The sequence below is a fragment of the Vulpes vulpes genome, chromosome 12 (genome assembly GCF_048418805.1).
Source record: "Vulpes vulpes isolate BD-2025 chromosome 12, VulVul3, whole genome shotgun sequence".
Classification (NCBI taxonomy): Eukaryota; Metazoa; Chordata; class Mammalia; order Carnivora; family Canidae; genus Vulpes; species Vulpes vulpes.
Window position 1 is genome coordinate 36,832,478 of NC_132791.1, and position 288,358 is coordinate 37,120,835.

The window sequence follows — 288,358 nt, forward strand, 5'->3', positions numbered from 1 at the left end:
TAGGCTTCTGCTAAACTTGAGGCTTTTCTGAAACTCTAGTCAATCACTGTATCCGAGACAGGTGGTATAGATAAGTAAATATCCTGTTCTCTTGTAGTCAAGTGACTTAAATGAACAAGGGGTAATGCCAGTGGAAAAGGCTCTTTGCCTAGGGATGTAGAATGCTGGTGTTGCAGTTTGGGGTCCTCAGCAAAGACCTAGAATCCAGCTCAGGCACAGAGGGCTGCAGCAAGACTTTCTAGCAGAGCACAGGTGCTTACTCCAGAAAACTTGGTGGTGGTGGCACCACCTGAGGTCCAGAATCAGAGGCCCTTCCCCACAGACAGAACTGAGAGAGCAGTGCCTGCCACTTCTGATGGGAGACAGGACAGTACCCATATTTACCTTGTTTTTTTAAAAAAAGGAATGTGATGTTTCTTTTACCAGGCACACATGGAAGGATTTTAAGAAAACTGACACACTAGCAGGGAAATAAAGTGTGAAAAATGTTGCTTTTAAAATGCTGCTTCTATCTTCTGCTTTATCTCCTACATCTTAAATTCTATAAAGTAAGCCTCTTACATGACCCTATAGTTTCTTTATTTCACCATCAAGCAGCTATTTGTCTTGCTAAGATAATCCATAATGTTGGTAAATTCTTATTTTTCTTTTCTGTGCTCTAAATCCAGTAAATATCAGATACTACTTTGGGTAAACACCATCCTATTTACAGAGCTTTCTCCCAGTATATCAACCCCAAAGAGCTAGAAGTTTAAGGTTTAAAACCTTAGTCTTCAATCAAAATCAGACATACATGTTTATATATATGTATATAGCTTAACAAAGTCCTTGATAGGGAGTAATAAATAATGATCATTTCTCTTTCCTCCCCCTTCAATTACAAGTATCATCTTACAAAAATGTTGAATGTGCCTGATTTCCTGGTGTTAAAAGAATGGTAGAAAATTCAAACACAGCTATAAATATGAACATTTTTACTGCCTAAAGGCCATTAAAAGCCTATAATCAGGATAAACTCTGCCAGGTAAAGCCTCCCTAGAATATAAAGAAAGAAAAATTCCTGATTTAGTGAATGCTGCAAACATTTTTTTCAGGCAACACACAGTTGTGTATATGAAACTCTTGTTTCAGACTACATTTGCCATGAGGAAAAAATAACCCAGGTTACAAAGAAGCCTCCAAATACCATTGCATTTTCTGGATATTTAAACTTTATTCACCACTCCCTGTTGTAAACACTTTCATTTCTTGTTCAAAGGAAGTCACCATAATCAGCCTTGGGTGAATGTCAGCACGTAGTCACATAGGGTGGTACAAAAAGATTCAGGGTTCCTTTTCAAGAAAATGGTCTTGTCATTGATGTTGTTCTTCATTCTTCTGCTTCCAAGGCTGACCACCTGCTCCACTCCTGTCCAGAATCACACCTTTTCTTGTCTCAAGTGGAAGGCCACCATGGCTTAGGTATACATGATAGCTGAGTGACATTCAATGGCCTGCCCTTTAGGTTCCTAGCATTCACTTACTCATTAATTTAAGTAAAAACGAACAAACAAGCCTTGTTCTTTTCCTTGACAGCTCCTTTAATGTGGGGGCTCACAACAAGTACCCAAAAACTGGGCCAAGGAGTTGGTGTGGCCGCCTCCCCATGTTGCCCTGCAAGTCTTCACCCACCATCACCCAGAGTTCCAAGTAGAGGCCTTGGGCTGCCACTTAGTTCAGCATTAAATCCTTCTTATGTCATCATCACCATCTCCATGGGATGAAAGGCAGTCTGCATAGTTATTAATTTGCCTAATAAGAGAGTCTTAAAATAGAAGCCTTAAAAGTACCCCTATAGTTTGATCCAGACCACTAGAGAAAGGCTGTCTTGAAAACAGTCTCAGGATAATCCTGGTTGCCTAAATCTCTACTAAGCCTACACAGACTAGGACTCAGCACATTTCAGGATATTTGTTATATACTATGTGGTCTTAAGGAAATTTCAATTCTTTATCATGTCATTCTGTCTACTTATTTATAGCAAAGAGACATTCTTCTAAGATCTGTCAGACCTATAGGAAAAATAAGGACAATTGCCTCACTGAACTTGTTTTCCATTTTAGTTCATTTTAGTTTAGTTCTGCTTCTGTCTCCACTTCTGACAGTTTATTCTGTGATTAGTCTTAGGATTTGGGGTGGGTACAACTTCCCCAGTGGTGATCCACTGAACTGCCTGCTCATTTCAGTATTTAAACTTTTTGTAAAGTAAAAAGGTATTTCCTGTCCTTCAATAAAAACCAGGAATTCACATAGTTCTGAACCTGGTGGGTATATTATTAATGTTCTCCAAGACTCCCTCAAATAATTATTAAGTTCTTCCTGGAAACTGTAGTCATGATATTTTTGCTTTATTTGATGTTGACTCATAATGAGATTACTCTATTTGGTGCAGGGTCTTGGTATTGGTTTCCCTTTGAATTTATAGAACTACTATTACACAGGTACGGTGCTATCTGAATATGTAACATTTATTATAAACAATGGAGTGGTTCAAATATGGTTGAATGCACACATCTCTTTCTGGACTCACTGTTCTGGACAGATCATCTTTTTTCCTGTCATGGCAGCAGTATCACACTATTTCAATTACTCTAAGTTTGTTTTACATCTAGAAAGAGTCTTCCAACTTTGTTGTTGTTCTTCAAGAGTATCCCTTTGCATTTCCCTGTACATTTGACATTTGCTGATTTTCACACATACAAAAAAAACTTCCTGAGATTTTGGGTTGAAATTGCACTAAATCTATAGGTCCATTTATGGAGAAACAACATCTAAATTGCTGGGTTCTCCAATCCATAAACACAGAATGTCTCTTTACTTATTAATGTCTTTATTTTTTTCTCAAACATGTTTCATAATTTTCTATGTAGAGATATTATATAATGCTTATTAGACTTATACCTATCGGTTTGAATTTTTGCAAATGACTTTTCAAATTCCTTTTTTTTCTAATTGTTACTGGTATATAAAGTAACTTTTGAATGTTGATCTTACATTCAATAACTCTACTAACTATAGATTCTAGTATTTTATCTGTAATTTTTTCTGTATTTTCTCCATTTACAATGTCGCCAGTAATTTCTTTTTAAAACTGGTGTTAAGAATTTGTCTGTAAGGGATCCCTGGGTGGCACAGCGGTTTAGCGCCTGCCTTTGGCCCAGGGCGCGATCCTGGAGACCCGGGATCGAATCCCACGTCGGGCTCCCGGTGCATGGAGCCTGCTTGTGTGTCTGCCTCTCTCTCTCTCTCTCTCTCTCTCTCTGTGTGTGTGTGTGTGTGACTATCATAAATAAATTTAAAAAAAATTTAAAAAAAAAGAATTTGTCTGTAATAATCTAACTCATGTAGCCGGCAAAAATATCATTTTCATGTTAGAGCAGCTCACATATAGAACTTTGTATATTAGATTAAAACTGTTCATGTTAGATCAGAACATCTGGACTGTTAGCCTCAGAATGGAAGAACACATAAAAAACATGTTTATTTTCTCGGAAGCTCAGGAAATACATATTCTGTAGGCATGGATCCCCACTCCCACCTCTCCACTAGCCACACACAGAGAAAAGAATGCTAGCTTTGGCCAATCTATATTTCCCCATTTCTTTCTCTTTAATCGTGAAAAATAACAAAATACTGTTTGAAATGGCATATTTTATTTGTGCCTCTGAACATTATATCCTTTTGATATCGCCACTGATTATATCTCATGTAACTTCTAGAAGACTTCCATTCCCACCTCTTTTATCCTGTCTCCCAAATCACCCTCTTCCTAGGATTACCAAGGAGTTACTGGTGTCCAGGCTAGTTGCCCTCTTGCTAACAAAACTCCCTTGGTAACAAAGAGGGACATCTGAGGTAGGAACGAGGTCTGGTTTGGCTGCATCAGAAGGCAACAGAGACTGAAATGAGATCACCAAAAAACTGACGCAAAATAAAGGTCCAGAGCCTTTGGTTCTGTCTTCAGCAATATTTATTGGAAACGGCGATGCTTCCTGTGGTAAGAGGTTTATACATTAAGCGGTAAGATTTGCCTTTCACTCCACATGACCCACTACCGCAGGTGGCACGTCCGAAGCAGCACATGAAACCTCGGAAGGAATCTGTACAGCTAAATAAATAGAACTCTGCATACCTAACAAGACTTCAGAACTGATACAAAAAAAAAAAAAAAAAAGAAGGAAGGGAGGGAGGGAGGGAGGGACGGACCCCCAAAACAGAAAACCACTCATAAGCTGACACATAGCACTGTACATACAACATGAAGATGGAATAAAAGGACAGAAAGAAAAGTAATAATGACTGAGTTGGGAAAAACTTTTGCATATGCAGCCATACATCTTAAACTGCTAAGCACAAAAATTATCTTTATTTGGTCCTCATTGAGGGCAGAATCTGCATAAATGATGTTCGAAGAACACAAGGTGGAAGTGGAAAGGACAGTTACTGTTACTTGGTCTATGAACTAGTGGAAAAATGGTTTCTTGTGTTTTTATCCTTGTGTCTCTGTGCCAAATGGACTCATGAAGCATGTAATTCATAAATAAATCTGAAGTGAAGGTATTTGTTCCCACTTCCCTGTACCTTCAGAAATATCCTAACTACATATGTGAATTCTCTGCAGCAGGAAATGCAAGCTTGGAAACCAGATGTTTTCCCATTTCCTCATAATGGAGAATCTCTTCTCTTCAGCCCCTCCTACCATAAGCTGACTGCTAACTGTCTTACTTAGAAATATAGCGGGAGTCCCCCTCTGGCTTTATTAGCAGGGAGGGAAGAAAACTGGCTGTCCCTTAGGAAAAGGCATAAGTGGGAGGAAGAAAGGTGACTTTTTTCCAGAAAAGATTTTCAATTCACATTCAACATTTTCCTACCGATAGCATCAAGGGACCAACTCAGACCAGAAGACAAGTTGCTGGTGAGGGAGGCTTTCTTCCAAAATTCTGTGACTTGCATATTTGGGAGGGGACTATGGGAAAGCAGGACCTTTCTCCTATTGAAATGGAGAACCTGAGACCTTGAGATGGCCCCTGGGTGATAGATAATATCTTCAGTAGCATGGTTTTACTGTGATGTGGCTCATGGTCATATTCTAAGAAGCCACAGTCTCCTGAGAACCGTGTAAACAGTTCAGTGATTACTGGCTGGCCTCAGATGGTGTTTAAAAAGCACATGCCATGCCCGCCAGCCTAAGAAGATACCACCCATCACCATGACTCTTGTAGGATCACACAAGTCAACCAAAGATAACTCGGTGGGGCTTGATGACTTGGACCACTGCGGCCTGCATTTGGGATGTGTTGTAAGCAGCATTACCAAAGCAGTGGTTAAACTTAACTATCTGGGTCAAGAGGAGGTAAGCCTGCCAACCTAACATCCTAATGGGGCAGGGCAACCAGAATCTCCACATAGTTGATGGGGAAGAAGCCTGACTGGCCATGTAGCATTCCCTCATACCAGTTCTCATCAATTTGGTTAGTGAGTGTGATGATATCACCCTCTTTAAAACCCAACTCCCCTTCATTTTCAGGTTCAAAGTCGTACAGAGCTCGGCAGCAGGGCTGATCCATTGGGGCACCTGGAAGTGAAAGCAGGAGAGAAGAATACAGAAAGACAAGGGGCATTTAACTCACAAGTCTACCACCTGCTTAACCTTTCCAGCCCACCATCCTCCTTGCTTCCTCCCTCAATCCTCTTCCTGCTGAAGTTTCCTCTTGAGGCTAGTCCCCAGTCCACTGCATGGCATCTGCTCTTCATGAGTCTTTGGAAGTTTTCTCAGATTCCTGGAAGTGGCTGGATATGTGCTTCCATTTCCAGTATGAATAACGGCCTCATCTATGCTGGTGACACATGCAACACAGTCCACCAAGGTTTGCCTTCCTGACAATGTCCAGAGATGGGAGACCCAGTGACTTAAGGAATTTTGATGGAATTTAGGTTACTAGAACATGATCTAGAACATGATGTTAAAGAACAATGCTTTCCATGTTAGCATTTTAAAATCTCTGGACATGTGAAAGAGTCAAGTTCATTACATGGACAATGCTTATTAGCAACCTCAGAATAACTGTGTGTCCTCATTTTTCAAAAGTAAAGACTCCAGCCTCTGGAAAACTGCTGTAATGTGGTGAAAACAAAACAATATAAGACACTGGGTTCGAGTTCATACTCTGGGTGACTTTATACAAGGTACTTCCCTTTCAAGTTTCTTTGCCTAGCATTATAACTAATAGGATCTACACCGTAATACTATTGTGGCTATCAAGTGAAATTACGTAAAAATTATATAACTTACTCTTTGTAAACTGTTGCATATATAAGGATGAGTACATGGGAGTTCTGGCACACAAAAAATAACACGCTCTGCCTTCAGTAAGATAATAAGGAATGGAATTGTATCTTAAAATTGATCTATTTTAAATGACCATCTATATTTAATAAAGCATGCATCCACATGGGCATGTAAACTCAGACAAGTACATATCGCCCCCATGTCTGATGACTTTAAATTGAAATCTATTTTCTTTTTTTACTTTAAGAAAGCAGAAAATGACCAAGTCTCCAAAAGAAGAGTGAAATATGTGGTTGGTTTCTGAATAGGGAGAAGCAAACTAATTCCAATTTACATGATTAGTCCTTGTAGCCAGCTAACTTGTAAGAGCCACTGCTGATTATACCCTACCCTGGGCAGCTTCAAGCAGTTAGGTGAACACAAAGGGTGGAGAGTGCCAACTACCACCACAGAGCTCACGATTTTCTTTCCTGGTCTCCAGAGAGCATTTCGTAAAACATTTCCTACTACAAACATCAAGCAGTGGGTCACAGGGAAAATAGGAGACACTCTTATTTCTTTGAAGTCCATGCCCAGTGTATGACAGTTTCCACTTCTTCAACCAAGCAAATTGTTAAGGTTGAAAATGTCTCAAGCACAAGCTTTTCCTTAATCTGTATTATACGGGGTAGAGAGCAATGGTGTCAACTAAAAAAACATATTATTGGGTATACATAAATATTATTGATATTGATAGAAAATAAATTTTAGCTTTTACTATACCAACCTCAGTTGCCAGGGTACAGTGAACTGGTTGAAGGTGGAGGAAGGAGGGAAAGCTAGCTGATGTTGATATTCAAAATATATTGTCTACAAGTACAGTCACCCATAGGCTCCAGTGACTTAAGAAATCCAGTTTGTTATGTTCCTGGAGTTGCTGTCTATGGGTTACATGTGAGTGCATGTGGGCACACCTTGCCAGGGCATTCACCCTTAAACAGGCTGGAACACAGGGGAAACAGAAAAGAAAGATGACACTCCTGACACCTATGGTAAATTAAAAACCACAAAGAGAGGTCAAAATCAATTGTGTTACTTAGAAAGTTAATGTGTGCTGATAATGGTGAGAGAAAAAGGGACATTTCTAGAGGAGAAGGGGGAAAAGGAGGCAAAGAAATGATCAATGGGAAAATAAGGATGGAGTGCTTTAAAAGAGCTTCTACATGACAAAACCATCCTGTAAGAAATGTATCACTGTATAGTTCTTGTGCAGCCAGCCCGGGCTGCACCTAGAATTTCTGGAAAAGTATCGACGGCATGTGCCCACAGCCTGTGTAATGGGGTCTGCAGGTCTCAGCAACTTACCTGCAGGTTTGGGTGTGCCCGTGTGGGAGAGGCCCCCGTTGGGCTGAGTACTGTCTCCAGTTGTAAACTCCAGGCTCATTCGCGGTTTAGGCTGATATTCCCTTCTAGGCTGAGATGAAGCTTGTCTTATTCTATGTTAAAAAAACAAGGAAGGGGGGAATATGAGCATGGAGCCAATTAAGAAGCAAACAGAAAAGCAATAACATCCTGGAAAGCTCCTAATGCAAAGCCACCATCTCTGGTATGTCTCTACTTTCTGTGATGTCCCTCTGTGGTCAGATCCTTGCCCTCTTCATCCTGTCTCCATCCCTCACCTCTTCCTTATTTATTCAGAGCTCGCTTTGCAAATGTGCACTCTTGAACATGAAGATGCGTACAACACCATTCTTGCCCTCAAGCAGCTTATAGTTGGAAGGGAGACAGAAGGTAAACTGAGGATCGTAAACCATAAACCGTGGTGAGTGTTGTTAGGGAGACACACAGAATGCTACGGGGACATGGGGATGGAGGGGGGGAGTGGGGAGGAGTCTACCTGCCCACAGAAAGGCCTATGGAGAGGGAGAAAAGACAGCTTAGAGTCATTTCCAGATGAACAGTCCTTTCCAGAAGAAAGAGTTTAAGAGCTTGAGAAGGTCTGGAAGGAGCTTGAGAAGGTCCTGAGAACAGTGAGCCATTTAAGATGCAAGAAGCGGGAAAGAAATGAGGGAAGACAGGAGGAAAGTGGAAAGGTATGGCCAACTAATGTACTCCACGCACCCCAACTACCATTCACAGTCTCATGTTCATGAAGTAGTGTCCAGCAGATTTGCAAGGATGGGGAGAGGTTAAAGTATGGTGATTACAGAATGATACAGACTTTTAACATGTTTCAGAGGAAAAAGAGAAAATGGCCTTTTCTGCTCAACAGATGTCCTAAAGGCATATAATAATATCTCTTTAGTATGTTGAAGTGCATGGTTTAAATCTTTCTAGAAGCTTCAGAGTGGGACACACATTCCCACAAGGGTGCATCGACCAAAGATGCACAAAGCGACATGTACTACAGTGTAGGGCCTCTGCCTACAGGTGTCAGGCAGTGGCCTGCAACTATGGGGAGGCCTAATCACAAGGAACACATCTATGCCCGGCTGCGGGGTGCTTCTGAGGAGGAGGAACAGGCATAGGAAAGCTGTCTCTCTGATGCTGGAGGACCTGCTCACCATTCAGGGAAATGGTGTGAAAAGATAACAGGCTTTCAAATAGGCTATGCTTGCCTGGCAAACCCCAGTTGTACCACTGTGTGACCTGAGGCTAGTTACTTTATCTCGCTGGGCCTTTCCACCTGTAGGTAAGGCTAATCATACTTAGTTTATAGGATTGTTAGATGACTGATGATGATAAGCCTTCAGTGCCTACAGAGAATATCTGCTCAGTAAATCACATGCATTATCCTTGGTATCATCCTAGTTTCCCAATCTGTGGCAGCCAACACACATTCCAAGTACTGACCTCTCATAAACACAAGAATAAATTCCATGGAACAAGGTAAAACAAAGCACAAGACACAATAAAATCAAAACAAACAATCCACAAGGTGCCAATGTAGGGCCAGCAGGAATTTTGGCAGAAGTTTTTCTTCAAATTTGCTGTTATTTCTGTTTCTTTACCCATAATTCCAGAGGAAGAAAATGGGAATATAAAATTCAGGAACTGAAATACCTTTCTTCCAGTCTGACGGTGACTTGCTGCAGGATCTGGACGGCCTGCTTGTGGTACTCCAGCTGGGCTTGGACAAGCGCGGACAGTTGGCTCACCTGTTCAATCTGCAGGCCAATAGGGGGAAATCACACCTTAGTTACCAGGTCACCATCCTTAGGTAACTACTACTGCCCCAGCACATATGACAGAGCTTCCCCTGATGCACAGCTCAGAGCTTGATTTTGTAGATTCCACACCAGTTAAGGATAAAAAGTATCCATATGCTTGAAAATGCCAGTACCATGAGGAGAAGCCACATTATCAGGAATCCTTCTAAAGATCACACACCTCTCACTGAACAATCTCATTCTTGGCTACAAATTTCCAGGTAGGATTTGGCTAATTTTATTGATTTCTTATAGGAAAAAAGGGACACTGACCAAAGGAGTCTTTGCTCCCTATGCTTTCCATGCTGTCAATATATTAGTGTTGTTAATAAAAAAGTGAATATTGATTTTGCACATGAGGCACCATGGAGGCAGTTTGGTAGCATGGAAAATCTTTTGTCCCCACTCAGCCTCATCTGTAATGTAAAGGGGTTTGGTCAAGTGACATACTGGGTTCATTTCAGTTCTAGTCTTCTAGGCATCCTTAGTTACTCTTCATTTTGTGTCTTAGGTTGTTATCTCACTGAATATTGTCCTCCACGTCGGCAAAGGCAATGCTGTCCCATGAGTTTTGGGGGTGGAATGGGGCCCGATTTGTAGGCAAGGAGCACTGTGATTCAGGTCACCTCTGGTGCCTATAGCATTCCTCTTCAGTAAGTAGGTGGGATACCAGTTGTTCTACCTAAACACAAACCTACAGTCTCTAGGTGGTGGGAAAGTCCAGATACATCCAACAGATCTTCCCTGTCAGTGCAAAGCAGTTAAGTGATAAGCACATAAAGGCTCTGTAAACACCTTGGAAGAAGGTGGTCATCAACTGATAGGGCCAGAGGTGGGACTGAGCAAGAACTTCAAAACCAGTTAGCAGACTTTATTACATGAGTGGTCAGAAGTCCTCATGACTATGATGCTGAAAGAACTCAAAAGAATATAACTTCTAAAGCCACAAATGATAATTTAGCACACTAGAGGGGGTGCCTGGGTGACTCAGTCAGTTAATCATCGGACTCTTGATTTTGGCTCAGGTCATAAACTCAGGGTCATGAGATCGAGCCTCATGCTGGACTCCACACTGGGCATGGAGCCTGCTTAAGTTTCTCTTTCTCTCTCCTTCTCCCTCTGCCCCTCTGTCCTCCCTAAAATTAATAATAATAATAATGTACTGGAAATTTACAAGCAGCTTTTAAATTACATTATCTATGCCCAAATACATTGCTTATGCTATAATTATCAATCTCAGTTGAAATTAGTTTTTGAAAGAAGGTATCACCTTTACTTCAAAATATAGAACACCTTAACCTACACTGAACCCTCAATTCTAAATGTATTTTAGGTGATATTCTTTTATAATCTGAAATCAGTCTGACCTATATTTTGACAAAATACTTTAAGCAACTGAACTTTTATATGGGTCACCAGAAACATTCTTCATCTTCTGACTATTGGTAATTCTTTAAGATCATTAGTAGAGAAATATTTAATTAAATCAAACCATGGAAACACAGGGGAAAAAAACGTACCACTTCTTGATCTACTTCAGAATTTCATTTTTTTTTAAAACATGCTCTTTATTTTTTTTTTAATTTTTTTTTATTATTTATTTATGATAGTCACAGAGAGAGAGAGAGAGAGGCAGAGACACAGGCAGAGGGAGAAGCAGGCTCCATGCACCGGGAGCCCGACGTGGGATTCGATCCCGGGTCTCCAGGATCGCGCCCTGGGCCAAAGGCAGGCGCCAAACCGCTGCGCCACCCAGGGATCCCAGAATTTCATTTTTTTTAAAGAAATAACTATCTACCAAAGTTCTCACAATAAGATATGAACATTTTAAATTACATAATCCTTTAATATAATCTTGAGCCTCAATGGCAAGATTAAATTCGAAACCACAGAAGTCACTCACATCCATCTCCAAGAGATTGAACATGCTTGACTCAGCAATTTCTTTAGATTCATCAAATTTCTCCAGAGCCTGACGGAGCTCTTCATCTGGAATCTTGCCTTGTCGTTTCTTCTTATAATCAAAGTCCAGGCGACGACCCTCCAACTTCTTTAGATGATGCTAAAAAAGTCAAGGGCAGGAATATGCTTTAAAAGGGTTCATGGAAGAGGCTTATTTATAGCTCACTTTTCCATCATGCTTATTAGCTTCCAAAATAAGACAGGCTAAGTTCTAAAATATCACATCACCAGAAAATAAATAAACCTGCATCAGTGAGGCAAATGCTTCCAAAGACTAAATGTGGAGAAGCATCTTTAAAAATAATTAAAAGCACCCCCCCCCAAAAAAAAATAAAAGCAAGAAAGAAATTGTGGGAATTACTAGTGCCCTTTATTTTCTACCCTTGCTGGGCCAAACACAAACTAGAACATGTCTTTCCATCCCGTGACAGAAGCTGGGAATATGTGCATATGGCTACCCACATTTGGAAAACACTGCTACAGAGAACCCACAAATTCCCATCTTCAAGAGAAATGATGTCTCAGGAGAAGGTAGGGGAAAAATGCTTTCCTTAAAAAGAGGTGGGAAAGACTGGCATTCTTGCTTTTTGAGTCCTAGACACTGACACTGGAAAGTATTATTTTTGAGGAAACTAGTCTGTGAGAATTACCTAAGTTGCTTATCAGAAATACGGATTACTGATCACCTGTACTGAAATGTCCAGGGCCAGGGTATAGGAATCTCTATCTTAACACTTACCCTTATTGACTAATGCAGCTTTCAGGGAATCACTGATAACGTTAAGTCTCTCAGTGGGTAGATGATGGAACTTGGAAAAGTGTAACTCAGAAGGGACACTTATACAGGATCTAATACCCCATAGTGGTCTTCAGTCCTTCCTTGTATCCTCCTCACTGCCTGGCCACACAGCCTCTCTGTCCAAAACCTCTAGCCACAAAGCAGGAAAGTTGTTTCCCAAAGCTACAAATTATCTTATTACTAAGGATGCAGTATTCCATTACTAACGAATGGGAGGAAACACTAGATTTCCCCAATCTTGGGTGTGTATGGAAAGAAATGAAAACAGAGTTGGGAGTGGTGAAGAAATGAAAAGGAAAAGAGGAAGAAAAATATCCTAGACCTTCCCTCTCACTGTACACTCTGCCTCCTATCCATGTCTTGACCCAAGTTAAATGTTTGTTCCTTTGGATGGGATAGTCTTGTAACACATCTGAATTTGCAGTCAGCTGTAGGGTAGAGTATTCAAGCCAGGGTTAATATTGCAGATTTACAGTGAGTCTGTCACTTACTACTTCAGTCTTGAGCAAGGGATAGGGTGGAGATTCATACTAGAATAAAGAGATCTCGGGGATCTCTAGGAGGTCTTGTTGAAGGAATGAATGAGAAAACATTACACACCTAGTTGGAGATAAAGCCAGCTGAACTTTATTTGGAACAGCTCTACATGTTTTAGAAAAAGAATAGTTGGTTATTCTTATTCAGTCCTAACAATTATTATAAAAATATAAAAACATATGTTTATAGAGTGATAGTATAACTATTTACCTAAGCTAACAACTGAAACAGCTAGCATTTCAGAGGGTGAAATCAGCCCTGAAAGCCATAATTAATAAAATTGCACAGTATCAGGGAAAGATACTATTTTTATGGAGTAAAAAAAGCTTGATAACCTGAAACTGAATGTAGAGAAGTCAAATGTAATCATATTCATAAGAGGCACAGTCATAATAGTGGGGCAAAAGTATTGCATTTCTGGTTTCTCTCAATTTATCTTGTTGGTTGTTTTGCAATTCAAACCTCATTGCACAAGATAAGTTTAAGAAAATATTTTCTGAGGGAAAAATGGCACCTCCATCTGTACAAACCACTGACTTCCCAAAGGACCAGTTCAAATACCTGAATTTCTCTCAAATCTTTGTCATGAAGGTTCTGAAGGGGGTCAATGAAGTTCTGCTTCACTTCCATGTCCAGAGAGTCTTTCACCTCTGAGAGCTCTCGCATGGCCTCCCCCACCTCACCAAGTGCTGGGCCTGGAAGGGAAGAATGAGTCTCTTGCATGTTAAAGCACAAAGGTGAAATGTATTTGCAGTTCTAGGGCCACCACAAGTGAGAATCCGGGACTACTTCTGGTCTTATGAAGAACAGCCAAGAGGACAGGTGATATAGAATGCCTTCCAGAAAACAGTGTATTTTCCACTGAAGACAGTTCATATAGTATAACTACCAGGGGAATGGTATCCCTTATTAAGCAACTGAACATAAAATTTTGCTTTTCCTTTAAAAGGCAATTGGGGAATCTCCCTGCCCTCCCTTGCCAGTACTGGCTTTCCCTCATAGGAAATGTGTTTAAGGCCAATGCATTTGTAGAAGCAAATACCAGTATTCAAACAGGAAGGATGGTCATTATCTGAGACCTCTCATCATGAAGGAGTAAAAACAAAGGTCTTTAGTATGGTGACTGAGTGTCGGAGGAGAGAGGACTGAAGGAATGCACTGGCGGCAGGAGAACTGGGGATCATACACACAAAGGCAGAGAGCTAAGAGAAAGCTCATGGGACAGGGCATCACATCACCCTGACTGTTTGTTCCCTCTGCCCCAACACTTAATTAGGCCAGACACACTGCACAGTAAGTTTCCAGGCATCTGGAAATGTCCACCAGCTACCGTAAAGACATCAGGGGAAAAGAAAAGAAACAAAACTCCTATGACAAATCACACTAAAAATGATGAAATGACTCTGAAGATAAATTTTTGGCTCATGTATCTAAAACATTAAAATTGAGAATCAAAATATAAAACAGTTTGAGTAATCTCCTGTGGAGTGTCTCACTGGCATGAAATCTCTATGGACAAATGAAAGAACTGAAGTGTGAGAAAGCACTCATTACCAAAGTTGCAATCATCTCCAAGCTCTCTTCCGAACTTGAGCATGGCCTCTGCCAACAGCGCTTCTGCCTGTGGATAGCCTGGTCCTTTCTCCTGGCCGCGGATTTTCGACATGGTGTTGATCATGCTGAGTTTAGCTCTGGAAGCTGGAGGCAAAGAGAGTGAACACTTTCACATCAGGCAATGCAAGACAGTAGAGACAGCTAGATGGAGAGTCGGGTTCTAACCAGTTCATAAACCAGCTCAGGAAGGGATAATTACATCTTCACCTTCCTAGCTTCAATGTCTTCAGCTATAGGATGTGGAGGTTGGTCTCTTAAAATCACTAAACGTGCCCTTTCTCTCAATATCTTATGAGGAATTAAGAGAAAAGGCAAAGCTCCCCTGGCAGGAGATCCCACCCTCCCGTGCTCTTCCCCATCTTCCTGTGTACCTTTTTGGTTCTCTCTTTACTGCGGTGGCCCTAGCATTACCTCTGTGGAAAGCATTTGGAGAACTACTGCATTACGTATTCCCCACATCTTAGGATTCCAGTTTTATATTTCAATTCTAGGAATTCTATGGACAGAATTGTTAATTCTTGCAGAATTAACAGAACTTGTTAATTCTTGCAATGTGAGCCCTATGGCAAGTTTCACTTGCACTCCTATTATCAAAATCACTGCTCAACTGAGATTCTGATGGTAAACTGACCCCCGAAGAACAGAAATACTGTGTTCATTAAAAAGGCTTAGTCACTTCTCAGCACATAATGGCTTCTGAGAATTAATTTTATCACCACAGAGACAGCACTTCAATTTCTTTTTTGCATTTGTTTTCTATTTATTTTTTTTAAAAAAGATTTTATTTATTTATTCATGAGAGACAGAGAGAGAGAGAGGCAGAGACACAGGCAGAGGGAGAAGCAGGCTACACGCAGGAACCATGATGTGGGACTCGATCCAAGGACTCTGGGATCACACCCTGAGCCAAAGGCAGATGCTCAATCGCTGAGCCACTCAGGCATCTCCATTTGTTTTTTAAAAAGGAGATGTCTAGAAAGCAATTTTAGTTTTAATGGAAGAAAAGTTTTTCTAACACCATGAAGGAGATCTTCTTGGTGCTCAGAAACTAGGTTTCCTCCGGTTCATTATTAGGGTTGGTATTGTACATCAGCTAGGGCTATGCCCAGGACCCCACTGGCATGGAAACCCTGACAGAATCACAGCCAAAGGCAGTTCCAGCATCCAGTGGCTGATATTTTAATCTTGAACATTTGTTTCAAATAGGCTTCTTTTAAGTTTTAAATTCCAGTTAGTTAACTAGTGTTATATTAGTTTCAAGTATACAATATAGTGATTCAACAGTTTCCTGTAATACCTGGTGCTCATCAGAAGTGTCCTCCTTAATCCCCAACACCTACTTCACTGATCCCTCCACCCTCCTGATCCCTGCCCCTCCGGTAACCATCAGTTCTCTATAGTTAAGAATCTGTTTCTTGATTTTCCTCTTTCCCCCCCACTTTGCTCATTTGTTTTGTTTCTTAAATTCCACATAGGAGTGAAATCATGTGGTATTTGTCTTTCTCTGACTTATATTGCTTTGCATAATACTCTAGCTTCATACACGTCACTGCAAATGGTAAGATTTCATTCTTTTTTATGGCTCAATAATATTCTACTGCATATATATATATACACACACACACACACACACACACACCTTCATTTTTTTCCCTCTTATCTAGGGTTAGAGTTAGGGCCAGGGTGCCCTGGTATCCTGCAGAGGGTTAGTGTTACGAGTTAGGTTAGGGGCTAGGAGTTAGGTAACCTCAATCTTAGGATTGTGGTTAAGGTTAGGATTAGGGCTAGGGCTAGGGTATAGCCTGGTATCCTGCAGTGCAGCAACCTCTCTAGAAAATAAAACCCCAGTGACGGGCACTGAGGTGGACACTTGACGGGATGAGCACTGGGTGTTTTTCTGTATGTTGGTAAATTGAACACCAATAAAAATTAATTAAAAAAAAAAAAAAGAAAAGAAAACCCCAGATATATGCTAGGGTGAAAATAAACACAGCAGCTATCGATTGAGCTGAGGCAAGGTGGGATTTGGGGGCTTAAAATACTCTTTATATTTTGTTTTGTGTGGGGTTTTTCTTGTTGTTTCTTAAAGATTTTATTTATTTATTCATGAGAGACAGAGAGAGAGAGAGGCAGATACACAGGCAGAGAGAGAAGCAGGCTCCATGCAGGGAGTCCAATGTGGGACTCAATCCTGGGACTCCATTATCATGCCCTGGGCCAAAGACACTCAACCACTGAGCCACCCAGGTATCCCTGTTTTGTGTGTTTTTATTTTAGTTCAGTTAGTTAACATACAGTGTTATATCAGTTTCAGATGTACAACACAGTAATTTAACATTTCCAAACATCACAAACAGACCTTTATTTAAATTTGGGTTTCCAAGATTGAAACTGGAGATGAGGAAAGTTATCATGAGAGGACCCCTTCCAGCCCTGCTCCAGAGATATAATGAACAAGGCAGCTATGGTGCTGCCTTCAGGATGTTCACAGTGAACTAAGGGTGGCAACTATTTTAAAAGCAGAGTGAAGTAGATAAACTCAGAGCTATGCTGGGGGATTATATATAGCAAGTTACAGAAGGTATAGCCCATCCCAGTCTGTGAGCGTGGGGCATTGCAAAGGAGAGTTCTGGAGGGAAATGTCTTCAAGCTCAGAATCACATAGTGAGTAGCAGTTCTCTGGTCTAACAGTATATGCAAAGCCTAGTGGTAACTGAAGAAATATATATAATTCACATTTTCTTTACTCTGCTTTTTAGAGAAAAGTATATATAATACATGCTAAACCTCAAAAATTGAAAAGGCCACATGGTCACATATTTTTGAGGGAATATTTTGAGAGCATATTTTCAAAGCTTTTTCTAAAATAATACCTATCAGAGATCCAAGAAATACACAGTCCCTTCCTCAGTGTGCTCACAGTATAGTGAAATATCAGATAAATAGACAGTGGCAACAAACATAAATGCAATGATAGCTAATTTGTGCAAGGTTCTGGGGGAGCACAGAAAAGAACTAAGAAAGGCACAAATAAAAGTGAATTAAGCAAACCTGAAGCAGTAAGAATTACAGAAGGAATAGAAGGAAAGAAGTTAACTAGAGACCAAAGAAATACAGAGTACTGAAAACACACATGGTGGTTAACCCCTTTCAATCTTGTTTTGGCTATTTTACACTCTAAAGACTTACTTCTTTTTACAGAAGTTGGTATTGATCTGTGCTTATATCTTGATTCTGTTAAAAGTCATCTTGTGGTAAGTAATTACCAGAAATAATTGGAAAGGCTTACTATACTGTGGCTGACTTTCAATGCCATCATTTTCAATGCTGGTTAATTATAGAAAGCTTTATTCTTCAACTAATTATTTGAGAACATCTTGGATATATTCTACATTTTCATGAGAAGGGGCAAGAAAACCATACCTATTAGTTTATCTATTTCTTCAAATCATCTAAAATGTCTATTAATCCACATATTATTCTTTATATAATGAAGAGGCTGGCTTTTAAATTCATTCACAAACTCATTAAATATTGATTGAGAATCTTAGATTAGTAAAACTTCTGTGCTCTTGAAAACAATCATCAGACCTCTGAATTCATCATCTTAAAGTGTAATGGAATTGTTTTTAAATGATTTTTTAAAGCTGTATTTTAAGAAACAGAATACGCCTGGAAAATAGATATTTTAGACATTAGAATTCCTATAATTTGGTCTCTTCTCCTTCAAACTATCTTCTTTTCCTTTCTACAGCTTTACTTTTCTCAGAAATTTTTATAGTCTCTCAGGCTACACCCCTCCCTTTACTGTTCCAGCTTTGCTATCCTAACTCAAGTTGTGCCCAAAGCAACCCCTCCCCTGGACCAGGAGAGCAGGGCCCTGGCATACTGATCTGTGCATATCCCAAACAGGGTTAGCATAAAGTTGTACACACAATGGATGTTTAACACATGTCCACTGAAGGAAGAATAAATGAATGAACAGATTATCTTGAAAACTAGTAGAATATCATGGCAATGGTTTCCCTAAGTAGAATCTGCTCATGTTCTCTGGCTCATGTGCCCATTAGTCTTTTGAAGCATAACAAAGAACGGGAACTAGAAAACTTCTTTGGTTGAAAAGAAAAGTTTTTTTAGGAGAGAAGAGTAGATAACCCACCCTGCTTAAGGTGGGATTCCATATTAAAAACAGGCCATTAGGGCCAGCCCACATAGTGAACTGTGAGATTCCTGCACCCACTTCCCCTACTTGTCCCCCAGAGAAGTGGCAGCTAGGTTAGCTGCCCCAGTCCCCAGAAGGTAGGGGACTAGAAGATTCTTTTTTGGGGAATACAATCAATCCAGAAGAGACCTAAAGGCACTGATAGCTATAAGCACCCAATACAACAACTCCAGGCTGATCGCTCTAGAAAGAATTCATTACAGTTTATAAGCCTCCACTAACCCCCACACAGTTTTACTGCCCTACACTTAAGTGGAAAAAGACAGAGACTGTCACTAGATTTTGAAAAAGGCTTATAACATGACAAAGCCAAAACTAGGCATTTTAGGAAACAAACAGTTCAAGGAGGGGAAAAAAAACTATCATTAATGTTCTCATGTGTCTACGACACTTTGTACACGAAATCAAAAAAGAATAACTCTTAGAAATTAAAGTATAAGTTAATTTGATATACGAATTTAAGTAAAATGTAAAATTAGAAAGCCATTAGAAGCATAAAGTTGAGGCAGAGGACTCCAAAAGTTGGATAGAGTTTTAAAGAGGTAGAAAATCAGAAAGCAAGCATAAAATCAAGATTAGTACAGGAGATCTGGTGGCTGAATATAATGAAAAGTTCCAAAAAGAAAACACATAGGAGAGGAGGAAATTCTTTTTAGAAGTTGAAGAAAATTTCTCAGAACTGATGAATGTGCGTTTCCAAATTGAAAGGATCTGCTGAATGCCCAGTACAATGGATAAACAGGTCCACATGGAGGACCATTATTATGAAATTTCACTGGGAACAAAGAGAAGTTCCTAAATCATTCAGAGAGGAAAAAACAGGTTATACACAAATATCAAGGATTAGAAGGTCACTGACATAAGAATATCATGAACAGCATGAGAAATTTCCTCAGAAAACAATTGTTCAATGACTCCAAATTTCTTAGAGAAAATAATATATAATTCTATATTCAAATTATTAAGTGAAGCATGAAGATAGAATAATGACATTTTCAAACACACAGGGAAGGTTTCTGATGATTTTTCTTCCTAAAGGGGCATTCCACCAAAATGAAGGTGTAAATCAAGAAAAGGGACAAGTATAGGATCCAAAAAAAATAGTGTTCCAATGTAACAAAAGACATAAAAATGATGACAAAAAGAGATCTCAAGGTCATCATTGTATTATCATACTCTGAGGGCAACTGTAGCTGATATTACACATCATAACCAGGTACATGTAGCACAAGAAGCCATTACTACAAGGGAGCTATATGCTCAGCATAATCCCCCATGAGATCAAGGTAGAGTTATCCACCAATATACCTTGCTTTATAATTCTCTCCTCATTGGTTTCCCCTCTAACCTACTTCCCTTGAGGTTTCCCAGAATCACTTCCCAAATCAACCACTTGTGCTCAAATCCTTGCCTCATGGATTCCTTCTGGGAGAACTCAAACTAAGACAATAACCAATCTAGAATGCAGTATAGAGATATCTCAAAGACAATAAATATCTGACATGTTTCAATGTAATGAGAGAAAATTCATGTGCATGGCAGAAGGTTTGGGAAGAATTAATGAATGGTACACAAAAAGTGAAGAAAATGAAAAATTAAAAAATTATTAACTCCAGGAAAAACAAAAATGTACAAGAAAGGAAATATAATCATATCATTCTATATGTCTTAGCTCTGTACAAGTCTACAAGAGCATAAAACATATATGCTGAATATTAATCTAATAGAAATTATTCCATAAACATACAGAAAATGAGGGAAGGAAAGGATGTGAGAAAATGGGAAGAATAGAAAAGAGCAAACAATTCTCATCTTCCAAATTGGAAATCAAACAGAAAACACTTAAAACTAGAAAACCAAGCAGGGAGCAACATAAGCATGTTATTTCAAGATCAGAAGAAAAATCAAAGAAAGAGCCAAAGCATCTTGAAAATGTTGTTCCGGGAAATGGGGGAAAGAATGCAACTCCAAGGGCACCGTTGTGTTTTTTTGTTTGTTTGTTTGTTTTGTAAAAAGCTTTGTAAAATTCTTTGTGTATAATATATACAAGTATTACTTCCCTTATAAAAAAAAAAACCTAAACTTAAAATACTTCCCACTTCCTTCTCACTTAGGACATCTAATTTAGTGGCTGAACTGGATTAGTAATACTCATGGTATCTTAACAATCTGGGCACTGTTCTAACCTCAAGGATCTTTCAACCAAAAAGTTTTGTTAATTGGTTTAAGGAGAACTGGCCAGGAAAAGAAAAGTTTATACAGGTTAAGAAGTAAAATGCCATCAGAAAGCCATCAAAGAAAAGGTCTTGATGAATCCATACCCAGTTGATTTCTGGAAGCAAATATATTTAGTCAACTTTAAACAGCAAGAAGTAAAATTAGGATGACCATAAAAGGCTGACTGTTTCCCAAAAAGGGGGTCTCATTGCTTTGTGCTCCATAAAAAGGCTGGGTTTTTTTGGCCTCCTGTGATAACCACTGGGAAAACTCAGAAAATTCACTACTTCTAAGTCTTTGTTTTTAAATTTTTAAATTTTTAATCCAAATAAATAAGAAAGCCTTTAAGTCTTATCTTTCACAGAAATCAGCACAGTACATTAAAATAAACATTGGCTTTGGCTCAGACAAAATAGGTAAAAAATCCAGGCTCAAAATCTTGCTGGCTGTAAGATCCTGAAAAATAAGCATTCATAAAGCTGTTATTTATATTCAATGATAAACGGCAAATGAGTAACTAGTACAGACAGACACACAGCGGGCACTGGAGAAGGGGAAAGTACTCCTTTCTTTTATTCCTCCCTTCCATGTTTCCTTCTTCTGAGCATAAGTGCTGGAGTGCTCTACAGCCTGCTTGATTGTATGGGGAACTACATTTCCCAGAATCCCTTCCCCCCATGTTTCACACTTAGAATTAGTAGAATGTGAGGCTGTGCAAGACTTGGGAGGGGAAGGGGAAGCAGTAATCATAACATTCTGGAGGCTGTCACTGTATAGAGGAGGTAACAAACTAATGCAGAGCTACAAATGGGTTCCATTTGTAGGGCCAACAACCTTCTATTGCCTTCCATAGCTTTTGCAGCTCTACTTCAGCAGCTCTACTTGCCCACCTTTCAGATTCCTTTCTAAGTTTGTTCACCTGAGTCAGGGCTGGTCAGTGACCTTTCTCTGGTCCTTCAACTCCACTCTTTTGGCCTTTATTTACCCAGATCTTCCTATAACTGTACATGCTCTAACTCCTATAATAAATCTCTTATTCCACGATATTCACAAAGACTTTACTTCCCTGATTGAACCCTGAATGATACGATCCATTATGGTCTCATATCTCAACTCAAAAAATCATGATCTCTCCTGGACAGAACCCTGGAAACAAGCCAATAAAACTGGCTGTAAATATTTCAATTCTGAAAAACTGTGTTTTTAGAATCAGACGTAAGAGAGTAACTAGGTAGGAGTTAGCTGCTAATTTTGGAAAGAACAGAAAGGAGAGCTAGTTTAACAGAGGATTAAGACAAAGACTTTGGAGACTTTCTGAGTACAAATCCTGGCTCTATTTCATGCTGGGTAATTTTGGCCCTCAGCGTCCTCATCTGTAAAATGGTACCTCCCTGCTCATTGGGTTAGGTTGATGTAAGGATTAAATAACATAATGTATGTCACAATGCTGGCACAGGATAAACTTTCAATAAATGTCAGCTATTTCTATGAGCACCAGATATGCCCAGAGGTTTGCTATGTACTTATATTATGAATTATCTAACCTCTCTGAGTCTCAGGTTCATCCACAAAAAGTTGGAAAACATGGAGACAACTAGACATCCTTAAAACTCTTCCAAGTTCCTATATTTAAGGTGATTCTTATTAGATAGAAAACTCTGATCTCAAGGAAAGCATACCCTGGCCTTCAGACATAGGAAACTTCTGACAAGTTTCTTCAAGTTACTAAAATGGAATGTTCCTCTTCTTGGAATGGCCTTCCTTCTCTCTGTCCACTTACCTAACATAACACCCCCCACTCTTTTTTTTTTTAACAGTCTCTCTCAGTCTTACCTGTACTGCCTCCTAGTATAAGTGATCCCTTCCCTCATTTTATGACTCTACTGTGCCCTGTATATACATTGTTCATATCTCATGATATTTTCTCTTTTCTGCATGACTGTTTCCTGATGCAAGTCCTACTGAATTCTAGCATACAGCACATGCTTAATTTTTAACTGTGGGGCAAATGTCTCTATTTAAACATTTTATTTTTTTAATTCCATTCTTTTGCATATGTTATTTGTTCTAATCCTTAGGAAAAGACTTCCCTATTCAAAGGCACCACAACCTCCTAGTGTGCTCTGAAATGGAGCTAGAGCCTGCTGATAAGATCTAATTACATGCTAACTGTGATCTGACAGGATGATTTGGGAGAGCGAGTCATGCTGATGGCAATCTGGCTGGTGTTCCCCTTACACAGACTAGATTTTAAGATTTCTGAGGCTACCAAGGCTTTTCATTTCTCTTGATTCCATTTCTTCAAGTGCATAAGGGTGGAATGCTACTTTAGTTTTTCTCTTACTAATGCTGACTCTTGGGTAGCAATTCATCTCAAAATTATGTCATGAAAAACCGATTTATATGAAAATGACAAGAAACTGATCACACAATCCCCAGGATCAGAATATGGGCTCTCTTTTTCCTGACAAAGAGCGTTCCTAGTTCCTAAGCTAAAAGGTAAGACCTAGCTAAAGGGGATACAAAAGGTTAATTTAGTAAAAGTCAATAAATAGGTTATACCAGAAACAATTATGTATTCCCTAATATAGAAAAATTCTGGATTTGCACTGCCTGATTGAATTAGTATTTGCCCCAAATCTGCTTTTACAGGCCTTTGTGATAAAACGAACATAACAATAACAGTGGGTATTTATTAAGCACCCACTGGGTGAAAGAGACTATGCTAGGGAGACACTAAGAGAAGCAAGGTGCAGCCTCTGCTCTCAATGAGCTTCTTGTCTATTTAGAGAGTCAGAGAGCACTCCACTCACTGTGACATGAGGCAGATGGGGGCCATGCTGTGAGTAAGATCCTAATGTATTCACATCACAGTGAAAAGCAGTGAATTCCATCTAGAATAGTAAGGCCAGGAAGGCTCATGAAACGGGTGACACCTGAGCTAGGTTTCCCAAAAAAGTAAGCTGTACAGGCAGGGTAGGAAAGGTCATTCTAGCCCTCTTGAGACCACAAGCAAATGCACATGAAAATGCCTGGTGTATCTGGAAACTTCAAAAAGTCTGTGGCTCAGGTGAAGAGACCACAAAGTTGGAGCCAGATGGTGAAGGGCACTTAGTTTTATGTTAAGGTGCCTGGATTTTATTTTGTAGACAATGTCTCCTGTTAAAGGTTTTTTAAGATATTAGTTATTTCAGATACAGACTTTTAAAAGGGCTTTGTTTCAGATTAAATCAGGTTTGTCTTGGGAGAAAGATTCTTAATATCTATTAGGAAAAGTAGGAAATGGAAAGGGGTCTTTCCCAAAGTGGGAAGACACTAGAGGTAGGGAGACTAATTATGAGAATAATGTAGTGAATGAGTCCTAAGAAAAAAGAAGAGAGAAAAAGAGATGAATTTTAGACTTCTTTGATGGTAGCAGGTGACTGACTAAATGTGAGGACAAAGAGAGGCAGCTGGGATGTTAGGGCAATGTTTGGCTATGTTGGAATTATTTGGGGAGCTTTAGAACCTATTTATTCTTCCAAAATTGGTACTGGGTCAACTAGATTCCATAAGGAAAAACACTGACTCTACCTCACACTATACCTAAAAATCAATTCCAGGTGGATTGCATATCTAACTATGGAAGGAAATACACTCCAACTTTTAGAAAATGAATAGTACAGGAGAATATACTCATGACCCGTAGAGTATGCAAAGATTTCTTAAAGCACTTATCAATAAAGGAAAGTATTATAAATTGAACTATGTTAAAATTGTTCTTTCTTTCCAAGGAAATCATTAGAAAGTGTTAAAAGGAAACCAACAAAGTGATTTAAAGTAGGATGTATATCCAGAATATATATTTTAAAAACTTCCCATAAACCATAATGACAACGATAACGCACTTTAAAAAATGGGCAAGAGATTCAGACACTTCACAAAAGAAGATATCCAAATATCTAATAAGCATTTGAAAGGGGCTAATTTCATTTGTAACTTTGGCAGTGCAAACAAAATTGCATTGAAACCTACCCATAAGAATGGTTAAAGAAGAAAAAGAAATCCAGAAAATACAAGTGTTCAGAGAGTATAGAACTATCTGAACTCTCAAATACTGCTGGTGGTAGAGCAAATTGGTAGAACATTTCAGAAAACAACTGGGCAGTGTTTACCAAAGCTGAACATCTGTTCCCCAGCAATTCCACTCCTAGGCATATATCCACCAGGAGTATGTACATGTGTAAAAGATGTGTACAAAATGGGCTATTTAAAATAGCCAGAAAATGTTACCTAAATATGTATCCATGAGGAAACAGACAAATCCTGCCATATTCTCTCAAGGGAATGCTATGCAGCAATAAGAATGGAGGAACTGACCCCTGCATTCAACAACAAACACAAAGCAGAGGAAAAGAAGTGAGATCAAAAGAGTACATGGTCTATGATTCTATTTAAAGTTCTAAAACAAACAAAACTGCATGGTGTTAGAAGTCAAGGCAGTTTGTTTCTGGAACGGGGCTTTCTGGAATATCAGTAATGTTCAGTTCCTTGAACTAGGTACCTTTACTTAGGACTGTCAGTTTGTAGCAACTCATTACTACACACTTACATTCTGAACGCTGTACTTCTTTTCATGTTCAATTTCTATATTATAGTTCAGGAAGGAAACACTGAAACCCTTGTAATACTCCCATGTTTCTGATGTAATTGGTATGGGGTCTGGTCATTGATAGTTCTGAAAGTCACCTAGGCGATTGTAACATGCAGCCAAGATTGAGAAGCCCTGCAGTTTCTAGACTGAACACTTGGGTAAGTGAAGACACCTATCGAAGAACACAGGAGGAAGAGGAGATATTGGAGAGGAAATATTGCAGTGCTTCAATTTCCACAAAGTCTAACAGCATATTCACAAGGCTGCACTAAACAGATGGGTCTTGAACTCAAATTAGTAAAGAGAGGTAGCTTGTTTGGTAGATAACATTTGGAATCTTGAAAGCTAAGCCATTCGTTAACAGTATGAAGGGGAAGAACATTTTTCCCCAAATCAAGATGAAACAAATTCTGCCTAAGTTTTCCTTTTCTTCCAGTGGTTTTATATTTGGGAAGTGGGAATTAGCCTTTAATTAGTGTAGACTATAAGTAAGGCAGAAGCTTTTCATAAACAATTTAAACTTAATCTTCACAACAACCACCCCATGGTCTGGCTGTGGAGAAGAATGGGATAAATTCATATATTGAGGATTGTAGAGGCTCAGGGAACTGAAAAATCTGTTCAAGTTCTAAGTTACTACAAAACAAATGCAGGATTCAGATTCAGGTCTGAGCAATTCTAAAACCCATTCTCTTTCCAACTCCACCAAATTATCTTCTAGGAGTAAAAGCTGCAGGTGGAAACCCCCATGCCTCCACAGGCTAAAAGAAAAAAAAATCCTCTTCTAAAGGCCTTTACCAGAGGCCCCTGCATGGTGCAGTTGGTTAAGTGTCTGACTCTTGGTTTCAGCTCAGGTTGTGATCTCCAGGGTCCTGAGACTGAGCTCTGTGTGGAGCTCCATGTCAGGCTCCATGCTCAGTGTGGAGTCTGCTTGAGATTCTTTCTCTCTCCCCCTCTACCCCTCCGTGTACTTGCTCGTGTGCACATAGTCTCCCTCTCTCTCACTCTAAAATAAATAAATAAATCTCTAAAAAGAAATAAATAAAACTGCTTTTACCAGTGGCTGTCAATCTGGTATATATCAAAATTACTTTAAAAACTTTTTATTTGGTTGGTTTGGGTTTTTGTTTTGCACATTTTTTTATTCATCTTTGGTTTTACATTCCCAATCAAAACCATATTTTCCAAAGTTCCTTAAGTCAGTTCCTTTTTTTTATTGAAGTATAATTAACATGCAGTGCTATATTAATTTCAAGCATTCTGTATGATTCAACAATTCTATACATTACTCAGGGATCATCCTGGTAAATACACTCTTAATCCTCTTCACCTATTTAACCCACCCCTCCACCCACTTCCCCTCTGGAAACCACCAGGCTGTTCGCTAAGACTCTGTTTTTTGTCTTTTTCCTTTGTTTGTTCATTTGTTTTGTTTCTTAAATTTCACGTATGAGTGAATTACATGGTACTTGTCTTTCTCTGACTTACTTCACTTAGCATTATACCCTCGAGGTCTATCCCATGTTGTTGCCAATGACAATATCTTTTTTTTATTAATATTCCATTGTATGTATGTGTGTGTATACCACTTCTTTATCTACTCTTCTATTGACGGACACATGAATTTCTTGCATAATTTGGCTACTGTAAATAATGCTGCAATAAACATAGGGCTACATATATCTTTTTCAATTAGTGTTTTTGTTTGCTCTAGGTTGAAACCCATATGATAATTCTCTTTCGGATTTTTTGAGGAATCCTCAAACTGTTTTCCACAGTGGCTGCACCAATTTGCATTCCTTACCAACTGTGAACAAGGATTTCTATTTCTCCACATCCTCACCAACAAAGTGGTTATTTCTTGTCTTTTTTATATTAGCCATTCTGACAGGTGTAGGGTGATATCTCACTGTGGTTTTGCTTTGCATTTCCCTGATGATTACTAATGTTGAACATCTTTTTGTGTGTATGTTGATCATCTGTATATCTTCTCTGGAAAAATGTGTATTCAGGTCCTCTGCCCATTTTTTATTGGGTTATTTATTTCTTTGGTGTTGAGTAGTATATATTTTGGATATTAACTCTTTTTTAGATTATCATTTGTAAATTTCTTGTCTCATTAAGTAGGCTGCCTAGCTGTTTTGCTGATGGTTTCTATTGCGCTGCAAAAGTTTTTATTTTGCTGTCATCCTGATAGTTTAACTTTGCTTTTTTTTTTTCCCCCTTTGCCCAAGGAGACCTATCTAGGAAAATGTTTCCATGGCCAATGTCAAATAAATTACTGCCTACATTTTCTTCCAGTTTTATGGTTTTAGGTCTTAGGTCTTTAATCCATTTTTAGTTTATTTTTGTGCATGATGTAAGAAAGTGGTCCAGGGCAGCCCGGGGGGCTCAGCAGTTTAGCACCGCCTTCAGCCCAGGGTGTGATCCTGGAGTCCTGGGATCGAGTCCCATGTCAGGCTCCCTGCATGGAGCCTGCTTCTCCCTCTGCCTGTGTCTCTGCCTCTCTCTGTCTCTGTTTCTCTCACAAATAAATTACTAAGATCTTTAAAAAAAGAAAAAAGAAAAGAAAAGAAAGTGGTCCAGTTTCATTCTTTTGGAATTATCTGTCCCATTTTCCCAGCACCATTTGTTGAAGACACCATCTTTCTTTCATTGAATATTGTTGCCTCCTTTGTCATAGATTAACTGAATATATATGTATGGGTTTATTCCTGGGCTGTCTGTTCTATTCCGTTGATCTATGTGTCTTAAAAGAAAACATTTAAAAAACAGATTTGAGGACTCCACCTTTGTCTTACTTGATTTAGAATATCTAGGAGGTGAGACCATAAAACATGTCCCTAAGGGTACTCTGGAGATAAAAACAAGCACACTTGGGCAATGGAGTCCCACCTCTTATTGGACTGGACAATCAGCTGAGTTAGGAAGCTTATGATTCTTGAATTTCTCTCTCCAGCCCAGACCTTTCCACTGTGTTACAGGCTCACATATTCTAGTATCTACTTAACTCTATGAGGATGTTTACACATTTCAAGTTTAACATGCTCAAGCTAAACTCTACAGTATTCCCTGTATTAGTGAATCCAATTCCACCCATTCTTCTACTTGGTCAGGCCCCAAACCTTATAGTCCTCTTTGATGTCTCTCTTTGTCCCAAACCTCACATCTAATCTGCCAGTAAAGTCTGTCAGCCCTGCATTCAAAACATATCCAGAGGGATCCCTGGGTGGCGCAGTGGTTTAGCGCCTGCCTTTGGCCCAGGGCACGATCCTGGAGACCCAGGATCGAATCCCACATCGGGCTCCCGGTGCATGGAGCCTGCTTCTCCCTCTGCCTGTGTCTCTGCCTCTCTCTCTCTCTGTGTGTGACTATCATAAATAAATAAAAATTAAAAAAAAACATATCCAGAATCAGAGCACTTGTCACTCTGGTCAGAGACCCCATTGCCTCTCACTTGGGCTCTTAAAATAGGCTCATACTGGTCTCCCTGCTTTCACTATTGCCCCCTATAATCTATTCTGTATATGAATCCCTTTCAGTGTAAGTCAGATTGGGTCACTCTTCTCCTCAAAACTCTTTCATGGGTTCCTATATAACTCAAAACAGGAGACAGTCCTACGTGCTTGTTGCCACCATGTGACATTGGATATTTACTCTCTGCCAATCTCTTCTGACTAGACTAGAGGCTCGATGAGGTCAAGGTCTTGGTCTGCTTCATTTATGGATATATCCCCGGGGCTTTGAATATTGCATTAGAATAAATGTGACACATAACTGAAAAAAATTCCTCTTCTATAAAACGGAGAAAATCAAAGCTACCTTGCTAGGTTATTATGAGGTTAGAAATTATATTTTTAAAGTATCTGGCATGTGCTTGGCATTTGAGGAAATACTGAGTATTTCCTATCACCAACATGATAAATTCTTTGTTATATGGAACGCAGGTTAACCAAGAGTTATACTGTAATTAAATGAACATAGCTTTCCCAGATTATCATGGACAAGATGAAAGTTTTTAGAGTTTATGGATTTAGACATAAAATCTAATGTCTCTCATATGACACTAAGCCCAAGGACAAGACAACCCCATCTAGGTAAAAGGAACAGAGTTGGTAAGAGAGGAAAGGGAGGCACAAGCGGAGTTCAGAAAATTCTATATTCTTACCTCCTCTCTCTCTGTCCCATGACCCCTACCTATGTCTGTGGATTAAACCTGAAGGAGCTGTAATATTGACTTAAGGGAAATAAGTTTCTAGTCTAGGGTCAAAAGACTAGGAATAAAATGTTAACATCCTTTCTCCTTCCCTGAATAAAAATGCCTCTAAGTAACTCTCCAGTTCTGCTGCCCTGGAGACCGATGAAGGTGTATTATCACCTATTACCATATAATACTGCTTATGGTAAACTTTACTGCTGATTGATACCCTGGAAGGATTATGAATAAGGTTTATCAATGCCTGGTGGCAAGCCTTAGTTCTAGACTTCTCTAAGTGTAGTGAATCTTGTAACTGGCCATATCCCTTACTGGGACCTGAGAAGTTACAAGTGATACTAGTGATATTATTTCCTATTAGGACATGGAACCTCTAAGCCCCTTCTCCTCCTGCAACTTGTTACATTCTCATTCTCTAGTACCCAAGCTGTCCTTTGGAAAGCCAGGAAATAAACCTTAGCTGCTGTATAGAACCACTGCTGACAGAATCACTCCTGAAGAAGATGCATGGTATTGCCCTGCATACTTCCTGTCTTAATGTTCTTCTAAATGAATGTTATGTCAGGGGAGGCTAAAAGAGCAATGTGGGTTAAACTGTATAGTTGAACTTATGAAGACCCCCCAAAGTGATGTTGCAGAGATTTAGGAGCAGTTTGAAATAAATATTTTATTACTGTCTGTATCAGTTTCCTAGGGTTATTGTAACAAGGTATCATAAACTGGATGGCTTGAAACAATAGAAATTCATTCTGGAGGCTCCTTTCCTATAACTTGCCCTATGTAGTCCTTCCACGTAGCTGTTCCTGAGTCATATCCTTTTTAATAACCCAGTAAACATTAAATAAGTATTTCTTTGAGTTCTGTGAGCCCTTCTAGCAAATTATCAAACCAATGAGGGGGGGTGAGTCAGAAGCACTAGAGGCTCAGCCTCTTTGGCACTGGTATCCAAAGTGGGAGCAGTCTTGTGGGGCTGAGCTCTTTACTTGTGGGAACTGACACTAGTTCTAGGTAGATGGTGTCAGAATAGAACTGTATGACCAAATGGAGTTGCAGAATTGGTCAGCGTGAGAAGAACCCCAATGTCTGGTGTCAAAATAATTCTGTGGGTATAGTGCAGAGAGAAACAGTAGTTTTCCATTTATATCTCTAAAACAGGATGTAGCACACTCCTATGAGTGGGTGGTGAGGTTTTGACAGACATTTGTTGGAAAAACCTTGAAGTTCTTTTTCTAGAAAGCTTCTGTGAAATGTGAGGATGTGTGGGTCCCAAGCCTCTGAGAACAAGGCAAAAATGGTATTTTCTAAGGGGGGTTGGTCCCTAAGACAGCAATAGCAGAGGATGGAGTGTTCTCTTTCCTTAGGGAAAAAATAGAGTAGGGGGAGTCCTGGTGTTATCTTTTTTAAAGTTTTATTCACTGTAATTCACAATCAGGGCTTATAGAAAATGGGATTTCTCTGGATCTGGAAACCAACAGTCTCTGTGGAACACAGGAAGCTGGAATGAAGAGGCCAGCACATATCTGAGCACCAATAGGAGGGGATGCAGGGTAGGAGGGGATGCAGAAGTACGAGGTGATGAAAGTGGGTGTTCGCCAAAGTGGGGAGGACAGGGATGAGGAGTGAGTCTGTCCTTTCACACTTCATCTTCCTCCCCACCCTCAATGATCATGTTTAGGGAGAGACCTTCCATAAACAAAAACAAAATTACAACCTGCTTTAAACTACTGTATTATGTTCTCAAAGTGGCTTCTTTCCCTCTTCAATTGTGAAATTTCAAGTAAGAAAACACAGGGACAGGGCATCTGTCTCTCACAACAGGGAAGAAAAAAAGCCAACCCTCACTTCTGCCTTGTGTTGATGAACACATATGACACTCGGAAGGGGTGGCCATGGTTTCCAAGTCACATCTTCATGTTCTAACCTAATGAATGTAGCATTCCGTAGAGGAGACCAAGGACATGGAATAAACTTTCTGGATGTAATGAGATGACTTGATTCCTTTCTACCTCTCTACCTATCTTACAAAAACCAATCCTAGTTGCTAAAAGGAATGGAGACCTGTTGCAGATAAATGCTTAATGATCCCTACTAGTATTCATAAGTGCCACCATGTGGCTTGAAAATTTAGAAAGAACAGAACTGCAATTCTTTCCACTAGCTATTTTCTCTGGAATTTCTGCTACGGGTAATTCACATGCATCATCTCTTCAATTCTCCCAATAATATAAGGGACAGGTTCAGTTTCCCCATCTTGTAGATTAGGAAAGCAAAGCACAAATGATGCAATTTGCCCAAGGACATGTAGCAGCTAGTTGAGCCAAAATTGAATCTCAGCTATGTCTCAAAAGCCTGCTCTCATCCCAGAATGCCACTCTAGCTCTTGTTGCTTTATTAATGTCTTTGTTAAAATAGGTCAAATTAGGATTTGTCAGCTTTAGTTATATTTACACTTGTTAGGTGATTAAAAATGCAGAGGTGAGGAAGTGTGACAGACACTGTGACTTGGGAAGCAGGATGAGCACCACACCATGAATCAGGAAATTGGAGGGCTTTCCATTTACATGACCTTGGTGAGCTACCCAACACCCCCTGGACTTCTGCTTCCTCATCGTGAACATAAAAGGACTGGCCTACTTGATTTCTGCAATGCCTTTCAAATGTAAAAATCTTACATATACACTAGAGTACACTAGGATAAGTGGACAAGGTCATTTACAAATGAAGAGGTCCCAGTGTACACGACCTAATATAAATTTTCAAAACCAGTGAAACTCATCCTTTGCAAAACCACTGCTGAGTTCAAAACCAGTAGGTCTCACTTTAAAAACTCCAATGTAAAGATTTTACTTTATTCTTTTTTTTAAAGCCTTTTTGTTGTTGTTTTCATTTCCACAAGAAGAACACTACAGCCAGATTATTTCCTAATGATCTGGTTTCTGTTTATGGTTCTTTACAAAAATAAGATAGATATTTCACAGAAAACAAACAGGTAATTTATTTTCACTTCTTGTAGAAATTGTCAAATTTCATTAGGAGTAATCAATTACTTAATACAGCAAATACTGTGAACATGTACATTAAAATTTAGAGGACAAAAGTGATGTATAAATGTGTAAATACAGTCTTACATACATACTCCTGTGTGATAGAATCTATTTTCATTTCCTACTAATAAATGTGAAGACACATGCTATCAAAGATATAACACAGAACAGGGTTCAAATTGCAGCTCTGCCCCCCACCAGCTCTCCAGAGAAGAGAAGGTGCTTATCCTCTCAGCTTCACTGAGCATGGTTATACTTAGTGACAGAATTGTTGTGATAATAAAATCACAATTGTGATGTATGTAATCAAAGCACATGGTAAATAAATGTGAGTTCCTTTCCCCCTTTTGGTTGAAGAAAACTGTAGTTTGATAACCATTTCATCAAAATGGCCATCAAGGGCTAAAAGTTTGCTTACCTCTTCATTACCTATTAATGCTCAATGATGCCTTTAGTTGGTACAATGAATTCTGAATTATTTTAACTAAATCTGTAAAGTCTAGTACAGAGATTATAATTGAAATGTGAGCACAAATCCCCATTACTCTAAATTAGATTTGGAGCTTAATACTTGCAACAAAATGTATACAATAATAAACACTTTAGTATATATTTCATATTGGCAACCCGTGATGAATGTGTAATAGCCTAATTCTCCCAGGTGGAATCTCAGAACATCTACAAATCTGAAATGAGCCCTGTGATGCTTCTTACACTGTAGGCAATGTGTTCCCTGGACTTGCACACGAACAATTATTAAAGGAGGCAAAAGATGTACATGGTAACAAGGGTATAGGTAAATTTCCTCCAACCTATTCTGTTTTTTTTGAAGTTGAATATTCTATAAATATTCTAGAGACTGAGGAAAGGGAAGAGGAAGATCTGCCCACTGACTTATACAAATATGTAACTCTAATACTGGATTATGTTCCTCTCAACCCAAAGAATGGTAATTATGTAACACTTCTCTCCAAGGCACCAGAGCTCTCTTATGCCCTGCTGAGTGGGAAGCAGTGAGGAGGTATTTTTAAGACACTGAGTGGTGGTACATAGCAGCCCTAAGAACCCATGAGATGGGACAGTGAACATCTCCCGCCTCCACGTGGGGTGTTGCTAGGTACCAATACGGGTCTCACAGTGAGCCATGGGAAAGCACGTGATGACACCACAGGAGCATAAAATGGTTCGGGCAATTTGAAAAATATACAACCCTCATGAGCCTTTGCTTCTTCTAGTTTAGGGGGCAGAAAGAGAATGTGGACGCTTGCCTTATGTTATTGTGTGGGGAAGGTCCTGCAGTGAGACTTCTCCCTGAAGCCGTATCTGTGGAGGCCCCATCTTACTGTGTATCTATTGTGGAAGACTTGCTAGGGAAGCCCCTGAGATACCCTCAGCTATGTAGACCCTGCAGGCCACTGGCAAGAGAAGGTGAGTGACATTTCTTGAGTCCCTACGAAAAGTATCAGGCACTGTGCCCAGTGTTTTTCACTGTCTTGTGTTTCAAAGAGATCTTCAGTGTCTTAGCACAGAGTGGACCTGTCCTGTCATTCCCTAGGGAATTCAGGAGCCTATCGTAAGCTGAAAAGATGGAGACAGGTTTTCCCAATCTACTTTGGACTCCCACTGAAGGTATCCAGAGAGCCAAAGTGTACGGACAAATGGCCAAATGACCCCAGCTGACAGTGATATGCTTGAAATAGGAGTTCTAATTGAACAAACAGCCATACTGTGTTAGTTTTCCATGCTGCATAAGAAAGTTTGACAAACTTAGTAGCTTCAAGCCACATATTTATTACCTCACTGTTTCTGTAGATTAGAAGTTCAGGTGCAATTTACTGAGTCCTCTGTCTCATTGGCTAGAGTCAAGGTATCAGCCACTCCATCTTGGTATCAGGAAGCTTGCCTGGGAAAGAATCTGCTTCCCAGCTCACTCAGTGTGTTGACAAAATTTCAATTTCTTGTGGTGCTATCACTACTAAAGGCCTTGGCTTCTTACTGGCTGTCAGCTATAACCACTCTTATTTCTCAGAGGCCATACCCAACTCCCTGACACTGGGCCCTTTCCTTGGCAGTCATAACATAATAGTTTGCTTCTTCCAGGCCAGTAGGAGAATCTCACTCCAGTTTGCTAAGAAAGATTTATATAAAGTAATGTCATCATGGAAGGAACATCCCATCAACTTTGCCATATACTGTAACCAAATCAAGGCAACATGAGTGGCGATCCCATTACACTGCCATATTCTATTGGTTAGAATCAAGGCACAGATCCCATCTACACTCAAAAGGAAGGGATTGGATTATTCAATGGTGAAGGTCATTAGAGGTCAATCTAAACGGTATTCACCACACATCCCAAGAATGAACGTATCTCCACATTTTGTAGAATATGACAATGAAAATAAATGAACTGTGGAGACAATCTGCCTCAACGTGAATTCTGATTCTTTTGTTGCATGACCTTAGAGAAATTAATTTCTTCTGAAGCTTCAGTTTACAGAAATGTGAAAATGGGAACAATTATCTGTGTCTGTAAATATGAATGTTCTGTCAATAGCTTCAGCCCAATGATCTTAAACATGAGACTATACACTTCTACACTTTTTCCAAAGCAACTGTGAAATGTATTAATTGTGCATGACACCAAGCAGATATTATATAGACAGAGTTAACAGCTCTGATCCTGCCATGTTCAGGTCTGCAGATCAAGATTCTACCTAGGAGGTGAGATACTCCTATAGATGCAACTTAAATATGCTTAACAGGATTTGATTCATTCATTCAGCAAATTAAACAGCTACAAAGCACCACTCTTCTAGGTACTGGGTATATATATAAATGAACGAAACAAATAGAATCTTGTCTCTGATGAGTTTATGATATAGTCCGAGTTTATGATACACTGATTTAATACTGAGGATATGATTTATATATTAGGGATAGTAAAGAGGACAGGGTCCCTACCCTGGTGGAGATTACATTCTAGATGGGAAATGTGGGTGACAGAGCAGATGATTTTCAAAAAGATAAAACACAGAATGATTTCAAACGGTGACAGAAGAATAAAAGGGATGAATACAGATAGGCTACTTTAGATAGAGTGTCCAGGGAAGGATGGCATAGGGAGGTGAAGAGAAGAAGAAGCCACATGGAAGCTAGAAGAGTCCCAGGCTGAGAAACTTCATGTGCAAAAAGCCTGAGGTGGGAAGAAGCTAAGTATGGCTGAGGGTCAGAAGTCCATGAGAATGGACAGAGACCCCCAGAAGCTCAGGCTAGGGCAAGAGCCAAACCACATAGAGCCTCACGGCCAATACATCTGTTCTCAGTTCAGTGGGAAGCCACCCGAAAATAATAAGCAGAGGAGTGACAACATATGATTTACATCTTTAATGTAATGACCGGGCTGCTATGTGGACAATGTAAAGCAGGAGAATAGGAATGGAGGAAGGCAGGATACCGAACGAATAAAAATAACATATAAAAATAAATACTGTGAGAAATACAAGGAAAGATAAGAACAGGGCTCTCTGACTGCAGTGTACAAACAACAATCCTACACTCCCAATCCTAGCACAGGCTACTTGCGCTATGGTGGCAGAGACAAGTCATAACTTAACCAGTGAACATGCAACTAGAGTTTAAGTAGTGAAAAATGCCATGAAAAGAAGTAATACAGAAAGGGCTTAAAGACTGTTGAGGAGTGATGTTTTAAATAAGATCAAGAAAGCCACACAAATAAGATGACATTAGAGCATGGCCTGAGTGAAGACACAGAAGATGTGGAAGCAGGTGATGCAGGGCAAACTGGCACTGTCCAGGACTGAAGGTGCTGTGCATCTGAGGAACAGCGGAGAGGGTGGCAACACTGGTGCCCAGGGAGCTGATGCAGACCAGTAGGGATGTGGGAAATGAAGACAGATCATCGACCTTGTAACCCACCATATGGATTTCAGTGTTATTCTAAATGGGAACCACTGGAGAGATTTGTGGAGGGGGACACACGTGCAGGCCTCATGAGAATGCAACAGTGCAGCAGAGCTGATACAGAGGAGGCTCAGAGAATGCCTCTCTGGTGGGGGAGGTGATATTTAAGACAAAGCAGGAAGGATGAGTAACAGGACAGGTGTCAGGTAAGAGGCAGGTGGGCATTCCAGGAAGTGGGAACAGCCAAGCACGAAGTCCTGCTGCTGGAAAGACTGCAAAACACCAGAGAAACTGCAAGGTCAGTAAGCCTGCAGTAGGCTGCAGAGGAGGAGAAGGGACTTGGAGAGACAGAGCAGGGACCCCCACAGGCAGGTGGGATATCAAGCCTATTAAAGTGAGACTCCATTTGCTTAATTTTCTATATGTATGCATATTTTAAATGTCTAATATCGGTTATGATTAAGTATACTTTAAATAAGGTCTGGCTTTAGCAGTCTTTAGAGACACAGAAAATGAGTATCATTAATCTACCAGTGCCAGCTGATTTACAACCGGATCATTTAAGGTGCCTCACATATATTAGGAACCTGTTCATTTTCAGTATTTTTCCCAAAGATGCAATGAAAATAGAAAAACCCTCCAGTACATACAGTATATGAATTACACCACATACCACCCGCCTTATTTTCCTCTTTGGTATGTTCATCCTTGAAAGACCCTATTCCTTTCAAGTGTAGCAACATTTTCCTCACAATTACTTTTGTAATCTGTTCTTTATGCATTTTCATTACTTTTCAGTGTCAGGATTTAAAAAAAATTAAAGTTCTGGCCCCAGACTCAGTACATGTCTCCTATTCTTTAAGAGAAAAATAGACATATGTATTTGTGTACCTAATCAGAAGATATTGAGGGCAAACAATGAACCAGGCACAATGCTAAAAGCTCTGAAAAACAAGATGAATACAACTGGGAACCTGCCCTCCAGGATGCATAGCAATTTCAGTATGTTGTAGAGTCAAGGATTTGAACACATGAATGCCAAATAATATATGTATTGATTTTCAGTCTCATAGTTACCAAATATCTTATAATCAGTGTATTTTTATCTCTGGAAGGAGCCTCTGGGAAAGAAATATAACAATTTTGATATAATACCTTTCCAGGGACTAATGAGATATTTCAAAGTTAATATGACTTTTGCTTGCACAGGCAACATTCTACAAATGAAATTTAAAATTATTATTAAAAAATTCTGAATAGGGACGCTTTGTTGGCTCAGAGGTTGAGCATCTGCCTTTGGTTCAGGGTGTGATCCTGGGGTCCAGGGATTGAGTCACACATTGGGCTCCCTGTGAGGAGCCTGTTTTTCCCTCTGCCTATGTCTCTGCCTCTCTCTCTCTCTCTCTCTCTCTCTCTCCCTCATGAATAAATAAATAAAATATTTTTTAAAAAAATTCTGAATAGACACCAAATGACCTTGATTTAATACCCCAATCTGAGGCATGCCGGAGAAAGCTAAATCATTCAGGCATTCAAGGAAAGAGCATTTCTGTGGAGGACCAAATTTTGTGCACAAAGTTTTTCATGTTTAAACTGTTTTTTATCTAGGCATCTTGGAAATTTGCATAGGATTACGCAACTTCTCAGGGTCAGAACAACTTCTCAATGCAAACTGAAAAAGCCTCTGTCACAATCACCAAGGCTGGAAGGAAACACAGCCCAATCTGGCTATGTCCATCATTCTATTTTAGGGGAGATCTCCAGTACAGTGCCATGTAATAGATTTTCAGAAGTTTAAAACAAAAATGAAAGATATCTCGGTCTAAAATCAAGGGTTCATTTCTCTAATGAAACAACCACCAAAATACATAAGCCAAGGAGATAAACATCAAATATCAAAATATAATAGATAGCTTGAATGGCAAATTATGTAGAGCTGTCCATTACAGGAACCACTGGCCCACATAAAGCTATTAATTATTTGAAATGTGGCTAGTCCAAACTGAGTTTTACTGTAAGTATGAAATATACTTAATTTTCAAAACTTAGCACAAGAATAAAAAAGAAAATAAAATTTCTCAATATTTTATATTGGCTAAATTTTGGGTATATTGGATTAAAAACACATTATTAAAATCAATTTTCCCTTTCCTTTTATTCTATAATGTAGCTACTAGAAAATTCAGAATTTTTATTTGACAGCACTGATTTAGTGCTTTTTCCTTGAAAGGGCATTAGACTATTCATATACAGTAACTGATTTGTATCTTCTTGAATGATCTTTGTTTTTAGATGCCAAAGGAATCTAAGGGCTCATGATCAGTACAGTACTTTTTGTGTTTGAATTATCTCTTATCTAAGTAAGATAATTTGCAAATTTGTACTGCTTTATGCTATTCCATTCAGATTACTTCGCAATCCACGGTAGAAGACTTTGTAGCTCTCTGGTCTATGTTCTTGAAAGCTCTGCTTCACAGCACACACCTGTAAGTAAACCTGTGACCCATTCACAGGTAAGCCTGAGTGGTCAAAGTATTTACCAAGCATGAGTTTGAGAATATTCTTTCTGCTCTTCTGTACCCAAAGACTGGGTGCCTCTGAATATTTGCTAGACTCCTCCATACCCTTGTCAAGGACACTTGGATAGTGAACAAGTATATTTGACCAGCCATTTTTCGTAAGTGCTACAGCCAAGTGTCTGCTCTTAGAGTAAGAAATTCGTGGTGGAACTAAAGCCTATCTATCATAGACCAATTATATACAGATTGTCTAAATTCTATAGAATAAGTATAAAATTTTGTTTTGTTCTGGACTCTTCTGGGTGATATTTACTTGTATGCATATGTGGCCTGCCCATATATAACTGCTTTTCTGAGACCAAACTTGCACTGTCTGGTGATGACCTTTAAGTTGTTCATGATGGCAGTTGTCCATTCAATTTTCAAATAGCCATAAAACCAACATGTTGGCAGCTAATAAGGACATTCAACATTTAACTAAAAATGTCATTTCTAAAAATTCTTATCTCCTCTATTACCTCCTATAATCTTTTTTATTAAAATGAAAGTAAGTCTCAATCCCCAAATTTGTTTCCTTTCTGAATTTCTCTTGTACCCACTCTGACCTGGGTTCCAATCCTGACTTCTTCCCCTCCTAAGTGTGTGACTTTGGGAAAGTTTCTTCAATTCCTGGGCCCTTGTTTTTTTTCTGTAGAAAATAAGGCTAGTCAACTGTATTCGTTTTTCCAGGGTTACCATAACGAATTGCCACAAACTGTGAGTTAATGCAACAGAAATTTACTCTCTCACAGTTCAAGAGGCTAGAAACCTGAAATCAACATGTCTTGTAGGGCTGATTCTTTCCAGAGGCTGTCTGGGAAAATCCTTCCCTTGCATCTTCCAGCTTCTGGTGGCTCTTGGAATTCTTTGGTTTGTGGCCACATCACTCCAATCTCAGCCTCAACTTCACATGGCTTTCTTCCCCGTGTCTGTGTTTTTGCTTCTTACAAAGACAGCAGTCATTGTTTTAGGCTCACTCTAACTCCAGAATGAGTTCATCTCAAGATCACCAACTAAATACAATTGTAAAGACCCTATTGTCAAATAGGGTCATATTCTGAGAGTCTGGGTAGCCTGACTTTTGAGAGGCATGCCATTCAACACACTATACCTATCTACAACAGAATTCCATTATACTCAGGAACATGGATGGTTTTCACTAAGGATTTGTGTTACAATGGATTTTTAGTGTGTTTTTTGTAACTAACTATGAATTGTTCAACTGTGTGTTATTTTTACAATCAGGAAAAAGAAGGTTACTTTTAGAGTTGAAACAGTGTATATAATTAGCATGGCCCTAAAAATACATTCATGCTCAATAAATAGTATATTTTCCCTCTCTTACCGTCTAATTATCTTAGCCCTACAACAATGAGCTATCAGCACAAATCATGTGTAGATACCAGGAGAACAGAGAGCACTTCAAAGTTCTGTGCAAAGATGAAAACACAAACTTCTTGCCCTTATTCAACGATTGCTTATGGTGAGGCAGGTTGAGCAGCTCTCTTCAGAACCAGACCTATCACAGTTATGGTAGGAATACTAAGGAATAAATGACCATCTAAGAGATCCTTGCATCTCTGTGGAATGAATATAAAGGTCATAAAGAAGGCTCTGATAAAAATTAGGAATTTCATTTTTGCTATTCTTTGCCTACTGTGCTAACCATTTGGTTCATAATCAGTTACATTCCTACTTCTGTATTTTCCTTCTTTATATAATTCCATCTCTGATGTATTTTAAGAAGAAAAAAATAAGAATGTTATTCCTACAGTTTGTTATCTTAGAAACAGCAGGGGTGCTATCATAGGTAAATAAAGGTTGAATGAGAGCTCAGCCAGCAGCAGGAGGCAGTGGAGACCTAGTCAGCACTTCCTACATTACTTGGCCACCTCTGATCCCCACCTCTGATCCCACAATTTCTCTTCTTCTCATCCCTTGCCCACTAGCGCTCTGTATCCAAACACACCAGAGCTGACAGTGTCTAGACCACTTTCCCTAGGACCACCAAAGACACGACTCCCAACCTGAGACTCTCAAAGTAATTAGTCCCCAAATGAGCAGTTTTCTAAATATTCATACTTCTCACATAAAATACATTCAGTCTTACTTCAAGGCTTTTTTTGCAATTCTTCTATACTCTGCCTTAGGAACTGATGTCAGGAAGAGTAGTGAAGAGGTCGATGGCATAAGCTATTTTGCTTTGTTATACCTGGTGTCTACAGACATTGCCCAGTTCTGCCTGGTTCTCCTTTCAAGGGGTTGATCCATTATTATTTCTATTATAACTTCCTTCTCTTAGAGCATAGCAACTTAGCAGGAACAAATGCTAATCTGCCATGTACTTGGAGAAGAATCGGAATTAAGGATAACCCTCCACAAACTTTAGTGATGCTGTATGAACAGAAACCCTCTGTATTTCACAAAAACTTCCTACTTTTTCACACCTTCTGGGAATTGCTGTATCTACTGTAAAATCATCCCAATTCTTTCTTACCATTCCTTGAAAGTTAGGTTTGATTACTAACAGCTTGCAGCTACCCTGCCTGCATGGTGATATGATGTGCTACCTAAGCTGTCCATGCTATGCCCCATGTTAAACACAATAGAGTCAGATAAAATATCACAGACTCCTCCAGTTACTTTGATATGAGCCTTTACCCGTCCTTCTGGGATGCCTGGGTGGCTCAATAGCTGAGCATCTGCCTTCGGCTCAGGGCATGATCCTGGAGTCCAGGGATCGAGTCCCACATCAGGATCCCTGCATGGAGCCTGCTTCTCCCTCTGCCTATGTCTCTGCCTGTCTCTCTCGGTGTCTCTCATAAATCAATCAATCAATCAATCAACCAATCTTTAAAAAAACCAACCAACCAACCAACCAACCAACCAACAAACAAAAAAAAACAATCCTTCTTCCTCAGTTAAATTACTATACCCGAAGTCACTGGATCTCCAGAAAGGTGGGCTGAGCAGAGAGGCACACCACCAAACCTAAATGTCTATCAAAGAGAAACTACAGGTTACATGGAGGGATATCCTGAATGTATAAAGCAATCCCTTACCTGGATTGGGTTGAAGGTATTCAATTGTTTTGGTCATTATTTCCATCACAGCCCTGCTGGTGACATCCACTTTCTGAAATGAGAAAAATAGATATTCTAAGTGACAAGAATTATTAGCTTTAGAACCTAAGTTTTGCTTAAGTAGATAAACAATCTCTGGTGCTATAGCAGAGCAACAAGCTCTGCAGTAGATAGTGAGGCACTAGAGATGCTCGAGAAGGAAGAATCACTTCACATTCAGTTAGGCTCGATCAAGATGTGGAAATCCTATTTACTGAAAGAGGAACCTGGAATTTCCTAAAAATTTGTTTCAAAATATACTTCAGTATCTTCTGGCAAAATAAGGTGGTGATAGCTTTTTCCTCCCCGAAGTGGCCTGAGGTGGTCACTATTAACATAGAAACTCACAAAAATCATACAAATCAAAAGGTTCAAATTTACATGTTCACTTTCAGAATATCTGTGAAACTGTTCATGCCATAGAGGGTATGCATATCCAAAAAGCCACCAAAATTGTGTCACTTTATATAATTAATATCTGCCATTCCACTGTTAAAATGCTAGAGTTGGTAGGTGTGCCCAGGCCAAACAGTGGAGCTTGACACAGGTCCCATGCCCAAGAAGATAGTCAATTTTTGTTGTACATGCTTAAAAATGCAGAGAGTAAAGCTGAATTTCAGGTTCTTGACCTAGCTTCTCTGGTCATTGAGCACATTTAGGTAAATAAAATCCCCAAGGGTGAACCTCAGATTTATGGAGCTCATAGTCTGATTAACCTCTACATGAGCTCATGCCACTGCACTGAGATGATTCTTACTGAAAAGAACAAATCGTTCCTAAACCAGAAGAGGAGGTTTCATGTACACATGCATGCATACACACATACAACTCAGGAAAAAAAACCAAGGGAATAAAAATATATGCCCCATGAATAAATTTAGCATAAAATAAACATAAATAAAAGTTAAAAAGAAAACGAAAAGAACGTGGAGATCATGAATCACATTTTGCCCCAGAGGCATTTGTGGGATGTCTACAGTGGGCCAGCCATGGTGGCAGGTTTGAGGGACAGAAAAAAAGAAAAGTGCAACCTCAACTCTGTTTATTCAAGTAAGAGATGGAAAGTTTTTTTTTTTTTAATTTATTTATTCATGAGGGACAGAGAGAGAGAGAGAGAGGCTGAGACACAGGCAGAGGGAGAAACAGGCTCCATGCAGAGAGCCTGACGTGGGACTCGATCCCGGGTCTCCAGGATCACGCCCTGGGTTGAAGGCGGTGCTAAACTGCTGAGCCAGGGATCCCTGGGTGGCGCAGTGGTTTAACGCCTGCCTTTGGCCCAAGGCTTGATCCTGGAGATCCGGGATCGAGTCCCACGTCGGGCTCCCGGTGCATGGAGCCTGCTTCTCTCTCTCTCTCTCTCTCTCTCTCTCTCATAAATAAATAAAAATTAAAAAAAAAAAAGAAACAACATCGATAAACTGCTGAGCCACCCAGGTTGCCCGAGATGGAAAGCTTTTACTTAACTTCTCAGGACACCCTAAGTGTATAAAACTTTTGAGCAAATGCTTCTAATCAATCCCTAAACCTTTGGTTACTTCCAAATAAAAACCTCAATCTTAGAGTCTATCTATGCAAAATTTTGAATGGTCAGCATTCGCGTTCAGCAGGTCAGCATGTCTTCTCTCTGTTGGGCCTTCCTCCCTACATGGAGAGTCTGTATAGTCCACTCTACATTCCCTCATAAAATCCTTTCCTTATCAACATGTGTGGTCCACTCACTCACTCATTCCACTCCACAGGGTACATAACTAATAAAAACAAATGCATCCTCCTATCCAAAGTATGTGTATGGGGATATATAATATAGATATGAGTGAAAGAAATTTTTAATGATAGAATTTCAGATATCAGGTCTTTGGGGACTTTATTGTTTTAACTGGAATTCAAGGGCTCTTCCCTCAATTCCAAGAAATTTTTCAGTAACTTACTACACCTACATATAAAATCAGCCTTTTCTGGATGGGATAAGTATCTCTCATAATCAGAAACCAAACCAAAATCCGTCAGAATATTTTATCTTTCAGTTTTGTTTTTCAATACTTAATAATTTCCTATTCCATGGCAGTCACATTTTTGTGTAAGGAGTTTCTCATTATTGCAATTTACAGAGGAATCCACTCTTTCTTATAAGGTCATCATGGTATAAAATTACTTTAAGAAGCCCTCCTATTCAAGAGGTGCCAGTCTACATAGGAACCCTGTACCATGTCCTTTAGGTTGATCTGAGTTTATAGGATGCCTGAGATTTGAGCATGTATCAAGTAGTGTTTAGCACAGAAGTGAATAGGGGTTCCCTGGAGTTGTGCAGTACATGACTTGTGTGGTCATAAGTGGAGGTACTGGCAGTATTAGCAGAATACCAACCAACCATTGTGTACTCAATGTCATGGAAGTTAATTAAAGGTGATGGCACAACAAACACGCTGGAAGTCCAGGTTACATGCATGATAGGAGGGAAACATATATCACCTAAGGACTATATGACAGAGATAAAAGAATTAGATGCCAAATGTGTATCCAAGGGTCCTGTGTGGCTATGATGGGAAGAAACAATTCCAAAGTTCAAGGTTTCTAAGAGAGTGAGCCAGAAAAACTGAATTGTCCACTGACCATTTCATATTCTGAAATCATCTGCTACTAAGAGGCTAGCCAATTTCTAACTTTCTCCCATATCTGCCCTCCATAATAATTATGCCCACCACCATTATAAAAGTGTTTTCTGTTTTTCAAAAATTATTCTAAAGGCTTTAAATACCTTAACTCATCTAATACTTAGAAACCATGTCAAATAGATACAGAGAGGTTAAGAAACTTTCCCAATGTTGGTTCTAGAGTCTGTATTCTTAACTATTACCCTATAACCCTCCTTGAAAGCATAAGCTCTTCATAGAAAGACACGCAACAGGGACACCTCCCAAATGAAGAGAGAGCCCAAGTTAGGCTGCAAAGCTCTTTGTGAAATCTCCCAGAAGGGGCTGGGAATATGGCAGTGGCCAAAACACAGGACCAAGGGGAAAACATCTGCCATCCCATCTTCTGGGGTTTTTTTTAAGTCCTAAAAATCTATAGAAACTTTATCCACAAGAACCATTCTACCCTGGGTACCCCTGGGCCTCTGCAAAACGGGGCTCTCCCACTGAGTCAAACTGAGTTGTTTGACCACAGAGGCTGGTGCCAGAAGTGCATATTTGGAGTGGTCCACAGAGAGGTCAGCAAGGAAGGTGTGAAAAATGGTTCTGATTTGAGGTATGGAACCTTCTCTCTCTTCCTGGCTCTTTAAATAGATATCTCAACTAATCAGCCTCTATTAACAGAAACCACTAGCTTGGCTAAAGCCAGTGGTCTCAGGGAAAGACACAGGGGCAACACAGATGCCAATATTAGAACATGAAGTTTGGTTCCCAGTAGGATTCAGTATTCAAAGGGAAGTAGGAATAAAAACTAACCAGTGTCCCCTGTGGTTTGACCAAAATCTTCCAGGAAGGAGCCCATATCTTTATATCAGATCTTTATAGATTTTGTGCTCAACAAGGCAGACCCCTTCAACACTTTTAGTTACCTAAGCTAGATATCACTATAAAACAAGCTCTAGCCAAATCTTTTTAATCAGAGTATAAAATAAAATTTGCTTGAAGTCCACTTCTGAAATCAACTTTATCCAATTATTTATATATTATGTTATCAAAACATACCTCAACCAGGAAATAGCTTATTAGCAAACTCATTCACTGGGATTTTCCTCTTGATTTTACTATGACAGATCTCACTTGATAGACTTAAATAACATAATAGAAAGAGACCAGTAGAGCATCTAATCCCAAGCCTTAATATTTTGAATGTGCAAGTCTGAACCTAGTGAAGGAAAATGAATTGTCTGAGGTCATACATCCATCATGGCTATGATGGGAAGAAAAGTAATGGGTCAGAGGTTTTCTTTTTTTCTTTTTTTTTTTTTTTTTTTTGGGTCAGAGGTTTTCTAAGAAAGAACACTGGAGGAACTAAATCATCTAATGGCCATCTGCAGGTAGGAAGCTGACCAGATTCTAACTTCTCTCCATCTCTGTCCTTGCTAATAATGTCTGGGAGTCTTTTTTGCTAAACTATACTGTGTCGGTCATGGACAGGCTGAGGGCCATTACCCTGTGAGAACCCTGAATGTGCCTTATTAGGTACTTGCTAGGGAAGTTATTATTTTTTTTTTTGGGGGGGGGGGAGTTATTTATATACTTAAACTGGCAATGTCCAAGCACATATTCTCTTATTAATAGGGCTGATGTAATTAACATGAACTAAGATTTCCACTTAAATAATTTATCCTAGCTTGCAAGAGCTCATTTCCATTTGAGAACAGCAGTTTAGCTCTGAACTTACATAGGTCATGATTTCCTCAATGCCCCAATTTTCCTACTACTTGAAAATAAGTTTTGATGCATCCTAAATCACAATCTCCATTGCTGTGAGCTGTTGAGACTCCCATTTCTTTAACTAGCCTTGTCTGGATGAGGGTAGAGAGCCATTAGAGAAGGTTGTTTAGAGGTGAAACTGTAAATATGTATAAAAACAGGTATGTTTTCAGGTTATAAAAACTCAAAGTAAAAATTTTTTTCTGAAAGTAAAAGCCCAGGCATATAGCCTTCTGGTCTTTTTTCTTCTATTTTCTCAATACCACTATTTTAGCAACTCTCATACTTGGGAGTTAGGAGGTTCTTCCTGCAGTCTCCAGCCTGGTGATTTACAAGTTTGAGAAGTGAGAAAAAGAGCTCTCTTAACTCACTCTACTCACTGTAACATTTTTCTTTATCAGGCAAAAAGCAAGGGTTGGCATACTGCGGCCACTGAGCCAAATCTGGGCCACTAGCTATTTTTATATTTTTTAATATATTGGAAAAATTCAAAAGAAAAATACGATTTCATTGCACATAATAATTACAGGAAATTCTAATTTCATGGTCTTTTGATTGGAATGTAAAAATGCTCCTTCCTTTTAGTCATCATCAATAGTTGCTGTTGCTCTTCAACAGCAGAAGTGAGAAGTTACCACAGATGCTCTCTGATCCACAAAGCCTAAGGTGCTTACAGAAAAAGTCTGCCAATCCCTGGCTAATGTTCTATTTTTACCATGTGCCACACTGAAGGTATGGATGCTGATCATTCCACCAGCTGCCTCAGCTTCTAGAGACAAGACATAAGAGAACCAAAGGTACTGGACTGACTAGAATAAGGTTACTGTTCTGAGGCATCTGGATATTACCTTTTCTGTTGGAGAAAAAGTAGTCATTGCGTCCTGAGCCTAGGTGACAACACCCACAAACTACACAGCATTCCTTGTGGGGCACTTTGTGTGTAACTTTATATGGTCAGATACTGACTGCATCCTCCCAGATGCTGTCACAGGGACATAGGAGCAGAGTTTAAGAACAAACAGGTATTTTAAAATGGAGGACAATTTTTGGGTTTGGTCAATAATTAAGTAGATGAATGAAGCACTCACTTGGTCACACAAAAAGCAATTTTAACATGCCATATGAAACACTAAAATCTTATCAAATTCTTATTTTTTTATCACTGAAGAAAATGAACCTATTAAAAGATACACATACCCACTTAAAGTAATGAGAACTCTGAATGAGACACCTAATTAAACAGTCAGAGACATAATGAAAACAGCTCCCTGGGAAAGTTTGTCTGGCAGTGAGATACAGGTTGGCCCCATAAGGATGTTTTAATAGTTCCCTACTGACTTGGGAGAATTAATGTACCTGTTCCCAAATTGCTCTGGTTTATAATAGTTATTTGGTATTCAGAAAGCCTGATTAATAGTGTGTTGAAAAATAAAAACAAACAAGGCATTAGGCGGAGATTTCCCCACTGTTTTTTTTTTTTTTTTTTTTTTGTAAACTTCTTACGCATTACCTTTAATGATATTAGCACAGAAATGTATTGTAAACATATCACTGAGAAGAAACCTGACTTTCCTAAATTTCAGGACCAGGAGAAAGTTGTCTTTGAAGCTCATCTTGTTTGAGGCTCTTACCATCTTACAAGTTTATGCCAGCAAGGAAGGATTTTATTACAGTCATCTACACCTTCTGTTTGACTACCACATCCATGAGGAAGACATTCATAAGCATGATAAAAACTCCTGGGTGCACTCAGGGATATGTGTTACTCAGCCTACTGGCTGGGACTTTATACCCTTTTCCTTCATTTGGAATAAACCACCAGAATTCAATGAAGTGATATTATTAAAACGTGACATTATTAGTAACAAATTACTTGCCAGAAAACTCAAAAGAGATGATGACTAGTGTGCCATACACCACTGTCACACTGTGGTTTTAGCAGTGATGAGGAATTCAGTTATAGCCAAGGCTTTTTTTTTTTTTTAAAGCAGCTCTGACAGCTAAAAGTTCTTTCTTACATTGAGCCTGACTCTCTCTCTCCAGAGTTTCTACTCATTAATTCTATTTTTACCGCTTGGAGTTATAGAAAAAGATGTAACCCCTTTCCACCCAATGACTAATTAAACGTATTAAGATAATGACCACAGGACATTCTATCAGCCTTTACCCCATATCCTACTAATAAACTCACTCTTTCTCAGTCTTATATGGAATGACATACTTCCCATTCTTTCCCAACATCCTGCTTGTCTTAAAAATTGAGGCTACCCTTAAGAAGAATTCCATTCTCACTGAAGTGATACATAGCCACAGTTCCAATCCTATGACTTCTTCCTGTTTCAATAGAAGGGATCTCCCAGGACACTTTTCAAGCTACAAAAAGAGGTACTATACCCCTTCATTTGGACTTCTACATTAACCATATATGTAGGAGCAAGAGAAAATTGCAGGATTTAGCTCAGGCAGCCTCTGCTCTAGGAAGCTTCCACTGACTTAACCAACCTGAGTAAGGTCTTTCATGGAAATCCTCGACAAGGCATCAAGGACATGTCCTGTGAGCCACATGATTTATGTGCCCATTTCTTCCATCAAAACTGGAAGTCCCTTAAAGGCAGGAACTGTGTCTTAATCATCTTCATATTCCTGGTGTCCGGTCCAACACTTTACACGTGGAGGAAACATTTACAGATATTCCATATGAATTAATATAACCACATGCACATGGGGACACACATATACAAAACTGTGGCAACAGATGGAAATTTGAGAAAGTAGTAGAGATCACTCAAATTCTAGAACTTCCTCTTGATAAAAAATCTGTAGTTTCTCAATAAACAAATCTTACAGTGTCTATATCACAGTAAGAAATTTAGTCTGTACTTAACAAATCTTGTAAGCAACAGATATCATTTAAAACTAACACAGAAACAATTCTATGCAAGGCACTTAAGAGGAGGAAAGAAATGGCTATGGGCAGGGCTCCTGCAGAAACAACAGAGCTGCAGGATTCCATCCAATCAGCTTGGGGAGCTGTGAGGGCTGGGAGACACATATGTAATTTTACTGCGTCTTGGCAGGGGAGGGGTTAGGGTGGCTGATTAGAGAAACAACCTCTAGGAATACCCAATTCTCTCTCCCAGTAGGGCTGCTTGATGCAAACCTCTAATTCATTTCATTTTGTTGTCTAATTGCACCTCTGAAAACATAGCTGAACAAAAAAGTCTCTCTACTCCAAATGCTTGATGATCAGAAAACCAACTGTGGATAGGTGATTCTTTTGTAGGCTTGAGAATACTGAGCTAAAATATTTTTTGAGTAATCAACAAATTAACAGTACAAACCAAAAGATTTTGGATTCCAAATCCAAGACACGTGCTTTCCAATTGCCACACAATCCTTTACCTCTAATGCAAATTTAGCATGGGTAGAGAATGTAAAATTTGCCCAGAGCCATAAATGAGCTTAAAAAAATGTCTGTAGTAAAATGAAATAAAAAAAATTTCCACACTGTTCTGAAATGTAAATCCCTTAATTTACTAGCTATAAACCCAAATAAAAAAAACACAGGTGTGTTCCTCAATCAGCAAAAGTTTTATTTTTTTAAACTCCAGGAATATATTTTTTGAAACAAAAGCTTCAGAAGCTGGTTATTTTCTAAGAAATAGAAATAAACTTTACCCTTAGACCCAGAGGAATACCTTTAGGTCTTTACCTGAAGTAAAATACTTAGAAGATCCTCTTTCATTTGAATTATTTTGCAAGATTGCCACAGATTCAAAGGTTTGATTAGTTGCTCAGTAATAAATTCTACTCTATTCTCTCAATTTCCTATTCTTTTGAGTTTCATTTAAGAAATGGAAAGTTTGCCTTAGCTTAGTCAGTGAGCTACCTAGCTTATTACCTTTAGTCCTGGCAGATGCTGAAAGCTGAACTAAAATTCTGATTCTTTAGTTCTAAATTCCTAAATGCCTGACTAATCTGTCATTAACAACATGGCATTGGAGAGACGGGCTATACATGCCGTCCTGAGGGGAGAGGGAGGATTCAAAGGATAATGGGTGAAGGGATCAGGAAATAATGGGTGGAGACAGAGGCTGGTGCAAATTAATAGACCCACAAGCTGCTCTTTATGAGGCATGAGGAACTCCAATATTACAGGGAGTGGAAGAGTCAAGTCATTCTAGGCAAATGTGTCAGGATCTGGTCTCAGATGCTATAGAAGATGGATGGGTAGAGTACCATTTCCAGAACTATAAACAGCAGAGGCTACTAGCTTTGGTTAAAGATCAAGTGGTAACTTAGAACTGTCCAGAGATAAGAAATAAGGACAAGCGCTGACTTCATTTGTCCTACTGGGGGCAAATACCTGTCAGGCATTAGGTGTAAGAGATTGGCCTCCAAGACTTCTGATTGGGACTCAGGACTATTATACTGAATCTCCTCTCTCTTAAGTACATGTGCTATCAGTGAGGTCCATTTCAAGAATTTAGCCAGAATGACCAGTTAGGTTAACACTACATAGTCTCATTTCACAAGATCTCTGTCTCTTGGCAACTCATTTTTTTTTTTTTCAGGAACTCCAAGTCTCATTTCACAAGATCTCTGTCTCTTGGCAACTCATTTTTTTTTTTTCAGGAACTCCAATGTGTCCTGTTCTTTCTTACTTGCTGTTCCCTTTACCAGAAACATTCTCCAATAACTCTTATTTGTCCTCCACAATATCATTAAAATATTAGGAAGGCTTTCTGCAATCACCCTGTGTGTGTTTCCTCTGGTTCAAGCTTCTCCAGCACCATGTTTTGTTAAACCAGCCACATTGGTCAATATTTGTCCAGTTTGCCTTCCCCACTAGACTATGAAATTAAAGCAGTCAAGACTGTTGTTTATCAGCTCACTGCTGTATCCTACATCTTCGCTCATAAGAGGCACAAGACAAGAATTTGTTGGAATTCATCAATGAACTCAAAAGAAAAAAAAACTGAAAAAGACAAGGCAGAAAGCACCTAGGAATTGTCTTTGTTTGGCTCTTCACACAAACAGCACAACTGAGACAGCCTGTTGGAACTGATGTGAAGTAAAAATGTGTTTTCTAGGTAACTATAGGCTTTCAACATCCTCTCTCTTCAAGTACACCTTCTGTATTCCCAGGTCCCTTTACCTATCAGCAATTGCATACCTGAAATAATTCTTTGCACTACATGACACACACCCTTCACCATAAGCCTAAATATCACTTGCTATGAAGAGTCTCAAAGAGAAAATATGGCGGATGTCACAAGAATCAAATGGGCTATTTTGTTTGCTGCCTCCATCCTTACCTGCTGAGAACCTGCTATCTTTCAGGCAGAACACTAAATGACTTACATTATTTTTAATCCTTAATAAAAATCCCAAGAGGATTAGTATTCTCATCTTATTTTTACACAAAAATAAAAGACTCAGAGCAATAAACTGACTTGTGGGACAAGCAGTGCAAGTGTAGCAGGGAAGGGCCAAGTCCAGCAGGCCCCTTCATGCCTTCTGTCCACCACCCCTGCTGCCACTGGCTAGCACAGCCTTGCCAAGAGGTCCACCAAAGCCAGTCAATGATTCAGACTCTCCCCAAACACTTGGGACACCATTCCCACCTTTCTCTATTTCCTTCCCACCTTATCCTGATTCAAACACAACTTCATGTTGTCCCTATTTGGAAAAGCAATGATAAAACTCACCGGGAAAGTATATTAGGACATTTCACCTTTGCTGAAGTTTTCTCAGGGTAGTGCAAAGGGAAGACAGGATGCTTTGCATCTTCTGTTTTAAAATATACACTAAAAAGAGAATGTATTTTAAAATAACAAAATGCATTTTCAGATACCAGAGGAAAGTAGTTTCCCTTTCCTCTCTCAGCATGCTAGACAACTTCATGTCAAAGGGAGCTCTAAGTGGTGAAGACTTACCCGCTCCATCTCTTTGAAGTCATCATCTAGCTTGGTTCCTTCAGCTCCTCCGACCTTCTCACTCACTTTCTAAAGAAAAGAAACAAAAAGGAGAATAATAAGGTTTCTTTTTAAAATGTGTGTTAAAAGTTTCAAGCACGTTCAGAAACATCATCTAATATAATCTCACTACCATTCTCTGACATAGGTGGACAGTCCTATTCTCATAGGAGGAAACTGTGTGGCTCAGAATATTTAAACAACCTGCCAAAGACCAGGCACGAAATAAGTACTGAAGTAAGAATTTGAACTTATTTCTTCTGCTTTCAACCCCAGTGTTCTTTATTATATACATTATTATATAACTACCTAATCACTAATATTTTCCTTTTGAAACTTCTGAAGAACAACACCATCATACAATTATAACTTCCCTCTGATAATGGCTCTAAAATGCTACCTCGGTAGAAAATTGCTACTTCTTCAACCTATTTCTCAATGGGCTATTGAACAGATAATCACAAGCATCTATCAAACTGGTAAGAAAAAAATCAGCCTAGCTGATCTTCAGATAAAAGGACTTGAATAGCAATCTCACAAAGCCTCCTGTAGCTGTCTACATCTTTATAAACATGAGACAAACCATATGGAAAGAATGTGAGGGCATTTCTTTGCTACCCAATCAATTCCCATTATGATCTGTTTTATATTCACCAATTTACATATGCAAATGATCATTTTCCACATGTAGAATTCACGTTCATTAAAAAGTTAACTATCTTATTCTGTTTTGAGATAAAGATTTAAATTAAATATAATAAAAATGTATGAATGAATCACAAGAAAAATACTTTAGTTTCATCAAAGGCAGGAAAATTAAATGCTAATGACATGAGACTTTTCTCTTAAAATTCTCTAATTATAAATGTAGTTAGATGCTTTTCAGTAAGATGTCACTGTATTACATAAAGTATCACAGATATTGAAGTATGATTTTTCATTTCCTTCAATAACCACTGGATTAAAGGGCTCTGCAAAGAAGGCTACCACTAAGGCCAGACCAGCAGCAATCTCAGTAACAAACTGGGTCATCCCAGTAAGTTTGGTCTATCTCCTTCTAAAGGAGTCCTTGAGAACATGGTTCTGTCCCCTTGGCAATGGAAGTTCTGATATGTCCTTGTTGGGGGCTTTGCTTATTCTTTACCCACCCACCCCCATGTCCTTCACTCCTGCTTTCTGCCATCAGGAAAACCTTTAGAGGAGACCACTATTAGTAAAACTTAGAGTATGAATTCTATCACAACTCTGGACCTGCTGTATACCAGATGCTACCCATTTCATCCCAGCAGTATTAACAGAAGGAATGTGCTGTGATGAAAGGCCACAGCATAAACAGACTCCTCTACTCTTTGGTAATGTACAGAGTGGTTATAAAATAAAGTAGTGTAGTAGAATAACCTATGTCTGAACCCACAAGATAGGCAGTAAATCCTAGTTCCCTTGTCTTTGCAATAAAGTATATACCTGCTTATGGTATCTTGGTTTCCCCTATCAATTTTTTTCAACTGTTGTGTCAAATATTGAGAAGAATCTAGAAATTTTCATTAATATAGTATAGCCTTAGGTAAATAAAGGCCAATTATTAAAAGTGTAAGGTTAATAAAAATATTAACATCTTTCATTTGTATAGCTGACACATACTTTCACCTGCAATTTATCATCTAAGATCACAAGAACTATGCAGAGTACAATTATTCCCATGTTGCAGATGAGAAAAATCAGGGTTGTGTAAGTTAAATTGCCTGTCTAAAGTAGTGATCCTTAGCTAGGAAGAGGTGTAACCAAGACATAAGAGTAATTTTCCCAAGCTAAATCCTAGGCTTCTTTCCACCCCCAGCCTAGTTTGGGGAAGCTGTCCATGGTGCTGGCCCTCTCTGCCTGAAATTCCATTAGATTTGCTACCTTAACCCTTGGTCCTTGACATTGGCCCTCTCACTTAACCTGTGCCCTGAATGATGCTAGTTATCAACTATTTCCGCAATCCATACAGATCCAGGATTTGTCTGGTATCCATACCACCTAATCTAAAGGCTAATTGTTATCTGGAGCAGAAGTCTTTGCCTGCTTTCTTAAAGATTTTTACCAAACCAGAAACGGGGGTGAGAGACCCCAGAACTTGGTTTAGAACCTCCAGGTGAGATCCAAGTACCAGTGATACAACCTGCATGCTTGAGAATAAGTTATAGAAAATCAGGAATAGAAGGGGTCTTACAAGTTATTAATATCAAATTTTTGCTAACATCAATTTTTTACTGCGATTTCTACAGATTCACTCCCTTTCACTTTACTCAGTGATGACAGTTTTGGCTCATATTTCAGCCCCTCTTGTACAAGGTCTTACTATTCTTGGAGTGCATGGTTTTCAGTTAAACTTGCACTGGGAAACTCTAGTCAAACTCTTACAAAATCAAGAAATATTTACTTACACAATCCCCAATCAACTGTCTCTCAGTTTAACCTGTCTCCAATGTCAGGGAACTCATTATATCCCAACATCCCATTTTGGTCAAAAATAGACCCTCCTCTTATGACCTATGAATGAGACATTTAATTTTCATTTACAAAACTGTCACCAAAAAATATATGACAAATGTCTCCTCCATTTTTAGTAACATTAGAGAATTCTGGTAACCTTAGGTTAATCACATTCTGATCATCTCTGGGGAATAAAATATGGCCCTCATCAAAAGCACAAAGTCTATATCACACTTTCAATCCCAAATTGATCAATTGGAGAATGATTTTAACTTCTCCCTTTTCTGCATCTAAATATAAGTTAATGGGCAGCCCAGGTGGCTCAGCAGTTTAGCACCACCTTCAGCCCAGGGCATGACCCTGGAGACCCCAGACAGAGTCACACATCAGGCTCCCTGAGCCTGCTTCTCCCTCTGCCTGTGTCTCTGCCTCTCTCCCTCTCTGCCTCTTTCATGAATAATAAATAAAATCTTAAAAAAAATAAAAATAAAATAAAAATAAAAATAAGTTAGCATTACAATAGCTGGCTCACTATATCAAAGAGAATACCAAATGGAATCACCATGGCCATTAATAATTTGGAACTAGTCCTATAATTCACTAGGAGGCTGACACATGAGCCCACTGGCTTTACATATTGGTTTAAAATACTTAGTGTGGTTGTGGGTGTGAGTGGGGGCATGGTGAGAGGTAGAGAAAGAGAAGTAAGACTGAGAGATACTAGGCTCTTTCTCTTATCTACAAAAGCTGACCTTTGAGCTTCTCTGAGAGAAACAGTTCACCAAACACACTAAATAAAGCTAGCAGTTAGATACTAGTACTGACCTGATTGGTTGGTTGATATAAAAATTTCTTATCAAATTAGATACTTAGAAAAGGCAATATTCAAAATGACATCTGCATTGTTCTTAGGTCTATTATTTTTTTCAAGTCACAAAGGATCTAAATATACCAAGACACTGAATTAAATGGTGAGCTAAATAACATGGACTCATTCCTTAGGAGTATAGCAAATATTTTCCCTTCCTGATCTTTAAAAGTCATTACTAAAATTTCTATATTGGGCTCTTGGGTGGTTCAGTGGTTGAGCGTCTGCCTTTGGCTCAGGTCATGATCCTGAGGTCCTGGGATTGAGTCCTACACCAGGCTCCCTGTGGAGGGAGCCTGCCTCTCCCTGTACCTATATCTCTGCCTCTCCTTCTGCATCCTCATGAATAAATATTTTTTTAAAAATAAAATAAAACTTCTATCCTTTTGTAAATAACAGTCAAGGTGAGGAATATAGGCTCCCTGATCCTGTCTGGCCAACAACGAGTTTTGTTCTCCTTAAAACCATTTATTTAAGAATACTTTTGCCCTACTATTTTCCAGAGAGAGAGTTCTTGAAACCAAGATTTCATAGTACTGAATATTTTCAGATACTGTTAATATACTTTGGCTAATATGCTTGCCAATTGAGAAATTAATCACCTATGTGTTTTTTTTAACTGATCATCAATTTAAACGAACATCAGCAAAAGGTATTTGAAACAAACAAAAGGTATTTGAAACAAACAAAACAGTACAAATAAGCCAATATACTCCCCTGTATCACCTGAAATGAAACATCAAAAAAACAACTCCTCTGTTTAAAACTCCCAATTGTACCCACTAAACATTGAGAGGTTATGCTTCTAATTTATCTATTAACTCTACATATATTTTGTGTTCCAATCAAACCAACAATGTCACCTTCCTCTTATTCTTCATTGTATTCCTCACAATAGGTACTTGGTTAAGATTTGTGGAACTGAACTATAATATCCTTTTGTAAATTTTGTTAAGTTGGCCAGAGGAGGCATAAAGTGAGGCAAATAAGACTGATCACCTCACTCTAGGATGGTCTTTCCAAAGACCAACTTTCCAAAACAGAAAAAAAAATAAGACACTCAACTCACGTTTTAAATTAAAAGTCTTAATTCTGAGTCTGCAGTAGTGATGTTTCATGCTATTTTTTTCCACATACCAAATAGGAAATATGTCAAAGAGAACCAGTAGCAAGAGACAGCTTAAATAAATGACCACTGTTCACAGCCTAGAGGATGCTGCACTGCTTTCCAACAATGACTCATCCTCTCCCACATTAACTGGCACCTCTGGGAAAAAGACACTTCCTCCTCTAGTTCCAGGTCTGATTCTTCCCTGCAATGCATTTCATTTACTAAACATTGAAGACTCAGCTACCATATTTCTGACTGTCTTTATAGAGGTTTCCTTGAAAATCCTATCAGTGAAATTCATTCATTCAAAGTGATTTACCTCCTGCTTCTGTTTTTGTTCAGCTTTATCTCTTATTATATATCATACAAAGACAAGTTTCCTTACTATCCACCAAATGTGCTGTGTTTATTCCCTCTGTCTTATACCTGGACCTATTTCCAATTTTTCCTATCTTTTAAATCCTACTGATTATCCAACATGTTCATGCAGATCTTACCTTCTCAATCATCCTGACTGCACCCAATAGCTGCAAGTTATTAGATTTCATTTGCATTCTTAGCGCATCATCTGTTGGATTACCTGGAACTAGCCACTTCATGAATAAAATTGCTGAGATCTTTGCTCATCTGAATTTTAAGATGCTAAAGGCAGGGATCATATTTCATGCTTCTTTGTTTAAAAATGTCTGAAACTGCAATACCTAACATAGTGCTTGCAAAGTAGACATTTAATTATCAGGTGAAAAATAATCTCAATGAATTATTCTTAGGCCTAAAATCATACATATATTAAAGAAAGACCCTTAACTATGAGTTAGCACTCATTCTGTATCTCCTTTCTCAGAGTTTAATCTCTCCTCAAAAGTGTAATAAATATCTTTTGCTCTATCAGTAACAGACAAAAAAAATTAGAAAATTCAATGGTCTATGATTGTTGAGTAAAATAAATCTATTTTATTTATAGCCGAGGTTAGAGAAAATTCTCTCTTCATTGTAACCATTCGACATTTACCCACCAAATTATTTTTAGAAAAATTATAATTAGCATTCATAAGATACATTCTTCCCATTAATCCTAATTCTAAATATATAAATATTTTAGTTTATATGCATATCCACATGTGTGTATAAACACACACATTAGGGAAACATATTTACGTGCATGCGTGTGTGTATGTGTGTGTGTGCATCCTTCCACATGAAAGTAAATACAGTACTTTTCCCAAATGTTTTCTTTTAAATCAAAAATAATTCATGAAGTGCTGCACTGTGTGTTTATTCATATTAAAACAGAATTACCTTAACATTCTGTAAGTTAATCATAGCTAGTTTGTTCAGAGTAAAAAGTAGAATACACTATCCTGCCCATCTGCATTATGGAACAATCCACAAAATTATTTATATATAAAATGAAAACTTATTGACAAGTCAATGAGAGACACATGAATCAAGATTTTAGAACAAATTGGACTTAGAATGAAGGGAGATGAATTTGGCCTGGACAATGACACCAGAGAGCTGTGTGAAAGAGAAGATGTGTAACTTCTTACTGCCTCAATTTCTTCACCTCAGAAATGAAAAACAGCATCATCCAATACTGGATTTTTTAAAGAATCAAACTGGAATGTACTTCTAAAGAGCATATTATAACCTAGAAATCATTATTAAAGTAAGGGTTTATTATGTTTTAACAAGTGGTCTTACTCACATGAAAGGCAGAATTTTAAGTTGGTTTCTTCTATTTGGCCAAAAAAAAAAAATACTACATAATTTAAATGCATTAAAGAACAATAGTACTTAATGCACAAGTTCCTTAAAAAGAAGTTATGATAACTACCTCTGTGGGACATGGTACTATTTTCCCAGGACTTGTAGAAAGGCAACACCTATGACAATAAACAAAAGAAGCCCACATTCTGATTCTCCATGAACGTTCTTTAATCACTATTCATTAATAAGGTACCAAAAATTAATAATTCTAATACTTGATGACATATCAAATACTCAGAAGGAAATAGAGTCAAAATTACAGCAGTGCTTTCTTGGTATTTGGCTAAATACAAGTAGGATCTTGTTTTTCCAGATGGTGGTATTCCCATGTTTGAAAGGCAGGGTGGATTCACTTCATGAAATATAAGTTTCACACCAGTTTCTCTCAGTTGTCATTAAATTGGAATGCTTAAATGCCATGATGTTTTGAAAGTGAATTTCAAAAATATATATATATTTTTTTCCCATCTAGAAACTTCTGACTTTCTTAGAGAATGATTAAAGGCATTTTTATTTATCTAAATTGGGCCAATTCTATTTCTTACTCTTTTTTTTTTTAATTTTTATTTATTTATGATAGTCACAGAGAGATAGAGAGAGAGGCAGAGACACAGGCAGAGGGAGAAGCAGGCTCCATGCACCGGGAGCCCGACGCGGGATTCGATCCCGGGTCTCCAGGATCGCGCCCTGGGCCAAAGGCAGGCGCCAAACCGCTGCGCCACCCAGGGATCCCTCTATTTCTTACTCTTAAGGAGAATTTGTATATTAAAGAATGGAAAGTGGAAAGATTCCTCTCACATGATACAACAACTTGTGACTCCCTCCACCAAGAATTCAATAGGATGAAAACTTATTTTCTTTAAATATCTGGAACTAAAAACTTTAAAATGAGCTTGGGTGGGCTAAGCACTTCACTGTTTTTCCAGCTTCCAATCTCCCTATCTTGTTTCTGGTCAAATATTACACAGAAAATGTAGTAACTGATTTGCATTATGTTCTAATTATTTCTGGTGTGATTCACTGGGGTTAAAAGTAATAAGTTTCTAAGTACCATTTCCTCAAAGTGAGAATTTCTCATAGACTATGTAAACTTTCTCCAGAAAGTTTACACTATCACCTATAGTTTCATTTGCAAATGATCTTAGTTTTGTCTTCTAGAAAATATGAAAAAATTTACAGAATAAAAGACAACCATCATTTCTCTATTTTTCAACTTCCCAAATCAGCTAGTCCTTATCAGATAAAGGATCATTTAGAAGGGGTGCTCATCAGAGAGAGAGAATATTTCCATAAAGTTTACCATTTCTAACAGAAAAAAAATAAACATTTTCACAGTCCATTGCAATAAGCCATTGAAATTGAACAAAATATAAAATGACAGTGTGTGCTAAAAATAGACTCTATACTTGGGGCCAGAATTATGTCATATAGTATTTTTTAAAATTCTATTTAAAGTTCAGCCATAAATTTTCTTGAGAGAAAAACAGAACTCACAAAGAGAAATAAAAGGTACCAGTAACTCATTTGAGGTTTTAGTCCTGGTTAATGAATGACATAGAACCTAATGTCTGATGACTCAGTTGATAAGGCAAGATAGAGTAGCCCTAGGCTTTCACTTGTTAAGAGAAACTACTGGAAAGCCATTTTCTGTTTTATGAAATGAAACTACAAACTACTGAGCCTCTGTTTCCTCTTTCATAAAATGGGGCAGGCATAGGGTGTGCTTAGATAACCAGGGGAGTTCTAAGGTGCCTTATAATTAAAAATTTGATATCTTTTCTGTAATGGTTAATTTGATGTGTCAATGTCACCAAGCTATAGTATCCAGTTTTTCAAACACTAATCTAGATATTGCTGTGAAGATATTATATATATGTGGTTAACATCCACAATTAGTTGACTTTAAGTAAAAGAGACTATCCTTGATAGTGTAGGTGAGTCTTACCCAATCAACTGAAAGGTCTTTGGAACAAAACTCAGGTTACCTTGAGAAAGAAGAAATTCTTCCTACATATCTCATTGGTTCTATTTCTCTGGAAAACACTAACAGATACAATTCCTACCTGCTAGAGTGCTATTTATAGTACACAAAAGGTAGATAATAAATGAGGAAAAGGAAAACAAGAGAAAATACCATGTGAAGTGTTTGAAAAGAAAACGCTATAGTATCTACTCTCTCCTAATAAGGGTTATTTCAATGCAAATTTCATTCTGAAAAATCAAAAACAAACCATTTTTACATTAAGTCATCAAGGGAAATGCATGCAAAAGAACTCAATTTGAATACCTACTATGTACTATGGATTTTGCTACAAATAAAAAAACTAGGGGTTTCCTCTGCAAATAAGACATGGCACATGCTATGCTCTCTGGGAATTTATATATGGATATATAAACAAATCATTTCAATATAATGGAGTTAAGTACATTTTTTAAAAAGTAGACTACTTGGGCACCTGAGTGGCTCAGTCACCTGAGTGTCTGACCTTTGGTTTTGCTCAGGTTGTGATCTCATGGGTGGTGGAATCAAGCCCTGTGTTGGGCTCTGTGCTGAGTGGGGAGTCTGCTTGAGGTTTCCGCTCTCCTCCTGCTTGCGTGTTCACTCTCATTAATTAATTAAAACAAAATAAATGAGAGTGTGTATGTGTGTGTATTTTTTTTAAAGTAGATTACCATCAGAATCTAGGATGGACAATTTGGCCTTAGCTGGATAAACTTCCTATAGCTGATCCTTGAGCTGATTCTTAAACGAACGTAAGTGAGACAGGTAGAAGCTTTCTCCTGTAGAAGTTACTACATGACACAAAGCAAAAACAGAGTATTTGCAGGGAAGTACAAACATTTCAGTGCTGTGAGATATCAGAATATAAAGCAGGGAATGATAAAAATTGAAGTTGTAGGACAAAGAAGAGATTGAGTGGTAGCAGGCTTTCTAGGCCATGCCAAAGACTACTTTTTGTTCTGAGCATTGGTAAATTTACATAGTTGTTCAAGCATCACTACAATCCAGTTTTAAACAGTTCTGTCACCCCAAGGGCCCATTTTTAGTCAATGCTCAACGCCACCCTTAAGGCAGCCACTGATCTACTCTTCATGTCCATAACTTTTACCTTTTCTACAAATGTCATATATATGGAATCATATAATAGGTAATTTTAAATATCTGGCTTCTTTCATTTAGCACAGGCATTTGAGATTCAATGTTGTTGCATGTATCAGTAGTTCAGTTCCTTTTTTTTTCTCTTTCCTTTTAAAGATTCTACCCATTTATTTATTCATGAAAGACACACAGAGAGAGAGAGAGAGAGAGAGAGAGAGAGAGAGAGAGAGAGGGGCAGAGACACAGGCAGAGGGAAAAGCAGGCTCCATGCAGGGAGTCCAATGTGGGACTTGATCCCAGGTCTCCGGATCATGCCCTGTGCCAAAGGCAGGCGTCAAACTGCTGAGCCACCCAGGGATCCTTGGTTCAGTTCCTTTCATAGCTGAACAGTACTCCTCTGTGTGGTTATATCACATTTTGTTTATCCCTCTGTTTTTTTTTAAGATTTTATTTATTTATTCATAGGAGACAGATAGAGATAGAGAGAGAGAGGCTGAGACACAGGCAGAGGGAGAAGCAGGTTCCATGCAGGGAGCCTGATGTGGGACTCCATCCCAGTACTCCAGGATCATGCCCTGAGCTGAAGGAAGACGCTTAACTGCTGAGCCACCCAAGTGCCCCTATCTATTCTCCTGTTGATGGACATCTGAATTGCTTTCAGTTTGGGGTTATTATGAATAGTGGTATTAATATTTGTATACATGTCTGTGTCAGTATATTTTTTCATTTCCTTTGGGTCTAAACCTAGGAGTGGACCCACTGGGTCTAGTGGTAAATGTATATTTAACTTTTTAAGAAATTGGCAAAATATTTTCCAAAGTGACTTACCATAAGACCTTTGACTTTTATCTCAGCAATGATAGAAAGCCTTTAGCAGGTTTTAAGCTGTGGAATGCCATAGCTAAATTAATTTTTACATCATTAGATTACAAAGTGAAGCCTGACTTGAAAAAAAGAAGGCTGGAGACAAAGACACCAATCAGAAGGTTACTACTATCATTCAGGTGGAAGATGAGGGCTCAAACCAAGAACTCTAGGAGTAAGGATGGACTCAGTAAGTATTTAGGGCATAAAGTAAATAAGGCTTTGTGATTCATTAGATATAAGAGAAAAGCAGAGAACTCTAGGATGACTCCTAGTTGTCAGACTTTGATAAATGGATGGATGAATACAAATGAAAAAAACTCAGCTATAGATTCACTGGGTTGGAGTCCAAGTAAAATATGTCCAGCAGGCAACTGGATATATGAATCTGAGCCTATAGGGAGAGGTGAGGGCAAGAGAGATTTATGCAGAGTCAGCACTTTATATTTGATTTGTAAAACCAGAAGACCAGCCGATGAGATTGCTTAGGGAGAACATGTACCAGCAATTGTTATAGATCAAGAACAGCACCCTGAACATCACCAATAATTAAGGGCTAGCAGGGCAAGAAACCAACAAAAAGGACGATGAAACAAATGTCAGAAACTAGAGGGAGAATCTGGAAAGAGAAGGACCAAAGAAACCAAAGAATTAATTTCTCAGATGAGTATAAGCAAACCCGGAGAATGGAAGTGGAGGACATGGTGTGGTGGTTAGAACAATCATGCCAGGGATCCCTGTGTGGCGCAACGGTTTGGCGCCTGCCTTTGGCCCAGGGCGTGATCCTGGAGACCCGGGATCAAATCCCACATCGGGCTCCCGGTGCATGGAGCCTGCTTCTCCCTCTGCCTGTGTCTCTGCGCCTCTCTCTCTCTGTGACTATCATAAATAAATAAAAATTAAAAAAAAAAAAGAACAATCATGCCAAAAGCTATTAGAATTCAAGAGTCTGACAGCTCAGTGACCATGTGAACTGCTATATTTGTGATACAGGGTTAGTGCAATGGTCTCAAAGGCAAAATACATGTGATCTAAAGGATACCAGGAATCAGACAACAGGACCTTTATCCTCCTAATTCTGTATCTAGTATTTCTTCCCTCTCACTTTATGCCGATAGAAATATCATTTGCAACCACAGGAAATGCCCATGCAAAGCAGAGTGACTGACAGCTGAGTCCCGGCTGCCTTGCAGAGCAAGCAGTTCCAAATATGCCCTCTTTCCATTACTATGTTTGGATACATCCCAGGTATGTACTTCACATCCTCCACACATCCCAGGTAGGTACACTTCAGCTTCGCAGAGAGAAAACTTCAGAAGCAAACTGCAAGCCAAGGGGTATCTGAAGACACATTTCCTGCAAATATTTTACACATCAATTTCACCAAGTGTGGCAGCCAAGCTCTATTCTGAGGTAAATGCTCTTCTCCTCCTAAGCCAAAGGAAGGCAACACCATGCACATAGCAGCAATACTAAATCATATGCTTAACCTTAAACAACAATAGGGAAAATATAGGAAGAGACTTCAGAGATAGTCATGGAAGTGATGGACAGCCACAGCCACTTGGCATTCAATGAAGAGATACCAGACCCATGACCTTTTACAGAAAATCGCTGACCTAATGACAGAGGAATTAAACTGAAAACAGAGAATAACCTCATCAAACAAAAAGACTTCCGTCCAAGATATCAAGTTTGATAATTCACATATGTGGAAATTTCATCATCTGAACCAAAAATTTTAAAAAGCATCTTAGTGACAGGACAGATATATAGATTTAGATTTCATAAAGACTTCATCCAATTCAGGGCAGAACTTCCTAAATGCTGTCTAAGAAGACTACGCACTGACAGATATATCAATCTGCCTCTACTGCCAGCTTCAAGTCAGCTGCCTGCACTGCAGCCAACTCTCTAGAGACTCACACCTTGCAGGCTCATGCTGAAGTGAGAAGGCAAGTGCTGGAGGCTCCCCCCATCACACACATTCTTGGTCTGCTTTTTGATCCACAGTTTCTAGTATTGGAACTTCATGTGTCCTCTGTTCCTGCAGGGTACATGTAACAGGAAATAGCTATAACAGCTGGAGCATATACTCAGAGTAATGTCACTGCATCCCATATCATCTAAGAGCTAACTTGATTCCTCTTTTCCAGTATGCTTTCAAGATATAGAAAAGAAGCTATTGATTGTATCATCCCATTTCCTACTGCCTCAGTCAACTATGTACCAATAGTTGTATTTCATACTTTTACAAATATATATATGTGTGTGTGTGTATGTTTATATTTATATATATATATATGGCATTTGATAAGCAACAGGAATATAGTTGGGTTTTCTATAGGTTTGGAGTTGCTCATAATTGTGCATTAAATTCAGGACAGGCTCTAAGCACAATTCTAGCGTTCCAAACTAACACTGATGGCTTCCTTTTCTTTCAAGTTTTTTTAGTCACATGGGAAACTTGCTCTTAAATGAGATGACTGTTTGCAGAGCTCTAATAAAAATATCCCAAAAAGTAAAATGGAAAGGCCACAGGCTAGAGTATTCTCTTTTTAATTCTGCTTAAGCTTATGAATGTGCTAATGTCAGCACATCCTGGTAAGTAGTAGGTGATGAATTCAGGGACTCTTAGAAGATGTTTTCTTATTTGTTCAAGTTGGACATGAGAGGAAGGACAGAGAAATATTAAGAAAGGACAGACTTTTAAGAAGAGGCTGGGCACCTGGGTGGGAAAGTGAAGTCAAATGGATACGAAGATGGGGGCCCAGTATCTCTCTGCTGCTTTGAAGTCTCTTGTCCTTAAGGTTTGGGAAGTAGGGGGAAAAAGAGAATGAATTAAAAATTTTAACAACTTTATTGAAATGTAATTTATATGTCACAAAGTTTACTCATTTGCAGGGTACAACTCAGCGATTTTTAAAGTATTTACAAGTTGTTGGATCACCATAATCTAATTTTTAAACAGTTTCATCATACTAAAAAGAAACTTTGTACTCATTAGCATCACTCCCCGGTTCCCTCCGCCAATTTTATTCAATGCCCCATCTCTTGACAAGCATTATTCAAATTTCTGTCTCAGCAGATTTATTTATTTTGGACATTTTACCTAAATGAAATCATCTAATTACATACATCTTTTATGTCTGGCTTCCTTTACTGAGCACAATGTTTTCTAGGTTCTTATACATTGCAGCATGTATCAGTAGTTCATGCCTTTTTTTTTACAAGTTAGTAACATTCCACTATAGGGCTGTATAAAGCTACCTCACAGGGCATTCATGAAGATCACAGAAGGTAATTAAGTGGTCTGTCAACTGTAAAGTACTTCACCAATGCAAAAGATCTGTGTCATTAACCTATAAACATCACTGAGAGCACTTCCCTAAGAGTAACAAGGTGACATTACATGGAATTTCATAGACATGGTGACAGCAAGGCAGAGGTTTCCAGAAAGCCTCTACCTAGGACTTACCTATGATAGAAAGGAAAAATAGGAATACATTCCAAAATACAGGCCAATTAAAGGTTTGAGGGCCATTAACATATGGTATTATTCCCAGTGAGTGTCTTAAGAGCAAAATGGTATGCCTGTGGATGCTTGTTACTAAAGATGAATTTGAAATTTACATTTTAGAATGTAATGCTATACTGAGAAGGCACTTTTTAGAACTGACCTCTTCTTGTCAAATCAACTCCTTTTACCAAATGTATCAGTTCACTGAGTTATTAGCAAGAGCGTAAGTGGGAGAAAATGAAAGGAAAATGAACACATTCAGAAGCCTATACAATACAGTTTGTTTCTTGTGGGGATTTTTTTTTTTTTTTGGCAAAGTGAGGAATTCCAATTATGATTTTGGGTGAGGACTGTAGGAAAGAGGAAGTCTGGTTGCCCATTGGAAGAGATGGGTAGGAGTAAACATGGAGTCCTGAAGGGAATACGCCATCTCACAGGTACCTGTGTGTGCTGGAGAGTAGGGAGGAATGGCAAGGATGGGAACTCTGAGGAAGTGAGGGCAAGATAAACAGATGTGTTAGGGTCAGACAGTCAGTCAGTACCAAGGATAGGACTGACACCCAGGTCCTGATTCCCAGATCCAGGAAAACCTGTTTCCCAGGAAAGAGTCCACTTGGGTTGGCTGTCATAAATAGACGGCATCAGCATTTATGGACACTTTAATGTGCAAAAATACTTTAGGATGTCTAACTTGTTTTCAGTAATTTTATGGATAAAAATTGTTACTAAAATTTTATTGGTAATGATAATTTTTTAAATCAATTCAGTTTTACTGCCCTTCAGTAATAAATCCATAACTTACTTCCTTTGCCTATATGCCTCCTGAATCACTGTCACTGAATCAACTGTACTCCCACACATGAAATGTCCAATGCCCTTGGGGCTCACACAGCCCCTGAGCCTAAGTCTACCCAGCACTTGTTAGACTGCATTTTATATCATGTCATTTAGTGGAATGGCTCTCCAACTTTTGAGAGTTACCAGAAGGCAGGGATTTCAACCTTGTTCACCTCTTTTTCTCAGTGCCTAGCACAGCCCTGGTGCTCAGCTGGTCTGCAACATATGAGGAGAGGAGAAGGCAATGGAAAAGCACACTAACCTCTGCACTCATTTGATCTGCTCATTTTTTTCCTTGAACTTCCTTTTTCTATTCAATTCTATTTGCTGGTATTCCCTGAAACAATCATTGTAGTTGCCTTGTCTTCTTTCCCTTCTGCCAGTGACAAAGCTTGAAGGCCGAGGGTAGATACAGAAAAGAGGGTAATTAGCAGTAGCTCTGGACATATTCTCCAATGGTACCATCTTAAACAGGTTTTTGTTTGCTTTTATGCTGGCATGACTGTCGATAAAATCTAATGAAAAGAAGTTAGAGAAAGAGGGTAAAATCAAGAGTTGGTCTACTCAACACTCACTTCAAACAGCAGGATCAGACAAGGCAGTCAGTTCTTTACGTGCTTGTTTTCTACCATGACCACCACAACAGAATTTGGCTACTTTCTAATGGCTGTCATTAATTTATTTGAAAAATATTTATTATATGTCTTTTATGCGTCAGGCACTAAAGATGCAGTGAAGGGGATATGCAAAGGCCCTGAGGAATATGAAGGTAAGACTAGCTCTTCCAAGAGGTTAGAGAGGTAAGGAGAAAGCATCCAAGATGAAGCTAGAGATGCCAGAGCCAGAGCCTACAAACCCTTTTGGGCTAAATGAAGGCCTTTATCCTTAGAGCAATGAGTGCAAAACATGAGAGGATTTATGATTTTATAACATCACACAGTCACTCAGTCACATGAGAGCTTGGCGTCACAAAGGATGCTGCTTTAGGAAGAGGTCTGATTCCTGCTGTAAGGCCTATAAACACTGTGCTTTCATTTGCAGAGAATCGTGACTGTCACAAGTCTGGCATGCACAGGAGAACATATGGCTTCTCTCTGGAAAAAGTCCTGCATGCATCAAATCCCAAATTTGCTAATGAAAACATCCTGTTCTCTAAGTAGGCTTAGAGAACAACACACACACATATATGTTTTGTTGCTGTTGTTCTTTTGTTTGGGTTTTGGTTCCCCTCCCTACACAGTACATGAAAACCCACAGTAGGACTTAATTTTCTGAAACCTTAAAAGAAATTTTCCAATGAATTATTTTATAGTTTCCTAGAAACTGTGTTTCTCTTGAGTGAATTACCATCTACTCTTACATAATACTTCCTAACTTAGAGTATGTATCAGCATGTCATTTAAAGCTTAGGAGATTATCTTTAGCAAAGCATAAGGCCTTAGATACCACACGACTGCTAGAAGAGAACGTTATATTGTAAAGTACAAAAAAAAATGGTGAGAAAGTATGTTTCAATTTAATTGCTATGGTGCATCCTCTCTACTAGTTAAATGCAGGCATCTCTCTTTTATTCTCATAATGAATTAATTCCACTCAAACAGGTATGATGAACAAGCCTAGATAGAAATTGGATTTTAAGCACCACAAGAAACAGATTCCCAAAGAAAAATTAAAAATCAAAGAGTAAGAGTAGTTCCACAGAGAAATCCAGCACTCAAACTCCAAAAGGTAAACACCCATATAAAAGCCACTGGGCCTTTAAAAAGCTAAACTTTTTGCCCATTGTTATGGATAGTTTTAAATAAATAAAATGTAACAAATATAATTTAAACTCCTTTTATGCTCCATGCCCTCAAGACATTGCTGTCCTTCCCAATGACAGTTTTGCTCTTTTACAGCCCAAGTGGCTGTCTTCAATTGGAGATCCCAAAGCAGTAGCTGGGACATGGGTAAAGAGGCAGTGGTCCTGCCAAGCAGAGCGGGGGAGTGGGTGGGACAGAGAAATGCAAGGCCAAGAGCATGTTCTGAGCTGGAGTCAGGCAATGTGGCTTGATCCTGAAGGATCCCTGTGAGGAACCATGCAGAACGCCCCTCAGTATTGCTCCCTGGAGGAACAGGAAGCTTAGGCAATCATCTGACTCCCATTGGGTGAAGGCTGGCTGCGGGTGCTTTAACTGATATGTCAGATAAATGCAGGAAAAGATGATAATTCCATGACTTAGGAGAAACTTCTAGGGCATACAGGCTGGAGGTGGGATGCTGGACCTGTCCACCTGGGCTAGGCTGAGGGGATGTGAATCTCCACACACACACAGAGTATGTATGTATATGTATATATATATATATATATATATATATATATATATATATATGCAGGAACCAGTAAAATTTTTAGTAAAGTGGCAAATAGAAATAGTTAGCACTTAAAGATCAGTGCTATAGACTGAATATTCATGTCCCCTGCCTCAAATTCATGTTGAAATCCTAACCTCACCATGTAGTTAGTGTAAGAAGGTGGGGCCTTAGGGAGGCGATTAGATTGTAAAGATGGAGCCCTCACGAATTGGATTAGTGCCCTATAAAAGAAACACCTGAGTGTTCCTTTGCCCCTTCCATCATGCAGGGACACAGCAAGAAGATAAGTTCTATAAACCAGAAAGAAAATCCTCACCAGACAGACATCAAATCTTGGGCTTCCAGCCTCTAGAACTGTGAGAAATAAATTTTTGCTGTGTTTAAGCCACCCAATCCATGGCATTTTGTTATGGCAGCCCAATGGGCTACAGAAATCAGATGTCTTCTATGACACACATTTTTTTTTTTTAATCAAAGCATTCTTCTTTTATAGAGCAAATTTTCTTTCAGAATTCAAAGCTTCCCTTGGAGATCTGACCTGTTACGGAGAAAAGTCATAGCTGCTTCTCCCTCCCTCTCTTTTTTGTATTTACAACACTTTGAAAACATAAACATCCTTCTCAGCTTGTGAGCCGTTCAAACACAGGCCAACAGTCAGATTTGGTCCACAAGCCACAGTTTGCTGACACCTGTGGTAGAGTATCCATTAACAACATAAAGACATATTTTTCCTTTTTGACATATATAAATGGTATCTTACTATACTTATCCTATAATTTGTTATACATGAAACTTATACAATATGCTATATGTAAACTATTCATTTTAACTGCTGTACTATGTCCTACTGTAAGAATATATCAAAATTCATTTACAGATTTCCTTAGTGATATAGGTTTGGGTTGTTTTATGTTTTTCACTATTATAAACAACTCAGCAACAAGCATCCCTCTGTGAGTGCCTCCTGCTACACCAAAAAGAGTTTTCTTTCAGATAAAAGCCTCGAAGTAATATTACTGTCATAAGGTATGTGAGTACATGAATTTTCAACTTGGTTACTCTCCAAAGTAGTTATATCAATTTGCAGCCCAACCTGTAATGTAGCAAAATTCCCATTTCTCCACATCCTCAATATTGTTTCTCAGGTTTCTTAATTTTTGCAAATATGATGGTTATTAATTTATATCATTAATTTCCATATTCCTGATTACTTTGAAGTTGCATATCCTTTCATACTAATTGATCTTCTGTGATTCTTACTCTATAAAATGTACACCATGCATCTATTTTTTGTTGCTAGTGATGACTCTATTACAGGGTTGTCTCTCCTTACTCAGGTTATGTAGTGGTTATTCATACCCCTTTTATTTTTAAAAGTTCTGGCTGGCTGTTATTGGGTTGAGTATGAGAGTCTAGACCTATTTCCACACTCAGCAAGTCTCAAAGTACTGAAGTCCCCATTACATGTATCACTCCCTTTGTGTAAAAATAAGCATATCACTTAAAAAGTATTGTATCCATCCATTCATTCATCCACACACTCATTCAAAGATATTTATTGAGAACTTGTTATGAACTGGCATTCATAGTACTAACAACCAGGAACATAAAGATATAAGAAGGCATAAACTAATGAGCATACTCAACTACAGTGAAGGATTAGTTATCAGATGAGCTAAAGTCATTTAGCTTGGAGCATAGAAAAATAAAAAAAGAGGATGTGTTGAGAACTCTACTCTGGGTCGATATAGCCAAGAACATGAGGGTTCCATCTCTTCCCAGCAGCTAATCTAGGGATACGGCTTCATGTGAGAGGGACCAGCTGCTAGTGCCTCCCATTCCTCCACCCCTAGCCCACCCACTGCAGAAATACAGATTTAGGTGAGTGCTGCTAAGACAGTTACATCTCCACTCCTCCATTCAGTTCCCATTTGTAGGGCAGAGCTCTGCTTCAAGAGCAATAGGTTGAGAATAATGGGGGCCCAATTACCCCAGTTTTAGCTCACTCCTAAAAATCAGAGATTGCACACTGAGAGAAGCAAGCTAAAAAAGCCACCCAGTACCTGCTTGTAGAGAAGAGATGTCCCTCTGGGAGAAGCAGGATACTGCTTCTGCCCAAAGCCCTGCCGCAGTGGTACAGATGTTCTGCTCAGGAGGAAAGGCAGGCCCTAATGACAGAGAGTTCCACCACACTGTCTGAAGTCAAACATTATTTATGCTTAAGGGCATTGTCAAAAACCATGGAGATTCTGATGACAGGGAATTAATTACATGGGGACTAGTAGCTTCATAGTATTAGTAGAACAAAGTGAACCAGCCATAAATTCAATAGTGAGCACCTGAGAGACACCCAAGAAGAGTCCTCCTGAGATCACACACATTCCTGAGGGTCCAGAAGGTTGAGAACATACCCAAGTCTGCACCATCTCAGGAGTAACCATAGTGGAACATAGAGCAGACATAAAAAAAGAAAATTCCCCAAGTTCTACACAGATCCAACAACTAATGTGTAAGCCTTACTGACTGAAGGGACTAAAGCACAACCTTTCACCAATATGGCTGAGCAATAAGCTACTCTAACCTAGCAAGAAGTCAGACTTAATAAAAGTACATTCATCCCTTAGGGTTTTTTCCAGTGCTGCACCCATTCATGAGAGACTGGAGGAAGGGCCTCTGAACTACCAGACTTAAAGCAGGAGGAAACTTTGAATTCCCTGAACTGTGCAGTCTCCAAGCTATACACACATTCAACTGGGTAAGACAGCTTAAACACAAATTTTGATCAATAAATTATGTATGCAGGGGGTACCTGGTTGGTTCAATCAGTAGAGCATGTGCTCTTGACCTCAGGGTCATGAGTTCAAGGCCCACACTGTGCATGAACCCTATTTAAAATAACTAAATAAAATCATGTACATAAACCCAAGGAAAGCCCCTAGAAAGCTAGGCCAAAAGATGAAAACAAGAGGAACAAATCTGAGCAGGTGAGTCATAGGGTATATAATGTGGAGAAAGTAGACATTACAGAATTAGCCCATTATTAAACAGATAAATAAGTAACTAAACAAACAACAACTTCAACAAACTCTCTCCAAAGGGGGAGGGGTCATTGAGAGATACTGTAATATATTACCCAAAATGTGCAGTTTTCCACAAAAAATTATGCAAAATAAAAGAATAGAAAAGTATGATCCATTCACAAAAGGAAAAAAAAAAAACAGGCAATAGAAACTTACAGAGGCCCAGAAGTTGGAATTAACAGAGACTTGAAAGCAGCCTTTATAAATATATTCAAATTAAAGGAAACCATACTTATAGAAGTGAAGGAAGCTACAATGTCTCATCAAAAAGAGAGTATCAATAAAAAGATACATTTTGAAAAAGAATCAAATGGACATTTGGAGTAAAAAAACAAAATGGTAGCTGAAATGAAGAATTCACAAGAGTAGCTAAGCAGTGGATTTTAACTGGCAGAAGGAAAAATCCGCAAACTTAATAAGAGATGCACAGAGGCTACACAATCCAAAGGACAGAAGGAAAAAAAGAATAATCAACACAACAACCAAAAAAACTCCACCATCTCAGAAAGGTGTGATACTATTAAGTGTGCAACAGTCATGATGAAAATACCAGGAGAAGAGAGAGACAGGAACAGAAGCTTCCTGAGTCTGATGAAAAACATTAAACAACCCTTCTAAGAAACTCAATGAACTGCAAGTAAGGTAAATGCAAAAGAACCATATTCCGGGGCATCGCCAATGGCTCAGCAGTTTAGCACCACCTTTGTCCCAGGGCGTGATTCTGGGGACCCGGGATCGAAGAAAAAGGAAGGAAGGAAGGAAGGAAGGAAGGAAGGAAGGAAGGAAGGAAGGAAGGAAGGAAGGAAGGAAAGAAAAAGAAAAGAAAAGAAAAGAAAAGAAAAGAAAAGAAAAGAAAAGGAAAGAAAGAAAGAAAGAAAGAAAGAAAGAAAGAAAGAAAGGAAAGAAAGGAAAGAAAGAAAAGAAAAGAAAAGAAAAGAAAAAAGAAAAGAAAGGAAGAAAGGAAGGAAGGAAGGAAGGAAGGAAGGAAGGAAGGAAGGAAGAAAGAAAGAAAGAAAGAAAGAAAGAAAGAAAGAAAGAAAGAAAGAAAGAAAGAAAGAAAGAAAGAAAGAAAGAAAGAAAGAAAGAAAGAAAAAGAAAGAAAGCCATATTCCAACTAATCAAAATGTTGAACACCAAGTAAATTGTTCAATAAGAGAAAAACAACTTACTTAATGGAACCACAATAAGATTAACAACTTACTTGTCATCAAAAACAATGGGAGCCAGAGTGCTGAGAGAAAAATCTGGAAAAGATATGTACATTTTGATTGTGGAAAGAGAAAGACACCCCAAAACATATTTGAAAACAGTCTTCATAGGCATTAGGAATCCTCAGGCAAATCAAGGAACAAAGTCTAAGAGTTACCACAGCAAAATAATGCTGAGAGAAAATATGAAGGAAAATACGATCTCAGTTGTTAAAAGATTTTAACTGGAAAGTTGCCTTTTTATTGAATGTAAATACAGAAAATCTCTCATGTACATGGTTTGAATGTTTATGAGAAGTCAACGGCTCTTTCTTTTCAACAGTTTGTTGAGATACGTTTCTCAATCAGAGCTGTTACTGAGCCATTTGTATTTAAGTTGAGGTTTGAAAGATATATAGAATCATTTATTAATTTTCAGAAAGGATTCACTAAATTATTAACAGCATATAAACGTGAGCCATGTGGGTGATACTGAAGGTAAAAGTAATGTGAGATCAATTACATAAGACAACCTCAAAATTTATTCATTCATTCTTTTTAATAAACATTTTATTTATGTATTTATTTAGAGAGAGACCATGAGCAGGGAGAGGGGCAGAGAGAAAGGGAGAAAGACTCTTAAGCAGGCTTCACAGCCAGCACAGAGCCCGATATGAGACTTAATCCCACAACCCTGAGGTCACCCAAGCCAAAACCAAGAGCTGGATGCTTAACCCTCTGAGCCACCCAGGCACCTCTATCCACATTTTCTATTGGAAATATATGATTTAAAGGTTTGTAAAAAATAGTGGGTGCAGTCAGAAGAAATGCTATTAAAGCTCCCTAAACACTGATTATTGGTGCTACAAAAGAAGATGACAAAGATATAAGGTGAGAATTTGAAGATACATTATAAAAACCTTGGTACAGAAATAACACACATGAAATCCACAAAGACCATTTATTTATACCACTGTAATATGCTTGCTTTGGCTCTCAGTAAACATTGTATTTTACTGTCTTCTGAGGAAAAACTGCCAATTGCTCAAGAATGCAGACTAAGAAAGCTCAAAAAATAGAAGATTTTCATGATCAGGACTGGGGCAGATGAGGTCTTGGGTTAACTTAAACAGAGGAAGTATGGAAAGCCACACTTCCTAGGTTCTAATCCTCCAACTTCCTAATTATGTCAGGAAGTCTACAGATTTTACTTCCAAGGGACCATGGGTAGAGAGGGAGTGAATCCTTAGCTATTATTATAAGTGTTCTACATGCATCTTAGGCTATATTACATTTGACTGGGATTAAGAGTGTCACTAAGAACACTATGCAGACTATCACTTCCTAAGAACTATGTTTTCCTCCAAAAGGGTCAGAAAATATGGCCCATCTGAAGCAGAGCATTTAAAAATAACTACCAATGGGGGCACCTGGGTGACTCAATTGGCTAAGTGTCTGCCTTCAGTTCAGGTCAAGATCCCAGGGTGCTGGGATAGAGCCCCACATCAGGCTCTCTGCTCAACAGGGAGTCTGCTTTTCCTTCTCCCTCTGCAGCTCCCCCTACTTGTGCTCTCTTGCTCATGCACTCTCTCTCTCTCTCTCTCTAATAAATAAAACCTTTATAAATTTTAAAAACTACAATGAAGTATTTTCCAGTACTTTTTCTAGTTGCTGCCTCTACTGTTATCCTCCATTGATATATTCACTGCAACAATGATAAATACATCAGAGAAACATCAATGCAGAAAAGTCTGCTAACTTTTGGACTGCTGTTCACCATCCTGATTCAAGAGACCTTCAATCTTTTTATTGTAGATTTTTAACACAGGTAGAAATCTGCTTTGTCTTTTTCTCACTTAAGTCTGAATTATGGTTTAGTGATTTGAAATATCCTTTATATTGTGGTGTTTGGGGTCCATGCCCTCCAGAGTGGTTATAAAGATTAAGTTAACTAAAAGGCATTTTGAACAGTGCCTAACACTCGGTGAGTGCTTTAAGTGTTCGTTATGATTTTAATAGGTTTTACTTGATTATATATATTACTGTAATCATTGTATTGTTAATGCAAGGTGCTAAGAAATCATCTGTGACCACACAGGTAAGATGCCTGAGCATTACTTTTGACGTCACTGCTCTAATTCACAGTCTTCATTTTCCTATTGGTAGTCAAACCATAAATGCATACTGAGGAACAAGGATGTATGAGCATATGTGAAAATACGCTTTTTTCCTTACATCAGCTAAAATAGGACTAGGAAATTTAAGAGACACTTTCCCAAGAAACTAAGGAACAGACAACAGACTGGTTAAATAAAATGTGGTATCTTCATTTAATGGAGCACACAGCTACTTAAAATAATGGAAAAGATATTCATTACATGTTGTGAAGTGAAAATATGTCAGGCTTAAAACATATGATCCTATGTAAAAATATACATATAGAAAATCTAGAAGAGAAAACTAAGCCTTCAAAATATCAAAACTATCTCTGGTGGGAGAATTATGAATTATTTATTTTTTTCCTTCTATTTGTTTATGCTTTTCATAAGGAATGCATATTGCTTTCATAATCCTAAAAGAAACCCTGAACTAATTAAGTTCCATGAAGCCACTGAATGAGACCACTTCAATGAGAATTTCCTAAGTCAGATAAGGGATTGAGTGGGTCTGTATTTAGGGGCCAAAATCCAGGTCGTCATTCTAACCAAACTGCCAATCTCAGAGGCTGAACAAAGACGCAGAACCCAACCAAATTAGCAAGAAAGAAAGTGCTAGAAGCCTCATAAAGGAGTGGCCACTGCAGCCTGACACACACACCTTCATTTTGTTACCAGCCTAATCTTCTAATAAAACTTCCCACCTCTGATTTGCCACAGTTATTCACTGAACAACACATTGCCATTCAATCTCATCAAAATGTTTCTTCTTGAAGACAACCTAATGATTAATAGAGCAAACATTAACTGTATATACTGTATATACACCAAAACACATTTTGGTGGCTTACCTATGAAGGAGTCATGGTACAAGTGGACATCATGGCTCATAAATTTAGAACTAAAGTTTGGATCACTGAACATCTTTAATTCCTCAGGCTATGTGGCTTTTTAAAACATAAAACTTAGAAAACTGAGTATTACCTTTATTTCTCACATTTTTTCATATTTTAGGTGAAAAACACCTAAGGACACCAAAAAAAAAAATGCTAGAAAGTAAATTTGCCTGATTTGTATTCTCCCCATTTCAAAGAGTCAAGAGATCATGCAATTAATTCATTTTCAGGTTAATCTCTTTGTTGTGTCATGTCTTGGTACCAAGGTAATATCTTTTGTGAGAAGAGATGATACTAAAATTATAATTTTAAAACCAAGCAGAATCAATTAAAGCATCTTTCATTCTACTGATAAATTACAAATCCATGTCTACTTTGTCAGCGATGATTTTGTTTGGGCAACTATAACTTTATAAATAGGATATTTAATGTATCAATGTACAATGTATCAAAGATATATGGGAGTTTCTGTAACTAAGTAATATAAAAAAATTCTATATATCAAAAATACATGCAATGTATAGCTTATTAGCTTAGGTGGGACAAGAAATGAAGTGCAGAAAAGATTCTTCACATAGTATTATACTTTAAATGTTATAAGCACAAGGCGTTCAACTTTCCAATGCACCGAGGAAGGTATGTGTCTGATTCCAGAAGCTTAACTTTATATTCCAGATAAGATCTTGTTCTCTCTTCATATTTATAATTTGCCCTAAATTTGGCAGATCATGAAAACACTAATTGGATACAGGTCTGGAAACAGTTCCTACTATCTAGAAAAAGTTAACTCACATATACAATGCTATGAACTTTAAAGTTTAGAATCTTATATTTAGTTAGCTTAGCCACTTTGGAAAGTAAGTAACATTCAGCATATTTAACATTAAGTCAGGTCAGGACAAAGTAATATTTGCTGTGACTATGGGAAGGTACTTGTTCTCCATTAGTTTTCTCAAAAGCCCTGAAAAATAAGTAGATTGTATTATCTAGATTATACTCAGGAGGTTTAAAAGTAACCTACCCAAAGTCCTATAGCTACTCTGACTAAACCAGAATACACAGGTATCTTCAGGCTATACCGAAGATTCTTTGAGAACAAAAACTGTCTAACTCATCTTTTTACTTCTCAGGATATATAAATTCATGATAATGAGTAGACCCCCAAAGGTGGTAGAGTCAAGGATGGAAGAACAAATATAGCGTCAGAAACAAGACAAGGATAGGGCATCTGGGTGGCTCAGTGGGTTAAATGTCTGCCTTTACCTCTGGTCATGATCCCAGGGTCCTGGGACTGAGATCCCAATTGGGCTCCCAGTCGGGCTCCCTGATCAACAGAGAATCTGCTTCTTCTCTCTCCCTCTGCCCCTCCCCTCTGCTTATGCTCTCACTCTTCCTCTTTCTCTCATATAAATAAATAACCTTAAAAAAGAAAAAAAAAAGGGGCAAGACAAGAAGATGTGCTGCCCTCATATCACGAACTCACTCCCCCACCAATGTTTCTCAAAGCAGGTCCCACCTGTACTAGATTTTCCAAAAACTAACTTCGAATACAACTATGTCTCAGCAACACCCACCAAATGGCTAAATTAGAATATCTGGAGGTGGGGTCTTGGGAATCTGCATTTTTAACATTCTTCTCAAGTCCAAGAAATGCTGCCACACTGTGTATCCTCTCAAACCCCAACCTCAGCAGCATTAATATAGTTCTTCCTCTTACTCACACTGTTGGCAATGTGATAAGATACTTGAAAAAATGAGGAGAAGCTCTAACACCCTGTGAGGGAGGCACAGAGTAACCTACTGCTATAGAATCACGATATCTGAATTTTGCCAACACTTTCTTCTGCAAGTGGCTTTCTGTTTCTCCATATGTTAAGTGCTGAAGTATTAACATTGCCATCTAGAGTTCTGAAGTGTGAAACAATAAAGCGGTGGGGATTACAGTGCCCCTAGCTTACAAGATCTGAATTCACAAAAAAAGTTCACTGGGTACAGCTGTCTTTTATAAGAGTTGAGCCCAAATAACCTGTAGTAGCAGGAGAAAAACTGAACTTACTGGCATGGTTTACCTCCTGTGGGCACCATCATATATCAAAACTCTTTAATTATGTGGAACCCAGGGATTTCAAACAGAACTTTAAAACTGAAAGGTCAGAGACATAACAAACTTCAGAAAAAAAATGGGGACACATCAGCTATTGATACATCTTTGCCTACTGCTAATAATGATAATGCCAGACACATTTATAGTCCTTTCTAGAGTACAGCCCACACCTTGAGTATCTTAATTAACTTGATCTTCTCTAAAATCCTAGGCCAGGCCCAGCATACCCTGCACACTTATATTTATAGGCACTTTTATTTCTGTGTTGCCTAATTTGAATTCCCTTCCCCCACTGCATTTCTGGAAGGCAGACACAGTATATACCCTTCTGCATCCTTAGCATGTGGCATGGTATCTGACTCATTAAAGAAGGCCCTCACAGACACAGGAATCCTTTTTTTCTTTTTTTTTTTTTTAACACAAATACCACATTCTAGAAATGAGACAACTGAGGTTGACAAAAATCAAGAGATATTTATCCTGGGGAGATGACTGGGGAAAGAAGCAAGCAAGAAGTCCTCAAACAGGAGTAAGACTATTGTGTGGAAAAGGAATTAGACTAATTTCACATGACATCATCAGACAAATTTAGATGGAGGTTAGGAGACAGATTCCAGCTCATATTCAAAAGAAGTTTCTAACCATGAAAACCACCTAAAATAGAAAATGTATTCCTCAAAAAAGAGAGTGACCCAACATGTGAAAGAGAGATTGTACAAAAAGGGTTTTAAGCATCAGTTAGAGGATCAACCCCCAAAACCTATAAAGTTCCATCCAACTAGGCACACTCCAACAGCTTACACAGAGTAGTTATGGACAGAAAGAGGATGAGACCCTCAGCCTTTTATTACTACACCCACTGGATTCCTCTGAAGATCATTTAGCTCATAGGTTCTGACAATTCAAAAAGCATCCCATCAGACTTTAATTCCAGAGCAAGATGTATTAAGGAGAGCTGATTTATTCTCCTGTCTGAAATTAACCAACCAACCATATATACATATGTATGCATGTATGTATGTGTGATGCATGTAAGGAACAACAGTTTTTAAGACTGGGCATCAGGAAATGAAAGACAGGGATGCCTGGGTGGCTCAGCGGTTGAGTGTCTGTCTGCCTTTGGCTCGGGGTGTGATCTTGGGGTCCCAAGGTCGAGTCCTGCATTGGGCTTCCTGCATGGAGCTTGCTTCTCCCTCTGCCTGTGTCTCTGCCTCTCTCTCTCTCTCTGTCTCTCATGAATGAATAAATGAAATCTTTAAAAAAAATGGAAATGAAAGTCATACATCCCTCACTGGTAGGAAACATGCGAGACAGGCCCAATAGCTATCTTCCCTTGTTGCCTTGAGATCACAATGCAAAGAGGGAGCACACAAGTAAAACTTCAGAGATCAGTCTCTGAGGATAGACCAAGATGGCTAGAATTTATAAGACAGAGTATCTGAGTGGAAAGAACTGCACAGATGCAAGGAGAGAGAATACCTCACAGATCTGCAGAGAGTCCTCTTAACTAGTTAGCAGAATTCTGATCAACACATGCATGTGAGTAAACTAACCAAGAGTATGAAAAGATCTATCCAAGGAGATTAGAGGGAAGAGCACCCAACATTCACACAAAGCCACAAAGCCAGGAATATGCCTGGTGAGACTAGTCTCACCAGACATATTGGAAAACCATAATTGACCCACAGTGTAGTATGCAGGCCGAGTGATTCATCTCATAGTATGAGGTAGGGTGCTTTAGTTATAGACTAAACAGTGCACTGCTCCTCCTCAGCAAATCTTAATGGCAATACCAAAAAGGATTAAACGATTTCTATGTAATTTAGCTACATCTCAGAGTTAACTTAAGGAATTCTTACAGAATATAAAAGTATTCAGCACTCAATATGGTAAAATTCACAATGTCATACAACCAAAGATTATCAGGCATGCAAAGAAGCAAAAATAAAAAAAAATAAAAAACATAATGAGAAAAACCAATCAATTAAATCAAACCCAAAACTCACAGATGATAAAATGAATTGACAAAGACATTGAAACAATTATAACTATATTCCATATGCTCAAAAGTTAAATAAAGACATATATATGCAAATCAAACACCTAGTGACAAAAACTATAATGTCTGAGATGAAAAATTAACAATAGGAGATATTGCAGGGAAAAATTAATGGAATTAAAAACATAGCAATTGAAAGTATCCAAAAATTAAACACAGAAAAAAAAATGAATCTAAAAAGCCAAAGAAAAAAGAGCATTAATGAGCTGTATGACAACTTCGAGTGTTAAGTTCACAAAGTTGAAGCTGATTTTAGTTCATGAAGGAGAGGAGAGTTTGTGGATGGCAGAAAAAAGATGTGAAGAATGGCTTGAATTTTTCTAAACTTTAGGAAAACTATAAACCGATAAATCCAAGAAGTTCAATGAAACTTAAATACAAGAAAATACAGAAAACTGGGCCACAGTAAATCATAATCGAATTGCTCAAAACAACTAATCAAGAAATCTTAAAAGAGGGAAAAAAAAGCCATGTGACATACAGAGGATTAAAGGAATAAAACTTCTGAATGACAGCATAAACAATAGAAAACAAAAAGACTGTAGAGCAACATCTTTAAAGTACTAATAGAAAAAAACTGTCAACCAAAAATTCTATATCCAATGAAAAAAATTTTCTAAAGGAAAGACAATATAAAGATATTTTCAGATATATGAAAACTGAAATAATTTATTACCACAAGAACCACACTAGAAGAAATGTTAAAGAAAGTTCAGGTAAAAACAAAATGATACAGATACTAATCTGAGTCTATACAAAAAAAATGAAGAGCACAGAAAATGCTACATGGTTAAATATATGATTTTTCCTTATTAAAATGTATTTAAAAGATAATAGTTTAAACAAAAATAATAACTATGTACTATGGGGATTATAATAGAATTAAAAGTAAAAGATATGACAATAATAACATAAGTCCAAGATAGGAAGAAAGAAGTATATTACTATCAGGTGCTTATACTATACATAAAGTAGCAAATAGCACTTAAAGGTAGACCATGGTAAGTTAAATATGGATATGGTACACCTAAAGCAACCACAAAAATAACAAAACAAACATATATGGCCAATAAAACATGGAAGATAAATTCGAACCATAAAAATAATGGAAAATAGGTAGGAAAAAAGGAAAAGAGAAGAAAGGACAGATGGAACAAACAGAAAGTAGCAAGATGATATATTTAAATCTGAAGATGTCAATAAACACATTAAATGTAAATAGTCTAAACATCTCCAATTAAAGGTATAGATTGTCAGATGGGATGAAAGAGTAAAGCACAACAATACTTGTTTACAAGAAAAATATTTTAAACATAAGTACACTAATAAATTAAAAGTAAAAGGACAAAAAAAGATACACATGGTAACACAAGTCAAGAAGATACACCATGGTAACACAAAATGGTATCTCAGATATTAGAGAATATAGATTTCAGAGCAAAGAGTATTGCCAGGGACAAAGAAGGTTATTTCATAGTAATAAAGGCATCAGTTAACCAAGAGGCTGCAATAAACCTAATATTTATGCCTCAATATTAGATCCTCAGATGAAGAAAGCAAAAATACATATAAAAAAAGTAGAAACTGATAAATCCAAAATTATAGTTGGAGATTTCAGTACCCCTTTCTCAGTAATTAGAATAGGTAGACAGAACATCACTAGGTGTACAGATTTTGACTACTCTATAATCAACCTGGCCTGGTTAATGTGTATAGACTCCACCCAATAACAACAAAACACATTCTTCTGAAGTACAGATGAAATATGTAGCAAGACAAACAATACTGTCATAAACAAAGTCTCAGTACATTTAAAATGACTGAAGTCATTCAAAGTATGTATTCTAACCACAACAGAATTAAATTAGAAATCAGTAACAGAACGATCTCTGGAAAATCCCCCAAATATGTATAAATAAATATTTCACTTCTAAATAATCACTTGGTTAATAAAGACATCCCAGAGAAATTAGAAAGTATTTTGAACTGAATGACAATATGACATATCAAAATTTGTAGGACAGCACTAACAAGATATTTAAGGAAAAATTTATAGCACTAAACAACTGAATTAGAAAAAAAGGTCTCTCTCAATGTCTTTGGACTCCTCTTAAACTACAAGAAAAGCAAATTAAACTCAAAGTAAGCAGAAGAAAGAAAATAGTAAAGCCCAAAGCAAAAATCAACAAAATAAAGGACTGAAAAAAACAATAGAGAAAAGTCAATAAAATCAGTTGACCCTCTGAAAAGATCAATAAAACTGATAAACTTTTAGGCAGGCTTATCAGGTAAAGAAGAAAGATGATACAGATCACTAATTTAGGAATGAGAGTTAATATAACTATAGATTCTACAACTTTTAAAGGAATAATAAGTGAAGTTTATCCCAGGAACCTAGGTTTAGATCAACATCTCAAAAATCAATCACGATATTAAGAAACTAAAAAGGGGAAATCATGGTCAGCTCAATAGATGCCAAAAAAATCATTTGACAACATCCAGGATCTACTTCTCATAGAAACTCTCAGGAAAAACTATGAATATAAAGAATGCCTTCAAAATGAAAAAGGGTATCTATCAGTAATATTGTACTCAATGGCAAAAAACTGAATGCTTCCTCCACCATGATCAGGAACAAAGAATGTTCACAAGGATGTTGACACTTACCATTTCTACTCAACACTATAACAGAGGTTACCAGTCAATGAGATATTTATTATTATACAGTAAAGCCAGAAAAGGAAATAAAAAGAATCGAAACTAAGAAGAAAACAGATGACACAATTGTGTAAAAAATCCAATATAATCTACAAAAAGAAAACAAAACAAAAAACACTAGCACTAATAAGTGACTTTAGCAAGCTATTGTAGGCTATAAGGTGAATATATAAAAATTAATTGTTTTTAGATACTACCAATGAACAATCAAAAGTTGAAATAAAAACACCACTTAAAATGGCATCAAAGGGGCACCTGGATGGCTCAATCGTTTAAGCATCTGCTTTTGGCTCCAGTCATGATCCCAGGTCCTGGGATACAGCCCTGCGTCATTGGGCTCCCTGCTCAGCGGGAGTTTGCTTCTCCCTCTGTCCTTTCCTGCTGCTCATGCTCTCCCTCTGTCTCAAATAAGTAAATAAAATCTTAAAAAAAATAAATACGATGGCATCAAAAATGTAAAATATTTGGAGACAAATCTGACAAAAGCTGTAAAAGACCTGCACACTGAAAACTGTTAACATTGCTAAGAAAATATTTAAAAGATCGATATAGAGAGATACACTTCATTCATGGATCAGAGAACTCAATGTTGTTAAGATCTTGATTTCCTCAAGTTGATCTACAGATTCAATATAATTCCATTCAAAATCTTGGCAGTCTTTTCATGTATGTATAGAAATTGCCAAACAGATCCTAAAATCCATACAGAAACATGAAGCACATAAACAATCAAAACAACTTAGAAAAAGAACAAAGTTGGAGAGCTAACATTATCTGTAAATGGGTTTTCTTCCTTTTTTTTTCAGATCTACTTCTCAGATTAAGATTTCAGGTACGGTGAGAGCACCTGAAATCCACTCCCAGCAAATTTTCTGTATTCGATATAGTATTAACCATAGTCATCCTGTGGTAGGCTAGCTCTCTACACTTACTCATCCTGCATAACTGCAACTTTGCACCCTTTGACCAACTTCTCCCCATGACTGCCACCTCCTTGTGCCTGGGAACCACCATTCTGTTCTCTGCTACTATGGATTTGACTTTTAAAGATTCCACATAATTGAGATCCTGCAAACTTTTTCTTTCTTTGTCTAGCTTATTCACTCAGCATAATATCATCTAGGTTCATTCACGTTGTTGGAAATGACAGGATCTCCTTTTTAAAGGCCAGAAAATACTCTACTGTATATATAAACCACAAAGACTTACTGTAAAACTATAGTAATCATGACAGTTTGGTATTTGCATCATGATAGATAAAGATCAACAGAATTAGAGTTCAGAAATCAGTCCAGATGTATAGGAAAAACTTTTTTTTTTTTTTTTAACAGAGGTTAAGAGACAATTCACTGATGAAAAGATAGTTTAAAATCAATGATGCTAGAACAACTGGATATCCATATACAAAAAAATACCAAAAAACTTCAGTCTATGCATTCAACCATATACAAAAATTAATGCAAACCTGGTCATAGATCTAATACTTAAACTATAAAACCTCTGAAAGCCGACAGGACAAAATCTCTGTAACCTTGATGAAGATTATATGGCAAATATTTTTTAGATATGACACCAGAAGCACAAATCATAAAAGAAAAAAATTGATGAGTTAGATTTTCATTGAAATTAAAACTTCTGCTCTTCTAAAAAACCCTGTTATTAATATGAAAAGTCAAATTCTGGACGGGAAAAAAGCACATATCTAATCAAGAACTTCATAAACAATTTTCAAAACTCAGTAACAAACAGCCCAATAAGAAAAATGGGCAAAATATTTGCACATATACATCATCACGGAAAATACAGAAATGGCAAATAAACACATTCAAAGATGTTCAGCATCATTTGTCATTAGAGAAATACAAATTAAAAGCACAGCAAACCTATTAGATGCAAACCAATTAAAAACCCTGCCACACCAAGTGTTGGTAAGGATGTGGACAACAGGAATTTTTACACTGCTACTGGAACATATAATGGAATAAACACCTTGTAAAACTCTTTGGTAATTTCCTCCAAACACATATCTACTATGTGATCCAGCCATCCTTCTCCTAGATTACCTAAGAGAAAAGAAAAAAAGTGGACAGAAACATATATTCAACAAAGTCATTTGTGACCTCAGAAACAAGTTACGTCTCGTAGTTTTACCCCACCAAACCCATCTTAGAACTACTGCTTTTCCCTTAAAAAAATATTTTGAGTATGGAACCCAGTTTGGTATGCTTAAGATTTTTTTATTATTTGATTACAGACACAATTTCTCTTCTTTACTATTTATTTCCCAAATTCTGAGCTGTCTCAGTTTGGTATATGTGTGTCTCAGTATTCTTTGAGTAAAACTGAAAAATGCCAGCTGTGATAACGATATGTCATAGTGTGAGGAATAGAAAATAGAAGAATGAAGAATGAAACTAAGGAACAAGAATGCGCTTCTTTTTGGTGGCTAAGTAAAACCACTGTCATTAAAGCAGCTAAAGGCAACATGTTTTAAGTAGGATATATCACTGATTCAGCTCTAAAAAAGCATTAATATAAATAAAGTTTTTGTTCTCTTCCAGCTGTATCTTGTCTAAGTGTGAACACTGTGTTTTAATGATAATATATAACCATAAGATTTTTTAAAAAATTATTCGCTACTGCTTATACCTGCAGATATGTGATGCGACTACTACTTTATTTTGACAGTATTACTTTATACAATGGAATCCAATCCTTTTGAATAAACATGATTTATATTATTCTCCTGTGTGAGATAAATAATAAATTTCAGTGAGATAAATAACAAATACATTTTTAAAACAAAAAAAACCCATGATTTTTCCATAGAAAAGCTTATAGATGAATATTCATAGCAGCTTTATATGTAATAGTCCCAAACAGGAAGCAACCCAATTATCCATCAACAGGTGCATATGAATAAACAACCTGTGGTATATCCATACAATAGAATATACTTGACAGTATAAAGAAATAAACTATTCATACAAATAAAACTTGGATGTATCTCAAAGTAATCATGCTGAAATGAAAAAAAAAGTCAGACAAAAAAGGAATATATACTGTATAATTCCATTTATAGAAAACTCTAGAAAATACAAACTAATTTATGGTAAGAGAAAGAATATTAGTGGTTGCCTGCGGAGACAGAGTCAGGAGTGGAAGGGAGAGATTTTAAGGGTGGTTGAAATATACATAAAAACTTACAAACTGTACACTTTAAAGTACAACTACTTTATATAAACTATACTTCAATAAAGCTGTTAAAAATAAGACATTCCATTAAAGGAAGCAAGGTGAGTGTGCCATATTCACAAGTTGTTGCTTCAAATTACTACTACTAGCAGTAGTAGTAACAGCAGCAGCAGCACTAGCAGCACCAACAGCAGCTAATGTTTACTGAGGAGTTATTGTGCATCAGGTATCCTTTGAAGCACTTCACATAAATTAACTCACTTACTACTAAGGACTACCATTGTTCTACGAAGTAGGTATCATTATACTTCTCAAATGATGACTGGGTTACTCTACCTAGCATAATGTCCTCAAGGCTCATGCATGTTATAGCATGTATTAAAATTTCCTTCCTTTTTAAGACTGAAAAATATTCAATGTTTATTACATTTTATCTGTTCGTCTATGGATGGACATTTGGGTTGTTTCCGCCTTTTCTTTTTAAAGATTTTATTTATTTATTCATAAGAGACAGAAAGAGAAAAGCAGAGACACAGGCAGAGGCAGAAGCAGCTCCATGCAGGGAGCCTGATGTGGCACTCGATCCCAGGACTCCAGGATCACACCCTGGGCCAAAGGCAGGCTACCGCTGAGCCACCGAGGGATCCCTGTTTCCACCTTTTGGCTATTGTGATTATATTGCCGTGAACATGGGTGTACAAGTACCTCTTTAAGTTCTTGCTTTCAGTTCTTTTGGGTATATATCAAGAAATGGAATTGCAGGATCACATGGTAATTCATGCTTAGTATTTTGAGAAATACCCTTACCCTCTCATTCCTGTATTGTAGTCCACAAACTGAACTTCCTAGAAGGTAAATCTGACCCATATCACTCCTGGGCTTAAGATTCCTTACTAGTTCCTTAACTGACTTTAGATTAAATTCAGATTCCTCAAAACAAAACATTTTTCCCAAAAAATTCCACTCCTATCCAGAATCCCCCTCTCCAGAGAATCTTACTCCTTCCAAAGCACCTTGTCTATACAGAGCCTCTATTAGCACTCTCCTTACTCTATCCTTAATGGTTTATGTTTCTATGTCCCTCATGAGGTTGCAAACCACCTAGTAACAAGATTTGTTTTATTCCTGTGTCCCCAATATTCCACCGTAATGCACAGAACATAGTAGATACTTATTTGTTAAATGAATAAATGCCAGCTTAGCTGTCCAAAGAATAAAAATATTGCTATATTGTTAAGCAAAGTAAAAGAGGAAACAGAATATAGGTTAAATGTGTGTGCATTACACATACAGGTTAAGTGAACATACACATACATATATATGTAATGACAAAACCTCTTTTTCACATGTAGTGTGTGGTCATTCATATGTTAGTTTCCATTTTCAGTCTTAAGCTCCTTATGATGCACTCAGGCCCCCACCCACCCACCAAGCAGAATGAAGGAAAAGAGGCCAATGATACAAAGCCCACCTGCATGTCAGATACAGTAACAGAAATAGGATAATATCTGGGGCATCTCTCTCCCTGAATATCTGTTCATGTATTGGGCCTCTGCCTCTGGTTTTATGAACAAGCCACATAAGAAATATGCTCTTGCATCTGGGACTAGGAATCTAGCATGATTTCTTGGTTAAATGTTTAATAGGCTTCTATTTTATACTCATACACAGACCAAAAAATGGCTTCAATATCTAATAAGGTATTAGGTATTAGTTGGCAGCATGCAGCTAACCCTGAAGAAGGATTATGGATAATGGTTTTCCTGAAACAACAATTCAAACTAAAATTAATAAGTTTCTAACTATGCACACTAGATGACTGCTGATTTTTTTAAAACTGTCGATCTTTCTAGTAAAGAAAAATGTCAGATTTTTCAAAGTTTCGAGCTTTCCAGCCTGCACTCCTGAAGGAAAAAAAAAAAAAAAAAGTTACAGACCCTATCACTGGACTATCTATCCATGAGCTGGTACTAAAAGAGGTGATGGCCTTGGTCCATGCCAGATAATATAAAGGAGTGCCCTCTTTTGCAAATAAGATGCAAATAAACAAAACAAGCTTCTTCCAGGCCAAATGCAAACATTTCAACCTTCATACTCTGGATTACTACTGATCAGCAGGACCTCTGGGCTAAACACTCTGTCTACATTAGAAACAAATAAAATGTTCTGATAGGTGTAAGAATCATGGCAGCAGGAAACAAACTGATAAACAGAAATGTACCAAGGCTACACAATCAATTTCTGAACATGGAGAAAAGTTACAGCCTTAGGACTCAGAATTAAAGATAATGCAGTGGTGCTGAATCTTCTCACATAAAAATTTAGAAGCCTAAAATTCAGGGGTTTTGTTGTTGTTGTTGTTGTTGTTGTTGCTGTTGTTCCAGTAAAATCTAAGATCTATGGTAACAAAGAACCTCAAAGGCACTTCAAATTTCCTTAAACCTGAATCTTGTAATCAGGTTGGATTTGCATAGCCTAATTTCTTAAGTGGGCCATGCAGACAGACTTTTAAATAGTACTTTTAAACTGATCTCAGAAGTGGACCTCCTTGACATAGCGAACTTGTAGCACAACAAAGGGCATTTATTATCTGAGCTACATAAGGGTAAGTAAGGCAGTCTGTTAAAGCTACCGGAGACAGACACCTGGCTGTGTGCTCATTTAAATTTGGGAGTATAAGGTAATTTAATCATATATATTTGTTACCTACATACTTGAATAAATTTCTAAGAAAGTCAAGATCTAATGGTTCCATCCACAAATTTTACATGCTTAAAAGCCCAAGTTAGAATAATCTCAAACTGAAATTGTTATATTCTAGGGTTCTTAAATTACTCAAGGTAAAGTTTCTCTAGAAACAAACATCTCATATGAAAGAGGGCCAAGAAAAGTCAAATTCAAAACATATGAAATGTGACAACCTGTTAAACTGAAGTGAAATTCAGCATTACTGACTATAAAAGCCAAACTCAAGTACAAGTGAAATTGTGGAAAAATGAGAAAAAACAGTAAAAAGAAGAAAGGAGTAGACATGTAATAATGTTAAGAAGCAGCATAGCAAGTGAGGAGAGCAAAAATGACCACAGGGGAAGAAAAGACCAGTCCAGAATTAGGAACACAGCATTCCCTGCCCATCTCAGATGCCCTGAAGGCAGCACTGAATCACAGGGAATTAATAATGGAGATGCCGAGAGTGAAGGTTTGCTGAGTTCTCTTTGTAGACTCTAATATAATCATATGTGAAATCTACATGCTTCCAAGAGGACAGGTATGAAAATATGCCTCTCCAGGTCTCACCTTGCATTTGGGGGAAAATGTTAAGAGTAAATGCATGTGATGAGTGTGTGTGAAATAATATATCCTTCTGGGATTGCTTAATTCCTTGCTTATGTTGAACAGAGAGCATTGTATTTTCAGCAGCAAATCGAACAGACTTACATATGGACTGTCCTTTATATCTTAGAAGTAGGGACTTACATAGGTAAACCCTAATAGTTGTAAAATAAATGTCTGGTGCCAATTCAAGTCTTTTTCTTTTGCTGAAACACACACACACACCCAAAAAGTGAAGACTTTCCCACATCAGTTGATGACTGAAGTGAAACATTTAAATTTGAGCTTTTGTTCCTAATTACACCAAGGTCACTAATGAGACTGCTCAGCATAAACTCAGTAAAATGCAAATGATCAAAGAGAATGCTATAAGGTGCAGTCAGCTTGCTGATGCTTCGTCTGCAATTGTCCTCCAATTACACAGCTTTCAAATACACAAAGGACAAAAAACAGCTCTAAAGAAAGAGTGAAGACCTGGAGATTGAATGCCTCTAGAGGATACCTACTGAGATTACAGTGCATTCTTCGTGGCCCCAAGAGGCAGCCTCAGAACCACAAGATGAGGTCCCGAAGATCTATTTTAACTCAGCTTCGGGGTACTAAACAATGTAACAGAATAGTTGAGAAAAGCAGTACTATTTAGTTCTCACAAAAGCCTCATGAAATTACAATTAAAATCGAGGAACAGAGAGTTAAGGGTCTTGTCCAAGGTCAGAGAACACATGTGTTGCAGTCAGGATCCAGAGATCTACCAGATTCTTTCTGTTACCCTGGGCTGCTCTGATAAATGTCTGGTCTTCAGGGTGGGTCAAACAGGAGGTGACTGACCATTGGTTGGCAGTGTGCAGACTTTGTATGTAAGCGGTGATACACAGATGTTGCCTAAAAATCCCTTTTTTACCCTGAAATACTGCAATTCTCTTAACAAACAAATCATGCTGCTTGAATTTGCTTTCAATAGTTACCATTTTGTTGAGGCAAAACTCTTCAGCAGCTTTCTCTAACCTTCTCTAGCTGTTAATGAAGGCTCTCTAACATGGGAAGTAGTACTTTTTTTTTCTTGGTCATTACTCATCTTAATGGTGTGAGATTAGTATTAGATATCAGGAAGAAAGGGACTAATGATGAAGATCCAAGCAACGTGAGCTGCTCATCTATGAGATGTCTGAAGCTGGGAGGAAAATAATAAGATCCAAATCTTCCTTCATAAAGAAACTTTCCATTGCACACAAAAGAAGCCAGAATGAAGACATAAGCAGCATGTACTATGTAATTTAACATAGGAAAGATTAAATGCACTGCAATCATTTTATGACAGAGATAAATGACCATAAAAGTTTACCAGGCTACGAAAAGAAAAAAGGAAAAAAAAGTGAACTAAGCATTTCTTTAGGAATAGCAGTTCCTCACATTGCATTTGGCAGAACTGAGAGGCTGGTGAAAACTTGGAGGACAAGAAAGTTCCTGAAAAGGTGTTAGAATCACATGCAATGTGGAGGAAGGCTTTAAATTAAAAGAGCATAAAAATACATTCAGGCCTAGCATGTCCTACTAAAAACTTCAACACACATTCTCAGGAAATGAAGATAATCAATCTAAAGATATAAAAAGAAGTATAGTCCTATAGAAAGAGCAAAGGTCTGGGGATCCAAAGACCTGGGGTGCAGGCCCTGCTAAGCAGCCTGAGCAAGTCCTTTAGCTACTCTGGAATAAAATGAGTAGTAAACTCAAATAATACAATTCCAAGTGTTACTTAAAATCTGAAATCTATGATTTTGATTAGTCTCAAAAAAACCTCATTATTTTTTTTAAAGATTTTATTTATTTATTCATGAGAGACACAGAGAAAAAGGCAGAGACATAGGCAGAGGGAAAAGCAGACTCCCTGCAGGGAGCCAGATGCAGGACTTGATTCCAGGACCCTGGGATCACGACCTGAGCTGAAGGCAGACATTCAACCACTGAGCCACCCAGATGTCCCAAAAAACTCTATTCTTAATAAAACAAATTGCATGAAACTGGCACATGTTATTCTAAATAGACACCTTCACTTAAAAAGCCAATTTATGATTATGGTATTAAAATTTAACCTTTATCAATTTTACAATTAGTTTCTCTTGAAAACATTTTAAATATCTTCATGAAGAGGTTCATGTAGTCCATTAAAAAGTATTTGTACTGCTCTTTTCTCCTGAGCCACAAAATCCTTAAAATATTGCACTATTATATTTTCATTTGGTGACAGGCTGGAAATTTTGGAGGCACTCAGGCTATCTATCTATTTCATCTGTGTTGAGTCTTCTTTCAAGAGCTCGAGGCCCCTGCTAATATCTGATGTTGTACCTTGTCACACCTTGCAGAATTTATCAGAGACTGCTGAGCTGTCCTCTGTCATAGTCCTCAGCAATTTCTAAGGGCAGGGTAAAGCTACCAGCTTCACTCAGGTCAGAGCAAGATCCAGGATTAACAAAAGGATAATCAAGTGATATAACCAGCTGACCGTAAGGCATTAACAGATTCAGAGCATTTGGGACACTGCAAGGGAGAAGTTCTAAATTTAGTTTAATAGGAATTTCTGCAGCATATTCCTTCTTTAACTTATTTTTTCCTAATGTTTCTAAATTCATAGAATGTGCCATATAAAAACATGCACATATATATTTATGTGGGTATTATTTACCCGAAGATTCATTTTCCTATGCCTTAAAAATGATCATGGATATTAAGGAACTAATTTTTTAGTTGTGATGATGTTATTTTAAAGTGTTTTTCTGAATGGTCTTTTACACACACACACATGCAATTTTTTTGGATAAGATGATATGACAGTAAAGTTATCTTCAAAATAAATAAGATTAGCCATGAGTTGATAATTCTTGAAATGAGGGGATGGGCACATGAGGATTAACTGGTTTTTTCTTTACTTTTCTGTATCTTCTAAATTTTTCTGACTCTGTTTACAGTGGGTTTTTTTTGTTGTTTGTTTGTTTGTTTTTTTACCATGTACCATGATTTCTTTTTATGTAGATATATATGTTAATTCTTCAATAGATTCTGGGTTTGGAGTCATAATTAGAAAGGCTTTCACCAAACCAAGATTATTTTTTTAAATCCTTCTATTGCTTCCTCTAGTGCTTTTATGGCTTCATTTATTAGTATTTAAATCTACTCTAATTGAAATTTATCATGATGTAAGACATGATATATGCCTTCAAACTTTTTCTAAGAGGGCTACCCGTTTGTCCCAACATCAATTGTTGAATTATACATCCTGACTTCACTGTTTTGAAATGCCACTTGTATCTCACCTTAAATTACCACAGGTATTTTGTCTATGGATTCATTATTCTTGTCTATTGATCTGTACATTCATGGATCAGTAACACACTGTTTTAAACACTGAAGATTTTTTTCATGTGTTTAGTATCTGTCACGTGTATTCTTCCCTTATGATTCTTCTTTATATATTTCCTGACTATACTTGGTTATGCCTCCATATAATTTGTGAAAGCCTTATTTTGTTAAAAATAGTATTTTTATAATTACCATACATTTATAACTTAATTTAGGTAAAAACTGACACCTTTGTAATGCTGAGTCTTTTCATCCAAGAAAGAAGATGTAATAGAAAAGCTTCTTCACATGTTCTAGGAAGAATTTTATTTTTTTTTATTTTTAAAATAAGAAATTTTATTCCTAGGCATTTTATTCTTTTTTTTTCTTTTGCTACTGCAAATAAGGCCTATTCTAATACTCTATCTTCTAACTGGTAGTTGTTTGTAACAATGTAAGCTATATCTAGGTAAGCTATTTCTGTATGTTAAAATGAATGTGCTAATTGTCATGTTTTTCAAATTGACTGCATAAAGTTTTCTAGGTATACATCATGTCTGAAAACAGTAATGATTTTATGGTCTTTTCCAAAATGCTAGACTACGCTTTTTTCCTTGTTGAACTGAATTGGTGACAAAGTACCTCCAGAATAAAGTTAAGTGACTGTCTTGTTCTGGACTCTGATGGAAATATTTTAATGTCTTGGCATGATGCTATTTTGTGGGACTGAGGCAGATTAAGAACATGCTAATCAATCTCTATTAGGAATTATTGTAATCAATGAAACCTGAATTATGTCAAATACCTTTAACACTTATGGAGATAACTGTATATGTCTCCTTAGACCTAATATGGTTAAATGTACTTGCAACATTCCTGATATTAAGCCATCATTGCTGCTCTGGAATAAGCCCAAATTGATTTTCTACCTCACCACCCAACATTAAGTTCTTTAAAAAACCTGAAACATACAGATTATTCATATACTTATCATCTTGATTTTTAAATTAACAATTTTCCATATGTACTTTATATATGTATATACATCTTTCTCACACACATATTTTTACTTAACCTTGTGAAAGCAAATTATAACTTCATGACAGTTCATCCCAAAATATTTCATCAAGCATCTCCTAAGAATAAGAATATTGTCTCAAATACTAAATATTGACACCATATTTTAAAAAAATAACAATTTCCTAATATCTAATATTTTATCCCTATGTGATTTGCTCAACTGTCCTTAAAACATATTTTAAACTCATTGTTCCAGGATCCAATCAGGGTTTATGCATGACATTTGGTTGTTATTCTTTCTAGTCTTCTAATTCTGAAATGTTTCCCAACCCCTATTTTTTATTTCCAAGACACTGATCTTTTCTTAACTGACCAAACCAACTGTTTGACAACGTTCCACACTTCAGATTCATCTACTATTTTGTGATAACACTATTTAACCTGTGACTCTATATTGCTGAAATCTCAAAGGTAGACACAAAGGCTTACTTAGATCTAGGTTAACTGTTTTTCTGAAGACTGCTTCCTAGGCAGTTATGTGGGCCTCATGTAACATCACAGTGGGAAGCACACAAGATCAGGCTGTCCCACTATTTCTGATGCTCAGTTTGCTTAAGGTAGTGACCTCCAAATTTCTCCACTATACAGATACCACTTCTACCTTTCCAAGTAACAAGAATTGTGTGGGTTAACACCCTGGCACCGCGAAAACACACTAATGGCTTTATTAGCATCCTTTAGCAGCCATTCTCAGAACCAATTTTTTCTCACTGGAGGTTACAGAATAGAGATTTAAAAAAAAAATCATTCCTTACATATTTACTGGTTATCATTTTTCTGTAAAACAAAACAAAACCCCAGCCATTATTTGCTTCATTTATTGCTTTTTATCTTCAATTTAATTTTGTCTTATAGTAGGTTAAAATCTCTGTGGTTTTGTTTGTTGGGGTTTGTTTTTGTTTTGTTTTGTTTTGTTTTTTGTTCATTTTGGTCTGCCTGGACTTGGTATAGCATTGCAGATGTAATCATGTTAAGATGAAGTCATTCCAGGTTAGGATGGGCCTTTAATCTTATATGACTGGTGTTATATAAGAAGAAGAGACAGAGAGACCACAGGGAAAGTTCCACATGATGATAGAGGTAGAGACTGGAGTGGTATGTCAGTAAAACGAGACAGGCCATGGATTGCCAGCAACACTAGAAGCTAGGAGAAACATAAAAGCCCCACCCCACCCCCCAGAGTCTTCAAGAGCTTGGCCCTTCCAACACCTTAATTTTGGACTTCTAGCCTCCAGAACTATAAATTTTTTTAAGCCACCTAGTTTACGGTAATTTATTAAAGCAGCTCTAAGATACACATGGGTTTGATCTTAATTCTGCCATGTTGTAGGTATATTTTGTTTTTAAGCTTTTACATTTTCTTTTGCTACTATTTGGCTATCTTACTTTGCATTGTCAAAACATGCATTGCACAATTTTAAAGGTTATTATTTGAGAGTTCTGTATTTAGAAAAGAGTGACTCATTTCCAACTTCTCCTCTCAAAGAGCAGATGAAAGTCAAGCCCTATTTTCATTCCCCACCTCCTATCACCCATCTACCCTCATTTCTCCCTGGACAGCTCAGGTCTTCAGTTCCCTTTTCATTTTTGGTCTCTGATATTTCCTTTACTGTCTGGTTTGCTCTGCTATTCATTAAAACATATACCTATTATACTTTACCCAGCATTTTAAAACATTTTGTAGCAAGAATTTCCTTCCATTTTTCTAGTCTGTCTTATTCCTCTGGTAAGATTCTGTATACAGATTTCCAGGTAGAGACTTTATCCATTCAGACCCCTGAGGGAGTATTCCTTGCTGGACTGGAAACTCTATTTCATTACCTCTTGCTCTGCTTCTGTGAGCCCCCTTCAAAGTGAGAGGTTATGGAATGATGGAAGGTTACACTTTGTTTTATCCACAAGGCAAGGAGGTCCAATCTGAAATGACTTGTCCAAGGGCAGGTACACTCCATATTACCATGATGAGACACAGCCTAAAGCTCCATTCACCTCTTTAAGGCAGACCTTTGAGATGAGTTCATCTGCCACTTTGCTTGATATGGTTCTAGTATTAAAAACCATGTGTGCAGCATCTTTATACCATATGTTTAAGTCCTTAGAGTTTAATTCAAAATATCAGAATAAGTGTTTTCTTTAGTCTGCAGAACATCTAGGAAACCATATGGCCTTATTGCTGACAAGATTTTAACATGGGCCTTTGTAATATTTAGGAGACCCTTCAAATTAATCACAAGCATGGAATATAGGAAGTATTCCAAAGAAGAAGGGTAAAATAAATGGAAAACATGAACATTTTAGAATGGCAAGTAAATCTGGCTAAAGAACAAAGGGTAGACAATAATTGGTTACCTTCACATCAACAAGAAAGACAGACTCAGAAATTACTACTGGTTAACCTAACCTAACCCAGCCAGCAAGACACCACAGAAAAAGGGGGCCAAAAGAGAGCGCTGTACCTTCTTTAAGGGTCTGTTGAGTTTTCAGTGTACAGCTTGGTTTTAGGATATTGCTCTAGAAAATTTTAACTTGGAGTTTCTTAATTTAAATGTATTCAGGGCAGCTCAGTGGTTTAACGCCACCTTCGGCCCAGGGTGTGATGCTGGAGACCTGGGTTTGAGTCCCATGTCAGGCTCCCTGCATGGAACCTGCTTCCCCCTCTGCCTGTGTCTCTGCCTCTCCCTGTCTCTGTGTCTGTCATGAATAAATAAATAAAATCTTTAAAACATATATATATACATATATATGTCATGAGTATATATATATGTCATTCTGTCATGAATAAAATCTTTAAAATATATATATATATTCAACTGATAAATCATATTATACAGAAAAATAGTAAAAGGGTCAAATATGCTCAGGAGGCTGAGAGAAATCCAGCCTCTTCTTCAGATACAGTGAGAGAACATGAGATAAATAGTTCCTCTGAATCCAAATGGATTGACATGACCAATTCAAAACAAATTTCATTTTTTTAAAAAAAGAAAAACAATAAATCCCTAGCAGATGGATCCTGAACACAAAGAGGAACTCGAGTTCTTTAGAGATAATTTTGCCTCTGTGTGTGGCCATATGTTCCTCCTTAGAGACCATGGTAGCCAGAACTATTTTCTTCTTTCACAGAGATCACCAGCAAGGCTGACACTGCAGGACACTCTCATGTACTCTCATTGGGAAGATAAATTGGTGCATCTATTCTGGAATGCCAGTTTCCCAATATGCATGAAAATTGAACAGGTACATCTTTTGACCCAGCAACACGGATCCTGTGTATTAAGTCTAAAAACAAAAACAAAAACAATTGAATAGAGCATTCATCATGAAACAATTATAATACCAAGAATGACCTAAGGGTTTACCATTAAATGAATGGCTAAACAAATAATGGAACATCTCATCAATGAAATTCCACATAACACATAAAATGGATGAAGCACTGAACCAGCACAGGTGCCCTTAATTCAAAGGACCACATGGTCTTCCCTAGGAGTTTAAGTCATAAGGCTTCACAGAAACATAAGCACTGCTGGGCAGCCAAGTGGGGCTAGTGTTCAATATAGCAGGACAGGTAAGGGGCAGGGACAGCCGGAGGAGACAGATGGGATATTGAGCTCTTCCCTGCTTGAGAGCTGATCCCAGTGAATTTCTTCTTTGGACTGTAAATGCAGAGGGAGGGAGACAGGAGGATATCCCTGGAGGATAATACTGAAATTTCTGTCAGTCTGGCAACTATGTATTTCAGTTGGTTTTAATTTAGTCTGGAGAAATATAGATGTGACTACTTGTTTTCTTCACCTTGAATGTTATGAAAGTTCATGCTGGTTGCACAGAAGTTTAATAATACCTTCACCAAATGACTGACACTGAATCAATCATGGTTATTTACATGGGAATATTTCAGTGAATTTTGGCTTTTTTCCATCCCCCTCTGTATTATTATAATTATTATTATTTCTTCTTCTTCTTCCTCCTTCTTCTTCCTCCTTCTTCCTCTTCTTCCTCCTTCTTCCTCTTCCTCTTCTCCCTCCTCTCCCTCCTCCCCCTCCTCCTCCTTCTTCTTCTTCTTCTTCCTTTTCTCTTTACAATTTGCATACACCATACCTTAGGAAAAGAAGATTAAAAAACTAAAAGGAAAAAATGATGAAACATCTAGCTTCCCTTCAAGGTCAGAAACATCTTTCACTATACTTGTGACCTACACAGAACAGGAACTCAAAGTACAATTCAGTCTGACTCCTCTACACATGTGGAAACAAAGCCAGAGAGTTTGTTAAATAATCTTCCAACTGTTATTTTATCCATCTAATCTTTTATATCCTTTTCTTCTCTCTCAGTTGTTTATTACTTGTCAATTTTGATCAAATTTTGCTTCTTGATACTATGTCCTATTTCCTTAGTTTAGCTGAGATTTAGAGCTATTCCAGTACTAACATATTCACAGAGATTAAAAAAAATTAATTTCCCAAAGACTTTTTGCTGGTTCTCATTCATTCACGAAGACTTTATAGATCTCTTTCTTCTTCTCTCTCTCTCTCTCTCTCTCACACACACACACACACACACACCTGTGAGCACGAGCTTTTTTCCCTTTTTCTCTATTTTCCTAGAACCATAAACCATAAGCGTTCTTTAATAATTACACTGCTTTCCCCACATTACCCCATAAATATTGTCCAGTGTTCTAACTTAAGAGTTAGAACTCTAAGACCTTTTGTTTCTCAGTTCAACATAAAAGGTAAAGAAGTATAGAGTACAAGGATGAGGTTCTCTTTCAATTAAATTCCGTTTCTGTATGAACCAAAACCAGACTGGTTTAAACAAAGTTCAAAAATGCCACCAGCTGCATTTTACTTTCTAGGAGCAACTAGATACAGAGAAGCTTTTATATTTACATATTCCAGAACTCTGCCGATCTGGAAAGCTCTCTACCTCAAAAGATGTTAAGAGTTATAAGCACCAACAATACGGTTTGATTGTTTTATTAGCCAGAAATTCAGAGTCAGAGACACCCTGTTTTATTTTTTTAAGACTGACTTATTTGAGGGGGTGGGGGAGGGGAAGAGGGAGAGGGAGAGGGAGAGAGAGAATCCCAAGCAGACTCCCTGCTGACTACAGGGCCCAATGTAGGGCTCCATCCCAAGACCTAAGATCATGACCTGAGCCAATACCAAGAGTCAGATGCTTAATAATCTGAGCCACTCAGGTGCCCCTAGAGTCAGAAAGCACCCTGTTTTAGATAAGACAACAGTGTGAAGTTTGAAGCAAATCCATCAGTGAGCAGCTCCAAGTCTTCCTATCCAAGATTCTATTAGAGTACACACAATATTCATTTTTAAATTCTTCTAGGATCCTCCACAGAGTACTTGATCAAATATATTTAAGGCTGACAAAACAATCCTATAAGAGCAGCTATGAGACAAGATTAGGGGTGAGTAACAGTAATAACATGGACAGAGAGAAAGCAGAGTGCCATATGCCTTTCAAAATCTAATGGCCCATTTCCAGGTCTGGAGATTCAATGCCAACCTGGTATTACTTCCTCTGAAGCAATACAATAACAACAGAGCAAATGAGAAAACAAGAAGAATGTAGGAAAAGCAACCCAGGCCAGGCAATCAGGACACTTCTGGCAGTTTCTGTATCTATAAAACTGGGACACTGAAGAACCTCCTTGGTCCATTCCAAGTTCAGTAGTCTAAAAAGTTGTTTGGAAGGCAAGGATGGGGATTCCTTAACAAAGTCACTAACAGGGAGCAAACTGTCTGTATAGCTGTCTGCAATGTTCCTGCTCACCCTTGAGTATTCAATATTCCAGGCGAGCTCTCTAGTACCTGTGGGGGGTGGCTGATCTGAGGAGGAACTATTAGCCTGTGTCAGCATCAAAGATCTAACACCGGATTCAGTTCACCCCCTAAGAATGCATCCCTTCTCTCTATATGTATTTTTCAACTGCTAATACGTGTAAAAGACACTAAGTCTTCTGTGTTCAGTCTGTAAAAATACCCTAAAATGAGGGGATCCCTGGGTGGCGCAGCGGTTTGGCGCTTGCCTTTGGCCCAGGGTGCGATCCTGGAGACCCGGGATCGAATCCCACGTCGGGCTCCCGGTGCATGGAGCCTGCTTCTCCCTCTGCCTGTGTCTCTGCCTCTCTCTCTATCTCTCTGTGACTATCGTAAATAAATAAAAATTTAAAAAAAAATTTTTTTTAAAAATACCCTAAAATGAGCACAAGTCTAAGAAAGTGACAGAAGTAACAGGGTCATGGTGACACTGTGCAAGGGTACATGGAGGTCAGTTTTGTTTTAGCCTCTACACAAAAGATGAGGAGTAAGAAGCACCAAAAAAAGCAGATGAGGACCCGAATCCCTGAGAGTCAAGTGCCCATTCTTCTTCCGTAATACATGCAAGTATACTTTCTCTTTGGTTTTACCTAACTGCTTTCTTTATAGCCAGTTAAACATAAGTCTGAAATCATCATGAGAAAACACAAATGTAATAGCAATTTGTAGTTAAAATATACTTTGAGTTACAAAGCCAGCTATTTAAATGAGGTCATCTATTTTTTAAAAAAAGGTTATCTTCTTAATTTCAGTAATTGGGCCTCCCTGAGTCCTCAAGCTACCCCTACTTACAAAAACAAACCTAGAATGAAAGGGATGTGTGGGTTACAGAAGACCTTCCCTGAAGGGGAAGTAGTCATGTGATTCATATGAGATCTTAGAACAACTGAGATAGTAATACAGCCTGGATTCCAACCAGCAGGCCTGCACACTCCTGATGTAGTGATTCCCCCAAATGGTCAAGATGCCTTTTAAAAATGTAACATCAATACAAAAGGCCTCTATTACTTACCTAAGGTTGGATCTAAGAAATGACCCCAATACTCCCTACCAATTACTTCAGAAAATATACCTATTCTCCAATTTCAGAGTCCTTGAGATTTTTTTTTCGTATTTCCCTTTCTAAAAAAAAAAAAAAAATCTGTAGAGAGTTTTCTTTGCTTATTCCTGCCAAGAAGAAATCCACTCCTAGCTCTCTGCATAGAGGCAACCTGACTGAAAAAGAAACTCTGATTATATAACTGCCATTCGCCCCACCACCACCACCTGGAGCACACAGAAAGGGCTTTTTACAGAAAAGGTCAGAAGGCTCCCAGGGAGCACGCAGGGAGTTCAGATACCTCCTGGTTACAGAAAGTTTCCATCTGCAGTACATGGAGACCCAAGCAATCGCATTTGTTTCACTGAGGTTATGTGACACCAAAACCCTTACTGACTCAGTGAAAATCATCCAATTACTCCTTATGTGTGCAGAGGAGAGGAGCTAGGTAAAGTTTCCAACCTTCTGGAAACAAAAAGTTCCAATATTTGCTGACACCTCAGGCATCTAATCCACTGTGCATCAAGCAAAAACAAGCTCATGGGGTCCCTGAATTCCTCTCCTATCCTTCATCCTGTGCCTGTCATCCTAAGAAGGCAGAGGGAGTACATTTCATTTTGAGAAAATAAAAAGATCTTAGAAGGTTGTTGAGATAAGAGATGCTACTGAACATTCCAAAATTTTCACTCACTGATAAAGCCAAGGGAGAGAATAGGAAGACATTACTTATTAACTCTATGTTTTATGTTTATTTTCTTCCTCTGAATTCCCTCTGGTAATATTTGCAGTGCCTCTTTCTCCTATAGCAATCTCTAATTCTTCTATTTTTTTTCTAATTATCTATTCAATTTATAGTGTTTTAGAATTTTTATTGGATTTTCTTGAAATATGACACCGTGATTAATGTGACAGATGTCACCATAGAATTACTATCCTATCCATCCCTTACCAAAAAAAAAAAAAAAAATTCTTTAAACCCCTATTTGCAAAAATTTCAGTAGGCTCTATGAATATGCAATTTGGCATTTAACCTAGCTATTTTAATACCTCAGAGCAATACCTCAGGGAAATCATCATCCCATTTTTCTGGCACACAAAAATCTGGAAAGAACACCTTCACTTTATCTAGAGGTGGACATTTTCATTTCTTTCTGTCACACCCTCAAATATTTGTTTTTTCCTCTCTTGGCTTCAGCTGTACTCTTTCAGTTCACAGAAGAAAAAAAAACATGTTATTTTATAAATTGAATTCTGAAGGCTAAATGATAGTCAATTCTGTAGAGCTAGTACAGACACGCCTCACTTAATATACAGCAAATTCAGGATTGTGGTATAAAAAGCAACAGTTGCTTTTAGAATAAAACAGTTAAGAAATTTCCCATAGAAAAGAAACTGATTATTTTCTTATTAGCATAAAAACTGGGCAATCAATACTAGATTTTTGGTACATTTCAAGATCTACTTCTGTCTCCAATGTCTTTACTAGGAGTGTTCCTTTCTGAATAATACGAAGGTTTCCAACTAGCAAAAAGAGAGTACTACCTATGAAAATCTTGAAAAATAGCAGGTATAGAAGAAAGTAGTAAAATAAAATGCAGCATATACTTCATATACATCCAGATCATTAATAAGCTTCTTAAATTTCCACTATACATTCAATAATAAACCCTCTATTACTATGATAATTCCAACCAAGAGCCCTTATACCAGTCACACTGTGCCAAATAAAATAAAAACAAAAACATTATCTATATCCCTATTTTAAAAAAAATAATGTCAACTCCTAGAAAGTAGAGCATATATTTAGTTCATCTCTTTGTGTTTTTGTGCATCTAATGCAACCAAAAGAGAATCCATTAGGTTTCCTACTGCTGTGATTTCTATTCCAGGAGAAATGATCAGGTGGTTTTCAGAGGAGATAAGATTGTCAACAATCAAAAACCTTAAAAAGAGGGATGCCTGGGTGGCTGAGTGGTTGAGCATCTCCCTTAGGCTCAGGGCATGATTCTGGGGTCCAGGGATCAAGTCTTGCATCAGTCTTCCTGTGAGGAGCCTGCTTCTCCCTCTGCCTATGTCACTGCCTCTCTCTCTGTGTGTCTCATAAATAAATAAAAATCTTAAAAAACACACACACACAAAACCTCAAAAAGATGAGGCACCTGTGTGGCTCAGTCGGTTAAGCATCAGCCTTTGGCTTAGGTCATGATCCGAGGGTCCTGGGAATGAGCCCCGCATCAGGCTCTTCGTTCAGCGAGGAGTCTGCTTCTCCCTCTCCCTCTGCCTGCAGTTTCCCATGGTGTTCTCTCTCTGTCAAATAAATAAGTAAAACCTTGCAAAAAAAACAAAACAAAACAAAACTCAAGAAAATAACCCTAGTTCACATGTCCAAACATCACTTCTTTGCTCACAAACACACTGAGCAAATATCCAAAGCCAATTTTTAGTAGTAGTATACATGTAATTTCCCAAATGGTCAAGGCCTTTAAAAAAGAAAAAACTTTTCATTTTTAATGGGTAATATACTGACATGATTAAAAAAACCAAAAGAGTATTAATAAGTATACAGTGCTCATGAACATCAATGGGAAAATCTCAATATATCAACAAATCAAATCCACCAATGTATAAAGGAAATTATACACCATGACCAAGTGTGAATTAGGTATGCAAGGCTGATTCAACTTCTAAAAACAATTCATGTAATCTATCACATCAAGAAGCTAAAAAAGATAATCAACTTGATCATATAGAAAGAGAGAAAAAGGCATATAACAAAATGCTATACCCATGTAAAATGAAAACTCTCAGCAGACTAGCACTAGAGGAAAACTTCCTCAACTGCATAAAACATATATACAAAAACAACTTACAGTTAATGTCACACTTAATGGTTAGAAGCTCAAGCTTTTCCATTAAGATTAGGTACAAAAGCAAGATGTCCACACTCACTACTCCTTTTCAACACTGTAATGGAAGTCTTAGCTAATAAAATAAGAAAAGGAAATAAAAGGTAGAGAGATTGGGAAAGAAGAAATAAAACTGTCTTTGTTTGCAAATGGCATGATTTTCTATACAGAAAATACAAAAGAATTAACAAAGAAACTCCTGGAATTAATAATTATAGAAAGATTGCAGGATGCAAGATTAATAGACAAAAATCAATCACTTTTCTATATACCAGCAATGAATAAGTGGAATTTGAAATTAAAAACACAATACCAGTTATGTTAGCACCCCCTAAAATGAAATAAGTATAAATGTAACAAACTTGGTACAATATCTATATGAAAAAAAAACTACAAAATTCTGAGAAAGAAACCAAAGAACTAAATACATGGAGATATTCCATGTCCATGGACAGCAAGACTCAGCATTTTCAAAATGTCAGTTTTTCCCAATTTGATGTACAGATTCAACAAAATCCCAGTCAAAATTCCAGCAAGTTATTTTGTGGACATTCTGAAGTTTATATGAAGAAGCAAAAGACCCAGAATAGCTAACACAACACTGAAGGAAAACAAAGTCAGAGGACTAATACCTACTCAACTTCAAGACTTATTATAAATTTAGATCAATGGAACAGAATAGAGAGCCCAGAAATAGACCCACATAAATACAGTCACTAAACTTCCACAAAGGAGCAAAGCCAATAAAATGGAGAAAAGATAATCCTTCAACAGATGTTGATAGAACAACTGGACATCCACATGGAAAGAAAAAGAAAAAAAAAGAGAAAAAAGAAAGAAAAGAAACCAGACACAGACCTTACAACCTTCACAAAGATTAATTCAAAATGAATCATAGACAAAATGTAAAATGCAAAACTATGAAATCCCTAGAAGATATTATAGGAGAAAATCTAGATGACCTTGAGTATGGCAATGACTTCTTAGATAGAACACTAAAGGCAGGATCCATGAAAGAAATAATTGATAATATAGATTTCATTAACATTTTAAAATTCTGCTATGTGAAAGACACTGTCAAGAAAATGAAAAAAGAAGCCAGAGACTGGGAGGAAATATTTGCAAAGGACACATCTGAAAAATGACTGTTATCCAAAACATATAAAGAACTCTCCAGGGATCCCTGGGTGGCGCAGCGGTTTAGCACCTGCCTTTGGCCCAGGGCGCGATCCTGGAGACCCAGGATCGAATCCCACGTCGGGCTCCCGGTGCAAGGAACCTGCTTCTCCCTCTGCCTGTGTCTCTGCCTCTCTCTCTCTCTCTCTGTGACTATCATAAATAAATAAAAATTTAAAAAAAAAAAGAACTCTCCAAATTCAAAAATAAGAAAACTAATAACCTGATTTAAAAATGGCACAAAGATCTTAACATATAACTCACTATAGAAGATATATAGATGGCAAATAAGCATTTGAAAAGATGTTTCACATTAAATGTCATCAAAGAAATGCATATTAAAATAAGATAGTAATACACATCTATTAAGAGTGACCAAAATATGAAATGCTGACATCAAAATCTGGCAAGAATGTGGAGCAACAGGAATCCCGTTCATTGTTGGTGAGAATGTGAAATGGCACACTGTGGAAGACAGTTTGACAGTTTCTTATAATACTTAACCACACTCTTACCATACAATTCAGCAATCACACTCCTTCGTATTTACCCAAATGAGTTGATAGCTTATGTCTACACAAGAACTTGCACAAGTATGTTTATGGCATCTTTATTTATAATTGGCCAGACCTGGAAGCAAACAAGATGTCCCTCAGTAGGTGAATGGATAAACAAACCATGGTACGTATGGAGTATTATTCAGTGCTAAATGGATAAGCTATCAATATCAAGCCATGAAAAGAGGAGCTGTAAATACATATTACCAAGTGAAAGAACTGACTGGAAAAGGCTAAATATTGCATGATTCCAACTATATGAAACCCTGGAAAAGGCAAAGCTACAGAGACAATAAAAAGATCAGTGGCTGTGGGGGGCCTGGGTAGGTCAGTTGGTTAAACATCAGACTCTTGATTTTGGCTCAGGTCGTAATCTCAGAGTTGTGAGTCGAACCCTGTGTGGTTCTCTGCACTGGGTGTGGAGTCTAAAATTTTCTCTCTCGCCTGCTGTCCCTGCCCTACCCCTCATCCTCATGCTTGCTTGCTCTGTCTAAAATAATAATAATAATAATAATAATAATAATAATAAATTTTAAAAAACAGTGGTTGTTAGAGGTTGGAATGGGGAAGAGTTATGAAGAGGTGGACCACAAAGATCTTTTAGGGCAATAGAAATACTCAGAATGATACCGTAATGATGAATACATGTTATTACACACTTGTCCAAACATAAAGAACATAAAACACTGAGAGTAAACCATAATGTAAGCTATAATCTGGGGTGATTATGATGTGTCAATGTAGGTTCCTTAATTTTAACAGATGCACCTACCACTCTGGTTGAGCATTACAGTGGGAAAGACTGTGAGTGTATAGGACAGGAGGTGTATGTGAACCCTCTATAATTTCTGTTGAATTATTTTGTGAACCTAGGACTACTCTAAAAAATAAAGTCTATTTAAAAGGAAAAAAAATGCCTAGAAGTATACAGTGAAGTATTTCTTATTCATCTCTGCCTCCAACTGTCCTTGTTTCCCCTACATAACATACTATCACACTTAGTTGTTTTTTGGATATCTGTACAGGGTTTCTTTCTTTCTTTCTTTCTTTTTTTTAAGTAGACTTTATGCCCGGCATGGAGCCCAAGGTGGGGCTTGAATTCATGACCCTGAGTCAAGACCTGAGCTGAGATCAAGAGTTGGATGCTTAATTGACTGAACCACTCCGGTATCACCTGTCCAGCACTTCTTCAGGCACAATCAGCAAATAAGAATCACAATACACTACCCCCACTGCTTACATGAAAACTGTCATAATGTGAGTGCTCTGCACCTTGCTTTCCTCCATATCAATATATAGCAAGCCCCTTTTACTTTTTTAACACCTGCACATTATTCCGTTAAATGTTAAGTTACAAAAATATAACTTTGCACATGTTATTTCACATATAAGTATGTCTCAGAAATTGGTTATACTTATGATTGACAGATATTTCAAATTAGGGCATTTATTCTGTGGCTGAAATAAGCAACTCTTCAGTACAGATCCTCAAAGAATATCAGGCAATTCACATGGAGTAGGTCATTAATTTTATACATATAGTGCCTGTCAAAAGCATTCAAAGTCATTCATTATAAAGTTAAAATCAAATACTAACAAGATGAAGAACAATACTCCAGGAAAAAAAGAGTCTATTAAATAGCAGTCAAGAATGAGGAAATCTACATATTATTACAGGAAAAGTACCAGTTTGTGTTTTTAATCAACTACCAACTAAGTTGGTATAAAATCTTCTGTGGTTGCAAATCTCATCAATTTTCATCTAAAAGCAAGAGCAGCAAATTAAAGAGAAAGCTATTCAGCTTTATTTGCAGATTTTTTTAAAAATCCAGTCATGTTTCATATGTTAAATAAGCTCAGTGCTTTTGTTTTTATATGCAGGAATCATAAGCAAACAAACTGAAGATCAGGCTTAACATACTATAAACTCTGATGAAAATCAATTAATAGGAACTCCTTTATATAGGAACTCATTTGTAGACTACCCACCAAAATAAAAGTTACTGAGAAGTATACTAAGTACTCACATTTTTCTAATATATTAATAACGACTTTTTTTTATATGCCAAAGAAGTAAACAAAACACATTTCTAATGTTTTTACTGATAATAGTGGTAATATTATTTTCACTAACAAGGTGAAATACAAGTGGACTTAGAGTCAGGAAGGAATTAAAAGGGCAATTTAGGTTCCAAAGGAAGAGTCAAAACTGGCAAAAACCTAGAAAGCAACAGCTAGAACAAGGAATAAAGAACAACCAAGAAGTATCTGGATACAGTTCCACTGGCAAAGAACTTAGCAGTTCATTGCTCTATTGAATGAAGTATGTACAGAATAATTAATATCAAGGTGCAAATCTACAGGGGAAGAGTAAGTTCCATGCTGTCTAAGGGCTTTGTTTTCTTCATGGCATGTGCTTAGCATCCAGAACAGTTTACCTGGTATACAGCCAGAGCTCAAGACATAACTGCTGAATAAAACACTAAATCTTAGAATATTGAGGATGTCCTTTTAGCACCCTAGCATATTTCTGTCCATAAGCATTTTTCCATAGCCCATATTATACTTTTGTGTTCTTCCTCACCAGAACTTAATCGTATCAGGGTTAATTGCATTGCACCAGTCAATGCAAACAGTAAATCTAAACAATTCATACTAAAACGCAAGTGACTACCAGCCATTTAAAGTCTTGTCCCTACATACTCAAATAAGGATATTCACCAAACCCAAATATAATATTCAAAAGCTTGTATTTCAGGTACATAGGAGGAAACTGTGTGGATAGTGGGGCAGAAAATACCTATTTTGACTTGCCTTAAATTGGTCTTAAAGAGGATGGGCTGTAAATAGACTCTTTAAGCTCTAGATCTATTTCACCATAAATCACCAGGAGACAGTTTTATCATTAATTAAATTATAAAAGAGGAAATGACAGTTGTGACAGAAGGAAATGGAGTTTTTTTTGTTTGGTTGGTTGGTTTGTTTGTTTGTTTTGGTAAAGGTATGAGCAGAGGAGAAATTACTTTCTTTAAAGGTCAAATTTGAAAAAAAAATTAAAAATAAATAAAGGTCAAATTTGCTGTTTCCATACATATAAGGAATCTGGTCCACGAGAAATTAAGAACTGATACCATAAGAAATCATCTGGGAAAGGAATTAGCTGAACAGAATCTAGGGCCTTGCAGCAAGCATAATCCCCTGATTTAACAAATGCAGTTATGTGCAACTGCACCAGCTTTTCACAACTGCAAAATTATTCTAAACCAACCTTAACACCTAACAGTTATAAAAATAGTCTTAAAGCACAGGAATTGCTTTAACTACAGAGATTCTCTTCAAGGAGCACTTGAAAACACAGTATATAAGGCTACTGAAAGCTTGGAATGAGGCCCCTCCCGAAAAGTCTTCCCCAGTAGACAAGGTAAATGCATAGAAATCTTAATTATTTGGTCCTTATTCTTTTGGAAATCTAAAAAAATAACTATTCACTTCTTGTCAGAGTAAGGTGAAGACAAAAATACAAACATTACAAATGTAAATGACTGAAAACCTAGCATGTGGCACCTCCACAGACAGACAGATCATCATTAAGTGTAAATGAGTATGCTAAGACTCTGGTTAAGCACAAGACCCACTATGCAAAACATGTCCCTCTCCCCATAGGAGTTTACTTAAAAGTATAATATTTGCCACTGCTTTCAGAGCAAGTCTTGGGAGGCTATGACACAGAAGTCTCTTTACTTCTAGCTCATCATTAAGACTGCAATTCATTTATGGAAGCTCTACTATGTGGACTCTGGGTTAAGCTTCATGAACAAATGTGTCTTACCAGGGCCTTGTATAATAGTAGGACTGATGTCTCCAGTTATAAAGAGCATACATGATGCAGGGGACTAAGACCAACATCAAACTTGTCAAAATCAAGGGAGCTGCAACATGGAGAAGTTTAGGAGTATAGGAGGAAGGCAGAGGAGTCCTAGGGCAGAGCAGATTGTATCCAACTTTTTATGCAGTGCCCGAGGCATCCCATCGGACTATGTTAAAAGCAGTTACAGGACAGATGTAAAGCAGACACAAATACTCATCCCATAAATGACTATGGAGCAGTAATTTCCTGCAAGGCACGGAGCTAGATTCTTCCCAGTAAGAAGATAAATCAGAGATAATAATTGCTACATGTACCAACCCAAAAGAGAAACAAAGCTTCATTCATACAAAAGTATAATGCACAGCACAGAACAATTTTTATAAGAAGCACAGAGAATATGGTATAAGTATTAGAAAGAAGGAGAATTCTTTCATTCACCCTATATTCACTTGATGACTACCTACAATGTACCAAGGGCTGGTCTAGTTGTCATAGATGCAGGAGTAAACATGATCAACCAAGCCCCTGACCTCATGTGACCTAAGTTCTAGTGGGCTGGATAGAAAATTTAAAAATAAATAATTTCAGGAAATACTAGGTATCATGAAGAAAAAGATTTTGTGGTTATAGACTCCAGATGATAGGATTTTAAATAGGATTGTCAGGAAAGGCCTTTCTAACAAGGTAGCACTGTCAAAAGACCAGAATGAAATGACCAGTACATGTGAAGATCCAGAGGGAATTGGCCAATGAAATGACTAATGAAAGGCTCTATGGCAGGAACAGTACTAACATTTTCAAGGAATATCAACAGGCAGTATAGCTGAAGTAGTGCCAAAGTGGGGAGTGCTAAGACCTGGAACTGGAGAAGGGGCCAGTTCATATGGGGCTTTGTAGGCTATTGCAAGGATATTCTATATTCTTTTTTTTTTTTTTTTTGATATTCTATATTCTATAAGAGAAGCCATATGCTCCGGGCTTCAAACTGTTCCTGTCTCCTTGTATTACTACCTTATCCTAGGATAGTATATTTTTTTTACAATTCATGAACTGATACTGATAGTATCATCAACTTAAGTGCAAAGTTTATTAAGACTTCCTTCCTGGTGATCTTTTCCTACTCCAGGAGCCAATCCAAGTATCACGTAAATTTTGCTCATTTGTTTTGTTTCTTCAATTCCACCTATGAGTGAAATTATATGGTATTTGTCTTTATCGGACTGACTTACCATTATACTCTCTAGCTTCATCCATGTTGTGGCAAATGGCAAGATTTCATTCTATTTTTATGGCTAAGTAATATTTCAGTGTGTGTGTGCATATGCGTGTGTATGAGAAATAGAGAGACATTTTCTTTATCTATTCATCTATCAATGGACATTTAGGTTGGTTCCAAGACTTAGCTATTACAAATAATTCTGCAATAAACATAGAGATGCATATAGTTTTTTGAAACAGTGTTTTCATCTTCTTTGGGTAAATACTCAACATGGAATTACTAGATCATATGATAATTATATTTTTAATTTTTTGAGAAATCTCCATACAGTTTTCCACAGAGGCTACAACAATTTGCATTCCCACCAACAGCACACAGAAGTCCTCCCCAACACTTGCTATTTCTTGTGTTTCTGCTTTTGGCCTTCTGACAGGCATAAGGTGGTGGTATCTCATTGTAGTTCTGATTTGCATTTCCCTGACGATTACATTAAGCATCTCTTCATGTGTCTGATGGTCATCTGTATGTCTGGGATTTTCTATATCTTCATGATTTGGTCGGTATTTGATTCGGAAGGTCATATGTTGTAGATTTCCAGGAAATTATTTATTTCTTCTAAGTTGTTGAATTTGTTGTCATACAATTATTCACAGTAGTCTCTTATGACCTTTTATATTTCTGTGGCATCAGTTATAACATCTCGTTTTTTTTTAAGATTTTATTTATTTATTCATGATAGACATAGAGAGACAGAGAGGCAGAGATACAGGCAGAGCAAGAAGCAGACTCCATGCCAGGAGGACTCCAGGATCGTGCCCTGGGCCAAAGGCAGGTGCCAAACCGCTGAGCCACCCAGGGATCCCCTGTTGTAACAGCTCTTTCATTTCTAATTTACATGCATCCTCTCTTTTTTCTTGATGTGTCTAGCTAAATCTCTGGTCTTGATCTAAGTAGTCAAATCAATGGTTGTCTTGTGACAGCATCAGCTGACAAATATGTGAAGATCTGGGACATATTAGGAGACAGGCCAAGTCTGGTTCACTCTAGGGACATGAAAATGGGAGTTCTGTTCTGTTCTTCCTGTTGCCCAATTTGCCATTTATTTACGCCTTTGGAGGTCAGAAAGAAGGCTTCGGGTCTGGGATATAAGCACAGTCTCACCAGTAAATGAAGCATTTGGAAGACGAGAGAGGCTTGTTCCTGGCAATACAAGAAGTTCATCTATTAGTGGCCCTTTTGGGAGCAGGAGCTCAGACACACCAATAGAGTCTTAACGAGGAGTATAAAATTTCCTGTTTATTACCTTAACTCAGTTTCAAAAACTGATCTAAAAACATCCATGTGTAGTTGGAGCCATGTAATGACAGAAACTAAATTCATTTCCTACTGCCAGACATTCCTCTGCAGCTATGGTGGCAACACAAACAGGGCTGGTCTTTGTGCTTGCCTTTTAAATGTTTTGTGTTTAGGGATCCTACTGCATTTCTTGAAGACGATAATAAAGAAGTTTTTTTAAAAAATAAAAAAATAAGTAAATAAAAAGTTTCGTTTTTCTTCTCAAAGATAAACTAGCTCTTAGTTTCACTGATTTTTTTCTACTGTTTTTTTAGTTTCTTCATTTATTTCAGCTCTGATCTTTGTTATTTCCTTACTTCTTTTGTGCTTAATATTTTCTTTTCTCTAATTCCTTGAAATATGAAGTTAGGTTGTTTATTTGAGTTGTTTTTGTTTTGTTTGCTTCCTGAGGTAGCCATTTGCCTCTTAGAACTGCTTTTGTTGCAACCCATAAATTTTGGTAGGTTATATTTTCATTTGTCTTAAGATGTTTTTTTATTTCTTCTTTGAGATTTTTCACTGACTCACTGATTGTTCGGTAGCATGTTGTTTAATCTCCACATATTTGCAAATTTTCAAGTTTTCTTCTTTTAATTGATAACTAATTGCATCCCACTGTAGTTGGAAAAGATACTCAATATATTTTCAATCTTCTTAAATTTACTAAGACTTGTTTTGTGGCCTAACATACGATTTATCCTGGAGGATGTTCCATGTCCACTTGAGAAGAATGTGCATTCTGCTACTTTTGGACAAAATGTTCTGTATATATCTGATAAGTCCATCTGGTCTTATGTGTCATCTAAAACTGATGCTTCCATAATAACAACAAAAAAAACCCAACAAACAAAAAAGTCCAGGACCAGATGGCTCCACAGGCAAATTCCACCAAACTTTAAAGAAAAGTTGATACCTATTCTTCTCAAACTATTCCACAAAATAGAAAAGGACATAAAACTTCCGAATTCATCCTATGAGGCCAGCATCACCTTGATAACAAAACCAGATAAAGATGCCACTAAAAAAAGGTAACTACAGGCCAATATCCCTGATAAACAGATAAAAATCTTCTCAATAAAATACTACCAAATCAAATCCGACAGTACATTAAAAAAAATCATTCACCACAATCAAATGGGATTTATTCCTAGGTTTCAAGGATGGCTCAATATGCACAAGTCAAACATGATACATCACATTAATAAAATAAAGGATAAGAACCATATGATCATTTCAGTAGAATCAGGAAAAGCATCTGACAAAGTACAAAGTCCATCCATGATAAAAACCCTAAACAAAGCAAGTTTAGAGGGAACATATTTGAATATAATAAAGGCCATATATGAAAAACACACAACTAATACCATCCTCAATGGGGAAAAACTGAGAGCTTTTCCTCTATGGTCAGGAACAAGACAGAGATGCCCACCCTCACCACTTTTATTTAACACAGTACTAGAAGTCATAGCCACAGCAATCAGACAACAAAAGAAATAAAAAGTACCCAAATCAGCTAGGAAGAAGTCAAGTTTTCTTTACAGATAACATGATAGTATATATAGAAAACCTGAAAGATGCCACCAAAACACTGCTAGAACCATGAATTGGGTAAAGTTTCAGGATATGAAATCAATGTATAGAAATCTGTTGCATTTCTATACACCAATAATGAAGCAGCAGAAAGAGATATTAAGAATATAATCCCATTTACAATTGTGTCCCAAATAATAAGATTCTTAGGAATAAACTTAACCAAAGAGGTAGAAATCAGTACTCTGAAAACTATAAAACACTAATGATGAAAAATGACACAAGAAATGGAAAGACATTCTATGTATCATATGTATGATATGTATATATATCATGTTAAAATGTCTATACTACCCAAAGTAATCTACAGATTCAATGCAATCCCTATCAACATACCTAACAGCATTTTTCAGAGAACGAGAAAAGCAATACTAAAATTTGCATGGAACCACAAAAGTCTCTGAAGAGCCACAGAAATCTTGAAAAAGAAAAAACTGGAAGTATCACAATCCCAGACTTTAAGTTATATTACAAAGCTGAAGTAATCAAAGCAATATGGTATTAGCACAAAAATAAACACATAGATCTGTGGAACAGCAAAGAAAGCCTAGAAATAAATCTATAATTATACAGTCAAGTAATCATTGATAAAGGAGGCAAGAATATGCAATGAGAAAAAGATAGTGTCTTTAATGTATGGTATTAGGAAAAACTGGACAGCCACATCCAAAAGAATGAAACTGGACCATACACAAAAAACTCAAAATGGAACAAGGGAATCCTAGAAGACAATATAGGCAGTAATTTCTCTGACACCAGCTACAGCAACATTTTTCTAGATATGTCTCCTGAAACAAGGGAAGTAAAAGCTAAATTAACTATTGGGACTACATCAAAATAAAACATTTCTGCACAGCAAAGGAAACAACTGGCAAAACTAAAAGGCAACGTACAAAATGGGAGAAGATATTTGCAACTGATATATGTGATAAAGGGTTAGTATCAAAAACACATGAAGAACGTTAAAAATTCAACACCCCAAAAACCAAATAATCTGATTAAAAATGAGAAGATACAAACAGACACTTTTTCAAAGAAGACATCCAGATGGCCAAAAAGACACATGAAAAGATGCTCAGCATCACTTATCACCAAGGAAATGCAAATCAAAACTACAATGAGATATCACCTCATACCTAGCAGAATGGCTAAAATCAACAACACAAGAAACAAAAGGTGTTGGTGAGGATGTAAAGAAAAAGGAGTCCTTACGCACTATTGGTGGGGATGCAAACTGGTACAGCCACTCTGAAAAACAGTATGGAGTTTCCTCAGACAGTTAAAAATAGAACTACCCTATGAACCAGCAATTGCACTACTAGGTATTCACCCAAAAGATACAAAAATACTAATTCAAAAGGATACATGCACCCCAATATTTATAGCAGCATTATTTTCAACAGCCAAATTATGGAAGCAGCCCAAGTATCCATCAACAGCAGAATGGATAAACAAAAGATGTATACACGTATACACACACTCCTACACATACCACGGACTATTACTCAGCTATAAAAAAAGAATGAAATCTTGCCGTTTGCGACAACACAGATGGGGCTAGAGAGTATTGCTAAGTGAAATAAGTCAGAGAACGACAAATACCACAGGATTTCACTCATATGTGAAACTTAAGAAACAAATGAGCAAATGGAAAAATAGGGTGAGAGGGGTAAACCAAGAAAGAGATTCTTAAATGCACAGAACAAACTAAGGGCTACCAGAGAGGAGGTGGGTGGGAGTAGGGGTTAAATAAATGATGCAGATTAAGGAATACACTTGTGATGAGCACAGGGTGATGTATGAAAGTGTTGAATCACTATATTGTATACCTGAAACTAATATTACACTGTATGTTAACTGTAATTTAAATGAAAACTTAATTTTTTTTTTAAATTGATGTTTCCTTATTTATTTTCTACCTGGCTAATCTACCCATTGATGTAAGTGGGCACTGAATTCCTCTATTATGCTGTTTCCCATTAGGTCTGTTAATACTTGCTTCAAATATTTAGGTGCTCCTATGTTAGGTGCATAAATATTTACAATGTTTTATAATCTCTTTTGAATTGACCCTTTCATCGTTACGCCCTTGTCTCTTATTACAGTCCTGTTTTAAAATCTATTTTATCTGCTATAAGTATAGCTACCCCAGATTTCTTTTGGCTGCCATCTGCATGGAACATCTTTTGACACATCCACTTTCAGACAATGTGTATCCTTAAATCTGGGCTGAGTCTCTTGGAGGCAACATATAGATGGGTCTTGCTTTTTCATTCATTCAGCTTCCCTGTGTCTTTTGATTGAAGAACTTAGTCCATTTACATTTAAAGTAATTACTAATAGGCATGTATTTATTGCCATTTTGTTAATCGCTTCCTGGCTCTGTGTATCCTCTTTTCTTCTGGTCATGCTTTCTTCCTTTATGCTTTTTTTTTTAAGATTTTATTTATTTATTCATGAGAGAAGGAGGGGGGCAGAGGGAAAAGCAGGCTCCATGCAGGGAGCCCAACGTGGGACTCAATCCTGAGTCTCTAGGACCAGGCTCTGGGCCAAAGGCGGCGCTAAACCTCTGAGCCACCCGAGCTGTCTGCCCCCCTTTGCGGTTTGATAACTTTCTTTAGTGCTATGTTTAGATTCCTTTCTCATTACCTTTTGCGTTTGTTCTATAAGTTTTTCCTTCGTGGTTACCATACAGCTTACATTTAATGATGACAGTTATTTTAAATTCTCTGATGTTCTAACATCTGGGTCAAATCTGAGTCTGGTTCTATTGATTGCTTTGCTTCTTTGCTTTTCCTGGCTTCTTTGTGTGTCTCAGTAATTGCTGGATGAAAGCCAGACATCCTGTGGAGAATAGGAGAGACTGAGGTAAACACAGTATTTATGCCTGGAAATGATCATGTATCTGCTTTGCTAAGCTTAAGTGTGAGGAGGAGATTCAGTTGACACAGGAGATGAGAATGGGTATGGGTTTTATTGCTGCCATGGTTACCCTCTGCACATTATATGCTTCATATTGCTTTACTGCTACCTCATACTTAAGGTGGGGCTGGTTGGCCAGATAATTTTTCTCAGCATCTGCTGTACCCTCAGCTTTAGATTCCCTTTGTGCCTGCACCTCAGAGAGGGTCTATCCCCATTCTTCCCCTTTCCCAGCAGATTACTATCAGTTGTTACTCAGTGCTTGTGAACCTGGAGTGTGCAGGCGTGGATGTGTGTGTTTAAGAATACATTCTTTTGTTCTGGTTCAGCCTCAGTCTCAGGCAGGATTTGTATGTCTGGTGGTAGGGTCTTGGCAGTAATCTTGTTCTTCCTCCAATGTTAGGGGTTCTAATGGTCCAAGTGGAGAATATTTTCCCGTCCCTCCTCCAGAAGTAGAGGGATTTTTCCTGTTCCAGTGCCCCAGCAGCAAGAGAACTTCACCTGTGCCCTGAAGCTATAAGTTTTGCTACCCTTCCCCCCAGGAGCTTAAGGCTTTTGTTTCATCAAAAGGATAGAGACAATGGAGAAGAGTTTCATTTCTTTCTTGCATTTGGTTGCTAATCACCTCCTCCAAGGCCTGATCCACAAAGGAGGCTTTTTTCAGTAGCCTGACCTGCATCCGGTTTTCCCTTTGAGCACCTGGTCAGGTCTGTGGAAAAGAGCCTATAAGGGAGTACAAATTCTCTTTGCGGCTGCCATTCCCAAGCTAGCATACATTCAGCTTTCAACACTTTAAAAAAAATTTTTAGCTGAATTCTTCATACCAATTTATATGGCATCCAGCATTTCCCTAGATAAGGAAGCATCTCGTTCTGGCTCTATTTAGAGAAGCATGACTTTCCTTAGATTTCAAGCTAGTTGTGACTTAAATTCTCAGATGGAGTCAAAAAGTTATGATTTTGTGGATTACCTTCCTTCTTACTGTTGTAAGCACAGGGACAATACTCTTTCCAGCTTTCTACATCCTAGCAAAAGCTCATTCTTATGAGTTTTTATTTTTATTAACATGAAAGGTTCTGGCACTTCAAACACACAAATGCACATATATTGTGTCAACCTGCTAACTAGAATTATGTGGGCAAGTGTTTGTTTGGGACTCTAGTTAACATGCTACCTCTTACAATTTATCTTAACCAGATGAGTTTTGCAAAGGAGAAACATATCTCCCATTTGATACCAAGTTTCCTCACTTCTGAGTCGAGAACTCCTAGAGACACACGGATGCATCACAAGAAAGCCTAAAGCAGGTATAGAAACGTGTTTTTGTTTTTGTTTTTTGTTTTTTGTTTTTTCAGATAAGTTGGGAGAGGAAAACACAGTGGGAATGAAGAAAAACAGAGCAAAAAAAAGACAAAAACTGGTAATATTACAAGGGTGCCACTAACTGTTCCTATAGTACAGGCTTCCAATCCTGTACTAATTATACAAGGACATTTTTTCTGCCATTTATCTTCCTCTTTAGTTCTATGCTTAAGAGGAATACAACATATCCTAAAAATGATGTGTGGTACTTTCCATCATGAGTCTCTACCTATTTTTCCCTAGTATTGTCACTTTTATATTCCTTCTAAGTTTGTGGAAGAAAGAGGGGCTAAGAGAGTTGGTGTGACTGTGTGAAATAGTTTGTTCATTTGACACATTAAGAAAACCACTGCAGACTCCCAAATAAATAGTTGGTGGAAAGTTATGAACTGCTAAAAGCTTCCAACTGATAATATTTTGAAGCATTCACTAAAATAATTCAATACTGAAATATCACTTTCACCATGTCAGAACATTACATCACTGGAAAACTAATCTATGTTGTATGTATAAAGGTAAAAAATAAGCCAAAACCAAGATTATTCAGTAAATATGAACATGGGAATGATCAAAAAGGAGATAACAATGAACAGAATCCAGGGTTCGCACAAATGGGCACAGATGTATCTTTTTAGGAAAAAAAAAGTTTTAAAAATCTTCACAGAGGAACAAATCAAAGTGTAAATGTGGGATCTTTTTAGACAGAAGCTCCTGCTCACCCCTGCAGAAATCCTTAAGCCCACAGGAATGACAGAAAACAAATGAGGAAGTAGAGGCCCTCTCTGAATACTTCCACTGGGACTGGCTAGTTATCCCTCTGGCAGCCCTGGTTGGCCTCCATCCATTTCTTTGTGAAGGACCAAGACAGAGGAGCTAAGATATTTCTGGCACATAGAGTGCCAAATAAAAGAACTCCAGGAAGAAATAGGCAGGCAGAAGTATGGAAAAAAGAAAAGAAATATGAAAAATTATAAAGGACAGAAAGGAAACCAGGGAAGATTGAAAAATCAATTACGGAAGCATCTGTTATGTCTCAGGCTTTCTTAACCATACCCTACTTATTCAATAAAGGTGGTATCACCACTATTATTTTCAGAGGACAAACCTGAGTTGTGAAAACTATATTGAGATGATGTGGGAAAGTGTCACTTTGAGAAATGCACAATTATGTATTAAGGAAGAAAATGTAATGAGGTCTGTGATATAGTTTTCAAATGTTTGGCAAAAAATTCTCCCCATTCTAAAGGCTTAAGAATTTTATAGTAAAGTCCGGTGAAAGGCAAGCAAACAAGGCGGGAGCACCAGAGACTAAGATCAGGAATTAACAAATACATCAGGGATTTATGTTTTTCAGATAGAACATAGGGCAAAGTAAACTGAAGAGTATGCACAGTCCCTTAACTGGAATGCATTTCTCCCCGTTCTTCTAACTGCTGCCTTTTCTCACTCTACAGCTCTCTTTGGTACACACACAGCTTCTAAGTACTCTGAGAAAAGCTATCCATAAAACACATCCAATATGCAAGTAAAAGCTTTAAGATTTTTAGCAGGGAATTACCAACAACAAATAACAGTACCAGAAACACCATGTCTACATCTTTAAGGAACATTTATCTACTCTTCCCTCTCTTATGACAATGAATTTTAAAGCTCCAGGGGAAAAATAACCCCTATACAACTTAACTCTGTAATTAGCTCATTCTTTCCAAATAGATACTGACAATACACAGATGCTTGTAATATTCACATGCAGGGCTATTTCTTTGGCTTTAGAGCAATCCCCAAATTGTGACTCAACTAAAATTGCAAGGCAGAGTGCTTGAAATTTAGAATTTTTCTTTTTGAAATAAGGTCATAAATAGTTGTTAAAAGCTCAAGTCAGCCAATAACAGCTTACAACTCAATGTAACTGAGGAGGCAATGTTATTTTAATTATCAGTTCATGGCACTATATCTAACTCAGGAAAGATGTTCAGATGGTAAGTAGACGTTTATTTTATTTTCTTATTTTTCTGTATACAGTTGACCCTTGAACAATAGGGTTAAACTGCACACAGGTCCACTTACAGATTTTTTTCCCAATACAGTATTGTAAATGTAGTTTCTCTTGCTTATGATTTTCTTAATCACATTTCTTTTCTCTAGCTTAGTTTATTATAAGAATACAGTATATAATATATATCACATACAAATGTGTTAATTGACTGTTTAGGTTATGGAGTGAACAGCAGGCTATTACTAGTTAAGTTTGGGGGGAATCTAAAGTTATACATGGAGTTTTGACTGCATGAGGAGTCAGTTCCCCTAAGCCCCACATTGTAAGGGCCAACTGTATTTGAAATATTTCTTCACCGAAAAAAGATAACACATTCTACAGGTACTTACTGAAATCCTATAAGTTAAAAAAAATGTACTATAGAGGGATACAAATGTTTATCATGTTCTTCCTAAATGCAAACAAAAGACCACCTTCTAAAGAAGAAAGACATGAGAAATATAAAGCATATAAGACCATAGCAGTAATACAACATACAAATAGGACTTAAAAAGTAGAGAAGTCAGTTCAATTCTAATAAGGAATACTGTTCTGATGGTTCATTTATTTATTTTAAAGATTTTATGTATTTATTTGAGAGCAAGAGAGAGAGCACTAGCAGGGTGAGGGGCAGAGGGAAAGGGAGAAGCAGATCAATTCATAATGATTTTAAGAGTCACACTAAGCAAGATGAATATAAGGAGAAAAAAAAAAAGAGATCCTCCAGTCAAGGAACTTAAAGATGATTTCAATAAAGTGAACAAGATTCTACCATAGAAACACAGGGTACCCTATGGAGACCATAGACAGAAAGGTCAATAGTCATAGATCTGGGATGGCAGTAGGTAGTTGAGCTAGGGAAATCAAGAAAGGCATCCTAAAAGAAGCAGAGAAAAGTCCCAAAAGCACAAGAATTAAAAGAGGCACAAAGGTCAGTATGACAGACTAACTCAATCCTAAGTGAGGATGCATGAAACATCATGGTGCCTTTAGGGAACTGAAAGCAGTTTCAAATAGCTGCATTTTAAAGCATGTCTAGAGAAAGTCAAGACATCCAACTGGAGAAGCAGACAATAGTGAGATCACAGTAGGCTATCAGGTCATACCAAGGAGTTTAGACTTTATCCTGTTGGTGATCAAGCCTCATCCAAGTGTTTAAAGGGGAGCGACATAGGCAAACTGTGTTTCTGAAAGATTATGGTTACAGTATAGAAGATTCTTGAGATGGCTACATCCAGGTACAGATTGACCATTCAGGTCAAGATGAGAGACAATAAGGAGAAGATAAGAGAGAAATTCCTTGTGGGACATTTTAAGTTTGATTCATGAATGGAGAGTTAAGATGCCCAGAATATACTAAAAGATACAAGCCTGAATTCTCAAGCATAGGAATAAAGCTAAGAGTATACATTTGAAAGTCATCCAAATAAGTATAAGAATTAAAACTATGAACATAGGGGCACCTGGGTAGCTCAGTGGTTGAGCATCTACCTTTCGCTCAGGGTGTGATCCTGGGGTCCTGGGATCAAGTCATGCATCAGGCTCCCCTTCTGGAGCCTGCTTCTCCCTCTGCCTATGTCTCTAGCATTCTGTGCCTCTCATGAATAAATCTTTTAAAAATTAAAAAGAAAAACTAGAAGCATAGATGAAATCAATCAGAGAAAGCTTCTAGAGTAAAAAGAGGTATATCGGAGGTAGAATTAGAAGTGAAAGTTATTATAGAGTTTGATGAATGGAAGGCATATTACTCTTTGCATTATTTTATAAGAATAATCATTCCTTGCAAGCTGGTGCAGCCACTCTAGAAAACAGTATGGAGATTCCTCAAAAGGCTGCAAATAATAGTGCAATTGCTGGGTCATAGATAACTCTAAGTATTTACCCAAAAGATACAAATGTGATGATCTAAAGGGGAAACTGCACCCCAGTGTATTTATAGTAGCAATATCTACAATAGCCAAATTATCTAGAGTCCACATATCTATCAACAAATGAATGGATAAAAAAAGATGTGGTGTGTGTGTGTGTGTGTACACACTATTCATCCATCAAAACGAACTAAATCTTGCCATTTGCAACGACATGGATGGGACTAGAGGGTATTATGCAAAGCAAAATAAGTCAATCAGAGAAAGACAATTATATGATCTCACTCATATGTGGAATTTAAGAAACAAACCAGAGGATCACAAAGGAAGAGAGTAAAAAATAAAACAAGATGAAATCAGAGAGGGAGACAAACCTTAAGAGAACCTTAATCATAGGAAACAAACTGAGGTTCTACTAAAGCTGTTTGGAAAGATAGAAAGAGATGGAGTACTTCCAAATTCGTTCTATGAGGCCAGCATCACCTTAATTCCAAAACCAGACAAAGACCCCACCAAAAAGGAGAATTACAGACCAATATCCCTGATGAACATGGATGCAAAAATTCTCAACAAGATACTAGCCAATAGGATCCAACAACACATTAAGAAAATTATTCACCATGACCAACTAGGATTTATCCCCAGGACACAAGGCTGGTTCAACACTCGTAAAACAATCAATGTGATTCATCATATCAGCAAGAGAAAAACCAAGAACCATATGATCCTCTCATTAGATGCAGAGAAAGCATTTGACAAAATACAGCATCCATTCCTGATCAAAACTCTTCAGAGTGTAGGGATAGAGGGAACATTCCTCAACATCTTAAAAGCCATCTATGAAAAGCCCACAGCAAATATCATTCTCAATGGGGAAGCACTGGGAGCCTTTCCCCTAAGATCAGGAACAAGACAGGGATGTCCACTCTCACCACTGCTATTCAACATAGTACTGGAAGTCCTAGCCTCAGCAATCAGACAACAAAAAGACATTAAAGGCATTCAAATTGGCAAAGAAGTCAAACTCTCCCTCTTCGCCGATGACATGATACTCTTCATAGAAAACCCAAAAGCCTCCACCCCAAGATTGCTAGAACTCATACAGCAATTTGGTAGCATGGCAGGATACAAAATCAATGCCCAGAAATCAGTGGCATTGCTATACAGTAACAATGAGACTGAAGAAAGAGAAATTAAGGAGTCAATCCCATTTACAATTGCACCCCAAAGCATAAGATACCTAGGAATAAACCTAACCAAAGAGGTAAAGGATCTATACCCTAAAAACTATAGAACACTTCTGAAAGAAATTGAGGAAGACACAAAGAGATGGAAAAATATTCCATGCTCATGGGTTGACAGAATTAATATTGTGAAAATGTCAATGTTACCCAGGGCAATTTACACGTTTAATGCAATCCCTATCAAAATACCATGGACTTTCTTCAGAGAGTTAGAACAAATTATTTTAAGATTTGTGTAGCATCAGAAAAGACCCCGAATAGCCAGGGGAATTTTAAAAAAGAAAACCATATCTGGGGGCATCACAATGCCAGATTTCAGGTTGTACTACAAAGCTATGGTCATCAAGACAGTGTGGTACTGGCACAAAAACAGACACATAGATCAATGGAACAGAACAGAGAACCCAGAAGTGGACCCTGAACTTTATGGTAAACTAATATTCGATAAAGGAGGAAAGACTATCCATTGGAAGAAAGACAGTCTCTTCAATAAATGGTGCTGGGAAAATTGGACATCCACATGCAGAAGAATGAAACTAGACCACTCTCTCGCACCATACACAAAGATAAACTTAAAATGGATGAAAGATCTAAATGTGAGACAAGATTCCATCAAAATCCTAGAGGAGAACACAGGCAACACCCTTTTTGAACTCAGCCACAGTAACTTCTTGCAAGATACATCCACAAAGGCAAAAGAAACAAAAGCAAAAATGAACTATTGGGACTTCATCAAGATAAGAAGCTTTTGCACAGCAAAGGATACAGTCAACAAAACTAAAAGACAACCTACAGAATGGGAGAGATATTTGCAAATGACATATCAGATAAAGGGCTAGTTTCCAAGATCTATAAAGAACTTATTAAACTCAACACCAAAGAAAAAAACAATCCAATCATGAAATGGGCAAAAGACATGAAGAGAAATCTCACAGAGGAAGACACAGACGTGGCCAACACGCACATGAGAAAATGCTCCGCATCACTTGCCATCAGGGAAATACAAATCAAAACCACAATGAGATACCACCTCACACCAGTGAGAATGGGAAAAATTAACAAGGCAGGAAACCACAAATGTTGGAGAGGATGTGGAGAAAGGGGAACCCTCTTGCACTGTTGGTGGGAATGTGAACTGGTGCAGCCACTCTGGAAAACTGTGTGGAGGTTCCTCAAAGAGTTAAAAATAGACCTGCCCTACGACCCAGCAATTGCACTGTTGGGGATTTACCCCAAAGATACAGATGCAATGAAATGCCGGGACACCTGCACCCCGATGTTTCTAGCAGCAATGTCCACAATAGCCAAACTGTGGAAGGAGCCTCGGTGTCCATCGAAAGATGAATGGATAAAGATGATGTGGTTTATGTATACAATGGAATATTACTCAGCCATTAGAAACGACAAATACCCACCATTTGCTCTGACGTGGATGGAACTAGAGGTTATCATGCTGAGTGAAATAAGTCAATCAGAGAAGGACAAACATTACATGGTCTCATTCATTTGGGGAATATAAATAATAGTGAAAGGGAATAGAAGGGAAGGGAGAAGAAATTTGTGGGAAATATCAGAAAGGGAGACAGAACATAAAGACTCCTAACTCTGGGAAACGAACTATGGGTGGTGGAAGGGGAGGAGGGCGGGGAGTGGGGGTGACTGGGTGACAGGCACTGAGGGGGGCACTTGACGGGATGAGCACTGTATGTTGGCAAATTGAACACCAATAAAAAATAAATTTATTATTTAAAAAAAGGAAACAAATTGAGGGTTGCTAGAGGGAAGGGCATGGGGGGGGATGGGGTAATTGGGTGATGGGCATTAAGAAGGGCATGCAGGGATCCCTGGGTGGCGCAGCAGTTTGGTGCCTGCCTTTGGCCCAGGGCGCGATCCTGGAGACCTGGGATCGAGTCCCACGTTGGGCTCCCGGTGCATGGAGCCTGCTTCTCCCTCTGCCTGTGTCTCTGCCTCTCTCTCTCTCTCTTTCTCTCTCTGTGTGACTATCATAAATAAATAAAAATTTAAAAAAAAAGAAGGGCATGTAATGAGCACTGAGTATATGAGACTGATGAATCACTGACCTCTATCTCTGAAACTAACAATACATTATATGTTAATTAATTGAATTTAAATTTTTTTAAAAAAGAATCATTATTCCTTAGGCCCTCTGTATTGGGGGAGGTAAAGGGAGAGAATCCAAGGCTCTGTTACAGCTCAATCACCTCCTAATGGGTCATCACTCAAGATTCCCACATTCCCTAAAACAAAGTTTGAAAACTAAATGCTTATGTAAGTCCAACTAATTTTCAAGATCCACAGACATGCCAGAGATTGTATCTGGGCTCCTTTTCTTGAAGATTTAGCCATCTTATTTACTAACCTGGCCATAATGAGCTCAAGTCAAATAGCTTAGAATTTAGTTGACTATAATGGCTGTTTTAGTTTCCATTCAATCAATTATTTACACTTCAGTCATCTTAACATTAGGCAAATGGTACAAAGATCTGATATTATGCATTCAGTTGCTTGGAAACCAAGATTTCTCAGATTTTCCTTTTTTGTTCCCAATTTTAACTATTGATTGCCAAGCCAGAAATTTCTATGTATCACCTTAACAACTAAAATAAGCAAATTCTGCATTTTAAGTATCTTTAAATAACTATTTCACATACCAAAGTAAATTTAGGGCAAAATAAAACATCAGGTTGCAGAGGTCAGTTTTCACATTAGGTCTCTTGTGACAGCTAAACACTCTGACATTAGTCAGTGGGTAGCCCAGTTAATTCAACACTGGCCTAAATGGGATTAAATGAACTGGCATAGTTTCTTTGCAGTCAAAGTATGGGTACTATCATCGATGAAGTAACACAGTTGTAATGAGGCAAGATAAATACCTCAAGAACAGTGTTTTAGCCAAAGGTCTTGTTATCTCAAGGCAACCAAGACATCATTAATAGTTGTAAAGGTCACTAATAAGTTTGTGAAATTAAATTTCAGCTCTAAATTTCCATTCCACTACAGTAAAAGTCGATTATGTGCAGAAAGAGGCACAGAACTGCCAGGGTTATTCAAAGCATCCTGAAGTCAAAGGCTTTTATTTTTAAAATGCAAGATCTCAGAAAATATATTTAACTTATCTTACGAAATTCCTCAGTATGTAAAATAGAAACCCTTGCACTGGCAAATGTAGTTGAAAGCCAAGACGTCTGATGAATAAATGAATGATTCAATAAATGAATGACTTAAAATTAGACTATACAATCTCTTTCTAGTACCAAGATTTAAAGATCTTTAGGATAACTTGTCTCTTTAGTAGTACAGAAATGATGATGTCTGTCCTATATTACTGGCCAAATAGTGTCAATAATAAGATCTAACAACTTCCCTGAGATACTCCATAAGCTATTCCATCAGTATAGACTAGTGGTCCTCAGTGTGGGAACCCAGACAAAAAGCATAAGCATTTTGGGATTGCAGAAATCCCAACTGTAGAAATGCAAATAATCTGGCCTCAACCCAGATCTAATGAATCAGAATCTCTGTTTTTTTTTTTTCTTTTTTTAAGATTTTTTTATTAGAGAGAGAGAGAACACATGAGCATGAGCAAGGTAGGGGCAGAGGAAGAGGGAGAAACTGACTCCTTGCTGAGCAGGGAGCCCAATAAAGGACTTCATCATGGAACAGGGGATCATGACCTGAGCCAAAGGTAGGCACTTAATGGACTGAGCCACCCAGGTCCCCCCAATCTGTTTTAACAAGTCCTCCAGGTGATGCTGATGCCCACTAAAGTTTGATAAGCACAGATATATATAAAAGTCCCATTGCTTTGAGTAGGTAAGAGAGGAATAAAATATGATTCCATAACTCATTTTTCAACTTAAATTGGAACAAAGAGTTGAAGTTGATGGAACAGAGGAAGGACCATCTGATGGCCGATTTGCATTTCAATAAATTAAACAAAAACATGCCAATGACATAACAGAATTGTTTCCCTCCATCCATCCTAGAAAAACACTAAAAAAGAGAAGTTACCATGGGGTATTAGCTAAAGTTGTGAAGAAAGGCCCTCTCACACTTTGTTGGTAGAAATGAAAACTGCTTCAGTCCTTATGGAGGGGAATTTGACAAAATCTAACAAAATTACATATATGTTCACCTTTTGTCCTTGTAATGTCACTTCTAAGAATCTACCGTAACTATACATCTCTAACATTATGAAAATATATATGCATTAGATTATCTACTGCAGCACTGTTTGATTGTGAAATATCAGAAACAACTTAAATATCAACATTAGAAAACTGGCTGAATAAACTATGTAGTATCCAGGCAAAGGATACTATATTACTATAAGAAGAATGAGGATAATCTCTATGGAACCAATATGTAATGACAATAGAATATATGGTTAAGTGAAAAAAGAAAAGTTAAAAAATATATAATGTATGTTACCTTTTGTTCATGAAAAAATGGGAGAGGAAAATATACCTGTACCTGAATAGTTTTGCAAAAGAAATAAGAGAAGGATAAACCAGAAACTAAAGCCAGTTACCTATAAGTACTAGGAACTAGGGTGGGAACAGTGTGAAAAGAATCGGAGTTGCAACATTTCTGAGTTCATCTTTCACTTTTGAATCCGTATTAATGTTTTATATATACAAATAAATAGAAGCAACAAGCATGAATAGAAGGATCCTAAAATGGGATATAACAGACACATGAACCAACTGTATGTCACATAAAGGACACAGTCACACTGAAGAAAGAAGGAACTAGTCCACATATCTTTTGAATGCGCTAATTTGACTATATAGCCTCAGTCTGAAGACAAAATGAACCATAAACAAATATAGAATTCTAGTGATTAGGTTTCTTTTTCACAGTATTATAGATTAGAAATTCTAAAACTGTTTTTTTGGATTGAGCAAATAGGTATACTGAGAATAACGGAAGCCAGGATTTTCACAGATGGTAAAATGAGTTACAAATATGAAAAGGAGGAATGCTAGAATGAACTCTGTGGTACTGGACTGAAATTGAAAATATCAGTGTGAATTCATGGTTTCTAATGGATGGAAGGATAGATAGATGTATACACATCTATTTATCACAATGTATGTATGTATATGTATGTGTGTATATATATTCATATATACATATGTGTATATATACATATGTATATACATATATATACACATATATATATACACACACACGCGTGTGTGTATATATATATACATTTTATCTTTTTTCCTTTCTTCCTAGCTTTGACCTCCAAGAATGCCTAAAAGTTATGACACTCAGGGTAGCAATGAGCACACCTAGCAACAATATCTAAATACCATTCTCCACTAAAAGGACCCTTTTTTGGTTCCTTGGTGACCCGGATGACTCCAGTAGAGAAAGTACAAAAATTATGGACCATTATATTGTGCCTGAAAGCAAGTAAATGCACAATTTATGATGGGGACAACTGCAAAAAGCTAAGGAGCCAGCTTGAAGGAGTATACATTGACCAAATCTAGGACAATGTGAACATCAAAACAAATACTGGTAGTAACAGTTTATAAATCACTGAATAAATCCATAACAAATGTAAAAGAATGAGGAAATAAGTGAGCAAATATTAAAATACAATACAAAGAAACAGACAAATCTTAGTTAAGATAGATTCTATGAAATAATTTGCCTGTACCCTTCAAAAATATCAAGGTTATAAAATTAACAAGAATAAGGAATGGTTCTAAATTGAAAGAAATCAGAGACATGAAAGCTAAATACTATCCATACAAATGGGAGCTCAGACCCAGGATGGGGGGAAATGCTATGAAAAGTCATTACCGGGATAATTGACAAAATTTAAAATCAGACTGTGGACTGAACATAAAATGTATTGATTTTTATCACTATAGTGAGATTATGTAAGAAAGATGTCCTTGTTTTTAGGAAATATATATTGAGATATTTAAGGATTAGTCTATAACTTGAATAGTTCAGAAAACAATAGTATATAAGAGAGAAAGAACCAGTGATAAAACCAATGGAGCAAATAGTTAAATTCTGGCAAATCTGGGTAATGTATATACATGGGAGGTTTTATGCTACTCATGGTAATTTTCTGTAAGTTTGACACATTTCAAGATAAAAAAAAGTCACTATAAATTATCAATTTGTTTAACAGATAATCAAAGCAAAGAAATATAAATTTTTTTAAGCAAAGAAAATCGTCTTTAATCTCCTTCTGTGTTTTGAATAAATCTCTCCCTGGAATGTCACATTTTCCAGGAGAGTTGAAGTAGGGAAAAGGAGGAGGATTAGGAGTAAAGATTATATGTGGAAGTAGTTGGAAAATATTTCCTAACTTTCAAAAAAAATACTTCTGAATTTTCTATACAATCATACAATCAATGTCACTTTCCCTTTGTGACAAGAGTTTGTATCTCATAAAGTTGATATTAATATTATCATATACAATGCATCCAAACGCAGAACTTTGCCTTTTTCAAAACTCTTGACAATCTCACAACCATGAGTTCAAGCACATTATAATTTTCATCTATAAAGAGCAACAAACTAAAGCAAAGACATACAGAGTTGTACATGCATCTCAGAGTAACACAAAGCAAGCCAAGAACTGAAAATTCCAGAAGCCTGATCCAATTTCCACATCACAATTGCCTTGATTTGATTTTGTTTTTCATCAACACATTTCTGGATACCACATATAGTAAGAGAAATAGTAACAGGAAGCCCACTTTGCTAACATATTCATGGGAATTCAAAACCCAAAGGAGATTAGAAAAACAATTCCAATGTTTTAATCAGAGATCTAAGCCTAATAACACTCCGACAGCTGTTCGTTCCTTTAGCTGCTAGCAAATTCATTGGGTCATACTCAATGAAAGGTTTTGAGGATAAATACAGTAAAGCTAAAACCAAAGACTATTTCCAAAGGACAAATAGAGTTTTAAAAAATGACATTTCTCGGTTTCAGTAATTTTCCTTCTCAGCATTCTTTCATTTAATACTGTCACTGGTGGTGACAACTAAGACATGGTGATTGGAGGAGTATCTCTCTCCACACCTGGAAAAAAAAAGTTCAGTTCACTAATGAAATGGCAAGTCTTTAATTCATGCTATCCCAATAGTTAGTTGCTCTGGTTCTATAATAAAGGTCTGTTTTTGCTTTAGATTGTTTGCTGTTGTTTTTCATTTTTCAAACCAAGTTCAGTCACTGGCAGCAACTTCACTTTAATTATGGCTCTATTAACAAGTCTGCAGTGCTGAGGTATGCATTAAATTATGCCACAGTAGATGTATGCCAGCCTTCATATCTCTAGGATGAATCATTCCCCAGAACCATTAATAAGAATTAACAAGTAACTATGAAACATTGGACAACAATCACAAAACAACAGCAAACCTGTATTTCAAACCTCTGAGTGGTTATGTTTTTTGATACCAGAATAAATTCCTACTTATTTTGATTCACAAACTTTGCTAGAAGCTAGACTCATCTTTTGTAAAATGAATCAGAGTATGTATGTTAAAATTTAAGTCTAACAGAAATAAAACATATAATCCAAACAAGTGGAAGGAAAATAATGAAAAAGAAATTTAATCCATACAATTAGAGGGAAAGCAAAAACAACAACAAACAAAAAACAAACAAAAAGCATTAATACAAAGTAAAAAAAAAAAAAAGTAGATTGATAATGGGGAAGAAAAACCTATAGGGGAAATAAATCTCAACATAAAACTCATCACAGTCAATGTAACTGTTCTATATAAAAATGACTAGTTAAATATCAATACTCAGGGGATCCCTGGGTGGCTCAGCAGTTTAGCACCTGCCTTCGGCCCAGGGCGTGATCCTGGAGTCCCGGGTGTGAGTCCCACATCAGGTTCCCTGCATGGAGCCTGCTTCTCCCTCTGCCTGTGTCTCTACGCCTGTCTCTCTCTGTCTCATGAATAAATAAATAATATCTTTAAAAAAAAAAAGAAAAGTGTTTTCTCCTGTAAGTGGCCACTCATCTGAAGAAACAGAAGCAGATACTCTAGACTAGGGTTTTTAATCAATGATTTATTAATAACTGTCAAAAGGGAAGCATCTTAATTAATGTTCATTAAATCAACGTTCTGCAGCCAATACAGAATATGATCTGAATACCAGAATGTGGTATTTCCAAACAATTCAATGTGAATCAATACCGAGCACTGGCTCACTCTCAGGCCTCTATCATTAGTTAATTCAATTCTGGAAGCTTATTTATAAGAGCCATCCAAAAACACACTATTTTATTAAGCCATTAAAACTGCATGGAATCTTCATGTCAATAGCACTGTAAAATGAATATGCTAAAAATCTTCCAACAGAATCACAGAAAGGTAGGGTTAACCTCCTCTGCTACAAGAATAATAATTAAAATAGTGACCAATTTTTCTGTGTGCTAGCCACTGTTATAAGGGCTCTACACAGTTTAAGTCATTTAATCCTTACAGATATCCTATGTCAGAGAAACTATTTTCATGCCTATTTACACATGATAAACCTAGCTCATTGAGGTATTAAGTAGCCAAAAGTTAGAGTCTGCATAACTTCCTTGTGAGGCAGGTATTTTACTTCTATCCCTAATTCACAGAAGGAGAAATGGAGAGGTATCTTACCTAACAGCATAAGTAATTACAGGGGCTAACATCAGAATCCAAGTCATCCACAACAGCCTGCCCCTTGGGTTTACAACCACCTCCTGTCAAGACCAAAGATCTCATCTCTACATGGTGTGACACAGGAGTGATGAGAGGGCCACCTACTTCCAAAATCTTGCTCTTTTCCTGCCCCAAATTTTATACCTGGTCATTGTACAGCTTTGCCACAGCATTTACTACAGTATATATATTTTTTCAAAGATATTATTTATTTATTCATGAGAGACACACAGAGAGAGGCAGAGACATAGGCAGAAGGAGAAGCCGGCTCCATGCAGGGAGCCTGATGTGGGACTCGATATATATATGTATATACATATGTATATATGTATATATACATATACATATATGATCCCAGGATCCCGGGATCCCGGGATCACGCCCTTGGCTGAAGGCAGACTCAACTGCTGAGCCACTACAGTATATTAAAATGGCCTATCCATGTATGTCTATCTCCTACTAGACAAGAAGCTCCTGGAAGGCAGGATTATGTGTAATCCTTCACCTAACACACTAAATCTCAACATCAAGTCCCTAGCAACTAGCAGGTGCTTAAAAAAAATAGTTGAACTTAAATACTAATTTAGTGTGCATAAGTTTATTCATGATCATTTCCTAGGAATAGTCACATTTTGTTTATAATTTAAGAATTTTCATACATTTGTGATATCACAGAGTACATTTGTTAACCTATACTTCAAGTAGTTAGGTACCAGTGAATGATTTTTTTAATGAAATCATTAAATGAAATTCGCTTTTCAATTCTTACTATTATTTTTTAAGTTATTTTACCTTTTAATACACTTTTTATAACCTAAATTGTGTACTATTTAAATTGCCAGGTAATCACAAACATATTTTATGCAAATGAGAAAACATCCATTGAAAAGCTTTTTTGATAAGCATAAAAGATGTTCAAACATGTTCCCCAAGAGATCTGAATATAATTTAAACAGCTACCCCTAGCAATTATTTATTCTTTGCATGCCTAAAAGTATGAACAGAATTAAAAGATAACAATCATAGGCATTTATTATTGAGAACCTGTGGTATTGCAAAATACAACACAAATTTTTCACCAGGGATCCCTGGGTGGCTCAGCGGTTTGGCGCCTGCCTTTGTACCAGGGCGCGATCCTGGAGTCCCGGGATCGAGTCCCACGTCGGGCTCCTGGCATGGAGCCTGCTTCTCCCTCCTCCTATGTCTTTGCCTCTCTCTCTCTCTCTTTCTCTCTCTCTCTGTCTATCATGAATAAATAAATAAATAAATCTTTATAAAAATTTTTTTTCACCAATGTACCATAGGCAAGGCTATACATATTTATGATCTACAAAGCAATGGCACAAAATTGTTTTTCTAAATTATGGAATTCCCAATATCTGGATCTAGACAAATAATACAACTTTCAACAAACTGGCTCTTTTTTATAAGACCAGTCATTCTACTGACTTCATGCTACTAATCAGTTAGCTAATCTGAAAAATATTACATTAAAGAATATTAAAACTTCCCCTATTTATGGGTAACTTTCATAGTGCAAATCTGTCCATCAAAATATTTAAAATTAAAAACATCCCAATAGAAGTGATCAATGAGATAATATTGTACACAGATCTACCAACACAATTTAGGTAGAAAATAATTAAATTTAGTATTGCCTAAGTAACAAATAAGTAATTATTAGAAAACTAATCTAAAAACTAAATTCTAAACTAGTCTAGCTCTTTCACCCCCTGAAAATGAAACTCTGCCTCTCAGTAAAGTAGCCACCAAATCATTTTGCTTAAATAGCCTTGCGGGAATGAAGAAAGTATGGCTTTGCATCCTTGCATACATTTCTTCTCCAGCCCCTCATCCCACTTTTTCATTTGAACTCCTCAAATTTTCTTTATCAAATATCATCAGGTTGAGCTTTTATCATGTATTCTATACTTGAATAAAAATCCCAGCAATTTTGATATCAGTTCACACTGCAGTACCAGCAAGTACCAACATCTCTGAAAAGCAAACTAGATTAATGACCATAAAAGTCATGTGACTGAAGCTTCTGGGTGGGGCACGAGAATTCTTAATCCAAACGACAGGAGTTTTAAACTTATCTTTGAGGGATTTTCAACTTTTTTTTTTTATCAGAGGCTAGAATGTGATCACAAATTTTTTCTAGCCCATCTTCACCCCTCAAATTATGATATAATTATGATATACTTCACACTAAGAACAAATCACCATCAAATTAGCATCATTAGAGCTCCTTTCCTTTGTACTGAGCAGTTCTTTGGTCCATGAAATTAAAGCTAATGTTACGCCAAAGCCATGATAAAGTTTAAAGTATTGTTATAGAGGTATTTTTACTGCTTTTGAAATTAAGCTTAGCTTATAACTAACAATATCTGCAGACACACCAAACCAATTTAAAATTTTATATATTGAATATGGACACTCTTAGCCCTAGTCAGAACATGTATATATATTTTTTATGTAGCGCTTAAGCCAAAAACTTTATCAGAATAAAAGCCTATTACTGAAGCCAGGACATAGAAATGATAAAAGAAAGAGCATATTTATACTACCCATACTTTACTCCCCAAAGGGTTTCAGGGCACTAAAACAAAGAACTGAAGAGATGAACCACTTCAAATCTAATCCCAAATGAAAATATGCCAGGTTGGACTTTTTTAACAGTACTTTCCTTCAGGTCATAAAATGCAGATCTCTGAGCAGAGCAACTCTGGAGCCTCTTTACCCTCTTCTTGGGATGGAGCAGGTGAGAACTGGCTTAAGTCAAGCACTCAGGGGTAGTGACCCTCAGATCTTCAGGTTCAGACCACCTGGTTCAGTTATGTTCCATGTGCTCAAAAGCTGTGCATGAGGCCAGAAGGCTAGGGGAGGTAGATCCGACTATGAACCAGCAACTAGGTCAGTTGAGGTGAAAAATAAAGAAAAAATGCTTCAACCAGTATTTGAAAACATCTCATTTCTCCTCACTTTGGCAGTATATATAAAAAAACATTTAATTTTTAAGTGGTATGTTTAAATAAACACTACTGGGAGTCTTTTATGGTTTTAGGTAATTAAGATACAATTTAAAGCAAATTTCTTTTTGAAAATTACCTATTCAGACTCAACCTACAGGGTATGTAAATCAATCCATCATATAATACATATATTGAAATGCCGAGTCATGCCATTGTGTGTTATATTAGACTGAGTCCGTATCACTACTTCTCAAGCTGCAAGATCAGAGAGGCATATCCAGAGAGGTCATAAAACACCCAATGTCCCTATAGGAGAGGGGGGCTAGGAGAGAGAGGGGGAAGAAAGCCTGCATGTGTGCTTCTTGCTGTCATCCTTCTATACCTATTGGAGAAAGGAAGTTCTTATGAATTCTGAAAGACAGTGAAAAACATCATCTAGATGCTTATTTTACAAGAACTTACAGTCTTCTGACCTATAAGATTGTGATTTTTCTTTTATCCTTTATAGCTTTCCATGCATGGAACCTGGCTTAAAGCCTCACAGGTTCCAAAGCACTTCCAGAGAAAAAGGATAGTGCATGCTGATCCAATTCCTCTTTTTTACCTCCCTCTTCTAAGGGGTTTTTCATAGAAAGGCCAAAAAACTGTGTCATCTATGAACATGTGCAGAGCACTGACCCATAGCTTCTTCCAGGACCTAATAAATCTCACTGCAGAACTCCTACCACATCCTGCAGGAGCAGCATGTCTTTGTCATTAAAAGTAACAATTTTGATGGCGAATGTCCACGTTACCACATGCAATTATTTTTTTTTACTGCTTTATTTTTCTCTACTTATTATGGACTCAAAGTACCTTTATGAGAGAGAATTATACTTTTATCCCAAAACAATGTGTTCTCATACTCCTCGGCATCCATTTCTTGTTCATGCTAGCTACTGGTTAGTGTGGTCAGTGGTGATTAAACTCGTGTTTACCTACAGCTTTATTTTCAAAAATTTTCCCCAAAAGTTTTATTTTTTTCTTGTGAGATTACTAGACATTATGTATACTACTTTCATCATTAAATACTATTCATTCTGAATGCTAATCTTTTGGATTAGATTTACAGACAGGCTACTGGCTCAGGGACAGAACTCACTTATAAATAAATTAAAAGCTTCCAAAACCTCCACTGTCTAGCCAAAAGGCAAAGTTCACATCTACTGCTACATTTTCAGTTACTGCTTATCTACTTATTTGGATAACAAAGCTTCACTGAACACAGAAAACACACTAAAAAAAACTCATTTACTCTTGGAGTGAAGTTCTTTAGGAGAAGTAGCCCAGAAACCCACAAGAGAAATACATTACAATCACCATAGTAAAGAGAGATTATGAATGATATATGAACAAAGACACAGAGAAAGGACAATTAATTCTTTAGCAGGGCAGTAAGGGTTGGAGGTTGGCAGAAAGGAGCAGCCAGAGAAGTATTAGTTGTTCCAGCCTGGTTTTCTTCTGAGCAAAGGATTCTCATTTGAGTCTGGATTTCTTGCCATCCCACAGCCTGTGGGCTCTCTCCTTGGCTTGACACTTTCTAGCAACTAGTTGCTAATTAGAGTCAAGGAAAAGTCAAAGCTTAAAAGGCAGAATGAATAATGACAGAAGCCTGGCTATGTAAACAAATGGCACAACTACTTTTTTCAGAGTTATAAAAAAAATCTTCTTAGTCACTTATTTTGTTATAAAGTTGATGTGTTCCACCTACTTGGAGCTGGGTTATCATTTTACACCCCATGTCAGCCTCATGTGAAGGTGGCCCATGAATGTTTACCAAGGAATTATCCGTTCTTTGCTTTTATAGGACTAATCCAATTCACTGCTCTCAAATTGAACGACTTTCACCCTTCAGGTTTCCTTGTAAAAGTTAAGTTCCTCTGAGCAACAAATCATTTGAACATATTGGTCTTTCCTTACCCCATCCCACGCATACACAGTGTATGAATCATCTCCAGCACTACGACTTTTGCATGTTTCTCTTTTCAAGAGTATCTAAAGTTGGTGATTCTCCTTCAGATTCTGCTTCCAAGTATTCTATTTAGCACCTTCAGCCAGTTATTCTCTCTAGGTCTATTTGTAAAATGGGAGTGGTAGCTACTTACCTCAGAGGACTTCTGTTGGAATTAAACAAGAATATTGTGGGATAGTGTCTTTACCACACAGAAAGAATTCAATTAGCAAAAATTCTTTCCTTTTCCTCCTACTGGACAAACCTAACTCCATACAAGTTTTCCCATAAAGTCACACAACTCCTGCTTCAAAGAGGGTCTTAATTTTTCACTTAGACAAAGGCTAAGTAGTTTTCTAAGTTGTCAGTGAAAAACCTTAATAAGAAAACACTGTGTCCCTCTAATTTTTCCCACTCAGTTCCCCTCCTTTCCTTATAATCCCTTCTTTCACTATTTCTTCTATTCCCCGTAGGAGTGAAACCATATGATGATTGTCCTTACCTTGAGAGACTCCTAACTCTGAGACACAAAAGGTTGTGGAAGGGAAGGTGGGGGGGGGGGGGGTGAGGTAACTGGGCTGACAGGCACTGAGGAGGGCACTTGATGTGATTAACTCTGGGTGTTACACTATATGTTGGCAAGTTGAACTTCAATAAAAACAAATGTAAAAAAAGAGAAAATACTTGTGTTTTCACAGCAGCACACCCTGAGACTCTATTGGATTCTACTAGCTGATATCATCTATAGATTTTCTAAACCTTTGTTCACTGGCCTGGAATTATCTTTTCTTGTGTTTTCTTCCCTTTTTTTTTTTTTCCATCAAAGTTTTCTAGTTCCAGGGTAGACGTCATTACTAAGGCAGGTAATAATTCCAGAGGAACTAAAAATGAGTTCAGAGAAAATTATAAGGCATCTGAGGAACATAAGCACTGTGACTGAAAGACAAAAGCCCAAGCAATCAATATAGTATCTGAGAAAACCAAGTCAAGGAACTCTCCAGATGACACCTAGAAGGGAGGAAGAATAGAAAGAATCAGATACAAGATAAGAGATTTAGAGGCTAGAGGTAGAAGTTTAGGAGTCCCAGAAGAATACAGAACAGTGAACAAAAAAATTACTAAAAAAATAACAGTCAAGAGTTTCCAAGAACTAGGGTTAAAAATAAGACTTGGGATCAAAAAAGTTGCATTGGAAGGTAGAAAAGAAGAAAATGGTGCCCGAAAGCAAGTAAGCAAGGAAGAAAACAGGCATGAAAAAGAGGAAACACAAAATAAAATGACAAAAACAAGACTGACAGAAATGTAACTATAATAAAAAGTAAACTGATAAAACTGAATATCAAAAGACAGACTCTCAGATTGGACTTTTTAAAAATCATTACTCAGTCAACATTAAGATATGCAAAATATATGTTAGAGAAGCATAAAATGAAAGAAAGAAAACCAGTACAGCAATTTTACTCTCAGATAAGATAGAATTTAAAGCCAATAACATTATAAGGGACAAAGAAGAGAACATATCTACTTATCAATGGACTGATACATTGGCTTTTCATTGGCTAATTTAATATGCGCCCTTGCAGAAGCAAAATAGATCTAAATAAATGATTGAAGGATACATAAGATATTAACACACCCCTCTCAGAAATGATAGAAAAAAATGTAAATATATCAATTAATATTACTCATGTAATACTCGTAGTACTTGATCATTCTCAGACCACAATGGAATCCTCAAAAAATTACCCAAAGAAACATCAAATTACATTCTTACCTCAACAGAATAAAGGTAGAAATAAATAATAAAGGATAACTAGAAGATATCTCACATATTGAAAATGTAACACATTGGAAAAAGAATAATGAATAAGAACTTATGATTTCAGGAGGATAAATTAAAGGCAACTAAAAATCTTTAGGGCATAACAAGGGAAGAATCCATGACAAAACTTATGCACTGAAAACAATAGGAAATTCTGAGCTTTACATGCCTTTAATAATAATAATAATAAAAAATAATAATAAAGATTAAAAGAGAAGCCAGTGTCCTCATTAAGCAGAACAAAACTAAGATAATAAAGCCAGAAAGGAAAAGACAGGGAATCAAGATATGAGCAGAAATCAATGAAGTGGAAAAAACAGAGCTGACTAGTAAATTACCAAATAGTGTTAAAAGTGTAAAAATTTAGAATTGTCTCAGGCAGGACTGATAAGAGAGAGGGAGAAGGCAAAGAAATGGCAAAGATCCCTGCCTCACACCATAAGAAAAGGCAAAATTTAGGTGAAGACAGAATAAAATGAAGAAAATTACTACTGAACCGCTGAGTCAGGGAACAGAGAGAAGACTTTAAAACAACTAATATCAATATTTAAGATGAGAAAATATAGGAAATATGAAAATGACACCATTAAAGTGTTGAGAAATCATCAGGTTAAAACTTTTTTACCCAGCAAAAAATATTTTGTGAAATAAAGACCTCTTTAGAGACAAAAGCCAAAAGAATGTATCACCCATGGACCACTGAAAATAAACAAAGGGGAATAAATAACAAGGTAATGAAGAACTAATGTCAGAGCTCTGTAAAATTGTCAGGTATAAACCCAACATATATAAATCAATAGTATTCTATACTGCAATCATCAATTTGAAAACAAGAAAACTGTGTACTAATTATAAAAGCAACAAAGATAATATATCTAGCAATTAACCTAACACAGGTTGTGCAAAACTCTCAAAAAAAAAAAAAAAAACTCTATAGGACATTTAAAAGTCTGAATAAATGGGAGAGGAAAGATGCTCATGGGAAGGGGCAAGGTGACATTTTAACGACGTCAAGTTTGTCTAAAATTAATTTATGACATCAGTGCACTTATAAAATCCTAGCAGGAGTCTGAGCTTTGACAAACTAATTCTTAAAATACATATGACACAAATAAAGAAAATTAATAGCTAAGAAATTTGAGGGGGAGAAAACAAAGCAAAAGCCATTAAAATTAGTTATGTCACAGAAAGTAAGAACAATAAAAAACTATGAAAAGAAGCAAAGTCAAGAAACAATACACATTCTGTCTTTTTCTCTCATTCTCTCACACACAGACACACAAATAGAAGAAAGAGGAGAATCCGAGAAAAGGTCTGGGGTCAGTGACAGGGTGTCATAATTCAGGTCTGGGAGATTTCTTATGGTTCTTTTTGTCTATGTATGAGAGACACAGAGAGAGAGAGGCAGACAGAGGGAAAAGCAGGCTCCTCGCTGGGAGCCCAGTGCAGGACTCAATCCGGGACCTCATGACCACACCCTGAGCTGAAGGCAGACGCTCAACCGCTGAACCACCCAGGCATTCTGATTTCTTATGGTTCTATAATTAGGACATCAGGGTAACCTGACCAGTAAAGGGGAGGAAACTGAATTCCATAAAACAAGAATCACACCTATGCAATAGAGCAAAGGCTCTAAAGGCTTTAAAACAAAGAATTATCATGAGCAATCTCATGTGTTAATATATTCCAAATAGGACCAGATATCTGGTCAGGTCTGCTTTATCCTTTATATTAACACTTACCGAGGATTTTACAAAAATATGTCTCAGTTAGTTGACCATGAAAAGATCAAGTAGGTATCACCTCAAATACCTTTCAACCTATCTATATGAGCATGAGCAAGGTTTGAGAACAAACAGGCTAGTTTTCATGTTCTTTTGTGTACTTTAAATTGTTAATAAGAATGTCATTTACTTCTAAGTAATCACGTTTTACCTATTTTATACCAATACACATGTGCAATATTTTATTTGGATTGTTATTTATAATAGATACCGAAAATCTAATGAAAATAACATCATTTCAACGTGTTTTTAAAGTTCTTTTTTTTTTTCCCCCACAGAGAGAGAGAGAGAGAGAGAGAGAGAGAGAGAGAGAGGCAGAGACACAGGCAGAGGGAGAAGCAGGCTCCATGCACCGGGAGCCCAACGTGGGATTCGATCCCGGGTCTCCAGGATTGCGCCCTGGGCCAAAGGCAGGCGCCAAACCACTGCACCACCCAGGGATCCCCTGTTTTTAAAGTTCTAAGAGCTGTTTTGAAGTCAATTTTACCTACTCAAAGGAAGATGCTGCTGTCAATATATTAGAGATGTATGGGAACTAAATAAAAACTAATGGATGTGACGGCTTTTCTTTTAGATTAACTTAAAGTAGGAGTCATTCTACATGTTTTTCTAGGTGGAACACTGGATATATTAAATGCAATTTTGGTTCAAACCTGTCAAAACTGTGAACTATGATCTTCCTTCCCCATTTCTCTGTTACAAGAGATGTATAACAAATTGGTTTGAAACCTTTATCTGCTCAGAATTCCAGCACAGTAGAAAAAAATACCTCAATTTTTCCTAAGAAAAAACAGCATTACACATTTTAATTGAAAATATTCATTATTTTCCTTATGCTTAACATGATGCCTTATATGTGATTTTATTAAAAGAAAACTTTGTGTTGCCTCATTTCAGCTAAGTCTTAATGAGCCAAACTCACTTATGTAAGTTCCATAGACACATAGAAAACTAATTTACTTTTCATTTGAAGTAGAAAAAAATGAGTTTTATGGCATTCCCTAGTGCCTTTTTAAATATCACACATTTGGAAACTAAAAAATAAGTATCACACATTTGGTAACTCAGAGATTTAGCTTTATCATACAACTATTACTTATTGTTTTATTTAAATCATGCTAAAAATAGAGACCTTTTGACTAAGTCAGAATGCAGTATTATTTGTGAGGTAAAGGGAATTGTTAAATTCAAAATATGGTTGCAACCCTGCCTTTTAAAATGTATACTACAGAACACTATAATGAATGTTTGAGTTGAGAGAAAAAAAAGCATAAAAGCCCACACTGACAGATCTATTTTTAAACATGCACATTCATACCATACAACACAGGAAACACAATTACATTCAGACTAAAATAAAATCTTTGATGATTTTTGTACCTAGATTTTTGTACCTAGATTTCATTGTAATAACTGAAAAAGGTTGATTGATGATGTGATGAACAGTTCACAATACTTTGCTTCTGCGTCCTCATTTGTAACCTACTTTGTCACCTCTTTCTAGGAGTTATCATCATCTCAACCTGAATGAAACCCAACTGTCACAGGAGAAACTTTGTTTGAACATAATGAATATACCAAAAGACAGACTTGAGACAAGATCTGAGATCCATCAACACAATAGTTTAGAACCCTAAGAAGCTACTTGAAAGAAGCCAACGGTTCATTTTCAGAGCAATTTGGATTTTATCAAGACGTTATCATAGTACATTTTGGAAAATGAATGTATAACACCAACAAGAAAATAGTCCAAGGGAATTCTCCTTCTCAAGACTCTAAATAATTAATTTACCAATGCTAAGAAATATTGTGTATTTCTGAGCAAGTTAAATAAGCATACTACCCTTCCTAAAGAAGGATAAAGGCAAACTTTAGATTACCTTTGCTATCCAGCTTCCTACTCTTACTCTGTACCTTAATGGAGCTACACTGAATACTTGGATAGTCCTCAACCCCACTTCACTACCTTTGTTTATGCATTCCCCTAATTTTGATCATGTGTTCCTTCTCCCAAGCACTTATGTCCATATATAAAAACCTTGTTAATTTTCAAGATCCAATTTAAAGGATGCCTCTTTGCCTACATGACACAATGAGTACTAAGTGCTTATATATGTTATCTATTTTAATCTTTACAATTCCATCCCAATGATAGCTGCTAACAAGTACTTATACATGATACCAAGTGTTCTAGTATTTACTAAACTCTTGCAACAAGCTAGTTTGTTAGCTATCATTGGGATAGCCCCATCCTACAGATGAGGAAGGTGAGACTATGGATATTAATTGTGGGAGTTAAGAACACCAGTTCCATGCTCTGAATTGAATATCAGTTCCACCATTTGCAGCACTGTCCTCCAATGATAAAGTGGTGTGTGTGTGTGTATGTGTGTAACTAAAAAGAGCTCTTTCAAGAGCTGTCATAAACACTAAACAAAATCACCCACCTAAAGCATTTAGCATAGCATCTGGCATACAATGAGAATTTGCTGAGTATTAGTTTTATTCATTTTAGTCCTTCCCCACAATATCTAACTTAGCGTTTTGCACGCTGGAGAAACAATAATACATTAGTGATTAGTGATTAGAAAATATTACATCTTTTCTCAAAATAAATTTGTGTCACAAGTCAATTTAGAAAAGCAGCCTGTGCCCTGTTAACTTCAGATCATTAGAAAACAGGAATCTGAATTCAAAGTGTTTACAGATGGACCTCACAAACACATCTTTCCTCCCATCAGCCACCATAAGCAGTACGCATTCCAGGAGCAGTGGGGAGATGGCGACTGAGCTTAATCTCAGAGGGACTGGAAAAGCTCTTTACTTACAAACACCACTGGCTGTTAGGAGATGAAATTGTGATATTCAACACAAGCACAGAGACTATAATATTAGAAAACCGATATAAGAACGAGCATCTATCCCTAAAAAGGCTCCTTTAAGAAGCTTAAAACCAAACAAATTTTCATTTTATCATCAAAAAAGGATCATATAATTCTATATCTGAATATCTAAATTCAATTGCATTATTTCACTTAAAATTTATGCATAAATTTGGGCAATCTCCAAAGGCAAGCTTTTCTATGTTTGCATTCTTCCTTGGAATTCAAGTGAAAAAGCTGAAATCCTATGCTATTAACTATTGTGCTATATTAGGCAGCATGCTGAAAGAAAAAAAATCTTCTATGAGGCTTCTATGATATGTTAAAACTGATCTGAATATTTGCATAATTTGATTTTCATTTTAAGGACACAGTAAAGTAAAAGACTAAATAAAATAGTCACAGTAAATCAACATTTCAAATAAACCTTTCATAACATTCTCAGGCCTTGTCTCTTGAGAAAACTGTGAGAAATGTTACAGGAAAACACAGGAAAGCCACTGGCCTGGGGAGAGCCAGGTCCCATGCACAGGACTGCTACATCTGACCAATGGTCTCAGTCCACACTCCTAGCAGCCAGGCAAGGTAGGCACCACCCCACCTGTTTCAGACATGAGAAAACCAGTTGAGAGAGGCACTTTCAAATAGATACAAATTCTACTTTTCTTTAATATTGTGAAGTACAAGCTGTAGTTCAAAACAAAATGTGTTCCATAAACCTGTCCTCCTGTTGTCCTTGTTACTTCCTTCCCCCTAAACCTGTCCTTAATAGTAAGTGGAAATAATGCTCTTGAAAAAAATATGAGCCAAAAAACTGCATCAATATGCTTTTTTAAACAATAAAGAATACAAAAAACATAATCTTTTCCCAAGTTCTCTAATTCATATAATGACTAGTAAAAGAATAAGAATATAAAATGCTAGAAGAATAATCCTTTATTACCATGTTTAATTAAGAAATTCAGCAGAACGCTTCACTGGTAGAAGCAAATAAGGTTAAGTTGGAACTATATATATTTTAAATGTTTTCACTTTCTTGAGATACAATTTATAATTTCCCGAGTTAATTACAATTAAAATAATAAATTACAATTTTAATTGTGACAGATTTTATAATTGTACACAACCTTGTGAGCTCCACCAAATCCAAGTTATAACCATCACCCTAAAATGTTTTCCTGTACTTCTTCCCTTGCAGTCGATACAACCTCCCCAACTTCCAGCCAACATACAACCACTGATCTACTTTCTATTACTAGTTTTGCCAATTTCATAATTTCATACAGAAGGAATCAAACCATATTTATTCTTTTGGGTTTGGCCTCTTTTACCTGGCATAATTTTTATGATTCATTAAAATATGACATGTATCTGCCTATATTTTGTTCCTTTTTGAGTAGCATTCCATAATACAGACATGCAACATTTAGGTTGTATCCAGTTTGGTTTTATTATGAGTAATGCTACCATGAACATTTACATAAAAGTCTGTATGGACATATTTTCATTTCTCTTTGACAAATACCCAGAAGTTAAACTGCTGAGTTAAATAGCAAATATATGTTTAACTTTATAATATTGGCAGTGCCGTCTGTTTTCCAATTTGTACTCCCACCAGCAACATACATGGTTCTAGCTGCTTCACATCCTTACCAACACTTGGTATTGTTAATTTTTTTGACATTAGCCATTCTAGTGGGGATGCAAGGCTATCTCACTGTGGGTTTAATACGTATTTCTCTGACAGCTAGTGATGATACACATCTTTTCATAAGTTTACTGGTTATCTGTGTATTTTATGACATGTCTATCTAAATCTTTTGCCCATATTTTCATTGGGTTGCCTATCTTCTTATTACTGTGTTGTTGTTGATTTTTTTTTTAACAGTTTATTCACAAGAGACACACACACAGAGAGAGGGGCAGAGACACAGGCAGAGGGAGAAGCAGGCTCCATTCAGGGAGCCCGATGTGGGTTGCGATCCCAGACTCCAGGATCACGCCCTGGGCCAAAGGCAGGCGCTAAACCGCTGAGCCACCCAGGGATCCCCTGTTGTTGATATTATTATACAAAAAATTTTTATATATTCTGAGCACAAGTCCTTTATCAGATTTATGTTTACATATCTTCCCCAAGTCCATGACTTACTCCCCAAGGTGTTCTTTGAAAGATACAAAAGTTATGAATTTTGACAAAGTCCATTTTACCACATTTTTCTTTGGTACTTCATTGTTTTTGTGTTCTGTGCAGGAAATCTCAGATTTGAAATCTAATCTAATACCACGAGATGGGCAGCCCGGGTGGCTCAGTGGTTTAGCGCCACCTTCAGTCCAGGGCCTGATCCTGGAGTCCCGGGATCAAGTCCCACGTGGGGCTCCCTGCGTGGAGCCTGCTTTTCCCTCTGCCTGTGTCTCTGCCTCTCTCTCTCTCTCTCTCTCTCTCTCTCTGCGTGTGTCTATCATGAATAAATAAATAAAATTTAAAAAAATAATAATACCACAAGATAAAATGGCAATGGGTTCACTTTAATTCCCTCAATTCAGAATTCGTATCTTTATTCAACTCACCTTTCTAGAGCCACTGTTACATGATCACCCTTGGCTAGTAGCCACACCTGCCAAAAAGTCACTTTCTACTCAATGTTTAACGTAACACAGGACTTAATAACTGGTAAATTAGCATTCACTTTTACAAAAGGAATAAGGATAAGGGAAGGAGACTTCAAATACAAACACAAGTCACCCTACTCTATAGCTTATGTGATATAACATCACAGAAAACCCAAGGAATAGACACTAGCACTACCTCTGTTTTCACTTAATGGTTCAGGGCATGGACTGTGGAGCTAGACTTAAACACCAGCCCCATTATTTCCTGGCTAAGTGACCTGGAAGCCACCTAACCTCTCTGTGCCTTTGTTTTCCTCATCTGCAATGTAGGGGAAAAAGATAATACTTACATCAAAAGATCATTATAAATATTAATACCATAACATGTGCAAATCACTTAGCACAGTGCCCACCATTTGGCAGGCACTATGTAAGCTCTGCCTGTGTGTATTTATTTTATATAGAGATCAAATGGATGCAATATATGAACTTACTTGTCTGAGGGCAAAAAGCTATTATTAGTAGCTCTCAAACTGTGATCCTTCAACTAGCGGCATCAACTTCACCTGGGAACTTTCTGTTGAAGGTCATCGAGAGGACATGACCACTGGGAGACCCATAAGCTGGACCCCAACAATCAGAGGCTCCTCATCTCCTCCCCTATCCTTGGAATTTGCATTCTACTTGCCTTCCCTGCTCCTGGAAGCCTTGAGACAGTGATGTGGTCTTCAGACCATCTGGATGGTATACATGACTGAACCCCGTTAAGACCTCTACGTAAACTTTTAGAATGGGGGCATGCAGGAAATACAGTGCAGACAACTGTTTCAACAACAGACACAACTGGCCTTATTTTTAGTTCTGGCTTTAGAGACTATGCCAAACATAAGGTAATTAGGGCCAGTTCAGTGGACACCAAAGAAACAATATTTGAATTAAATGTCCATTTTGAATTGTTTTCTAGTATACGGTAAATATTTGACTTGATGTAAGGGTTACACACTCTAATCTTGCACAATGGGAAAATAATCTTCCTAGACAAAAAGAAAATATCACATTTCCTTTAACACTGTGAGAACAGCTAGACTGCTGTAAGTTGTATCATGGCATGGTTCCAACAGTAAGGAAGGTCATTTTTCAGTGTTATGGTCAACATGGAAAATGGAATGATGCATCACAAGACTGTTGTTCATTGTAAGATTTTCTTACACAGTCTAACTGAAAGGAAGATGGAACACTGCTTGCAAAGATGGAAGGAGTTTTGGTGTGGGATAAAATTTTGGGAATTCCAGACAGATTAGGCAGTTGTTCATGACACAAAACAGCTGTCCATTTTTTAATGCTTCCATGATACTCGTGAAATTTTGATCAATTTTACAGCTCTTTAAAGCAAAGACAATTTTAGGCCAGCATTCGAGAAAATGACATTCACTAATTAGTGTTATGTTAACCTTTTCATTGATCCTTTTTCCTATAAATATATAGAGAAAGCAATACCGTAAGGAGTAAAGAAAGTCCTTAAGCTATACAAAAATCTTTTCTAAAACGATCTAAAAAGAAAATGCCTTTGCCAAAAAGTAACATTTTAACACTTCCCGAAAGGAATTATCAGATACATTTCAAAACTAAAACAACATACTGACATTTTTAGGTCGATTTAAAATCATAAACATGAACATGTCAATAAAGAGCAGCTCTAAAACCATCAATAAGCCAACCTCTCTGCCTTTCTGAGTAAGTTTCCTCCAGGTATATACTGGGAAATTAATAAGCTCATTTTCAGGAAAAAGTATAGAAAACTGTAAAGTTCTTGCAGAGGTCAGTGAAAAGTGGGGAAGAACAAAGGATGTCTTGAGGTCCCACAGAACCCGAAGAATAAAGAATGTTTTAAGGTCCCACAGAATCCAAGGTCCTATGCTTAAGGTGGAATTCAAAACACCTAAGCCTAGTGCCTCCAAAGCACTGACTCACCAACAGTGTAACCCAGCCCAGCTGATGTGAACATCCAGGATGGCAGGGCTTTATTTTCTTTAGGATATCAAATTAAGCCCTTATATCTTCACCTACAGAGCTGTGAGAAGTCTTGTTTGGTGGGTTTACAATACAACAATCCCCAGAAAAGAGAGACAGACAGAAGTAAGAACAACTGGAATGGGCAAGATTCACCAAACACATTGCAAGAGAATGAGAACACGAAGATCTGAACAAGAGAGGATGTTAGAACACAAAAGCTGTTGTTTTTATTTTAACTATATGCTGTGGAGGCAAAGATGCCATCCTCAAAAACTACTCCTATCTCAACACACCCCATGATATATTTTAATCAATAAAGGTTTGTTGAATTGGATACATTCAAACAATTACTCTGTATCATAAATCTTTCACAAGGATCCTGTTACTTAACAATCAGTCACTGGAGTGTCCTAATGAAGTCTTTGGGGAAAAAAGTAATATAATCAATTCCACTGGTTTTCTAACTTCAAATATAAACCCTAAGTAGTAAAAAAAATTCCAGCATGCAAGCCTCTGATATTTTCATTAATAAGCCATATGCATCCTACTACATGAGTTCAAATATAAAGTTCGTAAGTTTTTTAAGTTTAAGAAATATACAGAAATACTAATTTCTAATATTTTTTCATACATCTCCATACACCATCTTACACACCTAGTGTGGAACCACCTATTCTATTCCATAACCAATATTTAATGAATTAGAATGGGTTTGTGTTATATTAAAAAATATAGCTAGTATAATTTCTTTGACAAATCGGAAGACCCTTAGTCACCTTTAGAAGCACTAAAAATCAGTATCAGGTCATCTATTTTAATGCGTATCTACTATAACCCTCTCATTTTACTGATAAGCAAACAAGGGCCAAGGCATATATTCAATGGCCTCCCAGGCTTTCCCAGTGTCCCACAAAGCATACATGGCAAAACCAGGAATATGCTATGGCCAAGGTTCCCAGGGGCCTTGTATGCACAGACTCTTGGTTCTCTTCACTTCTCCATATAAGCACAGCCTCTTACTAGTCATCATCACTGCCCTGAAATCGAAGAGGGTACTCATCAACAGAATTCAGGAATGGCATTCTACAGAAATCCACTATCAGCAGTTTTCATGAAATTGATGAAACTGCAATCCAACCCTGGAATACAAACCATTTACCCCAATTTTTTTTTAATTCAATTAGCTAACATATAGTACATTATTAGTTTCAGATGTAGAGTTCAGTAATTCATTAGTTTCATATAACACCCAGTGCTCATATCACGAACCCTCCTTTATGCCCATCACCCAGTTACCCCATCCCCCGACCCACCTCCCCTCCAGCAACCCTCAGCTTGTTTCCTATAGTTAATAGTCTCTCATGCTTGTCTCCGGCTCTAATGACTTCCCATTCTGTTTTCCCTCCCTTTCCCTATGATCCTCTGTACTGTTTCTTATATTCCACATATGAGTGAAACCATATAATTGTCTTTCTCTGACTTATTTCGCTCAGCAAAATACCCTCCAGTTCCATGTATGTCAATGTAAATGATAAGTATTCATCCTTTCTGACGGCTGAGTAATCCAGAGTGGCTGCACCAGCTTGCATTCCCACCAACAGTGTATGAGAGTTCCCCTTTCTCTGCATCCTTGCCAACACTGGTTGTTTCCTGACTTGTTAATTTTAGCCATTCTGACTGGTGTGAGGTGGTATCTCCCTGTGGTTTGGTTTGTACTTCCCTGATGCCAAGTGAGATGGAGCATTTTTTGTGTGTGTCTGCTGGCCTTTTGTATGTCTTCTTTGGAGAAATATCTGTTCGTGTCTTCTGCCTATTTCTTAACTGGATTATATGTGTTTTTGGGGGGTGTGGTATTTAAAAAGTTCTTCCTAGATTTTTGATACTAGCCCTTTATCTGATAAGACATTTGCAAATATCTGCTCCCATTCCTTGAGTTTCCTTCTAGTTCTGTTGACTGTTTCTTTGCTGTGCAGAAGCTTTTGATTTTGATGAAGTCCCAACAGTTCATTTTGGCCTTTGGAGATGTGTCTAGAAGGAGTTGCTGTGGCTGAGGTCAAAGAGGTTGCTGCCTGTGTTCTCCTCAAGGATTTTGATGGATGTCTGTCTCACATTTACCTCTTTCATCAATTTTGAGTTTATCTTTGGGTGTGTTATGAGGAAATGGTCCAGTTTCATTCTTCTGCATTGTGGCTGTCCAATTTTCCCAACACCATTTTTTGAAGAGATTGTCTTTTTTCCATCGGATATTATTTCCTGCTCTGTTGAAGATTAGTTGACCACGGAGTTGAGGGTCCATTTCTGGGTTCTCTATTTTGTTCCACTGACCTATGGATCTATTTTTGTGACAGTCCCATACTATTTTGATGAGTACCACTTCGTAATATAGCTTAAAATCAGGCACTGTGATACCATCAGCTTTGGTTTTCTTTTTCAACATTCCTTTAGTTATTTGGGGTCATTTCTGGTTCTGTACAAATTTTAGGATTATTTGTTCCAGCTCTGTGGAAAAAGAAGATGGTATTTCAATAGGGATTGCACTAAATGTTTACATTATTCTAGGTAGCATAGACATTTTAACAATATTTGTTCTTCCAATCCATGAATGTGGAACATTTTTCCATTTCTTTGTGTCTTTCTCAACGTCTTTCATGAGTGTTCTATGGTTTTCTGAGTACAGATCCTTTGCCACATTGGTTAGGTTTATTCCTGAGTATCTTATGGTTTTGGGTACAATTGTAAAAGGTATCAACTCCTTAATTTCTTTCTTCTTTCTAATTTTTAGTGTATAGAAACACAACTGATTTCTGTGCATTGATTTTATATCCTGCCATTTTGTCAAATTCCTGTATGAGTCCTAGCAATTTTGGAGTGGAGTCTTTTGGGTTTTCTGCATAGAGTATCAGGTCATCTGCAAAGAGTGAGAATTTGACTACTTCTTTGCTAATCTGGATGCTTTTTGTTTCTTTTTGTTGTCTGACTGCTGAGGCTACGATTTCTAGTACTCCACGGACAATAGTGGAAGACTGGACATCCCTGTTGTGTTCCTGACCTTAGAGGAAAGGCTCTCAATTTTTCCCCAATGAGAATGATATGTACTTTTTGGCTTTTTATAGATGACTTTTATGATATTGAGGTATATTCTCTCTATCCCTAAACTGTGAGCCCTGTGCCAAAGAAAGGATGCCTTACTTTGTCAAATGCTTTTTCTGCATCTATTGAGAGGATCATATGGTTCTTGTCCTTTCTTTCAATAATGTACTATACTACAATGATTGATTTTTCAGATATTGAATCACCCTTGTAGCTCAGGAATAAATCCCACTTGGTCATGGTGAATAATTCTCTTAATGTAGCCAATGGATCCTACTGACTACTAATCTTGATGAGAATTTTGGCATCCATGTTCATCAGCGAGACGGGTCTCTAATTCTCCTTTTGATGGGGTCTTTGTCTGGTTTGGGGAATCAAAGTAATGCTGGCCTCACAGAACAAGTTTGGAAGTTTTCCTTCCGTTTCTATTTTTTGAAACAGCTTCAGAAGAATAGGTATTAGCTTTTCTTTAAATGTTTGGTAGAATTCCCCTGGAAAGACACACAGTACTAGACTCTTGTTTCTTGGGAGATTTTTGATTACTACTTAAATTTCATGTTGGTTATGCATCTGTCCAGGTTTTCTATTTCTTCCTCTTACAATTTTAGTAGTTTGTAAGTTTCTAGGAATGCATTCATTTCTTCCAGATTGCCTAATTTGTTGGCATATAGTTGCTCATAATATGTTCTTAAAATGGTTTGTATTTCCTTGGTGTCGGTCATGATCTTGTGATCTCTCCTCTTTGATTCATGATTTTATTAATTCAAGTCCTTTCTCTTTTCTTTTTAATAAGTCTGGATTGGAGCTTACTGATCTTTTTAATTCTTTCAAAGAACCAACTTCTAGTTTTGTTGATTTGTTCTACTGTTTTGTTTCTATTTCATCAATTTCTCTCTTAATTTTCTTGTCATACTTGATTTAGGCTTTATTTGCTATTCTTTCTCCAGCTCCTTTAGGTGTTAAGGTTAGTTTGTGTATTTGAGACTTTTCTAGTTCTTGAGAAAGACTTGTATTGTTATATACTTCCCACTTAGGATCAACTTTGCTAGTTTACCTAAAATCTAAGCTCAACCTAACATTCAGAGCCTTCCTACAGCAATTCAATCAAACTACAGAATAGGTTTTGAACAAATCTAGGAGAGAAAGTGGGGAGATGGAAGCAGTAAAACTATTTTTAAAGAAAAGGTATTGAGAGGGCGTTCCTGGGTGGTTCAGTTGATAACTGTCTGTCTTCAACTCAGGTCATGATCCAGGGTCTTTGGATGGAGTCCCACCTTGTGCTCACTGCTCAGCAGGGAGTCTGCTTCTCCTTCTGCCCCTCCCCCTGCTCATGCTCTCTAATACTTAAATGTTTTTTTAAAAAGATACTAAAAATAGATTACAGAAGCACAGAGATCTAAAATATTGAAAGTAAAGCATTATCTTAATTAAACTGATTATCTATTTTGAAAAAGTCTCCTACGCAGAATCTAACTATGAGAGCTAAAAGAGGTCTCAAATTATAGGTCTAAAGTATTAATTTTCAGTACAAAATTCTCATTTTAAACATGATAAAACTGAGACCCAGAGGACTAGAAAAATAATTCATGTTCGGAATATCATAAACATGACTGTATGAAGGAGTTATTGCGAATTCTGGGGGGATAAAGGTGGACAGTCCACCGTGCTCTCTGAAAAATGAATTACTAATTTTTTTTAATTTGGTAAAAACAAAATGTACTGCCAAAATAGAATTACTTAGAAGAAATGTGTGAAAAGTCTGCTATGTGTACATCATTAGCTATTTAGTTTGTACATTTCATCTTTTCAGGATTTTTTTTATTTACAGAAGAGTTTCCAAAAATAAGGTTAAAGAGCAGTTCAATTCTTCCTCTCATCCATCCACTACTCTACAGAATCACCATCTCTATGTCATAATTCAAATCAAAACTAGACCACCAAGCAATCAGGACATGTATAGATTCTGGATACTTTTAAATGCTACCAAGGATCACAAATTAAATCAACTGCTACATACCTCTATCTTCCATCATTCTGATGGGATTTACATGATGAATACCCAAGTTCTTAAACAATTAGAGGGTCCTAATTCTCTACAGTCATTATGGGGAAAAGGGACCATGACTAAGGAACTCATCACTGGTCCAGCCCTGTCCTGACCATAAAGAACAGGCAGAAACTGGGCCACAGAATCAAGCTCCATATCCAATCTCCCAAACAGGTTAGGATGCTCCTCAGGCTATATCATCATTATACAGTTAATAAAGGAAATTTCTGGTTTCCAGATTAAGTGCTAATTAGCAGAAATTTCTTATATTGGTGCATCTTTGGCCTGTTTACTTTTTAGTTCTAGTAATGTTATGTAACCACCACCAAGCTTTTAAAACAACAAAAATCAAGGAGCCAGAGCATGTTCTTTTTGCTTTTTTTTTCCCACCCACTCATCACATTCTAACCCCCCCCAGTCAGTCCATCTGAAGGCCCTCCTAACACTGCAACCCTGCGCATGAACTCTCCTACAAGCTTCTTACCAAGAGAGTGGTCAAAAACACCTGTACATACACAACCACAGCAGCATCCAATAATATCCAATATGTATTGGATCCAATATGTACCAAATAATATTCTAATACAGATATATTGTTTTTGGAAGATTGTTAAGGAATGAGAGGTAGTATGTTAGAAATTTATTAATCAAAAAATTACTTCCATCACCTAGTGATAACACCATGCTTTCATTTAATAAATATTTCAGAGCCTTCCAAAAAGCTATTTGATAGCTTTCTAATTAACTACTACATACTCACCCATTCATGTAAGGATTCATTTGCTCAAAAATATTCATTGAACTCCAGTTATATGCTAGATCCTGAGAAGATGACTATAGGATAGTCCCAATTCCCAGAGACTGTGATTCTGAGGCTGATATAGATTTGACAGTCACCTGGGAAGCTTGCTAAAAATGAACATTTTTATGTCTTACCCCAAGAGACTTGACTCCAGTAAGAATGGGATGTGAACCAGAAATCCACACTTTCATTAAGCCTCCATGTGATTCTACTGCAAAGAGGCTAGGAACTAGACTTAGACACTGGTTGAAGAGAAGTCAGAATACACAGAAAGAAATATTCGAGGAAGCATCTGAAAGTCCCAATCAGTGTCAATGAACAGGACTACAGGGCTTTGTTGAAATGAGAAACTTGGTCAAAAATAAATGTAGAAGATGGGCCTTCACAGTGGATAGTCACAAAAGTGAAACCTGAATAAATGAGAAAGAAATAGGTTTAAGGTATTAAAAAAAGAAGAAGGAGGAGGAGGAGAAAAGAAAGAAAGGAAGAGAAGGGAAGGGAAAGGATGGAAAAGAAAAGAAGAATGGGTTTAAGTCAACCTAAAAATGCTCTTTGAATATTTAACAAAGAAATCCACTTAATATGATGAGGATGTTGTGCCAGAGTGTCAAAAATCAGTATCTGGGTTCTTAAATCTCATTTCCCCAAAACTATTCTTCAGAACTACCTAGGCTATATGATTCTAAAGGATACAATATCACAATTTAAAGAGGCTTTAAAAACATTGCATTTCACATCTATCATGAAGCTAAAATAATAATTTATGGAAATTAAAATATTTAGGATTTTAGAGACCATACAACCCCCTTATTTAATAACTACACAGAATGGCCTTGTGACTAGGTCCACATCACACACCTCATGAAAGGCAGGACTGTCTAGAACCCAGGTCTCCCCGCTCTAAGCTATCCCAACACCATGTGATCCTCATATTCTCAAGTCAGCATCCTAATTTGTCAGCAAATCTTCTGCAAAGGCCTTATCCTGAACTTTGATTCCATTTCATGCAGTTTACACAAAAGGCAACAAGGTAAAGGGGGGGGGGGGAGGCAATTTAATTTTCTAGAAATTAATTAAAACATGGATTTTTATAAACAGCTGGTATTACTTATCACTGTATGCTGTACTAGAGTGAACGTTACTTCTAAAAATAATAAAGCTTCTCTGATGGAATTGGATCTGAGATCGATTCCTAGCTGGCAACCTATACGAAGCCTTGTTTCACACAGAAGATCTATAAAAGGGTAGGATTTCATCCATTAATAGTTAGTGCCCAATATGCAATTCTCTCTTTAGCTAGATAAAACCTACCTAGAACTTTTTGCTGAAAATTAAAGCTACCCATTCAAAAACATACAAACAAACAAACACCTGAAAACAAGCTGCTGACACTTCAGGCTTCAAATACTATTTTGTTATTCTACTTTTTTCTCCTTGAGAGCTTCCAATGAGAGTAAAAAGGTCTGAATTCAAGAAGGCATCCTTCATATCACTAGGCGGGACCCAGACTTACACATACTTACACATATAGATTAACACACATACACACACCCTAAAATAAAATTATCTGGCCAGCTCCAGCACTAGAGATGTATTTTTAAACTTGGCACTGTGTTTGAGAAATAGATTAATGTTCCTACTTTACTTCCAGCCAATCAGAAGGTTCTATTTAGGTTGGGAGCTTGTAGGGAGGTGAGAGAGCAGGGGGAAGAGTCACGTACCTCTTGAATGCCCATGTGCCAGGAACAACACTAAGTGCTTGATCTATTCTGGCACATTTGAACTTCAACAACCCATGATCCTGAATAATGTCATCATGTTCAAAAGAGGAAACTGAGACTCAGGGGAGCTTAAGTAACCTTCTCAGGGTCTCACAGTCACATCTCTGATACTCAGTGACTTGTGCTGTGCACTGCAAAGATACCTCCTCAGAGGGGCACCAGTCCTGCCACCCAAGAGGGCTCAGAGCTCTCATATGTCTTGGGCACTCATCTTCACAACCAGCCAGTGGGATGGCTGGAAAAAAGAAATATGAGTGTGAAGAGGTTAAAATATAGCAGAGGAGAGGTTAAAGCCAACCCTTTCCAGACGATCGTTTAAACAACACCCACGGTTCACACTCTAAATGCTGGTGTCTTTTCAGCCAAGGTCACTGGGAACCTCTATGTCAGATTTACCTGGGTTTTATCCTCTGTTTACACAGTTGTCACAGAAGGATGAAGGGGCACAGTAGGATAATAAATACCTTTACCTTCTCAGAATGCCATCGACACACAGCCACAGCAATTTATTATTTTAATTGATAATATTCATAGTATTACATACAAATTACACTCCCAGAATTAAAACCGCTGAGCCTCCAGGTTTATATTTTTCATATCAATGTGAATACATTAAAATCACCTTATAATTATGATTACTTTAATTATTATTTCTAATTTTAAAAGCCAGATAACAGATGGAGTCTGCTTGCTAACATTTCATTTCCGTTACTTTTCTTTCTCCAGCTGAGCTACGGTAGGTGAGAAGGCCATAGTTTCCAGCCTTCACTTTAAGAAGAGCTCTTAGCCAGGCTAGGAATGATGAATCCAGCAAAGTGGCTAGGGATGAAGCACCTTCTGAAAGCTCTGTCCCTATACACCAAAGAGCAAGCCAGGATCTCTGCCTGTTGAAGATGAGCTGAAGGCAACCCCTGGTATATCCATGCCTTGGGATATCCTATGACACCACAGCATGAACAAGACGGAGCAGAACTGGAGGATGTCCTGGTAGGCGCTAAGAAAAATGACAGCTAATGTTCTGTTCCTTGATAGTACTGAGAAAACAGCAGCCTTGGAATCTGGCAGAGCTTACCAGTAGTCACACTTCCTCTATTTAATAGCTTGAACACTGTATTTCATGTTTAGCACTTACCTTACAGAATAGTTGTGAGAATCAAATGAGGAGGGGCAGTCACACAGCATGTGCCTGACACAGAGTCAAAGAGAATGAAAATCATCATAGCTCAGAGCCCTACTCAGGGAACCAGGCAAAAAGCAGGGGAGGGCAGAGGGCAGGACCCAAAAGGCTGCAGTAAAGAGAGGCCATTTTTAAGGCCTCCTCTTACCTGGATTCTCTCACAATTTTAAGGATTTATAAACCTATGAGGGACACAGCCAGCCAAGCGAGTCTTCTGAGGGAAAGTGGGAAAGACAGATGTGCTTTGGAGAAGGGCTGAGCATGTGCTTGGAGAAGGGCTGTCAAATACCAATGAGAATCTGTAGAAAGCTATGGAAGCTTCTCAGAAAACATTCATGTACACACACAGTATTTTGCATTTCATTTCAGGGGGATCCACAGACTCCCTAAGAACTCTTGACTTAACAGTCTTCAATTTATTGATGAAGGTTTGCTGGCATATGACTTGAAGTAACTACACTTGGTTACCACCATTTTATTGCTACAAACAACAATGACAACAACAAAAATATTACCCCTGCCATTTGAAAAATCCAAGCACATGAAGCCTCTAATAAAATAACAAAAACAAAACTGGAGCAGGCAATATAAGAGATGTAGCCCAACCATGGCTTTTGTGAAGATGCCTCAGGTCCAGTGGTTTCTAGAAGAAGCAGCTGTATATTATTCTTTAACCTCAAACCAGGTCAACTGTCCCCCACAAAGGTCCCCCTCAACATCACTGCTGGTGCTTTCAAATCTGGCCTCACTTGAGAGGAAATGTGGAAATACTTATAGGAGGTGAGATTCTCCTGACATATGGAGGCAATAAAAGGAACAGGTGCCAGGTAGAGGTCAGAACCCATCCCAGACCTGCACAGGCATACCAATATGGACTCCCACAGGCTCCATCTGCTGTGTGCTATAGTCAGAGCCTCATTCTGCGAACCAAAACCGGAAAAACAAGAGGATACCTCTACTACTCCAGCAAGAGAGCCATCAGAGCAGATAATGGAGGTCAGGTGATAAAGTCCAAAATAAAGACAAGGAGAAAAGAACAGCTTTTCTTCTCTGCTTCATCAACCAGAAAGCAGTGATACTGATTCATACAGTTTTCCCTAATTGCCTTTGGGTAACCCTGGGGTTTGGACATACTCCTGGGTTTGGCTTTCCAGGAGGTTATACAGTGACCTCAGCTACTTTTCACACTGAAAATTATATCCTTGACCCATGAACCTCCATACAGGAAACTGATTAAGAAGCAAGAAATCTACCCTACCTCTTATCACCACCAAGTTCCCATACCTAGGCCACTTCTAGAGGACTTGCTTACCTTCCTCAGTCTTTGATTTTCCAAGACCGAGATGAAGAGTGGAAATCGAGAGACAAACACTGGGTTGAAGTCCTGGTTCTGTCACTTGATTACCTATCTTGCCTTTGGAAAGCTGCTGTCTTTGCCTAGATTTTTCACCTGTGAAATAGGATCAATCTCTCCCCAGTAACCACACAAGCCTACTGTGCAGAATATCTTGTGACCGGGCAAGTAGGAAAACTTTTTAAATAGTTCCAAACAGTAAGAAAATGTCAGAAACCATCAGGTGAATGGGATGGAGGACAGCAAAGAAAGCTCGTGGGAAAAAAAGGGGGAATTCACAGCCCTGCAACTGTGATTCTGTTCATCCCACATAGCAATATTCAAGGTGGGGCTCCCAGAACAGGATGTGGCCAACAACAGACATGGACTGGAGCACCTGGGTGGCTCAGTTGGCTGAGCTTCTGCCTTTGGCTCAGGTCATAATCCCAGGGTCCTGGGATTGAGCCCTGATTCTGGCTCCCTGCTCAGCAGGGCATATGCTTCTCCCTCTGCCCCTCCTTCCACTTATATTCTCTCATGCAAACATGCTCACTTGCTCTCTCTCAAATAAATAAAATCTTAAAAAAAAAAAACTGACCTGGACTGAATGGCATCTGCAGGCTGCTTCCGTGGGGAAGCTACAAAATCTTCCTCCCTCCTCATCTCTTCCACCTCCCACTGACCCTCAATAATCTAATATTAAGGGAAAACCTACCAAGCTTGGTGAGACAAAAAAAAATCTAAATATGCAGAGATGAGAGAGGACCAGAATATGCATGTTCATTAAACACAGGCCAGAGGGCACCTGGGTGGCTCAGTCAGTTAAGCATCTGCCTTAGGCTCAGGTCATGATCTCAGGGTCCTGAGATCAAGTCCCACATCATGCTCCCTGCTGAGCAGAGGGTCTGCTGCTTCCTCTGCTGCTCCCTCCACACACACACACACACACACACACACACACACACACCTGCACGCGCCCACATACTCTTTTTCTCTCTCACAAAAATAAACAAACAAAATCCTTAAAAACAAAATAAATGCAGGCCAAATTCCTCCCCAAAAATATGGCCAGAGGAAAAAACATCACCATCTGTCAGGCTAACTCTAGCCAAAGATTACAAATAAATACAAGAACAATCTTCATCTCAAACACACTCTGAATACATATTCTTCATTTAACAACTGCAGACCAAAACTGCCCTTCCTCATTACCTAGCATTTCTACTTGATCTGAAATTCATCAAACAAGAAATTGGCAGTTTTCAAAGTCTGGGCCCAGTACTTCATACAGCAGAAAGGATCACTGAAAATATGCACCTGGAAGTGCTATAACCTTTCTTCACCAAAAGGAACTGAACTCCTTGAAGAACTGACTGATTCCATGCTGGAGAAGAGTAGATATGAGATGAGCCTAGAATAGCTCATTATGACAGAAAAGTAATAAAATCATGGGGAAATACAACATGGACATGAGCCAGCTTGAAGGGGCTCCCACTAGCCAACTCTGTGACAACTGGAGTGACAAAATAATTGAGTTCAGCAGTGACTTATAATCCATTGGAAAACAGGAATTCAGGGATGCCTGGGTGGCTCAGTGGTTGAGCGTCTGCCTTCAACCCGGGGCATGATCCTAGAGTCCCGGGATCAAGTCCCACATTGGGCTCCCTGCATGGAGCCTGCTTCTCTCTCTGCCTATGTCTCTGTATCTCTCTCTCTCTCTGTGTCTCTCATGAAATATAAATAAATAAATAAATAAATAATAAATAAATAAATAAATAAATAAATAAATAAATAAATCTTTTAAAAAAGGAAAACAGGAATTCATAGCAATTCCATAACAAAAACATACAGGAATGAAGGGAGGGTTCTTGCTTACAGTAGAATGCCAAAGACTGACTGGTAAACAGAGAAAGAATAATGAGTCCAAACTTGATTAGACACCCATCAGTAAACACTGGATCTGAAAGTTATCAATGGATGTTAAATACTGCATCACTTTTGATGAGAAGCAGAATATTTGCACGATCTTACAGTGTGTTTTCACAGACTGCTTACTAGGTGTAAGAGATTAAGAAGAAAATGGTAATTATACAGTCAAGAAACAAGACAATATCCTGACAGCAAAGTTATCACCATCAATGGAAGTTATTTGCCTCCAACTGTGATATCCTTGGAAGGATGTTGTGTCTAACTGAGATCATATGTCCAGAACTGGATCATGAGGAAACATCAACCATAAACTTAGGATCGTTACATTTTTTTAAGGGGAGGGATATTCTTAAAAACTGTCAATGTCAGGCAACTGGGTGGCTCAGTGGTTAAGCATCTCCCTTTGGCTCAGGTCATGATCCCAGGATTCTGGGATCAACTCCCACATCGGGCTCCCCGCAGCGAGCCTGCTCCCTCTATCTATGTCTCTGCCTCTGTCTCTCATGAATAAATAAAATCTAAAAAAAAAAAAAACTGTCAATGTTATAAAAAGATAAAACAGGGCAATGGAAGTGTTTCAGATTAAATAAAGCCAATGGGTGAAATAAAAGAAAATATAGGAACCTGACTATATGCCTACATTGGAGGGAAAAATATTATAAAAGACATCATTGAGTTAACTGGCCAAATTAGAATATAAATATTAGAGACGATTTTTAAAAATTGTATCAATGTTAAATTTACTTAGTTGATAATTGCACTGTGGTTATCTAAGAAACCACCCCAATTCTTAGGAAATGAATCCTCAAAATGGTTCAGAAAAACTGTGTGTGTGTGTGTACAGGAAATGATAAAGCAAATAGGATTAAATTTTAACAGCAGGTGAATCTGGGTAAAAGGTACACAGGTATTCTTTGTACTTTTTTTTTCTGTAAGTTTGAAAGTATCTCCCCAAAAAAGTAAAAGCAAAATATATTGTTTTTCCACTACCTGATTCCATTCCTGAAACATTGCCATGTCTTAGTTTCTAGAACATCATTACCTTCTTGATTTCCTACTTCCTCTCTCATTTTTATGAATAGGCAACTTTTAAATTAATCCCCTAAAATTAGCAGGTCTCTTGTTCTTAGTCTATACATTAGCCTATATAAAACCTCATTCACATCAAGGTTTGAACTACATGTAGACACACCACCACCTAAGTCCCTATTTCCAACCCCTCTAACTACTGGACTGCTACATAGGAATAGGAATAGGAATTCAAACACTAGCAAATACAAACACTACTCAACACTGACATGACGTAGTTTCTAGATCTGGGCAAAATTCTGACATAGCTTGGGGCCTGACAGAAGCAACACCACAGGCACCAACCTCTTATTCCTCACTCTTACTTACCAGTAAGGGGCCCACTTAGATAGAACGGAAAAAAAAAAAAGAATAGAAGAATAGAATGAATGATTTCATGCTTCCAAACAACAGCAACCTAAAGAAAAATGGTTATCCAAAACCTCAAGAGAAAGGAAAGAACTGGGGAAAATGACAAGTACAGTCTTCACTCAAAAACTATAGCAAAAGAGCCAAATGATACCTCACATATTGCTAACAGAACAAATACTTTTGATTACGATCTGTAAGGAATGCTTCTGAGAAATACATACTTCATTAATATAAATATGCTACAAAGGAAAATGAAGAAACAAAACAAAACAAAACCCTCCAGCAACAGATGTCACAACTTTCAGTCTGTTCTCAATGTTCTAAGCACATACCCTGACAAATGGGGGACCCACACATCAGGCTTGGGATCCATTATTCTTTCCCTACCATGGCTCTTACCTTTCTCATTTTGAAAATCAGGAAACTGCGGGTACCTACTTTCTCAGGGAACAATACAGGCCCACGAGTAGTATTCAACCCAAATTAACATTCTTTCCTATTTCTTAGTTGGTATCACTTTTTTTCTTCTTTATAGTAGAGGGATTTTTTTTTTAAGTTGATGATAGCTTTGATGGAACCCAAACATCCCACAGTTAGAATCTAAATCTGGAAACAGGAGACTTTTTTAACTCATTAAGTGGCCTGGGCACCCAATTCCAAAAGTCCCTATTCTTACAGAAACATTTTTAATCAAAGTATTTTTTGAGAGATCCTCTCCATCCTAAGCTACTGAAATTACTACCCAGCCCCTGGCAAATCTCTGACAAAGAAATGAAAGCTATCCTCCCATTTTGACATTGCAGATGGCTTATTTGCATATTATAATTCTCTTGGTTGATAATGGTTTGGTAGGATATGGGAAGAACCAGATGGGTGGACAAACTTTTTTTTAATGTGTCACTCTGGCAAGTAACCAGGCTAATAAGTAATCCCTAAGTAATAACCTTTCATAACAATTCATAATGTAAATTCATTAAAAGGTCACAAGGAAAAGGTCAGTTTATGAATCCAGAAAGTTCAAAAATGACAAATAGCTTGATCCTAGTCTTCCCAAAACTTCATTTGGGAAAATCAGAAAACACCAGATACCATGATTTTGGAGGCAGGAATTAGTAACTTTGAGAAAATTACACAAAATTGGGACAATGGCTGTAGAAAAACAAGGAGGAAAAATTATAGAAATTAAAGGTTGGAGAGTAAAATTTTTACTGGGGAAAAAGTGGAAAACAAAGTCGAAAGCTGACACAATTACTGGCATAATTCTAGTCAAAAAGTCATTCTAATTTTGCCAAAAATAATCAGATAACTGTCCAGAGTTGTATACATAATGGCTTTAATTCTCTACCACTTATCACACAGAGAAGGCAAAATGCATATTGAAGAACAGTCTTCTTTTACACAATTCCAGGTATCTCTGCTGTCATCAGCCAAAGTCTCACAGACTGAATCTTGAATGACTTTATCCTGGCATTAATACTTCAGACAGAGTGAAAGAACAATGATCATGATCTCCATGTTCTTCTCTGATTCATTTTGTAAAAATTCATGGCAATATTATGTGCAAATTAGGTACTGATCAAAGTGAAATGAAGATACAGTATAAAAAGCTATCATATGATTGTAATTACATAATACATTATAAAAAGTAGGGAGTGAATGATAGTCACAAAGATCATCAAAAATAACATTCAACCCACTGGCTGAGTAAGAGGTAAGTCTTGCACATAGTTGGTGAACATAAATTAGCACAAGAAATTTTGCAGTAGGTACAAACCTCCAATAATTCTAGTTCTTATCTACCTCCACAGAAATAATTCCAGATGCTGGAAGTGTTTTACACACAAAAGCATTCATTGTAAAATTATCTGTAATGAAGAAAAATGGCAAAAATCTACCCATTCACATATTGTTGTTTATGGAAATAGTACAATCACACTATAAAGTTACCTATAGGCATTTAAACAAGTTTTTAAAAGGGCAGTAAGATGACACAAATTTTTACATGTTAGATACACGAAACCACAGCCAAATGAAACTTTGTCACTATCTTTAAAAGCTTTAAAGCCTTCTCATAAGCTATACACTGTAAATATTTAAAGGAAATAATTTTCTGATAAACTACCAGGGCAAATCTGGTAAGCTTCCAAGCTAGTAACTCCTAACTATTTCAGATATAATGGCCTTCTTGGCATCTCCAATTTCAGACCTCTCCTATCTAACCAATCCAAAACTAAAATCAATTCTACCTCCTTCAAAAACATGTTCCTCTCTCTTCCCTGGTCTTCCCCATCCAACTGATGATACCATGGTCTAGCAAGTCACTCAGGCCAGAAAACCTATACTTGTCCCTCTTCTTTCACATCCAATATGGTAAATTAACCAAGTTTGATTAATTCCATCTTGAAAAAACTTTCTGATCTTCCCATTTCTCTGCAACTCCATTCCTGGGTCACCAGCTAAAGCCACTATTTTCCTCATACCCAGATTATTGCACCACTCTACTCTCTACTCTACATTCTACTACTCTACTACTCAACCAGAAGAGTCAGGTTTTGCCTGGGTTCAGATCCTGACTCTGCCACTCAGTAGCTGTATGTCTATGACCACATGATTTATGCTCTCTGCTTCAGTATCATCAATTAACTGGACATAATAATAGTACTGACCTCATAGGATTCCTGTGAGTGGGTTAATATACTAAGCAGCTAGAACAGTGCCTGTCTGATACCTGAGAAGCCACAAACTTTTACTATTATTGTTACTATAAACTTATTCTTCACTGCATCCCCCAACACAAAGTGCAGTGTGTGGCATGTGGTATTTGCAGCACATAAATACCATAAGTATTTATTCAATGGCCATTTCAGTCATACAATAATCACATACCAAAAAGATTCTGACCTGAATGTCCTCAATGCTGGATACTCTTATTTTTGCCAACTCTTCATGATAACTTAAAATGGAGCCTCAACTCCATGAATCAATCTGAAAAAAAAATGGCTATAAAATTAAATTTTTTGAAATTTCAAGTTTTAAAAATCAGTTGTTTCAACTACTTAATATGGGTGCTTTTTTCCTGGGATTTTTTTTTTAACCCTAGTATCCTGATGAATACAAAACTGTCCAAGCTATCTATCTCCTCAGAAAACACGAAGATGCTACATCTCAAAATCAGAAGCAGGGGGAAAAATGTTAACTTTTTTTTTTTTTTTTTTTAGATTTTATTTATTCATGAGAGATGCAGAAAGAGAGAGAGAGAGAGGCAGAGACATAGGCAGAGAGAGAAGCAGGCTCTCTGCAAGGAGCCCAACGTGGGACTCAATCCTGGGCCCTGGGATCACATGAGCCAAAAGCAGACACTCAACCACTGGGTCACCCAAGTGCCCCCCCCCCAAAAGTTAACATTTTTGATGTGGGTACTGATGAGGGTGAAGTGTTGGTGAGAGTACAAAATTGGCATGGTTTGCAACATACATGAAGAGTTTGTAAGAAGTTACACACTCTAAGCAATTCCCTTTCAAAATATTCTCTGAAGAAACAATCAGAGATGTGAAAAAATATTTATATGTAAACATGTTCATGCCAATGATCTATTGTGAAAAACTGAAAACAGGCTAATACTCAACAATAGAAAACTATTTAAATAAATTACAGTTCACTCAACTACTCTTTTAACTGCTTAAGCAATTAACCTCTTTAGCTGTTGAGATGATAAATGATTTTCCTCTTTGTATGAGAATTTAAAGCCTAGTTCTGCTATTTACTAGATATGGGATCTTGGGCAAGTCACTATGCCAGTTTCTTCATTTATAAGCAACAACAGAATTTTGAAGATGGACTCAGTTAGTACATGTAAAGCACCAGACACACAGGAAGAATTGCACAGATGGTTGTTAATATTACCTTTTTAAAAAAAAAATATTATCTTTTTTTGTACTCATCAAATTCTTCACAATGATCCTTATTGATTTATTTTATTCCAAAAATGATATCACTAAAAGTACCTAATTTCATACAAGAAACCAAATTCGGCAAAAATTTAGTTCAATATATAAATTTACCTTCCCTTATCAGGAATCTTGGGGCTCAAAGTGTTTTCAAATACAGAATTACTCACATTTTTGAATTAGATAATATACTGCACCACAATTCTACATAAAACCTCAAGCCAGGTTTTGGCCAACACCCTACAACCAAACACATCACACAAAATGAAGTAAATCAGGACTCCTTGGAACCCTCATCAGAAAAGTCAATGCAGGTAAGGTTTTACTGATAAATTATTAATTAACTTTACATTTTCAGAGTTTTTTAAATTGCAGAACTGTGAATAGGGAGTCCTGAATCTATATTACCAAGTACCGGCAGCACAGCAATAGCAGCAGTCCAAAATGGCACATGGTCAATTTATGCCACTTCAGATGCTTGGACAAAGAAATACTGACAATTTACTAATTCTCCAACTCTGGTAGGATCCCACCAGAGGAGGTTTATCAGTGGGGTGCTACTGACATTCAGGACTGCATAATTCTCTGTTGAGGTGTTTTGTCCTGTATAATTTTAGAACATTCAGCAGTATCCCTTATCTCTACTAGATGCAAATAGCACCTTCCCAGTCATGATAACCAAAAACATCTCCAGACACTGCCAAATGTCCCCAGGTGGGGGGAGGGGAGTATTGAGAACCAGCAAAAGAATATCTATGGCTTTTCCCTCCAAATTCCACACCAGAACTCCCAACTGCAACCTCTACAGGAATGATGCTTATTTTACAAAGTCTCACCACTCTCCTTCCTACTAAACCCCAAGCCCCAGACAAAATGCTTCTTGCTTTTGTCCCCAAGTATGTGATTTCACTACTCCAGGCTTTGGTTCACACTGGGTCCACCCAGAAATCTGATGCCATCTGCCTTCATGACCACCAACACAAGATGGCCCTGACATACAACTTTCCAAACAAGGTGTTTCTCATATTAAGCATTAGGATCAAAATAAAATAAAATAATTTTTTTAAAAAGGCATTACATCAGAGAGGTAAGAAAGCTACAGGTGTCAGGAAACAGGACTCAAAAGGCAAGCAATTTGTCAGCTAAAAGAAATTTTTTTTTAACTAGTTTTTGCTATCTGTGGAATTTGGGAAACAGGAAAGAATCACACAGGTCAACATTCCCTAAATTGTCTTTTTTCCCAAACTCTCTTGACAGATGTTGATAAGCACTTTTAAATATGTGTGCTCAAATAAGTCTGAAAAAATTATCTTTGATAGTTTTGTTGCTATTGTTAAAACCACATGAGTACTTTAAATCTTTAATATACTAATTCTTTTATGAAGCTCCAAGAGAAAATAGGAAATACCACATTTCCCAAGCTTATTTGGCTATTAAATCCTGTTTTTTTCCCTGCTCCAATAACATCAGCCTTCCTGATGAGGATTCCAAGGAGTATCGTTTTATAAAACAATGACAGCAATCTAACATCAAGGGACAATCTTAAAACCACTTTTCAGCTATAGGCTTCTACTTATTTCTGAACAAATCTACCTATGTGCATAATATTATAAGCTGCAGCATTGTTCAAAAGAACAAACTGAAAACATCTTAAACATCTGCCAACAGCACAGTGGTTAAGTAAATTATGGCATAATAATACAATAGATTACTACCCAAGCATAAAACAATGAGGGAGCTCTTAAGGTCCTGATACAAAATAATCTACAAGGTACATAAAGTGAAAATAAACAGGCACAGAGTATTGTAGTTTGCATGCCAGCACTTGTGTAAGAAAGGAAGGAAGGGAGGGGGAAGAGAACATATACACATTTGCCAACATATGCATGGACTATCTTTGGATGGAAATACGTGATGACATAACATTGGTTGCCTCTGCTGAAGGAAACTAGCCAGGCAGAGTAGAACAGATACAACAATATCTAACCTTTTACACTATGGTGACTATATTATATACTCAGAAATAAAATTAAAGTAAAAAAAAGTACATAAACTACTTTTATCAGTCTCTTTAGAACAAAAATTAAAGATGTGATGATGTACTAAAAAAACAGGCTCTATTAATAAAGAGGAGGTCCAAGTCCCTGCTCGGCTGTGTCAGGTATACTTGGACCCAAGCTCGAGCTTGTAAATAAACCCTCGTGTGTTTGCGAAAAAAATAAAAATAAAAATAAAAATAAAATAAAGAGGCAATACAAGGAACTTACGTATCAGTGATATGATGCTGAAAGTGATAGCTTCTTGTTTTTTAAATAATGAGAAAAAATTTTAATAGTAACAATATTTTATTCCCCTTCACCATTTCATATATACTCATAATCTACCCATTCACTTTGCTCTACCTCTGTAGCATCTTCCAATTCCAATACCCTTGGCCTCTTCCCTCCCTCCTCCACCACTTCACAAAAATAAAAATAAAAACACTGTCTCCACAAAAAAAAAAAAATAAGACCAGCTTATTTTTTTAGTTTAGTGGATACAGAATTCATCCTGATTCTCACTGGGGTCCTGCCACTGAGAATAAGCTTTAACTTTCTTATTCACAGAACTACAGCCTATCGAGCAGTTAAGAAAGCAAAATTGTGGAAAATTATTTTTCAAACTACTAGGGTTAACTGTCAACTGACTAAAATTATTACACTGCTATTTGACTCAGGTCCACAAGATTAGCATTAATATTTTTCAATAGAAAAGAAATACAGAATTATTTTAGAAAGTATCTCTTTGGAATGGGATAGTGGCTTTTTTTCATTTAATTTTTGTTATAAGCTTTTCACAATAAGCATGTACTCATAGGGGGAATAACCATAAAGAGTTATAAAGGGAAATGCTACAGATGGAAAGATTATATAGGTTTTTTTCAAGGCTTTATTTGTTCAGAGAAAATATAGCTGATAAGGTATATGGTTTGAGAACTGCTAAAAGGTATCAGAAAAAAGGTATCTGTTTCTGCAAAACAGACTTTGGGCAGGTCCCAGCCTCAGCCTACTGGAGGGTGCTCATCAGGCTGTTAACCTCTGATTCTCCAAACTGTGCAAAAAACACTCAGCAATGTGTTACTAGAAGTCACTTTGCACCTGTGAGCATGCAGCATACAGCCAGAGTAGTTAGAAAGCACTAGAGTAACTGGGGTCCTCACAGCAGGGAGGGTAAGGCATTCCCAGGTGAATCTGATAGGATACTGTCCCTAATCAAGGAGGTCACTGGCAGCTTGGCACCTCTGTAGGAGGTCAGGGAAGATTGCCCCTGTACCTGGAAATGCTACTGTATATTGATCAGGGCGCAGAAAAAAATCAATCTGTTAAGGGATTTTGTATTTTTGTTCTATATCTGATTGTTTTTCCATCAGCCTATCACCATCATAACAACTGTACCCTTTAAAAAAAAAAAAAAAAACAACTGCACCCTTTAAAGAGCGTGAGCAGAGACAGAGCAAAGACAAACTTCACCTGGTAGAAAAAGACACCAGTGTGGGGGGGGGGGGGCAGAAGCCCCCAGCAAACTTAGAAGAAAGAAGCAAACTTAATCTTTCTGGGCCTCAGTTTCCCCATTCATAAAGCAATGGTGGTGATAATAATAATAGAAAAATAGTAATACATAGCTCACAGGGTTGTTCTCTTACACAAGAATGTGCATAGTGCTTATCAACACTCCTTGATACAGAGATTCTCACTGAATGTTGGTTTCTTGCCCTTTTCCCCCAGAGTTTGACCTATTACAAAAAATAGTTATCCTGTCCCAATTCCAGAGCCACTAAAGATACTGACACAGATCTTTAGTGCGCCAGCCTATCCTGCTACCTGAAATCCAGCCAAGTCAATTTTCTTGACATAGGATTCAATCCAGTCTTTCCTATTTCCTCCAACAGAGGGATGTGATTTATGCAGTCACATTAATTTCCAAGTCTAAGGGGGCGAGGGTTGGGACAAGGATTTTTATCTTTTTTTTCTTCTTGGAAACCATGCACTGGGATCCCTGGGTGGCGCAGCAGTTTGGCGCCTGCCTTTGGCCCAGGGCGCAATCCTGGAGACCCAGGATCGAATCCCACATCGGGCTCCCAGTGCGTGGGGCCTGCTTCTCCCTCTGCCTATGTCTCTGCGCCTCTCTCTCTTTCTCTCTCTCTCTCTCTCTCTGTGACTATCATAAATAAAAATAAATAAATAAAATAAAATAATTATTTTAAAAAAAAAGAAACCATGCACTCTCACCACCATATATACAAATGCACATACACACCAGAGCAACTTTGTCAGGACACTGGAGAACAGAATGTTTGTGATTCACTGAGAAGGATAAGCATTTTACAACACCTAGAAAGAGTAGTCAGGTTAAAGAAAGAACCTAATATACCAAAGAAATCTGTTAAAAAAAGCATGTCCCCAAAAGTTGAAAAGATAGATGAGTGGCATTTTGCCCAGAGCCTTCTCAAAGAGCCAAATAACTAAGTCTACCCACCAAAGGAGGAGAGTGAGACAAGAGTATAAAAGCCGCACAAAACCCTTTAGAAAGTGACCACACAAGGTTTCCAGTATTGTCAATCATTTGGTTTACCAGGCAGCCAGCTGAATAAGGCACTGGTTATTTAGTGGCATTAAGATGAACTTAGTCAAGGAGGCGAGAAGAAGCAAAAGGAAAGCTTTTCACATTGCTAAAACCAAAATAAGTATTTCCAAGTGCTTGATCAACAACCAACAGAGCAAGGAAATGCTAAAATGACTTCTATATAGGTATAAAAATATTTTCCTATCATTCTTTTCCTGGTCACGACACATTACTGAAAATAATCACTGGAGCCAAGCAAAGATTTTCCCCAATTGGTGAGGTATTCCGTATGACAGGTTCCTTAAAAGATCTTTAAAATATCTAAAGGAAAACAAATTTGTCTTTCATTTGACAAATAAAATTTTCAGAGCTTAGCACAGACAACAAAGGAAAAAATGCTGTCTTCCTCTGGGACGCTGAAAATTACCAAACATTCAGAACGTAAGGGAACAGACTGCTGGGGGGGAGGGACAATTGTGTGATTTCTTGCCAAAAATATAGCCATTGTTGCTATTTATCTGAACACAATATTTTGTCATTTTAATTTTCACCAACATCAGCTGGATATTTTGTAAAGACAAGCATAGTTTTCAGCAGAGCATGGATGACATACCACTGCTTTTATGGAAATAGTAGTTGAAAATTAAGGAATTAGAACTTGGAAGGAAAATGGAAAACGCTAATATTTTATTTCTTCAATTGAAAGCATGAAATGATGCTCCTAGTATTTCATTGTCACACAGTTCTCAGATCCTAGAGCTTGTGGGATTAGAAAAGCAATGGTTACACTAAGAAATCACTCCTGTCAACTCTTACTATACAATGACAAGACTGGCCCTTTATGCCAGCTCTGCTGCTGCAGAAGCTCCCACCAGGCACTTCCTCCTCTGAGATGATTTCCTTGCAGGTACAACTGGAGTCAATTCCAGTAGTAGTTGACTTCACAGAGTTGTATCCAGGGTAAAATAAGATAATGCATGCAAAAGGAGTTTAAAAAGCCATAAAGCATTGTATTACTTTACGGTGGGGGGAAAGTGTTGAAATAGGCAAATTATCACTCCAATTCCCCTGATGGACACAAAAGACAAGAGAAGTCTGGCAGGGTCTGGGGGCTGGCAATTCCTGCTGCCTCGCTTTCTGGGCACTTAAGATAGAGGTGAAGGCAAGACCCCTTCTCATCCACTTCTAAGAGTTTAGTGAAGGTATGGCCAGTTCCCAGAGAAGGAACATATCCAAAATTAACTGGATATGTTCTGAGACTCAGTAAAAGCTTGAGTCCATGTCTTAGGGATCCACCAGCTTCCTATGAGAACATCAGAGCTTAATAATGGGGAGTTTATTAACCTTGTAGCTTAATAATGGGGAGCTCTGGTTACTAGTCATGGAGTCCCAGATAGAATGTCCCACTCACTTCACACACATCTCAAGTATACCACTGCGATGACATGAACATCCAAGGTCTCTGATTATGCTATAGCCAGAAGGAACTGGAGTCAATAAAGTTCTAAATGAGCTTTCCTCTATTAAATTGTAGTGACCTGAGGATAAGAGAAAGCTCATTTTGCTCTAGAAGAGATTTTAGTTTTCATGAACAATTTCATGAAAAATGAAAGCAAAATGAACTAAAAGTAAAAATGAACTAAAATACACTATATGTCTATCATGAACCCATACTTATCCCATAAAAATTAACCTCAGAGATTACCTTCATAATGATGAAAAATTTCAAGAAATATAGAAATTTATTATCTATTTCTCTAAAAACAGCTTCAGAAACAAGTTTAGAAGATGTTTAAAAAGCTATTCATCCACTTATTACAAGACAGTCAGAATCAGATGGAGTTAACCTACCTATGTATTTCCTTATAGCAAAATAACTGTTAAATTGAATGAGATAGGACGGAAAACATCTTCTATTTGCAAGGTTATATTTATTACATAAGGTCTACAGTATGAACACCCAAAACTAACTTAATAAGTTATTTTTATTTTTCATGAAATGAAATTTGTCATAATGAGTAAGCACAGTCTTGGAGAAACGGGGAAAACAGTTAATTGCCAATTTAAGAAAATAGCCTCTACTGAAAAGAAATGAGAGCCTTATTTAATACCCTGGAACTTAACATCTTCTCTCAATCAAACAGTAATTTTTTAACTGTATTAACTTTAATGTAAGGTGCCTACAACCCAAAGAAAGAGGTAACTATAATGTATTCATTTCAAAAAAATGTTCCTATAACATAAAAGGCCTCATTTTTTTAAAAGATTTTATTTATTTATTCATGAGAGAGAGAGAGAGAGGTAGAGACACAGGCAGAGGGAGAAGCAGGCTCCATGCAGGGAGCCTGACGCAGAACTCGATCCCGGGTCTCCAGATCACGCCTTGGGCTGAAGGTGGCTAAACCGCTGAGCCACCGGGGCTGCCCAAAAGAAGGCCTCATTTTGGGAAAGCATGACACTATTTTTTATTACAATTCTGCCTGTCAGTCAGCAAGCTAGTTTATAGAAGACAGCTTAAAACTTTAGAAAATTTACTCTAGAATGGCTGTGCCAAAACACTTTGTGTGAAATACATGCTCCTCTCCCTGACCTACACCCCCCTCCACCCACCTGTCCACCAAAATCCAGACATTATTCAACCATCACAATGCTTACACCTTGGTTTCCTAAAGTATATGCTTGAACAGTTCAAAGGTTTCCTCCAAAGTTCTCAGTTCCCATTTCAGGGCACTTTCACCCCTGTTAAAGTCACCATAGTCATTCCAAATACATTAACCACTTAAACTAATCCCACAGTCAAACAAATGTTTTTATGCATCTCTCAGAGTAAATCCAACTTCTTGAGAAGAGTAAGAGGACTTTAACTCCCATCTTTTATTCCTCTAATGCCCTAGTAGCAGGTGCCTGCTGGTCAGAACATACTATAAATAGAAGCAAAGCCCTGAGCTCACACAGTACTGATCTTCAGAAAGCTCATTTGTTATCACTTCCATAAATCAAGAAATCAATTAAAAAGCTGAAAAGAAAGAAACTGTCATTAGCTATCTGCCAATCCCTTATGGTATTTAGATACTGAATCCTTTCAATACCCTGAGGAAGCTGAATTTCAAGTAGGTAGAACTTTCCCACAGTTGGACAGCAAGAACAAGGTGGAGCCTCACATCAAATCCACACCTGTAGAGTTAAAATTGCATAGAGGTAGGGCACCTGGGTGGCTCCATCAGTTAAGCGTCCGACTCTCAGGCCATGATATCAGGGTTGTAAGACTGAGCCTGTGGTGAAACCTGCTTGACCCAGCATGGAGCCTGCTTAAGATTCTCTCCCTCTCCTCTGCGCCTCCCCCAACTAAAAAAAAAAAAAAAGAAAAGAAAAAGAAAAAAAAAATTGCATACAGGTGATAACAGAATGACCCAGTTAAGAAAAATCCAATTTAGTAGTTCTAAGACTTCCACCCTAACTTACAAATAAATACTTGTGCAGTACATCTGCATCAGAAAATACCTTTGTTAGTAGCCTGGCACATTCAGAAACAGCAAAATGACTCAGGGAAAAGCCCTGGTGCAGTACATCGTGCTAGGGTTCTTGCTGTGGTTTCCAAGAGTCTCCCTGCACCAAGGACAGCCCAAGCAGGGATGTGCTAGGAAGCACATGCCCTGCTCGAGGGGCAGCCTTGCAGAGCTCAGCCAGAGCTCCATAATATTATCTGTAACTTTCTTTTAGAGAATAAACTATTTCCCTCATGCTCAATAATTCTCTCTAAAGTGCTTTCAAGTACATGTCCAGGGTTACACACTGGAGACTCAAGAACTTGATATGGCCCAAAAATCTATTTTTATGACCCAAAGGTGGTTTTTAAGCTTTTAATTAATTGCCCTACTAAAGATCAACCATGTTGGGCTCACCTTCCTAGGGCTACTGGTGCAGAGGCTGTGCCGTTGGGAGGCGTTCCAGCTCACCATTGTCCCCACTGCAGGTGTCACTCCTCTGCCTGCCTGGCTTCTCCAGGCATTTGATTTGCCACCTTCATACTTGTCAGACTTTTATAGGTAAAGACCATGACCCAAAAAAGAGTGCTCAATGGATTTACTTAAACACAAGGCTGAACATCTTTGCTCCTTCTCTTCCATCTTGACCCTCCCTCACAAAATCCAGAAAAATTTATTCTAAATTATTTGATGCTGGGCTGCATAATTGGATTCGAACCCTAATTCTCCCTCTTATAAACTCTGGTCTTGAGGAAACTATTACATCTCTGCACTTCCAGTGACATTTCTGTAAATAGGGATGACATTACTAACATTACCAGGCTATGGAAATGACAGTTCATTAAGTGCCCAGTAACGTTGAGCACTTAATGGACGGAACCCCATTCAGGGCAAGGACTGTGCCCCTAGTCAGCTCTGCATCCCCTACAGCCCCAACAGTGTGACGCAGAAACAGAAGAAGTTGGGATCTGTTTACCATGTAGGTAAGGATAGTAGAGGAATAGAGCATCTTTATGTGTCACTGAGTCTCTTACATCTCCATCCACCAAAAAAGAGCTGCTTTACTAAAAATACATTATTTTTTTCTATTATTATGAATTAAGAGCAAGGTAGTCACCTCCATAGGAATTTTAGCTGTCTTGTATTTACTAGACTAAAAAGGTTTAATTAAATTGTATTTCCATTTATATGTTACTGAAAACAATTCATGTTTTCCTCAACCTAATTTCAACCTTAAATCCAGGTGACAACTCCTTTACTTGGATCCTTGAATAATTTTATTTGCTTTCTTAAACTGTACATAAGGAGAGATAGTGAAGAATCATGAAAGCATGTAAACTCTCAAATTTCAGGGCTCTGTTCCTGACAATGCTTTCCTAGGGAATGTCAAAGCAGCTTAAAATATCACTGTGCTTCATCTGTCAACAGATTGTCACTTCACTCGAGAGAGTATGACTCAAAATGAAAATACTTGTTGCTTCCAACCTATCTGGGTTAGAGGGAGTCAAATGTGTTTATCAAAGTGTCCTTTAACAGGTTTCTTCAATAAGGCTTAACTATAAAGAGGGCTGCTTATAAATTCCAAATTAAAAAAAAAACATTTCTAAATACCTAATTTCCTCAGTTGTTTACATACAAGTGCAAGTCAGCCTGGCAAACACAAGGATTTCATTCTAATTCAACAGGTAAGCTAAAGGGAAAGGAAAATCCTTAATTTCTTCAGGGTAAAAAACCATTTCATATCATCAATATATCCAGCACTGAGCACAAGCATTTGGGGCAGAAAAGTATTCAATATAGCATTAAACAAACTTAAACTGTATTTAACCCATGACTCTGCGTGATCAGTCTGCAATGGAACCAAGCTGCACAAACTTATTTTCATGTATTTTCAACAGACACAATTCTGCTATGGACACAAACACAATCACAACAGACAAACTCTCAGAGCCTGCTGGAAGTTTTAGCCATTCCAATTTTGAAGAAATGAGACAAATAGCCAATTTCAGACCCTATAACATGATGTAAATATACAGACTATGAATAGAGAGCCTATACTAAAAATACTTTGGAAAAAGCCTTAACAGGATTTATCTGACTTAACAGTTTAGCTAAATGTGTCCTTGTTTCAAAGAAGCACAATAAAATAGCCCTTTTCCTGGATATACACCTTCTCTTCCTCTGTGGTAGCCCCTATAAGAGGACAAGGAAAAAAGGGCATCTTCTTGCTGAGCATGCTCCTCTAGGAGCACTGTGCTTGTGGGGGTGCTTCCACTTTTCACATGAATTCATGGGAAATCATAGATGCTGATGCTCCATCTCTAAACTGCCACTTCACTGCCAGAAAAGAGCTGCCCAGATGTGAAGCTGTTCGAGACACACCTTGAATTTCACAATTTCATTTATGTGAGGTGGTAAAGAATACCTAACACTATATCCCTCCTTTACCTACCTAATAGAGAAAAAGAAAAATATCAAAGAGAAAATGTCAGGTCTTGCAGACTCTGGGAGAATATCAAGCTTTTGCTTCATCAAAGACATCAATTAAATCTGATAATAAACTTTCTAAACTGACTTTAGCTTTTTGTCTCCTAGCTCAAATCTCTCAGGATGGCTAACAAGAAGAAACCCAACTGCAACAGTGATGGGCCATTAAAACAAGAAGATAAAAAAAAAAAAAAAGATAAAAAAAAAAATAAATAAATAAATAAATAAATAAATAAATAAAACAAGAAGATAGCATAGTTCACATTAATCAAAAGGGAGAGCGAATGTCATTTAAGCAAAGGATGGGCTAATGGTGCTCAGCTCAAGCTGCATGTTGGTATCACTTGGGAAGCTTCTCCTTCAACTGGTCTGGAGAGGCGTGGGATCTGAATTTTCTATTTTTTTAAACTCATCCAAGAGATGCTAACTCAGCAGTGATGGTTGAGAACCACTGGATCAGACTACTTGAATAAAGAATAAGCCATTAGTGAAAGTGATCATGGAGTCAAATGTAGAAATTTTAGGGCAGATAAAATCATTTGTTGACTTTGATGAAACTCTGAGTCCACTTAGTACCTGGGCCTGATATGGGTGAATATGTGTAGACCCTGAGAGAAGCCATGTCCTCTGCCCACTCTGGCACCAGTTTTCAAGTCATTCTGGTTACACACAGTTTGGATGTCCACAGTACTGAGAGTTTCTTTAACTGGGGATGTCACAGACTATGACAAATCATGCCATGATTTTTTTATATACAGCCTACCATATATATTTCACTTACATGTGAGCATGTATATATACACTGAACACACATTTAAATAATACATGGTATGACCACAATACTGGCTCTAGTCTTCCTCGCCAAAGAGCTGCCTGGCCTAAGAAAATCACCTCTGCCTGGTTCTTTTCTAGTTCTCAGAAGCTAGGACTGTATAAACTCCCCCAGGGCAAGGGCATTTAATTCCCTTTCCATCTCCAGCCACTTATCTCCTGCTAGGCACACAGGTGCTCAATACTCGTTTGTTCAAAGAATTTTCCTTGAGCACAAATGACCTCCCTGGTAATCTCAAATTTGGATGAAGTCTTCCCCCATAAGTTGGTAAAGCTGAGCAAGTAAAAAAACAGCTAGCAAACAAGACATGAGTCAGTAGTGAGGGGACTTTTTTTATCCAGGGTCAGAAACACAATTACTCGAGCAATAACACTAATACCTCTGCCCGTGCCTCAAACTCAGCCAAACTCCACCTGCAGGCTGACAACTTCTGCGGACAACTGACCCAAAGGAGTCAAGTCAGGTGACCCTTCTTCAAGAGGCTCTGGAAAGCAGACCCAAGAGGACACACTGCACCCCCAGACAGAGATCAGAGTTTGGCATGTCCATTCCCAGCACACCATTGAAGACGGTGACTTGGTAGAGGCCAGGCCTCCCACCTGCAGTGACCTGCCTTAACTATGAAGACCGATGAGATCAGTAGCACTGACCAAGCATGTGGAGAGGTATCTCAGTTCCTCCCTTCACAATTACCACAGCAAGATGACCACTTCATCCACCCTATTTCACATTGGTTAACATGGACAAACTAAGCAGTTTGGCTAAGGGGGCCAACAGGTGATTACCACTGAGCTGCACTCTCAAGCCCTCTGTCCCCAATCCTCCTTGCAGCAGAAGCCAGTAACAACAACAAAACAGTAATACAATAACAATAATGATAATAAATGGCTAACACTCTGTTACTTATTTTTGTGCAAGAATACTAAGTGCCTAATATGGGTCAGCTCAATTTGCATAAAAACCTCATGGAGTACTGGTACAATTCCCATCTTACAGATTCAGAAACAGGATTGGAGAATTTAACCATCTGTGAATTTGGGTACTAAAGCAGAACCCAGGCAGTATGACTCTACATCCCACCTCTTACTATTCTCTATTCTTCCTCTACAGAAGACTGGATGAACCAGAAGTTTGGTGGACTACACCCACCAACAAAGTGGGCAAATAACCTCACCTGAGAGCCAGCTTCTTACCTGTCAAATGCAAGTGCCAGAGCAGATGATATATGTGCATAGTCCCTTCCCACCAAGAGTTCTGCTTACTGTATCATGCACCAAAAGAAACACACCCCACTATGACCAGAAGCCCCCCGCCCACCCAAAATCAGAGTGGTTCATTCTGGGTTGTTGTTATTTTTTTAATTGTGAAAATATATACATAAGGTTAAATTTACCATACTAACCATATTAAGAGCACAGTTCAGTGGCATTAAGTACATTCACAAAGTTGTACAATCATCACCACCATCCATTTCCAGAACTCTTTCATCTTCTCCAACTGAAACTCTGTACCCACTGAACACTAACTTCCCACTCTCTTCCATCCAGCCTGGCAACCACCATTCTACTTTTGGCCTCAACGAATCTGACTACTCTAGGTACCTCATATGAGTGGGATCATACTGTAACTGTCTTTCTAACTGGCTGTATCACTTAGCATAATGTCGTTAAAATTTGTCATTGTAGCATGTGACAGGAACCTCCCTATTAAGACCAAATAATATTGCACTGTATGTATATACCACATTTTGTTCATCCATTCATCTATTGATGGACATATGAGTTGCTTCCACCTTTTGCCCTATTGTGACTACACTGCTATTAACATGGGTATACACGTAACTGGGCTTTTAAGGAGGCAAAATGAATTCAACTTATGTTCCAAAAATTTAACATACCAGGAGATTTCTCATAAATCAGAATGCTCCACCTTCTGGGAATTGAGCCCAGCTCTCTAAGCACAGGCCCAGACACTGAGGACCATGTCATGGGAATCAGACACACATAACACTGCTCCATCATGAGGCCCAGGCTCCCATCGCAAATATGGCTCTCTATGACTGAAGAATAAAATAAACACGTGACAGCCAAGGAAAACAATCTTCCAAAAAGGCACCATGATGAGGAAGATCTGAATGCACTCTGCAGGGGATTTAAGGTGGAATGTTCTTGATAGCACATTCATTTTTAGAATAACTATAGGATTTCTTTTAATCATCCTGCAGTTCAAACAAATAAAAAAAAATGATTCAGCAACAGAAGTCATTCGTTATTCTTACAAGAAATTGTTTCATTCTGGTTCACATGTTTCCTATCTGTCCCATTCCATTTTCAAAAAAAAAGGAGGAATAAAGACAAAAATATGACAATCATGTTGTTACCATCATGTCTAATCCTTCTTTCACAAATCAATAATATTTGTTTTTTATACTGCTCAATAGATGCAACCAGGTCACCCCCTATATACAAGGGGTCAAGTCTCACCTGGAAGGCAAGATCCCCCTTTCCGAGTCACCAGACCTGCCAATCTCCTGAGGCCATGGTGAAAGAGAGAAGGCAGCTTGGTGCCTCGAGAGTATACTACAAAATATTTGGAAAGAGAGAAACCAAAGCCACACCAAAATGTTTTGGCTACGTAATATCAAATCAGAGATAGTTTCCTCATAATCTAGCTGTAAAATTAACTGATTTCAACTGTGACCTATCACTGACTCCTTAAGTAAAACAGAAGAGTCCAGATAATAGCAATCAGACTGACAAGCCACTGGCTGGGTTTTGAGGTAAACAAGCTAAAGAAAAGAAATGTCCCTACATGTGATGCAGCATATTAGAGAAGACAGGACCACAGAGACACAGGAACATTTCTAAAGAACCTGGTGGGCTGGTCGTATATAAGAAGCCAAGCCTCAAGGTAGAAGAGCAGCAGAGCAGACCCAGTTTGTTTAGACAGTGCCCTGAGAACAAATTCAAAGGTTACTACAGGAAACTTTACAAAAAATTGGGAGCCCAAAGCCCCATTCCAAGTCATAATCCCATTTATTAAGATCATTTCTGTCTCTCACAAGCCTGATCCCGAGGAAGGGTTCTGGGAACAAGCCAAGAGCATCCTGCCAGGAGAACGTGAAGGATGTCTGATTGTCATTCTCTAGTCTCTTCCTCTTTTAAGTCATACCATCCAATAACAGAGTTCTTCTTTTTTTTTTTTAACACTTTATATAAAGAATGCCAATTTGGTTTTCAAAATCTGGGAGAGAAAAAAAAAATCTGGGAGAGAGTCTAGGAAGGAATAACTGGGATTCATCAAGTTGAACCAGAAGGCTTTCTGCAGGGCACTTAAAATGGTGAGGTCTCAGTTTCCCTTGCATGAAATGATCTGCAAGATCTCCAGCCCCAAAATAGCAACTTATAACTTCCAAGCTTGACCGTTTTTCTTTTGTAACTACTAGAACTAGAATTATTTGTAATTATGTGACATAATCAAATCCACTACAGATAATTCTCTGCAGTGAGACTCTCTCCCCCAATGGCCATATCCCAAGTTCTGAGAGGAAGACTCAACAAGTCATCAGATAAACTATATTACTCAAACTGATCTAAAAAAAATAAAACTACTTCTGGTTCTGCTTCAGCACTCAAGAGGACCTAAAATATAACAATGCCAATTAACCACTCACTGGCTTCCTTTTTTATCTCTAGCAATTAAAAAATTTTTAATTACTATCATGGTTTAATACATAACTTCACCTTTTCTGAAGCTTATGTGGAATGAAGACTTGATTTCTGTACCAACTAAAGTTATTTTAGAAGAGATAAAAGGAAATGCTACCTATATAGCCATTAGACAAAATAACCACATTTCCATGAACCAAAGAACCAAATACATGCATGTGTGCACACACACACACACCCACATAGTTAAAACCAGAATTTCATCCTTTAAAAGAAAAACATGAGCAAAGAGAGAAATATGAACCATTAATTATACTTGACCACTTCATTAAAAGCAGTAAGCTGCTTCTAAGTCTAAAAATATCCTTTGAACATTAAGCCCTGTGTTTAATTCTTCCACCTTTCACCCATTTTGTTAAATGTCCTTTGGTAACAGATTAGTTCAGATTAAAGAATATGATATCACATGAGCTTCAACAACTAAAAGGAGACAAACCTGTGCATGATAGGCATACCCATCCCCATGTGAGGAAGATCTTACCAGAATTCTTTGAATTCTAACAACCGTTCTAACACCGAGGCAGCTGTGAGTGCGGACGGAGGGGGAGACGGCTGGCACAGGTACAGGCGCCGCCTGCTGCAGCGCCCACCAGAGGTCTGGTGATGACATCATCTGCGGGGCTCCAGCCCGTGGTTTACGGGGGGCAGGGCACAGGTGCTGCTGGACCCCCCTTCTAAAGTGCAATGCAAAAGGGACATCATATATATGCAGCGTTTGTTGGGATTTTTTTTTTTTTTTGCTTTTGTTTTTCTTTTGCATTTCCAGAATTTGTATGCATGGAATGTTAACCCTCTGCCGTATGTATCCCCATCGATGGGCATTATTACCGGGTCCCGTGAGGGGCCTGTGTACTACACAACACTCAGAATGCTGTGTCCGGCCATGTTTCTCCGGAGTTGTTTTCTCAGTCATTTCTTCAAGGGAAACTAAATGATTCAGTTGGAACAGAAAAAAAAAAATTTTTGGTTTTCAAAATCTGGGCCTGTGCTATCTGCTAAAGATGTCAGGTGGTACAATACAGCTGGAGAAACAACGTGTATGCAAACAAAGTAAACAAAATTTATAGAAATATGCTAGAAACATGCTCTCTATTGCCACTCCAACAATGTATTAAAACCTCTGCATCCTAAACCCTGACCCCTAAATTCACATTGCATTTTTTACCTACATAGACAATTTATTCCTTTCTTCTCTCTGCCTTATAACAATCTCTCAGCTAGGACAACAGGTAGAGATTTTTTAAAATCCCAAATGCGTCCCCATGTTGAGGAATATCATGAAACCTATCTTTAAAGTCCATTTTCCACAAAATCCAAAATAGTGGTACATACTCCGTGAACCAGAGAGAGTGTTGAATAACAAACGTTGCTTGTAGTTGCAAAACCAGCATACAGCTAGCAACTAAAAATGGATGCCTTACAATAGGATAGAAATAGCATTCTATAGATATGTCATTAGCAAAATTATGCAGCTAGATTATCCCTGTCTAGAGTGTGGGCAGGGCTGCTACATAGTTAATGCTTTATTAAACTGTTCTCTGAAGATGTGACTCAGAAAGGATAAGAATCTGAGCCAGCTGTACTATTTAATATTATCTCCCAGGGAAGGAAGGGAAAGGGAAAAAGAGAGAGAGAGAGAGAGTGAGTCAGTCTGTGGAGGGAGGTTATTTGAAATTCTCCCTTCAACATTATACTCCTATCTGTGACGTGAATGTTTTGTTTTGTTTTTCCCTCCTTTGTCTTAGTTACTCCGTCTTGTAAGGCTAAAGAACATAGAACATTTAATTAAAAACAGAAGACCTTAAGAACAGTGATGCTTTAAAGGCTGTGTTTCTATTAAACATTGATCCAGTTTATCCAAGAAGGCTTTGTGCCATAGAATAAACTCCAGTATTCATGCAATTTTAATGAAAATGCTTCTGAACCCCATTTCCTTCTTTGTGTTTGACCTTCTGTTCAGTACCCTGAATATTTCAAACATCTTTAACACAGTGGCTAGGAAAGCCAAATATGGGAATTGTATTTACAGGAACCAAAAATAAGTGTTACAAGAATTTAAAAACTTACAAAGGGATAAGAAAATGTCTTATTGTTTTTATTTTATAGCTGGAAAACTCTTCAGATCAGAAAAAAATTAAATGATACGCAATCTTAGATACTTATTTCCTGAAAGGTTTTCTTATTACCAAAAGATATATATGCTCATTGTTTATATTTTTTTTAAGAAACATCCAAAAAATTTAAGAAAAAGAAAACTTTCAAAAGCCCACATCCAGAGGTAATAACATTGTGAACATCTAGCCACATGTTCAGATACAGGTCATGCCCACAGTTTTATATACAGGTTCATGCTACACATTCCCCCAAGTATATCAAGGAAAGGTGCCCATGTGAACAGAAGCAGATTATACCATTTTTAATGGCCATATAGAACTCCACTGTGTGACTGTACCAATATTTCACTACCATTAACAGTTATGAATTTTGAACATCTGTCTTTGTACATGTCTCCAATTTTCCTACTTGTAATAAATTCCAAGAAGTGCCTTAATCAAAGGGAATCTATATCTTGACACATACAGCCTAAATGGCTTCCAGAAACGAAGAACCTGCAAGACATGAGAGTACTCCTTGGTACCACTCCCTTTCCAAAGATGGGTTTGAATTAAAGGCTAACGGAGGAGTAGGTGTGAACTAGCCTCAAGGTACTGGGAGGGTGGGCATGCGGTCCTGCCACAGGAGCCTGACCACAAAAGCCCGATGTCTGCCTTTTCTGAGCATGCTCCTGCATGCTATGCCTTTAGCTGACAACTTCACAAAGCAATGGTTTCTTCTCACCTTCAACCTCTCAGTTTAAATGTACATCCTCAGAGAGACACTCCACGCCCACCTACTTCTAAAAGGCCAGAGATATGGTCTTCAATAAAAAAAGGTAATGATATAAATCATGTCACACAATCTTATTCATTCAACAGAAACTACTCCAGCTGGAAGTGTTCCAAGACCTTAGCTTCAGTGAAACCCAAGAAGGAGCTCTTTATTCTCAAGACTATCTTCTCTGAATTAAAATATGTAAGTTTCTGTAAAGCCATCAAATGCTTTTTATGTGCAAATAATAGTAACTTTCTCACATTTGGAATGATCTCTGCTGGTAAGAGCTTCCTAGGTTGTGCCTAATAAACAATCTTAACCTTTCTACATATTGAAGAATACGTGGTCTCTTTCCACAGTGCAATGTCAGACATGACCGTATTATTTCTATGCTGCACTTGTGACAATGTCTAACCATGTATCTGCATGATTATTGGTGTCTTCTGAACTATACTGCCAGTTCCACGTGGACAGGGAATTAGTGTTTTATTCACCTCTCTACACTCAGAACTTAGTACAGAGCCTGGCAGGTAATCGATGTAATGCCTACTGTTTGTAAGACAGATGGATGACCAGAGCACAGTGTGAGGGGAAAACTGGCACTGAATCAGGATGGGGAGACGTGGGTCAGATCAAGCAGGCCCTTGCAGCTCACTATCTAGGTTGCTGGTCTTTGCTACCAGAAGCCATTGAAAATTTTCAATACACAGAAGCAGCAAGGACATATTTAGGTTTTGAAAAAATCATTCTGGCTAAACTGTCACATGCCTGAGAGGAGGCAGGCGGGAATGCTGGGAGACACAGATGGTCAGAGGTGAGACCAGGATGGGTGGTGGTAGTGGTGGTGAGCCAGGGACTATCTGAGGAACTCCCACGGCATTTCAAAAACTGACATGACAAGTGCCAATATTTCACAGGGACGTATTTGGCTTAAGAAAATTCTATATGACTAATAACCTCAATACAAACTATGAAACTGTAGAAATAAGTCATTGTAATCAGGAAACCTCTAAAGTCAAAATGAGAGTGAAACTGGAATTAAGTCTATTCTCCACAGAGGAGCCCCAGTTCTGGGCAATTTCACTGATCCATGGGACATTAATTAACAACAGTGAAAACAAAGATTTTCATGTATTAGATACATGAACTATACAAACAATATTACATTAAAGCCACAAGGCACAGTGGCCTTTGTACTGACCTACTTGTAACTCAATAGCATCACTGTTAATTACTCTTTAATAAATAGTAATAATGTAGCATAAGGCTCTTTTCCCTATGTTACAAAAAAATAATCTTTGAATACTTACTACTCAATCCTCATAATATTCCTGAACAACCTACTATTGCATATTTTAAAGTTCTTTCTAGTGTGAGAAGGGAGTAAGTTTCTGTATTTGTAAATAGCTTTTTCAGCAAGGGCAGGCCATCCATAGTCGTTGCTACTTGCAGCATTTAGAAAATGTCATCCAACCTCCCTACTATGTTCTTGCACTGCTTCTCTCATATCTTACCCCCTCACAGCTGCCATCAGCACATCTGGCACTTCTAGCAGTGACTTAGGCACAAAGAGTTCATGATTATTACCGTCATTTCTGCAGAAACGTCATGCAAGTTACTAAGCCTCCATTTTCCCATATTAAGGGGGTTCAGTATCAATAGGTCTTCTGCCTAGAGAGATGTTAATGTAGTATAATAAGCACATATACACTATAAGGTGTCATGCCATATTTATCAACAAAGAGAGAAAAGTTAGCATGAGTTTCTAGTTTGAGATGAATGTTAGCGAAGCAATTATCAAAGCAGCTAACTGCTTAAAGAGTCAAGTCATTATTTTTCCAAAGTAGATACACAGATGGCCACCAGATACATAAAAAGAGGGCTCAACATCATTATGAGGGAAATGCAAACCAAAACTGGATATCATCTCACAACTGGTAAAATGGCTATTATTAAATAAAACAAGAAATTAATCCTGGCAAAGCTGTAGAGAAAAGGGAACCCTCCTGCACTGTTAGTTGGAAGACAAACTGGTGCAGCCAGTGAGGAAAACAGTACGGAAGTTCCTCAAGATATTAAAAATAGAACTACCAGGTAACTCCACAATTCCACTTCTGGGCATTTATATGAAGAAAATGAAAATACTAACTCGAAAAGGTATATGCACTCTCGTGTTCATTGCAGCATTATATATAATCAAGATATAAAAACAACTTAAGTGTCTAACAAAGATAAAAAATTAAAGATTTTAAAAACAGATAAAGAAAATGTGGCATACATACACTCACAAGAATATTACTCAGCCATAAAAAGACTGAAATTTTGCCATTAGCAACAACATAGACAGACTCTGAGGGCATTAAGCTAAATGAAGTAAGTCAGAGAAAGACAAATACCGTACGATTCACTTACATGTGAATGCAGAACAAAACCAAAAAAAACAAGCTCAATGATACATAGAAAAGACAGGCAGTTGTCAGAAGTGGGAGGTGGGCCAAACAAATAAAGGGAGTCAAAGGTACAAACTTCCAGTTATAAAATAAATAGATCATGGAGATGTAATATACAGTATCAATATTTATACGGTATTATATTAATACAATATTAATATATTATAATTAAATTTTTTAGAGTCAAATCATAATTATCTAATTTAAAATAATGAATAAAGAACTTTTATTTGACAGGAGAAATTATTCAAACACCTAACACTGGGGATCCCTGGGTTCAAAATAGAAATAATGCTGTAGAGAAACATATATCAAAACCAAACTTGAAGAACTTTTAAAGGAAAACTATTATTTATTTTATGTACAGGTAATTTAGAACAAATATTTTTTAAATTTTTTGTTGAGGGTGGATGAAGGGGGGAAAAGAAAGATAGAAAGAAGCAGGGGGATAGGCAGGAGAATGTACTAATCAATTAAGTTTGAGAAACTATATAACCACGCCCTGCTTCATGAATTCTGATCACTTCATGATGGTCAGGCTCTAGAAAGTCCTGAAGACCTCAAACATGCTTACCTTTGTCTGATCCAATATTTCTCAAACTTACATGGGCTTGGTACAGATCTCTCCTCTATGTTCTACCTAATAATAGAATATTTAATAGAAGACTTTTTGGACAGCAGTCTCTAAAGCTGAAGAGTTGTTTGGGCTTATTTTTAAGTAATGCATGTGGCCCTCCTCAAATCTACTTCAGAGTCTTCAGTAGTGGGAACCCAGTGAGATGCACAGCCAGGTTTGAGAACCTCACATGCAGAGATGCTAGGCTGGTGGTCAGAATCACTACCAAATGAACAAGGAAGTAAACGCTGAGCATCTTCAAAATGATGACATAAGCAAAAGTGAAGTCATTTAATCTACAGAAATAGGTGAGCACCTTTTTCCAGCCCACGGGTTCTCTATAAATTCGGACTTCATGGTTCCCAGAGTCCATTCAGGAATCAAAGGAGACTAATGCACTGATACAAAATAAGAATCTACCCTGGGAGGAACCAAGTGGCTCAATTGGTTAAGTGTCTGATTCTTGATCTCAGCTCTGTCTTGATCTCTCTTGCACTGAGAGGTTTTTACAACAAAATAATTTGAGTAGCTTATTAAACCTACTTTAATAGATAGCCTACATCTAAAACCTTATAAATCAGACACATACCTCCCTTTCACTACCAGCAATACCCAATTATGAGACAAGTTTCCTGCAAAAGTCTCCCATTCTTAAGAGAAGCACCTAAGGAGGACACAGGACAGAACGTATAGGTAATACAGTTCCATTATGTTACATCCACCTTAACTCAAAAATCACTCTCATATAGTGATATTTTTAAATGCTTAAAACTATAAAAACTTAAGAGAATTAAAACCTGAAGTTTTACAGAAGATAAAAACATCAGTTTAGTAAAGGCTTCCATCAGATTAACTAGGCAAGAAAACAAATTCCTTGAGACAGTCTTCAACTGTTTCTCAACTTACACATTAGTGTTGGCTCCAGAAATTTGAAGAGATTCTGCAGAGACTGGAAAAACAAGCTTTACTCCAGAAATGACTTCACAGCCTATTTGTCTCAGTGCTCGAAGCACTTTTCATTGAAGCCATTAAAGAGTGCCAGGCCCCAGAGAAAGCCAAATCATCCATAAAGGCGCACTTGTGCCCAACCAGCAGCTACCCTCGGTGCTCCCGTTGATCTCGCCAGATGTGTCCTCTCTGGGAGGAAGCTGAAAGTGACCTGCCCATCTCATTACTGAGACTGTGTTTCATGGTCATGGTCCTTCCATTTTTTCTGTAATGTTTGGGGTGGAAAGAAGAAGGTATTATTTTCCCATTTGTGGCTTCCTAAACTTTGCATTTTCTGTCCTCAAAAAAAGCCCACCAGAGACTATTAAAAGAGTTCTGCATTCAAGTTCAAAGGATAACACCCAGAATATCTATCCTCTTATCATGTCTCCATCTCATCTCATTCTTCTTTGCTGGCATAGCATTACCTATAGGCCTTGTACCAAGAAGCTAAGAACGGACAGGAGACTGCTGGTATAAGGGCAAGAGAACGAGACTGAACATCTTGCACCAAATTACTATCTTGCAGAAATACTCTTCCTACACTATACATGTCCTAGCTGCCCTTCTTCCTTTATGCAAAATACAGTCAAGGCCATGACGTATTCTTTCCTAAGGAGAGGAGTAGGGATAGATCATGAGAGATCTTTATTTAAAAGAAATGCCCCCAAAAGTCATTAGCAACATTCTTATTTATGAGGTTCAAAAGCAGCCATGCATGCAGAAGAAACCCAGGCAGCACAATTTAGTTCAGGGCTCTATGGAGAGTGAGGCAGGCATTCTAATACTCTTAAGCTAAATGTGTCACAGAGCAAACACACATTGGCTTATGGTTTCAAAACTTGGCTGGAAACTGGGCTTATTCCCAATCTCACGAATATCTTAAAGATTCTTCTATTCCATGATTTCCTTTTAACCTGGAAGTGGAGAGATGAGAATAAGCAGCAACAATGATGGAGTAGAAAGAAAATTTAGTGATAAACGTAATAAAAAGATGAGGAAGAAAATGTAGAAATACAAATATAGCAATACATCATAGCGCCTGGTATAGAAGTTCTCAGCTTATTTTTAGCTACTGTTTTAGCTCTTCTTTTCCAATATTAGGCCTACAAATGCATTTTATGGCCTGTTTCTTCCACTTAGCTATAATCATGAATATTCCTACACCAATAAATACTGTCCCATGGATAAAATGGCTACAGATACTCCATAATACAGACATACCATGATTTACTTCCCTTTCTCCTATTATCTGACATCTACATTGCTTCCAAATTTTCACTACAATAACTAACAATGCGAACAACTGTGTATCCAGTTTTGCATGCTTACACACTTATTTTCTCTAAATAGATTCCTAAAAGCCAATTTACAAAGAAGAGACCTGTTGATCCCCTGAAGTGTTACAACAGTTTACATTCCCACTAGCAAATGAGAATGTGTGTTCTTACACCCTGGCCAACTCAGAATGTTATCATTCCTTCTAATCTATGCTAATCTAAACCATGAAAAATGTCACATAATTTAGCATCTAATCTATGCTAATCTAAACCATGAAAAATGTCACAAGATTTCCAAGATCTTTCTGTTTGTATCCTGGCCACTTGTAGTTCTTTCAGGTATTGCCTTTCCATACTCTTTTCAAATTTTTCTACCAAGGTGTTCATCTTTATCTTCCTGATTTCTTAGTGCCTTTAGATATTTCTTTGTTTGACATTTAAGATTAGAATAGAACTCAGAGTTGAGAATAACTGGCAATTACTGGCTCTGAAACTAGCTAGTCTAGACTAAATCCTGGCTCTGCCCATGAAACTTTATAACAGTGGGCAACTTCACCTCTGAGCCTCAGTTTCCTTGTTTATTGAATGGGGATAATGATGTAGCAACCTCATAGGGTTGTTATATATAAGTAATTAATGAGTTAAAATAATACCTAGCCATGCTAGTCACATTGACAGGAGAGTTTATTTTAAGCCTACAATTTTATGAGGGCATGTCTTAACTTTTACATTAACTCTGAAAAATATATGATGTATTTTTAAACAGAAATAAGCATATTAAAAATATATGTATAGGATAATTCCTTTTAAATACATATAAATATGGATAAATGGAAAACAAACATCAGCTGAATTCTCACTATGGTACCCCAGGCATTGGGGATGCTATGAAGAACAGTGAAGACAAGAGTCCTCTTCTTTATAGCCACCCTGGGTGATGTAAACAAGAATATAATAGGTGGGCCAAGTACTACACTTACAAGAAATGTAATGGGCAATTTTCATTGCACATGGAAGGGCATTTGACCCATACCAAATGAGGCAAAGACAGCCTAAGAAAACAGCAAGCTGAGACTGTCAAGAGGTACAGTGATTAGTCAAGCATAAAGTGGAAAAGAGGAAAGGGGGATTTCTACAAAGAGTCAGCATGGTGCAAAAGCTCACAGGCAAGTAAGTTTGTGTGGAATAAAGCTATACAAGCTAAGCACGCACAGAAAGAGCTGTCAGCAAAGAGACTAGATTGGTAAACAGAGGTCAGATCACACTCCACACTCCTTAATGCAACTTACACGGGCTTTGTGCAGGGCCATAAGGAGCCACTGAAGAATTTTAAGCTGAAGAGCAAGAGTAGATTTGGTCTTCAGAAAGATCACTGCAGTGACTCAGACAATGAATCAGAGGAGAACAAGACCAAAGTATAAAATGTTAGAACCTAAACTCATGCCCAGAACCATACTAAAACTCATGCCCAGAACCATACTACCTCAGCTGTGGGACTTAGCAATGGCTACAAGCTGCAATCAAGTGACTAGTGACTTGTATGAGGGTTCACAGGTCCTTAGAATGGGATAATTTTAAGCTCTGAAGTCTCAGAGCTTCTAAGCCTGGGCTCCTGCTGACAATTTCCACAGTTTCACAATACATAGCCTTTTACCACTTTCTAAAAGATTTCAAGAGCCTCTCTTGAAGTTCACTTCTGCCTTCCATCCAAATGCTAGGCACAGAACAGGTGACTTGGTGCTGCTCTAAGTAAGCAATCTTTTAGGATCCATAATTACATCACCTGTCATGCACAGAAAATTCCTTGATAGGACAAAAAGAACTAAACACTTAAATAGTCAAACTGTGGAAGGGAACATGTTTGAACAATACAGTTAGTGCAGACTTGTGTCCTTAATAACACCAACTCCCTCGATGAGGATAACATTCACTTTATTCTTCTTTTAGTTACTCTTAGTGAGGGACAAAGTCTCAGTGTATTATTAGGGTATGTGCTCCTTGTCTTATATGTGTTAATTTCCTTTTTAAACAAAAGCAGAATAAATTTCAAGCTCACAGATTTACTCCACCAAGAGTATCTAGGATTTAATGTCTTTTGTATGACAATTCTCATACTTCTACTTATGAAAAGTTATAGTGGCTTTTCCATGTATGGAAATGATATAATGATTCATTTTTAAAGTAAAGTCAATAATGTAAAAATGACTATAGATGCCCAAAACTCATAAAAACTGAATAATAAATGTGGGGGACAAATAACCCCACATAATCATATGTAAAGAGTCTATAAAAGTTGACTGCCAGGATCCCTGGGTGGCACAGTGGTTTAGCGCCTGCCTTTGGCCCAGGGCGTGATCCTGGAGACCCAGGATCAAATCCCACGTCGGGCACTTGAATCATTCATGGCAGCAACTGGCAGACACAGTGACATCAGACACAAAGAATTTATTTTTTTTAAGATTTTATTTATTCATGAGAGACTCGGGGGAGGGGGCAGAGACACAAGCAGAGGGAGAAGCAGGCTCCATGCCGGGAGCCTGACATGGGACTCGATCCTGGGTCTCCAGGATCAGGCTTTGGGCTGAAGGCAGCACTAAACTGCTGAGCCACCCGGGCTGCCCAGACACAAAGAATTCAGATTATAAAAGGCAAACCAACACATATCACATGATATTAGCATATTCATCACCTCATAAAAGTAGAGTAATAATCATCAAATTTAGACAAATGTACTAAGAGATTTTATAAGTTAAAACAGACTTAATTTAAGGTGGTTTATGATAAAAATGGATCAAAATTCTTTAACTGTGTACATCGGAGACACAGAAAGGTGAAAGAGCTTGTAAAAATGAATAAAATGCATCTAAAGTGTTCAAGTATTTTGTGATCATTTAAATTTTGTAAATAATGACTAGCTTTCCCAGCTTCTGTTGGAGGAAAAAGGAGGTCCATGTCTACCTAAAGAAATTTAAAGAAGAGATGAATGATGAGCACTGTAAGTATCTCTCTGAAAAAATGTGGACAGAGTTTAAGGTGAAAGTAATAACCAAAAACAGTGGAAAAAAATCAAGAGTTTGGATTTGTGGGTTTCAAAGGGACTCAAGATACAGAGAGAGAGTAGAGGATGAGATTAACAGGAAAAACCTTAATAGCAAACAATTGTGTTTGTTAAACTTCATTTCAAGGGGAACAAGAGACACAATTCAGGTGCAAGATTGACCATAAGAAGCAGAATAGAATCTGTAGATAATAGGATACCAACTTTCATGAGTAAAATCTTAATGATGGTACTAATGAGGAACATCTCCAGAAAGTACTTCCACTAATCAGCTTACAAATATGATGGAGGAAAGCCACAGCCAGCAAAGGGTTTGGGTTTGTAGGTCTTGCCTAGAAGTAGCCACTTAAGCAGTTTAACAAATAATATAATTATGTCCAGCCAGCCACCATGTACAGCATTCACTCCATATAAAGAAGCACACCAGGAACACCTCAGTAAGCAACAAAAGCAGAGAATAAGGGTGAAAGCTTTACCCAGTCTGTGATCAATTCCAACAGGATGTTTCACCTCCAGATTACTTCATCACTCAGACCACATTCCCGACTATCCTCTTTCCAGCCAAGCTGCTCAACTGACACTGCATCCTTCAGGACATCTGGGGGTGCCAGACCTCATCCTTTCCAAAAGGACTGTCTGCCAGCTGCACTTAGAAAATCATTGAGGGCTATGGATCTGCAAATCTTGTCAAAGAGCATGGAATGAACATATCACAGACAACACAAAGTGTGCCATGTGCACCTGCAATCCTCAATTACTTAATGAATAACTTCAAATTACCATGGAGCTATTTAATGTGCCCATACTAAATAAGGGCATTTCATTGTGTTTGTGTTGGCACAGGCTTCCCACAAGAACAGAAACAGCTGTAGGGTGAACATCCAACCACTCTACCCTCACTAGTAAAAATCCCTGATGGCTTGGTTGTAGACTAATAATTCAAAAATATCCTCAGTGTTCTATGATCTCTCCTCTCCAAGGTCAATGAAGCTTTCATCACTCCTCTCCAAGGTCAATGAAGCTTTCATCATACACCAAGCTAAGAGGTTGCTCAGAAAGTAGTTAACAGCCTCACTGTTTACAATTGATCAGGAACCACAAAAAGCAGCAGGTGTTTCATCAGAAAACCTAAACCTTGTAGCAAGAAAAATCTATAATATATAAAATGTATTTTAAAAGGCATATGAAACACTAAGCCTTGTGTAATAAAAAAAGTTGATTCAACAAATTACACTTGTGTGTATTCTGTATATGTGTATGATACACATACACACATTCATGAGCAAACATGCAAATGAGTGTATGATAGGCACAAAAGAGGGCAAGGACTTCTAGCTTTTTTACCCACATTCACTTCTACATTCTGGTATGCTGCTTGACTGCAGTTCCCAGCCTCTTCCCTTCCTCCCCTGCACTTGGGGTTTCCACAGTCTGGCTATAAGTTCTAGGCAACTGAACATAAACAGACGTGACTGTTTTTTTCTATTAACTTTCTATTGTTGTATACCAATTATCACATACTTCGCAGCTTAAAAAATGATAGCCATTTATTTATTAGCCCACAGTCCTATAGGCAGGACTTTTGACCTGCGTTCAAAAGTCCAGCTTCGCTGGGTTCTCCACTCAGTGTCTCACAAGGCCAAAGTCAAGGTGACAGTTAGATTGGACTCCTAGCTGCAGATTCTGGAGAAGAATTCTCTTCCATCCAGGTTGTTGGCAGAATCCAGATCCTTGAGACTGGGGTCTAAGGACCCTGATTTCCTTGCCCACTGCCATCTAAAATCTGCTCTCTACTCCTGGAGGTTGAGTACATTCCTTCTCACATGGGGCTCCATCTTTAACAGCAACACCATGCCTAGTCCTTGTACTTCCAATCTTTCAGACTTACCCTTCCAATACCAGCCAGAGAAAATGCTCTGCTTTTAAGGGGCTCATATGATTAGATTAATACCAAATGTATAATCTCCCTTTTCCCATATAAAGCAACAATTTCAAGAAAGACATCTTTCATAGTGACAGGATGGCTTGCACTCAAAGAGGAGGTGACAATACAAGAGGGAGAGTCACTGTGGGCCTTAGCATCCTGCCTACCACGTCTCCTTCCAGTTCTGACCTACAGAAATTTTCCATGCTTGTTCCAACATACTCTTTCCCTTTGGCAGTCTTGAAAATCATGCGTCAAAGATGGAAGAACCTCCCAGTCATCCTGGATCCCTTAAGTAAATAATGGGACAAAAGAATGAGTGAATGAATGAATGAATGAATGAAAGAAAGAAAGAAAGAAAGAAAGAAAGAAAGAAAGAAAAAGAAAAGAAAGAATGAACTGCTCTATGAGCAATAAACATCCTTTAAGACTTCTTGGTTAAACCAAAGCACAAAGTGCTCTTGCAAAATTCAGATTAACACAACCAAACCTACTGGTTGAAATTACATATAAAAAAGATCCATTGGACCAGTGAAATCCAAAAAGATTGCACTATGGTAACTAGCAAATGGAACTAACAAGAAAAGATTAGAAGTCTCCTAAGTTTTTGAAGGAATTTTTATAGTTCAAATCAGCCATGAGTAGTGAAAAGTCTGTAATTGTAAAACAACCCACAAATATTAAACAGGAAGTCAACTAAAGAAACTCTTCAGTTCCCAGAGGCCACACTCCCTGTCACACTCTTTAGATTCTGGACAGATAGAATAAAGAACAAAAGAATTCTTCCCTGACTGCAGTACCAGAGCAAAACCAAAGAACTTCCTCTACTCTAGGGGTTGGGACTTCACAGGGCTTACCCAGAATGTGACATCACCGTAAGGACAATAACTGCCATGACTCCCATTCTTTCCTTCTCCAAACAGGGAGTGTTCACTGTGGACAGTATTTCCGGAATATTAAAAAGCATAGGCAGACTAGCCACGTGTGCCTAACAAGTATTGTACTTTGATACAGAGGTATTTCTTAGCCTTATGGAACTGCTCCAATTAAGATCTATGGGGAAAATTCAGTTTGAATTATAAGAAAGACATCTCTATTTCTTTCAGGTATCATTATTCAGAATAGGGCACAAAATACTGCCTACTGGTCCTTCAGAGACCAGAGCATCTAAGCAAACCTCCTAGGAGCTAGTTGGTTCTCACAAATTATAGAAAGCTCCTCCATAGTCATCCATACCATATACAATCTGACCTGGGGCTGGGAAGAGGCAGGTGAGGGCAAAGCAACTAGAATATCACACTCCAAATTTAGAAGTTGTATTAAATGTAAAATCTTCATACACAGTAAATTTATTTCCTGAACCATCAGACTCAGGTGACGATTTAGTGACATTTGAAAACATTTTATCAATAGTCTTCAAGAACACCTGACAGGGTCTTACAATCATGACATTTTCATAGGTATGGCTATCGCTCTCTTCTTAGTCTTTATTATCCATTATAGACCACATAATCATTTTTAAACATTTGGACTCCAAGGGATTAGAGCAATAAAGAAAATCTAAACCACCACCACCACCCCCCCCAAAAAAACTGAAAAATGTTGTACTGTAAGATTATAATACCTCATATTTTGTTTCTTGCTGCCTTAACATCCCCACATACACAAGCTGTCCACAACCCGCCCAGGTGACCACGTATACCACTGTGAGAAGGCAGGCCTCACCCCAAGTTCCTTTCTCTGCCCGCTTCTGACTATGACCTAGTAACATTCAAATGCACCAAGAAAATCCCCTCTGCCTTTTCTTGTGTACTCCACCCTGACTCCAATAAAAGCACTTACCCTCTAATCTTCGCACCCTTTCTTGACACCCCCGCCTGCTTGGCTGAGCCTACTCCCTCAGCCCTCCTCCTGTGCAGCCCCCTCCACATGCAGTGACAGATCCACTGTCTCCCTAAAACCTGTGAGTTTAATAAACTTCGTTTCCCCGAGCCTCTCCTATGTCCCCTCTTGGTACCACACACAAAACAAAACAAGGGTACAAAGGATCAAAAGAAAAGAAAAGAAAGAAAAGTCAAGGAAATCTGATTTCTTGTCCTCCAGAATCTTGCCATCTGGTCTTAACATCTGAGGGAAAGCCCCACTAACTTTAAACTCTGGAGCTGTTCTTCAACTCTACTGCCCCCAATTTTCCTTATTCACTTCTCAATGAGTCTTGCCCTCCTCTCTTTCTCAAGCTACCAGCCCTAGGGTTGAAAGCCCTAGGGTTGTATGAAGCCCTGGGAATACCAATGCAGCACAAGGGGCTTGGAAGAATGAACTCTGCTTTGCAAGCATTAAGTCTCTCCCTCCTGCAATGCTATTTCTCCTCAAAACATTAACCATTTTCCCCCAACCAAGTCTTGATGTCGTTTTCAAGGGTATTTCTAATTAATCTGGGAGGTACATCAAAATTTTCCAAGTAGAATGAAACCAAAACTCAATTTAAAACTCAATTCAAAAAAAAAAATAAAAAAAAAATAAAACTCAATTCAATTTAAAACACTAAGAATGGGACGCCTGGGTGGCTCAGTCGGTTAAGTGACCAGCTCTTGATTTCAGCTCAGGACATGAGCTGGGGTTCTGGGATCAAGCCCCAGGACAGGCTATGCACTCAGTGAGGAGTCTGCTTGAGGATTCTCCCTCTCCCTCTGTCCCACTCCCTGGCACACTTGTGCTCACACATGCTCTCGCTCTCTCACTCTCTCTCGAATATATAAATACTTAAAAAAAAATACTAAAGAATCACTGTGAGGGAAAGCCTTGCAAAAAAATGTAACTGTGTCAACAACAAAAACTTGATCAAGAATCTCAGTCTCAACAGAAATTATTTTCAATAGCCACTTGTATTTCAAACCCCATCTTCCAAATATATCAGTAAGTTGGAGCTCACTATTTTTTTTTACATGGTTCAAGTTATCCTTATTATGCAAGCATGGCACTCTCACAGACATTATCTCATTTAATCCTGACACCTCTGAAAAGGGTTTTTATATTTGATTGCCCCTAAAATTAGTTCAGAGAAGACTGCATTTTGAACAGACATCCTAAAGCCTGGTAATAGAATGGATACCGTGACTGTTATCGTAAGAACCACCGCATTCTCTCCTGATGACATCAATTTGTTACAAAACATTTTTACTTTGATGGGGGAAAGGGCAGGATAAGAATTAGGAATTCCTTTATGAAGCTGATGATAGGCTAAAATCCCTCTCCCTCAGAAAAAGTGCATATAAAATGCAGCATATAATTTTAGAAAATACATAGGCCCTCCAGGGCTAAGAATCTGACAAAGAGTGCGGGTATAGAAACCCTGTGTCAGGGATGCCTGGGTGGCTCAGCAGTTGAGCATCTGCCTTTGGCTCAGGGCATGATCCTGGAGTCCCGGGACCGAGTCCCACATCGGGCTCCCTGCATGGAGCCTGCTTCTCCCTCTGCCTGTGTCTCTGCCTCTCTTTCTCTGTGTCTCTCATGAATAAATAAATAAAATCTTAAAAAAAAAAAAAAAAGAAACCCTGTGTCAACTCATGCTGAGCCTTGAGATTTTGAAGGCAGCAGAGATTTTACTACTTAAAGCAGGCAGTTAAGGAACTGAGAACCTCATTAAAAATTATAACTAATTATATATCTAATTAAGTATATATTTAAAATAAGAGTAAATATATAAATACATTAAATATTAATTATTTAAATTATTAAATATTAAATATATATTAAATATTTAACTAAATGCCTTAGCAAGTAAATGCTTAAACAGATTTATGTAACACACTCCGAGCAAAGCATTTATATAAAATAAAGCATTTCTTTTATTTTAAGATTTTATTCATTTATTTGAGAGACAGAACGAGAGAGAGCACACATGAGCAGCAGCAGAGGGAGAGGGAGAAGCAGACTCCCCTGCTGAGCGGAAGCCTGGTGTGGGGCTCAATCCCAGGATCCTGGGATCATGACTGAGCTGAAGGCAGATGCTTAACTGACTGAGCAACTCAGGTGCCCCCAAAATACAGCATTTTAAATGTGATAAAAGTGTGAAGAAATTAGAAAGGCATAAAATACCAGTGTAATTAAAATTTTCCGGTTAATGAATCTGAGTGGGACAAGAATCACGTACCAGACTAATTCATAACTTAACCTAACCAAATATGAATTTTTTTCATAAAAAAAAATAAAACAGAAGGAGGCACCTGGATGGTTCAGTTGGTTGTATGCCCCACTCTTGGTTTCAGCTCAGGTCATGATCTCATGGGTCATGGGATCAAAGCCTCATGTCAGGCTCCGAGGTCAGTGGGGAGTCGGCTTAAAGATTTACTCCCTCTGCCCCACTCGCAAGCACATGCGCTCTCTCTAAAATAAGTAAATCTTAAAAACAAAAAAAAAGAAGATATATAGTCTATAACAGGTCTATATCCTAACCAAACTCATTCAAAGGAAGAAAGCATATTTCATTCAATGCAATAGAAAGATACTATTTACAGAATGAATTGTCCTTCTAATGTTAAATCCACTACAGTATTTAGAAAAACAAAGGCGAATCCTTTCATGCAAATAATGGTTGTCAGGGGCTGAATTATGTACCCCCCAACAAAAACTTCCTAAGTTGATATCAAAATCCCCAACACCTCAGAATGTGACCTTATTTGAAAACTGCAGAATTACTCAAGCTAAATTGAGATCATACTGGTGTAAGGTGGGCATCCAATCCAATATGACTGATGTCCTTTAAGAGAGGAAATTTGGACAAGGGAGAAAAAAAATGCTGCGATGTATAAACCAACCAAGAAAAGCCAAAGACTGCCAACAAACTAATAGAAGCTAAGAGGCCTGACACCGACTTTTGCCTAGGGCCTTCCAAGGAAGCATGGCCTTACTGTCACCTTCATCAATGTTCCAAAAAGGTGAGACAATAAATTTCTGTTGTTTAAAGCACTCAGTTTGATACTTTGTTATGGCAGCTCTAGAGAACACCACAATGACCTAATAAATTTTACTCTGTAACAAATGTTTCTCCACGCTAAAGGCTTTCTTACTCTAATAAACTGTCCTTAGCAAAAGCATTTTTTTCACCTCCAAATATCAGAGATGTTAAAAACAATTGTCAGCAACAAGGTAGAAATAATCAGTTCTAAATCAAGAGAATAGTCTTGACACTTCTAATCAGAGATTTCAAATTAGTGGGCAAACACCAAAGTCATACTGTTTTATTAATACAAATCTCCTCCTGCACTAACATGAGCAAAAAACTCAATTTCATAGAAACAAACGTTTGCCTGAAGAGGGGCCTTCCACTTAAGAACACTGGCCATATAACCCAGCGTATATCTGTTCTCACAAGGAAACAATTCTAGGTGTAAAGCTTACTTTGTAGATAAGATCAGGTTCATGGAGCTGGGTATGGAAAAATGGCTTAAAAAGTAGGACATGGCTATTTCCCCTATCTTTGTCACATGCAAACATTAGCACTGGCTTTACACACCCTTCAAATACACACATACACAGGAAGAATAACCTTTGCCTGAGGCTTTCCAAGATTATGCTCCATTAAGTTATAGATAAGATACTGCGTGTTGTTTCACCTCTAAAATGAAAGGCTTTTTTAGTAAAAAGAAAATGACTCAGTGATTCTGCATCTGAAACAGATGTGATTAACACGAATCTTGTCACAAGACCTCCTCCAACAATCTAAGAAGTCCTTCCATACCACAATTCCGGTTTGTACACTCAAACCTGAACGTCAGTGTCACATAGAACTTCAGGATTTGGCTGAAATGAAGCCATCTGATTGTGTTTTGTTAAGGTAGCAAAACTAAAAAGTCTACTTCCATGATTTCCTCGTGTGTCATCACTGCTAATATAACGGACAGTATTTTATACAAGTAGAATTATCTTTAATGTTAAAATCACTCACTGAACAGTTTTTATGTTCTCATTTATACTCGCATCAATTCTAGGAAATGAATATTAACCCTATCTAAAAGTTAAATAACTTGCTCAAGATCACTGACAGCAGAGATGGTATCAAGCCTCAGTCTTCGCCAAGGTTCCTAAACTGCCTTTTAGGGCACCAAGATTTGCAAAAGAAGTCTTCAGAATCAAAGTGAAGAAGGAATGTGGTGTTGGTAAATTCAGCGCTCAGGTCTGCTTTAGAGATGTGACAAAGTACCTCAAATTAAAAAAGTTAGTGACTTCAAAAAAAAAAAAAAGTTAGTGACTTCAAAGAATTTATGGCAGCACGTGTGTTTCACTGTAAACCTAAAGGAGTTGGAAGTAAAGGTTACTAGAGGCCTTCCATGTATCTCACCAACCGCATCTTTGCAAATACATTTACAAACGTTCTCTCAGAGAGGACTCAGAAAGATCCGATTCGAAAAGCAAAAATAATTACAGTAATGGGTGTTTTTACTGAAATCATCTTAGTTTTCTACATTTCCCAAACAGACAGAACTGATTCTACAAAGGCGAATCTATGGTGACAGAGATAGCATGTGGATGAACACGAGATGGATTTCACGCTGCATCTCTCCAATTTATCCAAGATTCTGAAAACACGACTGTCACCTTTTCTGGATGTGGTTTGGTTAGTTTTTTTTGTTTTGTTTTTTTGTTTTTTTTTTTTTGTTTTGTTTTGTTTTGTTTTGTTTTTGGATGTGGTTTGAAACAGGATTAGTTATTGCGGTATTCTCATGATTTCTGAGACATTATGACAAAACTCACTATTAATCACGACTAATGTATGAAAAAACAGCGAAGGCTAAATTGTGAGAGACATTTAAAGAAATCAACAAACTCCTTAGCTAAAGATCTCTTACACTAGAGCTGCTTCAGAAGAGAGAAAGGGGAAAAAAAAAAAATAACCATCCTCATTACATAAGAAATAGGTCACATTGTAAGTATTCACTTATCTTTCCCTGAGTAAAATTCTTCAACCGAGCCCCAGGAGATTTAAAGTATTAGAATCTGAATTAAATAAATTGTAATCACAGCTTATTAACCCCACAGAGAAATAGGGCACGTTCAAGATGTTAAGAAAAAAAAAAAAGCACACTAAAAATAATACTTAGAAACAAGCGATGGTTTGAGAGTGAAGCTACAGAAGCCACGGGAAACGCGGAGGGACCCCCACGCGGGGCTGGCCAAGCCTCGGCGTCACGGCAGTCTCCCCACCAGGCTCTCGCAGGAAAAGTTGATGCGGCGCTTCCCAGAAGGGGGCCCGGGGGGCGGGGGGGCGGGGGGGGCGCACGGAAGGGCCGACGCAGCGGCCGCAGCGGGAGAGCGCAGAGCGCAGCCCGCAGCCCGCAGCCCGCGCCCGCGCCCGCGCCGCAGTCCCGCCCCCAGTGCGGGCCCCCGCTCGCGCCAGCACCGCGCGGGGCAGCCGGGGGCAGCGACGCCGCAAGGTCACCGGGTGCGAGACGACTTGACAGGATCTCGGGCCGCGCCGCGCCGCTCCCCGCCCGCACCTGCGTGCCGCGGCCCCGCGCCGCCGCCGCCCCCGCCGCCGCCGCCCCCTCCCGCCCCCTCCCGGCCGCTCCCGCGGGGCCACCGGGCCGGGCGGCCAGGGACTCGCGGCGGGGACGCGGGCGGGCGATGCGGGGCGCGGCCCAACCCCGCGCGCCCCGCCGACCGCCGGCGCCGAGCGCGCCCCTCGCGGCTCCGTCCGGGACCGCCCCCGGCGCACCTGTCACGCGCCTCACCTGAGTGGCTTTGTGGAATTGCTTCTTGAGCCCGGCCACCGACATGGTGCGGGAGGACTCGCGGGCGCGGGAGGCTGCGGGGGCGGCTGCCGGGGCCGGGGAGAGTCGGCGGCGGAGCGGCGGCGGCGGCGGCGGCGGCAGCGGGAGCGGAGGGCCGAGCGGGGCGGCGCGCTCGCCGGGCGGCCGCTCGTCGTGCCGCCGCCAGGGCTGTGGGCGCGGGGGCGCGGAGCGGCGCGGGACGCGGGCTCGTGCGGAGAAACACCCTGACGTCAGGGGCGGGTGATACGGCCTCTTAAAGGGGACGCGGGAAGCCCCGCCCGCCCGGGGCGCGGGCCGGCGGGGCAGGTGCCGCCGCAGCCCTCGCCACCTGCGCGGCTCCCGCGGAGCCCTGGCGCCACCTCGCCCGCGGGCGGGCGGGCGGGCGGCCGGGGTGGAGCGCCGGGGCCGTTCCCGCGCCCGGGGCTGAGCGCTGCGCCCCCGCCGACCGCCGACCCAGCTCGCCGCAGCGCGGCCGCCCGGGCGCAGGCAGGGCCCAGGTGACCCGCCGGGGTTGCAGGTGGCCGGCGCGGCGCGGTTGAGCCCGCGCTCTCTGCGTTCCCTGTCGGGTAATGAACAAGTCCGCGCTCCCTCTGTGCCTGGCGCCCACGGGGTTGGTCACAGAAAACACTTTCTGCCCCGGTTCCTGGTTTCAATATCCCTTAAGCCTCCAAAACGTTAGGGAAAGTCAAGAACGTGCCATCTTTTTTCTTTTTTTTTTCTAAATATTTATGATTTATGTTATTTTATTTGGTCTAATAACAATTTAAAAAGAAGAAAAAAGGGCAGCCCGCGTGGCTGAGCGGTTTAGTGCCCGCCTTCGGCCCAGGGCGCGATCCTGGAGACCTGGGATCGAGTCCCACGTCGGGATCCCTGCATGGAGCCTGCTTCTCCCTCTGCCTGTGTCTCTGCCTCTCTCTCTCTCTCTCTCTCTCTCTCTCTCTCTCTCTCTGTGTGTGTGTGTGTGTCTCATGAGTAAATAAATAAGAAATCTTTAAAAAAGAAAAAAAAATTTAAACCTTAAAGCTGGTCAGGTAAATAGAATTGAAATGGGATTTTGCTACAGTAATAGCATTTTAATCCTCTGATTACACATACGGAAAAGCCCAAAAATGAACTCAGCATTCACTTATGAGAGTGGTTTTGGGATTTTCAATCTAAGCGTTATACATGAAAAAGCATAATATTAAATTGTGCAATCTCCACATTCGTAACAAAGTATATATGGCTGGGCTACAGCCAAAAGTGATGGAATTATTTTGTAGGAGAGCAGCATCCGTGGCTTCTGTGTTCTTAGTGACTAGCCACTTCTCTTAGTTTTTTCTCGGACTGAGAAGCACATGAAAAAGAACTTGAAGGCTGTCCCCACATGGGGACCAAAGTTGTAAGGAGAAGGCAGAGTGACAGAAGCCAGGGTAAGTGGATGAATAAGATAACATAGGGCAGGAGTGCTGGGAATATCTTTCATCCCTCCTCAGCCCCTACTACCTGCGACCATAGACTCCATGGCTGCCGTGTATTTTGCTTTTGGTCATTAAAATGTCCATAAACTTGTCTGTTTTATTTTACACAAAGCGTAACTGGAGTTTGGGTAAATGTATTCTCTTTTGGGGGAGTCTCACTGAAGCAGTGAGAAGACTCACCCCCAGGCCTGACGATCAAACAGACTAGTGACTCCACACACTGACCATATACCCTGGCCTCTTAACCTGCGTATTTCTTACCAGCTAGAGAGGGTGAAAATTAAGCTCTGGTGATCTCTAGGAAATTCTAACAGAATGTCAGGACTAGGGACAATCTGTGTCTCAGGCAAACAGCAGACAGGGAAAGACCAAAGTCCTGCCAAGAAATAGGTGGGACTACTGATCCATCAGAGTTCAGGACAACCGTTAAAGTGACTTTATTGAGATTCCATGAGGTAGCACATTTACTCACATCTATAAGGCCCACCATGGGGATTCCCAGATTCTTGACTTTAGGAAATTCTACAATAGTTTGTACTTTCTGCATATGGAGGTGGGGCTCTAGATAAGAGATAATTGGGGGTTAGTGTTACAACGACTGCTTTTGTACTCTAACAGTTTATAGTACCCACATGCACGCGCCCGTGCGCGCGCACACACACACATGCACACACACACACATGCACTCATTAGCATTAGTAAAATGCTAATGATGGTTGTGCTGGTCAGGCCAGTGGAGCAGTTCTCAAACTTTAGCTCAAATAGGAATCTCCTGGAGGACTTGTTAAAGCACAGAGTCCCACATGCCTAGTTTCCCATTCACTAGTTCTGGGTGGGACCCAAGAATGTGCATTTCTAACAAGTTCCCCTCTGTTCTGGTGACCACACTGAAAACCAGGGGGCTAAAGTAGAGATACTAGGGAATGAACTTTTTTCTCTATTCTCCCAAGTTTTAAAATGATTTCTCATTACTTGTATAATAGAAAAGGTATTTTACGGTTCATTTTTCCTACCTGCTCCCTGATCTAAATAACGGAACATTTTCATAGAAGGATGGACCTTGGTGAATCTGCTAAAAGAGAGAACAACTAATCTCCAAGGCAAAAGGGCCTGAGATTCATGAGCTCTGGTCTTTAACTGTGATAGATGTGAAATGAGGACCTGAAGAATCCCCTCAGGATTTTGAATACTTACCTAAAACACAAATTAAATGAAAACAAGTCTCTTTCCTGGTTCTTCATCCACCAACCTAGAATGCCTATCCTGCTGTATATCAAAGAAACTCCCTTGGCAGAAAGAACTTTAAATCCTTTTAAAACTATGGTTAATTCTGCTGGGTATCCCCTGGATCTCTTGTAAATCCACTATTTCTATTGAAGCCACAGTGTATACCTTTAAAGACCTTTAAGATGTTACCTTTGAAAGAGATTTGTTGAGCTCCTCCTACCAGCAGGCAGCATGGTAGGAGGCATCGGGCAATGGTAAAGTGAGATGACAAGATACATATGGACTTCATCTTGAACCCCAAGGACCTTCCAGGCCAGCAATTTGGAAAACCCTTTCAGACATTTGCTGTGACTTGAATACAGAGAGATGAATGCACCAGACTTCAGAAAATGTCAAACATGAGTGCCCTCTTTGGTTGTAAAGAAGCTGTGACACGGGCTTTACAGAGAAATACAGAAGCACAATGCAAGGAAAGGGGAATCAAAGGTCCATGAGGAAGAACTTTGTTTTATAAAAGGTTGCTGTAATTCAACATGCTGCCCTCTCCTCCCCTGTGATCAAATCAATGTAAAATGGTAAATAAACCTAGATGGCTTGGGAAAGGTCCAATTAAATGAAACCCCACAGCACCTTACTAATTGGACAGGAAATTCATGGTCAGCAATAATTCCATCACATCATTTATGCACTACTTCTCCTTGCATTATGCCAAAGCTTCTGGCAAATACCAGACCTCTAGTTTGCACAGACCTGCTGCGTCCCTAGCGCCTTTCAGAGGATCCCTCATCCCAAGGTGGCAGGGGATAAGCTGAAGCTCCCATCTTTTTCCCTTTAGCCCCAGACACCTTTTGTCCAGACCCTGCGAGGGCAAACTGTTCTGATTTTATGTGTAAGCTCACTGAGTGCAAGAAATGTAGCAAAACAAGGCATTAAATCCTGACACTTTTACAGATGAGAAAAACAGAAGCCATGAAAAGAAATAACTTCCTTACCCATCATTAACTTTTTCTACTCCAGCCTCTAGCCTCAATCCAGGGCAGAGCCTCCAGTCAGTATTAATAAATACAGACAGGAATGAAAAATGGAACAATTTATTACTGTCACTGATGCTGTATCCTTGTCACATTGGGTCTGATGTTCAAGAGCCTTCACCTGAAAGCCCTGCATTAAATTTTGGATTGTGCAGGACCCAAACAGTTGTCCTGATGTGAATAACACTTAACATAAGATTTTGGGCCTTTGCATGCTGCCAGTAGCTTGGGCCCCCACTTAGCATGGACAGGGCGAACGAGCCCTTTCCTAGAGATGAGAAACCAAGGGAAGACACCTTCATTTCCTTGCTCCCAGGTTTGTCACCTACACCAACTCTACAACAAATATACAGAGAGAAGCACACTTTAGTCTCTCGGAGGTGGAATGCATAGGGCTTTCTCCCCCATTACCCCTGCTTCCCATAGTTCTCTTCAAAGTACAGGGGCCTCTCCCTGCAAAAACTTCTTCTTTTGGCTGAACCCTGTTAACCCAATCTCAGGAGAAGGAGGAGGGGACTTAACCAGATGGGTGGCTCACATTAGGCTCTTACAGCTGGGCCCCTTTTGTTCGTTTCATCCCAGCTGAAAATGCTTCAAACTTCCCTAGAAAAATCCTGCCAGCTCCAATGCCCAGCTCCAGTGCCACTCCTTTGAAGTGTATCCCCAAGCATCCCGAATGATTGTGTGACCACATGAACTTGGTCTAACATGTATTGATATGATTCTTAAGTCTTTGAATGTAGGTTTTTAGCTTTGTTTTTATAACTCGTAGCAGATAATATAGCCACTCACTTAGATATGGGCCAACTGAAATTTTAAAAGCCTGTTGAATTTTATTTTTTTGAAGATTTTATTTATTTATTTGAGAGCACGCACAAGGAGGGAGGGAGAGGCAGAGGGGGAGGGAGAAGCAGGCCCAGGCACCCCAAGACTAATGAAATTTTAAAAACTAGATCCAGCAGAGGGCCAGAAAGCCTGGAACTGGCTGAACTTCTCTCCATCTGTGCACACTGTCCTATGGTTATCATTGCTACTTCCCTGCTGTATGTAGTCAAGCCTGGATCTCCAGGTTCTTGTCAATTCTGAGAGTCCCTGATGGCCTTCCCATAAATGACCCTTTGTTTATTCAGCTGCTACAGCTTTCTGTGACATGCAATCAACAAACTCCAAGTGATTTATCCCCTTTCCCCCTCCTAAACCCTATAATAATTTTCTAATCCCAGTTCCATTTCTTGTTTGGATCTGGCAACTCAAATACATCAATTAAGCAACTGCAGTTCCTGCTAAGCTCTGCATTAGGGTTCCTTCTTAGATGAGGGAGTGGGCAGATTGAGTGACAAGGAATTTAGTCCCTTAGCAAGTGTCAGTTCTCCCTGTAAGACAGGGACATTCTGATTTACAAATCAGACCTTTGGTTTATTTGATAGTATGTGTCAGGCTGCCAGGGCCCGAACCTCCCAAGCCCCTGGGAATTGGCAGCTAAATGCTGGTAAATAAATGCCAAGCAACTAGACTCTGAGACAGCAGTGCCCACTCCTAAAATGAGCACAACCTTAATTAAATATAAATTGTTAGGGCATCTTTACCATTGGCTTACTTTTTCTATTCCTGGATGGATGTTATCCTCACAGATTCCAAAGGCCTGCTGTTAACCCTGAACTACCCTGATCTGGGTAGTCAGCCTGTTAAAGTCTTGTGATAAAGAGGCTAGGTTCTATTTCAGTAGCTAGTGAGCCACGCAGAGAAAAGCTACTCCTTAGTCACAGTGTACATCCTACTCTGTCATCTCAACGATGCATTCTCTTGATGACGGAGAAGTCCAGGTGAGAACGGAAAGATAATTTCGTTCAGCAAACACCTGTCAACAATTTGAAGCACTCAGAGTACAGTCTTCCAAAATTCTGTCAGCATCAGCTTTACATATGAAAATCAATAATGTATTCTACTTTATATTTTCAATATATTTTATATTAATTATATATTATGTTATAATATATATTTTAATAAGACAAAAATACATATTAAAAGGGATAAAGAGTAGATAATTTGCATATCTAAATAAATCATTTACCTTTGGAGCCTTTTTGTTTTGCCTTTTAAAAACTTATTGGTGGTTTTATTAAATGTGTACAACTGGGGGCCCAGGTGCCTCAGTCAGTTAAGCGTCTGCCCTCAGCTCAGATCATGATCCCGGGGTCCTGGGATCAAGCCTCCCATTGGGCTCTCTGCATGTCAGGGAGCCTGCTTCTCCCTCTGCCTCTGCCTGCCACTCTGCCTACTTGTGCTGTTCTCTCTCTGTCAAATAAATAACTAAAATCTTTTTTTAAAATGTGCACAACTGGGATGTCTGGGTGGCTCAGCGGTTGAGCGTCTGCCTTCGGCCCCGGGTGTGATCCTGCAGCCCTGGGATCGAGTCCCAGGGTGTGATCCTGGAGCCCCAGGATCCGAGTCCTCGCATCAGGCTCCCCACAGGGAGCCGGCTTCTCCCTCTGCCTGTGTCTCTGCCTCTCTCTCTTGTGTCTCTCATGAATAAATAAATAAAATATTTTTTAAAAATGTACACAACTTATATTATCTCTGGCCCACACATACAAACTTGACTTCAGTGACAAGTCATATTAATGCTATTTTAAAATTGCATTTCAAACAAGTAAGTTAACAGTCAAATACCACTGTCTTGAGATACTGATGTTCTTTTAAGATCCAGTCACAGGAAGTTTGCCAAATAAGGAATTCCTTAGAACAAAGATCTTGAAAATGTTTTTCGTTTCCTATAAATAGAGTTGAGTTGAATGGGGCTGGGGGTTGGACTTTGGACTGCAATTTTTAAGATACCCCTAACTCTGAAGGTGAATGACGGAAAGGAAATCCCACCACAGCCAGCAAGCATAAGACCGCTGAACACGTGTAATAGTAAGGAACCCTTTTGCTCTGTGGAGGCAGAACTGGCTACAGAGAGGAAGTGGGAAGAACAAAGACAGATGTCCCCATTGCACTCGCCACCCCTTCCCCCCCTACACACACACCCACCAGGAGAAGTCCTGAGATGAAGAGAGAATCTGTCATTAGGTCGGGGGACAGCAAGGGATCTGCTCAGCTCTTTTTAAGCCAGGGAGTTGCAGACAACGTTCAAGAGAAAAGGGAAGGAGCCACTTAAATGGCTTAAATGGTGAGTCATCATGGAAATTTAAAGACTCACTGAGACCAGTCACTGAAGGAGGCAGGAAGGAAGGGACAGAAAAGCCAAATGGAAAGGTCACCTGGTAAAAGAGGAGGAATGCCTCCTTCCCTGAACAGGGTAGTGGTGGGAAGGTGCGGAGGGATGAAGCCCTGATCAATGAGGAGAGGAAGTTCTGGCCACAGGCGGGACAGCAGTGGATGGAAATAAGGGAGATTACTGATGGTCCATATCCTCAGACTGTGACCACACAGCATTGAGGGCCATACCCCATCTGGCTACTTCACCACTTCTCCAGCCTGTGGCACCAGCACCCCCAGCAGTATTCTGATAGCCTTATCTGTGCTCAAAGTAGTGCCTTGTAGTTTCCAGCCTCTGACCAGGTCTCTGCATGCACTTGTCCTCGTCCCTGGAAGAATTTTGTCTTCTGCTTTACATCTGCATATCATTTAGATATCAATTCAAAAGGCTTCCCTGGCCTCCCAACAGACCCAAATCTCACCATTATAGTCTTTTAAAAACTAAGTACCACTCTCCTCTGATGCACTTCATATGGCTGTGATTTTGCACGTATTTGTGTGATTTTTATGTCTGTCTCCTCCCTTCTCACACCACTCTGCAAACCCCATCAGGGCACATATCGTCAGGGTTTGTGTCTCACTGCATGTCCAGCATATTATTGAGGGCCTAGCATACAGAAGGTGCTCCACATGGCATTTCATGAGTGAATGAATGAATGAATGAATGAATGATGAGTGGGTAGAGAAGCTTTTGGAAATTTAGTAAGACTTAAAAAAAAATTAAGGTGTTTCCGAGGAACAGTGATGGCCTAGTTTCATGTGCTCCCCTAACCATGATGTAGGGTCCCACAAATCAATAGTAAGGCTGCTGAGTGGCCAGCGCATGAAAATTGGTGAATGGATGACAAAGTATATACTAATAAGGAAAATGTGTGTGAAAGAATTTCAATCTAAAATGGATCCAGAGGCTATAAAATGGAAAAATCTCACCCATGTGCCCTTAGGGAAAGAAAATTTAAGGACTGAGAGACTGATTTCCCATAAATGTCTGATTTACAGAAAACTGATAATGTTGGAATGTTCTTAAATGGTAGGGAGTTGGTTGGGGGTTTCATTGTATCAGCCTTGGGAAGTTTTGTTTATGGTTTCCAGAGGTAAGAACACGAACTCACCCAGGGAGGCCTGGTCTCATGAAATTGGCTGAATTGAACTTTATTTGTATGACTAGACTGGTTTTTGTCTGGTTGGAGAATTTTTCAAAGCTGGTTTCCATTTGTTTTTTATTTTGACTAACTGAACTCACTCCTCTTTACATACTCTGCCCATAATACAGCCTATCCCTAACCCTCAACAGACCTGCCTGTAGCTGACCACAGAGAATGTTTTGGGAATTGTAACTCCTCTGCTATTCCTGAATAATTCATCTTTTTGACAAGTTTGAGCTTGCCTTGGTTTACCACTTCTTTTAGGCTGACATATGTTATGAACCCAAGGAAGGGAGGAGTCCTGGTGAAAAGGCTTCATGGGGGTAAGGGTGGGGTGAGACAAGGATCCTAAATTAACTTTCAACCTGTCTCAAATTTCATCATTCATGGAGTCTCAGGATAGAACAATAGATAGACATTAAAGCCTGAGCCCAGACATACAAGAAAAGAACTCTCAAATTCAGAATGAAGATGAGAAAAGAACCTGTAACCAATAAGACATTATAAGACGTACAGGTGTCACAGCATGAGGGAAGGGCAGGGCAGCTGACACCCACATATAATAGTACAACCTTTCATCTATCTGCACATGACACAAAGCCCCACGCTTTCAAGACTCCTTCTGAGGCTACCCTTACTACTTTTCCTCCCGGAGATCTTCCCCAAGTATCCAGTCCTGTAGTGCTCAAAATGTAGCCCCCAGACAAGCAGCAGCAGCAGCACCTAAAAATTTGTTAGATTAGTGAATTATTGACACCCACCCAACCCTGGTTGGACAGCTCTGGGATGGGGTCCTGTGATCTGATGTAACCAGTCCTCCAGGTCCTCGCGAAGCTCCAGGTTGAGCGCTGGTCTCCCACCAGTTGCAGTGGGAATGCTGAGAAGGGTGGGAGTCTTGGGCCAGGAAGCTCAGACAGCCACATGGAAGTTTTCCCCTTTATAAGCCCATTGCATCCTCACAATGGGCAGGTTATTTTTATTTCTATCCTATAAGAAAAAAAATTAAGGGAAAATTACTAAGCAGTTTAACCAGAGATGTGGGGCCTTTATCAGTTTGCTAGGGCTGCTATAACAAATCACCCCAACCTGTTTAGCTTGAAACAACAGAAATCCACTCTCTCACAGTTCTAGAAGCTAGCCATTCCCACTCAAGGAGTCAGCAGGGTTCATTCCTTCTGAGGGCTGTGAGGGAGAATCTGTTCTGTGCCCTCCATCTACTTCTGGTGACAGCTAGCAATCCTTGGTGTTCCCTGGTTTCTAGATGCTTCACTCCAGTCTCCATCTCTGACTTCCCACAGTGTATTCCAGACCATGTGTGTCTGTGTCTAAATTTTGCTCTGATAAGGGCACCAGTCATATTGAGTTAAGGTCTCACTCTATTCCAGTAGGGTCTTGTCTTAATTTAGCTCATTACATCTGCAACAAACCTATTTCTAAATAAAGTCCCTTTCTGAGGTACTGGGGATTAGGATTCATTTGAGAACACACCTCATTCCTCAGCATTCTTCACTTCCCCTACCTTAGGAACACAGGGGTACTTGGTGGATTTCCTCATCTGATGCCACTGGTGGAAAAACTCACAAAGAGGGCTACCTTACCCCCCGTCACAGTGTGTGTCCCCAAAACAGTGATGTTTATATCCATCAACAAGGTATTTTCTGAGACTCTTCTTTCCCATTCTGTAGCTGGTGCCCTTAAACACAATAGTTTCCTCCTTTCTCTTGGATTAATATCTACCGATTTAAAGACATAGTTTAGAGTAGAGAACATAATACCCATCATCCATACCACATTCCTCTGTGTTCGCTCTGGCTGTAGCTGTGTCAAATGACCCAACCAAGATAGTAGGGGACACACCTAGAGGAAAGGGGATCTAAATTCAAGACTATAAATTCAGAACCACTCTGGAGTTTTGGATAAGCTTTTTTGGACTCACAGATCTTCCTAAAGAGAAACTGAAGATGTTTGTAATCTACTTATGAGTAACTTGGACCTTTAGGCATTAAACAGTCAGGAAGGGAGAAGGAGTTCACAATTCCGTATCCACCAGCTCACCGCTCCACCCACCTTCAGTAAGCCCTGTTAGCCAGAGGTGCACCTTGTATTTCAGTGATGTCTGTTTAAGAATCATGTTAGCCAAACAGTGCCCAAGTGGTTCAGTCGGTAGAGCATCTGACTCTTAGTCTGGGCTCAGGTCATGATCTCAGGGTCCTGGGATCGAGTCCCCCCCCTGCCCCTGCCTTGGGCTCCCTACTCAGCCAGGAGTCCTCTTGTCACCTTTTCCTTCTGCCCCTTCCTCCTCATGTTCTCTCTCTCTCTCAAATAAATAAATAAATCTTAAGAAAAAAAAAAAAACAATTGTGCTAGCCAAAAAATGATAGAGCATTCGGACCTAGATTTTATCATGAAATTCTTTTAAGTACAAGTAAACATTGAGAGATCTACACTGGACAATATTTTGAAAGCTCCAGATAGTTCCATGAATTCAATTAAAGTGCAGAAGAAACTAAATGAAAGGATCAACCCCAAATAATCATCACTTCTAATTTCCTCCACTTCATTGAACATAAACTACCATCAAATTTTCAGTTGGGTTCAGGGAGAGGCATTGATATATATTCTGCAATCAAGTTGTTCTCTCTCATTTAGCTTGCATTTGTCTAATATTTTATATTATGAAAAAAAAACAAATATGAACTTTTAAATTTTTTGAAATCTCTTTCAATACTTTGAAAATTATCATTCTGGTTGGTTATTGCAAGGTTGCTGGAAGATTAATTTTTCTCACCATATTTTATAGTGATAAGTTACTTAAAAACTCCTTATCTCAACTATTCAAGATGAATGTCAGCTATTTTAAGAAAAATTTCCAAAACAAACCTAAGACCCAACAGGAAAATGTACAAAGAATATGAGTTCACTGAAGTTATATAAATAATCATTATGTGTATGAAAAAAATCCAGTTTCACAAGAAATGGTATTAAAATAAATAATTCCAAGTTCAGTGTATTGGCCAAGATTTTAAATATAATATTTACTTTAATGAAGACGTTGTGAAACAAATGTCCTATATACTTCTAGGCTGAGTTAAATTGGTACAATTAACGAAAAGCAGCTTGGCACCTCATGTCAACTTAAAAACTGTACCCTTAACTTTATATCCAAAAAGTATCTTACTTAAATAGAAATTCAGGCAATTAGCCATTAGGGAATTGCAAATCAACACTATAATAAGATAACACTTCACATCCGCAAGGATGGCTACTATCAAAAAGATATATAATAGGGGCACCTGGGTGCTCAGTGGTTGAGCATCTGCCTTAGGCTCAGGTCATGGTCCTGGTGTCCCAGGATCGAGTTCCACATCAGGCTCCCTACAGGGAGCCTGCTTCTCCCTCTGCCTATGTCTCTGTCTCTCTTTCTGTGTCTCTCGTGAATAAATAAACAAAATCTTTTTAAAAAACAGATAATAATAATAATAATGTTGGTGAGGATGTGGAGAAATTGAACCCCTTACGCATTGCTGGTGGGAATACAAAACGGTGAGGCCACTTTGGAGAACAGCCTTGTGGTTCCTAAAATGGTTAAATATAGAGTTACCATTTGACCCAGCATTCCCATTCCTATGTGCATACCCATGAATAATCAAAACATATGTCCACACCAACTTTTACATAAATGTTCATACCAGTACTGTTCAAAATAGCCAAAAGTGGAAACAATGCAAGTGTCCATCAACTGATAAGTAGATGAATAAAATGTGGTGTAGCCATATAAATGGATGTGTGTAACACTATCTGGCAATAAAAGAAATGAAGTACTGATACATGCCATGATAAGGATGAACCTTAAAAACAGTATGCTAAATGAAATAAGCCTATCACAAAGAACTACATATTATATAACGCCATTTATATAAAATGTCTAAAATAGGCAAATCTTTGGAGATGGAGAGTGGATTAGTGGTTACCTTGGGCTGGAGGTGGGAGACAGATAGAGGGATTGGGGTTGATTTCTAAAAAGAAGGCTTTCATTTGAGGGTAATGAAAAAGCTCTAAAATACACTGTGGTGAAGGATGTACAATTGGTTCCAAATCCCAGATTTGCCATTTTGTGGTTATAGGATTACCTCTCCCACTCACAGTGTTCTCCAGCATTGTCTTCCTCAAAACCTCAACCCTCTCCAATTCTCAGCGTCAAATAAAACTCTCCATACCCAGCCTGCTGTCTCCTGTTATGCTTCTTTTCCATCTGCCCCTATTCTTTTGTCTTTCCCAGAATCCAATTTGTGGATTCCCAGTGCCTGGAGCCACAACATAGACATGTAGGACCTGAGCTAGCACAGAGAACTCCCCTTAAAGAGGATGGAAAAGAGCCAGCAAGGAACATCCCCTCTGGTTAGCAAAGCACAGGAAGGCTATAAGCATCACACAATTGTAATTTGGAAGTCCAGTTTCCAAAAAGAGAGTCGAGAGGTTCATTTCTTTCTTTTTGTCTGGATACCCTCCCCGCTCTCTTCTTGTCTCTCTTTCCCCTCCCAGCTCCTGTCCATTGAAATCAGCCTGCATCCAGGTGATACACAAATGCCTTCCCATATCAGCTCAGGAAGGCGAACCCAACTTCTCTGGTCCAGCACAGCCTGGTTGTAATCACTTAACTCATTCTCAGGGTTCTTAGTGGCATCAGTGGGAAGGTATGAGTCAAGGTCAAAACACATTCTAAAGCAGAAGCTAGTAAGAATCCATCACATAAAATATTAATAGCTACTATTTGAGAATCTTTCTGTGTATGACATTTTATGGACATTACCTCATTTAATCTTCATACAGCTATATGCTATAGGGATTCTTATCCCCATTTTATGGATGAGGACCTTGCAATTTGGACAGATCAAGTAACTTTGCCCATGGTTACAATTTGGAAAGAAGTGGAGGAATTCAAACCTCTCTGTGTGTCTCTAAGAGCTCTTCTTCCACCAGCTTTGCTTCTGCCCCAGAACAATGTGCCTAGACACAGGCTTGGCTTCCAGAATAATGTCCAGGACCCAACGCAACTTGGAAAAGGAAAGCCTTTCAGAGGCTAAACTGATAAAGCACAAGAATGAAGCTTTCTGGTGGTCTGCATGATGAAGATTAGAATTTGAGGAAGGTCGAGTTGGGGAGGCTTATATGTTAGGAGACTTTCACTTGACATTTTTTAAAGATAGGCTTTTTTGAAGAACAGATGGTTGCTGGTGTGGACTAATCCATCCTCTCCATATTGATTCAATTCCTCCTCACCCAAGTTTGTCTACACCAAAGGATGGACCATATTCAGATGTCTTCTTTTACCAGCCCACATTCCTTGGCCCCTGTTGTAGAGGATATGACTGTAGTAATTTATTTTTCTCTTCTGAAAAGTTTGGAGGTGTTACCATAAGGCCACTAAAAACGTTCTTGTCCGTAGCACTCTTGACACTCATATGCAAACATACCTGTTGAATATTTACCCAGGAATAGAATTGCTCAGTTACGGAATTGCTTATACACACCGCATATGCTCAATTTTATTAAATAACTACAAATTGTTTTACCAAATGGTTGTACCAATTCAAGAGTTCACCAGCAGCTTTTGACAGCTTCCTTTGTTCCTCACTGGAACTTGGTATTGTCAGTCATTTTGACTAGCTGTTCTGTTTGATACATAATGGTATCTCACAATTTTAATTTGCATTCCCTGTATTATTAATGAAGTGGTGAGCATCTTTTTATATTTTTATTGGCCATTAGAATATTCTCATTGGTGAAATATTGTTTAAATCTATTGCTCATAATGGATTGTCTTTTTTAATTGATTGTAGACAATCCCAATATTTTCTAGAATCAATCCTTTGGTCAGCCATTTTTCACAGTGTCCTTCTCAGGGTTGGGTATTAGGGCTATGCTGGTATCATAAATCATATTTGGTATGATCCCTTTTGTCCTAATCTCTGAGAGAGTTTATATAATATTAGTGGTACTTCTTTCTTAAATGATTGGGAATTCACTACTAGGGTAACAGGCCCAATTCACTACTAGGGTAACAGTTTTTCCCGTGGGAAATAAATGATAGGGTTAGTATTTCCAATACTTGCAGAGCTATTTTTTCTGTATCAGATTTATTATTTTCCATGGAATTTGTAAATTCCATCTACATTTTTAAAAAGATTTTATTTATTTATTCATGAGAAACACAGAGAGAGGCAGAGACATAGGCAGAAGGAGAAGCAGCCTCCATGCAGGAAACCCAATGATGGGACTCGATCCTGGGACCCAGGGATCACTCCCTGAGCTGAAGGCAGATACCGAACCGCTGAGCCACCCAAGTGTCCCATTTAATATACATTAAAAAAATATTTTATTCATTTATTTTTTTAGAAAGAAAGAGAGAACACAAGTGGGAGGAGAGAGAGGCACAAGCACACTCCACGCTCAGTGTAGAGCTAAGGGCTTGACTTCACAACCCTGAGTTCATGACCTGAGCTGAAATCAAGAGTCAGGTGTTCAACTGACTAAGCCACCAAGGTACCCCAATTTTATCTACATTTTTAAATATATTGACATCATGTTGGTCTTTATATTCCATATATTTAATGTTGATAAGTTCTATATTGATGTTGCTTTCTTCATTCCTGACATTGGTTATATTCATCTTTCTCCCATTTTATTTTTCTTGATCTGTCTGAGCAGGAGTTTTTCCAATTTCGTGAGTTTCTTCAAAGAAGCAATTTTTGCTTTATTGATTTTCTCTATTTTATATTTGCTATTACATTAATTTTTTATCTTACCCTTATTTTTTCTTTCCTTATACTTTTTCTTTAAAGATTTTATTTATTTATTTATTTATTTATTTATTTATTTATTTATGACACAGAGAGAGACAGAGACACAGGCAGAGGGAGAAGCAGGCTTCCCCCAGGAAGACCAATGTGGCATTTGATCAGGTACCGGGGATCATGCCCTGAGCCAAAGGCGGATGCTTAACCACTGATCCACCCAGGCATACCTTTCTTTCCTTCTACTTTAAGGTGGTATTCTTTCCTAACTTCTTGTCATGAATGGTTAGCTCAGGGATCCCTGGGTGGCGCAGCGGTTTGGCGCCTGCCTTTGGCCCAGGGCGCGATCCTGGAGACCCGGGATCGAATCCCACATCAGGCTCCCGGTGCATGGAGCCTGCTTCTCCCTCCGCCTGTGTCTCTGCCTCTCTCTCTCTCTCTCTCTCTGTGACTATCATAAATAAATAAAAAAAATTAAAAAAAAAAAAAAAAAGAATGGTTAGCTCATTAATATCCAGCCATCTTCATTTACAGAGTGACAAATTTCCCTTTAAGCGTGGTTTTAACTGTAACCCACCAGATTTCAATACATAATAATTTAAATATTCTATTCAAATGATTTTCTAATTCCTATTATAATTTTTGCCTTGACCCATGGGTGATTTAGAAGAGTATTGCAATATTTTATAAATGTCCCTTTATAATTCATTTCTAGCTTAATTCCATGGTGGACACAAAACATACTCTGTTCCATCAGAATCTTTTGAAATTCTTGAGATTTGTGTCAGGCTTCAGCATATAGTCAATTTTTGTAAATGTGCTGTATGTTTTTGAAAATCATGTACCTTCTGTTTTTGTGGAGTCCAATACTCCATGGTTGTTTGCCAACTAGGTTGTTTAATTTTCTATGTCCTTTTTAATTTTTGTCTGTCTTACCAATAACTGACACTGTTGTGTTAAAATTTCCTACTATGAATATAAATATTTCTTCTTGAACTTTTTTTACTCTGAGGTTATATTATTAGTGACGTAAAATGTAGCTTTATTACACACACCTGGTGAGTAAAATCTTTTATTCTATTAATCATAACCTTTATTTTAAATGCTTTTTAATTAAGTTTTTTAAATTTATTTCTTCATGATAGTCACAGAGAGAGAGAGAGAGTGAGAGAGAGAGAGAGAGAGAGAGAGAGAGGCAGAGACACAGGCAAAGGGAGAAGCAGACTCCAGGCCGGGAGCCCAACACGGGACTCATCCCATCCCGGGACTCCAGGAATGCGCCCCGGGCCAAAGGCAGGCGCTAAACTGTGAGCCACCCAGGGATCCCCTTAAATACTTTTTTAAATGAAAAACTGTTTATCTGATATTAATATAGATAAAAATGACTATTCTACATTAACTTTCTTTCAGTTAGTCTTTGTATTTCAAACGCTTCATAGCCTCGTTTTAGGTGTATCTTTTTTTTAAATTTTTATTTATTTATTTATGATAGTCACACAGAGAGAGAGAGAGAGAGAGGCAGAGACACAGGCAGAGGGAGAAGCAGGCTCCATGCTGGGAGCCCGACGTGGGACTCGATCCTGAGACTCCAGGATCGCGCCCTGGGCCAAAGGCAGGCGCTAAAACGCTGCGCCACCCAGGGATCCCCTAAGTGTATCTTTTGTAGACCTTATACATTTTAATCTAGTCTGAAATTTTTTTAACTTAATTAGATCACTTAGTTTATTTACATGTAATATAATTTCTGATGTATTTGGTTTAAAACTATAATTTTACTGTGTTCTCTGCTTGTTCCACTTCTTTATCTTCCTCTTTCCTGATTTTCTTAACTTGCTTGGATTGACTCAGTGTTGTTACATGTTTTGTTATTACATTTTTTTCCTACTATCAGTTTCAAGGTTATAAGCCTTTTGACTATCCTTTTTAATGGTTACCTGTGAGTTTAAAATATGCATTCTTGACTTACTAGCATGCAATATTCATCAGCACTCTTGCCCTCCTCTTAGTCAAAGCAATGACTAGAATACTTCAACTCCATTTACCAGCCTCCAGATGTAGGTCTATAAGACATTTTTATTATTGTTTTATACAGCCAATATTCATTCAGATTTATTCATAAAGCCACTTTCTATTGCTCTTTCTTTCTTCCTGCTTCTCCTACCTTCCATCTGGGAACATTTTTATTCTGCCTAAAAAATAGCCTTTGGAATTTTCTTATGATTAGGTATACTGGTGATATATCTTCTATGTTTTGTTCATCCGAAAATGTTCATTTCCTTTACATTCTTTAAGGATGAAAATAGAATTTTAGGTTGGCAGTTATCTTCTTTCACCACTGTATTATAGTTTTTCATTTTCCTCTGGATCCCTTTATTTCTTTTTTTTTTTCTTTTTTTTTCCCCCTTTATTTCTTATACAAAGTCAGCCCACAGTCAAATTTGTGTACTGTAAGGGTAATATGTCTTCATCCTACCCCCCCCCCCGGCTACTTTTAAGATGTTCTGTTTGTTATTTGTTTTCCATCATGTTTTCATCACTTTAAATGTGATGTGCATAGGTATGACGTTCCTTTCTTTTTTTTAATTTTATTTATAGTTTATAGGACTTCTTAATCTGTGCCTTGATATTTTCACTGGTGTTGTATACTGCTTAGTCATTATAGCTTCAATTAATTCCTTCTATAACATTCTTTCTAGGACTACAGTTACTCATATCCTAGACCTTATCACTACATTCTCTGTATATTTTACCTTCTCCTTTGTATTTTTTACCCTTTTGTCTTTCCATGCTTCATCCTTGTTTATCTCTCATTAATTGTGTGTTCAAATTTTCATTCATTAGTTGTTTGAGCTATATATAAAAATAGAATTGACTTTTTATGTAGAGTTTTTATTCAATGAGCTTATAAATTTACTGATTATAATAGTCTAAATATTCTTTTGAATTTTCTTCATGAATGCCAACATGTGGTATATAACTGAGTTACTTCTCCCTTTTCAAAGTTTTATTTCTTTTTCCTGACTTAAGTAGCCTGACAAGGACCTTCAGTGAAATGGTGAATAACAGTGATAAAAGCAGGCATCCTTTCATTTTCCCTTGATCTCAGAGGAAAGTTTTTAATATTTCCTCATGAAGTACTATATTTACTTATTCTTACTTTGTAGGTATCCTTTATTCTATTTTTAAAATTCCCATCTTTTGCCAGTTTTGCTAAGAGTTTTTTATGAACATGATTGAATTCTATCAAAATATTTTGACTGCATCTATTGAAACAATCATTTTATTTCCTTTATTCTTTGGTGACTTGATTCTCAAATACCTAAAAAACTTTCATTTCTGGGAAATGAACAACTTGGTCATATTGTGCATGCACTTTTTGCATATTGATGGATTAGATTCACTAATATTTTATTTTGGATTTTTGCATCGCTGTTCCTAAGAATAATTGGCCTATAATTTTCCTTTCTTGTAATATCTTTTTCAGGATTTTTGTTTGATTCCTTCAGACATTTGAAGGCACAACATTCTAGAATCATCTTAGCACAATTTCAGGACTAGAGATAATTCCAACCTGACTGCATTTCCTGAGGGCACCAGGCTGATCCCTGTTTGCCTTTATTTCTAGATTATGATCTTCTAGATGTCAACTCAAAACATGGACTTACCCACCACCATCACTGTGGCAGGCGTTAGGCTTCAAATTTTGTCTTCCTCAACTCTGGAAGTTTTAAAAAGTATTGATTGGCTGTCAGCCTATCAGCTGCCTTTTCTAAAATTTGCAAAGGTCCTCATGGAAAAGCAGCTCTCAAAACCATGTTCATCTCTCTAGATTTCCATCATTTCCCAGGATTTTGGTCTAGCAGTTTTTCATTGCCTTGAGTCTCCAACACCTTGAAGAGGATTTATAAAAGTATTGTGTTGAACTTATCATAGTGAGCACTGAATAATGTATATAATTGTTGAATCATTACATTGTACCCCTGAAACTTAAATAACACTTAACATTAATTATACTTGAATTTAAAAAATTGGGGGATGCCTGGGTCTCAGTGGTTGAGTGTCTGCCTTTGGCTCAGGGTGTGATCCCAGGGTCCTGGGATCGAGTCCCACATCAGGCTCCTTGCAGGGAGTCTGCCTGTGTCTCTCATGCATAAGTAAATAAAATCTTCAAAAAAATGTATTTAGCACTACTACTTGCATTGGTCTTAGCAAAACTTTGACCCAATGTTTTCTACACCATCACTGGAATCAAATGTTCCAGGTTGTTTTTAAGTAATTCAGTGGTTGCATAAAAAAAGGTTCTAAGATTTACTTGTGGTCACTAAAACATTCACTTCACAAAGAAACAACTGCCTTTCTCCTGCATACTGCAAAGGGTATTAGATTCAAAGTAAAGTTCAAAAAAATAAAAAAATATCATTGATTATAGACCTGAAAAAGAATTTATCTATTGGATAATTTTATCCATGAAATAGTTTTCTTAACAGAGAAATCAACTTCTTCATTGCTGGAAAGGAATAAAGAACTGTGTTTATAGTGCCTAGAAACAATACTTAAGATGTATCTTTTTTTTAAAAAAAAGATAATAGGTTGGCATTTATGTAGGTGCAATGTAACTACGATGGGACTGAATGATAACTACTACCATTAATAATATCATTAAAATAATCAACCCCTTAATAAATGTCCACATTAGCTTGGTGGGTACTGGCTCTCAACCAATTCTAAAGTTAAAAGAAAAGAAGGGGACCTCTGGGTGGCTCAGCAGTTTAGCGCCTGCCTTTGGCCCAGGGCGTCATCCTGGAGTCCCAGGATCGAGTCCCACATCAGGCTTCCTGCATGGAGCCTGCTTCTCCCTCTGCCTGTGTCTCTGCCTCTGTCTCTCTCTCTCTCTCTCACATGAATAAATAAATAAAATCTTGAAAGAAAGAAAGGAAGAAAGAAAGAAAGAAAGAAAGAAAGAAAGAAAGAAAGAAAGAAAGGTTAATGAATCAGGATCAGAGTCAGAAATAACATCCCCTAAACTCATCCCCAGCCAGAAAAAAATTAGAGTAGGTCTGGTGAATGACCACATGCCACAAAATGCCCTTTTGTTTAGATTTAGTCTTATTTCTACATTTTCAAATACGTGTTTCCATTTAATAAGATGTTCTCTAAAAAGAGGAGACAACTAACAGTCTGTGTGCAAATGGAGTGTTAAAATAAGCTTCAAAGAAATCACTTGAGAAGACTCCCTGCCTGATGATCTATAATGCATGCACTTTCCCTCCATTCCTGCGGAGGAGCAGAAATGAGGCTCTTGCTGCCTAATAAATACATTCACAGAAAACATCACCCAATCCTTAGCAATCTCAAGAGTCAAAAATGAAGCTTTAGGGATACCGGGTGGGTCAGCAATTGAGCAACTGCCTTCAGCTCAGGTCATCATGCCGGGATCCAGGGATCAAGTCCCACATTGGGTTCCCTGCAAGGAGCCTGCTTCTCCCTCTGCCTATGTCTCTGCCTCTCTCTGTGTCTTTCATGAATAAATCAATAAAATCTTAAAATATATAAGGCTTTAAAAAAACTTTAGGAACAAGGAATATGGAAGCAAAGTATATAGTATCCTGGAACGGAGCAGTGCAGTGACTGTCTTCCCAATATTCCAGTGCGTTGTGACAACCAAAGTATTTGAATTTTCCCAGAGCTCTGATGCTGTGGGATAAAATGATCAATCAGTTCCATGCCATGACCAACGTAGAAAAAATCATATCTTAGAAGGTAATTGGTGAAGATATGATTTAATCTAATCATTGGTGTTTTATCATCAGTGTCAGTGAATATTTATGGAGTTCCCAGAAATGTTTAGCCATGCATGCAAACACTTGCAGTAAAAAAACAGAGAAGATTCAGTCCTTTCCCCCTAGGACATTCCATTCAAAAAGAGGAAGAAGTATATTTCTTTCTATAGGCAGATATCACTTTTATTTTTCTTTCTCCAACATGGGGATTCTTAGCATCTGCACTCTAAATGAAGATTATACTGATGGGATTTAAATGTGTTTTTGCAGAAATGGGGAAGAAAGCCAGCTTGAGGACTATGTACAAAGATGTTGTTCCAACTAAAGGGAATTTTAGACATCATGAATTGCAGAGCAAGAACTACATGCAACCAGGGGTCATGAAATCAGACACTGGGGATGCAGGCCAGGTCGCATCCGTGAGAAGACAGGCTCTTTCCATTTCTTCCTGAAGTATGAGGCCCTTTCAGTTTGTTTTTTGTTTTCATAGACCCATGATTTCAGAAAAATATTTCTTTAAGAAAAATCTACCGGCAAGTCTGATGATAAATGGTAATCAATCCCCAGGCTTGGAGTGGGAAGTACATAGAGCAGAGTGGCAAGGGAAGATCCAGGGTTCAAGGAACCTAAAACTTACAGGATTATGGAGTCCTCATTAAGAAAAAAATACAAAATTACGAATACAATATTAGAGGGTAGAGGGCCTTGCAGAGCAGCAGGGTCCTGACACCTGAACTTCCTTATCGTTAAAGTATATGTACCTCTGCCGTGTGTGTGTGCGAGGATAGCCTCTCCTCAGCTCCCGCTGATGGATCCCCTTGGGGAAAACTACCAGACTGACCAGAGGTTCTGATATTTTAAGAATAGCCAGAAATCTGGAGGTTTATGAGAAACTTCCCCCATTCTTAAATATTGACAAGAAATTAAAAAAAAAAAAAACTCTGTAAAACACAGACTTTGGGCATCACACTGGTAATGCTAGAAATTGAGTTATGCAGTAATTGGGATCAAAGGAAGATTGTTGCCCAAATTATTCAGCTGCACCCCTTCAGGTAGATGGGGTGGGGCTGCCTTAACTGGAGTAGTGGCTGTCACAGAAGCCACACACGTGGAAGGATTTGGGGTGAGAGGCTTGAGAAGAGGGTGCACACATCAAGGAAATGTTAGGACAGAGCAGCAGAAGGAGGTGACAGATTGAATGTAGGAGGAGAAAGAAAAAAACTTCCAGACCCCTTCCTTTGGAAACAGATGGAAGTGTGGCCCCTCACACACACAATGATTGGATAGCTGGGAAGGCTTTAAGGCAGCATTTTTATGGTGTAGTTCACAGGCCATCTGATTCTGGAATACCTGGTGTACTTGCACAAATGCAGATGTCTGGGCCCAACCACAGAAAGTCGTGTATAAGTTCCTATGGGGACCAGGAATGCTCACTTGAACAAGCTGCAGGTGATTCTTGGACTACATGACATTTAAGAAATGATGGAAAGATCCTTTTAAATAATAATAATAATAATAATAATAATAACCAATCTGGACAAGAGCTCCTTATGGGAATGGATGCATGCAGAAGCTTCCAGAATTCTAGTTACCTGAATTGGTACTTTCAGAATGTATTAGTAAACTGTTCTGCAATCATTCATGGCCTTCTCCCTGGCCTGCACACTTTGAACTCTGAACCTGAACAGCTCTCCAAGCTGCCAAGCAGAATGAGCCACTGACAATTTAAGAATACCTTGTAAGCTCAACAAGCCAGGTCCCTGAAGATTTGACCCTGTGACTTCCTCCTTGACATCCTTGCTGACACATTGCAGTGTCAGCTGTATTTTGTTGACACTTAGCAGATGAAGTGTTCTGAAAAATCCCAAGGTCTGCTTGATATAAATTACAAAATGCTTACCAAGGACAATGTAATAAATACCTGGGCTTCTTATTAACACATTCTTGATTAGACTAATTTTGTAAGTCTTGTGTGAAAGAAAAGTTTGCTGATGTTTCTGTGATACAGTAAGGGTGTGCGTCCATGCGGAAAAACCACAGGAAACCCCCTTTCCCTAAACATCTCAACTGCCCTGCCACATGCCCCTGACCTCAAGCCCTTTGGGATGTACTTCCCTAATTAACATGCATAGTTTGACATCATCTGTTTATCTACTTTCTTTACCCATTGGAATTTTAACTCTTTAAGAGTAGAGACCATATCTTATTTAATAATAAGTCACTATCAACTAACCAGGAAAGAAGAGTAAACGTCATTAAGGCCTCAGGAGAAGGGAAGATAATGTGAGATACTGGGGAACTGAAAAGCCAGATTATAACCTAATAAAGGCAGACGCGGGATGGGACTGTCTGACTCATTAGGGCTTTCTAAATAATCCAAGCCTGAAACAAGATAGGGCCCATGTACAAAGGTAATCTCCATACCTGTCCAGCTCTGGCAGATTAAATCTCAAATATCTTCCTCACTCCTACAATGGCTCGCTGTGCCTCCTTATCAACTATGTTATCAGTTCTCTGGATTTAATTATTAGCGCTATTTTTAATTTTACTTCCTGATTCCTATTTTCTTCTTTTCCCTCCTCCACTGGATAATTATAGGAGGAACTTCCAAATCACACCTTCTAACTCAACATGCTCCCAGTGGCTATCACTCTTGTATCCTGACGAGTCATGAATGGGGCCCAGGTAGTAATGGAAGGTAAGTGTTCAAACAGAAGGGGAGAGGTGCCTGGGTGGCTCAGTCAGTTGGGTGTCTGTCTTCGGCTCAGGTCATGGTCCCAGGGTCCTAGAATCAAACCTCCCATCAGGCTCCCTGCTCAGTGGAGAGCCTGCTTTTCCCTCTCCCTCTGCCTGCCCTTCTGCCTACTTGTGCTTTCTCTATGTCAAATAAATAGATAAATCTTTGAAAAAAAAATACCAAAGAGAAGGGGGGATGGGAAGGATATATCATGACTGGAAGATCCATACGATCACTTCAATGACCATAGAAAAAAACAGAGTTTAATATTCTTTTGTGCTAAGAAATTATTTGCAAACTATGAATAGGAGGCAACTTTTTAATCTGAGAAAGTATATCTATAGAACTTATGAAGCAAATATCATTCTTGATGGAGATATCTTGAAATTATCTCTCTTGAGATCAAGAATGTGACAAGAACTTCTGCTGTCACATTTATTTATTCAACATTTTACCAGAGGTACTACTACTGGCCAGTAGTAAGGTCCACCCATAGCCCATCAGTTCTAATCCTTAGCATATGACTAACAGAAACACATACAGATGTACATTAAAAACCTATACAAAGATGTTTAGACCCACAGCATTGATAATAGCCCAAAATGGAAAACAACCCAATTTATCAAGAATAGAATAAATATTCATACTGCAATTTCACAAATACTTGAATCTCACAAACATAACGTTGAGACTAAAAAGTCAAACACACACATAAAAAGACATACTGTTGAGGCATCTGGATGGCTTAGTCAGTTAAGCATCTGCCTTCAGCTCCGGTGGTGATTTTGGGGTCCTGGGATTGAGTCCTGCATCGGGCTCCCTGCTCAGTGGAGAATCCACTTCTCCCTCTTTCCCTGCTGCTTGTGCAGAGAGGGGAGCACAAGTTCCCCCACTTGTGCTTGCTCTCTCTCTCTCTCTCTCATAAATAAATGAATAGAAATCTTCTAAAAATTAAAAAAAACAGATAAATTCTTATTGAAGGTTTATATATTCTCATACAAAGCTCCAAAATAGGCAATACTCATCTTTTGAGAGATCAGAATAGCAGTGGCCTTAGGGAGGGACATGAGGAAGATTCTCAAGTGTTGAAAATATCCTGTTTCTCAGCCTCATTGATGATTAAATGGATGTGATCACTTTCAAAAATTTCATGAAACTGTATACAGATGCATTTTATACCTCTCTGTATTCGTTTGTCTTAGCTAGTATGGGTTGCCATAATGAAAATGAAGACGAGGTAACTTCAGAACAAACATTTTGTCTCATAGTTCTGGGGTCTAGGAGTCTGAGAACAAGGTGCTGGCAAATTCAGTGTCTGAGGAGAACCCTCTTCCTGGTTCATGGAGGGCTGTCTTCTCACTATGTTCCCACATGGCAGAAGAAGCAAGAGAGCTCCCTCGGGTCCCCTGTATCAGGGCACTGATCCTATTCATGAGGGCTCCACCCTCATGACTTAATTACCCCCAAAGGCCTCAGCTCCTAATACCACCACATTGGGGATCGGGGGCTCAACATACAAATTTGGAGATGAAGGGGGACACAAACATTCAATCCATATATCATTACACTTTATTAAAAAGAAAAATATTGCTTTTTTCAAAGTGACCTCATTTGACTACCTGGAAGTAATTGATGGTGTATAGGTTTCTGACCGAGTGAATGACTACTTCCAAACTGGAGACAAGGCATGCAGACAGCTCTCAAAAATTTGATTATGTATGAGAATAGGAAAATAAGGCAGAAATAAAGAGAGCCAAGGAGGGCTTGTTGCTATGAGTATTTAGTTTTGTATTTTAACATGGGAGATGAAATTAGAATCTGCTTCTTTGCCCTCCCTTCCTCCCAGATGCATCCCACCCAATATCGGAGACAGAGCGGCCTGGGAAGATGGGAGAGATGAGCCAGGAGAGGAAATAAAGATAATTGTGGGAATGGAAGGGTAGCAGAGAAAGAACGATGATGGGGATGCATTTGTGGCAAATACAAAGCATTATAGGGAAGGAAAGTCTGGTTAGAACAACTTCTTTTGAGAGTTTTAGTTTCAATATCCTATTAAGTTTCCTTGTCTTTTATTCCATGAGAGAAATTTTGTTATGTTATATTTAAAGACAAAGAAAGCCAGAGACCTGGGGCATTTTTAAAAAAGAGGTGGGTGGAGCCTGGGTGGCTCAGTGGTTGAGCATCTGTCTTCAGCTCAGGTCATGATCCCAGAGTCCTGGGATCGAGTCCTGCATTGGGCTTCCCACAGGGAGCGTGCTTCTCCCTCTGCCTATGTCTCTGCCTCTCTCTGTGTCTCTCATGAATAAATAAATAAAATCTTTAAAAGATTAATTAAAAAAAGGGACACTTCTCTGGGGGTCAAAAGTGATTGGAGAGAGAAGGAAGTGAAGTCTTCTATTTCTTGCCTCATTTGGGGTTTTCCAAGGATGTACTCCTAGACTGTGTGTACGTGAGGGCGGAGGCCATGCCAGGTTAGGCTCACCATCATATCCCCAGCACAGGGCCTGGAAAATAGTAGGTACCCAGTAAATATTTGGTGGAAGAATGATTAAAAGCCCTACAGTTGCTCAGTTGACAAGAAAGTCATGTGACTCTAGTCATGTTGAATAAACTATCAGGACTGACTCTTCAGCCCAGGTGTCAGACCCTCTCACCTGGCTGGGGCATGATCTTCCTCATCTGACTTGAGTGTCTCCCCACATGTCTTTGCTCAGCCTAAGCCCCTGCCAGGACAGATGGTTCTTAGCTATTATTACAGATAACAGGTGACATTGGGCCATCTCAACCCCCAACTCGTGCTCAAATCTTTTGGCTGATGCTTTCCTGAGTCTCTTAGCTAAATGTGCAAGGTGAACTTCTGCTCTATTTTATAGACCATGTTCAATAACATTAGTCCAAACTCATAAATGATTTTCATAGTGCTCCTTAACTAGAGTGAAGTTACGACAAAACATTTTGGATATTCATGATAAATATAATAATAAATATTCATTGAGCATTTCCTAGGTGCCAAGCACTGTGTTAAGCACTATTAGTATCCTCCTAACAATCTATCAAGTGGGATTATTACCTATATTTTACAGATGAGGAGTCTGAGGCACAGAGGGTTATAGCAACTTACCTGACACTGCACAGAGAGTGAGTCGCAAAGTCAGTTTAATGCCCAGTGGCTAAATTCCACGCTCTGGAGAGGTCGAGACTCCTTCAAGTTGAGACTCAGTCCCAGAAGCCCTCTCTCCCACAACTGACCCTATCCTGCCAATGCTGTCACGGTTACCTGGAGCCCAATCTGGGTACCGGCCCCAGGCAGTGAGCATCGGAGCTCTCTGGAGAACCTGCCTCAGGGTGACCAGGCCAGTCTTGCTCACAGTGTATTCTCCTGTTGTTGGTTTATTGAGTTCACACCGGGATGGGAGCTCTGGTGGGCAGAATGATGCTCACCCTAAAGTCTGCTGTGGTCAAAAGCAGGCTCTGCAAACAAATCAGGATCAGGTCCTCATCTCCAGGTTTTGTTTTGTTTTGTTTTCTCATCTTCATGTTTGAACCCATTTCCTTTGCTAGGGACAGTAAGAGTTGACTTTTCCTCTTTATCTTTTTGCCAAAATAGAGATTAAAGTTTTCAACCACTACAACTTTAAAAAGAGGACATGTAATACTTTTAAATAAAAAGAGATTAATTCAAAAATAAATAGTAGGTCCCCCCAAAGAAGTTGACTGCTTTTCAGACTTTTAGGATGTCCCTGGGCACACCTCCCTTTATTGTTCCCAGTCCTGTGTGCCATCAGGGACTGGCACTCCTCAGGGGACCAGGGTAGAGATCTCCTGTCCCTGAGATACCGTCCAGCTTCTTTATTTGGGTCACTGTTATAGGCTGAATTATGTCCCCCCAAATTCACATGTTGGAACTCTACCCCCCAGTACTTCTGTGACTATATTTGCAGATAGAACCTTTATAGGGATAATTAAGATGAGACCTTGGGGTGAGCCCTAACCCAATCTGCCTGGTATCCTGATAAGAGGACCTTTGGACACAGAGAAAGAGACACCAAGGGCATGCATGCATAGAGAGACAACCATGTGAAGAGGTGGTAAGAGGGCAGCTATCTACCAGCCAAGGACAGAGGCCTCACAGGAAACTAACCCTTCTGACACCTTGACCTTGTACTTCCAGCTTCCAGACTAAAAGAAAATAAACTGCTATCATTTAAGCCACCCAACTGTGGCACTGGGTTATGGCAGCCCTAGCAAAATAAGTGGTCTCTTCAAATAAGGAGGGCTACAATCCATAATGGCTCCTGGCCCTGTACATAATTGAAGGTCTAAGTATGCCATGTACTCATTCCTCAGCCACAGCAGGCGATGGGGACTCAGGCAGCATCAGGGGAAGCCTGAGCCTGGCTGTTGATTGCAACATTGCCTAGCCTCTCAGGGCATGGGGGGGAATTAAGATGACCAGTGAACAGCGAGTATAGACCTTTGTTCTTAACTCTGGATGTGGAGTTTTTAAAACTACCTATGATTGCCTCCACCCACTCCCAACACCTACCAAATGAATTGAATCAGATTCTCTGGGGGTGAGTCTCAGGCATCTGGAGTTTTAATTCTCCATATTATTCTAATATGCAGCCAGGTCTTAGAAACACAGGGTTAGGAGATACATCTTATTTTGTTCTTTATTGTTGGTCAAGATATCTATTTAGAATCTCTCAGATATCTAGGGGCATTTCACAAAGGCCCATTTGCTAGGCTATAGGACTTGCAGAACATATCATTCCTGACACTTAAAAATGCCAAAAGCTGTGTGTGTGTGTGTGTGTGTGTGTGTGTGGCTACATGTGCACCCACATGCACAAGTATTTATAATTATCTTGCGGTGATCCTTTCTTGTTTGTGAAGCACTTTCACCAACAGGGTCTCACCCAGTCATCACGGATCCTCACTAGAAAATTCTTACTGTTGATTTTGCCCCCATTTTACAGAAGAGAAAAGTAAGCTTCCTTGAAGATTAACAGGATCATCCTGTGCGGATGTGTGGGTGGGGTCCTGGCACAAGAGCTCCCAGGCAAAAGCCCAGTGTGGCTGAGATAAAGCCGAGGCCCAGCTCTCAAGCGTTGGCACAGGATCTTACCCACCCTGAGGAATGCTGAGTTCTTCTTGATCACACAAAGCTATAGTGTGTGCCAAAGCAGCCCCTAGAGTAGAAGGGTCAGATGCCAGAGCCTAAAATTCCTACCCCCACACCCTGTACTGTAAATATCTCCCACCGATCCCCACTGGGTGCTCGGAACTTGTCCACATCCCAGCAGCTGGCTCTTCCTTGCTGCCCCACCCCCCCCAGTCAGAGTCATGGGGCCCAGGACAGCCTGAGGCAATGCACTACATGTTGGGGGACCCTGGCCTGACAGTCAAAAACTTTGCCCATGCTTCCAGGGTCTGTACTGAGCAGGGGGCTTTGAGAACATGTTTTGCTTCTCTGGGATCCCATTTCTCTGTACATTTGTTTCAACAACCTGCCTGTTTTGAAAGCTAAAACTGCCCATCGACTCCCAGTTCTTCATAAGAAGAAACAGAGAGGGAGGGGTTGCTGATACTACTTTAAGGAGATGTTCAGATCCATTACAGAAACAGTCTCCTCTTTCCTGAAGTTAGAAATTCACCTAACTTCAGTATCCCTGAGATAAGATACTATATAGAGTCTAAATAAAGGGCAAGCTCAAGCTGACAGTGACAGTGATATCTTTCTTTCTTTTCTTTCTATTTTTTAAATTATGAAAGTAAGCCAACATCACGAAACCCAGAGCACAGCATTTATAGTTTATATATTCAGACTTATAGAACATACGATTTAAAATCTTAAAGTCACGAAAATGGATTTTTATTCTTCCACCTTAACCACTAAGGGATAAATCTCACCACAGGAGGCCTCTCTCTCTCTCTCTCTCTCTCACTTTCTCATTCTGTGGAGAAGTCATGCTGTTGTCTCTGTGACATAATTTTCTTCCCCAGCCACCCACCATGGAAAAAATCTGTGAGCACAAGACTGTGTTGAGCACAGGCTCCAGGACGAGAATAGTCAGGTCTGAGCCTGGCTGTCCCTGAGTCTCCTTAAGAGGAGCTTGAGGCCGGCCAGGGAGGCAGAAAAAGACAGTGGCTCAAGACCACATTGCGGTGACAGTGCTCTTCAAGACGAGGATACATAACCAGGCACCTCAGCCCTCACCATGGGCAAGCTAGATAGCACAATGCAATCCTGTCTCCTGGAAGGTTTTCTGACAGTGACTCAGACACAAGTTATAAATCCACAGATGCACGGACTTAAAAATACAAAATACTGTGTTCTTTTGACATGTCTAAATCCAGGCCTCTTCACACTCTCACTTTAGACACCCTGCTAGGATGCTAACAATGCCACCAAGTTAAAAATGACTCTACAATGGTATGTCTGCTTTGGAAAACAGTCTTGCAGTTCACCAGAAAGTTCAACATAGGCTTATCTTATGACACAGCACTTCTGCTCTTTGGTATCTACTCAAGAGAAATGAAAACATCTGCCCACATACAACTTGTATACAAATGTTCACTGTAGCAATATTCGTAATGACCCAAAAAATAGACACAACCCTAAATATCCTCCAACTGATAAATGGATATATCCAACTGATAAATATGATATATCAGCAATAAAAAGGAATGGATTGCTAATACTTGCTACAACATGGGTGAACCTTTTTAAAAATATTTTATTTATTTATTCATGAGAGACAGAGAGAGGCAGAGACATAGGCAGAGGGAGAAGCAGGCTCCCCACGAGAAGCCCAATGCGGGACTCTATCCCATAACCCCAGGATCACAACCTGAGCCTAAGGAAGATGCTCAACCACTGAGCCACCCAGGTGTCCCATGAATGCACCTCGAAAACATTATGCCAAGTAAAAGAAGCCTGTCACAAAAGACCGCATGTTACATGATTTCATTTACATGAAGTGTTCAGAATGGACAAGTCTACAGAGATGGGGAGTAGATTAGTAATTTTCTAGGGCTGGTGGTTGGTGGGGTGAGGGGAGAAGAAAGGAGGTGAGGAGAGGGACTGCTAATGGGTAAGGGTTTTATTGAAGGGGGAGTAATTAAAATGCTCTAAAATTCACTGTGGTGATAGTTGCATAACTGCGCTTATGCACGGCCACTGAATTGTCCATCTTATTTTTATTTTTTAAAAAGTCAGCCACTGAATTGTCCATTTTGTTTTTATTTTTTAAATTTGTAAAAGGTTTTATTTATTTATTTGACAGAGAGAGAGAAAGCATAAGCATGGAGAGCGGCAGGCAGAGGGAGAAGCAGATTCCCTGGGATCATGATCTAAACCAAAGACAGACACTTAACACACTGAGCCAACCAGGTGCCCCCGAATTGTCCTTTTTAAGTGGCGGAATTGAGGGGCACCTAGGTGGCTCAGTTGGTCATGCATCCAATTCTTGGTTTTGGCTCATGTCATGATCTCAGGGTTGTGAGATCGAGAGCCTTGCATCAGGCTCTGTGCTCAGTGGGAAGTCGGCTTGAGATTCTCTCTCTCCCTCTGCCCGCCCCCGCTGGCACATGTGCACCCGCTCTCTCAAATCACTCAATCAATGACGGAATCAAATGGGTATGTAAATTGCATCTTAAGATGTTATTTTAGAAGTGACTAGACAGAAACAAACCGATAACACAAGTGAAAAGGAACTTCCAATCCAACCCAAGTGCCCAATTTTTTGGTGCCTTATCTGAACACAAGCTACCAACGTCTAACCCACTAAGCTCTTTAGTTCAGAAAACAGAAACTCCACACTGCTGGCAGCTGGTTGTAAACATCAAAGCCTCGTAGGTGGGGGTGTGGAGGACGGGAGGAGCCATCAGAGAACATCTAGCCAATCTGCCTCAGAGCCGGATCCCGACTGAATCCTCCCAGGAACAGAAATACGGCTGCCCCACCCGGTCATCAACACTTTCTGAAAGAAGATCAAGTCTCAGGATGAGGCTCTTTGCAGAACTGCGTGGTGGCTGAAGTCTACCTCCTGCCCGAGTGTCACGGAAATAGCATACAAACACCTGTGGAAGGGTAGGATGTTGAGAATGAAGGGAAATAAAGAGAAATTGCTGATGCAAGGGTCGGAGGACAGACATGTCAGCAGGAATGGGAAGTGTCCCCAGTTCTGTGAAGAAGAAGAGAGCTGCCATGCCTTGGGGGTGAGGTGATTTGGGGGTGCTTTGGAACGCCCAGGCAGTGATCTCCAGCAGCCAGTCAGACATGCAGGGGCAGAGGCAGAGCCAAGTCCAGAACTCAGCTGTCGCAGGACCATCCTTCACTCATCCTATTCATCCAGTGCTTCACCCACTCAGCCACTTGTTGAACAAACATTTACTGAGTCCCTACAAGCACAGTGTTGTGCTGGTTCTGGGAGACGGTAGGGATGAGCAGCTCTGCCCTCTGCGATCTTACAGCCCCAGAGTCTGAGACTTCACCACAGTCCCTGAAGTCAGGGGACACTTTTGCGTTGAGGAACAGCACTAGCTTCCTATTCAAGACCTTGCAGATAATCAGAGTACTTAGGGCCACACTCCACAATCTCAACCAAGAAGCAAGAAAATTATCACCAACTTGGAGAGATAAAAAAAATTAATGAGGTCTTATTCTAGGTCTCTCCATGGGTAGCGAAGCTGGACTAGACTCCAAGTGTTCTGACTTCTTCTTGACATTCTTCCTGTGGCCGCTTGAAAACCAACATTGGAAAAGCCCACTGCCCTAGAGCATCGTGCTACACGCAGGGGCCTATTAGGAAACTCAGGACAGTGGTGGCAGCAACTGCCAGCTTCCCTTGGCAGGAGCAAGGACAACCAGGTAGCCTGGTGCTCTTGACAACCCAGCTGTTCGGACCCCACCTGGGACTCCCATGGCTCAGAGACAGTGGGTAGGGACCCACCATCAGATAACACACCATTGTGTAGCTGCAGTTCACTCGCTTGTCTGATTCCTTACCATCCTCCCCCATACTCCAGCCCTGTCCAGGTCAATTAGACATAAGTGGAAGGCAGCTGTGGGGGTCCCAGGTAATCTTTCGGATTTTGAGTGTGAGTGCTGCCTACATCTACCTTCCCTCTTCCTTCTTTGACTCTTGTAACCAAGAGGAAATGTCAGGGCAATCACAGCTCTGCTGCACCTGTCACTGAGCCACAGCACCAACGCCAGCACCCTGGAGCCTTCATGCTGGCTTTTATGTGAAAAAATTAACCCTTCCTGTTTTAAACCACCATGGACACATTCCACTATTTGATTTCTTGACTGACAGATTGCGTAGAGCTTGGAACCAGACACGTTCCAGTGTCAACTAGTTGGAAAGTCTGTTACATGATTTCCCTAACCCTCCTCTGTTTCGTCATCTGTAAAATGGAAATAATAAAATAGCCTCTTGGAGTTTCTGGAAGACTCAAATCAGGTAATTATGAAGGTGCCTACCATACTGCTTGGTGCTGGTACATAATATTAGCTCTTTTCTCTTAAGAACCCTGAATTTGAAAAAAAAAAAAAAAGAATCCTGAATTTGTTATTTTGATAATTGCATCACTGTTCCTTTTTCTCTTGGGTACACTAACCTGTCAAGAAATTGTCAGTGATTTTTTAAAAAAATATATTAATTATTAAAGTATATTTCAGTTTATAAATTTTCCCATCTAAAAAATTAATAACATTTATTTTCTTTTGGTGATATATAGTCCAAGTATATCTGAGAGATGTACCTTTCACCCATAATGAATATTTATTAAGGTACGATAACATTCAGTAATATTGAAGCAGCTAAAAGCACTTCTTGAACCTTTTCTTGGTTTAGATCACATGCTAAATATCCCAAGTACTAAAAAGATAATAAAAAGATGTGATTTTTCTCAGATGTTTGATTTCTAGTAGAGGTATATAAGAGGGTTCTCTCTCTCTCTCTCTCTCTCTCTTTCTCTCTCTCTTTTAGTTTCTCTAACCAGGGAGTAGAATTAAAACAAAGGAAAAATCTCTTCATAAATTTCAAAAAAAGAGTTAAGTAATTCACTGTAAAACAGCATTTTTTGTTCTTATAATTTATATTATATATGCATTTAAATAATTTGTTACTGAAATTTAAAATAAGAGTTTTCTTTCATTCACAGAAGGGAACTGCATTTTTCATTTTGAGATTGTGACAGCTTAATGGTTAATAGTGTACCTTCTGGTACCAGACCACCTGTGTTCAAATCCCAACTCTGATACTTAATATGTGCTGGCTGAGTCATTTAACATTTCCATATCCCAGGTCTCTATCTATAAAATAATCATGATACCTTATCCCATAGGATCATTATAAAGATTAAATAAGTTTTGAACAGTGTCTAATACTCTCCACTCCCTGTAAGTACAGTTCACTAACGATAGTTGTTTTCCATGAGAAAGTTGCAGTTTATAGACTTATTTGCAAACAGTATCTTAGAAATTGAGGATCTCTTCTTCTCCTGCACTCCGCAAAAAGATTCCCAGTAGCTTTCCGAATGCATGAGGCCTTGGTAGTCCCCAATTTCTGGTTGAATTTTAGTGATCTTCCTTGCCCCCAGTGCCTAGAGTCAGAAGAACTAAGGCAGGGGCAGCTGGCCAAGTGATGGAGGGGGCCACGGCATTTGAGAAACCCGGAAAAAGCCGCAGGTGTTCTCGGTGACAGCCAAGCCAGAGGGTAGACGCCACTGCCATGGGCTCAGCCGCACCTTGCACCTTGTCCAGGCCCCGAGGAAGACGATGTGAGCTTGTTCCCAAACCACAGGCAACTCCAGATCACCCCGGGCTCCTCTCCAAGGTACCTTAGCAGCCCTGCCTCAAGGGGATCACAGCCTGAAGGGGGTGCAGAGCTCCAAGCCCACCCCTACTGCACCCCCAACACCCGAGCCCCGCCCCTTGCGGCCCAACCTCAGCAGGCTCAGGCCCAGGCTGTCCCACTCCTCTCAAATGAGAACGTTCTGTTTTAGGAACACGGAAAGAAGCAATTAAATACAATTTTGGGGGGATCCCTGGGTGGCGCAGCGGTTTGGTGCCTGCCTTTGGCCCAGGGCGCGATCCTGGAGACCCGGGATCGAATCCCACATCGGTCTCCCGATGCATGAAGCCTGCTTCTCCCTCTGCTTATGTCTCTGCCTCTGCCTCTCTCTCTGTCTCTCTCTGTGACTATCATAAATAAATAAAAATTAAAAAAATAAATAAATACAATTTTTGGCGATTCTACCATGAAAATGAGAAGAGTCAATTTTTAAAAAATGGTCCTAATTTGGAGTCTATTAAGTAAAAAGGCAATGCTATTTGGAAAGTTCTATCAATTGTCAAAGTAAAACTGAATCGGTTTGTGAATTCCCCTGACTGACTTAAGGTCCAAATAAACAACATTTTTGGACCACATGCATCTGTATGATAGCTCTTGAACATCAGAAACTATTGAGGGGATCCCTGGGTGGCTCTGCGGCCTGTGTCTCTGCCTCTCTCTCTCTCTCTCTCTCTCTGTGTCTCTCATGAATAAATAAGTAAAATCTTTAAAAATAAAAAATAAAGTGGAGACTTAGAAACCATTTAACTTGCTTTTTTTTTTTTTTAAGCTTTTTATTTATTTATCCACGAAAGACACAGGCAGAGGGAGAAGCAGGCTCCATGCAGGGAGCCTGACGTAGGACTGGATCCTGGGTCTCCAGGATCACACCCTGGGTTGAAGGGCACTAAACCACTGAGCAACCCGGGCTGCCCTAATTAATTTGCTTTGCTTAGTAAATTTCAAGAAAACAAATCGCATATGCTATGTGTTACTGCCCCCCGGTGTCCACTGTCATTATTGCCACATACACTTTACTGGTAAGGCACAGCACTGGCTGACTTTTAGTTCAATTTTGATGAGGTTTGGTTTGCTCAATGTGCAGTGAATTCTCACTGTCTTCCTGGGCTGATAACTTAGTATTCAGATTTATGAGCCTACAAATCAAGGAGGAGAAAAACAAAACAAAACAGAACAAGCCTGGTGGTGAGGATTGGAAAGCTCTAGGAGTTGCTTTAAATATTGAACCTGGTGCAAGTACTCCAAAATTGATAATATTTGAAAGAGAAAAGGTATCCCTAATTCCTAGTGGAAACTATTCAGGTACTTTCTATGACAATGAACTAATTATCCTCCTCCTTTGGTCCTGTGATTCTAGGCTAGTAGCATTTGCTGCCCTGAAGACTGACAGAGAAAGGTACTCTCCAGCCCATCAACTGGTCACCAGTTAGCATCTCTTTTGAGAAGTCTGGTAGGAGCAGAAGGTGAGTTGCATTCTTTACCAACACCTACTTCAAATAAAAGCAACAGATGGATCTCAATGAGATCTGGGTATTTCCTTAGATTCCTGTGAATCTTACACCAAATCTTTGTTACCAGGTGCTGCCCAGATATCCATATTAGGTTTAGAATTATGTCACTTTTCTGCACCTGTTCCATCAGCTACGCAGGGCCACCGAATACATTGAACAAGCCAGTGTCCTTCTTTACTCCTCAAAAACCCCCAAGGCGGTAGTATGAATATAAAATAAATCTGTGTGCATGAATGAGTGGGCATTGCAATCATTAGATGTATACATAATTATATATTCTAAATTAAATTTAATCTTTTCTGAGCCTCTGTTCTGCAGGCTGATGGGGATTTCCATTGTTGGAGTTTTCCATAACCTTCCCCCAACCTTCATCCTAGCCCCAGAATCATCTGAGGGTTTGAGGAATCTTATGCAGAACAGAACATTCAGGAAATGCCTCCTCATCTTTGGTACACATTCATGGTCACAGATACAGATGAGGAAACTGAGTCATAGTCATTAGATAATTTACTTCAGATTTTACAAGTCATTATTAGAAGATTCAGTACTAAAACCTGAGTCTTCTGACCGCTGGTAGGAGTCTTCTGATCACATGGCTTTTAAAAAAATCAGTACATTTTTATTCATCTTGCTGGAATTGTAACAATTCATAATAGGTTTTGTGACACTACTAACCTCACCCCTTCCTCCTTCTCTCAAAATAATAATAAAACCTGTCATTTATTCAGCTATGCTAACTAAGTGCTTTCCATTCATGATCTAATTTGACTTTATTATCAACCCTGAGTAATATTATTGTTCTTATTTTACAGATGAGATTCAGGGAGGTTAAATAACACATCCATGGTCACAAAGCCAGTAAGAGGTGGAAATAGATCTGAACTTATCTAGCTAACCTATGTACCTAACTACCTACCATGTACCTACCATGCTATGTTATCTTAGGAGAAAGGAGAAAACAGTATACTTTCTTAAAGACTAAATTGAATCAAAATGTTGTTTTACTTCCTTGCGGAGACTTGGAGACTTTTAGACACTATATCACAAAAATACTGGTTGGGGTTCCTATATTAGTCTTTACTTTTCCATGGCATACTAGCACAGTGAATAAATTCATTCCAAAAATTCAGTGTAAAATTTCTGTGGACCTGATAGTAACTTAGATCTAACATTCTAAAGCTTCTTGCAATCAAGGTGTTACCAATAATAAGTTAGCATTCTCATAGGGGCAGTGCAGGATGTGTATATCTGATCCCATCCTTATGTAATGTTTGCCTAAATGTATTTCTTTTTCCATTTATCTCTATTTTAAGAGGCTTCCAGATTCTTCTAACTGGCTTTGGTATCTTAAGAAAAAACTAGAGTAAAATTTCAGGGCCTTAAGGAAATAATGAAAATAAAATAATGATAGAAGAAACACAGGCAGGATTTTTTTTAAGTCAATAGGGAGTGAGAAAAAGATCATTTGTAACTTGAACTTCAAAAAGAACTTTTCCAAAGCACAGAATTTAGAAATGGAAGTATCTTTTATTCAAGCCTGCCCTCTTGAGGTCAACTCGAGAAATAGTCTTTGAGGAGATTCTATACCATACAAAATGAGAATGATTGGAATGATTTTTTTTAAACTACATTAATAAGTAAAAAATCATGGATTACTCTCAGAAAACAAATTCAAAGCCTGCCATTATCAGCATGTTAACAGTCATCAATGATTGGATCATACTTTGGCCGATGTCCTCCAGCCAAAACCACCAGAAACAAAATATTGATGAACAAATTGGATTATTACAGGTTGCAGTGAGGGAGAACACACACAATGGGAGAGATGGTGGGGAGGGCTTCAGATGAATCTTAGCAAAGTTCCATTTTTGTTAATGCCTTTTAGCTGATAACCACCAGGGTCACGCCTATAATTGAATATGTTGGAACATTACTCATTGCAGCAAGGGAGAGTGCATGACTTGGGAAACCATGGGGCAAATTAGTAAGAAATGTCAGAAAGAACTTGTAGAGTTTGGGAAAAATTTAAGGAAGTGGGACTTTATATTGAATGCTGTCAGGAAATGGGGGTAACTCTATGGCTTTATGAGTATCGGAATAAATCTTATCTAGAAAGAGGGAAGGCCAGATGGGGCTTAATCTATAATTGTTAAGAAAGAAGCAATTACACATAACAAGGAGATAGTTTGGTCATTTTATGGTTTAGACAGAGTTCATGTTTTTGACTGTGCTCAAATGAAATTGGAGAGTGGTTTTGTTGTTTTTGTCTTGATCCATGATGATTATAGAGTGGTCTGACTTTGACATTTTGTGAAATTCATGTTTAATAGAAAAATTCCAAGTCCAGCTCATAGCCACAATAAGGCCTAAAAAACAGAATCAAGCTCCCAGATGTCAAGGACTGCTTTTCTCTTTCTCTTAAATGTCTATGATCCAAACCTTGAAAAGAGCCTAAAGTACACAATCAAGGATGTTTTGATAGAGATACTGAATCAGAATCAATTTAAGAAAACCCAGGGTTTTAAAATTTATAACAAATAGCTATGTTCTTAGGAGCCTTCATGAAAGCTGAGAATGAAGTTTATCTAATTAAATGTGATCAGTAATAGAATACTGTGATGGTTCACTTTATGTATCAACTTAATTGAGCCATGGGGACCCAGGTGCTTGGTCAAATGTTATTCTGGGTGTGTCTGTGAGGGGGTTTTCTGGGTGAGATTAACATTTAGATCTGTAGGCTGGGTAAAGCAGATCATCCTCCCTAGTGTGGGTGAGCCTCATGAAATCAATGGAAGATTTGAACAGAACACACACACATGCACACACTCTATTGGTTCTGATTCTCTGGAGAGTGCTAACTAATACAAAATATCAAGATACTATTAAACTGGTATCAGTCATATACAGAAAGTCCATTTACAAATAACAACTTCCTTAACCTTTCTTATTTTAGGAAACATTTCACACACTTCAAATAAGAGTAAAGGAATCTTTTCAAGAGGAAAACCGTTCTTAATGTTCTTTGACCAAGAAGTTTCTACAGATCCACAGGGGGTCAACCCTGTAATGGAGAAATATGTTCAGTTGATGAGTGCTCCTTAATGCAAGCTTTAATCGATTCCTCTGTCATAGGCCAATCTTCATTATGGGATCCCTCTTAAGAAATAAAAGACACCAGATATTCAATTACTAAGATATAAGTGTAAAAGGTCTGGAAGTCTCAGAGACATTAAACAAATAAAAAGAAAGAAGAAAGAAAGAAAGAAAGAAAGAAAGAAAGAAAGAAAGAAAGAAAGAAAGAAAGAGAGAAAGATCATATGAAGCCAGAGATTCAGACAGTACACTCTACTGCTAAACAAAAGAGTAAAAGGCAAACAATCCATAAGATAATCTTCAAATTAATTTTTCCATTGTGAAAAAATCAAAGTAGAATTGTATTTAAATTGATTATCATTTGCTAAGAAATATGCCTTATCTTTTGCTAAGAAATATGTCCATTAGAAAGTACCTAACACTCTTCAGGTTCTAGAACCAGTCTTAGGGTTTTTAGAGTTTTTCTATGAAGCAGTCTCTAGATATGGGAGTTTCTACACTGGTCATGAAGACGTTCTTGGGGTGGTAAAGTTGGGGCCTCTGTGAGAGACTCTAGGCATCTGCTTTCTAAGGGTTTCCTACTCATCCACATATCCAGGGGTATATTTAATACCTTTTACTTAATGATTTTGGAAACTGAGCTCCCAAAAAGCAGGGAGCAGTTTAGAAGAAAGTACTTGTTGAAAAGAAATACAACTCTGGAAGACAGAAACAGAATTTAATGGGACTTAGAGAATTGGACAGGAACTGAGGGGATTTTGTCAGGGGGTGCCATGTCAGTGAAAGGAAAATCCAGTGGGACAAGAGCAAGGTGGATATGCGTTTCTACATCAAGTCTCAGAATAAGAGTAATTTTTAAAAATTTCTTCATATTTGTTTATTCTCCCATGTTACATACAAAAGGCTATGGCGTGGCTACCCCTGCACCTCAGGAGAGAGGCAGGCCCCCTTTCACTGTGGACCCATGGAGCCTGCCCTTCTGAGTCAGTCTGAAGCTTCAGGCTTGCCAGTGTTGCACTGTAATTTCAAAAACCCAATGTGATAAAACCACAGGAATTCTTCTCCCATAGGAATCCAGCCCCCAAGGTTACAGGAGGCAGGATAGGATTTCATATCCAGTTTGAAGAATCAAGGTCAAGAAGGCATGCTGGTAAAAGGTTTGAAAGTCCAGAGGTTGGATATCCAGTACACCTACATCTTGAATGTGGGATCTGGAGCAAGTTACTATCGGAGCCTCATTTTCCTTGTAGGGCCGCTTTAGGGATGAAACCAGTTAGTACAACATCCAGTCCGTAGCTCAACAAATGGCAGTCATCCCCCTGCTAGCACCTAAATTGCACATGTGGAGACCAACTTTCATTTAAATGGCATCAACCATGTGGCAGGCACTGTACTAGTCATTTTCGTGTGTTTCTTACAGAGTCCCTGGGAGACCGTTATTCTTCTATGTCATAAGAGACCAGAACTGAAAGTTCATTACAGCAAAGTACAGTAAAAATTGCACTGAGGGGAAGGGGTGGGGGGCATCTCATCATAAGCAGACTGTTTTAGGGAACAAGTCACGATTCAGTGATGTGATAGTGATGAAGATAACATGGACAGAGTTCTAGTCAGCTTTCTCAATACTGACAGGAATTTTATTTTATTTTATTTTATTTTTTTATTTATTTATGATAGTCACAGAGAGAGAGAGAGAGAGACAGAGACAGAGACAGAGACAGAGACAGAGACAGAGAGAGGCAGAGACATAGGCAGAGGGAGAAGCAGGCTCCATGCACCAGGAGCCCGACGTGGGACTCCATCCCGGGTCTCCAGGATCCTGCCCTGGGCCAAAGGCAGGCGCCAAACCGCTGCGCCACCCAGGGATCCCTGACAGGAATTTTAAAGGGGGAAGTAAAATCTTGGAAAATCTATAGTTACAGTGAATCAGCATTTGTGATTTTTAAGAGCAACCCTTGGAAGAAACTATTATATTATTTTTTTGGAACTTGTGTATGCAGGCCCAAATCCGAAATACATTTTGTCCTGGAAGTTATGGCTATAATGTCAAAGACAGTTGTAGTTACAGGGCTGCTCTGAGCTTGAAAGGAACTGAATTTCTCTTTCTCTCACCTGCAAAGTTGTGAGTTGCCACCTGGTGATAGTAGAGTTCCACATCATCTGAGAGGAAAGGGTGCTCCTTAACAGGAAATAAGCTACAAAAAAATGCTGTTTGGGTTTTGTTCAAGGAATAGGTTTCTCTATAAGAAAATGGCTAAAAGCTAGGTTATTAAGTTAAACAAGTATTATCCACCCAGACGTACTCAAGAGTGAAGTTGGGGGGCATTCACTATGTGACTGAGGAAGTCTCCTGCTGGTCCTCATTACTAGAACTAACTAACCACATTTCTGTTTGCTCTATTACAGGACCAGGTCACAGGACTGTCTCTCTGGCTCACTCACAGCTTAGATTGTTCTAGTAGCATCTTTGCAGCTTCCTCTTCACCACTATGGCTTCCCTAGTGTTTCTCATGTCCCATTTCTCCTCCCCCTCCCCACTTCTCGAAAGCTGCTCTAAACCCTAAGGGGCCCCTTTTCTATCTTCTGGGACAATCTTTAATAAAAACTTGCAGTCTCTCTTTCTGCTTTGTTTTAAACTTAATTTTGACTATTATCTTGGGTTTCTCTATATTATTTATAGATAAATAGTTCAAAGGCTCACGTATTCATCTTCTAAACTTGTATTGCAAGCCAGCCTTCAGCTCTAGTGCAAATAACAGTCCGCAGTTTTTCATGCTTCAGACCCAAATTATGCTTTAGAACCAGAAGCAGAGGGCGGCTTTAATTAATTTCTTTACTACACAATTGATGGCCCAAAACATTGCCATTGTCGGGCCTTGATCACCAAAGCACCTAAAGGCCAGGCAGCTGCCATGACCATTAAAATTAGGGCTTTTCTTTGTTGCAAACACACATCCAAAATCTAATGGAAATAATTTCGGGAGAAATTAAAAGCACATCAGTTAATCATTTGTTCTTAACAAAAGAAAAATGTACTAAACTCAACTCCTGATTTTATCCCACCACCAGCCTGCACCTCAATTATCAATTAAAATAAACCCTGTTTTCAATAAAGAGCTCTCTTTTTCATTGTGCACGTGACTGTGCTGGATGCTCTGGACATCTCAGCAGGACCACCTCTCCCTTCCAAGGCTGGGCACTATGTTTTCCAAAGTGACCTCTCTGTATGGTTCAGGGTTTGATTTCTGCCACAGGAAGAACTCACACGGGATCTAGAAAGCTAAGCCATGTTTCTCAGCACATGGTGGCTAGAGGTGATGGCTTCTTGGGCTTTTTGCTGACAACAGCTCCCCTCCCTGCCTTAGATTCTCATGCTGAAGTCATTGGTGGACTATTTCTCTGATCTCTCCCTGCAGTATCCAGAGCCTCCCTCTCAGCTACTTTGCATGTATAAGCCCTAATTCCTGTATTAAATCCCTTTATACCTGCAATACTTGTAGTGGTGGTTTTCTGGACTGAACCCATTTTCATTACTAAAAATTATACTAGTGGTTATGATAGAAAATCAGATTAAAGAAAACAAACTTCACAAAATCCTACAAAAGTTGGAGGTGCAGTGAAAGGAAATAAACAATCATCATTAATGGAGCAGATGCAAAAGACTTTTCTACTTTTACAAATGGCTGAATTCATACAAGAAAAAAGAAGTATTTGAGTACAAGTGAAGATCCTGTATTAGGTGGATTTATTGATAAAAATCCTAGATTTTTATTTCTGAAAACATTGCTCTTTACTGCTTCCTACCTGGTCTCTCTGAAGCGGCTGGCTGCCCTGCCTCATTTCCAGGATTATTTAGCATATTTCCCAGCATGCCTCTTGCCTCACCTCAGCTACACTGTAGCCTTATGTCCTTTTGTTAATATCGGAAATAGGAACTCTACTGACACCTAATGCATTCCACTGACATTGGCTAGCAGACTTGTAATTGTCTGACCTTCTCTTCTTCTCTGCATGTTAAAATTACTTAAGGAATGGATGTGCTAAAAGTTCAGTGTCCTGAGATTGTTGCAGGAAAAGGTCACACAAATCCAATAAACACATAATTTTATTTTTCACTGATGATGAAATCCATGGTCCATGTGCCTTGCAAAGAAAGTGGAGAAAAGTGTTGAGCCTTCAGAGAGTGCTGGCAGGTCTCCCTTCAATGCAAACATTTACCCTATGTCAGTCTATGTTTGAATTAAATTTCTAGCTTACAGTTCTAGAGTAGTGAGGGTTTTATATACATTTTAAAATTTAATACATATTGAGACCAGTAAGAAGGTAAATATTAAACAATAAACTCAGAAAAGTATTATAATTATGTTTTAATACTTTATGGAGTTTTTCTTTGTGAAAAGTAGGTTAAATTTAAATTAAAATGAGAAGAGTTAATTTTGTGTCTCTGATTTTTTTCCCCATCCAATACTGTATTAGTCAGGATGGGGTAGGTTTTGCCCTAGTAACAAACAACCCCCAAATGTCTGTGGCTTTCCACAGCAGGTATTTATTTCTCACTCACATATGTGACACACTGTGAGCTGTGAGGGAAGCTCTGTCCATTGTTCTTACTCAGGCATCCTGGTTATTGGAGACTCTAGCACCCTGTGTTTCCAGAATTAAAGAAGCAGAAGGAAGAGAGGTGGAGATTCGTGTGCTCACTCTTAAGACTTCTGCCTGGAGGTGACACATGGCACTTCTATTCACACTTTAGTGCTTAAAGCAAGTCATATATTGTCACTTAACGTCAGAATGGGTGTAGAACTAATAATCATATCAGAGACCAGAGGAAGAACTGAAACATGTATAGACAAGCCTTACTAAAGTTCTTTTTTACATCAAGAGAGGAAACATTCTCCCTAAGGGATGAAAACGGGTTCTAGGAGGCAATCCACAGTTATAATTAGGGACTTCAACACCCCTTTCTCAGCAACCGATAAAACTACCAGGAGAAAAAATCAGCAAGGATGTAGGAGCTTTAAACACCACAATCAACCAATAGGTTCCAGTTGACATTTGTAGAACATTCTTCCAAACAACAGCAAAATACCTTTTTTTTTTCTCAGCTGCACATGGAACATTCATGAAAACAGTCTATATCTTTAGCCATAAAACAAATATCAATACATTTAAAAGAACTGAAATAATACAGAATGTGTTCTGTGGTCATAAAGGAATCAAGCTAGCAATCAATAATAGAAAGACCATGTGAAAATGTCTAAACATGTGAAAATTATACCACACACTTCTAAATAGTCCCTGGATCAAACAGAAGTCTCAAAGGAATTTAAAAATATGTAGAACTGAATAAAAAGAAAATACAACATATCATGCCAATAAAGTAATTCTAGGAAGAACATTAGTAGCACTAACTGTCTACTTCAAGAGACTAAAAACAAAACCAAATAAACACAAAACAAACAGAAGAAAGGGAATGATAAACAGCAGAAGTCAATGTAATTTAAAATAAGAAAACAATACAAAAAAACCCAAAAAACTAGTTCTCAAAAAAATTCAATAAAATTGATACACCTGTAGTAAGGTTGCAAAAATCAAAAGAAGAAAAACCACCAATATCAAAAATGAAGTAGGGAATATCGTTACAGATCCTCTAGCCTTTAAAAAGGTAATAAAGGAATAATCTAACTAATTTTATATTCATTGATCAACAATTTAGAAGAAATAAATTAATTCCTCAAAGCCCACAAACTCTCAAAATTCAATTGAAGATGATATATATAATCTGAATAGCATTCTAGTCATTGAAGAAATTGAATTCATAATTTCAAAGCTCCCAGTAAATAAATCCCCAGACCCAGATAGTTTTACTGGCGTATGCAATCACACATTTAAAGAATTAACATCAATTTTACAAAATTTTGTCCACAAAAGAGAAGAGGGGAGAATACTTCCCAACTCAATTTTATGAGGCTACTATTACTTCATCACCAAAAGCAGACAAAAATGGTACGAAGTAAGAAAATTACAATGACCAATATCTCTCATGAACTTAGATACAATAATCTTCAACAACATATTAGCAAACTAAATCCAGTAATGTGTAAAAAGAATTATATACTGTGACCAAGTTAGGTTTGTTTCCGGTATGCAAGACTTGGTTAAATATTTGAAAATTAATCAGTATAATTCATCACATCAACAAGTTAAAAAGATAAATTACATGATCATACAGATGATGCCCCTTCCCCTCCACAGCATTTAAAAGATCCAACACTTATTCATACAAAAATTTTCACCAAGATAGAAATAGAGGGAAAGTATCCCAACTTGATAAAGTCTCCTCAAAACCTACAGCTAACATCATATTTAATGGTGAAAGGTGTAATGATTTCCCCCTAAGATCAGGAATAAAGAAAGAATGTCCGCTTCCTACCTCAGGAGGAGTGGTGTGGGTGCGAGCCACAGGAGTCTGTAGAGTTTGGAGGCTCCAAACAGGGTTGCGTGCTGAGATAGAAATGCTCAGTCACGTGCTCGGTGAGCACAGAGTGTGGATGGGGACCAGGGAGACAGGAGGCATTGATTGCTTTTCCCTGAGGGTGCCCTGAGGAGTAGGGTGGAGCTTTCAGTTCTGGGGCCTGGAGATTGGGAGGCTGCCATTTTCACTCCCATCCTCTAAAGCTGCTCAGAAAGTCTTCAGGGAAAAAATCCACAAAGAGCAATCCAGAGCTGCTTACTGAGCATGGCTCCCTGGCAAGGTGGTACAATTCCACATGGGGCAAAGGCACCTGAGAATCAACACAACAGGCCCCTCCCTGAGAAGCAAGAACATCTAGCTAAGACCAAGTTTATCCATCATGGAGAACTGCAAAACTCCAGCAGTAGGGGAAATTAGTACATAGAATTCATAGTTTTTTTCCCCATGATTCTTTAGTCTTTCAAATTTTAACTTTTTTCCTTTTTGTTTTTCAAACAAAATTTTTTTTTTATTTACTTATGATAGTCACAGAGAGAGAGAGAGAGAGGCAGAGACACAGGCAGAGGGAGAAGCAGGAGCCCGATGTGGGATTCGATCCCAGGTCTCCAGGATCGCGCCCTGGGCCAAAGGCAGGCGCCAAACCGCAGTGCCACCCAGGGATCCCAAACAATTTATCAACTCTTGTTTTAAAATCTTTTTAAATTTTCATTCTTAGAGTTACAGTCTATCCTTTCATTGTATTTAATTTTATTTTGGTACATATATAAGTTTTTCTTTCCTTACAATTTTGGGACCTAGTTTTCTAACAAATAGAACCAAAATACACACAGCATCTAGTGTATGGCTCTGTCCTATTCACCTGTCTGATTATATTCCCTCTTTATTTAAAAAAATTTTTTTGGCTTCAAGGTTCTTCTGATTTGTTTAGTGTTAGGTGGGATCATTGTGGGATCATTAGGTGGGATTTGTTTAGTGTTCCCTGGGATCATTGTTCCCAGTTTGGTATTTTTTTCTCTCCTTCTCTCCATGTATCTCTCATGAATAAATAAATAAAAATATTTTTAAAAAAGAGGCAGTACTGGCTGCCAGGGACCTAATCAGTATGGACATAAGTAAGATGTTGGAACTAGAGTTCAGAATAATGATTAAAAGATACTAGCTAGGCTTGAAAAAAGCATAGAAGACATTAGAGAATCCCTTTCTGGAGAAATAAAAAAAACTAAAATCTAATCAAGTCAAGATAAAAAATACTATTAATGAGATGCAATAAAAAATGTAGGCTCTAACTGCTAGGATAAATGAGACAGAAGAGAGAATTAGTGATATAGAAGACAAAATGATAATAAAGAAGCTGAGAAAAAAGAGATAAACAACTACTGGATCACAAGAGGAGAAGTTGAGAGATAAGTGATACCATGAAGTGAAACAATATTAGAATAATTGGGATCCCAGAAGAGGAGGAAAGAAGGGGGGTGCAGAGAGTATATTGGAGCAAATTTTAGTGGAGAACTTCCCTATCCTGGGGAAGGAAACAGGCATTCAAGTTCAAGAAACACAGAGAACCCCCCCTCAAAATCAATAAAAATAGATCAACACCCCAATATATAATAATGAAACTTCCAAATCTCAGAGACAAAGACAAAATCCTGAAAGCAGCTTTGGATAAGAGGTTTGTAACCTACAAGGGTAGAGACATTAGACTGACAGCAGACCTATCCACAGAGACCTAGGAGGCCATAAAGGGCTGGGATGATATATTCAAGATACAAATGAGAAAATATGCAGCCAAGAATACTTTATCCAGATAGGCTGTTATATAAGCCAATTAATAACAAAATTAAAGAAACATATTGATAATAATACAATAATAGTAGGGAACTTTAGAACTTCACTCACTGCAATGGATAGGTAGATCATCTAATTAGAAGACCAACAAGGAAACAAGGGCTTTGAATGACACCCTAGAGCAGATAGACTTCACAGATATATTCAGAGCATTCCATGTTAAAGCAACAGAATGCACATTCTTCTCAAGTGTACATGGAACATTCTCCAGAATAGATCACATACTGGCTCCTAAATCAGGTCTCAACTGGTACCAAAAGATTGGTACATACCATTCCCCGCAGATTTTCAGACCACAAGGCTTTGAAATTAACAAATCTCAAGAGGAGATTTTGAAAAAACTCAAATACGTGGAGGCTAAAGAGCATCCTACTAAAGACCAAATGGAAAAAAAAAAAAAAAGACCAAATGGGTCAACCAGGAAATTTATAAAGAATTTAAAAAATCTTTTATAAATTTATAAAGAATTTTAAAAATAATTAAAAATCATAAAGAATTTAAAAATTTTAATTTTTAAAAAATATCAAATTAAAACAAAAGCACAACTGTTCAAAATCTTTGGGATGCTGCAAAGGTGAGCCTGATAGGGAAGTATATAGCTACACAAGACTTTCTCAAGAAACAAGAAAGGTCTCAAATACACAACCTAATCTTACACCTAAAGGTCTCAAATACACAACCTAATCTTACACCTAAAGGTGCTGAAGAAAGAATAGCAAATAAAGCCTTAACCCAGCAGGACAAGAGAATTAATAATAATTAGAGCAGAAATTGATGAAATAGAAACCAAAAGAACAGTAGAATAGATCAATGAAACTAGCAGCTGGTTCTTTGAAAGATTTAATAAGACTGATAAACCCATAGCCAGACTTACCAAAAAGAAAAGAGAAAGGACCCAAATAAATAAAATCATGACTGAAAGAGGAGAGATCACAACCAACACTGAGGAAATACAGCTATAAGAACACTATGAGGAACTACATGCCAACAAATTAGGCAACCTGGAAGAAATGGATGCATTCCTAGAAACTCACAAGCTACCAAAACTGAAACAGGAAGAAAAAGAAAATCTGAATAGACTCATAACCAGCAAGGAAATTGAAGCAATAATTAAAAATCTCTCAACAAATAAAGGTCTAGGGCCAGATGGCTTCCCAGGGGAATTCTACCAAACATTTAAAGAAGAGCTAATACTTATTCTTCTGAAGCTGTTTCAAAAAATAGAAATGGAAAGAAAACTTCTAAACTCATTCTATGATGCCAGCATCACCTTGATCCCCAAACCAGACAAAGACCCCACCAAAAAGGAGAATTACAAACCAATTCGCCTGATGAGCATGGATGCCAAAATTCTCACCAAGATACTAGCCAATAGGATCCAACAGTACATTAAAAAGATTATTCCCTATGACCAAGTGGGATTTGTTCCTGAGCTACAAGGGTGATTCAACATCTGAAAATCAATCATTGTGATACACTAAATTAATAAAAGAAAGGACAAGAACCATATGATTCTTTCAATAGATGCAGAAAAAGCATTTGACAAAGTAAGGCATCCTTTTTTGATTAAAACTCTCACAGCTTAGGGATAGAGGGAACATACCTCAATATCATAAAATCCATCTGAAAAGCTCAGAGCAAAAATCATTCTCAATGGGGAAAAATTGAGAGCCTTTCCTCTAAGGTAAGAAACATGACAAGGATGTCCATTCTTCCACTGTTGTTCATGTAGTACTAGAAGTCCTAGCCTCTGCAGTCAGACAACAAAAAGAAATGAAAGGCATCCAGATTGGCAAAGGAGAAGTCAAACTCTCCCTCTTTGCAGATGACATGATACTCTATGCAGAAAACCCAAAAGACCCCAAAATTGCTAGGACTCATATAGGAATTTGACAGAATGGCAGTATATAAAATCAATGCACAGAAATCAGTTGCATTTCTATACACTAACAAGGAGACAGAAGAAAGAAAAATTTAGCAGTTGATCCCATTTACAGCTGCACCCAAAACCATAAGGTACCTAGTAATAAATCTTACTGAAGTGGCAAAGGATCTGTACTCAGAGAACTTTAGAACGCTCGTGAAAGAAATTGATGAAGACACAAAGAAATGGAAAAATGTGCCATGCTCATGGATTGGAAGAACAAATACTGTTAAAATGTCTATGCTACCTAAAGCAATCTATACATTCAATTCAATCCCTATCAAACGACCATCTACTTTTTTCGGAGAGCCAGAATAAATAAATGTAAAATTTGTGTGGAACCAGAAATGACCCTGAATAGCCAAAGGAATGTTGAAAAGGGGTAAAGAAGATGTGATTTTATATATATATAAATTTATATATATATAAAGGAATGTTGAAAAGGGGTAAAGAAGATGTGATTTTATATATATAAATATTTATATTTATATATATTTATATTTATATAAATTTATATATATAAATATATATAAATTTATATATATTTATAAATATTCCTATATATATAGGAAAATTTATATATATTTATAAATATTCCTATATATATAGGAATATTAGTCAGCCATCAGAACAGACGAATACACACCATTTGCTTCGACGTGGATGGAACTGGAGGGTATTATGCTGAGTGAAATAAGTCAATCAGAGAAGAATAATCATCATATGGTTTCACTCATACATGGAATATAAGTAGTGAAAGGGATTACAAGGGGAAAGAGAGGAACTGAGTAGGAAAAATTAGAGAGGGAGACAAACCATGAGAGACTCCTAACTCTGGGAAACGAACAAGGGGTAGTGGAAGGGAAGGTGGGTGGGGGATGGGGTAACTGGGTGATGGGCACTGAGGGGGGCATTTGATTGGATGAGCACTGGCTGTTATACTATATGTTGGCAAATTGAATTTAAATTTTAAAAAATGTAAAAAAAAAAAAGAAAGAAAAAGAAAACCAAAGCTAGTAGTGTCACAATGCTGGACTTCAAGCTCTATTACAAAGCTGTGATCATCAAGACAGTGTGGTACTGGCACACAAACAGACACATAGATCAATGGAACAGAACAGAGAACCCAAAAGTAGACCGTCAACTCTATGGTCAACTAATCTTTGACAAAGCAGGAAAGACTATCCAATGGAAAAAAATGGTAATCTCTTCATAAAATAGTGTTGGGAAAATTGGACAGCCACATGCAGAAGAATTAAACTGCAGTGTATTCTAACACCATGCACAAAAATAAACTCAAAATGGATGAAAGATGTAAATGTGAGACAGAAATCCATCAAAATCCTAGAGGAGAACACAGGCAGCAACCTCTGTGACCTCAGCCACAGAAACTTCTTGCTAGACACATCTCCAAAGGCAAGGGAAACAAAGGCAAAAAATAACTTTTGGGATTTCATGAAGATCAGAATCTTCTGCACAGCAAAGGAAACAGTTGACAAATTCAAAAGACAATGTACAGAAGGGACCAGATATTTGCAAATGTCTTATCAGATAAAGGGCTATTATCAAAAATCTACAAAGAACTTATCAGATTCAACACTCAAAAACCAAATAATCCAGTCAAGTAATGGGCAGAAGACATGAACATACATTTCTCCAAAAAAGACAAATAAATGGCCAATAGACACACGAAAAAATGCTCCACATCACTTGGCATCATCAAATTCACAATGAGATACCACCTCACATCAGTAAGAACAGCTAAAATTACAAGTCAGGAAGTGCCAGATGTTAGTGAGGATGCAGAGAAAAGGGAACTCTCTCATACTGTTGGTGGGAATGCAAGCTGGTATAGCCTCTCTGGAAAACAGTATGGAGATTCCTCCAAAAGTTGAAAATAGAACTACCCTATGACCCAGCAATTGCACTGCTAAGTATCTACCCCAAAAATACAAACATAGTGGGGATGCCTGGGTGGCGCAGCGGTTCGGCACCTGCCTTTGGCCCAGGGTGCGATCCTGGAGACCCGGGATTGAATCCCACATCGGACTCCCGGTGCATGGAGCCTGCTTCTCCCTCTGCCTATGTCTCTGCCTCTCTCTCTCTCTCTCTGTGACTATCATAAATAAATAATTTAAAAAATTAAAAAAAAAGATATAAACATAGTGATCTGAAGGGGCACCTGCAGCCCAATGTTTATAATGGCAATGTCCACAATAGCCAAACTATGGAAAGAGCCCAGATGTCCTTTAACAGATGATTGGATAAAGTAGATGTGGTATGTATGTATATATATATGTATATGTATGTGTGTGTTTTTTTTTATCTCCGTTTAAAAAAAAAATGAAATCGTGCCAGTTGCAACAACGTGGATGGAACTAGAGGGTATTATGCTAAGCAAAATAAATCAATAAGAGAAAGATAATTATCATAAGAGAAAGATAATTATATGCTCTCACTCATATGTGAAATTTAAGAAATAAAAGAGGATCATAGGGGAAGAGAGGAAAAAATAAAACAAGATGAAATCAGACAAGGAGATAAACCATAGGAGACTCTTAATCATAGGAAACAAACTGAATGTTACTGAAGGGATGGGGCATGAGGGGATGGGGTAACTGGGTGATGGACATTAAGAAGGCATGTGATATAATGAGTACTGGGTTTTATATAAGACTCATGAATTACTGACCTCTACCTTTGAAACTAATAATATACTGTATGTTAATTAATTGAAATTAAATTTAAACAATTTTTTAAAGATTTTATTTATTTATTCATGAGAGACGGAGAGAGAGGCAGAGACATAGGCAGGGGGAGAAGCAGGCTCCCTCCAGTGAGCCTGATGTAGGACTTGATCCCAGGATCCTGGGATCATGCCTGGAGCTGAAGGCAGACGCACAACCACTGAGCCACCCAGGAGTCCCTAAATTAAAAAAATTATTTGAAAAAATAATGCCATTCACTCTAACTCTGAACTCTTGTTGAACGCAGTACCAGAAATTCTAGTCAGTGCAATAAGGTAAGAAAAGGAACTAAAAGACATACCAGTTAGAAAAGAAGAAATAAAACCATCTTTATTTACAAATGTCATGATTGTCTATGTAGACAATCCCACAGCAATCTACCAAACAAAAAGAAAAAGGAAAAGCAAACAAACAAACAAACAAAACCAAAAGAAGTAATAAGTGAATTCAGCAAGGTTACAGGACCCACGTTCAACATACCAAAACCGATCATGTTCCCATATACTAGTTATAAACATATGGAAACCAAAATTTAAGTACAATACCATTGCAATTTCTCCAATGAAAATGAAATGCCTAGGTATATATTTAACAAAATATGTTTAGGATCTGATTATTGTGACATTCTGATGGTAAATCAAAGAAGATCTAAATAAATGGAGAGAGAGACATACATTGTAGTGGATTACAAAACTCAACACACCAGAGATATCATTCCTCTCCAAATTTCTATAAAAACCTCAGCAAAGTTATTCTAAAATTATATGGAAAGTCCCACAGCCATAAAATAGTTAAAGTAATCTTGACTAAGAAGAATAAAATGAAAGAAAAGACTCTACATGGTATTAAAGCTTAATATATAGCTACAGTTATCAATATGGTGTAGTACTGGCAGAGGGATAGACACATAGATCAATGAAACAGGATAGAGAATTCAAAAGTAGACCCATGCAAATATGCTCAACTAATTTTTGAAAAAATTCAGAAACCACTGAAAAAGGATAGCATTTTACACTTATGGTATGGAGTAATTGAATATCCCTAGAAAAAAATAAAGTGAAACTTGGCCCAAGTTTCACTGTATACTGCATACAAAAATTAACTGCAAAAGTTGCACCTAGGTGCCTCAATCTGTTAAGCAACCAACTCTTGATTTTGTCTCAGGTCATGATCTCAGGGTCATGAGATCAAGCCTTGAGTTGGGGTCCACACTGGGTGTGGAGCATGCTTGGGGTTCTTCCCCTCCCTCTCCTTCTGCTCTTCCCTTCCCCTCTCTCTAAACAAAATAATAATAATAAAATTTTTAAAATTTAACTGTAAAAGGGTCACAGAGTTTAAAATACAACATAAAACTATTTTATTAAAATATAGTGAAAAATTGGGGGGACATAGGGGTATGCAGAGTTGTTAGAATTGCCATGAAAAGCATTAACTATAAACAAAAAAAATGACAAATTGGACTTCTCCAAGCTTAAAAGATTTTGCTCTGAGAAATCACTCATATATTGCTGGTGAAAATGTGAAATGATACAGCCTGTCTGGAAAACAGTTTGTCAACTTCTTTCTTTTTTTTTTTTAAGATTTATTTATTAATCTGAGAGAGAGCACTCCTGAAAGAGGGGGAGGGGAGAGAGGGAGAGAGGGAGAGACAGACAAGCGGACTCCTGAGCACAGAGGCCAAGGCAGTACTCAGTCTCACAAGCCTGAGATCATGACCTGAGCCAAAATCAACAGTCGAGCACTTAATCGGCTGTGCCACCCAGGCACCCCAGTTTGCCAATTTCCTTAAAACTTAAACACCTGATTATCATACCAACCAGAGAAGACTTTTGATCATTTATTCTAGAGGAATGGAAATGTATGTTTCCACAAAAGTCTGTACACAAATGTTCATAGTAGCTTTATTTTTAACAGCCCCAAACTGGAGTCAGTCCGCATGTCTTTCAACAGATGAACAGTTTTAACAGACGGGTATGTTCATGCTGTGGAATACTACTCAGCAAGCAAAAGCAACACATTATTGAAACATAGAAGTTGAATGAATAAATGGAATTATTCTGAGTGAAAAAAAAATAGATTCCAGTTCCAAAGGTTGCATACTATACAATTCCATTGATATAACACTTTTGAAATGACAACATTTTAGAAATAGAAGACAGTTCTATTGTCTACTGTGGGAGTCAGACGGAAGTAGTATGCTTACACAAAGGTAACATCAGAGGCACGTGGCTGGCTTCCTTGGTAGAGCATGGGACTTTTGATCTTGGGAGTCACGAGTTCAGCTCTGTGTTGGGGGTAGAGTTTCCTTAAACATTTTTTTTTAAAGGCAACATGAGCAATCATTGCCTGAGGACTATTCACTATCCTGAGTGCTGTGGTGGGTACATGAACCTATGCATGTGATAAAATTGTATAGAACTAAACACATATATACACATTAATGAATACAAGTAAAACTGGGGAGATCTGAATTAGATCAGTGGGTTGTATTGATATCAATTTCCCAGTTTCTATATTATACCTATTATGTGTTTACAAATGTTGCTATTTAGGGAGAACTGGGTAAAACTTGCATAAGTTCTTCTCTGCATTGTTTCTTACAACTGCATTGGAATCTATAATTATCTCAATAAACATTTCAATTAAAATTTTATTTGGAAGAGAAATTGCACAATAACAGGCTTCCAAAAACACAACACACACAAGCAAATGAACACCAAAGGACATAATATCATACCAGATATCAAGAAGCAATATAAAACCACAATAATTAAACAGAGAACTATTAGTACAGGAAGTCAATTGCACATTATAGAGAATCCATAAACAGAACCATGTATACTTGAGAAATTAGTATATTATGAAGGGAATTCTTCATATTATTGGGAAAAAGGAAAGGCGAAGGGATGGAAAATTTGCTATTAATTTGGAAAAACAATAGGTCCCTACATCACATTACACATGAAGCATGGAGATGGATTAAAATCAACACGTAAAGAAAGAACAAAGCTATTTAATAGGTGCTGGGTATAATATAGAAGGATTTTTTAAATATATAATTTTTAAGGTAAGGAAGAGGTTTTTGAGAAAGACAAAAACAAGAGAAAATGGAAAAACTCATTTTTAAAACTTATTTGCATGAAATGAATATATCAAAACAATTTACTTCACTAAACTAAATGGGATAGGGCCACAGTTCATAAAACTCCATTAACAGTTAATTTGCTATTTTGTGATACCTACAAAACAATCAAATTGCACAGGTAAAGTGATGATTTTGCCTTCAAGGACATGTGATTTTACTGTGAAACAGGATACTACCCTAACGTATGAGTTGGTGGGTCTGACAATACCCAGATTAGAGACAGCTCTGTTCTGGTTACATAGCCCCTTGATGAACCTTGTCAGTGGGCTGCCTGGAGCTGCTCTTTACAGACAGTGTAGTCTTTCCCCAGAAACCTAGAGATCTGTGTTGTAATTCTCCTGTTGGGGCTTGCAGAAATCCTCTCAGCACTCTTACTTACCGCAGATACCTCTAGCACTGTGGGATGTGCTGGGTCATTGGTCCAGAGGGAATGCTGCTTACACCAGTCTGAATCTGTCACAGGGCCCTCTCTTGTTTCAGGCCCTCTGAGTCACCCAATAAACAGGTTGGAAGGGTATTCCTAAGTGAGAAATAATGCTATCTCCAAAATCTAAAGCAGCCTACCTAGTGCTGCATTTTTGTGTACATGGAAGAAAGTGCAAGAACCTATTCTACATCTTTGAGGGTATGTCTGGAAATCCTCAAACCATTAGATACCTAAGATTTTTACTGATGCAACAGACATTCAAGTCTTTGTAGGGTTGAGTTCCATCCTCTGGAATGTATGTGTCTGGCATTCAGAGTACCTGCTGCTTCCTATTCATCTGGTTTAATTAACCTGATGTTATTAATGTGGCAGACTAGGTGATATTTTGCAGAGTGTCCAGTCAAGATTCCTGCAGGCTATATTGTGACAAAGAATGGGAGATAAATAGAACTCTAGACCAAACCATGAGTGTCTTTTTCTTCTCCAAGTAAAGATGTATTTGCATACTGCTTTGATCCTCTTTCTTGATGACATTGAGAAGAATGAGTTTAGCACATCAAGAGCTGCATATCATTGGCATGGGGCTCTGCTGATCAATCTGATAAAGACATCAATTCAGTACAGGATCCATAATTGGAACTTCCATTTAATTTGTACTGTCCACCACCAGCTGTTTTGATTTTTGCAAGGTCCAGACTGGTGAGCTGAATGGAATCATGGATGCTGGCCATTTTGACATTCTTTAAGTCTTTAAGATTGGTCTGGTTTTGTCTCTTTATGATAAAGATGCAGTAGTGTGTCTGATTTACTATCTTGGCTCAGGCAGGAGGCAGCTTCAGAGGCTCTCACTTGGTCATTCGTACCATTACAACTCTTTCATAACATGCCAGAAAACCAGTCTCATGATTCTGTCAGCTGAAAATTACATCCATTTTGATGATATCCTTGATGGAACAAGGACAATGACCACATAGTAGATTCCTGGGCCCACAGAGGCCACTGGGGTGAAGACTTGGAGCAGAACTCCACCTAGTACCTGACCTCTATATGGTTGATCCACTTTAATGAAGGGTTATGATAGTGTCTGGGGTCCCTGGGACCAATGTCAGTTCCAATCTTATATCCAAAAAAGGAGTGTTCCCTTTTTCACAGTGTGCAATTACTCTGTAACTATAGATAGGTCCCTTTTGGGGGGAAGACTTGGGAAAATCACTGCAGTACACCTGAGGTGTTGGCATGTCCTTCTATAAGGTACACTTCAGTCAATGGACTCTAGGCCTAAGCATGGGTTCCAGGCTGGAAACAGTGTGAAGGATCATAATTTTTTTTAATTGCAGCAGCTAACATCAGTCTTCTCTTTCCTGTGACGTTTTTTAGATTATATAGATAAAAAATCACCTAATTGACTACCCATCCATCTGCTTCACACTTAGGAACACTGTGGTCTATCCGCCTCACTACAGAGCCTGGAGGATTAGGGACTCTGCTTCCATTCTGGCTTTGCAGCATGGCAGGTATGTCCACCTTGCCTTTTATTGTCTTGGGTGCTGTCACTTGGCTTCTGATATTTTGGGATCCTCTTACCTTAATTGTCTCTAGGGAGCTCGCTCATTTTCATAGCTGCAACCTCAGCCTACAAGACAGTCACCACTGAGTTTTTTTTTTTTTTTTGAAAGAGTTTATTTTTTTTTTTTTTATCTTACATAGAGAGAGAGAGAGAGAGAGAGCAGGAGAGCAGCAGGCAGAGGGAGAGGGAGAAGCAGGCTCCCCGCGGAGCACAGAGCCGGATGCGGGGCTTGATCCTGGGACTCTATGATCACGATCTGAGCCGAAGACAGACACTTAACCAACTGAGTCATTCAGGTGTTCCACCATTGAGCTTCTTAATGCTCTTAGTGACCCCTTCACTAGAGAATTCTAATTGTTCTAGTAAAGGGAGTGTCCTCTAGGCCCTACTGGGCAACACAGCTGGTGAGTCCTACAGTCTTTATAAATATAGTCTAGCATGCCTACTCTGAACGATTTGACCCCTTCCTCAATTACTGGAGTAATTATGGCACCTCCACCTAATTTAAAATAGGGTATTTCCCCTCTGAGCTTCAAGGAATTATACCAGCAATATATTAAGGCCAGTCTCAGGTGATCTTGGTAGGATGTTAAATGATGAGTTAAAGGAGAGTGTCCCGTATCGACAAACTCTTCTATATCCGGCCTTATATTCTGTTCATCACCCTCATGACTCATTTCCAGGCATATTTTTCCAGTTCTTGCTGATATTGTTTTAGCTAGAAATTTTAGCTATTCTGTGAAATATCTCTTTAATTCTGCAGCCTGGGCATATGATTAAACAGGGTTAAACAGGGCAACAGTTTGGCTCTAATTACTGATCTAAAAACAATTTTAGTATAATCACAAAGTTTATGCCACCATCACTACCATCCACTTCCAGATTTTCATCACCCCAAGAGGAAACCCTGTCCCCATATGTATTTTTTCCAATTCCTAATATTATGTTTTCATTTTTCTCTCTTATCCATAATTTGCCTTGCCAGAGTTAATTAATTAAGCTTTAAGTATCAGTTTTGTTTTCATCTTTTTTTGTGTGTAGTTTTTCTTAATTATTTTCATTTTCATGAATTCTTTCCTCCTGTTTAGGTTTATTTTGTTTTTCTGTTTTGTTTTTTCTTTTTGTTCAGTTGCATGTTGAGTTTATTTTCAGTCCATTTTTAAATTTATTTTTTATTTTTTTAAAGATTTTATTTATTTATTCATGAAAGGCACAGAGAGAGAGGCAGAGACACAGGCAGAGGGAGAAGCAGGCTCCATGCAGGGAGCCCAACGTGGAGACCCGATCTCGGGTCTCCAAGGGTCACGTCCTGGGCTGAAGGCAGCGCTAAACCACTGAGCCACCAGGGCTGCCCAATGTCCCATAGGTTTTTGATAAAAAGTGTTTTCCTTGTTGTCACTTTCTAGGTAATTTGTCATTTCCATTTTCTTTATCTTTGCTTCAGGTATGGTTTAAAGAGTTTTTAAAACTGTCTTTAAATGGAAAGATAAATACATATTCATGGAAACATAGTGAAACAACATAAAAAAGATACATTGTAATAAGCAAGTCTATCTCTCAGTACAAATCTCCTAGTCCTCTATCCAAGGATAATTCATCTTCCTTTTTTAAAAATATTTTATTTATTTATTCATGAGAGACACAGGGAGAGAAGCAGAGACACAGGCAGAGGGTGAAGCAGGCTCCTCACAGGGAGCCTGATAAGGGACTCGATCCCAAGACCCTGGGATCATGCCCTAGGCTGAAGGCAGATGCTCACCTGCTGAGCCACCTTCATCTCCTTTTTTTTTTTTTTGTAAATATTTTATTTATTTCAGATAGATAAAATAAGGAGGAAGAGGGAGAGAGAATCTGAAGCAGACTCTGCACTGAGCACAGAGCCTGGCTCAGAGCTCAATCCCACAGCTGTGAGATTATGTCTGGCACTCAACCGAATGAGCCACTCAGGGGCCCCAGAGATAACTAATCTTAATCAGATTGTGGTGTTTCCTCCTAGTAATATGCATATATTGCACAAATATATGTTTTGAAAAGTATTCCTTGAACTGGTGCAGCCACTGTGGAAAAAAGTATGGAGTTTCCTCAGAAAGTTAAAAATAGAACTACCCTTTGATCCAGCAATCCTCCTACTGGATATTTACCCAAAGAATACAAAACATTAATTGAAGGGACATTTGCACCCCTATGTTTATTGCAACATTATTTGCAACAGCCAAGATATGGAATCAGTCCAAGTGTCCATCAATGGATTAATGGATAAAGAAGATGTGGTATCTATACAATGGAATATTACTCAGCCGTTAGAAAGAATGGCATCTTGCCATTTGCAAGACATGGATGGAGCTGGAGAGTATAATGTTAGGTGAAATAAGTCAGCTAGAAAAATATACCATATGATTTCACTCATACATGGAATTTAAGAAACAAAACAAACTAGCAAAGGGGAAAAAGAGAGAGAGACAAACCAAGAAACAGACTCAAACTGATGACTACCAGAGGAGGGGGGATGGGAGGATGGGTGAAATAGAGGATGGGAATTAAGGAGTGTGCTTGTGATGAGCAACAGGTGATGTATGGAAGTGCTGAATCACTACATTGTACAATCTGAAGCTAATATAACACTGTATGTTAACTAACTGGAAGTAAAAATTAAAAAAAATAAAAATTAAATAAAAAATTTAAAATTTGGGATCCCTGGGTGGTGCAGCGGTTTGGTGCCTGCCTTTGACCCAGGGCGCGATCCTGGAGACCCGGGATCGAATCCCATGTCGGGCTCCCGGTGCATGGAGCCTGCTTCTCCCTCTGCCTGTGTCTCTGCCTCTCTCTCTCTCTCTGTGTGTGACTATCATAAATAAATAAAAATTAAAAAAAAAAGATTAAAAAATTTAAAATTCCTTAACTTCCAGTTTAATTTATTAGGAGGCTTCCCAAGGCCTTTGGTATGGTAGATTTGAGGCACCCAAGGCTTATTCTTTTCTGGTCTTGAAACTCTAACTTTTCATACCGCTTGCTTCTGGCTATGAACATTATTTCTACTTTAAATCTGAGAAAGAGCCATAGAATACTCACTTGGCTTTCTAACTTTGTGGATTTCTAATATTAGTTTTATGTTGCTGTGGAAGCTTAATTGTGCTTTCCCAGCTTCTTGATCTCAAGTTTAGAGATGAGAATCAACTACGTCCTTAAATTTATCTGTTAAGCCTCTTTAAGTGACAACATTCACTCTTATTAGAGATGAATTCCGTTGTTTATATCTTATGGTAGTGGTGCCAAGAGATATTTGCAATTTTGCAACCCATATGCTCCATCTGTCTTCCTTCCCCAAATTACCACAAATAAACAATCATTCTATAAGTAAAATTTATGCTTACCTTGCAAAGATGGCTTCAAGGTAAATTCCGCAGTAGCTTCTGCTTCATCTAGATTGTCAAACCTAAACACCTGCTGCAGTAGGCAGCACCAGCAGTTCCTAATGATCTCCATGTCCTATCATTCACATTGTTGTGGAATCCCTGTGTGTGTGTGTGTGTGTGTGTGTGTGTGTGTGTGTGTGTGAGGGGGGGGTGAAACAGATTTCCACATTGAAGAGACCCATGTGGCAAAGAACTGAGGACAGCCTTCAGCCAATAGCTAGTAAGGATTTAAAGCCCTTGGTTTAACAGCCTGCAAAACACTGAAGCCTACCAACTACCTCAGTGAACTAGAAAGTGAATGGCTATGGCTTTGACTGCAGCCTTCTGAAAGGTCCAGTCCTGGAGAACCCAGTTAAGCTGTGCTCAGATTCCTGACCCACAGAAACTGGCCTAAATAAATGTTCTAAGTAAGCCACTAGGTTTTAAGATTGTTATGCAGCAATAGATAGTAAATAGACCTTTTAGAAATTTCTTACAAAATTCACGGTGATTGCTGAAGTTCTTTCTTCAGATAACCAGTCTGGAAAATAGTTCTATGTCCATCCAAACCCAAACCATCCAGTTCCCCCATCAACCCATGCTTTCTGAAAATATGACTAATGCAGCTTTTTGAGATGGAAAAACAAATAATGATAAATGTTATAAGGTGGAGGAATGAACTTAAAAACCAAAATATCACTACTGCATGCCTATGAGAACGGCTAAAACAAAACATACTAACAATACCAAGTCCTGAAGAATGGAAGATCAAGTTCAACCAAGGTGGTGGGACTGTGCAATGGTGTAAGCCCTCTAGAAGACACCTTTCCAGTTTCTTACCAAGTGAAATACACACCTCTTGCATTACCCAGTGATCACACTCATGGGTATTTATTCTAGAGATATGAAAACTTTGTTCACACAAGACCCTATACATGAATGGTCATAGTAATGTTATATGTAATAGCCCAAACCTAGTGTAGTAGCCATGGTTCTCCAGAGAAACAAAACCAAATCTTTATTTTAAGGAATTAGTTCCCATAATTATGGAGGCTGGCAAATCTAAAATTTGCAAGATGGGCAGGGGGAACCTAAAAGAGTCAATGCAATTTAAGTTTTGGAGGCTCTTTGCCGACAGAATCTTCTCTTTCTGGGAGAAGTCAGTGTTTAGTTCTATCCAGACCTTCAGCTGAATGGGTGAGTGTCCCATCTCCCCATTTTGGAAGGCAACCTGCTTTACTCACAGTCCAGTGATTTAAATATTAATTTCATCCAAAAACACCCTCATAGAAAAATCCAGAATGTTTGACCACAAATCTGGCACCATAACTGAACACATAAAATTAACTATCACGAGTCCACCCCTTGTCAACTTCACACACACACACACACACACTCAACAAAATACAGAAGAAATACTCAAGATAATTATAATCCTTGCTCCTGTGAATAGTCTTGTGGTCATAGCTGGTATTTATAAATACCTTCTTCCACTATCCATTCTGTGTTCCCTTTTCCCTCCTCAAGCACTTCAGCTGATTGTCTTTACCTGGTGGGGTGATCTAAACCTTTATTCCTGAAGGGTCTGGCCCATTAGTAGTGCTAGCTGGTTTGTAAGTCTATGGACTTTAACCACAGGGCATGCTAATATTAAGAGATACCCCTAGGGGATCTCCAGTAGAGTAGTAGTGCAGTTTCCCCTCAGCAGTCAAAGCCAAATACTCCAACCAGCACAGTGACCATCTTCTTGGCTTGTTGATTCAGAGGCACATGGAACTGTAGGTGGCTGGATGGCTCTCAACTTCCAATTCAATGGAATTATTCCTGTGGCTTCTGGTGGAAGCATTCCTCCCTTTGGTGCTAAGACCTCTAGGCCAGCAAAGTATAAGGTCGTGGGGATAGGAAGCAAAAATTTTGCTAGTGAGTCACCAAGTATAATAATAGTGAGTGGTGCCACTCATTCCTACCCTCTTGATTTCTGGACCTGGGAATCCTGACTATGGATAAAGTAGCACAATAGTTGGATGCTAATTCATAGCATATAGAGCACCCTCAAGAATCTTGCCTGAGCCCTGCAAGGTACTGCCACCAAGGTTGCCCTGTAACTAAGTCTTCAAAAGCCATTCCACCATTCTAACTAGCTGTGTCATAATGGTGGGGAATGCAGTAAGATCACCGAATTCCATGAGCTTGGGCCCATTGACCCACTTCCTTTGCTATGAAGTTAATTCCTTGATCAGAAGCAATGCTGTGTGGAATACCATGATGATGGATAAGACATTCTGGAAGTCCACAGATGGTAGTTTGTGCAGAAGTACTGCTTGTAGGGAAGGCAAGTCCATATCCAGAGTGAGTGTCTATCCCAGTAAGAACAAAATACTCCCTTCTATGGAGGAAACAATCCGATATAATCAGCTTGCCACCAGGTAGCTAGTTGATCACTCCCAGGGAATTGTGCTATATCAGGGACTTAGCGCTAGGTCTCTGCTGCTTAAAGACTGAACACTCAGTAGTGGCTGTAGCCAGGTCAGCCTTGGTGAGTAAACATTCATGTTGGTGAGCCCATGCACAATCTCCATACCTGCCACCACAGCCACTCTGTTCATGAGCCCACTATGCAATGAAAAAGGTGGCTGGGAAAAGAGGCTGATTGATATCCACAAAACAGTTCATTCTATTCACTTATTAAAATCCTCCTCTACTGAGGTCACCCTTTTGTGAGCGTTCAAACGGGATGCAAAAATCTTCACCTTTTTCATCCATCCAGAGAGTTCAATCGACATATCCCTTTGCCAGACTGCCTTGCTATCTTATTCCAAACATGTTCTTTCCAAGTCCCTTTCATTCAGCCCATGAATCAGTGTATCATCACATGTATCTGTTGATGGGTAAATGAATAAACCAGCTGTGGTACATTCACGTACTGGGATGCTATTCAGCAATAAAACGAAATAAACTATTGATACACACAACTTAGATGGATCTCAAAGGCATTATGCTGAGTGCAAAGAGCCAATCTCAAAAGACTATATGCTCTGTGCTTCCATTTATATAACATACTCAAAATGACAAAATTATAGTGATGAAGAACAAATAAATAGTTGCAGGCTTTAGGGTTGGAAGGAGGATATGAGTACTCAGGAGTAACACAAAGACTATTCCTAACGGAATAGCTCCATATCCTAATTGTGGTAATGGTTATACATGTGTGACAGTACTTCATAAAACTATATTCTCCCAAAAAGTGAGTAGAAAAACTTGTGAAATGCATGTATGGTCTATATTTGGCTTAATTTCATTTTCCTGATTTTGACAATGTACTATATAGTTCTGTAAGGTACTATAACTCAGGGAATCTGAATGAAGAGTACTCAAGAACACTCTATACTACTTTTGCAACTTATGAATGTCACAGTGTTTCAAAATAAAAATTAATATAAAAATAAAGGAAAAAGAAAATCTGGAATAAAAATGACTTGGATATACTGTTTCTTTTTTCTAACTTGCTCCCTTCACTGAATTAATGAGCAGTGCCAAAACTAGTATAAGGAAGAATTGAGAGGATTCCTTAGAAGACAAAGGGTGTTGACAGGCGTCTAAGAGCATAAAATGGGAATTAGACTCCAGAAAAGAACTAGGCCCAACCAAAGAAATTTCTCATGGCAACAGGAAGATTTTTTTTTACCCTCAGATTGGGTATTAGTAACCTAAGTTAAGATATTGAAGGAAAAATGCAAATTTCACTTACATTTTTATTTTTTTCTCTCTTAAAGTAGGTTAAGGTAGTAAAAAAGCATATTTTTCCAGTGTCTGGAGTGGAGTGGGACACAAGCTAAGGGAAGTCTCTAATACTCCTCTACTAATTGCTCTGGTTCCCTCATGCCAGACTTAGCATTAACAAAGAGTGACATTTGTCCTATAATGAGCCAGGAGTACAAGGAATTAAGAGGGCCCCTGCTTTTTACTTATTCTCAGTGATGATGTCCTAGGAAAAAGGAAGACCGAATGACAAAAAGTGCTGGGGTCAAGATTGTGGTATTATGGCCATGTGTATTGTTTAAGAAGAAAGGAGAAAATTGAGGAGTGGACTGTGGAGAGGACCATTCCCTAGTGAATAGGGAAAACAATCAAATATATGTTTGCATTTTTAAGAATCAAAGGGTAAGAGGCTTAAAAATTGAAGTATAATTAACATACCACGCCATGCTAGTTTCAAGTGTACAATACAATGATCCAACAATTCTATATAGTACTTGACGCTTATCACAGTAAGTGTATACTTAATCCCCTTTATCTATTTCACCATCCCCTCACTCACCTCTGGCAACCACTAGTTTGTCCTGTGTTTAAGAGTCTGTATTTTGTTTCTTTTTTTAATTTGCTCATTTGTTCGGTTTTCTTAAATTCCACGTAAGTAAAATCATATGGTATCTGTTTCTCTGTCTTATTTCACTTAGCATTATACTCTCTAGGTCCATCCACGTTGCTAATGACGAGATTTCATTCTTTTTTTATAGCTGAGTAATATTCCATTGTGTATATATGTATATATATATATGGTATATTTTGTGTGTGTGTATGTGTGTGTGTATATATATATATATATATATATATATATATATATATATACCGTATCTTCTTTTAAAAAAATCTGCCTAATTAAAGTTTGGCTTAGAGGCAAACAAACAAAAAACCCAAAATCCAAACAAAAAAGCCTTTCTAATTCTATTATGTCATATTAAATCAGTGTTATAAATTTTGCATTAATACTAAAGGCAGTTACATACACAGGAATACAGGAATTAAAAATCCCAACTCTTGTGGTCATTTATTTCATGAATCCTTCTGAACCCAGACAATAAAGGGATCTCTAAAAATGTTCCCTGGCACTAACCCTTTCTTTTTGGTTTTAAGTTAACCCTGTGGCTATACATCTAGAGTAATTTTCATTTTGGACTATTTAAATCTAAGGATGATTTGTTTTACTTGCAGAATACTGCAAAATTTTGAGGAGTAACTTAGTCTTTCTTGGTTCTCTATTATGTTCCATCAACCCATGTGTCTATTCCTCTGCCAACATCGCACATTCTTGATTATCTGTATTATACCTTGGAATTGGGTAGAATGATTCCTCCCACTTTATTCTTCCTTAAAGATCTTTAGCTACTCTCATTCCTTTGCCTTTTCATACAATTTTAGAAGAATCTTGTCTCTATTTTCAAAATATCTTGCTGTGATATCAGTAGGAATTGTATTAAACCCACGCATCAATTTGGAGACAGCTGGCATCTTTGCTATATTGAGTATCCCAAACTATGCTCTCACTGTGCCTATTTATTGAATCTTCTTTCATTAGCATTTGTAGTTTTCAGTATACAAGTCTTCTATATGCTTTGTAAGATTTACACCTACGTAATTATTTTTATTTTTTTGAGCAATGATGTATTGTAAATTATGGTTTCCACACACATATTACTAGTTCACCAATATGTAGAAATACAATTAATTTTTGTATGTTGATCTTCTATCTTGAGAAGTCACTAATTAATAATCTAGGAATTTTATGCATGTATGTACATATGTATGTATGTATGTATGTAAGAGCTAGCTTTGCTTCTTCCTTTCCAACCTGTATGTCTTTTATTTCCTTTTCTTGCCTTACTATGTTGGCCAGGATTTTCAGTATTATGTTGAATAAGATTGGTGAGAGTAGACATCCTTGCGTTGTTCCTGATTTTACAGGGAAATGTTCAATCTTCCATCATTAAGGATAATGTTAGGTGGAGGCTTTTTATGATTGTTCTCATCAATTTGAGGAAATTCTTAATTTTCTGGGAGTTTTTTTCTTCTAACGCATGAGTGTTGAATTTTTTCTAGTTTTTCTAAAATTTTATGTTCATATATTTATTCTTTAGCTTGTTTACATGTCCTATACTGATTGACTTTTGAATGCAGAATCAGCCTTGATTTTGTACCTTTGAACTAGTGTCCCTCATAAACATGGATAAAATAATTCTAAACAGAATTTTAGAAAACTGTATTAGTTTTTTATTGCTAGTCACAACCACAAAATTAAGTGATTTAAAGGAAAAAATTATTCTCTTCTAGTTGTGGATGTGCAAAATTAGTTTCATCAGGCTAAAGTGAAGGTGTCAACAATGATGGCTTTTTCCTAGAGGGTCTGTTGGGGGAGAATCCATCTCCTTGCTTTTTCCAGTGTCCAGGGATTGCTTACAGTCTTTGATTCATGGCCTCTACACTTAAAGCTGTTGGGATAGCACTGTCAAATTTCTGAGGTAACATTTCTGTCTCACTGACTCCTCTTGCCTCCTTTTTGGAAGACATAAGGCCCCAAAGATAATCCAGGATAATCTCCCCACTCAGGATCTTTAGTTTAATCACATCTGCAAAGTCCTTTTTGCCATTAAAGGTAACAAATTCACAGGTTTCAGGAATTAGGAGGTAGACATCTTTGGAGGCCATATTTCAGCCTACCACACTTTTCTTCTTTTTACTGTCCTTATTTGTTTTTTGGCATCAGGGTAATATTGTGCAGTCACATTTTTATCTTTGTAACAAAATTCTGCTGTGTTGAGATATTACATTTGAGTTTTATAATTTTTTGTTACCACCATTTTCTTCTGAGTTGGGAATATGTTATGAGTATTCATAATATTTGGTAATGTCAATAGATAGGGCATTCCTTAAGCACAAGTATAATGTTATTGTATAATAAACACAATGCTTTGGCATCTAGTTCAATAGCAAGATACTCCACACTCCAGTGTGCCCTAAAAAGTATGGTGTTTGATAGTCACTTTACTTTTCTTATTTTGACATGATGGGTATGCATTAGTAAGTATATGTATTTTTTAACCACAAATAGAGTAGTATTTGTAGCACTTGAAATGCTGTCAAGTTATAATTGTGTCATTGTGACTGTAGCATGCCAAGAAGTAGTGCAAAGTGACCACAGCACTACAAATGGTCTGGGCTGCACACTTACCTGCACTACTATAGCTTGAAAGCAGCCATAAACAATACATAAATAAAAGAGCATCACTGTGTTCCAATAAAACTTTATTAATGGACACTAAAATTTGAATTTCATATAACTTTCATATGCTACAAAATATATTCTCCTTTTTCCTTAAGCCATTTGATAATGTAAAAATTATTCTTAGCTTGTGGGTCACAAAAAAACAGGTGGCAGTCCAGATTTGGCTTGTGGGCCATAATCTGCCAACCACTATCTTCATCTCTGGGGACCTAAATTCTAAAAGGGGTGGGGAGCAGAAATTAACAAGAAGATAAATAAGCAAACAGGTAAAATAGGTAATTTTCTGTGATAAAGGAAGTTAAATCGTAAGATGGCCAGGGAAATGTGTCTCTGAGGGAACAGGTAAGTAATTCTGAATGATGAGAAAAGTCATGATGAGCCAGTCATGAGATAAGTTGAGTACAGAGTATTCTAGAAAAAGAATAGCGAGAGTAAAGGCTGGAGGCAGGCTGAAGTTTGGTGGATTAGAAGAACCTTTTCCAAAAAAGGTCATGTGTGGCAGAAACATAGTAAAGAGGTGAAATGGGAGTGAGAATATTTGGAAATCTAAAAAAGAGGACATCACTGTTAAGAATGTAACTTTAATTAGTTGACTACAGTAGGAGTTATGCTAGATCTAGCCTAATTTTATACTGGACTTGTGGTCCCTTGCTAATTGAGATGAGCACACCAAGTCTTGTGGATTTAAAAAAAGAAAGGGAGAGAAGGAGAAAATGTTTTTATTTTTGCCACACAGTTCTAGGAAAATACAGTATCTCCTATATTACCCCAGTATATAGAGAACAGATATAATTGGACCACACAGTTTATTTCATTAAATGCTCATTCTTAAAATAATGATGCTTCATTTTATATTTGCTTACAATACAAATGTACTCTTTGATGACTTAAGGCCTTGTATTGCAGTTTTATGTACACAGTCTAGTTTCTTTATAAAACTTAAAACATTAAACCCTCAGTTTACACCTTTTTCTTCTTATAGTCAGACCAATTTGTGTGTCCAAGCTTGTTCTAAATTCTTCTAATGTACTGGAAGAAAAAATCATTTTTGAGTTTGCATTGATTTGTGGCAATATTTGTATTCAACAATCAAATGCTACACTATTTCCTTTTAAATGGCTATGTACTTAATTAGTTTCACTTGTTCAGCAATTAATTAGTTTCAGAGACTTCTTATTTTGGTATTGAACCTGACTATTGATAGTTGGAGCAGATACTGTAGCAGGATGGCAATGTATTTTTTCCGGTCACACCACACAAAAAGTTTTCACATTTGAAAACAAGTTCTTCATCGTAATATCATCTAATATCCTTCATAATTGTGAAATATCCTTCAACTAGTTTCTTTCTTTCATTTATTTTCTCCAGTACTGCTTCTAGCAAATATGAGGCAAAAGGAAGCTGGAAGAGAAACACAGAAAAAAAGATGATCAAAAGTCTATATTTTCTCCAGATCAAAAACATATGCTAAATATCATTAAACCATTAGAACTCAGCTATCTGCAACCTTGCACCCATAATGGTACCCTGCTGGGTCTCTTTTCAGCTGATCTTACTGGTTAGTAGGGGTAATTTTGTCTTTTATAATAAAGATGATAAAAGAGCAGAAGTAAAATGAAAAAAGATAAACGCCTTATTGAACAATTCATGGTTTACTGACCATGTTAATGATGTAATCTGCAATACAAGCAACTAAGCCATTTATCTTCAATCAGCTGATCAATAGCAGGTTACAGTCATCTCCAGGGCCCACAGGCCCACAGAAGTAGTACTGTATGCTCATCACTCATCAAAGAATGAGAGAGAACTATCAATACACTTGTCTGTGTTAGAGCCGAACACCTTGAGAGTTGTAGGGTAAAATCTCAGAGGCAGAAAAAATGGCAAAAGTATGCCCATTGATTAAGTTGTTATAGAAAAGTTTGTTTGGCATATCAAAGTGTAATACACATGTTACAAACTGCTGAGTTTATAAAATGTAGAGTGCATTTTTAAATTTCATAATTTATATAACTTTTCTGGTAAAGTTTTATTGTTCCCTCTGCTTCACCTGGTTCCCTGTAGAACTCCAACTTGTGCAACACACAAATGAGTAAAAGACAATCTAAAATGTTCTCCAATTACTGGCCCAACTCCACCAACTTCCCTTCATCTCCTGTCCAGGTATCTAGAAAAAGTTTATCACATCATTTCTTAGAGTTGTCCTGTTGATTAACCAGGGAAAGACTACCTTTGTTTCCCTGAATACGTTAGTGACAATGCTTGTCATGCCTGGTCCCCTTTCCTACAGGGAAGTGGCATCAGGCCCTTGTTTGTGCTAGGATGACCACCAGTAGCATCTCCCATCAGCACCTGACCAATTGGGAGAAAACAGAAAAGATTGGCCAGTGGCAGTGAAACAACAGGTAAACAGATTAGGTAAAGCGGAGACCAAAGCTGGTCCACAGAATTGCCTGAGATCCTAAGTTTCTACCTAAGATTTTAATTTAAATTCTTTCTTATCTTTATAACAAACTGCCTTCTCCTTAGGGTAGCCTAAGTGTAGGCCAGAAGCTTCTTCACACATGGTCTTCTTGAAACTTACCACTGAAGAAAGCATAAGATACCAAAATATCACATTTCTTCAGGACTTGAATAGAAGATATACACATTGACTTAAAAGTAGCTTTTTCTGGGGGGGGGGGGCCCTACCATCATTAGATTTTTAAAAAAGATTTTATGTATTTATTCATGAGAGACAGAGAGAGAAAGGCAGAGACATAGGCAAAGGGAAAAGCAGGTCCCTCTGGGGAGCCCGATGTGGGACTCGATCCCAGGACCCTGGGATCACAACCTGAGCCAAAGGCCGACCCTCAACCACTGAGCCACCTAGGCATCCCCATTAATATTAGATTTTAAAGAAATGCACATATAAAAAAACAACAAATTATCAGGCAACTTTCTTTAGTAGGCTGTGGCTATCAGTGCCATATGAATTCCTGTCAAAAAAGCAGACAAACAGGGGCTCTTGGGCAGCTCAGTTGGTCAAGCCTCCAACTCTAAATTTCATTTCAAGTCATGATCTCAGGATCATGGGATTGAGTTCTTCGTCAGGCTCTGAGCTCAGCTCAAGTCGGCTTGTCCCTCTCCCTCTGCTCCTCCCCCTCTGCCAGCGCCCCCCCCCCCCCCCCCCCAGCCCCGGCTCATGCACACACACTCACTCTCTCAAATAGATAAAATAAAATCTTTAAAACAAACTACTAAACAAACAAACCAAAAAAAGCAGACAAACAAGATTTCTTCCTGGCAAAAACAGAAGGTCATTTCCTAAAGCTGGTCAAGGGAAAAAAGGGTTGTCTGACCAAATAAGTTTGGGAAACAAACCGAACTTTAACAAGTTACTTTATTTCAGGATTTCTTTGAGGCTTTAGGATACTAACAGGCCCTGTGTGTTTCCAAGAGGGCACTGTAATATCCTGTCTCTAAATTCATCTGTCCGTGTTTTCATGGTCTATTTATCATGTGGAACCAGCAGTCCATGGGACACACTCTGGGAAACATGCTGGTTCTGTAATTTCTTAATGTAATAATGTCACACAGTCCTTTCACCAGGCCACAATGTACTGACATTAATCATTTTATTTGCATATCACATTTTGAAGTTTAAACTTTATTATCTTGTGATCTCAGCAGTTTTTAACATGTCTATACTTGGAAATTTCACTTCCTTTTAAAAAAATCTATCTCGAATTTGTCTTCCAGGAAGCCTCCAAGATAGAACGAGAAGTCCATTTACTAATTTAATACTGACAACTCACTTTATTCTCTTCCTCTGGCTCCCAATAAAACAAAAAGCCCCACTGTTAAACACAACTGTTTGTCAATCCTGTTTTATTGGACTGTAAGCTTCTTTTAAGCTTTGTATGGAGGCTAACACATACAGATTTCAAAAAGCAATCAATCTTTTAATCATGATGCACAGTATGTTCACATCTATCTGCCCTGCAAATAGGTCAGAAGAATGTTATTACCTATCTACGTAATATTAAATGAAAGTTCATATATCTTACAAGTTGGCTGAAAGTATTTTATTCAACTTTTCTATTTCCTTTTTTATAAACCAATTCTGAATTTCTTCCTCTAAACGCTTAGTGCTCACTCTATACGATTTTTTATGACTTGTCATTCACTGAGAACTATAAGGCCAGCTCTCAAAGAGGCCTTTCAGAAGTTGTTTTTATTTAAATATATAAGGATTAGCTGTAATATTATAAAATATAAAATTAATGTCATTTTATAATAAGATTATTAATAATTGAAACAAAATTAGAGGAAGTCTATGGAAAAGTCAGAATTATAAAACACTTCCAATGAATATAATAACTGTAATTAACTGTTAACCAAAAAGTTTTAAGCATATGTCCCTCCTACTTTATAAATTGTTCCTTATTTATGCTGTAGTTTCAATACATATTCAAATAATGAGTGCAATAGCAGTCCTTTTACAAATACCTTCTCTTGCCAAGTTTGCACTACTCATTCATTTGGCAAACTTCTTCCATAGACTGTATAGATAAAAACTTCATCCTTTAGCCTAGGATGAATTAATGAGAATTCTTCTTTTCTGAGAGTGGCTAAGAATGGGATTTTGAGTTCAATGGCTAATTTAGTTAACTAAGAGTAATCACTTTTATTACTTATAGATTATTAATTCTCAAACCTTACAAATTACAGTTAACCTGAAGACTGATGGAATATAATTTAATCTACTGTGATTCAAGAGAGTTCTTCAACATAGTACCAAATGAACATCAATCTTCAACATACAGCTATAGATTGGGTACAGTTAAGACTGTCCTTAAATATGAAATGCCTTGAAAAATGCTTTAAAAATTCACATGGTCTGCTTGTTTGCCCTGTTTTTGATTTTTGTTTTTTAAAGATTTTATTTATTTATTTATTTATTTATTTATTTATTTATTTGAGAGAAAGCCAGAGACAGAGCATGAGTGGAGGGAGAGGGGCAGACGGAGAGGGAGAGGCAGACTCTCTGCTAAGCAGGGAGCCCCATGTGGGGCTTGATCCCAGGACCCCGGGATCATGATCTGAGCTGAAGGTAGACCCTTAACCCACTGAGTCACCCAGGTGCCCCTTGTTTTTGTCCTTTAATTGCAAAACATCTTAAAAACTCTAAGACCACGAGACCTGAACTTTCTATTTTGAGTCTAGGTTAAGCGCCATTTTATTTCACACAGGGAGCTTAGCATCAATTAAAATCTCTCTATATGGCTTCTGGAGGGAACTCAGACACAATGCTCGATGATGCTCTCACTGATAGGATTCTGGAGTTGGGTTCAAGCGGCAAGTGCAGTAGCCAACAGCAAACATCCTTTCTTACTTACCCCATCAAAAGTATCTGAAACAACAAACCCAACAATCATGCTGCCTAGGGTCGTATCTTAGATGGCATATGCCAAGGGCTATGAAGTCCAGAAAGCCTGCATGAGTTCTTTCTTTCTCCTACATAACAAAGGAGAAGTGATACTCCTAGGTACGTGGATACAAAGTTCCACAAGCTTGAACTCTTCAACATAATGAGAAAAAAAGGGGAAGAGTTGATACCATGTGAGATTTCTTTGTATGGAAATTTAACTAGGACATTGGAACAGCAACCGAGTTTAGTGTGGTCTTAAAGCAGGTCTTCCTAGTCATTCAGGCTCTCTCTGTCACAAAAGGTGATTTCTATTACAGAGAGATTTCCCCTGATTTCACACAATTTCCAGCTATTCTTATATGTAAACACCTACAGATGTTTGCCTTTAGGAACTGGTATGCCACTGACACAATCTCAAATTTATCACTCACACAGATTGTGGTTTCGTTTAGAGGTGTTTCTGTATAAAGGTAAGATAGGAATGACAGCTGCAGATGTTTGAGAGCTACACTAGAAAAATAACAAAACCTAAAGTCCAGGACTATAAAACATACAGATAACTTACAGCATGAGCACTAATTGGAATGTGTTCTTAACAGTAAAAAATTGAAAAATTTTGTGTTGAAAAAAAAAATGAAATAAGGATAACTTTTTAACTTTTTCAATCTAAGGGGCAAGTGGAACAAAATTTTCACCATTTTCATTCTTGTTTTGGCTTGGGAAACTATGACCAGGAAGATATTGCTTTTAAAACTCAAATTGGTGGGGCATCCCAGGTGGCTCAGCGGTTTAGCGCCGCCTTCAGCCCAGGGCATGATCCTGGAGATCTGGGACTGAGTCCCTGCATGGAGCCTGCTTCTCCCTCTGCCTGTGTCTCTGCCTCTCTCTTTGTGTCTCTCATGACAAAATAAAAGCTTTAAAAATAAATAAATAAAAGATAAATAAATTGAAAAAAAAAAACAAATTGGGGTACCTGGGTGGCTCAGTGGTTGAGCATCTGCCTTTAACTCAGGTCATGATCCCAGAGTCCTAGGATCAAGTGCCGCATCAGGCTCCCTGAAGGGAGCCTGCTTCTCCCTCTGCCTATGTCTCTCACCCCTCTCTCTCTCTGTGTCTCTCATGAATAAATAAAATAAAAATCCTTAAACAAACAAACCCAAATTGACTTTAATCTAGCCTGAGTCATACTGAAAATAAAGATGTTAAATTTTACGTAGTATACCTGCTTTCACTGGAAACATGAAAGAAGGTTTAACATTGTTAAATTAAAACAAACAAACAAACAAACCCAGGAAGGATCTGAATGGAAAATTTTGAACTCTTGCTATTTGAACTACATGGTAAATCTGTGTGGGTGGCTGAGTGTGTGGGTTTACGTATGTGAGCAAGGGTGAGCGTGTGAGTATGCATGCACGTGTTCTATGTGCAACAGAGTGGATATGTGCAGAGTTCTAAGGAGAAATGTTCAGTTAACCTTCAGGCCGGAAGGAACTCTATTTACAAAAGCCAGGGAGATTTATAAAACCCTTCTCACTGCCATATTGCAAGATTTCTGTAGAAGGTAAGCATATTTTGCAGAGAGGGCACTGGGGAAAGAGCCATTTTAAATTTCAGCATTTGCAAGATCTGAAGCAACTAATAGGAACATGGATATTTAAAGCTAAAGTAACACCACTGATTAAATTCCATACTTAAAATTCTCAACAGCTGAAGGCAGAAGGAATTTTTGATAGGGTCCCAATGGCAGAAAATTATCTCCAAAAAGTGGACTAAAATGGACTGAATGAAATCCAGAAAAGGATTAGCAAATAACAAAGAACAGAGCAACAACAAAACAAAATCAAGACACATTTTCTAGCCACTCCCAGCTCAGGGTTTTTATAGAAATCCTCGTAAAGAATTAGATTTTATAGTTGTATATTATTATACAACTATGTATATTATTATACAACTATAAAATAGTTATAAACTATATAAACACTATGGTGTTTATAGTTGTATATTATCTTTTGTACAAGTATACATATTTTAACATATATACCCATAATTCTGTTCAAGTTGTTTAATACATTTCACAGGTGATATATTTTAACTCTTTGTTTATTGTGCCCCCGCCCCCCCTCCCCATCATCCCCCAAAGTGTAAGATCCATGAGGGGAATGATTTGACTCCTTGGTTTACTTCTGTACTCCCAAACCTGAAACAACACCTGTACATAGGGGGCACTTCGTATATGTTTTTGAATGGATTTTGTAACATTGGTTGGTTCAGTTTCCTCTCCACTAATTCTCTCCATTGTGTTTTAAAGTCCCAATTAAAAAGGACTGTTTCAGGTATTTTTAAGTCCTGAAAACAAAGCTAAGTGACCTCTGTTACAATTTTAAGTTTGAAGATCATAATGGCGAGAACAAATAAACAGTTGTCTCCTAGAGGAGTATAAACCACTCCTTCTAGTTTAGATATGTGAGAAGGTAGTATTGATCACAGTATCATAGAGGGACATCTTCTGTGCCAACTGAAAGGCAACAAATTAAATAGGAAACAAATTAGTTTATCTCATTTATTTATTTATAAGTATGGCCAGTAGACAGAAATTCAAATTCAAAGGCATTTAAGGCAATCTCTGCTAATTAATGGTGGAGGACATGGCACAGGTGATAGAAGAAATTTATTGAATTTATTTTTAAATGTATTTTTTCTCTTTTGATATTAAGGAGAACATTTTTAAAATGGAGATACAGTTGACATAAAACTCACCATCTTAAAGTATATAACTCACTAGTTTTTAGTATATTCACAAGGTTGCACAACCGTCACCACACCACTAGCTCATTCTAGAATATTTTCATCACTCCATTAGCAGCCACTCCTGTCCCCCCATGCCCCTCATCCCCTGGAAACCACTAACCTACTTTCTCTCTTTATAGATATGCCTATTCTGGACATTTCATATGAATGCAATAATACTGCATATGGCCTTCTATATATGACTTCTTTCACTTATCATAAGGGTCAAAAGGTTCTTCCCCATGCTGTAATATGCATCAGTCCTTCATTCCATTTTATGGCTGAATAATAACTAGTCCATATATATATATGCTACATCTTGTTAATCCATTCATCAGCTGGTGTACCTTTGGGTTGCTTCCACTTTTGAGGTACTGTGAATAATGCTATTGTGAACATTCATGTAGAAGTTTTTTTTTTTTTTTTTAAGATTTTATTTATTCATGAGAGACACAGAGAGAGAGGAGAGAAACAGGCAGAGGGAGAAACAGGTTCCATGCAGAGAGCCCGATGCGGGACTCAATCCCGGGACTCCAGAATCACGCCCTGGGCCGAAGGCAGGCACTAAACTGCCGAGCCACCCAGGGATCCCATGTGTAGAAGTTTTTATATGGAGATGTGTTTTCATTTATTGTGGGTGTCTACCTAGGGGATGAAACTGTTGGAAAATATCATCTCTATCTAACTGCCTGAAGAACTGACAGACTGTTTCACAGGAGTGGCATCATTTTCCATTCCTAGCAGCAATGTATGAGGGTTCTAATTTCTCTATATCCCTACCAACCCTTGGTACTGTCTGTCTTTTTCACTAGAGCCATGCTACCAGGTGTGAAGCAGTATTTCATTTTGTTTTTTGGTTTGCATTTCCCTAGTGCTTAATAATGTTGAGCATCTTTTCATGTGTTTATAAGCTATTTGTTCATCTTCTTGCAGAAATGTCTATTCAAATCCATTTCTTTGCTTTTTGTTGTTGAATTGTAAGAGTTGGAAATGTGTTCATAAATGGTTACATTTCACCGAGAAGAGCCAGATGGAAGGCTAGGCTGAATTAATGAAAACTCGTGAGTCCTTGAATATTGTTAATGGGATGCATCTACTAAATTTTCTATGGCTTTAGTACTGACATCTCTCCCCTACCAAATCTGATCTACTTCTTTTGGTCTCTCAAACTATTAAAGGTATCATAATCTGTCTCTTTCTGTAGGGTATTAAACCCATCTAAGGTTTCTGCTTTCTGACTCCACCTAATCTCATTACTGCTATTGATTCAATCACTATAACGTGGATCACATCTATCTCATTCTTTCTATTTTTTTTAATTTTTTTTTATTTATTTATGATAGTCACACAGAGAGAGAGAGAGGCAGAGACACAGGCAGAGGGAGAAGCAGGCTCCATGCAGGGAGCCCGACGTGGGACTCGATCCCGGGTCTCCAGGATCTGGCGCCCAGGCGCCAAACCGCTGCGCCACCCAGGGATCCCCTCATTCTTTCTATTTTTATGGTGAGGGCACATGCAGGCCTTCATAGCCCTTTGCCTCAGCTATCTTCCTGTTCCCAGTCTCTCTCCCTCCATACTTGCTGTGTGCTGATCTCAGGTATCTTTTCTAAAGCACAGCTCTGGTCATAGCCCTTTCCTGCTCAAAAGCTTTTGTAGTTTGGTTCCAGCTACTTTTCCTATCTCTCTTTTTTCTCTCACTCCCTAAATTTTTTTTTAAAATTTTTATTTATTTATGATAGTCACAGAGAGATAGAGAGAGAGGCAGAGACACAGGCAGAGAGAGAAGCAGGCTCCATGCACCCGGAGCCCGACGTGGGATTCGATCCCGGGTCTCCAGGATCGCGCCCTGGGCCAAAGGCAGGCGCCAAACTGCTGCGCCACCCAGGGATCCCTCTCACTCCCTAAATTATAGAAAAACTAATTTTGAAGCCTATTATAATCATTAATTTGCATGTTTGTCCCCACCATAAATTATAAGTTTCTAAAAATGTAATAATGTTAGAAGAGGAATTTTTACAAGTAAAAATGTTCAAAGAAACTAAAAGGCAGCTGTGCCATAAAAAATGACAGTAGATATTAGAAGATTCTTTTTTTTTTTAGAAAGATTTTTTTAGTGTGATTTTTATTGCTAGAAATCTCTGGGATACGAGTTAGGTGCAGATAAAGCCTAAATGTATAAAATTATTAGTTGCATCACGACCACCTGAAGGAATGAGGACATACACTTGCATTCTGTATTAAATATAGAAAGGTTAAGGTTTTAGACCTTTTAGTTCTCAGGCACTTCTGGCTAACAGCAGCCATAGGCATTGTACTATTGGGTAGTCTTATGTTGCCACCTGGCAGCACAGCTTTTTATTTTGTGGTAAATATTTGATCAGTACAAATTCTCATCCAATGAATGCAGAGAAAAATTTCTTTGCAAGAAAACAATTTTGTGGTCTAATCCTTACACAAAAGCTAAAACCACACAGTCGAATTGACTCCTATGATCTGAGAATTCCCTTGCATACAGCACCCAACACAGGAGGGCACAAGAGAGAAGTTTTCTGACAATTTTATCTTCAAAATATTTAAATGATCAAATTACCAGTATTGATTAATTCATTTTTTAAGGAAATATGTTTAATTATTCCACCGCTGGACGATCACATAACCCCAGATATACAGAACTATATGTCTCACTAAACGAATGTAGGAAGGAACATATAAACACTTCTGCCTGCAAAATCCTGTGAGCATAACTCAGCCTCTCAAAAAAATTGGTGGACAAAGAAAACCTTTTCTAAAATTCAGGACAAATATAATTGCTGGAACTGAGAGAGAGAAGAAAAGTAGACTAAAAAAAAAAAAGAGATGTTTTCTATTTTATAGATTTTTCTCTTGGGTGTAATTATGAAGTGACATCCAAGTGCAACCAATGAAGTCCCTATTTTTTTTCTCACAAAATTCAAAGACATCAGCAAAACCACCTATGTCAGTAATAAAAATAAAAAGTCTTTGACTTTTTAAATGTTTTCACACTGTCACAGTGGAATAAAATTAGCTTGAAAAATGATCTAAAGGCACATGATGCAGTTCATTATGTAGAACAGCAACAGCAGTGCTTTCCCAGTGTTCATAAAGGCTGCTCCATTAAATTTACCTCCAGTCAATAATTAGGAGTCCACAAATAAACCCGGGCAATTAAATCAATACTGCCAGGCAATTATATTCCAGAGTCCAGGCTCAGTGGCACAAAAAGGCACTACATCAAATTGTAGTATTAAGCAGTCTAATGCCATTTTCAACAGGATTTTTTTGAACCAAACAAAATAAGCAAATACTAAGATAACATAGGAATGTGTGTATGCACGTCTCCATAGGTAAGTCAAAAAAATCAGGTCTGGTATCAATACTGCTTCAGTAAAATTTAATAAGGATTTACACAGGTGGATTTATTAATTTTATGGTCATAACTGATGATCAAAGTTCCAGGTAAAAAGGTCACATTTAGAAGGTGAACATTAAAAAAAATTCATTCAAAAGTTTATTTTTATCATTTTTAAGTTTAAAACTACAACCCATCACAATCACTGCTGAACTCCTTTGATGTGCCAGGAACTGGGATGAGTACTGGGCATGAAACATAACTAGGAAATGGCCTTTCTTCTCAAGAGCAAGATGTCGCTGTAGAAGACTATGTCTAGCACCTGTACGTCTGCACTTGAACAACTTAAAGCCAAAGATTGCCAATCACCTTCTATTATTATGAAAGTGATTCCAGATGAAGTTTCAAAAATATATAAAACCGACACTAAGCATACCCGTAGCTCATGTATTATTTTACTTATCCTTGACTTTTCTAAAAGTGTAGATACTGCTGTTTGTTAATATAAATGTGAAAAAAATGCATTTAAATCTGCTTTTATTTTTAATCTTTACACAGAAACATTTATGATGACTTTCCAAAACATATGACAGTAATAATTTTTTTTGCTCCTTTGAAAAATATGCTTTAGCTCTTTTAATTCTTTGTTCATTTTTAAAATAGACAATTAGGTTGAGCAAAAAGAACTATAATGAAAAAGTTTTCGAATACATTACATGCTGTCGGTGATGTCAAAACAAAAGCTTGCTATGACTAGAAAAGCAGGGCTCTCACCTGCCAATAAACTGCCCTTGATCACTTACAAGAGGGGCACATCCCAACAGACTCTGTGTGTATTAAAAAAATACTTGAAAGGAAAGAAAAAGTATCACACAGGTCACAGCAGCAGTCTCAATGGACCCCTCAGGGATTTCAACTCGTCTTGGCCTTGTCATCCTCTATGCAGCTTTCCACTCGGCCCAGAAAATGTCGATAGGAAAATGTTTGAGGGGCCTCTGGTGGAAATTTTTTCATTCTTTCTGCATTGACAGGATGCCAAATCAATATTTACTTCCCACTAACAAGCTGCTCGAGGTCTCAGTAGAAAATATTGTAGAGAATGCGGGAAGACACAGTAATAAACAGCTGTCTGGCTGTGAGGAAAACATGAATTGACTGGAAACAGGTCCATAGTAAAAGGTCATTGAAACCCATGAACTCCTCAGGTGTCCATATCAACTACCAACTTTAAAGACACATAATAAAGAATATCTTTTCCTAAGAGGGCTGAGAGAATGGATCCTTTTCAGTGCAGCAAGCATAGAGGTTGACTCAATAATTTAATTAATGCATTTGCTAAGACCTATGTTGGCTCTTCCCAAGGCATTTGTTTCATTTGTTAAGTCCAAAAGTACAAATAGAGGGTTAACTTTCCTGTCTATCTATTGGAATACTTCTTTACCTAACAGAAGTAAATGATGTGGTAAGTGTTTACAAAAAGTTAGACATCGAGTAAAAGTGTAAGGCTTCGAATTTTTTTTTTTTAGAAGTTTTTAGACATGAAGCAGAAAAACGAAATACCTGTCCTTCAAGAAGTTTCTGAATGTACAACAGCCATTCCCGGTCATTTTCAGCATTTATCTTTGTCCTTTCTATGTCCTAAAGGAAGAGAAGCAAAAGATCGATTTAATTGCATTTGCATGAATTTGATCATACTGTTACTGAATAAATTTAAAGAGATACTGGTAGAATAGGATTCAAAAAGACTAGCCTGTCCTTCCAAAGTAGGGAATATGCAAATCTGTGCTTTTAATAATTTACAAATACTGACATGTGGGGGATTTCTAATTTCTAACAGAAAAATAATTTCTATTATTTATCTATTTCACAATACAATTCAGGAATATTTTATTTCTGCCTTCACAGTGGAGCTGAAGGTAGGGACTGTGGTGGGGGTGAAAATGATTGAAATAAAGTGAAAAATAAGAAAGAGCTGTATAAAAGAATCATTTACAAGTGACCTTTGTAAGATAACATAAAACCTTATATTGGTTAAAAAATCTGACTTGTCAACAGATAATTAAGGAGAGTTGTTACAATTGTAGACAAAATAGGATATGTCATGGGTTTGGTGTTTTTAAATGCTTGCATACTTTAAACATCCAATAAGTAACTGATAGGCAAGGGACATTTCTACTTAAAGTGTTGTAAGCCCCTAAATATTTTCAACCCATCAATTATCAAGGTAAATATTTCTGAAATATAACGTACTCATATATGCAGTGGATTATTCAGTTAAAATCATGATTCAGTTTACAAAAAGATGGACTTTTCAAAAAAGGGAAGGGGTTGGAAAACTAATGATTGTTGAAATTTACCGTATGCCAATATCTGGCTAGGCACTTCACATAGGTTATCATAGTTTTTTATATGAATTTACTAGAGTTCAGTGTAATTTAACGAATATAAGTCCGCTGGTTTGGGCTCTGCTTGGACAAGTCCAGTCAACATTCTAGACCTCTGAAAAGATGCAAGGATCTGTCTAACTAAGCTCTGATCTGTAATGAAATCTAGGTAATGTATCAAGGTGCACCAATCCTTCTTAGAACAGTGTGTTTCTATTAGAGTCCTTTTTCTTCCAGGAGGATGCCCACTGAAGGTTGTGTCATATGCATTTTGCAGTGCTGTATATTCTGGCTCTGGAATGTATCTGCGCAGAGGCTGGGGTACCATTTCTTCACAGAAATGTGCCAGCTACTCTTTGGGACTATAAAGAGAGATCTTCTAATTCATATACCCAAACGGGATAACTTTTTTCTAATTTGTCCATTCAGAGAGGGTGCTTTTTTTCTAATCTGCAAGTCTACAGAGGGCATCTTTTGAGACCACACAAAGTTGATGGGCCTATCTTCCAGAATAGGTATCTGTGTTTGTGCACACACACACACACACACACAAACACACACATATACACATGAGGGATTTTGGTAATCTACTTGTTTTAAAATTCTTAGGGAACAGTGGAGGATTCAACCCTAATTTTTTGTAAGGATTCACACTATCAATCAATACATTTTAACTAAATGTCTATAAGGTATAGTTAACACCCTTGCCAAAGATACTATTATTTCCTGTGTGTCTTATATTTGATACTACATTTGATAATGCTCTTGTACTTCAAAGTTCAGAATTCACAAAGTGAATTCAAAGTGTAGAAAGTCATAGGTATTGTAGCATAGGTGCTGAAAATAGGAAACTGAGAGTTCACTATTCTATTCACCCAGGGGATGAAAATCATCTCTGCAGGATTCCTTTGACTTCTTTTCTAAGAATTCTTAGCAGTTTAAAAACCTTTGCAAATTGTAGATCTGCTCTACTGCAGAGATTTTTGTTTTCTTTATTTTCTGCAGAAGTCTTTTGAGCAGCTGATGGGGCAGCTGGAGGATGTTCTCATATAAACATTTAAGTCTATCATTTTATTTATTCACTGAGCATGTATTTATTGGGAAGCTACTAGCACCATCATCTCTTTAATGTTTCCAAACAATCAAATCTGATACTAATGTATCAAAATTCAGAGACTTAACAGGAGGACAGGATTGAGTATCACCCTTTGGTTTCACAGAAGACTGTATACAGGGTGAGATTCTGCTAAGACGTCATAACTACGTTAAAAATGCAGTGGCATCCCCAGGAGGTACAGAACTGCTACTGAAGACTCCTGTCTATATGCACATAAATTCACTCAGACAGGAGGACTTTACCCAATTTAAAGCTATAAATATATTTTTTTCTTTAACTTGATCAACAATAATTTTGAATTTATCTAAGAAAGCCAACAGATCTACTACTTTTGCTCACTTAGGAGGAAAAGTCCTCAAATCAATGATGACCCACCTTAACTAAATCCATTCAAATTGGCTTAATTAAAAATTCTAGCTTACAAGATATATGATTAACTAAATTAAAGAAAATGGAAAAGACAGGAAAGAATTTGAATAACAGACTTGAATAACAAGCAGTTCTAAAGGTTTTATGCAATGGCTTATTTCTCTATTATACAGAGAAATTTCTCTAAACGTTTTCTGAGTTGGTTAATACCCCTGATGTAACTTTCACCCATATGTTACTAAGCTGACCTTCATTAATATTATCTTGAAGATGAAACTCTATGAATTACAAAACAAATAGAAGTATGTGTTTAAGTTCAATGTGTCCAAAGCCCTTTATTAATAAATATTTAAGTGATCTTACCATTTCGTCTTCTGTATCCATTATTTCCTCTAGATCTGACCGTGAAATGTTCAGGATAGAAGCTGCCAAGGTCTGGGCTTTATGGGTTGAGGTTTTACGAGCATCCCTGTTTTTTTGGATTTTTTGTAGTTCTCTGATTTGTTGCCTTATCTCATGGACATCACTTTGTAACTCTTTGGCCAAAGCCTGCAACATGTTGGAAAGAATGTGGGCTCATATGGAAGTCATAAATGAAGACTAAGCAGTCACAATATAAAAATGTGAATATATCAGCAAAGCATTGCTTATTAGGATTACTCTGATTTTATTTACTTTGGAACATAATAGATTGCTCTTATTATCTGTATGTAATAAAAGCTCTCTTAAATGAGCACTTAACCAACTTGCTGGATTAACCAAACTCTCCAATCCCTCTTTCAGATTTACCAGCTGATATCTTAGTTGGTGAATGCTTGAAGCAGGGAAGCTACTTTTCATCATGCCAGAGCACAACTACTCCTGACCACTGAGCTGATGCCAGTTGTCATTGTTTATTCCTAAATGTGTGTATATTTGTTGTAATAGGTTAATAATGTGATTAGCTTACTCATTATATAAACTGATGAAAAACAGCTGCAGAGAGTTGTTTCTATTTTAGTAAAACTGGATCAGAAAAGCTTTGCAAGGACTTGATAAAGACAAGTTGGGTAAATATATAATTAAGTTATGTGTGGGCAAGATAACAATATAGAAAAAAATTAAAAACCTAGGACAGGGGATGCCTGGATGGCTCAGCAGTTGAGTGTCTGCCTTTGGCTCAGGTTATGATCCTGGGGTCCTGGGATCGAGTCCTGCATTGGGCTCCCTGCAGGGAGCCTGCTCCCTCTGCCTAGGGTCTACCTCTCTGTGTCTCTCATGAATAAATAAATAAAATCTTTAAACAACAACGACAACAAAACCGAGGACAGCCTCACAAGAGCCTTTAAGTTCTCCCTTTGAGAAATGAATCAATCCTGGCCCATACCATGCCTATGCATGCATAAGAAAAGGATAGCCCTTACTCTGGATAGACACAGCTCTGGACCTCGATGCCTGGCTTTGTGATCTGAGAGTAGGTTAGCAAAGATGTTAGGGTTATTTCTCGATCTTTTGCCAGCTCAAGCTATGTTGCAATAAATAACAGTGCTCCTGTATACATTTTGCATCTCTAGGATATATCCCTAGAAGTGAATTTGTGGACCAAAGAGTTTGTCTTACTGTAATTTTGAAAGCTGTTACTTAATCTCCCCCCGCTCTCCAAGATAGTACCAAGATATACCTTTCAAAGAACATACGAAACTACTTGTTTCTCTACACCATTAGCAAAACACTAATCTAGGATTTCACTGTAGTTTGTTTTTTCATTGTATTTTAAAATTTCATTTCTCTTATATAAAAAAAGTTGAACATCAGCCTAAGAAGAGGTATTTTTTTTGTTTTTCTATTTTTTCCTAGTAATTTATAGGAGTTTAAAAAATTATTTATTAATTTATTTCAGAGAGAAACATATCAAAACAGAGATAGAAAGAGAGCAAGAACAGAAGAGGGAAAAGCAGGCCTCCTGCTGAGCAGGGAGTCCCATGTGGGGCTTGATCCCAGGACCCTGGGATCATGACCCAAGCTGAAGGCAGATGCTTAACTGACTGAACCACCCAGGTACCCCAGGAGTTGTTTACATATTTGGATATTACATTTGTATATTGTACATATCTAGATTTTTTCATAATTTGTATTTTTCTATCAACAGTAATTTCAGTATTTCATGTCAAGGAAAAATATTTATTTTTCATATATTCAATGATTCTTTTCCTTTCTTTCTCACTTTTAAATTTAGTGTGATACTTTAAAAAGCATTCTCCACAATGAGAGATATATAAATGTATTTTCTAACCAGGATTTTCTGCTATTTTAAAGTTTTTATTTTTCATTTTTAAACTTTTTATCCATTTGTCATCATTTAGAAATCATTACATAAAATCATACTCAGTCATCCCACAACCATTTATTAAGAAGTTCAAGTTGGGGTGTCTGGGTGGCACAGTCAGGTAAGCGCCCAACTCTTGGTTTTGGCTCATGTCATGATCTCGGGGTTATGAGATGGAGTTCCAAATTGGGCTCCACGCCCAGCACAGTCTGCTTAAGACACTCCCTCGCTCTCCCTCTGCCCCTCCCCGCCTTGCTCTCTCTCTTCTCTATCAAATCAATCAATCAATCAATCAATCAATCTTAAAAAAAAAAGTTCACCTTTTTCCCACTGATCTCCTATGTGTTTAGGTCAGTGTCTAATTTTCTGTTCTGTCCCATCTCTATTAGTGAAGCTTTATAATGTATCTAAACTTAGTGAGGCCTTAGAACGAATGTTAACATCTGGCAAGGCTAGCTCCCTCTTACTACCCTTCTTTTTCATGTTTTCCTTGGAAATTTTTGCTTCTTTGGTTTTCCATAAGAACTTCCATGTGAACCTTGTCTAGTTTCCCTCCCCTTAAAAAACAAATCTTACCAGTAATTTTATTTCAATCACGTTAGATTTCATTTGGGTCAAGGGAAACTTGTAGCATGTTGAGTCTTCCTAACTGAAGACCATGGTGTTCCCCCCAGTTAGGCTTTTTTGTGTGTTTCTCAGGATCATTTTTAAGTTTTCTCTTTCTAGCTTATTTTTCTTGCTAGTTGTTTACTTATTGGGAGGCTGCTTCTAATACTAATTGTTGCTTGAATACATAAAGATTGCTGACATATATTGAGCTTACTGAAGTTTCTTATTTGTTACAATTTTTCAAATCTTTAGTTTCTAGGTATTGAATCATATCTCCAAATATTGGTAATTTTATTGCTCATTTTCCAAATTCTCTAATTTCTTTCTTTTCCGATTGCATTGGTTAAGTTCCTC

The 288,358-nt window shown here is 38.2% G+C and overlaps 2 protein-coding genes across 14 annotated transcripts in view; both read right to left on the bottom strand.

Moving 5' to 3' along the window:
- Positions 1-3,991: 3,991 nt before the first annotated feature.
- Positions 3,992-202,556, bottom strand: SH3GL2 (SH3 domain containing GRB2 like 2, endophilin A1). 5 transcript variants are annotated; one of them, XM_072728201.1, is made up of 9 exons: positions 202,129-202,556; positions 52,707-52,775; positions 42,305-42,377; positions 14,369-14,512; positions 13,376-13,509; positions 11,420-11,578; positions 9,371-9,474; positions 7,673-7,803; positions 3,992-5,614 (listed from the first exon to the last, which is right to left on the bottom strand). In XM_072728201.1, the coding sequence occupies exons 1-9, from the start codon at positions 202,171-202,173 to the stop codon at positions 5,415-5,417; spliced, it is 1,059 nt and encodes a 352-aa protein (XP_072584302.1). In that variant the 5' UTR covers positions 202,174-202,556; the 3' UTR covers positions 3,992-5,414. The 5 variants fall into 5 exon arrangements, with proteins under 5 accessions (XP_072584302.1, XP_072584304.1, XP_072584305.1 ...); XM_072728203.1 differs by lacking the exon at positions 202,129-202,556 and adding an exon at positions 201,495-201,764; XM_072728204.1 differs by lacking the exon at positions 202,129-202,556 and adding an exon at positions 188,056-188,178.
- Positions 202,557-269,653: 67,097 nt separating this feature from the next.
- The window catches only part of CNTLN (centlein), a 322,986-nt gene continuing 304,281 nt past the window's right edge, over positions 269,654-288,358 (bottom strand). For all 9 annotated transcript variants that reach the window (XM_072728210.1, XM_026001444.2, XM_072728209.1 and 6 more), the window contains 3 exons: positions 285,454-285,639; positions 282,781-282,858; positions 269,654-271,051 (listed from right to left, as the gene is read on the bottom strand). In XM_072728210.1, coding sequence (XP_072584311.1) covers positions 270,950-271,051; positions 282,781-282,858; positions 285,454-285,639 — 366 coding nt within the window. In that variant the 3' untranslated portion in view covers positions 269,654-270,949. The remainder of the gene's footprint in view (positions 271,052-282,780; positions 282,859-285,453; positions 285,640-288,358) is intronic.

Bases quoted from the DNA above. Each gene is read 5' to 3' on its own strand.
- SH3GL2 (XM_072728201.1), bottom strand. From the start codon at position 202,173: ATGTCGGTGGCCGGGCTCAAGAAGCAATTCCACAAAGCCACTCAG. The intron at 52,776-202,128 runs GTGAGGCGCGTG...TCTTTTCTTTAG, and splicing joins AATTCCACAAAGCCACTCAG to AAAGTGAGTGAGAAGGTCGG. The intron at 42,378-52,706 runs GTAAGTCTTCAC...TTCTCATTTCAG, and splicing joins ACTTCAAAGAGATGGAGCGG to AAAGTGGATGTCACCAGCAG.